Raw genomic sequence first — 288,358 nt, 5'->3', positions numbered from 1 at the left:
ATTTCTGTTTGCCCTCAGCTCCTACAGCAATTCCGCATGTAGCACAGTTTGCAGGCTTCCCTCCAGTAAAGTTCTGTCATGTCAGTCTCTGATCAGCAGACTGGCTGCTCTGCTGAATGGTGCAAGGTCTGTGTGCATCATGTTTTCTTAGGGCCACGCTTCCTTCTGCATCGTTGCAGTGTAACATCCCTCACCAGGACAGTCTAAACTCTTGCCAGAGGCACAAGAGCTTCTTACCCACAATGATATGTTTAACAGATGACAGGGAAGGAAGGAGAACACGTGTGCGCCGTGTCATCATCAGTCCTCTGAACTGAGGAAAACTATCAACCAACTAGTGCAAGGCTGTGGCATTCATTGCCCTATTCTGTTCCTTCCTCTCCTCTTATCCTTCAGAGAAAGCTCATCTGAGGTGGAGCCCCTTTCCTGATCACATGAGGATTCCAAGCTAGCTTTGTTGCTTAGGCTTGTCGATTTAGTTCCGAGGAAACAGAGAGAGGGGTTCTGCAATGCAGATTATTTATTTAAAATATATTTGTATGTTTTGACTAGCAAGATGGTTTGTATTTTATTTGTTGCTTGTCTTCCTCAGCTTGTATGCTAAAATGGCACTTCATTTTCACTTCATTCCCTGCCTAATATTAATGTAGGCAATAATGTAAGAATGTGAATAAAAATTCAATTCTTACGCTCAGTGAACCCACTGGTGATGGATTAAATACAACATATTTTGCCTTATATATTATGGAAATATGCCTTGCATGTCTGAGGATACATTGTATTATCTAAAGCACCCTATTCAGACATGCAAGCTAGGTTGCCTCTGCTGTACTCTGAATAAACAGGATCAGGCTAATGGCGTTTTGTGTAAATGAGGCACATGTAAGCTTGAGTACATTCAGGTCTGTTTATCTAGTTACTATTTTTCTTTGTCAAGAGCCTTCCAATTTTTAGTTTCCTTATACAAGTGTCCCTTGCACTGGGCTTCTGGGGGATGGGTGAAAGTCTTAAGGAGTTCAAGCTTTTGCAGCTAGTATTGAATACTGAGGAAAATTGATACCAAGGTCAGGTTAAGAATAAAGAAAATTGATTCCATGAGCAGTGTTCCAATGTGAAAGGTCCCATGCTCGAGCAAAATATTTTTTTAGCATTGTTATAAAAAAATTTCAGTTGTAATATAAGGTGATGACAGAGGGAGAACATGATGAAAACTGAACATAGCAAAGTTTTCCCAATGATTTACTGTATTGGTGTTTTGATTGCTGCTTTTCCTGTGTTCAGCTTCTCTGCACAAGCATCCAGAGTGACAGACACTGATAATGGATTCTTTCCAACAGAACCCTGCCAGTTCTGGTCATTGATCCAGACATATATGCTGGCTCAGGAGCGAAAGGCTGGATGCTGCCATGAATATTTTTAGGAGTAAGCTATTTCACGCTTTACTGTTAATACGGTTTTGAATGTGTATAATACAGTACTGTATATCAAACAAAACCCTACATAATACTGCAGATGTGACCCATTCTGGTTCTACCTGTGCTACAAGCAAATAGGAAGATAATATAGTGCAGAATTAATAGGTTTTCCATTGTTCTCTATACTAATTATTACAATATTTTTAAGTAAAATACTGACACAAAGTGCCACACTGAATGTATTTATATTCAGATATATTTCATATTGTGTTAAAAATAGGCAGCTTCACTTAAAACACTAGGGGATCTACTGTATGCACAAAAAAATAAATAAAAAACCTCCTTATGCAGCAGTGCAGAAGATTTTTTTGCATAGCAGGAAGGCTGTGGAGTTTATTTCTAATTCATAATGAAAAATTGGAATTGGTGAACAGTGGTTTGGGACATCAGTGGGCCTCAAAGCTGTATCTAAATTTACACAAGATATAGATGGTCATTTGCAGACCAGCTCATTTTACATAAACAAACACACAAACAGATACCATTCACTAGAGAGACATCATTAAGCAGGGGTGCTTATTTCCGGAAAAAAAATAGAACTGCAGAGACTCTGGAAGATCAAAGGTGAGTCAAAAGGCAATGCCACTGAGCAGGGCAAGGCGACGCCCGGCTGCCCCTGGGGTATTACTTTGCCAGAAACCCTTTCCACTGAGCCTCTGGTTATATAAAATCATGGAGGTTTCAATTAGTTTTTATTATTTTTAAGCCTTGAAAAACAATTTGTTTAAAACATTCTTACTGTTGTAGGAAACACTTACAGAATTTATGAACAGGTTGAGATTCTGTCCTGCACCTTTAGGGCGGTGCTTCTTAGAATTCACAATGCCAGGTGAGTGGAGGGAAAGGTAGATTTGCATCCTACAGGACCTGGAGCTCCACCAATGTAATTTAGACAGCCCTCAGGACCTTTCTAAATTACAGCAGCCCAGAAATTGTGCAGTACACTCAGTATTCCCCTTCCACTCCCAGCCCTGCCCTGTCATTTCCCCTATTCTAGGGTTTGCAAAAGGATCCTTATGAGTCAAACTTATGACTCTCTCTTCAGTGCCTATGAGGGCAGAATCCTCCTCTCTCAGGAATGTGGGCTTTTAAGGCTGTTTTATGCTGCTCTAGCCGTTTATGCAGTGTAGAAGGGCCAGAGCAGGGATCAGGATCTCAATCATAGAATGTATATACAGAATAATATCATCACTCTAGAATTTTAAAACCAACCTATACAGTGAGGTTAGCACTCTTGATTCTTAAACTTATGAAAAATACCTCTAGGATTTAATAGAGAATAATAAACTCCATTATATAATTTTTAAACCAGCTTATAGAACTACATATACAGGATATCATTCTCTTAGTAGAATTCTATAAGTTGATTTAAAATTATATAGTGAGGTTATCATTGTCTATTAAATTTTATAGGTATTTTCCACAAGACTAAGAATGACCGAAATAACAAATTGTTTTTAAAGACTTAAAATAATTTTTAAAAAATCCCTAACCATTTGTAAAGACTTTAAAAACAATTTATTTTAAACCATGCTTTAGGAATAAAGAATGTAGGCCATACTTACAGGATGGAGGAACTCTCTTCTGGGAAGCAGTGACTGAAAAAGTACTGGGGGGCTGTGGTGAATAATCAGCTGAACATGAGCTCTGCATGTGATGCTGTGGCTAAAAAAGTGAATGCAATCCTGGGATGCATAAAGAGGGAAATTGCAAGTAGGAGTAGAGAGGTTATTTTTCTTCTGTATTTAGTACTGATGTGACTGCTGCTGAAATACTGTGACCAGTTCTGGTGCCCAGAATTCAACAAGGACATGGATAAATTGGAGAGGGTTCAGAGAAGAGCCATGAGAATGATTAAAGGGTTAGAAAATTTCCTTTATCGTGATAGACTCAAAGAGCTCAATCTATTCAGCTTAAAGAAAGTTAAGGGGTGACATGTTTACAGTCTACAAGTATAAACATAGGGAACAAATATTTAGTAATACGCTCTTCAATCTATCACAGAAATGTACAACACGATCCAATGGCTGGAAGTTTAAGCTAGACTAATTCAGGCTGGAAATTTTTGACAGTGAGGGTAATTAACCATTAAAACACTTTACCAAGGGTTGTGGTGGATTTCTCATCATGACTGCATATTTTTCTAAATGATATGCGCTAGGAATTATTTTGAGAAGTTCAGTGGCTTGTATTTTGTAAGAAATCAGACTAGATGATCACAATGGTCCATTCTGGCTTTGGAATCTATGAAAATATTCATCCTAACTCCCAGTAGTTAGAAGCTAGTTTTTACCCTAATGACTGAGAATTTATATCATTCCAGAGCCTTTGATTTTATTTTAATGTTTGCTATTATAGCTTTGAATAGTCTTCTTAGCCATTTACATTTCTAATTCCTTTTTCAGTGCTGATAAACCTGACTCCTTGATATCGTGTGGTCTATTTATATGTTGTGTAAAATGTATTTCCTTCAGGTTTGAATTTGACACCTTCAATTTAATTAAATGTCCCTTTATTTCTCTATGACGACACAGGATGCATAGACGTCCCTGCTATACCTTCTCTACACCATTATTATTTTGCATACTTTTATCATGCCCACTTTTATTCATCACCTCTCTAAGGTAAATACGCCCCGTGTTTCCGATCTCTGTGTATATTAGAGCTTTTTCATGCCACTGATCCTTCTTGTCACCAGTCTCTCAGTTCCCTCTATTTCTGCTATACCCTTTATGAGACGTGGTTATCAGAACTGAAAACTGTTCCAACTGAGGGCTTGCCATTGAATTATATAATGGCTCTGGCATATTGTCCATATGATTTTCCACTCCATTCCTTATGGAGCCTAACAGTTTGTTTGCTTTTTTAACCGCTGCTGCACACTGAGCTGAGGTCTTCATTGATCTGTCCACAATAACGCCCAAAGGTAAAATTTTCAAAAGCGCTGAAGCATACGTCTACACTGCAGCTGGGAGCATACCTCCCAGCCTGGGTAGATAGACTCGCACTAGCTCCACTTGAGCTAGTGTGCTCAAAATAGCAGTATGGATGTTGTGACACTGGCAGCGGCTCGGGCTAGCCACCTGACCTCAGACTCAGGAGGCTGGCAGGCTTGGACTCTGGCAGCTTTTTTAGCACATGGCTCAAGTTGAGCTAGCATAGGTCTGTCCCCCCAGGCTGTGAGGCATGCTTCCAGCTGCAGTGTAGACACAACTGAGGTGACTTAGGCACTTTTAAAAATGGGACTTGGGTTCCCAAGTTGCTTAAGCACTTTTGAAAATTTTACCACAGGTCTTTTTCCTGAGATTATGTAGTTAATTTAGAATCCACTGATCTGTCTGAGTAGTTCAGGCTGTTCCCTCCAACATGCATTATTTTTCATTTGTCAATGTTGAATTTCATCTGCCACAATATTGTCCTTTCATCTTCCCTCATTAGGCTCCTCTGAAGTTCCTCAGAGTCTTCCCTTGTTTTAACTAATATAAATAATTTTGGATCATCTGCAAAAGTTGTCATGCCACTGCTCATGCCCCTTTATGGATTAGTTAACAAATGGCTTAAACAGCGCTGCTCCTAATAATGGAACTTTGTGACATTCCATTGCTAACAGAGCTGGTCAGAAAATGGAATTTCTGTTCTGTGAGAAATTCCAATATTCTGGACAAAAGTTTGTTCTGAATCAGAATGAAAAGGCAACATTTTGAAGGTTCCTGTGGAATGAAGAATCTGAAAAAATTTGATTTGGCACCATCAAAACATTTTGCTAAAGTAAAAACATCTCTTTTTGACCTTATCATTTCTATTCATTTTATTTTGACTTTTATATTATATTAAAACCTTATATTATTATATTAAATACATATAAACATAATATTACACTATTTAATAGGATATAAATGTCAAAACACAATGAGTTTAGGGGCCTATTACAAGGGAGGGTAGGTGAGGTTCTGTGGCCTGTAAGGTGCAGGTCAGACTAAAGTGTATGAATCTATGATTGGAAGTGATAAACTAAACATTTTTACCTTATCAAAATGAAATGATAAAGCCAATATGATTTATTTCAAATTTTTCCCATCAACAATTTCATTGAAATCAGTAAGTTCCCAGAAAACATTTAGAGGTTGATGAAACTGCATTTTCGAACATGAAACTAGTCCGTCAAATTTTTTTAACCAGCTTAATGGTTATCTTTTTGTCATAATGAAAATTGATCATTTCCTATTCTTTGTTTTCTGTCTCATAGCCAGTTTCTGATCCATGACAGTTCTTTGCCTCTGACTTTATGACTACTTGGTTTCTTTAGGAGCCTGTTATGAGGGATTTTGTTAAAAGGTCTACTGAGAATCCAAATAAATTATGTCGCTGGTCCTCATTTATCTGCTATTTTACTGATACATTCAAAGAGAAATTAGGGAGGCCCACATTTTTTTCCCCTTTGCAGAAACCATGCTAGTTAGATCATGATCTTTCACAAGATTCATCATTCTATTTTTAATTATTATCTCAATCCGTTTGAAAAGATTCAGAAGGAAGGCTTACTGGCCTGCGCAGACCACTCTCAGCACCTGTTTGAATGGTGAAAACGTTTGCTACTCTCCAGTCCTCTTGTATAATAGCTGATTTTAGTGAAATTGAAGTTACTGAGTTGCTAGCAAAAATATGCAATCTTAAATTCCTTCTGAACTCTCAGGTCCATGCCACTTAGACCAGGAGACTTGTTGCTTTCTAATTTATCATCTTGTTCCAGCAACTCTTTTTCAAAACTTCAATCTCTGACAGTGCCATATTGTTATAACTAGAAAAGAGTAGGTCTGGGTAGCAATCTCCCTATCATCTATGGTGAAGTTTGATCCAGATAAATCATTTAGCTTCTCAGCAACATCCTTAATTCCCTTAATTACTCTGCTTTCTTCTTTGTGGCAAATGGAGCCACAATTTCCTGTCAGACTTCTAGCCTCTGATTTACTTAAAGAATTTCTTGTTATTGGTTTTTATACCTTTAGTTTTTTGCTCTTCATATTCCTTCTTAGCCTGCTAATATCCCTTCTTACTGCATATTACCTGCTTTAGTTTATATGCTCCCTATGCTATTTCGAGTCAGACAGAGCATCGTCTTTATATTCTGCTGTAAACTGGCTCTGAGCAAAACTCGGTGTGTCAATTTTGCTTAGCCATTTTCAGATGTCACCAGCCTCCTCTGAGCCAGTGTACGAAAATTGAGCTATGCTGTCATCTCTAGAAGTGGTCCCTCTGGTTCAGTGGTGAGGCACATTGGCAGGGTAACGTGGAGGAAATCTGCACTGTCATTAGCTATGCTACACCTCTTCTGTAGATGGAAGTCTTGTTTTTCAGGACTGTTAGTCTGCCACCCTATGAGTATGGTAGTCATAAACAAGCCCTGAACATAATAAATACTATGAATAAAAATATCCTAGAATGGTCACCAGCATAGAATCATAGTAGGTAGAGAGGGGAAAAGTCATTTTAGGTCATCTAGTACAAAGACTTCAATCTGGTGCCATGCAGGTGCAGTAGTGTGTTAGAATATTTTACACTGGGCCCTAAATAGGCAAAAAATACACAAGGGACAGTATATTGGGATACAACAGCAAGCAACTAAATAGTGAAGTTAGCACATATTTTGTTAGTTTAAAAAAATATGCAAAAAGTGAGAAATTATGCGTGTACTGTTGTCTGTCTACTAACACTTCTTTGAGCAGGGGACTAAATTTTATAGGCAGAAGTGTCTTATGAGAAGGAGGTGTGGGCATGACAGATTAGAGCAGTAAGGGGGATGCCAATACAGAGGGACATGTGTAAGAAGAGCTGTGGATAGCACAGGAGACCTAAGTACATAGCAGTATGCCTTGCTGGTAATTATTATTAATTTATTGTCTGGTTACTGAACCTTTGCATTTCTAGGAGTCTACTGTATTCAGAGGCAGGTGCCATTTTGTGAGGCAGACTTCATGCAGTATGATACAGAGGAGATACATATTGTTCTCTCTCTCAGGGACTTCAGCCTTTGTTCTTCCTTGTTTTGTTGTTTCCCTTTATCTAAAATGAATCAGTCAGACTGAAAGTATATGGTTGCTCTCTGTGTATGGAAAAGCATAAGGGAAACTTTACTGTGCAAACTGAAGTAAAAACATAGCAAAGAGACTAGTGCTTGCTCTAGTAGAAATTATACTAAGTATATGCAAAAAGAAAAGGAGGACTTGTGGCACGTTAGAGACTAATAAATTTGTTAGTCTCTAAGGTGCCACAAGTCCTCCTTTTCTTTTCGCAGATACACACTAACATGGCTGCTACTCTGAAACCTGTCATTAAGTATATGTTTCAGTACACACTTGAGATGCAAATGGCAAGGTGGCCATGAGCTTGGAGATGGCCAACTCACTGCAACTTTATCAAAATCTTGCTACTTGTCCAGGCTTTCCTGTGAATACAACCCCATTCTGAACTACCGATGAGTCAATGCTTGATTTACATAACCCTAACCTCCCCAATTCTGCGGGATTGGGAGAACCAGCCAGCATGTCCTCAATAACTATCCTGCTAAAGGGAACTTAAACTGCTTTTGCCAAGCCCTCCCACCCAAAGCTATGGTCCTGTGAGAGAACATCATTTAAATAAAATTTGAGACCCATGCTAATTTAGGAAATGGTACCTATGCAGTCTAAACCATACAATTGCTCTAAAATCACTAAGTAACCACACCACTCACACTATCACATCAGAATCAGATAATCAATTTGAACCACTGGCAGCATTCACAACATCCTGAGAAAACCAAAGTATAATGCACAAAAAAAATACTAACAGCACAACAAAGATATTGTCACTCACCACCAATAATCAAACTACAGGGGAAGGTGGGGGATATTTTATAATGGCCTCAATACAGCAGGCCTGTTTTAATTCAGCAGTACCTTACATTGGTGGTACCATACTGCTCATCAGCCAATCCAGGTGCTCATTTGGAGCACTGGGCTTGACCAGCGGTGGTTCTCTTTCAAGACAGGGCTGCCGTTGACTGAGTGCCAGAGTCCTATCTAGAGTGCATGGCCTGCCTTCTGCCCCCCACCCTGTGAGGCTGGTATGGAATTGCATCCTTTATTACTCTGTGTTAAACCCAGTGGCTGCCTCTGTGTCTCTTTCCAAAGAGATTTTCTACCTTGCTGCCCTGCCCTGTCCAAATAGTTTTATTAGGGTGACAAAGATTTAAATTATTGTGCTAGAGAAAAAAGTGTGACTGGAAGTCAATTCATTGTTGTGGTTGGGCCTTTAATAATTCCAAAAGAGAGCCTTCCTGGACAGTAGAATCTGTGGGACAAAAGCTAGACACATTGCAGTGTAATTGCCTGGATGGATGGATGGATGGATGGATGGATGGATGGATGGATGGAAAATGAAAAAAGCTGGCTGAGTTTATGATCTGTGCATTTTGAAGAATCTATATCCAGTGATTTCCAGTGATGCTGCTAAACAGTAAGAAGAAAAAGAGTGATTCAAGATTTCCATGATTTTTATAATTTCAGGGAGTTAGTTAAATAACTCAACCTAAAAACATGTCTGGCAGGGAAGACAATACATATTATCTCTTGGTAATATTAAACGAGTAGATACAAACTACATACATCTGAGATCATACATATATCCCTAACAGGACAACTCCTGCATCTTTTACCCAGCCATAGGTGACACTGTCACCCATTTCCATGGGACTGCATACATGCTTGAAGTCAAGCATGTGATTTAGGTATTTGATTGGATTAGGTCCCACGTGCTCAGCGCTCTGAAGGATTGAGCTCCTACAGGAAAAAGAGGAGGGGAAAATAAGAGGCAGTTTCATATTTGTCATAATTTTATATATTGAGTTTAAATTCTATTTCTATTCTGGTCACTTGGAAAGTTGAGAGTTTATTTTAGAGTTGTGAGAGTTATTCATTGTTTCCTTACACTCTGTAGCTCAGGAATGTATGTAATTTTCACATCCGAGTTAAAAGGAGAGAAACTAGCCAGACCCTAGAACTATTACATATGTTGTGATCTCTCTGTTTTAAAAAGTAATAATTAAAAAATGGAAAAAGATAGTTGCATATATTAAAGCCAACTCTTGCTTTATAGATCAGCTTTAACTTTTAAGCTTTCACTTATGTGGGATGTTACCAGAGGAATTTCTGGTCTCTTTTCCCTGTTAACGCTGAGCAATCCCTTCAGACTTCACTCAGCAATCACACACAATCATATATAGTTGTGGCACGTTCAGACACATTTAACGTCATACAGTTCTACCTTTTGACTGGTGCACAAATCCATGAATATGATATTCCATCAGGCCAGTTTTACATTAAAGCTATCCTCTCTTCTTAATTTATTTTCTACGTGTTCTTACATGGTATTCCCCATCCTGAATAGTTAATAATATTTCAAATGCAATATAAAGCACAAGAAAATATCTTGAGTCCAGAAGTTGAAGAGGAGGAAAGGAAAAGGACTAGTTATGCAAAGTTCAGCCATGCTCACTAGATTTGCCCAGAATGCCCCAAGACAATTAGGCTCTGATCCTTGTAGGGCACAATGCAAAGCCTATTGAAGTCAATGGAAAGACTTCATTCCCCATCCCCTCCCACCCACTCCCTACCAACACAAACAGAGGGGTGGAAGGTTGACACAGCAACTCCATTGAGGCTGCTGTCTCATCTATGCTGCTACCCCTGATGTGCATAGTCAGCACATGGGAGTAAGGGGACCCTAACCTTCCCTTGTTCCCCTGTGTGGGTTCATGGGACAGCTATAATCTGTCTCGTGGTGGTAAGGATAGCTATGGGCTATATGTGCCTTTTCATTTGACCTTATAAATTCTATACATTTTCCTTTCAGAAATAGAAAAGTATTTTACAGTAAGATGAAGATTCTCTCTCATTCTCCTTCCTTTCTCTCCCACCACTCCCTCCTCCCAAAACAAGGAAATACAGAAGAAAGTCTTCCACTTTACCTCTTCCTTTACTGGTTTGTTACTATGGCTGTCTATCAGCATGGAAATTGATTAGTATGATGACCTTTGTAAGATTAGTGAAATACACACATATAAAAGCGTGGGGAGAAAAATATTAATGGCCTTGCTTTATAGATCATGCAAGTAGGTGATTGTGATCGCCCTTCCCACACAGCACTACAGCAGGACTGGCAAGGGTCAGTGTGGCATGGAGAGAGGTGAATGATCTGGAAGCTACAAGGTTTGGTTACAGCCAGGATTATAGCTCCTAACTACTGCATGAGAGCTTCACAAAATCATATCCCAAGGTAATCCAATGTCCTGCTCCTTTGTCAGGGTAGGAAATTAATAGATCTCCTTATATCATCTCACAGAGAAAATCTTTCATGTTGAGTTAAGCTGGCTGGACTGCTTATCCTATCAATACAAACTATAAAAAGCAAGGAAATAAACTGCTAAGGCATTCAAAATTCCACCTCCATTCACTCAACAGTTTCCCTTCTCATTCTCAACTACTTCCCCTCTACCACCCACAGCCTAAATAGAGCCACTACCAATGGGCATCCCCTCTGACCCACAGAGCCCATGCCTCCATCCCCACTTCTGCTCAGCCTGCCCCTCTGATTCCCCAGAGCATATACAGCATATGCCAGGGACAGAGTTAGTTAAAAATGGTCAGTGAACACAATATTTTGATGGAAGAGGGAAACAAAGATTTTCAGCTTTGTTTTTGTGTTGAAAACAGAAGTAGTTGACAAATCCCCATATAAACCTTTGTGAAACTCAGTGAAGTTATCCCGAATAAGGGCAATCACTCTATAAGTCTTTCACTTTAAAAGTTAAACACTGGACTATCTCTGAGATGTTTGGAGAATGTCTGAAGTTCAGAGTTTGTGTGGCTATGTTTTTTTTAGCTAGAGGAACCAAAAGAGATGAGGAAAATAGGACTAAATTTCAAAAGGCTGCACCTTCTATTCCGCACAAAACCTGGCAGCTTGGTTATAGTCATTTCTGTCAGAAGGGACCTTTTCAGTTACCCCATGTGTAAAATAGGGGGATGATACTTACCTGCCTCCAATGGCAGGTATATGAGGCCTTGCTTAATAACAAAGGCTAGGAAGTGCAGAGAATTCTTAACACCAGTTAGTGAAAAGGTTGACACTAGAACTAATGATCTCTCAGCACCCAGCACATCTTCCCCTAGGCTAAAGGAGCTGGAATACAACACCAGCTGTGATTACACCATACCCATATCCAGAGCTCTAGCTCTGTCCCTAGGCAATGCTTAGTGTCATTGACATTTAGGGCACTCTGTGGGACTGGAAACTTCTCAGTGCAGATGGAATGTTCAGAGATTTGAGCAGCATGCTTCTATCAAGCATGTGCAAATTGTGATTTTGTAGCGACTTACGAATGAGTGGATCTGGCTCGCTTTTCATGGGTAGAGGAAAGGTATCTGTCTGACCAAATGTCAAGTTCCGGCTCCTGGAGTTGCTAGAGCTCCTTACAAAAGTGAATATTGGCAAAACTATCTGTTTTTCCTTAACCTCATTCTCAGAATTGGCTGAACTGTTTTTGATTAAATTTAAGATTTTTTTAAGGCACTAGAGAAAGCATGGAAATTTTCAGCCTAAGCCATAAAAGTTTGGCAAAGTAATAAGCAACTGAAAATGGGCTTATAATGGAAAGTATTAGGTAACCTTATGTATAGGCCTGGCTACTAGTTTTGCCTATATGTCGGCTCACGGGGTGGTGTTGACCAAAGGGTCCAACTCTGCTGCACTAATTTATTTGGCCTTTGCTTGGAAAAGTCTGCAAACTGGCTGCTGTCAGCATGATCCTGAGATGAAAAGCATATTATAATATTATATTAATGGATTTGTGCAATATAGATATAAAGATGAACTTCAATTACTTTTAGATAAAGTAGTTTAACTGACAAGGATCAAGCAAATCTTAAGAAGCTCAGACAGTGCTTAATTGGTGCCAGGGCTTGCCAGGGCTAAGCCCCGGTGCATCTAGGCTTGGCAGTTCATAGCCCTGGCACCTCTGAGATTGCCGCGTCACTTATGAAAGTAAAAAAATTGTTTGGGCCCTGGCACCATGTTCATTACAAATTGAGCTCTGAGTGCAGAAGAAAAATAACACCTACAGTAGGTGTAATTCCCCCTCCCGCCCCACCCAATGGGTTCTCCATTGATTTTATTACACCGTCCCAAGACTCTCGGTTGTGGACATCTTGGAAGGGTGTACATGTGTGCGTTTAAAGAAGCTTCTTCATCATACTATTTTTTTTCCTATGCTGCCTCATATTTCAGGGGCTTGTTTTTTTTGTTTGGCATTAGCAGGACCCATGTCATCAAATAAGACTAACCATAGGATAGATCCTCCACATAAACGGACTAGTTCTAGTGAAACCCATTTAATTATTAAACTGGACAACAGCTCATACTAGGATATAGTTCTCTTTCTAATGCAAACAAAAAGGGAACTTGCATTTTAAAATTAGCTGCATACTTATATTGAAAATAAATGTGCTCTGTCAAATGAGATTGCCACAGATTTTGCAAATGACTAGAAACCCTGACAAACTCAGTATCTTACATCTAATACCTTTTAAATTAAAAAAATGTGAAAATGTGTGCTAAAATTAATGACCATTGTATGCCATGCAGTTTATCTTACCGTTTGTAATGCAGTAAAAGAGGATCAGATAAACACAGGCATAACCTCTGCCACCATTGATAATGTAAAACATCCCTTGTATCATTTGTCTTTCCTTCAGGCAGTATACAAAAGACATTAAAATGAACAATTCATGCCTAAACAAAGAGGAGCTTGAAAGCAGCATATGTCAGATGTTTACTCTAGGTCATTATTAAGGGGTTGAGTAGATTTGCTTATAAACACAGGTTACTTTGTGGGTAGGGAAATGTGAGAGATAAAGTGTTTTCAGAAACAAGACATCTCTTTTAAAGATACAAGGTTGCTTTTTTTCTGGCATGCACAGTAAGTTACAGATAATGGTTTTTATGGGATATGAAACGTCGTCTCATGAGCAGTGTAAAATATAATGTGTGGTAGAAACAATGCTTTTTCTTTCCACTTTGTGCAAATGCCATTTTTCATTACCCAGTGAATGTGAGCTTGTTTGGGATTGAAATGAGATCAGAAGTGCACCCTATGACAGATGGAAATGCAAACCTCTGATGTATTGAAGAAAGATCTACTTGAGACCATTGGGAGGTGTTCCTTTAGTAGCTTTCACTTGAATCTAAGTTTGAAACATGGGATCCTTCAAGAATGTCACATCTTTTTATGTTATCCATTTTAACCATTCTTATTCATTGCTGAGTTTACACCCAGTCCAACCAGAGGCATCAGAAGAAAAAGAGCCTAAACAAACAGAAAGAGCCTGGGGATTCAGTAATGGGTACAGAGCGTGCGTGCCGTAATCATTCTTTTGATTTGTGCTCAGATATGTTTTCTACTTGCCTTGCGAAGAATGCATGCTTTCCCCCTGGATTACAAATAATCTGACTCTGGATAAAACCATTACAAAGTGCCCTTCAAAACACTATGTCTGCATTTGAAATGAATGTGTTATTGAAAATCTAAACATGAGGGTTTAAAACTTTGCTGAATGAGAAGAACTCCATAGATACTGGAAGAGCCAGGGTACAATAAACTAGCGGCTGCTTGTTTTCTTTATTCCCTGCTTTTCAGACCTTTATTTCTAAAATAGTTCAGTACAATTTGTGAACATAAAAATAGTGTCTTTCTAATTAACAAAACTAAGCAAACAAATGACAAACAAAACACCCAAGAGGTTGGGAATCTACTTCCTGGAACCCGTAGCCACCTACCTCCTTGGATTTGTAGCCGACTGTCCTTAACATGCTGCCGTACTTCATGGTCTTGCTTCAGGGATATCGAGCCTGAAGGCAGTGCTGTTATTATTTATGATTACTATTTCTATTGTAGTAGTGACTAAGGAGCATGAGCAGGGACTAGGGCCCCATTGTAGAAGTCACTCTACAAAGAGCACAATGACAGTCCCGGGCCCAGACTGCTCATGGTTGTACTGTCCCCTTTTATGGTATGGCCTGCTTCTCTGGTCCACACAGCAAGTTCCACAGGCTAGTGAGATTGGGCCCAGCCATGACACCGTCATTTTTAAGGCTCTACTCAACTACTTTGGTAGTGATTTGCACCTGCAGGGAGAAGTTCCTGTGCTCCCCTGTTGTGCATGAGGACTATTAGATGGGGTGGTGGTAAAAGCAGGACAACTCCTTGAATTCTTCCACTGCAGACCCACTTGAGACCCAGATACAGTCTGGATCAGTGGGAGCAGGAGCAGGCCCACTGTCATCAGTCAGCTGTCTTACCTTCTCTAGTCTTCTGTGCCCGGTGATCTTAGCATCTGGAAACAACAAACCTATTTCCCATTTCAGCCAAATATCATCTGGCACACCTGGGGGAAGAGCAGGGTTAATACGACCAGGCAGCTAGGAAATAAAGATTAATGTACTCTACAGTGCACCAGGCACTTGTCTTGTAAAGGACCTTACCAGCAGTCATACGAAAGGGTGTAACTCCCAGTTTTATGCCAAGTACTAATGTTTTAGTCACTGCAGCTACCAAAGGGAACTATTCTGTAAACAAAATAACTTCAAGGAGTGGGGCTAGGGGAAGGGAGGGCATGTATCATACTGGAACAAAATTTAAGAGAGATCACATGTATATAATTGCAATTTACTTGCAGAGTCTTTTTATTAATTATTATTATTATTATTGTTATCCCTTTTGTAATTGTTTCAATGTTTGGTCTTCAATAAATACTTTCTCCCTGATTTCATCCTCCAACAAAGTCATAATTCTGCAGTTGTGACATCTAGCCTATTGCTAAGAAACTGAGGGAGATGTGACAAATCCAGCATTATCATTTCACTGCAGGATGAAGTGAGAGGGGAAGATTGGGATGAAGCCAGTGAAAGATGGTGACATATAAAACCTCCCAGTCTTTCTTCCCAAGCCCTCTCCATTATTCTGTTTTTCATTGCTGTTGACAACACTCCATCTTCCCTCAAACTGGGGTCATCTTTGACTCCTGTCTATTTTTCTCCCACCATATTCAGGCTGTGACCAAGTTCTGTCACTTTTTCCTTCACAGTGTCTCTACAACATGACAATTCCTATCCATCCCTACACCTAAAATCACTGAGCCTCACTCTGCACCGCTTGCCCACTGCAGTCTCCTTTGCTCCATCTTTATATTACCTACCTCTCCCTGCTCTGCTCCATGCTAGATGATACTAGAAAAAATTATCTTTTCTGCCTATAAGTTTCAGTCATGTCACCTACACTCTTTTAGAATTACTGCCCTGACTCCATCCAGACTTGTTCTCCATTCAAACTTGCCAAGGTCCTATGTCACACAGTCCCTGCTTAAGCCTTGTCTACATGGGAAAGATTTTCTGGTATAACATAAGGTGTGAATTTAAAGTAATATAGTTAGACAGCCCATAGTCTGGAATAAGAGGGCCTTTTTAATTTTACCATTTAGCTTATGTCACTTGGAAAGGGGCTGAAGTAAACATGAAAAAAAGCCATTCTCATACCAGAATAAGAGCGTTTACATGTATGTAACTGGTAAAACTTTTCCATGTAGACAAGGCCTAAGTCTTTGTCCTGGAATCCTTCAGTTTTCCCCTTCATTCTCTCTATTCTACCTATCATGTCACCCTCAATGGCTCTTTTGTCTCCTTCTCATACAAATCTCGCAGTGTTTTTTTCCCATGCTACCCCTTATGCTTGGAATGATCTTCCAAAAATCTATTCATGTAACTTTCACTCTCATCTCAAATGTATTTCTGCAGTATCACCTATGAAACACACACAAAAGTTGATCAGGGCGGAAGTAACCACTGATAAATGCATCTGCCTAAACTAAGTGCATACACCCTTTTCTGTGAACCTTGTCCTCCCATGACCTCCTCCACCTTCCTTGTGTACATTACATGATACATGTACTGCCCATCACATCCATAAGGAAGAAAACAATCTTCTCTGAAGTGACAGCAAACTTATGGGGGCTATAAAACAATAAATATTAATAATAATAAATATGGAAGTGGGTTTGCAAATCTGAGACAGACAGTCAGGTTCAAAGCTGGTGCCAATTAGGTCTAATTTCATTGAATTCAAAGGAGTTGCATCCATGTACTCAGAGTCTGGATATGTCCCATGATAATTTTGGGGGTCAGGTCCCTTTTCTTTTGTTACTCACCCTTTTTCTCACTGTGAGGTTGGTACAATGCCTACTTTGCCTGCTTACATCCTAGCACCTCTGGGTAAAAAGGAGCAAGCACCTATTTAAATTCTTTTTTTTTTTTTAAATTAGCAATGGATAGGAAAAGTAACGGTCAGGTAACAGGGTGTATGTAATTGCCAGTAAAAGATTGCCCGAGTATAAAATGGCTCTTAAACATTCTGGGTTAGTCATGCAGTCCTTAGTCTTTACTCAATCAAAACCCGCACTTGGCTGGATTCTCAGGCCCTGCAACTTCCATTGACTTCCAACCCAAATATCAAACAAGCAACTATTTTGAGTCAAACCCCAATATCTGAAACAACCACAGTTAAGTTAATGGGGGTAGCAGGTGCTGTCAGAGTTTTGCCAGAGTAAGGTCTGAGAAAATTCTGAGCAAAGACTTCAGGATTTGGTGCCAGATCCAACTCGCATTGAACTCAGTGGGAGTCTTTCCACTGACTGTATTAGGAGTTGAGTCCGGCCCTCGGCCTTTTAATATAATTTACACAGCAGTAATAGAAGTCTTATCTGAATACCTATTACTTTGAGATGTTTTTAATTGTTAGGATTTTAAGTTGTCTGCTTTAGACATTATGCAATAGGTTTCCATCATAAATTCTATTCCATACCAAATGAAATTGTGCCATTCTATAAAAATATATATATATTCTATTGCAACCTTTGTCGTATTCCCTTTAAAGGAATCAAGCACAAACTTCAACAAGACTGTAAAATTCTATCTGCTAATAAATGAGCAAGTAATATGAAATTCCTCCCACATACACCCACTTTAATGTTTCTCTAAAATCTATTTATCTTAGTCACGACCTTATGAGCATGAAGAGAATGTGGCAAACATTTTTCAGTTTAAAAATATGTCTAAACTTTTGAAAAAGTTGGCATAGCTGAACATGTATAATTTCTACAGAGTTTAGGTTATATATATATAGAGAGAGAGAGAGAGAGTATATGTATGTATATATGTGTGTGAATGGTGTGGGGAGGTAAATATACAGCTACCAAAAGAGGTATTCATTTGTGTTTTATACTTTATCCCCAGTTATTTCATTTTCCTTTTGAATCCAGTATTGCAAGCTACTGAATGCCCTCAACTCCCACTGAAATCAATGGAAAGTGATGTGCTCAGCACCATGTTAGAAGACACTAAGTAGCCCACAGAATCAGGCCCTTGAAGTAAATAATATCTCAATGATAGAATCATTCCTTTAGGGCCTCTTTCTTCTGCTACTATTCAAATTTATGAGAGTTTTGTCGTTAACTTCAAGGATAAAAGGGTAGTGCCATAGAACATGATAATAAATTAAGACTTGTCATAGAAAAGGAGTATACTTAAAAGTGCTTTGGGAATTAATGAAAAGTAAACTGAATAATGAAGAAGAGAGAGTCCATATGCTTAAATGTTGGCTGAATCCATTAGAATTGACAGATTTTGTCATACAATATATTGTACTTCTCTTCTCTAAGAGTGGGAGCTGAATAGGAAACATATTTGGGTAGGATATTGTAAAGGAGCATATTGCATCCAAAACAAAAGTTGAAAAACCCAAGGAAAAGATGGTCACAGGAAAATGGGAAAGCCCCTCTGCATGTTTTGGGACAGATCCAAGAACAATATATATGGGAAAGAGATGATACGCCAAAAAAGTTCATCCCTCATCAAGCATTCCCTACATTCTAGAAATGTGTAATATGAGATACCAAAAATGTGACAGGCATGATTCATTCTTTATTGATGCCATTTAGCAAATATGAGGTAACAGGTAAGTGAAGGTGCTATATATTGTTATTTTATATTAATGAATGTCATCAAATTAATGGATTTGTTTCACTAAACAGCAATATGTATTATAATGTGTACAGGTACTTAACAAGAAAGCTGTGCCCATTTTGTTCAGCCGGCTCGTTTGGAGTGTAAGAATGTTACTATGCAAAGTATTTGAAAATTAACTTCTTAATTACAATTGTCATTTCTAAGCCTGCGATAGTTACCTTTTTAAAAGTGACATTGCTCATGATATTAGCAATATGAAGGCACAATATACTGCAAACAAGTTTCAATCCTGCTTCCATATTGGTTTATGAATCAAAAAAATAAATGCAGTTATTCTCCTTTCCCTTACCCCAGTTATACTCCATGGTTACTCCATTGACTCACTTACCCCAATTGTATGCCACTGTAACTCTATTGACTTCAGTGAGAGGAGAAGTGCTCCAAGAGGAGTATAGGTGTAGAGATGTTAGAAAGGATGCCTGAACCTTTTGGTGGAAAAATTCTTCCTTCTCCATCAATGAGCCTCCCAAGTGACCAGTTTACATTCTGAGGCCTGTCTGTGCCGGGGAAAGGTAAACAGATTTATTTTTTTTTTATTTTTTTTTTAAAGAAAGCTTAGGTTTCCTGCAGTCATTCAACATCCTGTAATAAGCCTGCTGTAGTCAATGTCCTATTCAGCTAACAACTTTTGAAAATGAACTTTAATCAACCAAAGTTTGGTCCTGGACACTAGATCTCAGCTGGAAAACTCCAGTGAATGAGCCTTTATATTTCTTCTTTTTGCTTTTTTGAACACCTCTATTTTTCAGTTTCATTTCAGGAAACCATATCCAATTTTTCTGGCCTAGTCCCTTAACATTCTTCTCAAATTTTCTAGATAGGTTCTATGTAAACTATCAATGTTGAAATCAATATAACTACTTTTGTGGAGTGTGAGAGGTAAAATGGAGCTTATAATGAGAAAACAGTTCTACCCTGGGCTATGGAGCAGCTGCTGTCATTACATAATGCCCTTCTTGTTAATGTAGGCACAGAAATGCACCCACGTGGTGGGTACATAGAGACAATTCCCAGATTTAGTGCATATGCTGGAGGCGGAACAAGGACATCTGCAGCCCCTGTGGCCCTAGCTGGTAATAAAGCCTTCTGGAGCTTTGCAGGCTAGGGGCTTAGAGACAGATTGATATCCCCAATCTTCCCAGCCCACATCACAGGATTTTTCCTCCTGCTCCTTACCCCAGTGGAGATGTTCTTTACCTCTTTACTCTCTCCATTAACAGACCAACTGGATAGGAGACAAGTGACCTTGGTTTCCTGTGCTGACTATTAAGCATACTGTTTCTATTATTTGGAAGGCTGGCATGCTAGGCACCAGTAGGGGACATACCAGGGCTATTTTCCTTAAATGTCATGCCCCTTTTCGGTCCTCCACCACCTGATTCATAGAAAAAGATGGATATGAGCCTCCATGTAGAATATGAGTACCTCTCCTAAGGGCAATGGTTCCGATGGGGCAGTCTTTTTAGTCAGGGCTTTCTTAATATCTCCTCCCCTTCTGTGTGGATGCAGGAAAGATCAGAATTTGGCCCATCATAGGCTTTCCTTTCTTGTTCCATTTCTTGTTTGCTATTGTTAAAGAAATTTTCTCTTTTTTCATGCTTAAGATATTCTAGATATTGCCCCTTTTATTTGCCACAAAAGAGTTGTCTTACTTGTTACATGGAGCTATGCTGGTAGCCAATGTGTGAAAAGATTGATAATTATTGTAAGCATTTAATTAAAAAAAATCTGTGCCATTATCCAGTATTTCAATTCAATGAGTGGGAGTTCTATCACATTAAAAACTGAGTAGTGACTTCACCTTTTCACCTAATTAGTAATAAATAATAATAATGTAATAAAAATAATTCTCACTTGGAGAAAAACATTAATGATGCTTCCCCTCCGTGGGCATCCATTTATCCATCCGTAAAACACATAGAATGATATCCATCTCTCTGTGAAGGTTTAGCTAATGGTACTGTGACAAAGTTCCTCCTCTGCCTTGGTGGGTCCTGCGCTTATTGCTGGCCTCAGAGGTTCACAGCAGCCCTCAGTTTGGCCACTTTCGTGGCTCAAATCTGCCATTCACTCAGTCAGCCTCATCACTGGCCAGCATGGGGAAAAGGAAGAAGAACAATCCCCGCAGTCTCTGCTGATCCACCTAGTGGATCGGGGAACAGGCCAGAGACCTTCACCTCTGGTGAAACCCACAATCCAGGTCAACTCCTCCGGTTTCAAGTAGGGCGTTGGGGGGATGGAGGGAAGCCGGGCCCACCCTCTACTCCGGGTTCCAGCTCAGGGCCCTGTGGATTGCAGCTGTCTACAGTGGCTCCTGTAACAGCTGCGTGACAGCTACAACTCCCTGGGCTACTTCCCCACGGCCTCCTCTCAACACCTTCTTTATTCTCACCACAGGACCTTCCTCCTGATGTCTGATAATGCTTGTACTTCTCAGTCTTCCAGTAGTACGCCTTCTCACTCTCAGCTTCTTGCACCTCTTGCTCCCAGCTCCTCGCACACACACCACAAACTGAAGTGAGATCCTTTTTAAACCCAGGTGCCCTGATTAGGCTGCCTGTCTTAATTGATTCTGGCAGCTTCTTGATTGGCTGCAGGTGTTCTAATCAGTCTGTCTGCCTTAATTGTTTCCAGAAAGTTCCTGATTGTTCTGGAACCTTCCCTGTTACCTTACCCAGGGAAAAGGGACCTACTTAACCTGGGGCTAATGTATCTGCCTTCTATCACTCTCCTGTAGCCATCTGGCCTGACCTTGTCACAGTATGTAAAGTTCTTTGAGATCCTTGGATAGAAGTCCTTATATGTAAAAGAAAAGTATTTAATATTACACACACATGCTCATGCAAAATAATATGCAAACAAGTCTTTTCCTCAATCCTGAAGTAAACATATAAATTCAGTATTCATTTTCACTTGTACAAGGCTTTCTAAGATTGAAATATTGACTTTCAAGGCACAATAGGTACGAAACGCACTCAGATCACCATTTTCTCAGTAATCAGCAGTAACTTTTGGCCATGACATCTTTTCCCAGAAATGCTGCCTTATCAACATTCTTAAGACAGTGGAGCCTTATGGAATTATGCTGGACTAGGAAAATAGCTTCCTGTGTCAGACAAAAATTGATTTGTTCCCGTGATTGACATATTGTCCTACATTACAGCCAACTCTCTCTAATACTAGCACCATCTGTGGTTTGATTACGATCAATAGATATTGTGATATACCTCTGAAAAGTGCTGTTTGATTACTTTTGCAAGAAGGCAATACAAAAATGTCTCTTAATTCAGAACATTATAATATGGACTGAGAAGCTGGTAGATAAATTATTAGAATACAGCCTTTGCACTGATAAACTTTTGAACTTTCCTTGAACTTGCATATTAAGAATAGGCAGTTTTTCCAAGAGGAAAATTCACTAGACAACCTACAATTTTTCTTTCACATATTTAAGGGAGGTGTTCGATCTGGTAAGGAAATAATAGTAATTTATGTCTTTGATAATTGAGAAGGATTATAGTTCTATACACAGAAAAGAGCAGCCCTCACCTGGCCTCTGTGAGTCACAGCCTCATTAAAGAAGTAGATTCCACCTTAACCAGATGAAAAAATACTTTGGGGGAAGAAAAGGCAATGGGGAATCTCCATCTCTCTGTAAAATGAACACATCACTATTACCCTCTTGCTCTCCTGTATATTAAAACTTGGACCAAAATTATCAAATCCTTCTTCGTTCTTCATCCCCTATCCTTTAAAAAAATCGGAGGATCATCCCCTCTCATGCATGCATGTAGGTAACAGATTCTGGAGACAACCATCCTAATAGTAATAAACCTGTCTTGGTCAATCCACAGAGGCTTGCAGTTTTCTGTCCAGATGCTGTCCAGCAATTAACACTAAGCTGAGTGGTATAGATTAGAGAATCATAGAATCATAGAATATCAGGGTTGGAAGGGACCTCAGGAGGTCATCTAGTCCAACCCCCTGCTCAAAGCAGGACCAATCCCTAACTAAATCATCCCAGCCAGGGCTTTGGCAAGCCTGACCTTAAAAATATCTAAGGAAGGGGATTCCACCACCTCCCTAGGTAACGCATTCCAGTGTTTCACCACCCTCCTAGTGAAAAAGTTTTTCCTAATATCCAACCTAAACCTCCCCCACTGCAACTTGAGACCATTGGTCCTTGTTCTGTCATCAGCTACCACTGAGAACAGTCAAGATCCATCCTCTTTGGAACCCCCTTTCAGGTAGTTGAAAGCAGCTATCAAATCCCCCCTCATTCTTCTCTTCCGCAGACTAAACAATCCCGGTTCCCTCAGCCTCTCCTCATAAGTCATGTGTTCCAGTCCCCTAATCATTTCTGTTGCCCTCCGCTGGACGCTTTCCAATTTTTCCACATCTTTCTTGTAGTGTGGGGCCCAAAACTGGACACAGCAATCCAGATGAGGCCTCACCAATGTCGAATAGAGGGGAACAATCACGTCCCTCAATCTGCTGGCAATGCCCCTATGTGTACATCCCAAAATGCCATTGGTCTTCTTGGCAACAAGGGCACACTGTTGACTCATATCCAGCTTCTCGTCCACTGTAACCACTAGGTCCTTTTCTGCAGAACTGCTACCTAGCCATTCGGACCCTAGTCTGTAGCGGTGCATGGGATTCTTCCGTCCTAAGTGCAGGACTCCGCACTTGTCCTTATTGAACCTCATGAGATTTCTTTCGGCCCAATCCTCTAATCTGTCTAGGTCCTTCTGTATCCTATCCCTACCCTCCAGCGTATCTACCTCTCCTCCCAGTTTAGTGGCTACTATATAGCTCACTGATCAGTTATAAATGTGTACTTTTTAACATTTAACCTACTGCCAGGAATGGTTTAACTCAATAAATAGTATTAGTTTACAGAATACGAGGCCCACATCCTGAGGTCCTCACTCAAGGCTGGATTGTCCCTCCTGAGGTAAAAAACCCATAGTAGTGGGTAAGTGGGAAGACAAAGCAGCAAGGTTTGGCTTGCCGTAACTTCCCCCACATCAGCCTAGTGGGTTGGGGAGAAGCTCGTGCCCTCTTGCCCCCCACCCAGAATGAGCTGAATGCCTCCTCCCCCAGTGGAATGAGCCCCACAAACCTGGGATCTGAAAGAAAACATTATTCATGTGGAGACCCTCTGCCTCTGGAGCTATGGAGTGCCCCATCCCTTTGTTACTAAGCAGTACAGATCCAATGAAATCATGCTGCTAAGGATTCCACTGTCTGCCACCATCCCAGGACCCACTTTAAACAGGGACCCCACTGCAGAGGGAGCTCTGTGAGAATGGCAATGCAGCCCAAGTTACCTCCCGGAGGCTGGTGGAGATGATGTGGGCCTCATTGGCTTTGCCCCTCTCGACAAGGGGTTGCCTACTGTCTGCCCACCCTCACCTAGTCACCATTCCTTCACTTCTGATGGATCCCAACCTTGCAACACGCTTTGTCAGGCCCTGAGGTAGGGAAAGGTGTTGTTATAAAGATGACAAACATACACATTTGGGAAGGTGGAGCTCTACAATCAGAGCCACCTCCATGTGCACATGGCACAATCTAGTCAATTTTCCTCAAGCCTCACTTAGGTAAACTCCCTGAATGAAAACAGTGGGAATCTACCTGACTGAAAAAAACTGAAGGAGGACTGCAGGGTTTGGCCCCAGATAAATAAGCATTACTGATCTTGCTGCCAGGGCACACAACAACTTGGCACTATAGTACTGATCCCTTGTGCAAAACGCACTCACCAGCGTTTGGTTGTATGTTGCACAGTACACAAAAGGCCTCATTTGATTCCCAGTATTGTGTTCATATTGAGGAGAAGCATACTGATCCAAAACTCTTCGCAACCCTCCCACACAGACCCGTCTCTCTATTCCCTCTGCTCTGTCCCACCCCACAATCTTGTTTCTCATGGTGCAAGCGCCTTCTCCTCTGTAGCTCTTGCAATCTGGAATAATCTTTCTAGAACATTCAGCCTTGTTGACTTTCTCTCTTTTATCAAATCTCATCTGAAACATATCTTTTCTCCCTGTGCATCTTTGCTATTCTTTCATTTCATGTTTGTGTCCTCTTTAACAGCCTTCTTTGATTTATGTCCTTGCAGTGAGGGAGGATAATACCAAGCAGATAAAGTAAGGTGCATCTGATATTCATAAAAAATAACACAGGTAACGTCCCAGTTCACCACAGCTGTCCAGACCAAAGAATTGGAGATGTTTTGACTACACAGTAGAGTGGGTCAGAAATTTTCCAGCTTAACAGTTCTCTGTTAGAAAATGCTGATTTAATGGAATTTAAATGTTACATGGGAACATCATATATGTATAATATATAAAATAAGATATCAAAAGTTGAGTCAATAAAATGAACACAAAACATTTCAAATAAGTTTGAAATGGAATTTTTGATAAAGCCAAAATGTCATTATGATTTTTCCCCAAAGAAATTTCAGAATATCATTCTACAGGAAATTTTGACTTTTTTCATTGCAATTCAGAATTTTAAAAAATGTGAAATTTTGGAATTTTCTGTAGAATGGCAATGCCAGGTTCTAACCAGCTCCACTGCACAGCACGTAGTTTGAGGCAAAAACAGGAAGGAGGAGTATTCTTTGTGTGGCAGCTGAGATGCAAAGGCTCACAGCAACACTGTAGTCGGATGAGAGAGAGAGAGAGAGAGAGACACACACACACACACCTGTAAAAGGACCGGAGTGAACCAAGTCTATTAGGTTTTACTTTCCAATATATAAAATATTGCAGTAAGAGGTTGTTCACATATGGGGTCTGCCCCACAAAACACCCCTCACAGATCACATAGTATTGACATCCATCTCCCCTACTCTCTTTTCTGTCTTCTATGAGAATGTCTCTCTCCCTTCCCCCATTCTTTGCCCTGAGGAAATCAGGATTAAGACATTACTTTCTGCCACCTTTGAATTGTCCCAACCCCAAAAGTCTTTTCCCTTTAGCAATATCAGACTGACTCACTAATTGCAATATGCACTTTACATGTAAATTTTAATGATTAGGTTAAAATTAGTTTCTCCTGGAAGGTGAACAGCAACGTCCCCTGAAACAAAAATAATTTATTTGGAGCTGATCGATAGCTCGTGGGAAAGCTATGGTAAATTGGGTATCTACCTTATCGTACACACTTGCCAACTTGTTATATACAGACTTTTCAAGATAAAGATATGCTGGGGGAGCAATAAAACTATGGTAAGTCTGGTATGTGATAGTGATAGAACTTATCAGACTGCATGGAAAATAAATCTAATTACTAGAAAATTTATAGCTCAAGCCAATTGGCTTTTACTAAAGCTATGTGAGGCTCATGAGTTTCAGTTCCTATCAGCACATGCAACTTTGGGTTTCATTAGAAAAGCTTTGCTTATCTCTAGTTCTTACACCCACTGCAGAAGATGATTGGTGGGTGACAACTCAGAAGAGGCTGATCACTGATGGAACTGCTGAACAATTGCTTTCATAGGAGTAAATTACTGACCAGTTCTGTGCACTCAAAAATTGAGTGCAAACATACAAGATTTTGGGTGCTTTTTGATATTGAGATTTACAAATACATGCTAGCAATCCGGTGTACTAAATAAGGCATTGGGAAATAATTTAGCTTCATCATATACTATAAAACATGAGTCAGTGACTAGGATACCAGACTGGAAAGCTGTCAGCTTTGCCATTAGCTTGCTCTATAACCGTGGCCAAGAACTTCCACCAGAAGTTTTAGCTGAAACCCAGAGAGATTAAGGCCACCATGTGGATGACAGACGTTAGGCACTTAACTCCATATTTAGGCAATATTAAATGAATGGGAGGTAAGAGGTGCACAGTACCTCTGAAAAGCAGGCCACCTGTTCATAAGCTTAAAATATGCATTGAGGTGCCAAGCTTTAAGCTCCCAAGTTTGAAAGGCTGTGATGCAGTTTTCCAGTCTGAAAAATGGGTATAATATATACAATAATCATATCGTAAAGCATATTGAAATCAATGGATGAAAAGTGCTTCTATGACATACCTTACTCTATGTTTTATAAAGTGCTGCATACATTTGAAACACTATATAAATGGATCATAATAAATCAAATAATAATAAGAAGAAGAAAACTCTGTGGGTTGCTGTCTTTCAATCATGATCATCACTATACTGTAGAAACGGCCCTCTGCACCATGAGACAGCAATAATGAATAAGTTCCATGATACCACACAATGCAAGATAACTTCTTAACTATATGATCAGTCCAATACTTTTTTTAAAAGCCAATGGAATTCCTGCATCCTCTGAGTGACAGTTCCTACTATTGCACAATGAGTTAGTTGGGCACTCTAAATCCAATTTCATGTGCTCCATTACAATGTATTGAAGATCTGGTACTGAAACCCACAAAGATATGGTGGAAACCTTTTAAAAGTAGAAATGGAATAGATACCCTTGTGACTGATGTTTCCTGCAGTTGATTAATCTGTTATAACAAGGTGTTCTCTAGAGGATTTCTTTAATTATGATAGTGTCATTACAACCATTCACTTAGCTTATGGTTTTCACTTTAGAATGAACTTCCTTGATGACTTTTATGGCTCTCTTTTAATGTAGCTTGTTCAGAGGGCAGGCCAATTTAAGTTATTTATCCCCTTTTTTACAGTATAGTGGAGACAACATAACATAAAACATAGATTTCAGAGTAGCAGCCATGTTAGTCTGTGTTCGCAAAAAGAAAAGGAGTACTTGTGGCACCTTAGAGACTAACAAATTTATTTGAGCATAAGCTTTCATGAGCTACAGGTCACATAGATACATTCCTCTATCTCCAAAAGCCATGATATAGAGAGAGACCGTAGCAAGAAGTTTTGATGACCAGCTGGTCAAGTCATAGCCCTATGGTTTCTGCCAATCTAGTCATCCCACAAGGCCCACGGCTGTGGAATCAATCACCCGCATGTGCTTTGATTGCTCCCCGCACAGGTTCAGTCACTACAGAGGAGCAAACATGGGGCAAGGTAGGGGGACCCGGGCCCACCCCTCCATCAAAGCATCTGATCCAGTTATTAAACTACCCCAAATTATGTTTTCCCCTGGGTCACTTCCTACCAGTCTGGATCTTCTCAATTTGTGGTGTGGTCACTGTCTTCATAGGCTTTCCTCGGTTTCAGATTGAAAAGAACACTAGCTCTTTTAGGGCGTTCAGCTCCCAAAGGGGAGTGGAGGGATCCAAATACCTGCTGCTAGCAGCCTTCATAAAGCTGTAGCCACTCCTCACACAGCTCTCAGCATCATCCTTTGCTTTATGGTTCCACATGCAGCTCATTCCTCCCTTTTTCTGGGCTTCCAGTGACCTTTTAAAAACTGTTCATCCACGGGGAACATGCCCTGTATGTATTGAGGGGCAGGACTTCCCTAGCCCAATATAGCTCTACTCCCAGCCCGGCTTAGTGTGGGGCCTATAGACCGTATCACCGGGACCAATATATAAAAACCCAGGAGCACTATACTGTGTGTAATCAAAACAGGAACAACATAAACCCAATATAAAGACAAATCAAATCAAAAAGATTTACCCCCCCATAAAGATCTTTCAAAGCTAATCCAAGCACGTAGGACCACTTAGGCAAAACAGTGGAACTACTTAAAGTTAAACACATGCTTAAGTGCTTTGTTGGATTGGGAATGGAGTTCTCAGTAGCTTGCAAGGTCAAGCCCTAAGTAGAGAAGGAAAGCTCTCCGCAAGCACTATGAAAATCCTGCCATTAATATTTGTTCATTTGCTTCAGTTCTGTTTGTGCTCTTTGTGTGTCCAATTCCTGGGAATATTCTAGTAAATGACTTTACTATCAGGAATATTTGTTGAAAAATTAATATTACAGAATGTTTGCACGAAGCAAGTTTTGAATTTGGAGTTGTGAATATTTGTACGAGACTCCTGATTCCAACAGTTAAGCTCATACTGGCAGGTAACAAAAACACACCACATGACCTATATATCCAATTAAGACAGCTCATGCTTTGAATATTGAAAGAAAATGACTCATGAACAATTTTCACTCCATGAATTATTCACAAAGTATTTGGTGAATTGTTTTGAAAAGCTAATACGTTTGAGAAAATGATGATTTGTTCATGCACAATTTGGAAACAGAAAAAGAGGTGAAATTTGTCAATAAATTATGCATTACAAATTATTCATTCAGATGATCTGATTCTTTCAACTGTTAACTAATTCTCAGACCTTTCCTCTAAGTCTTCTCTAAGGTGAATGTCACTTCAGACAGCTCTGCATGACTGATATGGGCTCCAGGATCTCCACTCCCTCTTCAAACCTCCCCACTGAGCTGAAGCCCCAATCATTGCAGCTCCACACTTCCCCACTGTAATGGAATGCACCCCTTTATTCCCACCCTACACACTATTGTGATAATCTTTTACAAAATACGTCTTGCAAGGTATCATTTGAAAACTCATAATTTGCTGGTCAGTATTGCCCTGATAAAATATGTGTGGCAACGTAGTATGTGCAGTTATAAGAATGCCATCTATGATGTTCAAAACTTACATAGCACCAAACTGGTCAAACGGCTCTGTCTTGAACAAAGGCATGTATATTTGCCTTAATTTGCATTTAAGCAGTAAACAGAGTCATTAAGTAGGAAGGGAAAACAAAGGAAGGTCAAACAGGTGAAAAACAAACAGCAGGGAATATCGTTCCAGACAAAGTTTTTGTCTCCTAGTTCCCATCTGGAAATGTTTTTCAAAAGGGGAACTGAAACTATAAAAAGAAGGGGCAAACACTCCAAGACACCCCTATCTCTTTCCCTGCCCATCGCATTCTCTGCAGATGACATTCCCTGCCCATTCGCATTCCCTGCCCATTCGCATTCCCTGAGAAGACAAAAGGAAACAGCCATTGGACTTTGAGGGAGAGATCTTGACCTGAAGAGTTTGGTCAGTGACCTTGGTGGAAGCATGTGATGACAAATTTTGCTTGAATCTAATATAGTTTGTTAAGTTAGGCACTAGTAAGTTTTATCTTTATTTTTCTTGTACCCATTTCTGACTTTTATGCCTCATTACTTGTATTCACTTAAAATCTCTCTCTTTGTAGTTAATAAACATGTTTTATTATTTTAGCTAATCCGGTGTGCTTAAGTGTCTGGGTAACTCCATTTAAGGTAATAAACTGTCATATCATTCCCTTAAAGGAACAACAGAAGTAATGTATTTGTATTTGTCCAGGAGATGGCTGGGCAGTACAGGACATACCTTTCTGGAGGAAAATCTGGGACTGGAGGGTGCATTGGGATCATCCTGCAGTATAACCAAGGCTGGTGAGAACCAGGGTTTAACTGGTAGGTTGCAGTTACACAGAGACACTCAGGTTGTGGCTTGCATTGCTGGAAGGCTGTTTGTGAGTGGCCCAGATGGGAGCTACTTCAGCAAGGCATTGTAAGGTACCCAAGGTTGCAGGGTAAAGGTGACACGGTGCCCCACTGGTCTGGGTTGTGCACTGGTATCTCACACCCACCATTCACCATTGTGCTCAGCTCCACCAAAGGCTCGGCTTAAAGAAGGTGTGGAGTCAGCATCCAGGACTGCGAGAAAGGGGGTCACAGGGTGTGGGCAATTGCCCTGGAGCAGACTCTGCATCTCATATAAGCAGCATTTCCTTGGAGCTGACTACAGATTTGGGAGTGGAGGAAGCAAGGAGCTGCAGTGGAGTGGAACAACAGGAGGAAGGAGCAATATTCTCCTCTTCATTATCTTCCCCTTTTGTACCCCTGGGTTGTAGAAGCTGCCTTCTATCAAGCAGTCTTGATTGATATTTTTATGGGGAGATTTTGTCCATCTCTGCAGAACCCACCTTGTGTTTGAGACCCCAAGGCTGAGAATCACTGGTCTAGTCCATTCACCTCACAGGAATGCATCCTATTACCACAACATCCCTTAGAGGTCATCTTTATAACATCTGAGGTAGAGATCCTTGCTGTGTCACGAACACTGCAAAGATTTTTGCAGGCTGGTATATACCAGATATATGCTTTCCAATATATTGGTATTTTGATAACATTCTTCTTGCCAATAGCAATCTGCAGAGGCTGTGCTATGTTCCTAAGCTCACTGAAGCATACCGCCTTAAAAGACACCTGTTTTGTGCCCAACACCACCACTCTAATTATAGAGGGTTGTTTTTTTTTTTTTAACAGCCTTGTCTTTTTTCAACAGCTCTAAACTAGTTTCATGAATATAACCACATAAAATGGGACAGTTTGTTGGTGAGTAGGGGTCCTGAGAGCAGAACAACAATTGCGTTTTAGAAAAACATATACGCTTCACCGGCCAAGTAAACACACTTAGTAAAAAATATCTATAAAACCCAACAAGCCGTGTTGCACAAGGTGAAATATAGCTCCTTTCAACATATAATTATATGCTGGGCAACTCTGCCCTTCACAGATAAAACATGAAGGACATTGACTAAGGCAACCACCAAGGTATTGATACAGTATATTAGGCCTAGGCAAATAATCTATGAGGGTTTCTCTTCCCCATCAGTTAGGTAGTAACTTCCCCATCTATCCTGCCAGTCAGTGCACACAGTGAGTTTAAAAAATGAATGACTCAATAGCTTCGGGGAGTTCAAAGGGTCAAATTCCCTAGCAGGTTGGCATTCGACTGATGATGCTCCTGGCTTAACAAGTGGGATTCTAGTCCGTCTCAGAATGACTAAGCAGGATAAATGGGACGGGGGGAGGGAAGGTAGTACCAACTGCTTGCTTGACTGACAGAATAGGAAGGCTACAAATGTTTGCAAGACAGGTGCATAGGGCAAATAAAATCAAGTCAGTTATTTGTCTTCTTAGGGGACCTTTGGCCTCAATGTCAGTTAATGCAATTGTACCTGCAACATTTAACCTGACCACATGTGAGTTTCTCTTCCTGCGTGTTAGCATCTTGCAGCTATCCATAGCCCTTTTTAAGCTGGATAAACTTAAACTTCCTGCCATGACTGCCATTCAATAGCAGCAGGGCACATTTGCTGGAGTTGTTTTCTTCCTTCTTAGCTCCTGCTGCTGCTGTTTTCCTGCTTTCCTCCTCTGTTCTCAGTGTGCTGATGCTTCTCAGCGGAGACAGGCAGGGACGCAGGCTGGAATCTGGACAAGCACTCCTGCTGCATGCAAACAATTTATTTGGCTTTCCATTATCTCCTCCCTCCTGAATGGGAAGGAATCCAAACAAAAATTATTTAATTCCGGGGACAACAAAGTAAAATAATAAATAGTGAAATATAATAATAACTGTTGCTAAGACTGAGTTAAATGCTGACCACACTCTGCCGGTGCAGAGCCCACGGAGGATTAAAGCAACTCCTGAGGGCGGAAGGGTGCCTTCCCCCGTGGCTGTGGAACTACTATGCGGCCACAGAGCTCCACCTCCTCATACTGGGGCAGTCACAGATTCCACCACCATCCAATATACTAATGGGAGAGGTGTCGCTGGGGCACAGCACTGAAGAAGGCAGTGTCTCTCCCCTCAGTCATTGCTGGGAGACAGAGTTCTCCCAGCTAACTGACAGGCAAGGACCAGGGCCAGCTCTAGGTTTTTTGCCGCCCCAAGAGCAAAAAAACCAAACCAAACCAAAAAAGACGGAGTGCCGCCGAAGCAAAAAAAAAAAAAAAAAAATGTGGGGGGGGCCAGAGTGCTGCCCCTTGAAAAGTGCTGCCCTAAGCGCGTGCTTGGTTTGCTGGTGCCTAGAGCCAGCCCTGCCAGGACACAGCAAGAGGGCTGTGCACCCCACCTCCCAAACGACTGAGATAGCTGATGGCTCTGAGATGTCAGCCAGAAATCACATCACTAAGCCCCTGACCTACTACCACAGGCAATAAGGAGGAGGAAGAGCAGCACAGGTCCCTCAACCCAGCCAGATTTCGCTCCCACTCCAGTTTCCTGAAGACCATGGTCCTTGTGAGTGAATCACAGAGAAGCAGGATCTGCAGCAGGCCAGAGGAAGGGCTGAGAAGTAAATCTGTGCAAGCTGCCTGATCTTTGCAGGGCCTCTGCAGGTTCTGCCTGTGCACCAACTGAGCAGCAGCTCTTCCCTCTTACTGCACCGGCCAGGTTGTCCTGTGGTCAGGCAGGTGCAGAGTTCTCCTACCTCAGAGTAAAGGACTTCTCTGTGCCTCAGGGTTTTCCCTGATAATAATGAAATAAAGAAACTTCTCCTATGGTTGTTTTCTCCCTGACTGTTTAGTACAGGGTTTATTGTACCTTCCTCTGATGAATCTGGTACTGGCCATTGTTACAGACAGGATCCTGGACTTGATGGACCACTGGTCCAATCTGGTAGGATCCTGAACTTGGTGGACCCAGTATGGAAATTTCTACATCCCTAAGAAAATCATCCTAGCAAGTGAGATAATATTTAGACATCTGTGTGTGTGTGCATTGGAGAATATGATGTATTTTGCAAGTTGCAGAAGACTCTAGGGGAACTGAAAAGTTGCTGGCTATGCTGCACACACTGAGCCCAGTGCAAATCTGCAGCTAACTGGCTGCCAATAAAAAGTAGAGCAGATAGCCAAAGATTTATAGTAAATTCAGTATAGCTCACTCTACTCATAGCGTATGCAGGTTGTCTAGACAAGTGGATAACCCAGTGAAAGCTTTTTTCAAAACAAAAAGACCCAGTCCAGATTGGTGCCAACCACTCACAGCTTCCTTTTAAGACAATGGGACATGCAGGCACTCAGTTCCTCTCCGGATTTGCCTCAGCACTTTGTATGATTTGTGCTGTCACTTAAGCCACTCTGAAAGTTGGGAAATGTAGATGTTTTCCAAACCTGGTTGTACTTCTCTCCATTATCTACTCGCTTCTCCCCCTGGCCCCTCTGCAGTTTCCTCATTGACTTAAATCCCTCTCTGCAGCTTCTCCAGTATATCACTGTGGTCAGGGCCAGATTTAGGGGCAGGAAACCACCTGGGGCGCCAGGCTTGGGGGGGCTCCGGGCTCAGGTTGCTGTTTTTGTTAGTGACAAAAGGGAAAATAGAATGTTTGAAGTAAAATGTTTCAGATATTCCATATGTGGATTCATTTTTCACTAACCTCTTAGAATGTTCCAGACCTTGGTAGAATCTCATGGAACCTTCCAGACTTTCTGAGATCTACATTTTCCTTGAATCTCCTAGAATGTCAGCCATGCCCTCACGGGTATATAAGAGAGTGGGGGTGGGGCACCACCAGTCAGTCAGTGAGATATAAGAATGAAGTGAGAGCCCAGCTGCAATATTGTGAACCTTGTTTTATTGTGTATTTGTAAAAGCATATTTGTGTTTTAAGACTTGAAGAGTGTAAGTAGCAACTAACAATGGGCATATTTAATGAGATGCCAGAGATATCTATCAAACCCCTATCTATGCAACAATATAAAAGAAATACTGTTCTGTCTTTTGCCATGTTTAACATAATGTTGGATAACTTTCTAAGACTGAGGAACGTAGACTTTTGCTCTCCCTAATATTATCTGTTTTCCCCCATAGAAAATAAAAGATACCACAAAGGAGCCCTCAGGAGCTCAATGTAGGAAGTGAAAAGCTCAGCTGCTATCTAGATTGCAGCAAGGGACAAATTTGATGGGAAAATATCTGAACAGAACAACATAGACCAGGCAGTAGCAATCGTCCCAGTGCAGAAGAAATTGAGTGAAGCGTAAATCATGGAAGTCCTATTTTTAAGGAATTAGCAGATTCACCTGAAGATAAGGAATGAAAGTGTGAACAAAGGGATGGAGAATCATCCAGTTTTCCCGGTGGTGTAAAGTAGAGTGATGATAAAGAAGAATGTAGCTCACATGAAAAGGAGAATAACGACAAAGAAAAATCTGGTTTACATGAAAAGGAGAGAAACAATAAAGAAGAATCAGCCTCACATGATGACAGAAACAGCAATGAGAAAAATTGCACACCACAAATCGATACATCAGATCCTGCTTTATGGCTGGTGATCCTAAATTCTGCCAATATTGATTGTACAATTTTGAATGGGATGGACAAAAATTGAGGATATGCGGTTTCCAGAAAATGACACTTCTCAAAGTTACACTGCCAAGAAGTGCCTGAGAATGGTGAGAAACTAAATCGGCATTGGCTAGTTTATTTTAAATCAACTGACATCATGTTCTGTTTTTGTTTCAAAATATTTGATAAGAAAGCCAAATCCTTGCTTGCGCTTTCCGGGTACAATTAATGACATAACTTAGCTGATGCTCTAAAGCAACATGAAAAGTCAACTGGCTATTTTAAGGCCTACTCCAAATGGATGGAGGTCAAGTCCAGGCTCAGCTGAATAAATACAGAGAGATGGAAAACCAGCACCTTATTAATGTAGAAACCCAGCATTGGAGGAACATGCTAAAGCATCTAATTTCAATTACCCTCTTCCTTGCAAAGAATAATTTGGCTTTCCAGGACTCATCAGATAATTCGTTCACTGTACATAATGGTAATTTCCTCTGTACGGTAGAGGTCCTTGGGAAATATGAAAATGTTATGATTGCGCACCTATGTCGAGTAGTACGTAAAGAAACTATGGACCATTACTGCAGGAAAACAATTCAAAATGCATTGGTTGACCTTATGGAAAGGAAGGTGCTTGATAACATATTGATGCAGCTTAGCAAAGCTAAGTACAAGGCCTGCACTCCCAACATTAGTAACAATGAAAAGGTGTCGTTTACAGTAAGATTTGTTGATGACAAGGATGGTTATACCCAAGTTAAGGGACACTTTCTCTGTTTCTGGCCTGTGGACGACTCTACTGGGAAAGGCCTAACAGAACTATTTGTGAATGTTTTGAATGAGAATAAAATAAACCTTCAGGACGGCTGTGGCCAAGGCTATGACAATGGTGTGAACATGAAGGGAAGAAAGTGGCGTCCAGGCAAGAATCCTTGCACTGAATCCAAGAGCTTCTTTTGTGCCTTGTGGCTGCCATTCCCTCAACCTGGTTGTGTCAGATGCAGCAACATCTTCTTTAGATTCAGTATCTCTCTTTGGAGTACTGCAAAGGATATACATCAACTATCAGGTGGAAGATCCTCAAGGACAATGTTACAAAACTAACTGTGAAGCCACTAAATGACACTCGCTAGGAGAGCCACATTGATAGCATAAAGCCAGCGAGGTACCAAGTGACTCAGGTTTACAACGCCCCAGTGGAACGGATGTAGTCGAGTAAAGCTGAGGCCAGAATCTGACCTGAGGCACAAAGCCTGGAAATTCAGATCACTGATTTCAAATTTCTGATCTCAATTGCGGTTAGGCACAATATCCTGTTCCAAGTAAACATTGTAAATATGGCATTACAAACTCAATCGATGGACATCGCAACTGCTACTACTTTGATGAAAAGCTGCCTTAATTTCATTGTGGCCTCCAGAGACAATGGATTTGAAGATGCCATCACGGCTGGCAAAGAAATGGCAGAAAACTTAGGAGTTGAGCCTCTCTTCAAGGCAACTCATATTCATCAGAGAAAGAGACAGTTTTTCATGCTAATATTCTATAGTGAACATATTAAAAGAGTCATCCTCATCACGAACTTTCCCAATGCAGAAGGAAGGCAGAGACTGCCTTCTTTATTGTGTACTGCATAGTGCCCAGCATATTGTTAGCATTTAACAAACAATATGAAATAATGATAAATAATAAAGGGAAAGGACCCAATCCTACCCTCATTAAAGTCAAGAGGAATTTTACCTTTATTTTAATGGGAGCAGAACTGAGATTAAACCGTTTACATAAAAAAGCAAAATATCAATGATCTTTGAACTTTATTTAACAAATCTGTAAAAGTTACCAATGCTTTCAAATCCTTGAGCTTCCAATGTGAGCCCTTGTCTCTAGCAACAATGGGTGTTGCACTGCAGATGAATTTCCAAGATGCTTTCACTGGGGTGTAATGAACATCCCTTCTGTCAGTATTACGTGCTTTCTGAAAAGTCAGAGATTTGTAAAAGGTAATATGGCTATTGGTGCAATATCATTTAGTAATATTATCAACTGGTGGCCATTTCTGCAGCCATATTCTAGAATACAGAATGTTACAACACAACTTAGATTCTATATAATCTCTCACCACCACTGAAATGCAGCCTCATCTAGGATGGACTGGAGCAGGCAGTTTACACAAACATTTCAGACAGGAATATTCTAACCCACCTAGTGTTAAATATTCATAACCACATCTAATGTGTCTTTTTGTATTAGTGGTGTCGTTCTGTGAGCAATTTAAACAAGACTAAAATTCTAACATTAAACTGAGCAGTTCGTAACCGAACTGAATATATAATGACATGTCATGAGGTAACATCCATAGCAACTAGTATATTAGCAGTTAATTAATTTATACAACAGCTCCCTAAAAGGCCCATTTGATAGTTAGCTGCATGGATCATCTTAGTTCTACTAAAAGGACCTAGCAACAGGTTACATTTCTTAAAGCCCATTGAGAGTTAGGATTAGGATGGTTGAGAGAATTGGTAATGAATCTTCCACAGTTCAAATCCAGCCCATGCTCTTGATCATCTCAATTAATTTTTTAGCTAATAACTATGATAGTCACACCTGGTACCTTTGTTGTTTAGCAAAGGTCAAGAGTTCAATGGGCACAGAGACTCTGCTATCTTCTGTCCAACAACCAGTGGTCCCTCCAGGTCAGTGCTGAGGTACAGTATTGTGTGGCTTGGATTTTCACTGGTATTCTGTGCCTGTTCTGTGCATAAATAGAGGATGTCAGGCTCCAGGGCTGCCAATCCAGCACACTTCACCAGAAATTCACTTAAATAATTAAATATTGTTCTACTGCATACAGTATGCAATCAGAAGAACCCCCCTCCATACACACACCCACAAAACTTTGATCTCTCTCCTGATATGGAAATCTTTTGTCATCTTGCTTTATATAGTCAAATTGGCAGATCATGTTAAATCTTACCTAGCAGCTGACATTAAATTAAAATATACTAAAGAGATAATGGCTAGCAATACAGTTGTTTCCTCAATCCACACAACAACTTGTTTAAAAACAAAATAAATATTAAGTGATTTTCCAACCCTGCAATCTTCAATTGCTGGAGCATCTTTGTACTTTACTTCTTCAAAGCCAAAACTGTCACTTGCATAATATTTCTGACTGAAAAAATGCAGTTTCAATTTTCATGTTCTAGCAATGTACAAAAGGATCTCGTTTCTTGTCATGTTGTATGCTGTCCCAGAACTAATAAATATTTTATGCATTTAATGAATTTATCAACCATGCTGTATAAAAAGTATAGAAGATCCTGTGCTGTGGTGTCAAAGGGATCTCATGTATTAAGGGAATCTGAGCAACCTCTTGGGTGCTTGTCCACCATGCAATTTAACTTTACATCTTATCCATCAAGCGAGTGAGAAGTGACAACATTTCTCTGATGTCTAAGGTAACTGCACACTGGTTTTGGTGGTAGAAATGCAATTCTGTTAAAGGTTCTATAGCGTATATTTTGTCACACCCTACTGTGAATTTTCAAGGAAATGTCTCTTATCTCAAGAAAACATGAGGATGTAATTAAGGACGTAGTTTAAGTTTATATTGACTTTCAAGGGCATTCTGCAAGGCCTATCTCCCAGACTGTGTTCCCAAGTGTTGGAGAATGGAAGGGATTAAGGAGGGCATAAGGTGATGAAAAGGGGATGATTTTATGTTTCATTCAAATGATTAAGGCATTATTATTTAGCAGAAAGGACCGCAATTCAGAACACAAGGTTCCTGATATGGCCTTTGTGAGCATGAGAGGCTATATACCACAAAGGGGCTCAGCATACTATGGCAGTCTGATGCCCTAATGAGTCTGATTGGAACTTCAGAGCTTTCACCACCAATTCATTAGGAATACCATTGCTCCTTATGAACTTCTTTTTTTCCCCATGTTCTGTGCCACTTCAATATTGTTTGCAGCCATGATGCTCAATTATGTATGAGACAAATAGAGTACCTCGCTTTGTCCACTAGAGGGCCCTGGAGAGCAAGATGGGGTACACCCTCCCTCATAGATTGAGCGGATCGGCCATGTGCAGATCTCAGTCTTCTTCCAACAGAATGTCAAGAATTCCCTGAGACTGCACCTGTTCTCATCTGGGTCACATATTAGCAATATCATGACACCGCCATCCAAGCCATCAAAATATTGTTTAAGTTGTTTCATGCAAAGTCAACACAGTCCCCGGGTAAATGCTGATTTCCTCTGAATCAAGTTTAGCTGGAAAACAAAACAATTAATTAAAATAGCAACACACAAGACCTAAACATTATTTATGCCTCTAATTAGCTCATTCTAGTGGGTATTTTAGTCCCTGTCTGGTCAGGACATTAATTATCTTCATAAATACAGCAAAAGTTAAATAATAAGCACCCAGGGCTACAGAACTACTGTAATGTTCAAGCTTAAATGAACATATAAATTTTATTTATGGAGGCTTTATACAACTCCATATATTATAAATCAAACAAGAAACCTATTTCCATCTTTTAAGGTTGCAACGAAAAAGCTTTACCATTATTGAGAATAATTTTTATTAAGTTTAAAACTCCTTTTTTGCAGTAATGAGACTGTTATGGGGATAATTTAATCTGGTTTGTCATGAGGCACCTCAGCTTGTTAAATAAGTTAATAAATGACTATGCATTAATCAAAGTGACAAAGCTATGAAAAGCAGAGGATGGGAGACAATTCTGGTGATAGTATTAATTAGTATTTAATTAGAAACTTAGGGGCCATAAATAAAAAAATCATGGTACAGACATTTATGCAAATTGCTCTGAAGCTGTGGTGGAGTTAGATTTGCTTTAAAGAACCATCTCTTTTTTAATATACGTACCGTAGACAATGGAGTTGTGCTACCATCACATGGATTGAAATGAGCTATTATATTGTTTTCAATTTGTTCCAATTACAGGCCTCTAAATTTAAATCACTCTTTTGACTCTCCTGATTGAAATGGAAGGTTTCTGAGATTTCTGATGGGAGTTCTTAAAAAAAAAAAAAAAAGAGGGAGGGAGGAATTTGGAGTTTCTATTCTGCTGTTTTAATTAAGAAGTAGTGCTGCACAATTTTCTAAGAAAGAATTGATGACATAATGGTGCAGTTGCAGTTCTATGCACAACAATGTCTTCTATTCATAAGGATGAACAGGGCTGGAGGTTTGTTAGTTTTTTGATATTATAGGTTTCATGTGTTGAGAGAGATTTTTTTTTCTAATTATAGTCCTTTTACTTTCTCTCTCGATAAATTGCCCATTTCAAAATGGACAATTTCTGATAACCAAAGAGATAATATATCATTCTGTTATGTGCTTTCCTAAGGAACATGGCCTTTTTCAGACTTTATTATTTGTTGCATTTATACAAGAAAGGTTATCCACGGTAAAACTGCTTTTTCTATTCAACAGTCTATCTCTGTCATGGCTCATTTATGTGTGAACATGACTGACTGAAACCAGCATTATTCACAACTGACAAGTGTCAGACCTACAGTTCAATCAGCCTCTTCCTTAAGATAATGCGGAGGGCTTGGTGTTTGAAGTAGTAGGACAATAAAGTGAAGAGAGACAATCAGGGTCAAATTGATCCGATTCCCTGTATATAAAAGAGATTCTGCCTAATAACACAGAGGGTTTTTTGCTCTCCAAACACATTAGTTCTTAAACAGGGACTTGGCCTTCAAGGAAATCTGTGACTGACACAAAAATGCTAAAATTTGAAGGTGGTTTATCAGTTTCTTCTCAAGGCCTTGTATTAAACGTATATATGTCAACCTAAAATACAGGTGTTTCAGTGTCTAATGTTTTTCAGTGATTTTCATGGCTCAGATGAGCCTAGTGCTGCCACAGAGATCACTTCCCTTTTTGTGTTTTACATTTGTTTAACAGATCATTTACACACGTTAATACAATTAAGAGAGAAATAAACCAGAGGCAGCTCGTTTCAGTGACAAATTCCCATGGCCAGTATAGCAAATGGAGTTCTTGAATGCATTTCTTTATATTAAGTCTCCACAGTACACAGCAGTTAACACAAAAGTTCCTTCAAAATTATCAGCTGCTTCTGCACTGCAATACATGTCAAGCCTGGAATTTAATAAGATATTTTACTGAACTTCCAGAAGATAAAAAAGCTGAGCAGCAGTCACTAACAGCTCTGGAGAAAACCTGGTACCTTCAAGAACTAAGATACCAAATTTCTACATTTCCCTTGCTCCATCCCCTAATTAATAAGCCTCACTAGCTGTCCATGAATATCCGTCTTTTTCTTTTGCAAAGCTAGTGACAGCTCGACAATTTTTGCAAGTCAGAAAGGTCTTTTTCTTTTATCAACTAGTCAGCATATTGAATCACCCACAAAACCAGGTTTATTTTGGCCCAGATCCTCAAAGTATTTAGGTATCTACGATGGGAGTTAGGCACGTAAATATCTTTGAGGGTTTGACCTTTCCCCCAATCTAAAGAATGAAGTGGCGAGCAGACCCAATTTGTGTACCACAATCAATGAACTATGTCTTGGCAGATACTATGATCGCTTTGGCACTTGGTCTCTGTTGACCTCAGTAAACACATGGGATTGCATATTTGCTATCAATGGTGTGTGGGGGTAGTTGGAGATGGGGGGGTGGGGGAGTAGTCTGCAGAGACTGATTGTGGATGGGGTGTGTAGTTGTGATAACACCCTGGCAAACAACACTCTTTGGCTTAACTGAGTGCACGGAAGAGATCACAGGGCACCCACAGCCCATGCCAAACCAGGAGGCATGTTCTCAGAGCTCACACCCAATGCAGATATTGTATCAACGATCAGTGGAACTGGAGTCAGAGGCCCGTGTTCCCTGGAGAGACTGTTATTGAAGGAACACCTGGAAAACAGGGATGCGAGGAGTCAGGCTGAAAGCAACTCAGCCACAAGGACAGAGCAGCGTACTGTGTTTAATAAAGTTCCATGTGTTCGTCTTCACCGGCATCCAGCTCCTCTCTTTGCTACTGAAACAGGGTGGTTGCCACTAATGAGGAGTTCTCTGCAGTGCAACGTAGCCATGGGAGTCAGTCTGAAGACCCCACAGCCCTGGATTTTACAAACACAAACCTAGCCCAGTGATGGACGTGGTGGATGGAGGAGTTTGAGCTGTTCACAGATCTGGCCATGCAGGAGGACAACAGCAGGAGAAAAGTAAAACTGTTATTTTACCTTATTGGGGAACAAGGCAGAGAGGTCTGCACCATGCTGAAGTTCAGCACTGCCTCAAGTCTCACAGCAGTCCTAGGAGCCCTGGAGACCTATTGCTGCCCAAAGCAGAATGAAACTGTAGAGTGACACAGGTTTTTTCCACTGGAGACCAGTCCAAATGGGAGAGGGATGGACCCTATGTTACTGCTTTATGTGCACTAGCTGCTACATGCAGTGACTTGACAAACCCCCTGATTTGGAACAGGGTAGTTTGCAACACTAGGGATCACCAGCTGCAGGAACAGCTACTCTAGGAAGGTGCTCTCATGTTAGATAGATGCTTAGATTTGTGGCATGCAGCAGAAGCCTCAAGAGAAAGGGTGGAAGCCTTAGGAGGCCAACACCCCAGAAGTGCATGCAGTGAGACAATAGTAAAGGAGAGCAGGTGACGAGGGTTCCATACCCAGAGTGAGGTGCATTTACTGTGAGAGTCAGCATGAGCGGGTAAAGGACAAGTGCCCTGCACTAGGACAGCATTGCAAGGAATGTAGCATGTTGAACCATTTTAGTCTCGAAGGTGCCACAAGTACTCCTCATTTTATCGGTGTGTGCAAAAGCAAAAATAGCTCTCGAAAAGATTCAGTCAGGCTTGTATAAGATAGGGATGACGCATGAGACTGTGGTCATATGTCATCACGACTCTCTCCTTGAGTTCGAGAGCATATCAGGTTCAGGCTGTCAGACAGGAAAGCAACAAGGGACAATACCAACATCTGTGCATTCAATAATGGTAATAGTGAAACGCCATGACCAATTTCAGCTGGATAGTGAGATCTCCTGCAATGTGATTCCTTGGGGTGAATTGGACTCAAGCATATCCATTACAAAGAGCAGTAATGATCTAATAACGTACAATGAGAGGATAATGCAGCCCATAGGAAAATGAGACCTTATAGTAACTATCCTGAAAAATAACAGTCACTACCCAGTGAAGTTTGTGACGGAGGATGGTAAGCACCACAGACCCCTCTGGAGGATTACAGCCATACAGTACAAGCCATGGGTCTGATCAGGGTGCAGCATCAGAATTCTATAGCTACAGTGCAGGAAGCAAGAGGATTCCCATGAGCAGTGGGTATAATTTTAAGTGCATTTGAGGAAGTTTTCAAAGGTAACGTGCCTCAAAGGACAGCTGCAACTGGAAGTAGACTCACTGTGCTTACCATGATAGAAAATTCCAATGGCACTGCTAGGGTGACCAGATGTCCCAATTTTATAGGGACAGTCCCGATATTTGGGGCTTTGCTTTATATAGGCACCTATTCCCACCCACCCCGTCCCGATTTTTCACATTTGCTGTCTGGTCACCCTAGGCACTACATAATCCTGCATGCGAGGAGCTCAAAAGTCTGCAGAGCAGGGGTATCATATCATCTGTAGAGGCCTGTACAGCCTGGATAAGCAGCATGTTGGTGGTAGTAAAGAAGCCATCAGGCAAATTACGTATCTGCCTAGACCTAAAGTCACTGAATCAATCACTGAAAAGATGCCAGTATCCACTGCCCACAGTTTATGATATCTTGCCACAACTTTCCAAAGCCTGAAGCTTTATGGCCATTGATGTGAAAAACAGGTTCTGGCACATAAGCCTGAAGAGTCCAGCATGCTAACAACCTTTGCAACATCATTTGGTTGCTACAGGTGGCTGCACATGCCAATGGGCATAAGCCCAGCACCAGAGAAGACTCACCCAAGTGCTGAAAAGGCTGCAAGGGGTGCAAAACAATTGCAGATGATACCTTCAGCGTAGGGGAAGGGAGCAATGATTCAGAAGCTGAACAAGACCATGACAGAAAATGACAAGCTTTTCTACACCAGTGCAGGAACAAGAACAACCCAGAAAAATGAGAATCAAACAGCATAAGGTGACCATATGTTGAACACGTACTTACAGCAGAGGAACTGAAATCAGATCCCAACAAAATCAAAGCAGTCAGCGACATGCCAGCTCTGGATGTGAAAGGGGTACATAGCATCATATGAATGAAAAATGTTCTTTCCAAGTTCTGTCCACTCCTGGCTGCTGTAGCAGAACCCATGTGTCAGCTCACAAGGCAGGATGTTGAGTGGGACTGGGCAAGTTCCCAACAGCAAACATTTGACACACTGAAACAAATGATAATGGATGCCCCTGTCCTGCAGTACTACCAGCCGAGAGAGCCACTGACACTCCAGTAAGATGCATCGGAGAAAGGATTGGGTGTAGCTCTTTTGCAAGAGCAGCTGGTTGTTATGCCAGCAGAGTCCTGTCAGAGACTGACCAGAAGTACACCCAAAGAGAAAAAGAGCTTCTGGCTGGTATGTGGAGTGGGGGCATTCCAATGGTTGTATGGCCTCCCAGTAATACTGCAATCAGACCACAAGCCTACAGAGATACAGCGATCATCAGAATGGAAACCCAGAGAGCCATCCAGAGGCCAACCCCACAGGGAAGGAGGACACTCCACACAGAGATAGTTTGCTAGACTCAGAGACTGGTGACAGAGAGAAGCCACTCCTGGTGTGGTTACCTGTTGAAGAGACCAAACAATCTCAAAGCCTATGTAACCAGCTTAATCTATGGTAAAGACAATCCTTCCATTCAGATATTTGTTAGCCATCCCTGGCTGAAGGTACACGGTGGCGGCCTGGGCTTCAGCTATTTGTTTTTAACGTTTACATTAAAATGTTCATAAAGTAGGAAAGATATATCATGATCAGGGAACATGGGCTTTCTGACTGCAGTTCCACTGGACTATTATTGAGGGGATACCAGGAGAACAGAAATGTGAGAAGTTGGGCTGGAAGCAATGCATCCATACGGACAGAGCAGTGCACAGGTTTTAATTAAGTTCCACTTAAACTGCATTCAGCTTCACTCTTTGCTAATGAAACAGATAGGTTTACTCTCCAAAGGGACTTACCTGGGAGGCCCTTTCACATATTTGCTGTGACTTGCCCTTCACATCTCTGTACTGCCAACAACCCCCCTTTTCCATGCTCCCTCTCTGTCTGCACTCAAGATCCCTTACCAGCGATTAGTTCCTGCTGGGTCCCCATCTTGACAGGAAGGTAGATAGTTTTCTGCTCATTTAGTCTCTGCTCTCCAATGCACATTGAATAAGCACCCCGTGTACTGAAATCTGCTTCCAGGGATGAGGCATAGTCCTGCTGCTGGGACACAGGTCTGCAGCTCGTACATGCAGTGGAGCATGAGAATGACATCAGTTCCTCTATGAATTGAAGAAACGAGGTTGTCTGCCCTGGCACCACAGTAGATAAGACACCGGGGAGCAATGAGGGGAAAGGAAAGCAGGAGAGTGAGGAGAAAGTGGGAGCATGTGCTCTTCCTGAACAGATTGCTTGCTTGCTCCTGCTGTTGGGTGAGCTGCTCGGCTCTCCTTTCAGCTCAACCCTGGCACATTAACTCCCCATAGAGTCAGCAGTGACTCACCTTCTTTACAGTAGCACGCTCAGACTCTTCTGTAGCTAAGCACAGGTCAACAGAGCACCATCATCATCATCAAGTGGCACCAAAAACTGGGGGCACGGCCCCAGGCCCCACACATCCCTGTTGAGCTCAAACCAAAAGGAGTGGGAGCTTCTTCTCTATATCCTTTGCATGCAAGGAATGTGGGGAGCGTCTACTTTTATTTTCCATGTTTTTTAGTGTAATTTACACATTGGCCTGAGGTGGCCCCTGTGAAAGAAGTTTGGTGGTCTCAGTCCACTTCCTACTGGACAAGGACATACACCACAGAGACTACCATCACCTCACAATTTGCAGTCTCAGAAAAAAGAGATCAAAAATGGAATGGACGCTGAGACTGAACCATCCTTTCTCCTTTGGAGGTGCTCCCTCCAAATAATGGCTGAGCCTGGTTGGCAGGGCTATGCAAGGCAAGGCTGCTATTTAAGTAGCAACTGTTACTCAATGGTCTACAAATTACAGAGAAAGAGATGCAATAACTAAAGGTCCCTGTCCTGCATTGTGATCTGTGCAGCTAGAATTCTGTTCCCACATGGATTGCAATACAGGCTTGAAGCCCGGACAGTCACATGGACAGACCCAGAGGAAGATTCTATTATTATTCTATATTATTACTACCCACTTGTTGCCTCTCATCTTAAATTGGATTGTAAGGTTCTTGGGACAAAGACTGACTTTTTGGTAAGTGTTTGTGCAGTACCTACCACAAAGGGGCCCTGACTGGGGTCTCTAGACACTGCTGCAATACAAATAACAAACAGTTGTGATAATAAAGCACCAGATCTTACAAGCTATAGAGAGCAATGGAACCCTGAACATAGCAGAAGTCGTGAGGGAGGAAGGAATAGCTGAGTTATTTTGTTGAGTGTTAATGTCTGTTTTGAATCACTTCTTGTGGCCATTGTGGAGGAAAGGAGTATTAATGAGGGATTAGAATGTTGCAATGGTAGTATCTTAGTGAATGAGGAGGGGGAGGGATAGGTTAGTGGTTTGAGCATTGGCCTGCTAAACCCAGGGTTGTGAGCTCAATCTTTGAGGGGGCCATTTAGGGATCTGAGGCAAAAATTGGTGATTGGTCCTGCTTTGAGCAGGGGGTTGGACTAGATGACCTCCTGAGGTCCCTTCCAACCCTGATATTGTATGATTCTATGATCAGGCTTAGCAGAGAGTTCCATGCATATAGGAGTGCCATGGAAAGAAACAGAGGGGAGTGGGGGAAAATGGACGGATATAGAGATTGGTGTACCTGGCTGAGTGTGTGTGCGTGGGGGCAATGCAGTTAGAAATAGATTCAGAGATGTTTTTAAACTTAGAATGGGTGGATATTTTTGTTGACACGTGTTAATGGCTACAGGCTTCCACTCTACAGTTCTGTAGATAATCAGAGGATTTCAATGTTCAGAGTCCAGTCTGGTCCCGTTTATCGGCACTAAATTCACACATGATATCTCTTTGAAAAACTGAATTATGCTGATATCTAATGGGAGGGGGCCTACTGTGAATGTACATTGTAATGACAGTCCCAGTTGTATTCTAGAAGTTTAAAACAATGAGCCAAATTATTCCCTGATGCAACTCCACTGAAGTCAGTGAATAGTGTTTGGCTCAATGACTTAAACACTAATTGTGGCACATATTGTGTTTAATACGGTTGGTAAGTAGCAACTATCACCTACACAATAAATAGAATGTGTATGCCATTAACAATGTAGAGTCCTTAATAGAATACCATATATTGGAAAACTACATTTGTACCATTTGTCACTATAATAAGCTGCTAACACCATATTTATAAAACTGCACAAAATTTCCAGATTACAACAGGGTAAAATAAATAAAAAGCACCAACAATCACTTCTTATACATTGTTTTTATGGATTTCCTGATTAGGCAATAAGACAGGGAGGCTTCATATTTCTGATTAGTGCAGGCCCTGGGTGGTGTTATAAAAACATGAAGCCAAAAGGAAAGCGGTTATACTCACTTAGGAAGTGCAACACTTGCCCAGAAATGAACTGCAAAGGGAGTGTTTTATTTCTGTTATTAATAGAACTGATCAAATTAGCTGTGTGAATAAATTACCTGATAAATGTAGTCCTGTTTTCTGTTTGTGAAACATTCATGAACAGATTTTGGCCAGTCCACTGGGGCCTTTGATTTTAAATAATGTTTGTACTTATAACTGTTTAACAAACTGATTTAACAAAGAAATATCAGTTTGTGGGTTGTTCAGAAACTTCACTTTGTCTATTCACTGTTCATGGTATCTGACTGGTCACCTACATAATATCACATGGGATATTTTCTGCTTCCTGACCTGGTGACTGAAACTTTTTAAACAAGAGAATAATGATTGTCTTGTTTGCATGCCAATACCTGCTTCACATGTGAGTACAGATGTTCAGAGTAGCAATTTCCCCAAACACTACTGGGAATGAAAACCCCTCTGCATGAACATTAGCAAATAGAGACTAGAAAGGGTCAGGAACACAGGTGAACCAAGCAGCTGTTTGGCTCTTGAGGGAATCTCATGAACACTGTTTTGCAATGACCAGTTTTAATTACAATAGGAGAAAAAAAAAGTATCCATACAAATAATGAATACTTTTTTCTGGTCAGGAGGTAACTTTTTATTGATAGTTTATCCAAAAGCTCTATTCGCATCCACAATACCAGAAGCCATTTCAGAATATGCTGGAAATCTATTAGCTTTCTTTTTTAAAATAAGTTGTATTGAGAACAGAAAGCCTGGTGTGGGGCATGTAATTGCTTCGTGGAGTGTATGCCATTCCTTTCCATTTGTTAGCTTGGGCTTTGATGGCCTCCATACTTGGTTTGATTTTTATTGTGGTGTTTAAAACGCCCAACTGGAGTAACCACATAATTATTTAAAAAAAAGAAAACCAAGAGCCAGGAAGGTCTTTATGCACGTGTGCTTCTACTCACTCAAATGATGGAAAGCCAGCTGGATTTTTTGCGTTTTTTTTTAAACTATTTTTCCATTGTCATCCAGAAGTTTGCGTTAACCAGGCCTCGTTAACTTCCCTGGACAAGAAATCAGATGGTTTGAGACAAAGAGAGAAGAAAAATGAAAGCCATTCTAATATCAGAATCAGTGAATACACCTAGGCTGATTATCATGACAAAGGGTGGCTAAGCCCCATCTCAGCGCCGCCTGCCAGGAAGAGGCTGGCGCCACCTGTGGGCCTTGGGCAGGCACGATGCTACAGGGAATCTGGGACAAATGCTGTCCCAGAGTCATTCAGCCTGGTAGTGGGACTTGAACTCTGCATTTCAGGATTGTCCTATCCAATTCAGGACGGGTGGTCACCCTACCCATTGTACTGGATGCTGTACAAATAAGAAAGACAGTGCCTGACCCAAAGAGTTTAAAACTAAATAACAGGATGCAACGGGGGTTTAGAAATAATAGGGGCTGGGCCTGGCAGGCGGGAGAAGAAAGACCTGGAGAAAAGCAATACAACCCCAAGCCCTCTGTTACTTTGATAGTTTGCCTGTATTAAACACCATCTTATTTCAGGTTAGAATGTACAGCACATTTCTGATATATAAGGGACTTTGCATTTTTTCATTTTCCAGGATACTTTTCCATTGACCTAATGGGGTTTTCCATGCATTCCTCCTCCACCCACTACTCAGGATGGCACAGTTCATGGGTGTATTGCATTAACCTGCCAGGAGGAATTTCACGCCCCTTGTTCTTTCCACCTCATTGCACTCCATTACATACAACTTGATGTAATGCCAGATAAGGGGAAGCATAGATCAAAGCATATGAAAACACTATAAACTAGCAATGACATCCTGGGCAAAAATATTTTCATTGAAATCATTGGAATAGATGGACATTGGTAAAGATAAAATGGAAAAATGAAAACAATTTACCCAAATGAGGAACTATCTTTCCTGGAGAAGAGAGAGCTGTATACCATTGGTAGAATAGGCAAAACAGCCATATGTTTTGAGGACTAGGAAGAATGAAAAGTGCCAAACAAACAATCTTCCCCTGGATTGATCTCACCAGCCCCTCAGAATCCTTGGAGTCCTTGCTTGGAATTTGGACCTTGACACTGGTACCATGCTAGGAGCCTTTGGCTCAGTTCTGCTCAGTTCTGGAAGTTTTGCTAAACCCCTAAGGTTAAGTCTAAAGTGGTCTAAGGGCCAACTTCAACTTCCCATTACACCAGTGTAAATCCAGTGCAACTCCTCTGGTATTAAAATGTGGCAATCATCCTTTTCTCAAGGGCCTTATTCAGCACTCATTCCCCAGGAAAAACATCCTCTGAGCTAAATTCTGCCCCTTTACACCAGTGCAACCCTTCAGGCTCTCCTGGGCTACAGAAAGGGCTAGTAATGCAATTATCCTTTATAATCCTTATTTACTATTTGTTTGCCTTGATGTAGTAGTCTGTGCCCCAGAAACCTTAAAAGGTGGCATCCCTTTATCCCATTCCCCCATAGTGAAACATGGAGATAGGGAGCCAAGTGCAGGGCTAAGCGTAGCAAGCAATGGAGAGGTTGAAAAGGCAAGAGAAAGGAGCCTCACTCGTGTGCTCCCCCTGCTGGAAAGGAGGATGTGACTGGGAAGTGGAAAGGGGCCAAAGACCTGAGCCTCAGGCCAAAGGTTAGGAAGGTAGACTCCGAGTCATACAGTAGGAATGTATTTGTGTTTTCATAATGTGCCTTTAAGAGAGCTTCCATTAGGGACATATGTCTGCAGGTAGTGAGCTCCATTTCTCTCTCCTTTGGCTCAGGCAGCTAGCCTGGGAGGAAGAGGGCTTTCCTGCTGAACATAATCTGGGGTGAATCACCTTTAAGTCTTTGATGCCATCTAGCCATTGTTTTGGCGGGACTTGCACAGGAGAAGTGATATGGATTATGTTATTCTGAAAAGAAATATTGCATTTTCCAAACTACAGCTGTGAGAGACTGCTTGAGTCTGCACCCATAACTGGATCTAGACCTCAGGGATATTCTGATCTGGGCCTCTCTCTCCTTATAACGGAGTCTGGTGGGAAGAGGAGTTTAGACAATCCCACTTCATTTTGAAGAAGGATCTATTAAAAAAGAACTATGATCATCTTCCATCCTGACACATTGCTGTAAAATCCATTCTCTGTGTCTTCAGTTTCTCCATCTGTAAAATGGTGATATTAATGCTTTCTTAACAACCTCACGGGGGGTTGTGAGGACTAATTAATTAATGTCTATACAGTGCTTTGAAGATGTAAAGTGCCATGTAAGTGCTAAGTATTATTACAGTAAAAGCATTCCATTAAACATACTGCTGATTTTAAACCACTCCGTGTTGCATTTTGGACCTGAAATGCTAGTTTTATTCATAAGAGTTACCCCAAGGTAAGTCAATACAGCTCATCCCAAGATAAGCCAAAACCAAAATAAATACCATTAAAAAAAAAAAAAAAAAAAACTTGTTGCTGAAGATCTTGGCCCAAATTCAGCCTGGAAGTAAGTTTTGCAAAAGGGTGAGAAGCCTCAAAAGAGAAATGAGGTTTCACTTCTCATACCAGGCTCCTCTGACTCCATTCCTAGGTCAGTAGGTGCTCCACAGGAGAGGAGAGATACTGTCTGGCATTGCAATACAGGAAAGGAGGGAGATTGGGTTCCTTTCATTGGCATGAAGAGATCAGTAAGATGAAGCTAAAGGTAGGGAACAGTGAGGCTTGGGGGATATATAAAACTGCTTGCAGGGTGGGTCTTAGATATGTTGCAGGCCAGCTTGGTCAGGAGATTTTTTTGGCCTGTTCTGGAAGCACTTGTTTGGGCACCCCACTGTAGCAGTCACATCCTAAGTCTGCTACAGGGTGGCTGAAAGTGTGGAACAAACACTGCAGTCAGCTGAAGATATGATAGGACACAGTATAGGGTACTAGTGTCCAGGAGGAGACAAGGCCAAGGCCAAGAATGCATCATTTAATATCAGTGCCACTAACCATGCCTGGGATTTTACTGGCTTGTGACCAGGGCCTTTGGTCAACACTATTAAATGCATGATTGTGATGGGGTGCCTGACCCACGCTGGGCTCTAAGGGGTTAACAGAGCCCTAGGGAGGCTGCGCAGGAAGCACCCAATCAGAGAAGGACTGAGAGGAGCAGCCAATCAGGGCCTGGCAGGCCCATATAAGAAGAGCTGCAGGGCAGTGCAGGTTCAACAGCTGTCTGGAGCTTGAAGAGAGAAGACCGGGCTCCAAGGAGGCAGCAAGCACTCTGGACAGTGCAGTGCTGCAGGCAGAGACCCGGAAAGCTAAAGACAGCTCCTGGTGGGCTTCAGGGATCTGCAGGCTGAGACCCTGAGGCAAGGGCAAAGAGGGTGCTGGGGCTGTGGGGAAGTGGCCCAGGGAAAGCTACAGAAGAGTCGGAGGGCAGCAAGTGGCAGCCATCTACAGGGTGCCTGGGCTGGGACCCAGAGTAGTGGGTGGGCCCCTGTCTCCCTCCATCCATCCCCGCCACTAAGGAAGTGGCCAGACATTGGGATGCAGTTGCCACTGAGGGAAGTGGCTGGAGCGTCAGACTACAGTACACTCCCCCGGAAGGGGGGAGCACAGAGCGCAGCACAGACAGAGAGCTGTGTCATGAAGAGAAGCCACAGTCCTGAGAGTGACATGGGTCCCTGGAGCAGAAGTGATGGTGGCAAGATGCCACTAGAAGAGGGTGCACCGGCTAGCAGAGTTGATCCCCAGGACATCCATCAAGGGGTGCCGCAGTGGCGAGTCGCACCTTGTCACAATGATCAGTAAAGTAGCTGTTATCTTGGATGGAATTAATACTATCCACCACCACCTCTGGGACCTCCCCAGGATCTCCATTATCCTCAAGCACATCGGGTGCCCAGGCAAGTGGCAAGCACATGTCCATGCCGGGTGATCCAGAACGGGGAAGAGAGAGTTGCAACTATATTCTCAGAGCATGCAGAGACTTTTGTCTAGGGAGATACGAGGGGTCTACAAGCAGTTAAATGTGTGCAGGCCACACATCTAAACTTGCAGGAGCCTGAAATCCCCCTGTAGTTAAATTCTATGTAGGAGCAGGAGTTACATTTGTGCTCCTGGGCCTGGTAGGGCCTTGCATTCTTGGGCTGACTTTCAATAAGAGCACTCCTATCATCCTAGGTGCACAGAAAATCTTGGATATGTCCACACAGGACATATTGACATCACAGATTGGGTAGTGACTCTGCATATGCAAGTCAAAGCTTTCTTAAAGCCCATCTGCAACAGTCTGACACTCCTTTCTCCTCATCAGCCTCATTTCAAATAGGTACAACAACTCAGCTTGTACTTCTGCCTGCTAACTTGCTCAGCCTTCTCTTCCTCTTCTTAAACTCTCTCCCTCCACCTCCCTCTCTCTAAAGTTGTGCTGTGTAGTGTAGGTCTTGCCTCAGCAGCTGCTTCTTCTGGAGGACAATAGTTGAGGAAGCAGTAACTTGAATCAATGGCAAATCAATTCCACCTGGGACTCCCATCCGTACAGGCACTAAAAGTCATTTTATGTTGTGCCCATCTTAGTCAGGGGTTCAGTGTCCTACATGCAGCTACATTACTGTAACTCAATGGCAGTTTTCCATTTCATTCTCCTTTAAGTGTAAAGTGGACCACTAGCCTATTTAAAAAGGGAGCTCTCTGTGAGTTAATTCAAGATGGCCGCTGTTATACAGTGAATCAAACACACTTTGCTCGCTCAAGGAGATTTTATATGTGTTCTGTCTTTCGTTGCTGAGTCTTTTAGCCTAAAATAAAGGACATCTCATAATGAAAGTGTATTGTTGCTCTTTGGACAGGGAAAAATACAAAACAGATGAAACTCTGTACATACGTACTATCTGCTAGATGCACCTTCTTCTGCACTTACAAACACCTGCCTGCATTGGCATGCGTTCAGCTTCAAGTGGGCACATACTCTTCTGCTAGCCAACAAGGTTCCCCTGAAGAGAAAGCACTCCCCTATCATCTGTGGGAGCATCTGCTTGCTGGCATGTATATCTGGATTCTCCTGCATGCAAGTCTTTCAAAATGTGGCTCACTGTAATGCTGTCATTTATATTCTTGAGTTCCTTTAGTTTTCATTTCACAGGCCATATTTTCCATATCTATATGTGAGATAGCTGGCTGTGCTGGACCCGCGGAACTCCTATGCACTGAAAAGAAAACAAACTATAATGGATCCAACACAAAAGGAATCTGGTAACGAGATTGGTATATTCAAGGTTTAATTGTTAATAATTCTTTGTTCAGAGCTCAGATTATTTTCCATTCTGCTGTTTCACAATTTAGACCAGATTAGATTTCTATCAGAATAAAGTGGCATGGTCAATAATTAACCACTGAAATGTATATATGAACTCTGAATCCATACCTACTCACACAGACATGGTAAGTGGCATGACAAAAGGGCGTGAAGTGTACTGTGTATTCCATTACATGTTCCACTGAAAATACCATAGGAAAGTATATTCCCATGGTAATTTGAGGAAGATGAAAAATAATGGCACAGAAAACGAAAGGGAGCTGCCTGAGCTATAGTGGAAACTAAAATGTCGGGGGCCAGTAAAGGTCAAAAAGAAATTATAAAAGTAAAAACTTTATGGAAAAAAAGAAACAGAAACATCATCTGATTGGTACATTTTAAACATAAAAGCCCCATATACATGCCTCAGAAGAAGTTGTTCTTGTGAAGCAAGGCCTGAAGGGAGACCCTGCTTCTGTAATAACCACTGAGCTTTAAGCAAGAAAATAGAGTGGCCACTGCAATGTCCCAAATGCTCCATTATCCAAACTACCTGCCTGCCTGCTGTCATTACAGTGCTTTGGAGAAAGAGAGACTGAAAAAAAAAACCCTGTGTATGTATATTTTTCTTCTATTGTACCCAGCTCATTTGAATTATAATGTATTACAGTTCATGGTATAGGATTTTGTGCCTGCAATAATGAACTGCCTCATAGCACAGAGTACCTGTACTCACCCTTGGTATCCACTGAGAAAAGAAATGTTAAACATTGTGGTGATGTACTGCCGCAGCGGAGGATTTCAAAGTAATCAAAGCATGTGATGCTGAATACCCTGATGGGATCGTTTCTGAAGCTACCATACTGCTACCAAGTGCTTCTTTTTCAATTTTTGATTACAAGGTTTTACTGAGTTCACATGTAAATATGGTAAATGAAGTAATAAAGTATGCTGAGAAATCCTGCCTCCTCCAGAAAGGGACATTTTGTATCTAAATTTCATGCAAACAGTTTTCCTGCTGAAATCTTAGATAGCCCAACATGTACTATATATGCATATAGATTCAAAAAGGGATAGAAGTGAAAAAGACTGTTCGCAGCATCCAGTTCATACCCTGCCATTGCAGGACTGTTCCCTATGATATATCGTTCTAGTGTTTTGTCTGCTCTAGGTTTAAATTTCCCAAGCAGTGGGGCTTTTACCACTTTCTTTGGAAGACTATTCTACAGCTGAACAGAGCTCACTGTCAGGATTTTTTCCCCCTAATCTTCATCTAAATTTGCCCAAAACTGCTGATAACAGATTGTCAGAGACCAGTGCTCCATGATCCTGGGCAGCCTCCCCAACAGCTCCTTACTACTGTCCAGGGTGCCTGCGTACGGCTTCATGAGTCATGGCATTAAGGGGTAGGCTGGGTCCCCAAGGCTAATTATAGGCATTTCAACATCCCCAACAGTTATCTTCTGGTCTGGGAAGTAAATCCCTTCCTGCAGCTGTTTAAACAGACCAGAGTTCCTGAAGACGCGAGCGTCATGAACCTTTCCCGGCTATCCCACGTTGATGCCGGTGAAACGTCCCTTGTGATCCACAAGTGCTTGCAGCACCATTGTAAAGTACCCCTTGTGGTTTATGAACTGGTTGCCCTGGTGATCCGGTGCCAAGATAGGGATATGGGTTCCGTCTATGGCCCCACCACAGTTAGGGAATCACATTGCAGCAAAGCCATCCACTATGACCTGCACATTTCCCAGGGTCACTACGCTTGATATCAGCAGATCTTTGATTGCCTTGGCTACTTGCATCACAGCAGCCCTCACAGTAGATTTGCCCACTCCAAATTGATTCCCGACTGACGGGTAGCTGTCTGGCGTTGCAAGCTTCCACAGGGCTATTGCCACTTGCTTGTGAACTGTGAGGACTGCTCTCATCTTGGTATTCTTGCGCTTCAGGGCAGGGGAAAGCAAGTCACAAAGTTCTATGAAAATGCCCTTACGCATGCGAAAGTTTTGGAGCCACTGGGAATCATCCCAAACCTGCAACACTATGTGGTTCCACCACTCTGTGCTTGGTTCCCGAGCCCAGAATCGGCGTTCCACAGCATGAGCCTGCCCCAGTAACACCATGATCTCCAAATTGCTGGGGATCACAGTTTTAGAGAAATCTGTGTTCATGTCCTCATCACCGCGCTGCTGTCACCTCCTCACCTGGTTTTTCAGGTGCTGGTTCTGCATAAACTGCATGATAATGTGCGAGGTGTTTACAATGGTCATAACTGCTGTGATGAGCTGAACGGGCTCCATGCTTGCTGCACTATGGCATCTGCTCGGGCAATCCAGGGAAAAGGGCACGAAATGATTGTCTGCTGTTGCTTTCATGGAGGGAGGGAGGTTTGACTGACAACATTTACGCATAACCACCCGCAACAAATTTTTGGCCCCATGAGGCATTGGGAGCTCAGCCCAGAATTCCAATGGGTAGCGGGGACTGCGGGAACTGTGGGATAGCTACCCACAGTGCACCGCTCGGAATGTCGACACTTGCCACGGTACTGTGGACGCACTCCACCGAATTAATGTGCTTAGTGTGGACGCAAGCACTCTGCTTTATACAATCTGTTCCCAAAAATAGACTTCTGTAAAATCAGAGTACTTTCGTAGGGTAGACATGGCCTCAGAGCCCTAAAATCAGAAACAACCTAATGTGTTCTTCCAAAATGCCTCTCTGATACCACTTTTCTCTCCCTGCAGTGATCATGCCCAGCTGTTGCTCCTTAAACAGGGTAGTGCTGGCTCAGAAGAGTTCCCATCCAAAACCTCAAAGGTTCAGTACATGCCTCTACATCACCAAATCAGAATAAATTTTATGGAGGAAAAGTTTCTTCACTAAGCCAGTTGGCTGCAGGATCTCAGATCTGAAGCTGTTTCCCTAGAGCGTAGTTTGAAAGGATTACTTAATAAATATACTGTCCGGCACATGTTGTGACAACACAGCTTCAGAAAAAACTCCATACTTTCTAGAGACGGTCAAAAACCCGACATTTTTGTCCAACTCGTTGTCCTCCCCAAACTTTGGTGGTTCTGGTACAATACTATCTGGTCCAAACTACTCCAGGATAGTGCAGAAACAATTATAAAACCACTCTGCTTTGTCTCACTCTATTGAGAGAACAACAACAAAACTTATTTATCAGAACCTTCCAACTTTGGTGGTTTAGATAAAATAGAACTCAGATATTCAAAACCAGGAGAGGGTTGAAATATCAAAACTTGACCAAAACAAAACCTCAACAGCCTGTCTCTTGTCTTTTTGCCTGGGGGGTGGAGGGAATCATTGAGTTAATGCTGAGGAGCAGTGCACTGCATATGTGAACTGCATGAAATGAAAACCTTTTAGTACGGATCTTGACTTCAGCGCTTTGTGGAAGCAGCAACTAAACATGCTAGTCAATTAGACTTGTAAATCCATCTACAGCATCTTTTAGATCAATTTCTCTTCTGATTTCTTGTACGACATTTAAAACCTGCCAAAGCCCCAAGACATTCTTATCCTGTGGTGCCTTTAAAATAAACCACTCAATCATCAACAAACACTACATACTTCCCTCCACAACCACAAATTGTGACTGGTATTTCAAGTGCTATTAAAGCTTAGGAGTTGAATGTTGGGAAAATTACAGGAAGTAGATATTAAGTTCCCTCCTCCTCCACCTAGTGTTGCTTTTGGATTAATCTTAAACAAATGACTGATGCAATTTTTAGTTACTGTCATTTCTCCCAAGGGAAGGTCTTAATTGTGTACCAGCAACATATTGGCTGTGACGATGAAATTCAGAAAATAATAGAAAGCCACTGCAAGTGTATGTAACTTTTTTACCAGAGATTTCAGAGGGGTAGCCGTGTTAGTCAGTATCAGTAAAAACAACAAGGAGTCCTTGTGGCACCTTAGAGACCAACAAATTTATTTAGGCATAAGCTTTAGTGAGCTATAAACCACGATGGATGCATCTGATGAAGTGGGTTATAGCCCACGAAAGCTTATGCTCAAATAAATTTGTTAGCCTCTAAGGTGCCACAAGGACTCCTCGTTTTTTTACCATAGTTTACCACGAATCACCACTCTAGTTTTTCAGCCTTTATAGTAAGCACTGGACCAAATGTTGTACTCTAATCTTGCTTTCTTACTTAGCTCGAATTCCTTTGTTATTTCCTGCTGCGAGATTAGACCCAACTCACTTCCAAAAATGACAGACTTACATGCATTAGAAATGGCTTGATGGTAATTACAGCATCAGCTAGCCTCTCTCTGATGGCTGGTCCACATACAAGGTACAAGCCTCCTATTGACACAAGCTAAGGGAGTTGTTGATGCTTCATTTGAAGTGGCAAACGCCTGTACTAGACGTCCCAGGGTCTATCTATGACCTACAGTGATGGGGTTTTACATGTGCTCTCATATTGATTTGATTCTCCTCTTACATCAAGCCAGGAGTCAATGGAATTATACCAAGATAAAACTGGAATCAGACCTAATGAGTATACCAAAGCCTTTCACTGCTGTTCCTGTGTTGGCAAAGTCAAACTGCTCTTCAGCAGCTCTACAAAGGCCTTGCATCATGTCAGCAGAATCACTGTGAAAACAAAGGGCAACTTCACTAGATTAGCTAAGAGCTTTAACATCTCTTCTCTGAATCCTCATTTTGTAGAAAAAGTTCTAAGCATTTGTCACTCATAACCCATTTTTAGCCTTTGGTTGGGTTTTTTTGTTTTTGTTTTTTTAGTTCTAAAATAGCTTTGGTGGCATATTTATGCACGGAGAGAGGAAAAGAATTATTGCTGTGTTATTTAACCATATGTATTAAAGTTTAGAATAAAGCAGGTGTATGTCAGGCTTTAATACCACCTAGGGCAAGTCTGGTGATATAAACTAAGGGCTTGTTTTAACTGCAAAGTTAACTTAAGTGTTGCCTCTAGCCCCAAGTCCCATCTACTCACACAACCCCTTTACTCAAGCTGCCTGACCCACCAGGGAGTATAAACCACTGTTTGAACTATCACAACTCATCAGCTGCTAATATAATCACGGTGCAGCTGGAGTGTTATTTCACACAGTGGTCTCTTGCTTGAGCTAAGTTAACTCAAATGTAGATAACTCGCGTTAACTCTGTAGTGAAGACATAGCCTCACAGGGAAGCTCAAGTAGTTTATCAACTTCTTCATAATTTGGGATAGGAATTACTAGCTGACAGATTGTAACAGTAACCTATGCATGGCTAACACATGTTAAACACTGGTTATATGTTTTAAAAGTCTTTTGAAACAGCTGCTGCTGTTGTTTGCTAGAGTTGGGTGAATGTTTCACAGTAGACAATTTATTTAATTTAGCCCTTCATACTAGATCCACAAACAGACTTAAGTGTTTTCATTATTCAGAATTATTCACTGAATAATGCACTGGAACATATTGCAGCCTATGTATTATTTGTGAATTATGGGCCAAGGCTATTGCTTACTCTTTATTTGTAATTCACTAGTCACACTGATTGGTCATGCAAGTCACAGATTTTTTTCTGCACTCTGACAAGAACATTCCTAACCCCAAGAGTTTTCAAGTTGGCTGCACAAAAGTGTGACTGTTAGGTGAAAACACATTTGCACCAATATTTGCAACATACAATTTTATGCACATTCTTATTATTTCTTTTGCATGTATTAATTGTAGAGGATGGTGAAGAAAAGGGTTGCAAATAATGCAAATTCAAATGAATTTACTTTTATTAGGAAAAATTTGTCAGTTTTTAGCACCATTTTGTCTAGTTCTGCCCTGCACCACTTGGGTCTAAAAATAAAATTACTGTCTAGGAACAACCTTCAAAAGTTCTCATTACACTTGACCATGCTGACTTAACTTTCTTCTCAGTAAACTTAGCTAGAAGCGTAACTTCATGCTATCTGGTTAGCTTTTACAAGAGATGGTACAGACACAAATTAGAGAGATTAAGGGTTTGAGTATCAAGTGCACCTCAGGGAGTTGGGTACCATTTCCTGTCAAAAGCCAATGGGAATTTGGCTCCTAACCTCCCTTAGGCTGACTTGAAGCTGGGTAGAAGCTGGTATTTATAAAATGGTTGTTTTTATAGAGGTGTAATAATTGTTTTATTATTGGGCAATAACAAATCATTGTGTCATAAATTAGTGTTCTTTATAATTAGATCACACTTTTTATTATAAGAAATAATTACAATTCATCAAAATGGTATCTGTCATAAAAAATTTAAAACATCAACATTTTTCATTTAAAATTTCACAAATTTGGGGGGTATTTTGTAAAAAATTGTTAACTGAAAAATAAATTTTCAGGATTTTTTTTTTTTCCCTCTCCTCTTTCTTTCCCTGCTTTTATTCCCCAGTTTTGTTTTGGGTTTTTTTTTTTTTTTTTTTTGGTTTTTCACTGCACAGAGGAGGGTGGGAGAGGAAAAAATGGAAGAAAAGAGCATTTTCATTTTGGTCTCAAAAACCATTTGTTTGGGATGAAAAATTGGAAAATTTCAGTAAATCAAAAGTTTTCTGACAAAACTTTTGTTTTTGAAAAATTCATTTTTCAGCCCCAAAATGTTTCAAATAAAAGCTGTTGACCTGTTTTACAAATAACACGTGCCTGCAACGATCAAGTGAGCATCTAGCAACCTGGTTGGCAATATGCTCTAAACACGCCTATGCTATGTACAGTGCTAAGTAGTATGCTGAAAATGAATACTGCAAAGTTTCAGTGAGTCTACCCCATGTTGCATGAACTACAGGGTGCATTACACAGTTCTGGGATGGACTATTCAAACAATCTATACATTAATCACTCTGCTGAACTATGGTCAAGTATTGTTTAGCCATCAAAGTGGCCCTTACCTGCACCTTTGCAAAGACATATCATACATGCTGCTGTTTGGTGTGTGTCTTAAAAATTTCAAAAAAGATTCAAATAAACAATTTTTAGCTTAAAAACAACATAGGGAATGAAAAATACATTTTACAATTATTTTCATTTTGTAATGACATACATGTACCTCTCTCAGTAATGTGGTTGTCCATTTAATTTCTGGTTTTGCCCATTTCTCTTTCAATAACTTAGAAATTGTTTCCATGTTTCACCCAGTTGACTTCAGAGACTGATATTAGAACCTTGCAAGGGGAGAACAGATCCCCAGGATGAGTTAATATAAACTTTACTATCCACTAACTCTTAATTTGTTATTGTTCCAAATGGATAGAAAATTCCAGAGAAGGGAATTCCAAATCTAAGAAACTAGGAAACATGTAGCAATTCTAGAACCAATAAAGAATACAAAAGGGACTAGGAAAGAATGTGCATGCCCAGAGGCGGTGGAGAGACGAAGAGGAACAAAGAATATTGAGGTCAGACACTCAGAGAGAAAATGAACATGCACAACTTTGCAGAAAGAGTTAAAAAAAATTACATGGCAAGAGGGTAAAAATGCTTCCAGGCCTACAATCATCAGAGAGAGAAGAGAAGGAGCCTGGCAGTGTAAGCTGTAACATGCAGATGGGATGGGGGAGCCATGAACTTGGCCAGAAACCTAGGGTGACCAGATGACAAGAACAAAATATCGGGACACATGGAGGGGACAGCCACACACACACACACACACACACCCCAACAGGGCCGGCTCTAGGTTTTTGCCGTCCCAAGCAAAAAAAAAAAAAACGGAGTCCTGCCGAAGCAAAATATCAGGACAAATGACGTCCCGACCATAGATTGAACAGGAAGCGGGACAAACAACTAAATAACAGGACGTCTGGTCACCCTACAGAAACCAAACAGGAGAGTGAGGCTGGGTCAGGATAATCACTAGCGGTAAAAATACAGTAAGCTGGAGGAAAGATGAAGGCAATTAAGTCTAAGTAGAAGGAGCAGAAGTAGAAATAAGCTGTGAATGCTGGCTCAGAGCTACTGCATGAAAGCACTGAAAGGTCTGATTGGAGTCCTTATAAATAGGATTTTTTTTTATTGGTCTACTGCAAATGTACTTTGAGAGACAGAAATCCTCAGAGGAATATGTGAGATAAAGCAGCGACTCCCCAAAGCAGGGAGAGAAATACTGAAATCTCTTTAACAAAACCTTGTTCCTTTTAACTCCTTAATGGCGGGAGTGTCAACTATGGAAAGAGCAGTGACAGTCCACTGGTATCAATGAGGCCTGTATCATTTCTTGAATAAAAGCAGAGTGTATACCTAAGAAACCAGGATTTGACTATATCTTCTAAATTATTCCTGTACAAAGGTATGATGCAAGGGGGAAAGAGGGCGAGATACTGTCACCTTTCACAGACTTCTGTGGAACAACAAAGCCTGCTGAGAATTTCTACGGCAAAATGCCCAAATGAGGTTTAACCTTCCTTTAGGTGACACTCATGCCTCTGCTTCTGCTGTGAACACAAGCATGGCGCAGAGAACTGCAAGTGAAAGGTAAGACTAGTATTTAAAAATATTACACAAGGGAAAAAATGGAGTTGCTGGGGTGACACTAGTTTACACAGATGGCATTTGTTCACTTCAAAGGGCTAAATGTTTTGGGGCTGGGAAAAGGAAGCCAGACAACAAGGGCTGGGTATTTCCCTCCACTTTCATTGAGAGAATTGAGCAGAGCCTCAGACATCTGGCAAGGATGGACACAGAGACGGGGAAGCAGTAAGCCCCTGGCCTCCTCTGCTTAAACACAAACTGTTTTCAGGAGAGACAGGTGGTGGGGTTCTGTCACTGCCTTTGCTGGACTGGTCCCACAGCATGATCCCCTCCAACCAGAAAATATTGACAGGAAAATTCAGGGGAGTCATTGCTGCCAGAAGCAACATTAAGTCCTACCCTGTGCTGTTCTCTTCCCAGGAAGCAGGGAGACGCTTGGGGGAAAGGGGTGTTTAACCACTGTTCAGGGAGCTATGCTCCCTAGGGTTTGGAGGCTGCAGTGCCTGCCTTTTCCTGGGCCCTCAGACTCTACTCTATTGAGAGGAACTTTCTTCAGAAGCTCGCTAGGCATCGCCTCAAAAAGAGATTTCTGAGCCTGCTTGTCCCCCTCTTGCTGGACTCACTACCAAAGGCACGGTGTGGCTCCTAGGACTAGCATTTAAAAAAAAAAAAAAACTTGGGAAAAAATGGAGCTTCCAGAACTGTGGTGGAAACTCAAATGTCAGGGGTTAGTAAAGGCCAAGGAGAAGCTATAAAAGTAAAAACTTCATTGGGGGCAGAGGTGTAAACAATATTTGGAGGGTACATTTTTAATATAAAAGCAACAAACTGGTGAAATGGGTCAAGAAGCAAGCTCAGAACTAGACCCTGTGTTTCTAATAAACATGCTATTGATTTTGTAGGTGCTGGAGTTTTAGCCTAGAAAAATTACAGTGAGTGTCCCCAATATCCCCAGTGCTTTGTTATCCAAAACATCTGCCTGCTTGTAATTACAGTTCTTTAGAAAAAAGCAGAGAGAGAGAGAGAGAGACTGAAAAATCTGCTTGCATTCTTTCATCCATTGTGTTCAGCTCATTTGAAATATAAAGTACAACAGTTGATAGCGTAAGATTTTGTGCTTCGAATACTAAATTCACTCACGTGTCTATTACCTGTACTCACCTGCAGTATCTATTGAGGAAAAAATGTTAAATATGAAATAATATCATACCTCAAAAGATGATCTCAAGGTAGTGGAATAATGTTGTGAAACACCCTGATAGTAACAATAGCTGGAACTGCAGTTATTGTGCAGCTAAAGAGACACGGTCAACTTAAAAATAAATAAATAAAAATCACATTTCTGTAAGGAATTATTTTTATCCACTATTATTACGGGTAACACCTAAGATTACTGTAACTGAAATTAGAGACTAAAGTTGTCACTCTTTTTTTCAGTGGCCTAGTGATTGAGTATAAGAATGGGAACAAATCTTTCTATCTAATGCCTTAGTATATTTTTCTTCTATTTTTTCAGAGTCCATTTTCACCCAGATAGATAATTTGTACCTTTCCTCCACTGACAACAGCCTTCTTTCCTCATTCCTCCTCTTTTCCTGTTTGACTCCATCCTCTCTCCCCTCCCTTCCCCCTTTATGCCCATCCCCCTTTCTTCCTTTTTCACCCTTCCCCCTCGGTTTCGTCCTTCCACCTCCACTTCTACAACTCTCCTTTTCCTCACATCATTCAGTCCCCCCAGTCAAAGTTCCCACGGAGCATGAGACTACCATGGGAGTTTCATGCAGGGAAGAGCTAAGTATAAAGTTGCAAGTTCTTCTCTGCCCTTCTCTGAAAGCCAAGGGAAGAGTCACCAGTCACTAGACCTCTTCACTCCATCTTGACCATCCTTCCCTCCAGAGTAGAAAGTGAAGGGAAGAGTTCTTCCCTAACTCTCACAGAGGCAGTGGGACCTAAATCCTAATAAATTTCTGAGAATAAACTTGGTCTAATGGATTAACCATGGTGCTGGAGTTCAAGAATTTTGAGTTCTATTCCCTTCTCTGTTAATGAGCTGCTGTAAAACCAGGGCAATTCACATCACTTTTTTGGGTTTCACTTACCTCATCCGTGTAATGAGGATAATACTTATTAACATCACTGGAGTGTTGTAAGGGTAAAATAGTGTTTGTGTAGTTTGGAACTAAGTGTGCTTGGGGTGTTACCACGCCCCCTGGCTTGAAGTAATAATCACAACCCTAATACATGGTTTCCGCCTTCAGCACCCCCACGATAAAAATTCTTCCCGCACGGCTGCGTACAGTCCTTTAAACATGTGAAAAAACAGAGTAACAATGTTGATCATTTTCTCCATGCTAGGTTTCTGCTGGTGCTGCCAGCGGAGTGGATATCTGGCTGCGTGGCCCAGCCAGAGAGTGGCTGGATGGGCGAGTATGCAGCTCAGAGTAAAAACAGGTAAGTGAATGGCAAAAATGTTTGTTTCAGAGCTCTCATCATCCTGTCACTGGGATAAAAGAAAGAAATCCCTTTGTCACATAGTGAACAACAGTTACACTATCCACTATATACATTACACGGACTGTTACAAACTGCCGCAAGCTCTGTTAACTGGAAGAAAACTATATGGCGAATACACAAACTGTGTCTCCTTCAGCTGCAGAAATCCAATCCAGCCACGTCTTGGCCTTTTTGGCTGTTTGAATGAGCTAACTTGAGAGCGTCATGCTTTGTTGGCATTGAAACGTCTTGTGCGTCAGCATGAGGATGCAAGAGCTCATCAAGGCAATTCGATGGCCTAGATGCTCTTGTTCTCAGTAGGGGAACTTCAGCACAGACGAGCTATTTAAGCAGCAGTACGGTTTTATGCCATCTCTACTTTGTCTCACATCACTTATGAAAGTCCTTGAATAGAACTCACATAAACAGAAATGCAGATGCTCTTAAATTAGTGTGTGCACTTGGTGGCATACTGCAAACATACACTAATGTTCTCAAGATTTGGCCCCTGAAGGTTTGTATTTGAAGACAACTCCTTGTACGTGCCTATTTTCCATCTGTAGCCGAGAAAACACGAGCTATAGAGAAGCACAGCCGACAGCAATATACACTGAAATTAATAAAACTTGGAAAGTAAAGCAGCATGCTCCAGCCTAATAACCTAGTGCAACGTGCTGTCAAATGGGAGACTTGTTTCAGATTAGCTACCTTGGGTCATTTGTTCTGAGAATTAGCTAGGACTGGGAGCATCATGGAGGTAATGATCTTAGCCCTCAAGGGAAGAGTGCAGCACTCATGGCTCTTCAGCACCCCAGCCCAGGCAATGGGCTGAGAATTCTTCAGCAGCTGCTTGCTTGCTTTCCCTGATACTGGGTTGGTAAACAATGATGCCCCAAACTTGGGGCAGAGGAGAAGGGCAGGAAAGGTGAAGAGTGATGGGATTAAATGGAAATTACCTTCAGTTGAACTGGGGATGAACTCTTTATTGAAGGCCTGAACCTTCAAGGCAAATCATCGAAAACTGACAGCACTCAGCACCTCACAGCACTGGGCCATAGTGACTGCTCTGGGGATGCAGTCTAGAAGACTTTACAAAGACACTGCCAATACAGGAATCACCGGTGGGGAAGGGGGGGGAATGAGCTTTTTTCTTCTCCAGCCTAACGCAAAGACTGTGACCAGACTAAAGGCCTGTGGGCTTACAAACCTCTCTCAGAAGTCGTCCCACTGAAGTGAATTGCATAAGGGTTGGCGCATCAAGCTTTAGTTATTAATAAAGATATAGGCACAAAAAGGTGCTGCAACACCAGAGCTCTCCCTAGGCTTTCATCCAGTGCTGCCATGCCTCAGTTTCCTCCACAGTGATCCACCGTATCTGGCAGGGTGATTCAGGATGAGACAACCCTCCAGCTAAACAGAAGTCCTCCTCATCCAGGGATCAACAAAACAAGAGTCCAAACACAGAAGTCAACATGCAACCAATGGTCCGTTTGACCATGCCAGGCTCAAGTAGTTGTCTTCCCCTCAGTATTGGGGCTTCCTGTTCCCCTTCTACCAGGAGTCTTTGTTCCCATTATCTCAAAGTGGGCACAAATAGGGGTAGGAAAGCACAGTTCTCCCTTTATCCCATATGTCAGTCCCCACACCCTACACAGAAGAGCAACAATCAAGAGGAGCTAGGGAATGTTCCAGGCAGGAGAGGCATAGCAAAGCAAGGGGAATAGCTTTAGCGATAATATGGTTTTTCCTGTTCTCATACAGTTCCTCATTCAGCATGAGAAGAAAGTGACTTTTTCTGATTCATTGTCACATGGCACTGATAAGGTTTAAAAAGTTACCCAGTTTTAGCAGGAGTCCTAAATTGCTAGTTAACTTTACACTTTCAGACAAAGTGCCTGTGAATCAAATTCAGATTCTACCTAGAGATTTCTAACCACTTACAAGTGGGGAAATCCATTAATATACATGGTCATCTAGAATGAGCACTCACAAGTACAGCATCCAATGCAAGGAAAAATGTTATATTGTTTACAGGTCAGTGGTGGGGAGTTCGAACCTTGGGGGAAGAGACAGGAAAAGAGAATGAGGACGCTTGAAGAGCACAGGCATTGCAAGAACTGCAGTGCAGGAAATGTAAGGCATCAGTGCAGTGAGTCAGTGCGGTTGTCAGGAAACTGAATGGGGTGTTGTTCCAGTGAAATCAGAGAAGGCTCCCTGTTGCAAAATCCACATCCAGATTTCAAACCCCACTGTTGCAAAATCCACATCCAGATTTCAAACCCCACTAAGTTTGGGACTGTTCAGGGCCAGGATTTTGAGTTGTGTCATCCATCTGGGTTGTGTCATCCAACGGTCGGAAGACAGGATGCTGGGCTAGATGGACCTTTGGTCTGATCCAGTTTGGCTGTTCTTATGTGCTTATGTTCTTATATATCTGAGTAACATTGCTGTTTTGAGAACCCAAGTGCCTCCTCTTTCTGCATTTCTTGTCCTGCCACTTCTGAGCATCCTCATTTTTCCTCTTTTTGGGGCTGATGCTCAGCTGTATTCAAGTTTCTGAAGTGACTATTAAAAATGTGATTAGTAAAAAACCAAGAAAATAATGTTATAACAGATGCTAAAAAAGTGCTATATGCCAGCAGCGAACACAAGTACAAGATGTACCCCAGCACTCCTCATGCTTGGATGTGACCATAGGAATACAGCAAATCTTTTAAGGCTTAAAATTAACTGGTTCACAGATTCAGCCAAAAAATAAAGAAGCTAGAGATAGGTATGAAGCTGGCTATTTGCTAGTGAAGATGCATTATAGCTGTCAAGGCTATATAATTTTATTGTGAACTCAAGAAATCCCATCACTGGGCAATGACAGATCCAGCACTTCTTGGAAAACACTTACGAAATGACTACATCTAAGGGGAGAGATTCTTTTCCGCAGCCCAGTCCCGTATGCTGCTGCAGAAGCATAAAGAGACCAGAAAAGCCCCTTAGCAGGCCAGGAGAGAATTGCCCTATAAAGATAGTGTAAAGCTGGCAAGGTGGCCATCTGCAGGACCCTTCATAGAATTTGTAGGACTGGAAGGGACCTCGAGTGGTCTTCTAGTCCAGTTTCCTGCACGCAAAGCAGGACTAAGTATTATCTAGACCATCCTTAACAGACCTTTGTCTAACCTGCTCTTAAAAATCTCCAATGACAGAGATTCCACAACCTCACTAGGCAATTTTTTCCAGTGCTTGACTACTCTAACAGATAGGAAGTTTTTCCTAAATCCAACCCAAACTGCCCTTGTTGCAATTTAAGCCCATTGCTTCTTGTCCTATCTTCAGAGGTTAAAGAGTACATTTTTTTCTCCCTTCTCCTTGTAACAATCTTTTATGTACTTGAAAGGTTATGTCCCCGCTCAGTCTTCTCCACACTAAAAAAAACCTGATTTTTTCAATCTTCCCTCATAGGTCATGTTTTCTAGACCAAGGGTTCTCTCAACCTTTTTCTTTCTGACCCCTTTCCCCCAACATGCCGTAAAAACTCCACAGCCCACCCATGCCACAACAACTGTTTTTCTGCATATAAAAGCCAGAGCCGGCATTAGGGGGTAGGAAGCAGGGGCATTTGCCTGGGGCCTCATGCCACAGGGGCCCCACAAAGCTAAGTTGCTCAGGGTTCATCTTCAGCCCCAGGTGGCGGGGCTTGGAGCCCTAGGCTTCAGCCCAATGCGGTGGGGCTTTGACTTTCTGCCCTAGGCCTCAGCAAGTCTAATGCTGGCCCTGCATCGCGGACCCCCTGAAACCGGCTCACGGCCTCCCCAGTGGGCCCTGGACCCCTGATTGAAAACCACTGTTCTAGACCTTTAATCATTTTGGTGGCTCTTCTCTGGACTTTCTCCAATTTGTCCACATCTTTCCTGAAATGTGGCACCCAGAATTGGACACAATACTCTATTTGAGGCCTAATCAGAGTGGAGTGGAGCAGAATTACTTCTCGTGTCTTGCTTACAACACTTCTGCTAATACATCCCAGAATGATGCTTGCTTTTTTTTTTTTTTTTTTTTTTTTGCAACAGCCATTGCAACCATTGACTCATATTTAGCTTGTGGTCCACTATGAGTCCCAGATCCTCAGTACTCCTTCCTAGGCAGTCATTTCCCATTTTGTATGCGTGCAACTGATTACTCAACTTAGGAAGGAACACTTTGCATTTGGTCCTTATTGAATTTCATCCTCTTTACTTCAGACCATTTCTCCAGTTCGTCCAGATCAGTTTGAATTTTTATCCTATCCTCCAAAGCACTTGCAACTCCTCCCATCTTGGCATCATCTGCAAACTTCATAAGTGTACTTTCTATGCTATTAGCTAAATCACTGATGAAGATATTGAACAGAAACAGAACTGATCCCTGTAGGACCCCACTCGATATGTCCTTGACTGTGAATCACTGATAACTACTCTCTGGGAATGGATTTCCAACCAGTTATGCACGGTGTAGTGGCATGCTGGGAGCAGGAGAGACATGTTGCGGGTGGGGCCCTAGTATGTAGCACTGTGAAGATTCTGGGCAGCAAAGGATGGGTTGCCCTAACTCAGGCTGCCCAGTTGACATAAGCTACTCTGGAGGCCTCACCAGCCCCTAGGACAGCCTAGAATCAGGAGGGCAAAAGAGTGGCCCAGTCAGTTCCTTATAGTCCCACTTGCCCATGCTTGCACTTGCATGTACCTCCACTCACACACATCATGTTTTAAATTGTGCAGAAGGTTCTACCTTTGCAACCAAAATCAGAGCAGGTTTCCAAAAGTTCTGTTTGTATCAAGCCAGTTAAGAGATTCAGGACACATCATCATGTTCAGAACATAATCTGAATCTTTGGCCCTAAAGTGCAGGCTAAAGCAGCAACAGAATTTCTGATGTTGTACATCAAGTATAAAGTCTCGGCAACAGAATTTTTTTTATCCTAGTTCTTGCCAACATGTTAGTAGTGCAAATAAGAAAATAGCCTGCAAACTGAATACAAAAACAAAAATGAACCAAATCCAGGTTCTCTAGACATTTGCTATGTTAGTAAATCATCTTTAGTTTAAATGCAGCAAGGGAAAATATTACATCATCTTCCTGCCGTTCCGTACAAAGAGTCCCTGTTTGGGATCAGTGAATAGGTATGTGCAGCCAGCCTTCTTGTGATTGACTGCAGGTTATGAATTTGAAAATTGGTGGAAAATTTCAGATTCAGCTTGAACATTTGCTCTCATCTGGACTTTAATGTAACAGCCTAAAGAGAGTGTTGCTCTAAATTTTAAATCATACTGAACCTGACGAAGGGCAAGACATGATCCACAGGAAAAGGTCAGAAAAGCTGTAAATGTTTATTTCGATGAGATCAGGGAGTGCTTTGATGCCGGTTTTACATTCCATCTATGTATCTAGTTACATAGTACACAGAGCACTCCTAGTGCACTTCTATTCCAGAAATCTATAGTATACATACATGGAAAGAAAATGTACATGGCAGACAGCACTCTAAGAGCCTAGGATGAGTGGAATTTGTATGCAACTGCATAGAAATTTCTTACTCTTTCAAATCATCTGTAGAAAAAACAGTTGGTCAAGAAAAAGGAAGCTGTAGGGTATCCAGGAACATTAATTCATTTAGCATGAAGATAAAGACTTGCCTAGCTGACAGCAGTACATAATGAAGATATCTTGACTAACCAGATATCATAATGGGGAATATACATTTATATATATATATCATGAAAGAGATCATCTAAATGCAACGTGCAAAGGAATGCAGATGAATGTCATCTCAGTCCTCTCAGAGTAGACATATGTATTTCAAAAATCACCAGTGAAAATGAGACTAGAAGAAATCAGCCAAACCATTAGGGTATACCCTCAGGAGGAGGAATTTCACTGGTGGAGGTACATGTGCAGGGTCCCAGGGATTTAAATGGCCACAGATGAAAGGGAACTGTTCCATCAAATATCTGGATCAGTCAGCTGAACAGATCCTGAAAAACAGATGTTTCTGCCGCCAGCACGATTAGGGAAAGCTCACTAGGCATTTGTGAATCTTCAGCTGTGTCTGCTCTAAGCTTTGAGCGCTGTTTCCAAGCTGAGTTTGAACTCTCTAAATGGCCAGTGATTTCAATGTTCTCTGCCTTCCAAGCCACTAGAGCATGAATTCAGTGCCATATCCACCTCAGAACTTGGACCCCTTGTGTTCAAATGGCATATAGCATACATTTCTATCTCCAGTGGTTCTTGAGATTGGCCACAAAAATCATGTCAGAACAGACAGAAAAAGGAAGCTAGAAAGTGATACAAACTATATGATTTTTAAGATCCAATATCATTAATGGCCCAGCTGATCCCCTCCCAGCACACAAAATAAGTGAACACTTCTAAAAGTCTGCCTGCATGTGAACTACAGTGGGACTGTGCTCCACTTCAAATCATAATGGCTGAGTTTTACACAGCTCTGTTTAACAGAGTCTTTTTAAACTGCATTGGGCTAGGTAACACTAACATGTGGTTCTTGTTCCCTTGTCTTCAAATACTGCTTACAGTGATATTTCCATGTGATTTGCAATGTGAACTTTGATGACACATGAATCATTAAACGAACTAATATTCATACTGGTAGCTCACCAACTTCCCCTGCTAAATCTGCGTGAAGTCTGGACTGCTGCGTTCATGTACTGCTGATTATTTCCTTGGCAGAGGCACTTTGTGATGATTTAGTGAAACACATTGGCTAAAAGACAAAATATGAAGATGATCCTTGGATAACTTACATAAAGAACAACCATAAGCCAACCCTCCAGCCTCATGTAAGTGACTGTGTCCACCAAACATATACATCAGTAACAGGCTCTATCTTGTGGTGGGAGTCCATGACAAGCAAATCTCTTCACTTGTTTGGTCTTCAGCTTCAGCCTTTTCTGCTTCCATCCATCCTGCAATGACATACAAGGGCTGACTATAAAGCAAGCTAGCTCACCTGCAGTGCAGTGTCAGGAATAAACGTATAAGTATACATGCCTGGTTGTGTAAGAACAAGTATGGGCAAAAACGGATGTAGGGATGTCATTCATTAAAACAAGAATCTTTCAGTATGTGTTGTAAATGGCTTGTCCAGCCACGAGGAAGTCTGTGTGGAGGATTGGTTTTTTATGAGAGTATCTAGTTTTGAGAGCTCATTCTTAATCTTTCCCTGTTTGCTACAAGCCGTCAGGAACAGTATCCCCGATAATGTCACAGCAAACCTGGTGGCTGAACTTTGTGACTTTGTCCTCACTCATAACTATTTCACATTTGGGGACAATGTATACCTTCAAATCAGCGGCACTGCTATGGGTACCTGCATGACCCCACAGTATGCCAACATTTTTATGGCTGACTTAGAACGACGCTTCCTCAGCTCTCGTCCCCTAATGCCCCTACTCTACTTGCGCTATATTGATGACATCTTCATCATCTGGACCCATGGAAAAGAAGCCCTTGAGGAATTCCACCATGATTTCACCATTTCCATCCCACCATCAACCTCAGCCTGGACCAGTCCACACAAGAGATCCACTTCCTGGACACTACAGTGCTAATAAGCAGTGGTCACATAAACACCACCCTATACCGGAAACCTACTGACTGCTGTACTTACCTACATGCCTCCAGCTTTTATCCTGACCACACCACACGATCCATTGTCTACAGCCAAGCTCTAAGATACAACCGCATTTGCTCCAACCCCTCAGACAGAGACAAACACCTACAAGATCTCTATCAAGCATTCTTACAACTACAGTACCCACCTGCTGAAGTGAAGAAACAGATGGACAGAGCCAGAAGAGTACCCAGAAGTCACCTACTACAGGACAGGCCCAACAAAGATAATAACAGAACGCCACTAGCCATCACCTTCAGCCCCCCAACTAAAACCTCTCCAGTGCATCATCAAGGATCTACAACCTATCCTGAAGAGGACCCATCACTCTCTCAGATCTTGGGAGACAGGCCAGTCCTTGCTTACAGACAGCCCCCCAACCTGAAGCAAATACTCACCAGCAGCCGCACAACAAAAACACTAACCAAGGAACCTATCCTTACAACAAAGCCCATTGCCAACTGTGTCCACATATCTATTCAGGGGACACCATCATAGGGCCTAATCACATCAGCCACACTATCAGAGGCTCTTTCACCTGCACATCTACCAATGTGATATATGCCATCGTGTCCCAGCTGGGCCTTAAAAACCTCTAAGGATGGTGATTCCACCACCTCCCTAGGTAACGCATTCCAGTGCTTCACCACCCTCCTAGTGAAATAGTGTTTCCTAATAGCCAACCTAGACCTCCCCAACTGCAACTTGAGACCATTGCTTCTTGTTCTGTCATCTGTCACCACCGAGAACAGCCGAGCTCCATCCTCTTTGGAATCCCCCTTTAGGTAGTTGAAGGTTATTATCAAATCCCCCCTCACTCTTCTCTTCTGCAGACTAAACAAGCCCAGTTCCCTCAGCCTCTCCTCATAAGTCATGTGCCCCAGCCCTATGATAATTTTTGTTGCCCTACACTGGACTCTCTCCAATTTGTCCACATCCTTTCTGTAGTGGGGGCCCAAAAATTGGACGCAATACTCCAGATGTAGCCTCACCAGTGCTGAATAGAGGGGAATAGTCACTTCCCTCGATTATAGTTGCATTCTATCAAGTTAGCTAGCTGGTCTTATACAATACCCATTGAGAACACTGGGAAATCACTGTTGTTTAACCAGGTTTCTCATACCATGACAATGAGTACAAAGACAAGTCACAAGTGATTGTAGCCCACAGAATATCTAACAACATTCATTGCCCTGAAACCCATACAGCAAAACGAGGCTTGAGAGGCAGTTTCACCTCTGTATCGTGGTCTTGTGAGCTTGAGTTATTTTAAATAAACATTGTGGGGGTTTTTGTACTTAGAGGCTGGACAAAACTGAACTCTCCTGATATCAAAGAATGAATACATTCATATCTCAAGCATTCCGTATTGAATGTTTGCCAGGGTTTTTATCTGAGTCCAACTATTTACAGTGGCTCTAATACTATGTAAAAGACTGAAGCAAGCCTTTCCTGGGGGACTATATTACTATTTGGCTTTATATTTCTTTCGATGCTTCCAATAAATCATGAACTTCTTCAGAGGTGTCAGAGGGCATCCTGTTTCCTACACTGCAAATGACAAACTATGAATAATACACACTGCTGGCTTTTAAAAAAAGAAAACAAAAACCCCAAAATGTGTATATCTCCAGTGACTCCAGTTGTTGCATTTGGACTGTCTGTTCTTGCAGGCCCTAGTCTACAGCTGGTATAACTAAACTGTGTTCTATACAATTACAGTGAATTTTCCAAATTTAGTTTGCTGGCTGGTCTCCCTTGGTAGAGGGAGAATAGCTGACGTGCATATATCCTCAGACCCTAATTCAAATCCAGCACAAAGGTATTCAAGTCACTGCCTTTGAAATGGCTGAAACTTTTAGATGGTTGCATACCCAGCTTTCATTATAGCATTACTGCAGCCTTCCAATTTTTTCACAAACATCTACTAGCATGCAAGCTACTTCACACCCACCTTTTCCATGATGGTGATGGGAACGAAGAAACTAACGACCTTTTGCTCACCTGTCAAAAAGTATTTCTTGCTCAAGGTCAGCATCTGACTGGAATTTTGCAAGGCAGATCAATGAAAAACATCCAGCAGCGTCCAGCAGAAAAGTGTTACCTGGCATCCAATATACCAGCAATGTTTTGACATTCTCCATGCCACAAGGAGTTTATAATCTGAACAGACAAAAATTATACACAAAATATCATAGGAAGATTCTGCCTTATATCAGTGCAAGGCTGGTTTTGTAACATTATTATTTATGATGGGTAAATTTCTGACTTAGGTCAGTTAAAACTGGTAGGTTTCTTGGAAGAAGGGAGTTGAACAAGGACTCTGAATAGACAGAATGATACCCCTTTGCTCACAAGGGGCTGGAGGGAGTACAATCATGGAAGAAAACATGAAAATGAGAGGGACAGACCATGTGCTTTCTGTTAGTCCCACCTAAACTGCACACTTCAGTCAGGAGTCGCTATAGAGGGTGCTTTATGTGTATCCATGTGTTAAATGGAACGCAAATTGTGGTGTTAAATATATATTTTGGTAAGAGTAACTGGAATAACAGAAGTTAAGTACATCAATAAAACGAAACAGAGGGGCTCTCCTGCACAGAAATCTGCTCAGAACTGGATGGTGGGGTACTTCTACATGGAGCCAATTAAGCATCAAACTGCTTCAACCTTGACATGAGTTACAACAGCCTATGGGCTGGCTAAAGTCTAGCTATTGTCCATAGAAGAATATACATCATCCACAGATTAGCAGTACAAAGCATTCGAAAATGTTCCCTCCCCATACACGCCCAGCACTGCTTTTGTGGGGGCAGTTGGCATAGGAGTGGGCTCTGGTGGCTTTATGCCATTGGAGAAGTCCCCTTAGCAGACAAATTCTCATACTGGCAGCTGTGGCCAGATCCTGTCACAGTATGCCACTCAGGTAAAGGGGCGGGACCCAGGACAAAGAATCTGCGCCAAAAGTTTATGGGCCCAGTCCTGGAAACACTTACTTATGCAAGTAGTCCACTGAGTTCTATCTATCAATCAATCAATTTGACTGTAGCTATTTCTAAGGCACCTCTCACGTGTTTTCCTCTCATTTGTCACCCCATGGCTTCAGTCTGTTCGCTCTTCCCGGAGGAAGATTGCTGTGACAGTGGGTGAGGTTATTTGGCAGGTGGGTGGGCACTTCAGTTTGAATATTGTGAGATTTGGGCTGTGGCTGATCAACTATGGTGGAAGTTCCATAACCTGAGCCTGTAACTGAGGTCACTTTGTCCCTGTGCTGCTTTGTCCTGGCCCTTTCCAGATGTGTTATCTCCGTCGGGTGCAGCTATCTCAGTGAGGTGTGGCTGATGATTAGGCAATCTCTGAGGTAACTAGGTCCTAACCTGTTAAGTGCCTTTTTGTATTAGGATCAAGAATTCAGTCCAGGAGTGAATGGGGAGACAGTGGAGTTTCTGGGAGTGCTGGTGAAATATGTTGACATCAGTCCGTTTTGCTCAAGCCATGCCTTAGGCTGCTGCATATAGCATTAGTTGCCTCTCCCATGTGCAACTGTGCTCATGCCCAGGTGGAGTGAGTTGCAGTATTCTAACCCGGAAGTGACAGAAACATGAGATCACAGTGGCTAAGTCATTACCTGAGAGGAAAGGGCACAGTCTTAATGGAAGGACTTGCTTGCCTGAGAACAGATTTGCAGGATCAGGCCACGTGTCAGCAAATATTGAAGTTGTAATTTTGGATCAGAAGGTGGGGCACAGAAAGACTGGAACCATTGTTCACTGTAAAGCTCTTTTTAAATGTATGAAAAAGAGAACTTCAGTGATGGTGATGAGTATGCGGAAAAACAAAAATCTCTACCTGAAAGGCTGTGGGGCTTTGCAGTGGATTCACTACAGGAGCTGCTCGTGTACGTCTCCCTCCAATTCTCTTTACTGACGCACAATGGAAAAGACAGTCATTTCAAAACCGTAGAAGACACATTCTGGTGGGAATACAATAAACAAAACCTCATGAGACTCAAAGTCACAAATCTGTAGAGAATGTTTTGTATTTCCAGCCTCTACTCTTTTTTTCAAAACAGGGTTTAGTTTTAAATTCATCAAGTCCCCAAAATTTCAGATTCCCCTACAGTGCTTTTCTTGCCAAACTTCTGTCCCCCACATCCCAGAGGCACCTACTTCACTTGATCCTTTTCTTGACCATGATGGAAGGGTGTCTTCTTGGCATTTTCTTGTTTCCCATGTACCTCCCACTTTGCACAGCAATGAGGCTGACAGACTTTGGGTGAAAATTGCCGTGGGACCTTGGAACACACTCTTTTACATTCCCAAATTCAGATCCCTGGCCTTCTACCTCTCACTGTCCTAAGGGCCCTACCTCAACGTCAGTCAAGCAGCAAAGTTTGAATCTGGACCTGATCTTTTCTGACAGTTGAGAATTTTCAGTTTGGCCTTTTATAAAGAAAGGCCAACCAAAAAAGTCTGGATGCAGAGGCAAATTCCCTCAGAGTTTTAGGCTGTTCAGATCTAGGGTGTTACAAAAGCTGAGCCTCCAGTGGACATGGATGTGTTCTTAGCACCATGGCCTTTTGGGGAACAGCAAAAGGAGCCTGGAGGATAACTTATGTGAGCAGTCTCTTATGTGCACATGTTCCATTTGTATGCAAATAACATGGAGTTTTTGGGGTGCCTGTGAACATGGGGATCAAATTGTGCCTGTCAGGTGACAACCAGACACTAATGCATACCTAGCTCACAGAGTTCCCCATCTCTGGCTAGGTTTGCAATTTGTACATCCTGCATGTTTCTACAGCATACAATCAAACCAAGTTCCCCATGGTTAACAAGCAGCAACTCTGCCAGGTGAGCCTAAGCTAAAGGGGGAGATTCCCCCTGCAAAGTCTTAGGTACCATGATGAGTTTATCTTAGCTGGAAGTCACACTTTGTATATATAGGCAAAATTTAAAAATCTACCCAAAATTTAAACCAGAATGTTTCCTACATTTTAACTCGGAAGCAGTGCACTTACATACCTTTCTAAGAATGCTTAGCATTAGCTGCAGCTCTCATTCCTTAGGCCTGGAAATGAGAGCCACTTCTGTGGAGCAGGGGTGTTGGAACAGTTTGTTTAGAGGGGGTGCTGACAACCATTGAACCAAACGGTAAACCCTGTATATGATAGAAACCACTTCAAGCCAGTGGGTGCGGCCGCATCACCAGCACCCGTAGTTCTAGCACCTATGCCCCTGGAGGCTACATTCTTGAGGCTCTGGAAGAAACAACTGATTGCTCCTTGCTAATTGAGCACTTCCTGCCAACTAAGTCTTGGAACTTGATTGACTTCAGTTTCAGAAGATGCTGCTGCCTCACTCCTCAGCTGGAAGAAGAGCTCCACAACCAATTGCTGCAAAACTCAGGAGGCAATTTGTAGCTTTCCATGCTGAAGGAGAAGAGATCCAGTCTACAGAACTGTGCTGGGAAGGCCCTGAGGAGAGAAGAGAACGCAGACTTGACCAGTTGAAAAGAGAGCATCCCCAATGACCTAAAATTAAATACATCAGAGACCGAAAAATCCAAATGCATGAGGATTTCAACAACTACTACCTTGAGAGACCCAGCTGCAACTTTGTAGTGCCCCAATGGAATTAAAGGGCAATTCAGTTTTGCTGAGTAAATGCAACTGAACTGCATTTTAACCATGATCCCAATCTTAACCAATCTTGGGCTTCAGAAGGACTGTAGTATGGTTTGGGAACATGGTTATAGCACTTGTTTTGGGAACATGCTCCCATCAATATTGCATGTTCAAGCCATTTTTAAAATGTGTTGGGGGAGTACAGCTTTATAACCAGATCAGCCATCATGGAAGTTGTTACAGTGTAGATGGGATGAAAATAAGAACCATTGACCCCATGGCGTTTAAGCAATCCATTCTCATTATTACGAAAATCCCTGTATGCAGTTAACTCCCCATCTCGCATATCTGAGTTCATGCTCTCTGATACTCTTAATTCTCCCAAGACTTGAATGCACTCTCTCTCGCTCACTCTCCTTATTAATTTTACATGGTACTTTATGAGACAAGTTAATAATAAGTTCCAAGTCATCCATTGTCCCACTGTTGGGAAACCACAACGCACTGATGAGAAACCTAGTGCTAATATCAGAACAGTTCAGAAAAAGCAGAGTTTACCCATCTGTGTCAAAAAGCTAACCAGCCTGTCTCCCCTCCTCTTGGAAATTCTGTTCTGCTGTGTGGAAGCAAGCAAACAATTCAGAGAGTATTTGTAACAATTAGAAGGAAAATTAAATGATATCAAATTACTTTATTGCAATTTGTACTTGAGGGTCATAAGCTAGAACACTCATTATCTAACTATTGCAGACAGAGATTGATTAGTCTGAATATATTGCACAGCGACAGGAGCAGCTCTCCTACATCGGAAAATAGTCAGGCGAAGAGAGGAGATGGCTGGATGGAGAACATCTTATAGCTCTGAACATGAGGGCCCTTTTCATTTACACAGCCTACGCGATGTCTCATTTCCTTGTTTGAGCAGCCTCCAGCCCCCACCCAATCCCTAATTGGGCTTTTGGATACGATCATACTATTTTTATTTACTACTACTACGATTGCTGTGTGAATTTAGGAATAGTGGAGGGTGTTGTTATGATCTTGGAGAGCCCAGCGAGCAGTTCCAATGAATAATTCATTCTGCAAATGCAGCCTCTTCTCTATTTGTGAATAATTTTATCAAGACTCATTTTTATAAGTTTGCTATTTGCAATTCTTCTGTGAATCATTTCTGTGAGCATGTTAGCCTTTGGTCACAAACTAGCTGCCATTCATAATTGGCTGTTTGTGGTTATCTAAGTCACATGACATGGGGTGGTTTCTGCTTCTGATTGGATGGCCTTATATTTAAAAGTAGGTGCTCCACTAGAGGAAATCATTGGCTTTTGATTCCTTCAGGGAGGGGGAATACAGGGAACAGGAGTATGTTAGCAGGAAAGCTTTATAAACAAGTCTACGGAATTTTAGGACATATAATTTAATTCTTTCAGGTACTCTTTTGCAAAAGAAACAGTATTATATTTGTCTATCTATCCATCTGAGTGTCTGTATATATTTGTGGAACTTAGATTTACAAATAGCTGGGTGCCTTCCTGACAGCTTTGGCAGACTTTACATTCGGTTCTCTCATGTCACATTCATGCCAGGTAATTCTGGATAGTTTTTAGCTGCACAGGTTGCAGCTAGATCTTTGTCTGGGTGGCTGAATTGATAGAAGAAAAGGAGTACTAGTGGCACCTTAGAGACTAACCAATTTATTTGAGCATAAGCTTTCGTGACCTGTAGCTCACTTCATTGGATGCATTCAGTGGAAAATACAGTGAGGAGATTTATATACACACAGAACATGAAAAAATGGGTGTTATCATACACATTGTAAGGAGAGTGATCACTTAAGATGAGCTATTACCAGCAGGACAGCGGGGGGTGGGGGGGGAAGAAAACCTTTTGTAGTGTTAATCAAGGTGGGCCATTTCCAGCAGTTAACAGGAACGTCTGAGGAACAGTGGGGGGTGGGGGGGAATAAACATGGGGAAATAGTTTTACTTTGTGTAATGAACCATCCACTCCCAGTCTCTATTCAAGCCTAAGTTAATTGTATCCAGTTTGCAAATTAATTCCAATTCAGCAGTCTCTTGTTGGAGTCTGTTTTTGAAGTCTTTTTGTTGTTATATTGCGATCTTTAGGTCTGTAATCGAGTGACCAGAGAGATTGAAGTGTTCTCCAACTGGTTTATGAATGTTATAACTCTTGACATCTGATTTGTGTCCATTTATTCTTTTACGTAGAGACTGTCCAGTTTGACCAATGTGCATGGCAAAGGGGCATTGCTGGCACATGATGGCATATATCACGTTGGTAGATGTGCAGGTAAATGAGCCTCTGATAGTGTGGCTGATGTGATTAGGCCCTATGATGGTGTCCCCTGAATAGATATGTGGACACAGTTGGCAACGGGCTTTGTTGCAAGGATAGGTTCCTGGGTTAGTGGTTCTGTTGTGTGGTTGCTGGTAAGAATTTGCTTCAGGTTGGGGGGCTGTCTGTAGGCAAGGACTGGCCTGTCTCCCAAGATTTGTGAGAGTGATAGGTCGTCCTTCAGGATAGGTTGTAGATCCTTGATGATGCGTTGGAGAGGTTTTAGTTGTGGGCTGAAGGTGATGGCTAGTGGCGTTCTGTTATTATCTTTGTTGGGCCTGTCCTGTAGTAGGTGACTTCTGGGTACTCTTCTGGCTCTGTCAATTTGTTTCTTCACTTCAGCAGGTGGGTATTGTAGTTGTAAGAGTGCTTGATAGAGATCTTGTAGGTGTGTGTCTCTGTCTGAGGGGTTGATAGAGTTTCCAAGATTGTGGGTTCCTTTTTATATCCTACTCGCACCAACCACTCAGTCACAGCCATTCATCCCATGCATGTGAAGAGAAGGGGGCATTCTTAGAACCTTGTAAATTTCCTTTTTACCTGCTTTAGGGCCACGTCTCTGGCCTGGAGTTTTGAGGACACTGTTTCACACAATATTTCACATGTCCATCACATGCTATAATTCAATTTATTGATATTCTATCTTCTGACACTAGTCACCATAACAGCTGCCAGTCACCATGATTGGGTGGCTGAGTGGGTGTTCTTGGTCACAGTCACAAAGAGCGCAGTTACCTCTTCCTTGTGCCTGGTTTGGTTAAATGCCTCAGTGCAAAGCCTTTGGTAGGACGGTTTGTCAAAGTGCTCTCTTCATGCGTCCCACTCTCATGCCATAATATTTTATTCTTACATATGCCAAGTTACTTTCACATTCCAGTCCTTGTTCCTTTCTCTATCTCCATTCACCACAATCACAGCCAGCCACCAAAATGATACATCCTCACTGCACATATGCATAGCCAGAGCTGCCAAGGGTGGAGACAGATCTCTGTGTTTGTTTTTGTGCCAAAGGGATTTCGTAACAACTATGTCCGCCTACTTTGTTTATAGTAACTTCTTCTACTGGTTATTACCAGCACATAGTAGTCATAGTAGAAGTGAAAGTAAAAAGGGGCACACCCAGGGGTGAAAGTAACTTAAAGGACTTACCAGTACACCAGCGTCCTGAGCTGGGAGCCCTGGGCCCTTTAAATCACTCCCGGAGCTACCAGCTGCAGAGGTGGCTGGGAGCCCAGGGGCTCAGGAGCGATTTAAAAGGGCCCGGGGCTCCAGCCACCGCTACCACAGTGGAGCTCCGGGCCCTTTAAATCGCCGGAGTCCCAGGGGCTCCCAGCCACTACCCTGGGGCTCGGGTGGAGATTTAAAGGGCCCGGGGCTCTGCTGTGGTAGCAGTGGCTGGGAGCCCTGGGCCATTTAAATCACCGCCGGAGCCTTGCCGCCGCTACCCCGGGGCTCCAGCGGTTGTTTAAAGGGCCCGGGGCTCCGGCCACTGCGGGGAGCCCCGGGTCCTTTAAATCACCAGCCCGGACCTGCATGGAGTACCAGCTCTTGCCAGTACGCATTACCAGACCAGAACGGCTTACTTTCATCTCTGGGCACACCACATGGACATAACCCCTTCCTGATGATCGGGCACATCCTGCATTGTAACCTGACCATTAAGACATGTTTCAGTGAATACACCATCCAGCATTTCACCCAAGAGGGGACTGTCTCCGTTCACACTGTGGTATGAAAACGCTCCATTTATATAATATATGCAATCTGACACACAAACATTTTTGCGCCTGGTTTCAATACGGTGTTTAAGACTCTTCAGGCCTACTGTGTCATTTTTCACCCTACAGGCAAAATAGTTGCTACCCACATAGTTCAACCAAGGAGCTTGGCCTTCCCCATTGACGTAAGCATACTTGTTGTCATGACAAAAGCCAGCCAGAGTAAATTTGCTGTCACAAAGCTTTATGCGAGAGAAAGGGCAGATAATGTTATTGATCCTGGTGCTCTTCATATCACAACTCAGGAAAATCTAGGATGGGTTTCTGCTCCTACTGAAAGCAGTAGTAGGAATTCCATAATTTCACTGCCCCTGATGTGTGCTTTCAGGACTATATCATTCTTATTGCAAAAAGTACCAGTCTATTTAAAAAAATCCCTATTTTTATTTTTGAAATTGATCTGGTTGGTGATATATATAATAGTTTTATTATTCTAAACCAATCATAATGCTGATCAATGGTATAGTTCCCTATCTGCCTCCTTTCTTCTCTGAACCATATTCCTCTTTTGGTCTCCCACCCCCTCCAACAGGACAGACAGGGAAAGAGGAAGAACTAGCTGCCTTCAGCTCTGCCTCCCCTCCAGAGTATAAGAACATAAAAATGGTTATGCTGGGTCAGACCAATGGTCCATCTAGCCCAGGATCCTGTCTTCTGACAGTGGCCAGCACCAAATGCTTCAGAGAGAATGAAAAGAACAGGGTAATCATTAAGTGATCCATATTCTGTTGTCCAATCCCAGCTCTTGACAGCCAGAGGTTTAGGGACACCCATAACATGGAGTTGCATCCCTGATCATCATGGCTAATAACCATTGATGCACCTTAGAGAGACAAGGTGGGTGAGGTATAATCTTTTATTGGACCAACTTATGTTGGTGAAAGAGACAAGCTTTCAAGCTGCACAGAGCTCTTCTGCAGGTCTTTGATCTCTCCTCTCTGAACTTATCTAATTCTTTTTTGAACCCATTTATACTTTTTGGCCTTCTCAACATCTCCTGGCAAGGAGTTCCACAGGTTGACTGTGCATTGGGTGAAGAAGTACTTCCTTTTGATTGTTTTAAAACTGCTGATGTTGATTTCATTGGGCAAACCTGGGTTTTTATGTAATATAAAGGGGTAAATACTCTCCTATTCACTTTCTGCACAACATTCATGATTTTATAGACATATCCCTTCTTAGTCATCTCTTTTCTAAGCTGAACAGTCCATCTTTTTAATGTCTCCTCATCTGGAAGCTGTTCCATACCCCTAATCATTTTTGTTGTCCTTCTCTTCACCTTTTCCAATTCTAATGTATCTTTTTTGGGTTGGGGCAAACAGAACTGCACACAGTCAATATGGGGATAGTTGAAATCCCCCATTATTATTAGGTTTTCTGTTTTTGTATCCTCTCTAATCTCCATGAACATTTCACAGTCACCATCACTATACTGGTAAGGTGCTCAATAATATATTTTTACCCCTGTACTCTTATTTTTCCAATCACGGAATTTCTATTTGATTAAGACTCTGACTGTATTTGATTCTATGCTTCTCCCCCCACCCCCCACATATAGTGTCACTGTCTCTTTAGTGTGACCTACTCTGTCATTCCTATATGTTTTGTACCCTAGAATCACCATATCTGACTGATGATCAGCATTCCACCAACCTTTTGGTGATGCCTATTATATCAATAGCCTCATTTAATACCAGGCACTCAAGTTCACCTATCTTAATATTTAGGATTCTAGCATTTGTATACAAGCACTTATAAAATTTATCAATATTTAGTTGTCTGCCTACATGTGATGTAACTGAATAGGAGACTTTCATTTGACTGTTTCTCTTCAGTTCCTGCCTGCACTTTATTAACTTCTATCCTATGAACTTTTAGTAGGATTTAGAGTATCCCCTTTAATATATCCTTCCTAAGGGATGTCCGAACCACGTGATCCTCCACACCTGTTGACTTTCCCTCAGCCCTTAGTTTCAAAACTCTTCTACTACCTTTTTAATTTTACATGCAAGCAGTCTGGTTCCATTTTCATTTAGGTGAAGCCCATCCTTCCTTCTCAAAAGGCTCCCCAGTTCCTAATAAACCTAAATCCCTCCTCCCCATAGCATCTTCTCATTCATGCATGGAGACCCTGCAAATCTGCTTGTATAACTGGCCCTGCACATGGAACTGGAAGTGTTTCAGAGAACTCTACCTGAAAGTCCTGGACTTGAATCTCTTACCTAGCAACCTAAATTTGGCCTCCAGGACCTCTCTCTTACCTTGCCCTATGTCACTGGTATGTACATGTACCACAGCCACTGGCTTCTTCTCAGCACTGCGCATAAGTTTATCTAGATATCGAGAGGTCTGCAGCCTTCTCACCCAGCAGACAATTCACCATGTGGTTCTCCCAGTCATCACATACGAAGCCATCTATATTTCTGATAATCAAATCCCCCATTACTATTACCTGTCTCTTCCTAATAACGGGGGTCCCCTCCCCTGGATAAGTATCCTTAGTGCGAGAGAATACCACATCATCTGGAAGGAGAGTCCCAACTATGGGATCATTTCCCTCCACTCCAGCTTGATGTTCTCCTTCCCCAACACTTTCATCCTCCTCAGCAGCACAGAGGCTGTTAGGCCGGGGGTGGGATCTGCTCCCTCCCAGAAAGTCTCGTCTGTGTCCCCTCTGTCTCCCTTATCTCCTCCAGTTTAGCTACTCTTGTCTCCAGAGCCTGTACTCGGTCTCTGAGGGCCATGAGCTCCTTGTACCAAATGCACACATACGCCACTTGCCCACAAGGCAGGTAATTGTACATGCTGCATTCAGTGCAATAAACTGGATAACCGCCCCCCACACTCTGCTGCTGGATTTCTGCCTGCATGATTTTTACTCTTGAAGGGTTGTTTGTTTGATTGCTTTTTTGAAGGGGTACTACTGGCCTAAATTTAGAGTATGTTTGGTAGGTGTATCTGCTTCTCACACTCCATCTCTGAACTCCACTGTTCGCTTCTCCTGGTTGCTAGCTTCTCTGGTCGCTTAGGAACTAGCTTTGTAAACCCCCTGTTCATCCTGAATTAGCCCCGCCCTCTTGCCATGGGCTTGTAAAGAGGTTGGAGATCAAAGGATGGCAGGCTAAAGCCTCGTTTGTAAGCTCTCAGCCTAGGCTAGCAGGTCACTTAGCTCAGCACACAGCCCCCATGACAGACCACACTACAGTCTTCAAGCAAGCGCATGGCAAACAAACTAAGAGACAGACTCACCCCAAAGATCACAATCTCTCCTCCTCCACCTGGAGAGCCCTTTACAAAACTCCTGTTTGCTGCTTCTGTTCACTGGCTCCTGCTGCCTCACATAGCCAGAACACAGAATGGCCCTGTTGGTTCCATCTCCCCTCTTGGCACGCTATAATGATGTGGGTTGCTGGGAGCACAAGACTGCATACCTACACTTACATTTTAGCTGACTATGGCCCTGTTTGGAAACAAACTCCTGTCCCATCTGTCTATTCGCTTGCCCCCATTCTCCACTCTGCTCCGTACCATGCTAACCCTCTGACGACATACAACCACCATACACTGGTGAGCTCTGCATTCAAGAGTATCATCTCAGCAAGCTAGAAGTTCTAAGCCAGTGACCTCATAGCAGCCTATCCTTTGACATCAACTTCTCAGGCTGGGGGTCCTGAGTCAATAACCCTAGAGAGTCCCCTGTCTTGGCATGAGACCAACCAGTCAGAGTAACTGAACCAGTAACCTCACACAGGCCTCTCCTTTGCCGCTAGCCCAGCATGCTCAAGTTGCTGAGCTAGTGACCTCACAGAAGCCCATGACTGGACATCACCCCAACAAGTTAGAACTGGGAACCAGAGACCTGAGAGAAATCGGTGCCTTGAAATAAGCCCAGCGAGACAGATACCGAATCAGTGACATCACAGAGGTATAACCCTTGACATTAGCTCAGCAAGCAGTAGCTTCTGAACTAGTAACCTCAGGGGCCCATTCACGGACAGCCAACCAGAATGCTAGAGATTCCACTCAGTAACCTCAGAGAGCCCTCTGCTGTAGCAAAGGCAGCAGAGCCAAGCCCAAGCATTCAAAAATCATGTCAGGCTGAAAAAAAGGCATGAGGTTTTAGAAGACCATACACTTCGTGTCTTAACTTACCTTCTGGTTTTTAACCTTTAGGGGGCACATTTTTGAGCTTCTCTCTGCAGCCACAAGGGCTAGACTTTTTTAAGTAAAAATGAGATTCTCACATTATTACACGACCCCAAGAGCTGGGGATTTGAGAAAAAACACCCAATATCATGAGACTCAGGATAAAATTGTGAGTTGGCACCACTGTCTCTGCCTTCACATCAGACCAGCCAGCTAGTGGAACCGAGCCAGTAATCTCACCCCTTGGCATCAGCTCAGCAAGCTTGAAGGGGTTGAGCCAGTAAATGTACAAGATGCCTGGGCCAGCCACATCACCCCAGCAAGCTATAGGTACTAATCCAGTGACTTCACAGAGGCCTGTACCTTGGTGCAGACCCATAACACAGGTAGTGCCCAGCTAGTAACTTCTCCATGGATTGTGCCTCACCCTCCAGTCCAGCAAGAGAAAGATTCAGGCTTCTGTGAAGCTACATGATTTCTCATCAGCCCAGCAGCCGAACATGCTGATCAGGGATTAAAAGTAGATTCTGTTAGAGACTGAAATATGGAAGTGACACTTTTGACTACACGTGTTTACACCTGTGCTGAGATACAAGGGTGCTGACAGCCATACAAGTATCAAGAGGGACTGAAATTCCCCCACCCCTGAACTCCAAAATATGGCTATACTTTCTAAGCACCTGTGAGCTTTTAGAGAAAACAATGGAGTACTTGGGAGGGAGCAAGGACTGTCTACATGTCTACAGGCATGTCTACATTATAAACATTACACAGGTTGACTTACAGCCACTGCAGTGATTATTGCTGTGGTTCATGTCCACACTGCCCTTCTTCTGCCGGTGCTGTGTGTCCTCACCAGGAGTGCTTCCACCAACTTCAGAGAGGACGTGGGGGGGCTGAAAGCCATGGAGCTCAGCTCCCTGTGCAGCTCCCCACTGGGAGCCTGACTGCCCCATCACCTCAGCTCCCTGGTCCCCACTGGGAATGGGGCAGCGGACCAAACACCAGGTGCAGATCTCCTCACCAGGCTATCAGCTCCCTGCTCCCCGCCAGGAACACTGCAGTGTGTGGTTCCACAAGAGGGAAATCTGTTAGCTACTCAGAAGAGACTGGCTTCATCAAAGCAGGAAATACTTTGGAGAAAGATTTGTAACAAGATAATAGCATTCCTATTCATTATTTAATCTACTCTCTTCCTGGGTGTACAGCTTTTAAAAATAGGAAAATTTACACTGGTGTCTTGGCTAAATTCCAAATCAGGTAATGACATTTAGCCTGCCTAACTCCCCTTGCTGTTTTCAACACGGTAGATTTCATTACCTGCCATAGGAGCTGTTTGTAATATTACAGACTGTCCTCTGTTAAACAGCTGCTATGTTCTGCCCCAGAGGTGGCTGCATTTCAGTGGTGACAATGAAGAGATCCTATACTTACTTCACAGGGATGATGCAAGGCTTAATTAATGCTTGTAAAGTGCTTTGAGGAGCTCAGATGAAAGGCATTATAGTATGCAAAGCATTTTAATACTACATTGTGCTATCAGCTAATGCTGTGTTGTTTTTCTCTCTGCATAGGAAAGTCAGAACCATTAAAATTATCAAGTAAATAACTAAGAGGAAAGTTAATAGCAAGATAGCTTTTCTCCAGATAAGTTTGTAACAAATGCAAATGCCAGTCAGAATACAAAGGACTAAAATGGTTACTCCATAATGTAATTATCCTCACAAAGGAGAAACAGGGAAGAAGCTAGAATGATAAATCATGCAAAGTCAGACATACTCTACTTGATCAGTGGGCGAAATTGACAAAGTTCCGCTAGCACACATTCAAAAAGTACTGAAGTTTCACTGCTGTAAATGGAAACACTATTTGGTAACCAAAACATCACACTGCTATGTACTGGCAGCATCTGCAGTGTCAGATATAATCCAGGGCTACTTACATGCCAGGGAAGATTCAAATGATTTGAAGAGTAGAAATGACAAGCCTTGCTTAAGGCAGAAGCCAATATAGCCTCTTCCAGAGCAACACGTCTATCTTTTTAAAACTCTGGAATTATTACAGTGGTGCCCATTAGCATCAACATATTTAAGGCTGTGTCAGTTTTTCCATTATACACCCCTGTTTTTCAGTGTCTTATAACTCAGCTGTAAACATGTGATACTTGGCGTAGAAAGACACAGTTCATCTGCTTTTATACAAGTGGTTTTAAAAGTGCACGTGCGCACACGCACCCATACAGAAGGAAATGTGCTTTCTTCTTCCTTAATACACCTCGGTAGCCCTAATTGCTCTAAATCAAAAGAATAATCTGCCTTTAGCCTGTGACGTAGCCACTTACCTTTGCAGGCTTGAGATCCCAGCCCTGTTCCATTCTGTTCTTCAGACGTTGAAAAGCAGTTTTTCCTATGCAGTGCTTGCCCTTGCTTTCCGTAGGAATTATAGCACTACTGCTGAACAAAAATTTTACCCATGTAAGGAGAGTGGAATCAAGCCCCCATACCACAAGTATATTTATATAACAGGCCTAGAATAGGCTAAAAGGTAAACAAGAAGTAATCGAAAACCCCCTTTAATGTATATTTACAAAGGTTACCTTTAAAACAAATTAAAAAAAGAAATCTTTGAGCTGCAAAGAGCTTTGGTGCATTTATATGCATTTCCAAAATGCCAAGAGAAATAGAGCTGCCAAGAAGCAATCTGTTTACATTTTATCTTTCACTCCTGTTGTATATTTTAAGCTACTAAAGAGAAAGCAAAGGAACTTTAATGAAAACCCCACTCCATGTAAGATAGCATTGCTGTTTCTCTCCCTATCCTCCCCTGTGCATCCTTCTTGTATGTTTCTGAACCTCTGAGGATCCCGGTTTCTCTCTTAGTTTAACAAACCCACCACTGAGGCTGCATGTCTCATTCACCATACAGGCAAGGAAGACTAGATTTTAATTGACTAGAAGAAGAGGGGAGCCAATATTAAGGAACCAGGATCCCCACACTGTGCAGACCACACTGTTTACATAGAATGCCCAACCGTCACTCACCAACAGAAGAAATGAGGAGACATCAAATTCTTCTTTGTTAGATCCATGTAAAATATATGCAGCAAAGTTCCTAAAACACGGGAGTAGCACCACCAGCCTGCAACGGAGTGTACTAGTGCAGAACAGGTGCTTATGTACCTCTCTGATCCAGGACCTAAACCAGAGGTAAGTCCATTGTCTACAATGGGCTTTATAAAGTTATTCCAGATTTATAGCTGATTACAAACCCTAAGCATCCCAGATGTCAGCTGTGAATATTTGTACCAGGCCAGTTCATGGCACTAAAGTTACTAGAGAAACTAAAGAGTCAAGGAAGCTAAATTTGGTATTTAACCTTTGGAAACTGTAGCTCACAGAAATTATACACAAGTATCATTGATTTGCTTTCCAGAATGCTGCAACGGCTGTCCAGCTCCATTGTGCCATTTGTTAGCTACTGCAGCAAAGATATTATGCAAAGAACACCCACTGGTCTGAAAATCCAAATATATCAAGAAACTACAGGCTGAGTCAAGGAACACATTTCCTACTGAATCCCAAATCCTTTTTTTCCTGTTGAATTTAGTCAATGCTTCAGTGTATACTTAGTGAAAATGTAAAGCACTACATAAATGCTAATATTAAATGAAGTCATAATAATTCCTAGCACTTTTAGAACATTGTCATCTGTAGCTAACAAACACTTCACAAAATTTTATATAGTGGGGAAACTGAGGCACAGAGGCTTTTCTAAGGTCACACAGTGAGGCAGTGGCAGAGCTAGGATAGAATATAGGTCTGCTGACTTCATCTCAGGCCCTATTCATTGACCCAAGCGGTCTCCTTAATCCTCAACGTCCTTTTCAGGACTAGAACTCTGCAGCTCCTAATCCCCAGTCCTGTGCTTTGTGCTCTAAACTGTGCTGCCTCTCTACCATATGCTAAAATGTAGGTGTTTTCATTTTTTCACATCCTATTCCACCCAGGAATGGGGTCCCAGCATTGCTGTTGACAAAGGATAACCTTGATATATTGTAAGTATCCTGGAGTGAGCAACCCAAATAGTGCTGTGAAATTGCCCATGTGGCAAGCATGCCAGAGATACAAGTTACTATTCTCCAATTCAGTAGGACAAACTATGTAAATCGGTGCATAACAGGGGAGGGATAGCTCAGTGGTTTGAGCATTGACCTGCTAAACCCAGGGTTGTGAGTTCAATCCTTGAGGGGGCCATTTAGGGATCTGGGGCAAAAATTGGGGATTGGTCCTGCTTCAAGCAAGGGGTTGGACTAGATGACCTCCTGAGGTCCCTTCCAACCCTGATATTCTATGATTCTATGATAAACCAGCAGTTTCACAGTGCGATAAGTAGCGGCAGTGCCATTTGAATGCATCCAATTAGATCATCTGCCCCACACCTCAGGTAAACAGACCAGCTGGGCAGAGGCACTGACTTCGTGGGTGTTCCGGGGGTGGAACAGCCATGGGAAAAAAACAGTGGGTCTGAGCACCCACCAGCAGCCCTGCCCATCAGCTCCTTCTACTCCCTCCCAGCGCCGCCTGCCTGGTGGTGATCAGCTGTGTTCAGAAGGCACTGGGGGAGCACAGGGGTAGGAGAGGGGGCCGGAAGAGGCGGAGCAAGGGTCGAGCACAACCCGAGAACTGGGGAAGTTGCCGCTTCTGCATCTGGGTACAAAACAAAATGCAGATTAAAGATCAATTTGTCCATTGTCTGATGTTTAGAGTTTTCCATAACTAGAGAGCTAATTTATTTGCAGCATATACACTTATTGACAATGGCTGTGCTTCCTACTTATTTCTGATGAAAGCTCTGACATTGGAAAGTCCTCTTTTCTTTCATGTTGAGAATTGCTACTTGTTAGCCGTCATCTTTTACAGCCTGCCTTTCCTATTTAAGGAAGCTGATACACACAAAATGGATGACTATAAAACTTAGAACAACATCATATCGCTTCTTTGCGAAGCGCCATCACTTCTTTCTCTATTGAGAACAATGTGTATGGACCTTAATCATCTATAAGAGACAGGAACTGACCAGTTTAAGGTTCAAGGCTTTGACAGAGGATAAAAACAACACACTTTAGTTACCATGTTAAATAATAAACCACAGCACATTATTATAAACGAATCACTTGGTCTGTCAGTGGCTTAAACAAAAGCAAATGGTCAGGTATTTCACATTCTATGATATGGTAAGTTGGCAAACGTTGGCTTTTAAATTCACATATACCTCCTACCATGATCACCACTCCTTGGTCTCTCGTAGTCAGTCATTCATGAACGTTTCTCCTTTGGGTTTTTAGTTAAAATGTAGCCCACCTCATGTTCACCTCCAAAATTGCCCACTGGACTGTCCAACTGTCCATCACATGTTTACACATATAACACAGGAACTGCTCCTGAAATGAACACATGGTGGAGAAGCAGTGTTGCAAACTCGCTCACTTTTTATCATGAGTCTTTTGATATTTTACTTTTTTTTTTAAGCCCCAGCTCCTGGAATCATGGGATCATACGGGAATCTCAGCTTTCATTAAAAAAAAAAAAAGGCTCTAGCCTTCATGGATGTAAAGAAATGTTTGAAAGTATGAATCCTAAAGGCACAAAGACTAGAAGGCAAATAAAATGAACCCTAAGCTGATTATTTTTAAAAATCTCCTGAGTTTTGAATGTTTGGGGATGACTAAACTGGGTAAGGTAGAGTCATAATACCATCTTCACAGTCACATCACCCTGTCCCCAGACACAGAGGTACCGTACCCCTTGTTTGTTAGCGATACTATGGTGACCCATGGCAGTGTCCTACATTGAAAACTAACCTTGCATCTGGGCTTAAGTATCACCCCCAATCTTGGGAAACTCTCTCAGCAAGGATATTAGATACATTTGAGAACATCCTGGAGAGTGGATCAATATTTCTGTATTATTAAAATCAGCAGCAGATGGGAAAGGCTGAGCTGGAATGGAGGTCTCAGCATGCTTCAGGAATGCAGAAATTGAGATATGCAGTGGTCCCCTGGCACATTATTATTTGTTTGTATTGACGTAGCACCCATAAGGTCCATGAAAGGTCTACAATATATTGAATATTTGGCAGGGGTTTTTGGCTTGTTCCCCCACAGCTGCCCCTCCACCCCATAGACATTTTTAGCTGGTTGAGTTCTTATAGCAGAGTAGGTGAAAGTGGGTCAGACCAGTTTGAGAGGTTTAAAGCACAAAAAGTCAAAAGAAGCCAGGTACAGAGGCTGGTGGCTGGTACAGCCTTTGCAACAGCATCTGCTTTTCACAGCTTCCTCTTGTGTCTGAGTCTGGCAGGCTGAGGATGATTGTGAAGAGATTCTTCACATAAATGTGTTTCCTTCAATGACATGAACAGGACAGACACTATGTCTTCGGCTTTTGACGTGATTAGTGTATACTTTTAGTTACCATAGTAATATAAAAAGAAAAGGAGTGCTTGTGGCACCGTAGAGACTAACCAATTTATTTAAGCATAAGCTTTCGTTAGTCTCTAAGGTGCCACAAGTACTCCTTTTCTTTTTGCGAATACAGACTAACACAGCTGCTACTCTGAAACCTGTCATAGTAATATTGTAACATGCTTAAAAGGTCAATTAGATGCACAAAAGAAATTATCGTGTTTTCCTCCTGACCACATATTTCCACCCATTAAAAATACAGCATCTCTTATAGCTTTACACTAAGAGAACAAAACAGATCTATTATGCTACTTTCCCTCTGCAGCCTTGGCAGAGAGAAAAAGATTAAATTTTACTCTTATTTTAACAGGTATCTTAAAATATAGGAACAGTATGGAATGGAGTTTAAGCAGAAAGTTTTAATTAACTCCTGATCTGCTATTTGCTAATTCATGGTCTGGAATTTGAGGCCACAAGTCCAAAACTATCGTTCTTGTTCATCAAGGGCAGAGGTATTAACAAGAGTTTGGCAACACTTCTTCCATCATTGCTGTTCTTATGGTCTTCCTCCCTCCACAGCTTCCATAGCATAAGCCAGATTCATCCTCCATGCAGGCCCCACAGACACCATGGAGTTACAGCAAGGGGAACTTTGGTCCTATATCTATCAATAAACATTTGACATATCCCTAATCACACACACCTTATTTTCTTGCCTCACCCTTCCAACTGGCTGTGGAAATAGGGACACTTACCTCCAGAATGTGAATTATCAGAAAAAAGTTTATTTTCTGGGATTTGGGCAAGAATTCAGATGCAACAGAGATGAGGGTCATATAAAGACCTAGGCAGATGGAGCCAATCCCAGACAGGTCTTGATCTCATCTCTTCTGATCTCCAAGAAAGGAATCACAGGAGGTTCCACTCTTTTCTGCTTTATCCAATGATCTGTGGACATTTCCTACCCACCTCCAAATAGAACAACTCAGCTAGGGTGGTGATGCACACACTTTATTTGTATACCCCTCAATTCACATGGTCATGCAACGCACGGGGAACAATAGGTGTGTGCTGAAGCTTCTTAAAATTGCAGCGATCTCAGGTAAAAACGAAAGAGGGGAACACCACCGAAAACCGCAGTAAACACAAAGTTGCATACAGGGCTCTGATCAATCATTTGCACCTGGACTGATAGGGCAGCATAAATCCCAGAAATCACGACACTTGTAATTTACTGAAAGCTTTGACACGGACATTTCTGCATCTCCGTTTGGCTTAACTGACGTTGTTGAAGGATCCCATCATGGGACACCAGGAACATGGGATCTACGATCAGTAAATGACTATAGTCTACCCTCTTAATAGTGAGCACTCCAGATACTAGGTTTCAAGTCCATCATAAAAGGACCATTAGCACATAAGCATTAAATGTTTGAATTAGTTATTCAAGAAAGGAAACTTAAGTTGAAAAAGTTCCTTCCATTGAGCCCCCATGGTATCACAGGTGATATGTAGCAAGATGATTACTTTTATTATATTACTGTAGTGTCTAGGAGCCCTAGTCATGGACCAGGGCCCCATCATGCTAGGTGCTGTACAAACTTGATAATTACTATCAGTTTTTAGGTTAAATTCCAGTGTTTTTAGCTGATACAGGTCAATAGGTATTTTGACCGTGTGACCTCATTGGCTGCAAAGAGCAACAGCTCGTATAATCTTAAGGGCAATTTTTCTTTCCCAGAGTACAAGTATCTGACACCACCTTTAGGTAGGGTGACCAGACAGCAAGTGTGAAAAATCGGGACAGGGGTTGGGGGTAATAGGAGCCTATATAAGAAAAAGCCCCAAATAGCGGGACTGTCCCTATAAAATCGGGACATCTGGTCATCCTACCTTTAGGGAATGATCAGGAATGTTCCAGCTGAAAGCCTTGTTACTACTTCTGGTTAGGAGTCCCAGTAAAATACCTTATAAGCTACACTTACCGTAATAGCACGATGAAGTATCCTCTAACATTTATCGACTGCCCTTTGTCATAGCACAAGCTCCAAGCATGAACCAGACCAGCTTGTGCTTTAAAAAGCATAAACACTGTTTATATGGACATGGTTAATTAAATAGATTTGTTTGCACATGCCAATGTGTTATTACTGAGAGTACTAGCCATAGCTGCAGGCCGAGAAAGCAGCAGAATTCAGCACCTGTTACCACAATGGTGGTTTCACAGCTTCCCACCCAATACTTGGTACACTTGAACTTTAAAATGGAGGTGTGTTTTGTAGCAGGCATAGTTACTTTTTGAGTTACATCCTGCACTAGGAGAGAGCAGAGCAATTGACTCGGGTTGGAGGTGCTGACTGTACGACAGAGAGAGATTTGTAAAGCAGTCTCTGTACCAAACTTGGAGGTAATTTCAAGCGACAAGGAATTTAACCAAATTTATGCCTAGTGCAATTCCACGGGCTTTGATGGAATTTCAGGAGGGATGAATCTGACCCAGTCAATCTAAACTGGCATGACCAATGCCTTCAAACCCCTCTATATATAAAGCACCAATTGTGACTCACTGAGGCGTAACTTACTCTATAATTTGACAAAACTCTTCAGAAACAAAGCAAAAAAAAAGTTTTACACCTTTCGTTCACAGAGAATTTAGAAAGCTTGCAGCATTAGACCCACTTTTTCTTTAGTGACAGGAGTAAGTTTCTATGAATACAATGAGAGGTTTCAGAGTAACAGCCGTGTTAGTCTGTATTCGCAAAAAGAAAAGGAGTACTTGTGGCACCTTAGAGACTAACCAATTTATTTGAGCATGAGCTTTCGTGAGCTACAGCTCACTTCATCAGATGCATCTGATGAAGTGAGCTGTAGCTCACGAAAGCTCATGCTCAAATAAATTGGTTAGTCTCTAAGGTGCCACAGGTACTCCTTTTCTTTTTATGAATACAATGAAATCAGATGAGTGATGGAACATTATGGGTTTTCCATGGAATAAAAACTAGTTCTGAATGTATACAATAAAGTTCATATTTAAAGTACTTAAGACCCAGTTCTATTCTTGCCTTTATACTCACATGGTAAGCTCTTTGGACCAGGGCCATCTTTTTGCTCTTTGTACAGCGCCTAGCACGATGGGGTTCTGGTCCATGACTAGGGCTCCTAGATGTTACAGTGATACAAATTAATTAAATGAATAACCCTATAGTATCAAAGATGCAGGCCTCCTGAATATGTGCACTGCTTTTTTCTAGTACAGGAACAGTTAATCAACCATCTAAAGCTCAGATTCTACATATCAGCAGGTTTACTCTCCTGAATTAATTTAATCTGGTACTGTAAGGTATATCCACAGAGATTTACAGTTTCAGACTACGTTCTGACACCTGAACTACCAATAGAAAGCGTACATGCATCTTACTTTTCCATTTCTCTCTCATGTGTTCTTATGAATTCTCTTCTCTGTTAATTCCATATGCTCCAGGTCTGGAGTAAAACTGTAGCACTAAAGGAAACAGATTTTGAGATAAAGAAATGAAGAGCAGACAGTTAAATTACAATGATCCCTTTGTCCGTGAGACTAATGTATATCTACTACTTCAGGAAGTTTATGTCACAGGCCCAACAGTTTCTCCTGAAAAAACCACCACCACCACCACCTGAGGTGGAAATAAAATAAGGGTTCAGAACCTCTACAAAGGAAAATGAAGACAGACCCAATTCCATTGAGAAATAGTCTCTCCCTAGCTCTGATTTAGACCGAGAACATATATAGGCAGAGGGCCAAAACAGAAAGTACAGCTACAAGTAAAAGCTTCAAGGGGTTTGCAGGTTGCCAGACAAGCTTCTCAGAAGTGGTCATTGAGACAGAAACACCAGCTCTTTGAAACTTCACCTAAAGTTACCAGAGGAAGGATGATCCAGTGGTTAGGGCACTGGCCTATAACACATGACCCAGGTTAATTCCTTGCTCTGCCACCAACTTTCTTTGTGATCTTAGGGCAAGTCACTTAGCCTCAGTTCCTCATCTGTAGTACAGAGGATTACTTTCCTATCTCATAAGGGTGATGTGAGGTTCTCATGGTGACCATGGGCAGTAAGGAGCTATATGCTGCAGGAGAGAGAAATATGTTTTTATCCACATATTTGAGCACATGACTCCCTTACTCAACTGATATCGTCTTTCAAAATCAGTATTCCTTTTTTCATTGGCTCTATGGTAAGCCTTCTATTGATAAGCAGTTCATATCCCCTTGGTTCACGTTAACATGGACCTCACCTTATAGAAATTTAAAATGCCTGCTTTATTAGACAACCCTATGGACCAAATTCAGCACTGGAGTAAGATGATAAAACTCCTATTGAAGTTAATGGTTGTTGCATGCATTTATGTCAAGGCTAATTTTAGCTCAAAAGGTTTTTAGGTTTCTCTTTAAATGGGCTTCAATTTTGCCACTGTCCACAATAATGAATCTTCTGTAGGAAGGATGCCCACCTGAAGAGGTAGGTAATCACTGAGCTACATCCTAAGGCCAGATTGAGTTCTTTCTCTCTCATTCTTCACTATCCATTGGGGGGCAGGTACCTGCATCATTCTGTCTACACCGCTTCTAGAATAAAGGTCTTTTGTTTTAAAATTAGGACATCAACATAAGTCCTATCTGTGGTCCTGAGTGCTGGGTTTATATTTTTTTTAAAAAAATAATATTCTTCATCCTCACTAGAGGAGTTGGGATCTTTAAAGTCCTCTAATTGGACTCTGCTTATTGCCAAAAAGCCACTCTTATTTTCAAGAATCGCATATAATCTTCATGAGGCCTATAGAACAGTCGTAACATAGCACAGGAAGTAGCCAGATGAAGAAAAGAAGGATACAGAAGGGACCAAAGCCTATGGAAAGCTGATATTGTTGAATTATGACAGCTTGGCTGTTAACTGCCTTGGGCTGGTAGTCAGACATGCATTTTACATCAGATATGGCACCAAATTTCAGATCCTCCCACCCTCCCATTGTCATCTAACTGGCACAAGCCTCACAACACAGCAGATTTGTGGGCACAGTGGCAATGCTTTGACATTTTTATTCATTAGTTGCTAATTCTCCCTTCATCTTAAGATATCTTAAAGGTACCCAAACAAGAGGATGGAACAATCACAGGAAGGGGTCAAGTGGGGGAATTCAGAGTATACAGGCTAAATTTATTGCAGGGCAAAAGCAATGCCTGGTGGGTCTGAGGTTGAACAAAGGAACAGAACTCTGCAAATGAAGTGAAGAATAAGTAACTAGAAAATAAAGTAAGTGTCTAAGTCAAATAAATCCTAAAATGAGAGCACAAGGGTGCTCAGTTCCGTGCAAAGAGCAGTCACAGTAACTGGGGTGTTCCCATTCATTTGGTTTTAATTTGCAAGATGTATTATATACATACAGATCCATTATTAATGGTGTCAAAATATTCAATGATAGAGTTTGGAAGAGGGCAGAGAAAATCCAGGATGTGCATCTGCACAGATGACTATTGTTGAAGGTATTAAGATTTCAGCCCAGCAGTGTACAAAATATCTGTTTTACGTGATATTGTTGATATTCTGGTATCACACATGTACAGAGAAAAAATGTTTAGGCCCAAGTTAAGTGTTTCTGACTATAAAGCAGCAGGCTCTATTACCGCAAGTATCATTCACATACAAGAGGAGAGTCTTCACGTATCTAATATTTGCTATGAACAGAGCTATTTTGCAAATTAATGTGGGTCACTGGCACCTTCTATTATACAAGTGTTGTCTCAGGATTGGTATAGATGAGAACCTTACAGTGGAGCCAACCAGAGTCTCGCTCTCGCTCTACAAATGAGGGGACATTTTAGTGTCATCTGGTTTCTGTGCAACTCAAACTCATCCCCATTTTCTATTTTGCAGCTGATAGAATATTAAGAATAGGGCACTCCAGTTACAATGGAACATTTCCCTCCCCAGCTCCCAGAAAGCTAACTAGCCACACAGATCAGGATTCATTAAGATCATGAGAACTGCATTAGACCACTTCACAATGAGTGCTTCAGAAAACGGGAGGGATCCTGGATGTTGACTGGTGAGTTACTCGAAATACGGTGTGGAACGAACTGTTCTACATACTGTGGAGTACAGAAAATATACAAGTAAACTGAAAATAAATAGGAAAAAAGTACTGGGCTACCACATATACAAGGATTTTTCAAGTTTCTCATGTCAACCTAACTAATGCCATTCTATGAAAACGATTCATCTCCTCTACTTTCCATGCTGGGAGAGATGTCTGAACTGGCTTTATGATACTACAGGCTCGGCATCTTTCTTAGCAAGCAGCATTAATTCTTTCCCCATATGCCTTATCACTATATCTTTTGTCTTTATGCAAGAATGGGTAGAACTGAAATTTTTGAAAAATCACCAGTTACAAATCTGATTTTTTGGGAAACCAAGGTTTTGTTTCCCAGTATACAGACTGCTAAAGAAATGGCCATGGATTATCTTAATACAGTATTACACCAAGCACAAAAGCTGTGGCATGTAAGACATATAAGCTACACTTGCAGAATTCAGCTGCAGTGACAGACACCATAAAGGAGGCAGAATCAACTTTCAAAAAACTAATTTTAATCAAAACAAAAAATTGTTGATCATTAACAAGTTTATAAAACAGTGATTTAGTTACATAAATAAATTGATATCAGTGTATCAAATCTGAATTACTTTCAACTTCATGAGCATGTTTACATGGGTGATGAAGTACAACCTCTTTACCTATTATAATAAATAAAATGGAGAGCATGAAATTGTTTCTCTAAACAAAAATACCTACAAACATACCTCTAGCATGTTCTCTAATGAAGGGAACAAGAGACACTGGACAACTTTTGCACCAAAACATAAAAACTGCTTTAAAAAGCACAAGGATACAGAACCATCAGCTAAAGTAAAGACACTATACTGTAACCAAAGTTGGTATTTAATAATATAATGAACAGTTTGGTAGTTAGATCTCCAGTTTGGTTATTTTAAAGCATTAAGACAAGGCAAGATAGAAGGCTGCTTTTGTTTGAGTAATTCTAGAGAAAATAAAATATATTAAAAAATAAACTGAAAAGTAGAACAGTCATACCTACACAACTTTCTGTCCTGCACAAAGTCAAAATACCTATGCAGCATATATATATATATATATAAAATATTATATATATATGTTATTTGTGCACAAAGGTTAGCTTATTATTAGCTCACTGCAAAGGCGTAATGTATCATGTCAATTATTTTGGAAAACATTTTGTGTTTTGTGTCAAAAAGGATATTTCTTTAAGTCTTTTAGGCTAGGAGGCACAAACCCCACTTCTGGCATACTGTATTCTTAATGCTAAGGCTTGCTGCTCTGGCTGTGTATTTCGTTGTCCCTCTTTACTATAGTGCCTGTTACAAGCATGTGTGTATGTGTGTATACATATACATATATATGTATACACAGGTTGTATAAATATATATATATATAAAATTTCCCCCAATAGGTATCAGTCCAACCATGCAATCCAAAAGGTGGCTCTGCATAGATGCCCAGCATATAGTTCACCACCTGAGCCAACCCCGAAGCAAGGCGCACTTTAGTCCTTCTGATAGGTTTTCTTTTTTTTTGTTTAAAACCAAGCTACTGCAGCTTCAAGTATTTTGCATTACATAGAATTTTTTTTTTATAAATTAGTTAATGTTATATTTTTCAATATTCAGACATATACTATAATATATATACAGTACAATAAATGCTCTCATTCTTTTTTTTAATTTTTTTTGATAAATCCCTGAGAATGTATGTTGACAGTCGCTAAGTTTCCACATGCACAAGCATTGTGTGCCATGCTTCTGGATGAACAGCACTGCAAAGCCACGTGGTCAGCCTTTTAACTATTAGTATTTCATTTGTTGGTTTGTTTAACTATGCTGAAATGTAAGGATGAGTTACAAAGGAGTAAAGCTGGATCCATTCGAGGTACTTATCACAGGATGGAGGTGTTTGGTTTGGTTTTTAAAGCCATTGCAATATATAGTTTTGTTTTTGAGGCTGTGAACGTATACAGAAAGAACAGGAGAGCAATGTGGGCTTTTGCCACTTGACAACATATACTCAGTGTAAACCAAACCTTTTTTTAACCTCTCTCTCATACAAAATAGAAAAGAAAAAAAAAAGGAAAAAAAAAGGAAAAAAAATAAACACACAAACTTTCACAACATGACAATTTAGTTTGCAAACTCAATATAACTATACACATATAATACCGGTGTGGCTCTGTTTCTTTAAGTTAAAAAGGATACAAAGGCAGGCTCAAGTAAAAACAAACCACCCTCCCCCCCACCCCCCGCCCTCACACATTTTCGTCAACCAAACCGTTCACGAACCAACATCATCAGTTTCTTTTTGCCTTTGTAGATTTGTTTTAGGTTGTCAATAAACTGTGTAAACTGAATGTGTCCATCATGAGCCATTAAGAAAGTCTCTCGGGCCTTACTAAGGAACTCTATAAACTCACTATAGTGTCGAGGGCTGATGTGTGTGAGTCGTGAATGTGTTGTATTAATGTAGGCTCCAATCGTGGCATCCAGGAGTTGCCTTAAAGGGGCTTTGTCCAGTGACATGAGCTTCCCAGAGTTCCTCCTTCCATGAAGTCCCACCATCCCAGGTGTGGTCAAAGTACACCTACGCAAAATGTCTGACAGTACTGTTGCACATTTGACACTTTTGACCACCAGAGGTATTATAGCTGCAAGCTCATTTTTCCCAAGGGAGTGGCTGAGCGCACATGCCCACAAAACGTCATTAATGGCAGGGTGTGTGTCCTGATTGTAACTCAGGTTGAGATGGTTCATGGCCAAAGTGGCCAGCTTGTAGGCCCGCATAGGGTAACCACGATGTTCCATATAGCGTGCTATAGTAAAAAGCTGCGTATAGCTCATGCCTTTTGTAGCAGCATCTAGAACAATTTGGTAAGCGGTCTCAAAAGCTATGTGATCCTTTTCACATAAGGTCAGTGCAGAGAGGGCACAGTTTTGAGGATCCTTCATGGCACACTGTAGGGCAAGCGTCCTAGCACTGCTGGCCAGTTTCTCCTGCTGATGGCAGTCCAGATGCAGACGGACAATGGTGCTGTTGGACATCACGGTTGTCGCAACAATACTAGTGGCCTCGGTTGGAGTGAAAAGCGTAAACCAGTTCTGCATGATGCTATCCAGTGCATAAACACCTGTGAGAGATCAGAGACAGGATCATCAACAATTGACAATCAATAGGATTCAACCAGAAACAGGCTTTCACCGTGACTCGGTTTTTTTCAAACTAAGCCTAGTAGGTTATCAATACATCCAACCACCTGCTATTTATGCAAACAGACTCAATGGAGATAACATGATGGAAAATGCACATTAAAATAAGACTATTCTGCGTTTGCTCTTGTAGAGTCCCTGAAACTGTTAGAGAACTTGAAAAAGTCACATGATAAAGTTTTAATTTCCTGGCAAGACATCTTGTTTTTCTTGTTATTTAAGATAATGAATTTTGGATAACAAGTCCTGGCTCATAACATGTGGGGCCAGTTACAGAACTCAAAAGTCTCAACGTCTGACCAAACGGCTCAAATCAACCCTCAAAATCTAATATTTTTAGAACCATTTAACCTCCTTTTACCTCTATGTCAATAGTCCCCTGATGGCAGGGAAAAATGCCTTCAGCTATCTCAAAACTGCTCATGTATTTGTATTTGGCACTAAAACTATGGGGCGGGCCTCGCAAGGGAGACATGGGAATGTGTCAAGGGAGGCGTGAGCTGTGTGGTTTTGTTTTCTGTGAAGAGCTGTGGCGGTCAGCCCCAGGTGGCTGGGGCTCCTGCCGAAAGGCCGTGCACACTCAAGAGGAAGGGAAAAGGGACAGCTGCAGCTCCGCCACCAAGGCTTGGGCTCTCTCTGACCCCCAATTCCCCACTAGGAGGCAGCAGGGCGTTGGCTGTCAGCCCCAGGGTCCCAGCAGCAGTGCAGAAGTACGGGTGGCAACAGGGCGCTAAGTTTGCTGTGAAAAGTGATATCGGCAAATAGCACTTTTCACATTCCCACCCTTATTTCTGCGCTGCTGCTGCTGGCAGCGCCGCCTTCGGAGCTGGGCACCTAGTCAGGTTATAGGTTATGTCATAGGTTCTTGGACATATGTGAACTAATTTTATATGGCATGAATAAAGGCATTTTATCTGTACACAGGCAACTGAACAAAATAAAAGATATGCTCTAGTATCTACAGATACTTAGTCAAGCTATAAAAGCAATAAAACACTGCACCATTGCATGAAAACTTGCAGACATACACCACTTTTTGTCCGAGGGCATAGAAAGGCAAACTATACTTTCCAGGCTACCGACAGTATTAATTTCTCAGCTAAGTAAAAGCAAAGGACAAAGTAATCCTGAACAGGAAAAGTGGGTTCATGAAGTTCTGAAACACAAAGGGGTCTCAGCTGTCTACTAGACAGAATCTGACTCAGATCCATGAAAAGCAGGAACACGCTCAAAGATCGTAAGAGTGCTTTAATGGAACAATACTAACGGCAATTAAAATTGCTCTATCTGTGGTAGTTATATTGCCTTCATTACTGCAGAATCTGTGCAATTCAATTTTTTTTTTTTATCCCCAACACTCCTATAAGGTTGGGAAGTATTATCATGCTCATTCTACAAGTGGGGAACTGAGGCATACAGAGTCTGTGTGACTCATCAAACCACACGCAAGAAGTCTGTGGCAAAGCAGAGAATAGAACCTGGGTCTCCTAAGTTCCAAACTAGCACCCTAACCACCAGAGCACCTCTCTCTTCGACTCTAATTACAAGGTTAGATTCTGTCATCCATACTCACGTTGAGTGGTATCTTACTCTTTGATGATATCAATGAAGCTACTTGCGGAGTACACTACTTCTTAACATGTGTACAGACAGTGACCACAAGTCCACAAACAGTGATGCATGTGGGAATTGCTTCATTCTATATCTTGAAAGATAAAGTATACCAAACTATTCAGTCCTAATTTTACTTGGGCCGTGTCTGTTATCTTATGTGCTCAAAAAAAAATTGCTTGTTAATGCTATAATTAAAGGCGTCTAATCAGAAAGTAAATTCTACAAACCAACCGAAAGTGATTGACATTTTTAGTGCCTATACATAGCCAAACAAAATGAAACCATCAAACCATTTAAGACAGGCTAATGAAGGCAGGACTCCTTGGACAATATCTGCAGAACATACCTACTTCTGTTGCACATGTTACCAACCACCTCACCATCTCCCGCCGCCGCCAATTCAATGTTGACAATGTCATCCGCATCACCTATTTAAAAACAAACAAACATCTGATGGACACTTACGACAAAAGAATTCTGCTACAAAGCTGAGACAGCACACAAACAATTACGAATCTGAGTTAGTTAGATATAGAGCTGACTGAAAAATTGCAAAAAAATCCTACCAAAAATGGTCATTTTTTGGTTCAAATTTCAAAGATTTGAAAAATGCTGACCAGTTCTATTGGAAGGACAGATTATTTTTAGAACGATATTCTCCGTCACACAATAAAACTGCAGCTCTTTTAAGGTAAGATTTTCCCTCAAAAGTAACCAAATGCTTCATTACAAAAATAAGACTTAGGGTCCTCAAGTAGAAAAAATGGTGTTTAAAATGGATGATATATATGCCTATTTTGGGTAGGCTAGCCATGAACTTTTTTCCTTAGACCCTTAGTATTGCCTTTCACTTGACCGCAGTGATACATACTAGTAGTATTTATTGCGATCTGCTCTGCTGCTTAATTCTGCCAAGTCTCCAGTGATTGTTTCTGTTTTCAGAATCAATAATGATTTGACTCATCTATCAGAAAGAAACCTCAATTTAAAGAAGCTCAACACTAACGATCAAAATTCCAGTAAAGGTGCCTTATCTGGTTTTTAAAGGTAGTACCTCCATATTTCAAATGCACTTGCAAATAGGCTGTTTCTTTCTCTCTCATTTTTATATTTAAATGTGATTGTTCCAGTAAGAACTGTAACTAATTTTGTGAAGGCCTGTTCTAGTACAAGCAAGTAACTATGGCTGAGTAAACTGGGGAGTTGAATCCAGCTCTTATGACTACACCATATAAGATAGGAACACATCCCTGGGTAGTGTCAATTTCACAAAGCATTCTATCAGTATTTGTTATACAGCATTCAACTAACTAGTATCGTAGAGGTCTCTTTTTTAGATGTGCATATAGAATTACACACATTTCTGAAGCCATAACACCCATCAGTTCCAGGGAGGTCATTACTGTATGATGTGTATTCCAGTGTAGTATTTCTATTGCCACAAGGATTTTTAAATAGCTTTCTTCTAGACGGAAAGCTCTGAGTATCTAGAAATGCTCCAAGGTCACCTTCCCCTCTTGCTCAGTCAAAACTGTGTGTGATTTCTACCAGTTTTTCCTGAACCCAGTGTCTGGAATAAGGTACATGTTTATGAGAGCGCGTTCGCTCATTCCTGCTATGAAGATGCCTTGGTAAGCCAATCATCCAAATAAGGATACATATGGATACCCTGACATCTCAAGCATGCTGTCACTCTGAAAGGCACTTTCTGCATCATCCTGAGTATTCACACAGACCAAATGGAAGAACTTTGCATTGATAATGATCTCTTCCCACAACCAACCCCAGGTATTTTCAGTGTACATATCTGCTTGAGATGTGAAAATAAACATCCTGTAAATCAAGAGCCACAAACCAATCTTGGACAGAGAGGGAGAGGACGACAGAGGCTAGGATACGGATATGGAATTTGAACTTCCTGATGAAAAAGCTTTGAGCTTCCGAAGGTCTAGAATGGGTTGAAGACCACCATCGTTGTTTAGGATGAGAAGTACCTGAAATAAAATGCCATCCCTGGAAACTCTTTAGAAACTTTCTCTATTGCGCCCACCAACTCTAGCAGTGAATGAACTTCTGATCTTAGCAAGTTCTTCTGATAAGAATCCCTGAAGAGGGATGGGGAAGAAGAGCTGGGGTGGGAGGGATTTGTTTAGAATTGAATGGAGTAATCCTGCTGGGCAGTCTCCAGGATTCATCAGTCCATGGTGAAAGTACTCCAGGTATCAAAGAAACAGGACAGATTGTTTCCAAATGAAGAGGAGGCAGCTCAGTAGGTGGCTTAAATCTGGTCTGAGGTTGAGCATCCCAATCAAACCTGAGGATGAGAGGCTGGTGGAGAGGAAGATGATGCAGCAGATGTCCTTCCAGTTTATGACATGTATGCTATGCTTCTCTGCTGATGCAAAATAGGGGGCTGTTGTTGGAAGTGCTTTCTTTGAAATGAATAGGAAGCAGAGGTTGGGTATGGCTGTCTCTGCTATTGGAATGTTGATAATACAAATCTCTTCTTAGGGGATTGAGAAATCCCTAGAGACTTTGCAGCCAACTTGGTGTATTTCAATTTATCTACAACTGTGTCTGTTCTAGAGCTAAACAAATCAAGTCTTCTACCTTGGTTCTTGTTCCAAAAATAGTCCAAATGTAATCATGTATGGTGCCTCAATGTAACCATGGATACTACAGCTTTAGATGCAAAGTATGCTTAGCAATTGACCAACCTTTGGTAATAAGGGGTTTGGGCCACTTTTCCTTAGATCTGGTACAGATTGTGCAAAGTGCACTGTTTCCCCCTCTCCCCCAGATAACACTGGTATCTGGACACTACCACCTGGCAGTTATAGACTCATAGACATTAAGGTCAGAAGGGACCATTATGATAATCTAATCTGACTTCCTGCACAATGCAGGCCACAGAATCTCACCCACCCACTCCTGCAATAAACCTTTCACCTATGTTTGAGCTATTGAAGTCCTCAAATCTTGGTTTAAAGACTTCAAGGTGCAGAGAATCCTCTAGCAGGTGACCCGTGCCCCATGCTACAGAGGAAGGCGAAAACCCCCCAGGGCCTCTTCCAATCTGCCCTGGAGGAAAATTCCTTCCCAACCCCAAATATGGCGATCAGCTGAACCCTGAGCATGTGGGCAAGATTCACCAGTCAGATACCCAGGAAAGAATTCTCTGTAGTAACTCAGATCCCACCCCATCTAACATCCCATCACAGGCCACTGGGCCTATTTACCATGAATAGTTAAAGATCAACTAATTGCCAAAATCATATTCTCCCATCATACCATCTCCTCCATAAATTTATCAAGTTTAATCTTGAAGCCAGATAGGTCTTTTGCCCCCACTGCTTCCCTTGGAAGGCTATTCCAGAACTTCACTCCTCTGATGGTTAGAAACCTTCATCTAATTTCAAGTCTAAACTTCCCGATGGCCAGTTTATATCCATTTGTTCTTGTGTCCACACTGGTACTGAGCTTAAATAATTCCTCTCCCTCTTCGGTATTTATCCCTCTGATATATTTATAGAGAGCAGTCATATCTCCCTATAATCTTCTTTTGGTTAAGCTAAACAAGCCAAGCTCCTTGAGTCTCCTTTCATAAGACAGGTTTTCCATTCCTTGGATCATCCTAGTAGCCCTTCTCTGTACCTGTTCCAGTTTGAATTCATCCTTCTTAAACATGGGAGACCAGAACTGCACACAGTATTCCAGATGAGGTCTCACCAGTGCCTTGTATAACAATACTAACACCTCCTTATCTCTACTGGAAATACCTCGCCTGATGCATCCCAGACCACATTAGCTTTTTTCATGGCCATATCATATTGGCGGCTCATAGTCATCCTAGGGTCAACCAATACTCCAAGGTCCTTTTCCTCCTCCGTTACCACTGTAATTCTTAATGTGGCAGAGGAGACAGTCTTTCTACCGAGGGTTTCCCTTCTTACCCTTTCAATCCAAAGGGGGTAGAGCAGACTTGATCTTTTAGCTCTTTGATAGTGGGAGCTGCCACTCAACGAATAATAGCTGTATGGGTCTGGAAGAACTCAAAGCCCTCAGGAATCAGAGAGGTAACTTGTCTGCTTTCTTAGAAATTGCTGGTCCAGATGTTGGGTTTAACCAGGTATTTTTTGCAAGCCTATAATAAAACCATCTAGAATTGGCAGGGTAATCTTGCTCCTAGAGGGTAAACAACTGTGTCATCAACTATGTGTTGTAGTTTTGTTTAAAGTTACCAAAGGGAAGTTTAAGGTAGTCACTATTCCCTCTATGAGTTAATGGCAATGGAGCAAATCCTCAGGTGCCTTATCAGGTGCCTTATCAGGCTTCAAGCACAGAACCAATGACAATGGATCTCGGGCAGGGTGGTCCAATATATAGAGTTGGCTTTCCATACCACCCTTTGCTGTGACTCGGACTTCGGGGCCACAGCACTATGGACATGCTCTTGCACCTCAGTCCGACGAACTGGAAGTCCTGGATTCTCAGAGGCAGGCCCTTGAGGACTGGCTTTTTCAGCAGAGGCTGACACCTGTAAAGCCAACTGTTTATTGCTTTGCTGGAACTGTTTATTGCTTTGCTGGATGTGATCTTTTGCAGCATTTCCATAGACTGGCCCCTTTGGTTTGGCACCAGTCAGGGAGGCAGACGCCAGTGCTGGGACTTTGTCAAGCTCTTTAAACCACGTTGGGGACTGGAGAAGAAGCTAGTTTCCCAGCACTTGCATCATTTTGTGCTTTGGAGTTCAAGGGTTTAGTCACTAATGCTTACTGCAACAGCATAGCTTGCAGGAAATTCTGATGCTCCTGAGGATGGAGATGTTGCATATACAGCAACAAGACGAACAACTTTCCCACTCCTCTAGAGGGCCAGACAAAGCACATCTGTGTCCAAAAGCAGAAAGCTGACAGGTAAGAGGTGCATCATCTGAACCTGGGTTTGTTTTTGTTTTGTTTTTTCTCCTTTCAGTTCTGACATATTGGAACCAAAAACCTGTGCCAGGCCACAAAGTCCTTAATAAAAATATCCAAGAGAAGAACAAAAGAAATGAATTAAAAGGAAGAACTCAATGCTAACTAAACAAAGGCTGTGAGAACTGTCTGTCCCAATGAATTTGTGTCCAAGGATCCCAGTCTCTCCACTACTGTGGTTCAAAGGAACTAAGGTTCTCGGAGCATTCCCCCTCTCCTCCTTTTATAGCCCTGCACTCCAACAATTGCTCCAATGGACACTGCTACTAGAAGGTTCCATCGGCCCAAACTGCACCATCTGTGCATCCCCAAGGCCAGGAATGCAAAGAGGCCACCTGAAGAAAATATTTTTTCCCCACTAGTAATGAAATGTATGCACATAGCTTCCAAACAGGACTTCTTAAAAGAAGCAGTCCCTTGCAAACTGAAGATTCAATTGCCTCGAAGAAAATTTTTTTTTGACTGCAGCAAAATGCAAAGAAGAACCATTCACTTAGACTACAAGAGTGTACAACTGCCTCTCTGTGCTTTATGCCACTTTTTCATCTTCTTAATGTTGGTCTGGTCTAGGTGCCACAGCAGCCCCAACATGTATGTTGAGCAGCCACAAGGGCTGGCTGCTCTAATTTAGACAGACATGCAAGTCTGCCCACTGGTTTCTCTGCAGCCCAGAATAACCAGAGCACTTAGCTCTCTGGCCATTCCTCCTCTCACCCTGAATACACTCCTATACTGTGGCTGCTTACACTAGTCTTGTACCACCACCTGTATGGTGTAAAAGGGCAGAAGCCGGTGCCACATGCTGGCCCTATATTTATCAAAGTACTATACAAATCAGTGAAGAGAAGGGGTCATGTTTGGACTTTGCCTTGCATAAGTGGGTACAATTCTCAATGGCTTCCATGGGAGCTGCACCCACCATTGCGGAACTGAATTTGGTTCAAGGACTTACAGTTTCTTACTGCAGCAATAGCTAATTTGGGGAATACCTGAAGGCCTAACTCCAAAGAAACTTTCAAAAGAGTGATGTCTGGCAAAGTGTCCATGAGTGTTGCTATTTTAAATGCATCCTGGGCAAGCTTGAAGATGTGTGATGAGGAGTGAATATTTTTCTGGATGGATTCTAACACTGTTTCCAGCCTCCGAACATCACCTGCAATGTAAAAACAAAACCACAAAACAAAGAAACAATTAGTTTACCGAAAAACATTCACTAATGGTACAGATGTTACCACTACATGTGCCAGAACTACAGCAATATAAGCAAGTTTCAGCTATACAAGTTCTCTTAGAAAGAACTAACTAAATGCACACGTGAACAGAAAACATGAAATCAAATATCCCTTCAGTGCCTGCTGATGTTAGCTCAATAAATGCTCAAAGTTCTCTTAATTTAAGAATGTTAGAACTGATTTATCCACTGCTGGGTCTTGCCATCCACATTATGCCACTGCAAAACAAATAACTTGTCTCAGACCTGAACCAGGTCTGTTTGGCTACTATCCAGCTGGTCTAGCAGCAGTGCTAGAAAACCAAGTAACAGACTTAAATTTGTTCAGCTAGTTGTTTCTTCCTCAAGTGCTTCTCAGATCAAAATTCAGACTCCTAAGCAGCAGTTTTAAATTAACTTCACTCTGTGTATGAAATACAATATTGGAAATATAGCATGTCTACTAAAAATACATATCAGCTTTATTGATAACGCTACCTTTGGCTGCTGTTAGCATAGTTGATGCCAACTCACACTGCTGGGACTCAATGTGACTTAGCGTGAACCAACGGGGATAGCGGTTTGGAACAACTGATGCAATGTGATGTGGGCGGGACATATCTCCTGATGGAGCTGTAGATTCCAATACTAGCAACCTGAAAATAGGAAAGAACATACACTCTTTTCACTCAATCATCATTATAACTAGGGTTACCTATGGGCAACCACAAAGCCACAAGAGCACTTTGGCTGCTTGTACAAAGTGTGCCCATTCAGGTGTAAAAGCTGTAGCAAACCACGTCCTTTCAACTAGACGCTAAAAGTCGGATTGCCAAAACCCTAATTTACCATTAATCACCCATATTTGACACATGATCCTTCTTAAGTATCAGTAGGAAAATTAGAATTTAGAATTACAAGCAGAATTAAGCTGTTCATTACTGAGGACTGTTGCTATTCCCTCAGTGATCCAAGGGGCTGAAATCTTTCATTTCTGAGAGCTGCGGTCCAAAGACTGAAGTAGAAGTGAAAGTGGAGAAATTCACAGTGACACAAATATTTTCCAATATACTGTACATGACTTGTACATGAGCGTCCTACCACGAAACAAAGTGTGCAATGGATGACAGGGATTCTCAAACAGACTTCAGTATCTGAGTCAAAATCCAAAAGAAAATTGGACATTTTACTCCTCAACTACAATGCAACATTTTTTTTCATTTTGCTTCTTGGCACATGAGGGCTAGAAACTCTTAACATTTTATACAATAGCATATCTAGAGGAAAGACCCTAGTGTGCAGTGATTGGTAGTCATTTCTCTCTTTTGAAATTACTTCTCTGGCACCAATGCCTGATCCTGAGGCTAGAATTTCCATAGGTTTACCCTAATCTAGAACCATTTCACTAATGAAGGAAAATTTACATGCAGAAAAGTGACTACCATGGATACTGTCTGGAAGGGTTAGGAGAGTAGCTATAGCAGAAATGATCACTCGCCATGCCTCCCTCACTAAAATCCAATATGTTAGATAATCACCATTAGAAAAGATTAGATTGTAGTCATCCTGAAGGAAAACACTTATCCTCTTTTCTGTGTTCCAGATCATGAAAATTCAGGGTAAGATGTGAAAGGCTAATGAAATATTGAACGATAACCACAGAAAGAATGTAAAACCTCTCATAAAAAGATCAGTCTCTTGACAAGGGTTAAGAGACATTCTGCTTTAATTAGGCAGTCATGGTGCCTTGTTGACCCATGATAGTAACAATGGATTTTGTCCCAGTTCCAATGCTACTGTCTTGATGATTGGTCAACTCTTTCCTTATGTTCCCCCTCTTCTAACTCCCCTCTATTCCCTTTCCTCCCATGACACTTCCTCTCTCCTCTCTACTTGAACAATAGAGGCCCAAATGTGGCTGTGCTGAGCCTTGATGCATTGTCTCCCTTTTGGCCAGCTTCTCTACCTTTTCCAAACTACTGCTCCAAACACTACAAAAGTGTATGAGACACCTCAGTGATTTGGAATGCCCTGTCCCTATTCCGGGAGTGCTCTTTGTAGACACAGCTAGACTCCAGTCACCATTCAGGGAGGCAGGACAAATCACATGCCTCCCTCCCACCAACGAAACAACTCCAACTAAGTCATCCTTTTTCATCTCCCTCCCACTAGACATCAGACATGCTTGGATCCCCAGCCCCTGGCCCAACATGGACCTCAGCCCAATCTCCCCTTCAGCTGGGACAGACTCCCTCCAATAATCCTAAAAAACGTACTGGTTCATGGCTCCAAAAACCTGGTTATCCTACTTTGGGCTCAAGGTTGTTACTATTTTTTGTACTCAGTTGAATATTTATTTATTTTTGAAGGGAATGAAATGGGAAGAGGAAGGAAACTGGCATCTCTCCAGTCAGGAAAGGATCTTCGAAATCCACTGCATTGAGACATTAGGTGACGAATTAATTGGTTCAAGAAGAAATGTATTACAATACCAGTCACAAGCTTTTGGGCTTAAAAAAAAAATGTACCTCTGTTCTTTAGGTAATTGCAGGAGGGTATTTTGCTTCCTCACTAAGACTATAGAATCTATTTGTAAAACCATTGAGGTTTTACAGACATGTCATTCCGTTCTCTGCAGGTTCCTGAAACATACAAGAGCAACTTCAAGAGTCTTAGAGAATGGAAAATGTCATCCTGAGCCTACTGAAGGGTATTTACAGTGTGTGTACACACACACACACACACACACAAAGCTACGTGGTGGTAGTGAAGTATAAAGTGATCACGACAAGATTTCACAAAAGCTGTCTGTTTCATGCTCTTTGTCTGGTTGCTGTCATTCATAACCTATTATTCAGTTCTACATTTTCTGCATGTAATAGTTGGGAGTACTCTTGTGTACCCAAGTCATTTTTTCCCCCTTTCTTTCTTCTCCTTTACCTGACAAAATTTACTAATTGAAGAGTTTGCTTATTTATTTATATTTATATATAGCTAAATATAAATAAATATAATAATTTATAAATATTTGTATATATAATTTATATTTATATAATATATAAATATAAATAAATAAATAAACTCTTCAGTTAGTAAATTTTGTCAGGTAAAGGGGAAGAAAGAAAGGGGGAAAAAATGACTTGGGTACACAAGAGTACTCCCAACTATTACATGCAGAAAATGTAGAACTGAATAATAGGTTATGAATGACAGCAACCAGACAAAGAGCATGAAACAGACAGCTTTTGTGAAATCTTGTCGTGATCACTTTATACTTCACTACCGCCACGTAGCTTCCCCCTCTGCAAGCCCAATGTAAAAAGGTGAACTGTATGCTCACACATGTTATTTTTGATGGATTATAAAACAGCAGAGAGTCAAAACTGCAGCAGATCTGAAGGCCTCAATTAGATCCAGTCACGCATATTTATTAATTATTCTTTACTTTTTCAAATCTCATTTTTAAAAAGCAATGAATTATTTAACAAGATTTTAGCTGAAGCTGCCTTCTGATTAAACATGACCTAAAACAGACTCCTCCCAAAATCCAGACAAAAAAAATCCATTCCTAATTTGGGCCCAAATTCTGCTCTCACTATGCACAGAAAACTCAATGAAGTCCAAAAAAAGTTCATAATGCCCTTTGATAAAGAAAGTGTGCTAAAAGAAGGTTAACTCACCTGCAGTTTGAGTTCTCCAAGTAGATTGCCTCTGCAGATCCTCATTCTCACGCTATGAAGCTTGGTGCTGCAAACTGAGAAACCATCTAGAGAGCAGTGGCTGTTGAGGGTAGCACAAAGTCCCGTGCAGACCCAAGTATACAGAAGGGACACTGGCTCTAACTCCCCTCCATTCCTTTCTGCCCATTCAGTATATTAAAGGACAACTCCAGAAAATGGAGAAGGAGAGCGGGTGATTGTGAATATGCAGAGGCAGGATACCGAGAACTCCAGTTACAGGTAAGTAACCCTTTCTATCTAGAATTGACTGTGAAAACTTTTGTGCATGGGAGACTGACTCGTAGTCACACCATCTAGAGACAGGGCTAAGTACTTAAGACTCCATTGAAAATACCAGCGTTAGTGAATAATGAAGCACAGCTCTCCTGAATAACGCTGCACTCCTAAATTGAGAGCAGCGTTGCACGAAGGTGTGACTTGGATTCTATGCAGCAGCTTTAAAGATTTCAAGGTTAAGAAATATTTTCATCATTTCAGGAATATCGTCTGAAATCTAGTGGAATAAGCCATATGCTATCTGCTAGCCAACTAGTCATTCTGCTTCCCGGAAGGAATCATAGCCATGGCATCATCATATAAAATTTAAATCTTCAGCTAAGTATATTTGTTTTTCTCAAGTTAATATAAAATAAGCTTCTCTTTGGGTTTGTATCAGGAGTTAGAAATATTTTCCCTCATATCACTGAGGTACTTCCTTAGCTTCTAGGTTGATCAGAGAGAAAAATATCAGGTCTTGGAATGTTCTCATTAAAGGAATTCCTGAAAAGTGATGAGGAATGCAGTCAAAGACCAAACAGGGTGTGGCTGAATCACATAGCCTCTATTGTATGCAACACACATCTCTAATCCACACAGTAACAATACTTCTACAATAGAACCTCAGAGTTACAAACACTTCGGGAATGGAGGTTGTTCATAATTCTGTACAAAACATTATGGTTGTTCTTCTGAAAGTTTACAACTGAACGTTGAGTTAATACAGCTTTGAAATTTTACTACGAAAACAAGCGGCTTTCCCTTTTTTTTTAGTACTTTACATTTAACACAGTACTGTCCTGTATTTTTTTTTTTTGGTCTCTACTCCTGCCCGATTGTGTACTTCCGGTTCCAAATGAGGTGTGTGGTTGACTGGTCAATTCATAACTCTAATGTTCTACTTTACTATTAATAAAGACAGACATCAAAAGGGGAAGAGGATAATTAAGGGTGGAGGGCAAAACTCTTCCATCAGCCTCTGCAGATGGAGCCAGATGAGTTAATGAGAACAGGCTCTGCCATGCTGACAGCCCCTGCAATGCTTATCTGCATGGAACTCAAGGAGAGGACCTTTTTAGTACTGTTTGTACTGAGGTGGTGATTGAGCAGGTAGGAATTGCCTCTCAGACTTAAAGGATGTCTCATGCTGAAAGGTGGTTGGATCCCCAACGATTTGGCTGTCAACTTGGTCTTCTTGAATCTCTCCAGTATTTTATCTGTTTTTCCATCCCCAAAGGTCAATATCTTAAAAAAATCAAGCCTTCAACCATGACTTGTGCTCCTGGGGGAAGTCCAAGATCCTTACTCAAAAAGATGTTTTACAGCTGTTGACATTGATCTTGCTGAAGTGCCGAATACATTGTACATCACTTGTGTTGAGATATATTTTGGCCCTCCATGATGGGCTTTAGTTCTTTGCTTTTCTCATCAGGCAGAGAGCACATGAAGGGAACAACTTAACCTCAGGTGTAAAAGTGATCCCTAGCAATAACTGCTTGATAGCTCACTGTACAAAGTGAGAGAGCAGCAACAGAAGCGGACGTGCAACCCAACTGGTCTAGTCTCCTAAACTTTCTCTTGGGGCATCAGAAAGTCTCCTGTACCTTAAGTACTAGGCTATTAGGGGTTCACTTATGCCCAGATAAACAGATGAATTAAACCGTAAAAAGTCAACAAGACCAGATGTTCTGAAGGAAACTGCAAAACTACTAACTATGGTATGTAACCTATTGCTTAAATCAGACTTTGTACCAGATGACTGGAGAGTAGCTAATGTAACACTCCCCCTCCCTTTTTTTTTTTTTTTTTTAAAAAAAAGGCTCCAAAGGTGATCCTGGCAATTACAGGCTGGTAAGCTTAACTTTGATACCAGAAAAATTGGTTGAAACCATAGTAAAGAAAATGATCAGACACAGATAAACACAATATGTTGGGGAAGAGTCAACATGGCTTTTGTAAAGGGAAATCATGCCTCACCAATCTATCAGAAATCTTTGAGAGCGTCAACAAGGACATGGACCACAGTGATCCAGTTGATATAGTGTATTTAGACTTTTCTGACAGCTTTTGACAGGGTCCCACACTAAAAGCTCTTAAGCAAAGTAAGCAGTCATGGAATAACAAGGAAGGTCCACTCATGAATCAGCAACTGTTTAAAAAGATAGGAAACAAAGGGTAGGGGTAAATGGTCAGTTTTCAAAGTGGAGAAAGGTAAATAGCAGTGTCCCCCAGGATCTGTACTGGACCTGTGATGTTCAACATATTCATAAACGGTCTGGAAAAGAGGGTGAACAATGAGGTGGCAAAATTTGCAGATGATAAAAAATTACTCAAGATAGTTAAGACCAATGCTGACTGCAAAAAGTTACAAAGGGTTCTGACAGAACTGGATGACTGGACAACAAAATGGCAGATGAAATTCAACGTTGATAAGTAATGCACACTGGAAAACATAACCCCAACTATACATACATAATGATAGGCTCTAAATTAGCTTTTACCACTCAAGAAAGATCTTGGAGTCATCATGGATAGTTCTCTGAAAAATATCTGCTTTATGTGCAGCATCAGTCAAAAAAGCTAACAATGTTAGGAACTCTCAGGAAAAGGACAGACAATAAGACAGTCAACATAGCAATGCCACTATATAAATCCATAGTATGCGCACACCTTGAATATTGTGTGCAGTTTTGGTCACCTCATCTCAAAAAAAGATATTTTTGAATTGGAAAAGGTACAGAAAAGGGCAACAAAAATGATTAGGTGTATGGAACAGCTTCCATATGAGGAGAGATTAAAAAGACAAACTGCTCATCTTAAAAAAGAGATGACTAAGAGGGGATATGACAGGTGTATAAAATCACAAATGATGTGGAGAAAGTTAATAGGGAAGCATTATTTACCCATTCACATAAACACAAGAACTAAGGGCCACCCAATGAAATTAATATGCAGCAGGTTTAAAAGAGAGGGAAGTACTACTTCACACAATGCATAGTCAATCTGTGGAACTTGTTGCCAGGAGGTGTTGAAGGCCAAAAGCATAATTGGGTTAAAAAAAGAATTAGATGGAGGACAGGTTCATGAATGGTTGTTAACCTCATGCTCAGGGTGTCCCTAAACCTTCAACTATCAGAAGCTGACACTAGACATCAGTGGACAGATCACTTGAAACTGCCCTGTTCTGTTCTTTCCCTCTGAAGCATCAGCACTGGCCACTGTCAGAAAAAGATACTAAGCTAGATGGACCATTGTTCTGACTCAGTATGGCCATTCCTGATGTTCAGAAACTTGAGGGCTTATATCCCTTATTTTATTAATCCCATGAAAATTACCTATGAATAATATTTATATAAATGTCTAGGGTTTTCTGGAATTTTGCAAAGCACTTAATTTCAATATATCTTGTGGCCGTGAGCTCAACTAGATTAATTGTGCATTGTATAAAAAAAGGTATCCTGTTTTACCTATTTTAAATTTGATACTTTTGAATTTCCTTGTGTGCCCTTTGTTCTATTTAACAATAAATAAATAAAAATAAATAAAAGTAGGAGCTCTCTGTTTACTACAGAGTAAACCATTTCCTATTTTATATACCTCTAACAGGTTACTTCCTCCACACCCCATCTCATCTCCAAACTATATAGCTACTACATCCAAAAATATTTAAGAGTTGTAGAGTCAAGCACTCAGTTCACTCTCAAATGCACACACACACACACACACACACACACACACACAGAGCTCACAAGTATTTTTAAATGCTGTGACCAGAACTGAACACAATATGCAAAAGAAGGACTCACTGCTGATTCACATAATAGCGACATAATATTTTCAATATTAAACTTTATCTCTTTCTTACTACAGCCTAGCAGCTTGTTTAGTTTTCTAACTACTATTGCACATTGTTAGATTTCACTGACTGGCGCACAATGGCATCCATATTCCCCTCTCCAGCAAATAGTTCGGGCATGTCTACCCTACAAACAGTAATTACTACGGTGGCTGACGTTCACGTTACCCTCCCTCTGTTGGAGGTACATGTCCTCACCAGGAGCGCTTCCACCGACTGAAGAGGGGCAGTGTGGGGGGGGGAACTGAAAGCCAGGGCTCTTAGCTCAGTGCATCTCCCCACCAGGAGTGGGAGACAGCTGCCCGGGCTTCTCGCCTCCCTGAGTGGAGAGCCAGATGTGGGAAGCCCAGGCAGCAGCCAGGCTGGAAATGGAGAGTCTGGGGGCAGCAGGGTTCCCAGTGGGGAGCATGGGCAGCAGCCCAGCTGAGAGAGGGGAGTCAGGATGGGGGGCAGCCGGGCTCTAGCTAGAGCCAACCACCAGCACTGGGCTTTCTTGTCACAGAGCCGTGAAATTGACAACAGCAGCAGCCAACAGATGATGTAAGTAATGCACAGACACTGTGTCACCGTAACTATACCTACATAAGCCCCATGCCTCTCATGGAGGTGGAGTTATGATGTCAGTGTAGCAAGGTACTTACATGAGTGGGAGCAAGGCTGTAGTGTGTACACTGATACAATTACATCAATGTAAGGCAGCTTACGTCGACCTAATTCTGTAATGTAGACCAGGCCCTAGTTTAGAACTGGGTATAAATAATTCAAATTGTTACTCTAATACACTGAGTTTCATCTGTCAGAGTTAAGCAGTCATTGAATTTAGCTCCAGCCTCCTGTCATTCCTGGCTTCTCTAACCGAAATTTGTGTCATCTGCAGTTCTTGCCATTTCACAGTTTGACGCTTTCTCCAGATCATTGTTAAACATGGTAAGCACCAATCCTAGTATGAATCCTTGGGCATCCCACATTATCTTCATTTCATGTTAAAAACTGACCAATTAATCATATTCAGTTTTCTCTCTCTCTTAGCCAGTTCCTAATCTATGGCAGAAGTTTCACATTTCATCTTTTGACCACTTAGCTTCATTAACATCTTGTGAGGGACTTTGTCAAACACTTTTTGATAGTCCAAATACATTAATATGAATAGGTTCTTTTTTCTATTTATCGGGCAGCTGCAAGGAAATCCAATGCAAGAAGTGATTTTCTTTTGCAAAGTTTTGCTGGTTGTCCCTTCCTAACTGAGCTCATCTAGTTTTATAGGTCTGTCTTTAATTGCACTAACCAGTGAACATGGTACACAGCCTGGTAAGGGTTTCTGGGAATTAAAGACCATTACTGCCTGTGACAGAGTACTGGGAATCAGAGACTGAACTGGGAATCAGAGATTGGTCATCGTTTAACCAATCAGGCCCCAGGGAGGGCCTGATTAAGGAGAGGAGTTCCTGATGACCAGACTAGACTGGGGCTGGATAACGAATGACCTAATTAGCCCATGGATAAATGAGTGTAGGAAGAAAGTTCAAGAGGGGAGAAGCAGGAGACAGAGAGGGAAAAGAGAAAAGAAAAGAAAAGGCTCACAGGGCCTGATGAAAGGGAGTTCTCTGGGAGGAGACACCTTCCTCCACCTGTTGGAGGAGGGGTAGTAAAGTGGGGGGATGTAAATACTGTAACTGCACTAGTATGTTTAAAGGACGATGGAGTGAAACACTGTAAAGAAGCTAGACTGTGGTATCTACTGAAGGGAAAGTCACTGAGCGATCTGTGGGAAGCAAAAAAAAAGGATGGGCACATTGGGATCCCATCATCTCGCCCCCCAGAATCTTTTTTATTTATTTTTAAAAGGTAGGTAAGCACCAGAGTACTTTACATAGACAAAAGACTTAGGATAGATGACATTCCTAGTGGTTCTTTTGCAGTCTTCATACTTCTGATTACTATTAAAGTGTTTGTGTTGCAGTAACGTCCAGAGGCCCCCAGTTAGAATCATGGCTCTGTTGTACTAGGCATTGTACAAACAAGAAGAGACAGTCCCTGCCCTGAAGAGCTTACAAACTAAGAATGAAATTTAGTGACAATTAAGAATGAATCTGTTTGTGTCTGGCAATTTGTTCAGCAATTTCTGAGAAATTCCAATCCCCAACCTAGACTTACCTGTCCTAGTTCGTTTTCCTTTCTACTCTACATTTTGAAGAGCATCCTTTCGGCTAAAGTAAATTCTTGCAGCTTGTCACCAATACACTTTTTTGCTTGCCTTCCAGCTTTGTTTTACTTCTGGAACCAACTCATATGTACTGCTTGGGACTAAATCAAGAGCATCCTCTCTTCTTTTGTGCTCTGGAACTGGGTTCAGCAAGCAATTATTTATTGTGTCAAACCTCTCTAAACCATGACCCAAAATGATATTTGACCAGTTGTGCAGGTTGCTGAAATGACTCATTATTACTCCTTTAGATTTTGTGGCCTTCAACATCATGCAACCAATTCTCACTATCTTGGATCCAGAGACCAGGAGCATAACCTCTATAGTTGTATTTTTATGACCTGACAATTGTACCCTCATAGATTCTACTTGTAAGAACCAGTGCTTTAATTTCTCTACAGGTTTCATTTCTGGTAGCCAGTTCCTTCAACTTCAGGTAGTATTGGATCCATGGCAATCCAGATGGGGCCAGTTCTTTCACTGTACTCAGAATGAAAAATATGAATTTAGCCATTCATACTCACAGCTGCCCTGAGAGGTAAAGCCAAAACAAACCGAGCTCTTCCTTAGGCATGCCCTTTCTCCCAAATACTGAAAGCAACTGGGATACCAGTCCTTCAGATATTTTTAGCGGCTTGACATCCAATTTAGTTCCCATCTCATTCCTATCTTCTATCTGGATCTGTACAAGATTGCTTGGTAATGAAGCAGACAAAAAAGAAAACTCGTCTGGATTACACACCAGTAGAGACCATTATTTTTTTAAAAAAATGTATTTTAAAATCAACTCCATAAAGTGAATTTGTAAAACAATAAAGGGTTTGGGGAAATAAACCACAGAACAGACTAGACAGAAGAAGGTCCTGAGACCTGCTACCTTCAAGGATGAAGTAAATTTGAGCTGTCGGAGTCATGACCCCCGCAACTACCTTTCACATAGCATCCAGATCAACAAGAGGGAGAGCATGATTGCATCAGTCATTGTGGTCATTTTTTTAAAAAGATGATTCGGTGTCTGCAACACTGCAGCAAGAGTGGGAATTTCAATGCAGTTTACAAATAACTGATTTTACCCAACACCTCTGAGGTAGGCAGTAATTATTGCACATATTAATTGCTTTTACAGATGAAGAAACTGAGGCACAGAGATTAAAGTAATTTATCCTAAGTGTAACAGAAATGGTATTAGAACACAGGTCTGACTCCCTGCCTTCAATCATCAGGCCTTCCTTCTTTGGGGTTAATCAGTTTACAGCAATTTTTTCTGACTTGGATTTTTGTTTTTTTAGAGGTCTGAATACATACCGCATGGCTCTCAGTGCAGTTTTGTATGCCAATTCAGCATCATGAGGTAGGAGAGAGGTGAAGAGATACTTGGCAAATGTGTGCATTGGAACACTCTCTCGATGGATGATTTCGCCTAAACCACTATATGGTCCAGCTGTGTGAGAGAGAGAGAGAGGGGACAGATTTTACACATTGTCGAACACACACCACCATTTTTTGGACCTTTTAAAAAAAACGGGTTTACATTATAAATCATTAATATGCCCAGAAAGAAAAAATGTCCAACTCAAAGGGAAAATATTCCAATAGTCATGGTAGCGTGGGGGCCTTACAAATGATCAGATCTAAGCTCTTGCTTTGTCAGTGCTAAATAAAAACATAAAAGAAGAGGTATCCTGTTGGGCTTATTGTAGGATTCAGACAGTCCATGGGTCACAGAACACTTCTAAATTTATAGATGTATTTAAAATTCTTTTCCCAAAGTTTTTAATTAAAATCTGCAGTTTAAGCGAGACTACTTTAGGCAGTAACCATTTTACAGAAAAGTATATTTTTCACACCAAGAATGGAGACTCCCCAATATCAGAATGGCAGTCAGCAACAGGAAGAAGTTACTGTTCAAATTTTGTTTAAAACAGTTAATATTTCTCAAGCACCATCAAGAGGAGACTGGAACACATTTTACAGTGAGCCCCCAAAAGATCAGTTTCCAGTTGACATCCACCAAATATCATAAGATTCTTGATAAAAATCAGAAGCCTCAGCAACACTGAAGACTTGCAGTTAAATTAAGCAAAAAATTAAAACAGAATATACCTTGCAACAAATTTTAGTCTCCTGTTTTTCCATGCACTTAAACGGTAGCTACATACAGTGTGAATTAATCTACGTTAAACATCCAAAAGGTCATCTTCCTATTGCTTTACTAACTCTTTTTTGTTAAAGCTAATTATGAAGAAAGACTCACTAAACACAACTGATGTGATTAAAATCTTAAATCACTTCAGTTTTTCTTTATGTGTTGACATTAGTTGTGCCTAAATTGTTTGAATGTACTGAACTCTTTGCAGTCAGGATTTTCCAGCACACAACAATGCAAGAGCTCCTTACCCGCTCCTCGTAACTGTGTACTAGAGAAGCATATTGCTATTCATTTAACCTCTACAGATTTCCTGCTATGACCACTTGCTTATTGCTCTCAGAAATCATGACGAGAAACAATGATCTGAAAGCCTATCCTTTCATTCACAGAAGTGTGTAACAGACACCAGGGAAAGCTTGAGAAGCCATTCTGTCACAAGAGGTCCCAGTACTAAGTAAATGGTGTAGTTCCACTGTTCATAGAGGTCAAGCTATGGAAAGGTGGTACAGGAAGTACAGAAACCATGTCTGCCACAGATCCTGGCAGATCTCCTGTTACTATATCCAAAGGCCAGCAGTAGCCTTGCAGTTCCACAGCAATATGAGATGAGGAGGGGAGAGAGGATTCCAGAACCAGCCAGCAACAATTCTGGCTCTTCTGACTTGTCAGAGACTGGGATTTAGTGCAGCCTCAGGAGGAATAGTGTATTGCTCTGGATTCTCATGTGTAATCTTTCATTCAAAGTATTTTTCAGGAGACATACTTGCTTACTATCTGCATGAAAAGCTTTTCTCATTGTTCTGAGGCAATGAATTTAGCACCCAGATTTAAATATTCAGCCCTCAGGCTTTCCCCAACAGCCATCACCAGTAGAGTTGTGAGAACAACAGATTTTTTGCTTCACTAAACAAACCAAGAAATCAAAAAAACTGGGTTTCAGTTTGAACAAAAAAGTTTGGGCTGACCAAAATGACCAAAAATTTGGGCTGACCAACTTCATTACAAAAGAGTTCTTTTTACCTTTTTAAAAATTAAATTCAAATGAGAAACTGAAATCTTTTGGTTAAAAAAAAATGAACAAAGGGAATGCTTAAATTTTTCAAAATGTATAGGGTATTTTCCAACAAAAAACAATGCAACCAATTAGATATGAATTCACAAAATGTTTTGTTCTACTCAAACCTACATTTTGCTGTAAAAAAGTTTCACCCAAAAAATTCTGTTCAACTTTAATCACCGGGCCCTCATGCAAACACTGAATATTCACATTATCCCTACAACTCCTCAATTATTCAACAATCAATATGTAAGCACCTAGGATAATAGGGTAATAAGGAATAGCCAGAATGGATTTGTCTAAAACCAGTCATACCAAACCAACCTAATTTCCTTCTTTGACAGGATTACTGGTTTAGTGGATGGGGCAAAGCAGTACATGTGATATATCTAGATTTTAGTAAGGTTTTTGATACAGTCCCATGACATTCTCATATGCAAACTAAAGGAAATGCAGTCTAGATGAAATTACTATAAGGTGGGTGTACAACTGGTTCAAAGACCATACTTAGAATACTTATCAATGATTTGCTGCCAAACTGGGACGATTTGTCTAGTGAGGTTCTGCAGGAGTCAGTCTTGGGTCTGATACTACTCAATATTTTAATTAATTACTTGGATAATAGAGTAGAGACTATGCTTACAAAATCTGCAGATGACACCAAGCTGGAAGGGGTTGCTAGCACTTTGGAGGACAGGATTAGAATTCAAAGTGACCTTGACAAATTGGATAACTGATCTGAATTCAACAAGATGAAATTCAAATATAGATAAGTGTAGTACTTTACACTTAGGAAAAATCAAATGCACAACTACAAAATGGAGAATAAGTGGGTAGTGGTAGTCCTGCTGAGAAGGATCTGGGGATTATAGTGGATTGAATGAGTCAATACTGTGATCCAGTTGCAAAAAGGCCCATCAGTCTGGGGCGTATTAACAGGAGTGTTGTCTGTAAGACATGGGAGGTAACTGTCCCACTGTGTTCAACACTGGTGAAACCTCAGCTGGACTACTGTGTCCAGTTCTGGGCACCACACTTTAGGAAACATGGAGACAAGCTGGAGAGAGCCCAGAGGAGAGCAACAAAAATGATAACAGGTTTAGAAAACCTGACCTATCAGGAAAGGTTAAAAAACCTGGCACATTTAGTCTTGAGAGAAGAAGACTGAGGGGAGACCTGATAACAGTCTTCAAATATGTTAAGACCTGTTATAAAAAGGGCTGATCAGTTTTTCTCCATGTCCACGGAAGGCAGAACAAGAAGTAATGGATTTGATCTGCAGCAAGGGAGATTTGGGTTAGATACTAGGAAAAACTAACTAAAAAGAGTAGTTGAGTGCTAGAATAGGCTTCCAAGGTAGGTTGTGGAATACCCATCAGGTTTTTAATAACAGGTTGGATAAACATCTGTCAGAGATGGTTTAGGATTACTTGGTCCTGCCTCAGCACAGTTAGCTGGACTTGATACTTCTTAAGGTCCCTTCCAGCCCTACATTTCTATGTTTCAAGGATTTCCTTTGATGCCCTTTCCAACAAGTACAAAAACCATGACCTGCTCACTAAAAAGGAGCTTAAAGTAATATATTTTAGGCCTTTCTAAAAATCAAAGTCTTAGTCTCAAAAGCATACAAGTAAATGTGTATGCAATTTTGCACACTTTCAGCACTTAATTGGGTTGCAAATAACATAGATATGATACTTAAGTGATGCAATTATTTTTCTCCACAAAATTTCAGTCACAACAAATCAGAGGTTATTTTTCAAAATCAAGCCCTAAATACTAAAACTTTTTATGTTTGACTAGACAGGATATGAACTTATGAATACATCACTTTTATCATAACTATATCCAAAATGCATAATATTCAGTTTCTGCACCAATCGTCTCAAATGAATCATTTGAGCCATTTAGTCTTGGACAGCAATAAAACCCTTCTTCATTTAGAAGGCTATCAGTACTTTGTCAGACTGCAAGTGACATATTTAGAATCTTGCTACCAGAGAACAATTGATAATCGTCAATACCTTTATCATTTGTAAGCCTGAACTGCATCATTAGGACATCAAAACAGACACCAAAACTATGAATAACTTAAAATTTAATTTGAAGCACAAATGCAATAAAAATGAAATGCAAGGAACAACAGGTCAGCAAGATGCTTTATCTTTTCAATGATGCAATATTTTGAAGTACTTTAGATTTTATGATTAGAGGCTTCAAGGAAGATCTTTAACTGGAGTGATTATACTTCTAAAAAAATCTTAAAATAAGTACATAAGTCAACTCCCACAGGAATATTTTTTTAAAATGACAAAAGTTTAAAGAAACAGTTACAATCTATTTCAAGCTACCTTCTAATAGGAAGACTGCTTGCTTTCGAAAGATCTTCACCAGTGTATCATCCAATTCAATTTCCTGTAGCTTAGAAATGAGCTGCTCCTCATTTCGACAAACCTTCTCTTGTGCATACAAGCCATCTGGCATTATTCGCTGCTGCCCCAGACCTATCAATGCTACTTCCACAGCCAGCGTTAAGTAAGATTCCCCTTCTTCTAAGAATTTGTGTGAAGGCAGGTGCTGGTACTCTAGAGATTTGCACTGCCCCATGTTCTCTGTAAAGGATTACAAAACAAATAATACATCACAAACAATTTTCATCAATAATTGGCCTGCAGTCTCACATTCAAACATTTCTTTTACCAGTTATTTTAATTAAAAATTTTTAAAAAGTGAATTACTGTATAAACTTTGAAAGGTGCCACTAAAAATCACTCTTCTGTTTTGGTAACCATCTATTTTCAAATATCTTTTAAAAGGTTAAGATAAAAGAACACTGCCCTATTGTAAATCAATAGGGAGCTTCCATTCAATTGTTTAGGACAGAAATGCATGCAACTGTCATTTAAAAATGAAGCCATGCGTCTATACTGAAAACACATTAAAGTTGCAATAACTTCCAAAAGCCACGAAACTCAGGTGAGAATGAGAGATTCCATACTAAAGTGATGCGGTTATGAAAAATAGCAACTGTCCCAACTTTCTGTTCATAAGGCTGAAATAGCAGCTTGCACTTTGAATTTCCTAGTTTTCACCCCGTTCAGTAACTACCCAAGCCCTGATCCTGCAAAGGGCTGGTAAGGAGAGGACCCTTACATCTTCATAGATTTTCACTGAAGTTAGTAAGAATCCATGTAGGATCTGCTCCTGCAAATCCATTAGCAAAATCACAGTCAATGATTTTTTGACCATCCATCTGCTTGCTAGTCATAGAATCATAGGACTGGCAGGGATCTCGAAAGGTCATCTAATCCTGCCCCGTGCACTCAGAGGACTAAATATTATCTAGACCATCCCTGGCAGGGTGGTTGTCTATCCTGCTCTCAAAAATCCCCAGTGATGGAGATTCCACAATCTCCCTAGGCAATTCAGTCCAGTGCTTAACCCCCCTACAGTTAGGAATTTTTTCCTAATGTCCCACCTAAACCTCTCTTGCTGCAATTTAAGCCCATTGCTTCTTGTCCTATCCTCAGAGGTGAAGAACAATTCTTCTCCCTCCTCTTTGTAACAACCTTTTATGTACTTGAAAACTGTTATGTCTCCTATCAGTCTTCTCTTCTCCAGACTAAACAAAGCCCATTTTTTCAATCTTCCCTCATAGGTCATGTTTTCGAGACCTTTAATCATTTTTGTTGCTCTTCTCTGGACTTTCTCCAATTTGGCCACATCTTTCCTGAAATGTGGCGCCCAGAACCGGACAGAATACTCCAGCTGAGGCCTAATCAGTGTGGAGTAGAACAGAAGAAATACTTCTTGTGTCTTGCTTACGACACTCCTGCTAATACATCCCAGAATGATGTTCTCTTTTTATGCAACAGTGTTACACTGTTGACTTATATTTAGCTTGTGGTCCACTATGACCCCCAGATTCCTTTCCTCAGTATTCCTTTCTAGGCAGTCATTTCCCATTTTGTATGTGTGCAACTGATTGTTCCTTCTTAAGTGGAGTGCTTTGCATTTGTCCTTATTGAATTTCATCCTATTTACTTCAGACCATTTCTCCAGTTTGTCCAGATCTTCCAAAGCATTTGCAACCCCTCCCAGCTCGGTATCGTCCACAAACTTTGTGAATATACTCTCTATGACATTAGATAAATCACTGATGAAGATATTTATACATTTTTTAAAATTAAGACAATTATTTATTATATGGTAAATTATATTTCAGAATGTCTCTAAACTCAACTTGTTCCTTAGCAAGGGTAACATATAAAATTTCAATTTCAAACAAGTTACAAATAAATGCATTATTATGTTTGTATAAAATTGTTTAACATTTCATTCTCATATTATAGTGTGCTTGTTATTTTCTTCTATAGCACCAAAGATTTGCATGGAGCTTCACAGATACACCATATTACAAAATATGGTCCCTGCCCCAAGCAGCTTACAAGCTACATCAGACACAAAATATATCTGGACAAATAGCTATAGGAAAGTGGAAGAAAACTGTAGCAATGAAAAGGGATATTGCTCTTGGGAGACCATATGCTAGAAAGCATATCATGAAAGTGATTTGTTGTTAAACATATTTGCTGTATTTTTACCTTTCTAAATTTAATTTTTTTTTTCTAGAAGTAGATGGTGCAGGATTAGAAGTTTACTGAAGAAAAACCTAGTTCAATCAAAAAATCCACACACAAAAATTAGTTTAGTTTTTAAACCTAAACTGAATTTTTTAGATTTTTCTCACCCAAATGAAAAACCAAAATTGTTTCAGAACTGTTGATTAAAAATGAAATGTTGAAACTCTTGCTTTTGAAAGTGTCAAAATGAAACATATCAACCTTTTTGAAAAAAATTTTTGCAGATTTTTTTTGGCCAAAACTATTTGTGATATTCAACCCAAATCCATATGCACAGAAAAATGTATTTTTTCAGCAAATTTAGTATTCACCAAAACAAAAATTGCCCATTTCTACCGCTGACATAACTCATTATATGTTAGTTCTAGAAGATCACCCTGTAAAACAGCATACATTACACTAGGTATACCATCATTTTTAGATTCTTCCAGTAATTTCTTAGAACGAGGATCTAGTATTTTCTCATCCAAAGCAACAAACCAAGTTTTATTAAAAAGAGATATTTCAAGCATAAAAGACACGCATTCTTCAAGCTTGAAATAATCATTAGCAATGTTTAAGGTTGTTTTCAGTTAAAGTTCATTAAAAAATATTTACTTCTTCAAGCACTGTCTCCCATGTTTTGATAGGGAATACTCTGCTCTGAAGCAAATGTTTCCTTAAAGTTAAAGTTAATTTGAAGAGGAAAGGAAATAAAATGCTCAAAATTTCTCAAGAAACAAACAACATAGGCCTAAAAACAGTTTTACCTGTGAAGTCTGAGAAGCCATGGAAGCTTTCATCATCCACCCTGCAGGCTTCCATAAGGCTACTGAAGAGGGTGCCAACTGGATCCAATGGGTGCCCCACCCAGCCTTCAAGATTAGTTATTGAGGTTATTCCTTTGTGGAGAAGTTCTACATCAGGAAAATTTGATAAATATAAAATGATAGGTGAGTTTTAGCAATTAACACTAAAACAAGACATTATCCTGGGCACTCTGTCCAGCATCCATAGAATTCACAGTAGTTTGTGTTAAGAAATAAACAGAGTAGTACTTTTCTGACTACTTATTTGCTGTCCCTCTTAAACATGTAAAGGAAAATGAATGAAGCTCTCACACAGCTCTACTTTCCACATGCTCCAGAGGGTTGCACCATGGGTCAGAAATTCCAACCCTAGTGTCTTTTTGAAAACTCTTATTTGCTAGTCATGTAGTCCCCTGGGTGGGGGGAGTAGCGAGAGAAAGCATCTTTGCTGAAAAGTTACAGTAAAGAGGAAACACTTCTGTGAGATAAATGGCAATTTCAGTTTCCTCATCCAGAAACACTGCAGCACCACTTTTTATATTCTAAGTGAATCTGATAGAGCTCAAAGAAATAATAAAAATACTTTAAAGTCTTCCATTTTCATAAATAAAATATGAGCTTATCTTACATCTAAATATTTATTAAAGTAATAAACTCAGGATGACAGCTTCTTTGAAAAAACAGAGTCAAGGGTTTAAATGAGGTATTGTATACAAGAAAAAAACTGCCCTTTAAATTGACAAAGTGTGGTTTCTTGTCATTCTTAAATTCAAGGCAACAAATTCCTCCATGGATACTTTGTTTCATAGCTGTCAACTATCAATCAATCAGAGCATGAAAAAAATTACTGTTTAGCACAGTGAATTGAAGGAAGTACAGCTGTGGTAATAGAGGTTATAGGGTCCCCAAATTCCTTTTCTAGGAGCAGACATTCCCATGACAGTAGCTTCCTTTTGATTGCAATTCTAAACTTATGGTTCCCCTGGACATGTATGTACTGTGTAAATACGTGAGATTAAAGGCCATATTGGTAAAAATATGTAACTGCATAAAAAACCCACTGAGTGTAATAATTGTGCTCCATTTCTCCACTCCAAATACCTTTGCAGCTGCAACTCCTCCTGTCCCATTTCACAGGAAAAGTGTCATCTCTAAGATTGATCATGCTTAATACACACCGTCAAGCTTTTGAATGCTGGAAAGATTGCTTTTTACTTATCTGATCTGTGAAGCTATTCAAGCAGCACAGCTACAGCTCAGAAATTAAAATTTTCAAGCTGAAAGACATGACCAGGCGGACTTTTTTTGGGACTCAACTGACACGTTTATTGTAATCAATAACATACTAAGAAAATAAAACAATTGTTCCACCAACAAGCAGTGTGTGTGAAAGTAAAGATTAAACCAAAAAAGATTATTGTAACCATTTAGACTTCCACATGCCAACATGAGTAACCTCTCTGCCTTCTGAATGACACCCTTGTACTTGATTATACCTATTCCTGTCTGTTTATGATCTTCACTTGCAGTGTCACAACCAACAAAGGCTTCAATCCTCCAATCACATATCCACATGTTTAACTCTACTCATGTGGGATGTATTAGCAGGAGTGTTGTAAGCAAGACATGAGAAGTAATTCTTCCGCTCCACTCTGCGCTGATTAGGCTTCAGCTGGAGTACTGTCCAGTTCTCCTTAACCTCTGAAGCAATGGGCTTAAATTGCAGCAAAGGAGGTTTAGGTTGGACATCAGGAAAAACTTCCTAACTGTCAGTGGTTAAGCACTGAAAAAAATTGCCTAGGGAGGTTGTGGAATCTCCATCATTGGAGATTTTTAAGAGCAGGTTAGACAAACACCTGTCAGGTATGGTGGATAATACTGAGTCCTGTCATCAGTGCATGGACCTGGACTACATGACCTCGAGTCCCTTCCAGTCCTATGATTCTATTGGAGTAATCCGATTGACGTCAGTGGGACTACAATGGCGAGAATAAACCTACACGCATACATATAGTGTCTGTGGAACTGGGGCCTAAAACAAAAAACTCTATGGGCAGGAGTCGAGTCTTTACTTGCATATATGGGAGATGTCTAGCACATTTCTGAGTGCTCTAAAGTATTTTTTTTAAAAAAAGCCCAAGGGGGAAAAAAGCAAGAGTTGCAACATTTAAAAAAAAAAAAAGAAAAAGAAAAAGAAAAAGACATCTCAAACGAAAACAGTGTTCTCAGCTGTTCTTACACAGTGTGCACCACATGTTGCAGCAACTGTCTCATGGACAATAACATCCCTATGGCAACTGCAGCAATTGCTTACATGGAAAACTAATGTTAGAAAATAATTTAGTGTATTTTAGCTGTCTAGTTGGGCAATTTAGCAGCTGGAAACGAGAAACACCAGTACTATGTGACTAGTCAGCTGCTTGCAGACCACCAGCAGATTCTCTATACAGCACCAGTGGTTCTCTCTCTCTCTCTCTCTCTCACACACACACACACACACACAGCTCAGTTTGGAAAATGGCAAAGCCATAGGATGTTGAGTGAAGATGTGTTACATAATGAGATTTCACTGAAAATTCTGCCAAGTAATAGTAACAGTTCTTTGCACTCATATAGAGCTTTTTAATCTAAGAATCTCAAAATACTGTATAAACATTAAATGAATGTAGTTTCACAGAACCCATCGAAGGTCAGCAAGTGCTGCTAGGCTGGTTTTACAGTTAGGAAAACTGAGGCAGAGAGAGATTGAAGGTTAAATTTTCGAGCCAGATGTCCTCTGCTTATGTTCTCACACACTTATTTCTGTACAAACACCTTCACAGGTCTTAAAAAAGTTTAAACACATCACCCACAGGTATCTGCATCCACAATGCACAGGTGTATATGCCAGGGGAAGGCAACCTATGGCACGTGTGCCAAAAGCGGCACACAAGCTGATTTTCAGTGGCATTCACACTGCCGGGGGGGGGGGGGGGGGGAGAAGCTCTGCATTTTAATTTAATTTTAAATGAAGCTTCTTAAACGTTTTAAAAACCTAATTTACTTTACAAACAACAACAATTTAGTTATATATTATAGACTTATAAAAGAGACCTTCTAAAAACATTAAAATGTATTACTGGCACGCGAAACCTTAAATTAGAGTGACTAAATGAAGACTCAGCACACCACTTCTGAAAGGTTGCTGACCCCGGGTATATGCAAACAAAAATGGAGACTAGAGTCTAAAAAACAAGCTTTAATGCAGGATTCCTTGGAAGAACTAGGAATAGAACTAAGATCCCTAGCTTCCATTCCTGTTCCTTAACAAAGCCCTTCCTTCTTCCTTGTATATGAGGAAGCCTGTTCAGGTCCAAGCCACCCTTTTACTTCTAATCTTAATGTTAGATTAATTTGAGTGGCCAAGGACTGAACAGGCCTTTTGGAGACTAAACCCTTATGAGATAATTCCTTCAAAAATAAGGATGAAGTACATTGCTAGGACAGTGCTGACAAAGTTACACCACAGACAGCAATGATTAGAGAACTTCTTTCCAGTTATATTAATCCAGCATCCTTCACAAGCACTAAAACTTATTAAGAGTCTCATTCTACACTAGGCATTTCTTCAATTATTTTGTTATCCTTTCTGTCGCAGAAATACATTGCTCAAATTAAATTCTCCTTAGGGAGAGAGGAACAAAAAACCCCCAAACCATGCAACCACACACAAAATGCTCCATTTTTAAAAGATTACACAAAAGCAATATTTGTATTGCGATAATGTCTGAATCTCCTCACCAGGATCAGGACCTCAATTATGCTAAGTATATTACAAAAAGAGATAGGGAGATATGGTCCTTGCCCTAAAGAGCTTACACTCTAATAAAAATCTTAGACATCCAAAACATTACATTTCTCACTGGCCGAATAAACTGGTAATGAAGAGTTACTAAAGGTCATAGCCACTTTTGTAGCATCTAATACAGTTTCCTCATGCAAAGTTCCATACTAGTTTTCTGGTCACCTTGTAGGGAAGAGAGAAGGGCAAAGGCCATTACATTTACCTTTCTTCTGAGCCCGGAACATGTCCAACTGTTTCTGCTGCTGTCTTCTCAGTGTGTTAACAATAGCTATTGCTAGCCTCAGTGCTTCTCTTGGGTATCCATGAGATCGTAATGCATCAACCCTTGCACAGGCTGTAGGAACATGTTCTAAAACAGAGAACATAATTGGAAGAAAAAAGTACATTCATGTCTGTAACGCGCCCCCCCAATTTTACAATGCTGCTCAAAAGGTTATTTATTTATTTATAAGCTACGTGAAGGGACTTAAAAGGTTATTTCTGAACCAGTATTTGAAGGGAGGCTCTGTTCCTATTTCCAGGCCTTCCATTCATCTTCCCACCATCCCCCAAAAATAATGCCACAGAAACTGAACAAAGCAGCAAGTCATGGAAACGTCTTTCCGGTTTAGCCACTTACCATGCCAGAGGGGCCACCCGTGAGAGTCAAAGAGCGAGTTTTCAGTGTCGTCATGGTAACAGTAGTTGGTGTATAAGTCACTGCTGATAATGTGCTGTAAGTGGCTGTCCTGCCAGTGGAGATCGCATGCCTCGATAGCTCGAGTGAACACCGTCCGATGCGGTCTGTTTGATGAATCTGTCATTTTCACAAATACAGAAAGCGGTCATCAGCTTTATTTATTCACATTTGAATAAATCATTCACAATATTTTTCAGTCTTGCTGTCTAATTCCTCCCCTCACACTCATGGTACCCTGTCTCCTTAAGTAGCAGACTGCAGATGACATTTTTCACATCCTAAATACTAGATAAATCAGATGATTTTTATTCCACTTATTCACTTTTCCTTCATAAAAAAAGAAAAAGATCTACATCCATTAAAACTAATGCTAGACAGTGCTCTGTAAAGAGAACTGTCAAATTGCCTTCTATTTTAGCAATGTATATTGAACACTCCCACTAAACACACGAAGAGGGAATTCAGCACACTCCCAAATTCTTCTTGGATCCTGGGAGGTCCAGTCCTGCTAGTATCATTGGCTTCTACTATCTGTCACTTCAGCCATGTAGCTCTGCTGGAATCTACAGTCAGTGTATTGGGGCAGGACTCTGATAAAGTGTTGCTTTTTATTTTGTTTTTAAAGTTGACATGGTATGATTCTACACACTTTAAAATAGTTGTTACCTCTGTCATATTAAATAATTTTTAAAAAGGTATAAAATACTTGGAATAAAGTAGACATAGTATACTACAAATCATAGCACTGATATGAATTTCTATGTGAGAACTCCATGTGGCAGCAGAATTCTGTTGCTGCCAAGATGTCAGTCAGAGCTGAAATCAGCGTACGTTGGGCTGGACATTAGGAAACCCAACAAGAAAAATCTTTGTAGGGAGTTATGTGCTGAATGTCCCCCGTTTTCCCTGGCTACAGGTGGAGATTAAAAGTTAATCTGGAAGTGAATGAAATTTTACAATTCCCTTCACAGGTATCTTTCAAGAGACTGCAAATGACCCACGGGAGACACCTCACCAGTCCAAGCTTTTATCTTTTTCTTCCGCAGGCATTAAATTTTCCTTCATTTTATATAAATTTGAAATCAATATGTGTTCCAAATATTGTAGACATGGGGCTTCCCAGATGCATGTCTCTGTATTGCAATATTATATTCTTATATAAATAGAGCTCTTACTTGTATAAATGGAGGACATTTCCCCCACCCTGGTCCTTAGCAAAGCAGCATCCTTTGCCCAAGAAGGGCCGGATGGGACTTTCTTCAAAGTTGAACATCTCTCCTAGATTAGCCATAGAGACTACTGCAGAGCAACAAGACACCTCCCCTCTCCAAGAAGACAGTGTCCTGCCTGCAGCAGTCCCAGCCCCATGAATAGAACCTGGGATCTTGTGTCAGTGCAGAGTGTTAACCACAGGGCTGATCCCACAAATAGATGCTTCATTTTAACACATCTAATTTCATTTAGTTGCAGTAGCATCTCTTTAAATAGCTATGAAAGCTTCACAACTGAAGAAAACCACATATAGAAAAGCTCAGAAAAGCACGTCTGCAGTGATACCAGCTTAAAGAGCAAGCCAAACCAAACCCAAACAAAAATGTTTATATGATATACTTTATATTTCAGTTAATTTCATGACTTGTACTTAGATACATGCAGCATAGATAAAACTAACATTTTTATAAAACAAACAAAGGGGTTGGGAACATTTAGGGATGACTCGGTCTTGAAATATTTTATTTCGTAAATACATTTAAACACACACCAACACACACACACACACACACACCCCTTGCTAAACTACCGTTATAAAACTGTATTCGTCCTCCCTTTACTTGTCCATACCAACTCCCACTCCCAAGAGCGAGAAAGTTACTTGTCCCAGGAAAGAAAGTAGAATTTTGTAGGGATACATTAATATACAGGTTATAGTATAGGTTACAATTAGTGCATCTGTTCAGACTCACCTTGGTTAGCATTTGCACCCTGAGGCAAAGCATTGGTTAAATTGGGCAGCTCGTTTCCATGGTTTCCATCTTCCCAGGGACAAACATCCACACTGTTCCATTTTTTCAGCTGTTTTAGCCAACTGGCCTTCTGCTCCAACTTGCAGTGGGGATTTAAGACTATACACATCCACAGAGCACCTGATTTAAAAAAATTGCTCAATTAATTTTTCTATTAAAAGAGCAACAGCCAATGACTAATTTTAAAAAACTATGGAGTTTTACCAGATGGTATTTTTATACTATAATGTTATTTCTCCTGCAAAGCCACATTGTTAGCCTCCAAGTGTGGTTGAATACTAGCAGACCATGAGTTCCTGACTCAGCATCGTGGGGTTAATGTGGTCTTTTTCAACCATCCCAAATAACTTAATTAGAACACACAATCTTTCTATTGAAATTGAAGATATAAAAAGATAAAGTGAGACTTCATATGAAGCACTACAAAATCCAAAGCCTCCACTCTATAGTTTGTCAGAAAGAAATATCAGTTTAAAGTGAAAAGAGAGAATCCACACTCATGTTACAAAACTCAACCACTCATCCTTTTGTTTTAATTCTGACAGAGGAAGCAAGTGCATCAGTTTAAACAACGCAAAAAAATGTAGAAGAATTACATAGCAAATACAGTTCTATTTATTTCCCAGTTTTACATTACAGTAAAATATTTTGAAATCAAATTAAATATATTAAACACAAGTATACATACACTGTACATATATACCTCCGCATCCTCAGAACTTATCAAAACCTATCCAAAGAACTGTAATTCACACTCAAAATCATTTTCAAATCACATTTGGATTTGAGAGATTTAATATTCAATCAAAATTGCAGCACTTTATAATACACTTATTTTTACTGCCATTATTTCAGTAATTATCCTATTTCCATCATAATCCATCACGACCATAAGACAGTTCGTTTATAAGCCAACTCCCCCAAGATGGATAAGTAAAAATGGTAAAAACTGTATGACTCTTTCATAAGCCGACCCTATATTTCAGGGGTTGGCAAACTTCGGCTCCCGGCCAGTCAGGGTAAGCTGCAGGCGGGTCGGGACGTTTTGTTTACCTGAAGCATCTGCAGACACAGAGTCCCTCAGCTCCCAGTGGCCGCGGTTTGCCGTTTCCAGCCAATGGGAGCTGTGGGAAGTGGCGCCACTTCCCGCAGCTCCCATTGGCTGGGAACAGCAAAACGCGGCTACAGGGAACTGAGGGGCTCCATGCCTGCAGATGCTCCAGGTACACAAAACAACAATGTATTAGATATTCAATTCAAATCATCAAATTTTGGTGTAGACCCGTTTATAAGCCGACCCCTGCTCTTTGATGCGTCACTTTTTTACCAAAAATATTCGGCTTATGAACGAGTATATATGGTAGGTTAAACTGTAAAATCTGTTTTACATTTCCTCTTTACACAACTCAGAGAAAGCTAATTTGGGCTGACATTTCACACATACAGTTAGTTCAGAATCTGACTCCCTGACACTGTGCAACAGAGCATCCACAAATACTTTAGGGTCTGTGGCAACAATTTTCAAATGAAAACATTTTTCTCTGAATCAGCTGTCTCTTTACCAATGTGAACTTTGACAGCAGCATGAAGACGTGCTATTTAGTAAAACTTAATTTGTTCATTAAGGATGTACTTTACACACTATAGAAGATTTGCAGAAGTGCCTAAAAACTGCATTACAGGAGGTCCAAAAAAAGAATAAAGATGCAGCTGGCTCACCTAAGATAGCTAAACTCTAGTAGCCAAATAATAGCTTGCTAAGAAAGTAAAAGGTATACCTGGAACACAGGCCATCATAAAACATTGATTCCTAGAAGTAACTTAGCATGCTAGTATGCCACACACCATGGTATGGGAGCATATTCTTAAGTACCACTTCATGATGAGCCAGTGGAAACTGAGGGCTTGATCCTGTAAGGTTAAAAGTCCTCAGATGCTGGTGTGGAAATGGGGGCAGGGAAGTGAACCAAAAAAAAAAAATCTGTGAGACACCACAAAATAAGACAGGGTGCACCAAAGGATAGAAGATGTCACTAGAATAGTGTAGGCGATTATTTGGAACGGTTAAACACACTAAAGGAATATGTTTTAGAAGATGAAACTTGCAGAAATGTATAAAAGAAAAACATACTGAATCTGGAAGTCAAGAACTCTTTCCCCTATGGCCCTTTTTAATCAACTCTTACACTTCCTTTAGACACTCTGTGCAGTGGTTTAAACATATTGCAACCCTCGTAAATCAAGTAAAATTGAAGAATTTCACTGATTATTTCTACCATTAAGCACCAGTCTGCTCAGCACTGGCCCAAAACATACAATGAAGATGGTCCTTGCAATCTCCAAAATAAAAGAGGAAACAGTGAGGAATGGCTAACTTTGATTTATTAATTATTTCCTTCAGTAGCACTGAAGAGTATGACAATGTAACCCTCTGTATTAAAAAGAGACTAATACAACTTAACACATTGTAACTGGATTTCCAATGATTCTAGAAGAGCAGCTAAATAAACCAAGGTCAAGCACAAAATTTTAACTGAAATTTGATGACTATTTTAAATTATTCAGCAAGGCACCATATACAGCACTGATATTTACAGAATGTCCCACTACAAAACTGATTTATGGTATGCAGGAATGCATAAAGCAATCAAAACCAGTCAATGTAAAGCAGAGAAATGTCAAAAAAGTTAGTGAAGGCCTACTGTGGATATACTACACTTAACTGGGGGGGGGAGGGGCAGAATAGCAAAATATTTAATTTTAAGCATCTACTTTAATTTCAAGAGGGCAACTGTGTTGTGAGTTTAATTATATCAGTAGCTGTATTCTCAGAAAGCCAAGCTATTTGGTGTAAGTTAAACACAAGGATTAATTCTTATATTAAGCCCTTTATACAGTAATCCATGTGTCAATCAAATTATGTAATATAACCTCTATTTGGTGTAAGTCCCATGTACGGAACTCCCCCATGTGCCACTTAAAATGTTAACTCCCACTGACATCAAAGAGATGTGTGTGTTCGTAAAGTCTGCAGGATTGGGCCTTCACACTACTTTCAAGGTCAACTGATGCCCTTCTGGAGGAGTGGGAGAAGGAATTCCCCATTTGGCAGAGTTGAGCATACAGAGCCTGAGGTTCCACGCCCACAGTACTACAAAGGGTAGCATTTTGGGGGAGGAAGTATAATACCAGGGACCCCATTCCTCACCCCAGCAATTTTTTTTTTTTTTTTTTTTTGAAGTGCATGCATGGTGTGTGTGGGGGGATGGAGGGAAATGTGCATGGGTTGGGCAGAGTTTCTACCTCCCTGTTTCTTGGGGGCAGCTGCTCCATGCTGGGTATTTGAAATTCACTGCTTCCTGTCCTTTAACACTCTACTGCAGCAAGCTTCTAAGAAGGGAGATGTTTGGTCGTGCCCACTATACACCCACCAGCCCAATGGAAGAAGCCGTGAAGCCATTCTTCCTATTTCACAGCAGCAGCTGGTCTACCTCTTGCTGCTGCAGCAGACAAGCTCTAGGGGGCATCCTCTTAGATATCAAAGCAAAGCAAAGGGCTTATTCTGGTTTTGAATAAGGGGGTTCTTGGAAGCTCCCAGCTACCTTCTGCCTAATGGCTCCCATATGGGGCAATTACTGGCCATAACCACTGCTTATTACAGGTAAGGATCAAGTAAAAATTAAAGGACAACTACCTTTTGTGTGGAAACTTATCTTATCCCATCCCAGACTCAGGAAAACCCTAACTTTTAATTAAGAGAATTTCAGCGGACTTCTCAAACTTGAAGATTGCTGTACACTAAAGAATCTGTACTAAAAAGAGCACTCCTGTACTCCAAAAAGGATATTCCCAATATGAAGAGAAGTTCACTAGCTTGACATAATGAAATCCAGCGACCAACATGACGCTCAACATAAACAATTGCCCCAATAAAGACCAAAAAAACCTCTGGTCAGAATATATAGTATTAGAAATGGGCACAACTGAACACTCAATACAGCTGCCATATTTTTCACCCAAAACTTTGGAGGCATTTTGATCCAGGCTAGAGTCCCCCTTGCACAGGTCCAAGCAGACACCCCAAATCCATACACTATTGAACAAAAAGTAAAGTTTGGATTCGGATTTGGACTACATCCCACCTCTTTCCAATATGAAAATCCTCAAAGTGCAAAGGCAAAATATCAGAAACCAATATGCAGATTTCATCTTTCCCCTGAAGATAATTGGATGATAAGTCATGCTGTGACTGCAATTTGATATTAATTTCACAAGGGAACAAATACTAAAACTGTCACATCTCAGTGAGGAATTGTCTATTCTGGTTCCACAATAATCCTCTTGACCTGAATAAAGCTAGCTTTGCCTCAGTAGACCTTTGGTTCAAACAGCATATATCTTCAGAGATGTACCGCTGCCATTTGTCTCCAGTACATCTCATCCCACAGAAAAATATATTTTATCACTGTTCTCCATAGTGTGTGGTTTCCCCATACATACAACCAAAGATTAGCATAGTTATATTCTCTCAATAGACACCCTGCCCCAGAACCAAGGCTGTAGAAAGGGACAGTGTGTGCTGACAGTATGCTGTCAGTATGCTGACTCAGGATTTAAACAAAGTAGAATATAGCATTATTAAAGTGCTCAGTTACTGTAACAGTAGGTGCTGTAATAATTACACACTTACAGTATGCATGTATTCATAAACCATAAAAAAAAGAACAAGGCATGTATATAGACTCTCCTGAGAGATTAAGTATTACACAGTTCCCATAAATCCCATTACATTTCACCCCTTCCCCAACAACTGGAAAAACCCCACTTAATTTTATTATGTGGAAACAAGATGAGAAATTGAAGATTCAGCCTCCAATTCAAGACTGATAATAGTCAAAAGAAATCTGATTTCTCTAAAAAAATATGATGCTGCCCTGTCAATGATGGTATATAGCTAAGCTTGTGTCAGCATTTTCACAATAACCATTTTCAGTGGTTTATAACACTGCCGTAATAGGTTGCTACAGGCTGAAACTTGGTATAAGGCCTTAGCCTGGTGGAATTTTATATTAAAATGTTTATTTAAACCAATTCTCTCATTTGCAAAATTAAAATATACATTGTATCTGCATACAAGTTGCTGTTTAAAAGTTAAAAGTTTTTATGCTAGCATAAACTTTCATTTAAGAACCAAATTCAAAAGCAGTCAACTCAGTTAGATTAGATGAGAGCAGCCATATTTCGTGTTTTCACTGTTCATCACCTGGATCAGTTTTCTTTGGTTAAGAGTTGCTATTACACAGAGGGATGTCAGCCACATTGCATCACCATTTGTTGCATACACGTCATCATACCTCATTTGGTCCTATGTGATTCTATTGTGGAAGTATTGTTTTAGAACATTTAGGTGTTTTTTTATATATATGTCACGTGGATGTTTAGAAAACTGAACTCATTAGCCTTTTTATATGTTAAAAGCTTTAGTGTCAAAAGTGGCTGTTAAGATTGTGAAACATCTAAACATTTTTCCTATCTAAATGACTATACAGCATTATATAAAATTTATAATCCAAGCTTCTATATAAACACATAATACCTGCATTGGAACAGCAACCAGGCAGTTAGCAAAATAATAGAAATCAGTCTAGTGTATACTACTCCCCCATCCTCAAGGGCAAATCCCGCACAGTAACTGGTAAAACCACCTCCTTCCTACATGCAATAAGAGGTCTCCATTAGAACAAAAAGTATTCAGAAGCCCCACTGGAGAATGATCCAATTAAACAGTTGTTTTTATAGAATAGCGAAGACAGAATAAGCACTTCAATACAATACTCTCCATCATAAGAACCCTAAGGAGAAGTACTCGCAGTATACAGTCAGAGCTGAGTAGCAATTTTATTCATAAAAACAATTCCTTAATGCACTCCGGTTTTTCTACAGAGCCTTCAGAAAGAACCTGCAATGGGTGTTGTGTTTCTTGGAGAACAGAATGTTTCATTTTGCTCTAATTCATTCTATTACTGAATTAAACTTTGATGTATTGGTCTTGACAAGTGCTTCATGCTGATTGTATTGTGTATGATAGTATAATCACTCCCCATGCATTTCACACTAGCTGGCTGATTAATGCAATAGATTACCTGCAGTATTGATATCTTCTGCACACTAAAATGTGTGTGTGTGTGTGTGCGTGTGCATAGCTGTACCATAAGGGGGCAAAATGCACATATTTCTAGTTCCTTAAACTTACTTCCTTCTCTCCCAAGACTGTTATATTAAAAAAACAACATTTCCAATGTCATGGGAGCAAGTGTGCTCTAGTCAGAGAAATTGGAATCAGAGTTCTATACTCAGCTCTGTTACTCACTCACTGACCCTTGCACAAGTCACTGAACTGTTCTGTGCATATATAAAGTAGGTTTAATACTGACTTTCACTCCAGCCTCAATTTCAGGGTCCTCAAATTTTAATACATTAAGATGAAAACAAAATGCATCTCGTGATTTAACATGATTGTATCCCTTGTCTTTTTTTTTTTTTTTTAAAAAACATCCTTTGTTCTATCATCCCTTACCAAATTACATCTAGTTTAGTCTTTAAGCGTGCAAACTACTGTGACTGCATGGTGCCCCACTGACTAAGCCAATGGGGCTCTGCACAGGTGCTGGGGTCCACTCAAGCAAAGGAGTTTTCAAGATCAGGACTACAGATTTTCATCTCCTCAGGACATAAACTAGTTACATCCATCAGATCTCAGTTAAGGGCCATACTTATGATTCCTTACAAAAAAATTATTCATTTTTATCATTAATACAACAAGAGGAATACTTTTATCTACAGAGCTGGAAGAAAACACCAGGTGTTTTCAAAGAAACCCACTGATTTACTTTCCTAGTATTCATGACCCCTTTTATTTCCAAACATTCAAGATAAACTTACAGCATGGCTAATACTAGAGCAAACAAATGGATATTAAAACTTTCACTAAACTGCTCATGGCTGTTTTTAAAACATATACTTCAATTATTCCCATAATAAATTCAAATAATTACTTATGGTCACAGGTAAGTTGTGAACAGAAAATGGGACTCTTGTTCTGACAAAGCATAGACTAAATATTTCTTCCGAAGAGTTTAACAGTTACAAATAAAATTTTAAGAACCACAACATACTTGCAGATCATTTTCAAAATGAAAAAGGGTGAAATTAGTCAGATGAATTGTTCACTATGAATACATCGTCCAGCTCTAACATCCCTGTGAGGTAGTGCAGTAAACAACTCAATTTTTTCTACAGCATTTCAACTTTCTTGAGATGAGAGGGACAAGGGGTTTGATCACAAGAACTGAAAGGGAGAGGTTGCTGAAATAAAGGACCGTTTTTGAAAATATATTCACATTAAAGAAGGATAAGTACACCCAAATAAAACCATGAAGATGGATGGAAGGAGACAACAGGAAAAACAGCATGATAACCAGCATTATGCTTACATAACTGAAACATGCCACCACAGATTCACATAGGCCTCATCCATGGCAACATGTAGAGCACAGGCATTACAGCTATAGCTATACACTGAAGTGAGAGGCAGGCTATGTCCACACTTGTCACTGTGGTGTGCAGCTACAGGCAGCAGTGAAAGGCTCTGGTAGATGGGAGACAGCAGGACACTACACTGCTCAAAATAGCAGTGTAGACATGGGAGGCACTGCTTGGGCATGTACAGAGAGCCAGGCAGGGTATGTACCCTAGGGTTCAGGTGGGAAGGGCACTCTACTCACTTAAGCAGCGCCTCAAAGTCCACCCTGCTATTTATACCCATGCTAGCTGGATGTTCTGTGTCTGTACTCTACACTCTGCCATAAGTGTAGATATACAGTAACTCCCCACTTAATGTCCTCTCACTTAACGTTGTTTCGACCTTACGTCCCTGCTCCATTACCCAACATGCTCCATTTAAAGTTGTACAATACTCCGCTATAACATCATCTGGCTACTTGCTGTGTCCACAGCTGGCAGCCCCCCATCAGCTCCCCTACGTGCCTCCGCCAGCGCCTTCCACCTGCTGGCGGACCCTGCGGATCAGCACCTTCCCCCTACTTCTCCCCGCCTCCTGCCTGCAGCAATCAGCTGGTTTGTGGCGTTCAGGAGGCAGGGGTGAGGAGCGAGGACTTGGCGCGCAGGTTCCCCCTCCCTCTCCTGCCTCCTGAACACTGCAAACCAGCTGACTGCTGAGAGCAGGAGGCAGGGGAGGGAGGGGGGAGGAGCGAGGATGTGGCGTGCAGAGTAAACGGGTGGGGGGGGGGAAGAGGAGGTGGGTTAAGAGGGGGCTTGGGGGAAGGGGTGGAGTGGGTGTGCCAAGGGTCGAGCCCCCCGCCCCTGGTGCTTGCACAGTAGGGGAAGCTGCCGCTGTGCAACATGCTTCTCCTAGCCTACGGCACCTTCAGCCTCCTTGCCTGCCTCATTGTCTGCAGTGCCAGTGGGTTGTGTCTGTGTGAGGTAAGACGGGAGCACCTCCCATTGCTTCATACTCAACAATGACTGGAGTATAAAATCGTTTCTTTAAAATATATATTAAGCCTTTTGTCTGGCAAAAAAAGAAAATGTCCATGGAACCTAACCCCCCCCATTTACATTAATTCTTATGGGAAAATTGGATTCGCTTAACATTGTTTAGCTTAAAGTGACATTTTTCAGGAACATAACTACGTTAAGTGAGGCGTTACTGCACCTACAGATTATAAAGCCACAAGTGACCACTGTGATCATCTTGTCTGTTATGCATAAAACACAGGACCTTAAAACTTCCCTGAATTAACTTCCATTTGAACTACAGTAGAGCTTTCAGAAAAGCATCCAATACATTTAAAAATTGCCGGTGATGGAGAATCCACCACAACCATTGGTCATTGTTCCAATGATTAATTACCCTCACTTTTAAAAATGCATACCTTATTTCCAGTCAGAATTTGTGTAGGTTAAACTTCCAGCCATTTGATCCTGTTTTACCTTTATCTGCTAAATTATCAAATTTCTGTTCCCTGTGAAGGTATTATAGACTGTATGATCAAGTCACTCCTTCACCTTCTCTTTGAGCTCCTGGAATATCGCTTTAAGGCATGTTTTCTAATCCTTTAATCATTCTCGTGGCCCTTCTCTGAGCCCTCTTGAATTTATCTACATCCTTCTTGAATTGTGTATGTGAGAACAGGGCATGGTATTCCAGTAGCTGTCATGGGATGGGATTCCAGGACCCTTCGACAAGAAGGGACCTGAATAAAATCACTGGGGCCCAATGACTTGGATCCCAGAATATTAGGAGAACTCACTGAAGATGCAACCACTCCACAGTAGGGCGACTAGATGTCCCGATGTTAGGGGCTTTGTCTTACATAGGCAATTATCCGCCCTCTCTCCCCCAAAAAAGGTCCTGATTTTTCATACTTGCTATTTGATCACCCTACTCCATAGGCATGTATAATCTACTTTCTCTGGTACTTACTGGGGGTAATATCAGAAGATTAGATGTTAGCTCATGTTATTCTTATGTTTTAGAAAAAGGGAGAAGTATGCTCCATGAAATATAGGTCAGCAACTAATTTCAGTCACAAGTCAAATTCTGCACTTAATTATGGAAGCATTGGTCATGGTCTCAGAGAAGGATGAAATTAGTTTTTCACTTGAAGCAGGGATTCAACCACTTAGTTATAAAAGGAGTATTACAGCATATCCTCAAAATTACAGCACTTACTCTGAGTACACAATGAATTTTCAGGAAAATTTACAAGTTAATCAGTTAATTCGTTTAGGAATTAAAAGTATTTTAAAATGGGTTTCTGAAGAAATTTAGCACCCATCATCTAGCTTTTTCGTTAGGTCCTAAATAACCTTAATGGAACACAAACTCTGAACTTCCCAAATTGCAAATTAATAAATAAACCATTCACAGAAATCCTGCACATTGACTACATTTCAATAATTGTTAATGGTAACAAGTGGTAGTTTTTGCCTTTTTTTTTCATAACTGAAAGCTGCTTCTTCAGCAGGGTCTGATAAATGCTGTTCTATTACAGAAAAGTGAAAGAAACATCTCCATTTCAAAATGGCTACCATCTCCTATTGTCTTAACAGAACTGTGGCCATAAATGCCCTCACTTAAGATGCCCTCTTTCAAGATAGTCACTGCCTTCCGTTGTTCCCAATGAAAGTGAGAGGAAACTGGTCTCTGGAAATATGGGTGACCTCCATCTTTCTCAAGGCTATCCAGGCTTCACTCCCAGTGGGAGAAATGGGAGACAGCAGTCATTTTGAAAGAAGGCAGTTATTCACGGAATTCTCTGTATTAGCACATTATTTATCACCCTCTGCTGAAGAAATTTTGAGTTATGATGAACTCGAGCAAAATATTATCATTAATCTTAGAATTTTTGAGAACCATGTGCTGCACCAGACATAAGCAACAGAAGGAGGAAAAGTAGGAAGTGATGTTCCGTGAACTGTAGCAGTCAGAAGTGGAGAGAAACTTGCCAGTCCATTATGGCTACTTTGGGCTGCTCCAGAGCAGGGTAAAGCATCCACAACGTACTAGTAAATGTGTTGCTAAAAAGTTTTTAAAAAATTAGAAGTTAATATTGATATTATATTTTACTCACTTAAGATAAAACCCACACAGCAACATTTTGCATTTTTTGTTTAGTGTTTATATATGAAATTTTTAAATTAAAGAGTCTCCTATCTGGCAATTGCCTATGTTAAACTGTTAAAAGTTAATACATATAATTAATTAAGGGCAAAAATATCACAGGGATGTTATAATTACATCCACCACCCCCTAAAATAAAAGCATTCCAAACCCAGGAAACTCAAGGTATGATTAAACTTAGAGAAATCTAAACATGCTAAGGCAAGGAAAAGTATAGCTAGGGAACCCGAACAGTCATAACTCCATCCTGTAATTACAGAAGACAAAGTGTAATGTGTCTGAAAATCAGTTTAAGCTGAAGCTTCAAAAACACTTGCTAGTGCCACAAACCCTTGATTTAACAGCAGTCAGTTTGAACATAAAATATATATATGAATTGGGTAACAAACAGCAGAAGCAAAAGGTAATGACAAAGTCACAATGAAGAGAAGTTTCACACACAACTGAGATTCTGTGTAGAGCCCCTGCTGTTTAATTTCTCAAAAAAGCAGTCAGAAATAGTTTAGTACCTTAAACAGCATAAACCAATCTAAGACACATTTATATATGTTAGCATAATATTCTGTGAAATGGCTGATATAATTTAATGGACATGCATATAACATGCAGACTTATTTTTAATCCAAAAATTGCAAAACAACCAGTTTAATGGATTGAGTATAGTATAAGGCACCTGACCACCTTAGGAACGTCTGAATTTCACAGTCTACTTTCAAGTGCTTAAATTTAGTTGCCTAAATCCATACTTAGGCACCTAATTAAAAGTAGCCTTATTTTCCAAAGGCGCTGGGCACTTACAACGCTTATGGACTTCAAAGGATGTGAATGTCAATGGGAGCTTCAGATGCCTTGCACCTTTGGAAAAATAAAGTCACTTTTAATTCAGTGCCTAAATAAGGACGTAGGCAACTAAATTTAGGCACTCAGGTTTGAAAATTATGGCCTACATCTGTCCATTTAAACAATACTATGAAATACATGAGGAAAACTGAATCTTTCTGCAGTGTACATGTACCTTTAAAAAAAAAGATGATAATAGTGACTATTTTAATATGCAGCTGCAGAAAAACAAAAACTGGAATGACTATTTAGCCATGGTAAATCTTGTTCATGGTAGCATTTAAGTAGTTGCTAAATTTGGGGTCAGAAAGGAATTTCTCTTGGGGCATATTGGCAGGAACCTTAGCTGTTTTTGTCTTATTCTGAAGTACTGAGCGGAGGTCATCTGTTTGAAATAGCTGGCATGCCCTGCACAATTTATTTTCTGTAATTGCCAAGTGAAGAGCCACTAAAGGCCTTCCTATCTTCTACTTCAAGATTTTTATTTAGTTTAGGTTAAAAAAAATCCAACTTGATATATCCTAAATTAGAATACAAAGAATTTCTTAGAATACATGAAAGTAGTTTCAAAGACAGGAAAACGTTATTTAACACCTTGAAGCAATGGTTTCCCAGAGTAAAACAGTAATTAAATCCTAACTAATTACAACCTCTAACGATCATGTGTTTAAATTAAATTTCAGATTGGGAGGATAAATTTACTCAAAAAAATAAGAATTTGAAAATGATCATTAAAAAGCACAAATATGTTGTAACAATTCTCCACGTGATCTGAATTTGTACAAGATTTTTAACTTCAAGTTAGCAAGTTTTCCTCATAGTTTACAATATAAAAAATTATATATTATGCACCTCTATGGTTGCAAAAATGGACATATTTATATTAACATTCTGCTAATATTCTTACAATTTAGCTTAAGTATAGCATATTAATGTTTTAAAAAAACTCAACCCATCTTGAGCATACAATAGTAGTTTCCATGAGTAAAAATTCATTTAAGGGCTAATCCATTAGGCAAGGAGACAACAAAACTCACGCCACAAAAGTGATACATGTGCAGGAGCAGCCCTTCCACTAGGTACGATCAAAGAGATTTCAGAGGTGTCTCCCAGGAAGGCTTTATACTGTTGTAGGACTCAGTGACATCACAAGAGTGCTCCATATTTAACAATATTAGTCAATGGAGAGTAGTTGAACTGGGTAGGTGAGGGTGGGGCTGATTAAACACCACCTTGAGAGCACCCCCTATTCCTGCTCAATTCCTCAATGAGAACTGAGGGCATTCAAAGAGTGCCTCAAAGATCAGAGCTAAAGTAAAAATCTCAGCATCTTAAATAAAATGAATAGCCATTGTCCTGTCTAATAAGAGTGAGAACCTCCTTGGCAGACCCTCCTCCCTGGGGTAGGGCACATGTGGAGAGCCATCTTGCCTTTGGTTCCATCAGAAACCATTCTTTTTTAGTTTAAAAAAAATGAATTAAATATTGTTTAAAAAAAATCAAAGTGGGGGGGAAAAAATCTACTAGAAATGTTTGTTTTGAAACATGCGAATTGTGTGAAGTTTCTTTACTGCAAAGGGAGGCAAGTGGGTGGGAAAAGATACTGAAAATGGTAGATCAGAAAAAAAAATCTGATCCTGTAATCTACGTGTTGACAAGCTGTTGGGCTCCATCACTCCACCAAGTAGTAGATACTTGTCTTGGATTCTTCTACTTGACTGCTTTCATCAGATTAAGCATCTGGGATTTAATTTAACAGTTTCAGCTTTATTAAGCTGTCACAAGAGCGGCCCCACTTTGATAACAGTAGCTGCTCCAATTATGGCTTGGTTTAGGGTTGACAAGTATAATGATTCATTCGTGGCACATGAGAAGCAATAAAAGGTTGTTTTGCATTACAGCTTTAAAAATGTGGGCACTTTTTTCATTTAATTTGTCACTTAGCTTTTGCTAAGAGGACATTTAAATTGCAGTAAAAGGCAAATGGGGCTTTTAGTTTAAATGTAATCCCCATATTTAAATGATCTGTAATGGCGTAGTGTTCGAGTGGGAACACTATTGTCTCACAGTGGGCCCTGATGGTGACATGTGACATTTGTATTCAGGTCCTGTATTATCCATGTGGCTAAAGGGCTTCCAATTTCATTTCACAGCCAGAAGCCTGCAGAAAACACCAATTAACTTGCAGATCCCATTTGCCGACAAAACTCAGCTTCTTCTCGATGCCTGGCATCTGGCAGTGCTCAGCATTTAATTCCAAAGCAAAGCCTTGCAGCAATGTGATCCCTGGGCTGGGGCACAAAGTCAAATTTCCCCCTTTTATTAAGAAAGAAAATCTTTTCACTTTCGTAGCTCAGAAGCAACTTTTATTTAATTTTTGATAGATGAATATTAGAGAATTATTACTGAAGTCAAACTGGAGGGACTTTTTAACCTACAGATAGAGATATTTTTTTCAGAGCAGAAAGAGGGTTGACTGACCTTTTATTGAAATCAGAGAACTCAGTGCAACATGCACCAGCAGACATTTACTTCAGGGGATTATAACCATCTCCATATTCCTCTATTTTATCAATGCAATTTAACAGCAGACCAAAGGGGTTCCTGTTATAATTAATAATGCAGCAATTTCTCAGTTTTGATCAATGGTAATCGAGGGTTAAGCTTCCTAAAATCAGCATGTGATATTTTACTGAGGTACCATTTAAACAGCATTATTCCAGCTCAGAAGTTTGAAAAAGTTATCTGCTATTGTAGCAGGTGAGGTGTATTGAACATATGAGCGTAATGATTCACACAAATCACTATAGGCACTACCAATGTCTCTAGCATCAACAGAAGTAAATAACTCTAATCTTAACATGCTACATCTGTAATCTTGACAACTCTAACAGAACATATTTTAGTTACGCTGGAGACCCCCCCTTCAGGAGTTTTTTGTTTTCATCATATTCCTTTTCACTGTTTTTAAACACAGCTTGCTACTTAATTCTAGACCTTCAAACTAGAAATGACTTGTGTGACCCTTCCAGTGCATTGTATCATCTCCTTTGGATGATGCTAGCCTCATAATGGATGCCAGAATAATTAATAAAAATTGTCTTGCCTAACACCTCCAAATTTAAGACTCAATCCCGCTTCTGCTGAAGTCTAGGGGAGTTTTACTAAAGACTTGAATGGGAACAGGCCCTCTGTTCCCGATCTAACTTATTATTCCAACTACCATGCAAGTGCCCACTGCATTGCAGGAAGCATTGGTTAAGTTTTTATGAAAGGATCATTACTCAAGTGACCCAGTCACAGAATGAATCTTATTACAAGAAGCTTAAAAACATATGCCCAAAACAAAACTGAAAAATTGTCCATATGCCTAATGGTTGGTAGGCTACAAAATTAAGTAGCCCTTTATTAAACAGAACTTACACTTTACATCTGCTAAAGTCTTTCATAACTACAATACAAAAGCATTATTTACCCCATGAAATAATCAAGAGCTTAATTAACATACAATATTAAAAAACCTACTTCACTGTGATTAACACCACTGCAAGCATTTTCTTCATAGATTTAAGGGGAAAATTCTCATGTGTATATACCATTCTCAAAGCAGATCACTCTGAGCAGACAAAAGGTAAATATGCTATTTTACCCTTACATATAGCATGTCTAGAGGAAAAGCATCTGATTTTGATTCTGATTTTAGAAGGTACAATCAAATTTGTTACCCCTCAACATCTGTTTGAGATCTCCCTTGCCACTGTTGCCCAAACAAATAGCTGGTCCTCAATATACCCTGCTCTTCATTCTGTGATCACTGTTTTTCCTTTGGGCTTCCTAATACCCTTGTCTTCTTCAGTGCTCATATTTCTTTCTCAGGTCTGTGTCTTTACTATGAAAGAGGTGTATTCTTAACTTGAGGCAAAACCCTTAGAGAAAACAAGGCAGTTTGTAAATTCCACGTCAGCAGGTTAAGACTATGGGGAAGCACAGTCTGATCAATTCCAAAATTTCAGTGAACATTCTAGGCATCAGTAGGAACAGCCCTATTGACTTTGGTGACAATCAGAAAACTGGAAAAGCCTGATTTCCACACTTTACCCATTTGGTGCAACAGACAGAGGAGTACTGTGACAGCAGAAATAACTCAGCCACTCATCACTCTCTCACTCCAGGTCATCTGCGTACTTCAATACCATTGGTTGAGTCAGCAAATAAAACTGCAGGTCAGGACTGAGGTGCCTTGAAGATGAGGAAGTGCACGGGTTCAGGACCGAAGTAGAGGCGATTGCATCAGATCGGGAGCTACCATGCCTAATTAGAAGTGAGGATGGAGATTTCCACTGTGACTGCCTCTACACTGTGACTGCCTCAGACAAGATCATTTTACCTTTGACAAACTGTTATAATTCACTGACACAATGCCCCCACTTGGTGCTCTAGGCAGAGATTCTTCTACTTGCAGCACCAGATGGGCACCGTCAAGGGGTGACATGGCCAACACAGGCAGCAGAGGAAGGATTAGGGTTACTATAAGAAGAAAGTAATGACTGACTCAAGGTAGGATTACACTACAGTCACAGACTAGACACTTCCTACATTAATGGAAGCAGTTTTTCTATCTATGTAGTTAATCCATCTCTCTGAGAGGCAGTAGCTAGGTTGGCAGAATACTTAGACGCATCTACACCTTGCATTATGTTGACCTAACTATGGCACTCAAGGCACAACATTTTTCACAGCCCTGAGCAACATAGCTAGGGCAATCTAATTTTTAAGTGCAGACTAGGCCTGAGTTACATCTGGTGTTACAATGCAACTGCTCAGGCTCTTCTGCCTGTAGCATCAAATGAGCACAGACAAGAGGAAACTGCTGATATGAAACTGAAAATGAAGAGAAGAGGAGTGATGGCTTAGACAATTTATTAAAATTTAGGTTTATCTGCAGTATCCTGTAAAAGTGCTACAGGTTCCAGGATAGCCCCTCCCAGCACCTACCAGCTCAACCTACATAAGCAACAAAGTACGCATTCCTATAGTTTTAAATATAGCCAAATTGTTACTTTCAATTAAGCATATGTCCTTTTCTCTAGCAAAAGGTGCTTTGTTTCACCATCAAATCAAGATGTCCAGGCTGCCATTTCCACCCCCCGCTGTATGCCAGAAATTCACAACAACTCCAGCCCCTTTTAAATTGAACAATTAAGCCTGCAGAGAACTCCAGTTTCAGTTTTACTCAGTATCCCTGATAAACCTGCCTTTTTCAAATGTCCAATTCTTCCTTCATTCCTTACTTAAACTTCTGTAAGACATTTAACTTAGTACCACAAGACATTTTGATTAAAAAACTAGAACAATATAAAATTAGCATGGCACATATTAAATGGATTAAAAACCGGCTGATAGGTCTGAAAATGTAATGGTAAATGGGGTACAGTCATCAAGTGGGAGTGTTTCCAGTGGGGTGCTGCAGGGATCAGTTCTTGGCCCTAATCTATTTAACATTTTTATCAGTGACCTGGAAGAAAACAGAACGATCTGTGATAAAGTTTGCAAATGACACAAAAATTGGGGATGAGTGGTAAATAATGGAGAAGACAGATTATTGATTCAGAGTGATCTTGATTGTTTGGTAAACTGGGTGCAACCAAACAATATATAGTTTGATACAGCTAAATGTAAATATATACATCTAGGAACAAAGAATGTAGGATATTCTTACAAAATGGGGGTCAAAACCCTATCCTGGGAAGCACCGACTGTGAAAAAGATTTGGGGGTCATGGTGGATAAACAGCTGAACATGAGCTCCCAGTGTGATGCTGTGGCCAAAAAAGCTAATGTGATCTTGGGATGCATAAACAGGGGAATCTTGAGTAGAAGTAGGGAGGTTATTTTACCTCTGTATTTAGCACTCGTGTGACTGCTGCTGGAATATTGTGTCCAGTTCTGATGCTCACAGTTCAAGAAGGATGTTGATAAATTGGAGAAGGTTCAGAGAAGAGCAATAGGAATGATTAAAGTATTAGAAAACATGCTTTATAGTGATAGGCGCAAGGAGCTCAATCTATTTAGATTAGCAAAGAGAAGTAACAATGGGCTCTCCAATCTAGCAGAGAAAGGTATAACAACATTATCATCTGATAGATGGAAACTGAAGCTAGACAAATGCAGACTGAAAATAAGGCGTACATTTTTGACAGTGAGGGCAATTAACCATTGGAGTAATTTATCAAGGAACATTCTGGATTCTCCATCATTGCTGATTTTTAAGTTAAGATTAGAGGTTCTCTCTAAAAGCTATGCTCTAGGAATGATTTTGGAGGAGTGCTACATTCTGTGTATACAGGAGGTCAGACTAGATGATCACAATGGTCTCTTCTGGCCTTGGAATCTATGAAACATATACATACACAGCATATAATTTTAATTATTCGCATTTACCCAGTTCATCCCAGAGCTGCCTATACTTGTCAGTCATTGCAGTGCCTTGTTGCCTCCAAAGCGACAGACGAGGGTCAGCCATGAACTGTTCTGTTATCAATGTCAACATGCGAGCTCCATTAGAGTCTCTCATCTTTAACATCTCTCGCACCTAGGAAACAAAAAAGATCTCTTAATACAAGATTGAAAAAAGAAGCTACATAATACTAATGAAATACTGAAGCTTATGTTTTATTTAATTCCTCCTCCCTCTTTGAGGCACATACACTATTTAAAAAAAAAACTCTCACTGTCAAAAAATTTTAAATGAGAACTTGACTACATGGAGTTTGTTCTCCAACAGTAAAAATGATTTTAGATCACTGTTAATGTCCCACTGCAATTTCTGTTCTGAACAGGTTTTCCACAAGAAATTTAGACTTACATTAAAATGTATGCCCCAAGAATATCACATACGGTTTTCCAAAACTTTGGGGAAAAAAAACTAGTGATGATAAACAAGTAGATTTTAAGGCACATCAAGTTATGCTCCACTGATGGAGAATTCTTGGTAACATAATGCTGTACTAATAAGGCATAACTTGGTTTTAAAATGACTGCATTTTCAGTAATTAATTAATCAAATATGGGCTGGATAGAGGAAAACAAAAAAAGAAGGAGACCCAAACGTAACCCCTACCTTTGCAAAAAGCAAATTGAGCTGCTTCCCTGATCCATGGTATCCACCCTGGGAGAGAAAGAGTTTAACTTGCTCCTGGACTTGTTCTTCATCCAAGTGCCAACAGTTTTCATCATCTATGCTAGCACCTGCTGTTGGGTCAGGAGCACCTACAAACAGCAGCGAAAAAATCATTATGGTCTAAATAAAGATTATAGGTCCATAGTGGGAGGGGAGGGGGAAGGAGGTCAGAAGTACAGAGGAATTTTTTGGACTTGGGATCTCTCTTGTTTTGGGTATTGTGGCTTTACCTTATTAAAATATTTTGAAGTTTTTTCTCAGTACCCCGACCACTCTGAGGGAAGACGAGAAAGGGGCTCCAAGTAATCATATTTAATAATTAACTACAAACTAAGCAAAAACCTGTTTAATTACAAGAGGTTTCACAAGACAAAGTTTCTGTAATACGATGTTTTATGTCAGTTTCACATAAAAATATAGAACATGATACCTGAAACAAAGGTATTCTGGAAAGTTTAAAGTGTGGCTCTCTACTCCAAAGGTTCCATGTTCATGATCTAAGTGAAATTTATATCCAACATTTTCAATTACAAGACTTTTTTTTTTGCCAGTATTGCCAAACCAGCTTGAGGTTCCCCTTTTTGTGCACCAGTACATATAAGAAAAGGTTCTGCAAGCCAAATTTTGTTTCCTTTAGTACCTCTTCAATCACAGTGTCTTCAGATAGTGTTTTCCATGACACCTGTACAACACCCAGTGCCTTCAATAATCTTGCACAGATGTAAGTGATTGATACTTAGGGTATGTCTTCACTACCTGCCGAATCAGCGGGCAGCGATTGATCCAGCGGGGATCGATTTATCGTGTCTAGTCTAGACACAATAAAATCGACCCTCGAGCACTCTCCCGTCGACTCCTGCACTCCAGCGCCGCGACAGGCGCAGGCAGAGTCGACTGGGGAGCGGCAGCAGTCGACTTACTGTGGTGAAGACACCATGGTAAATCGATCTAATACGTTATTCACGTAGCTGAAGTTGCGTAACTTAGATCAATCCCCCACCCCAGTGTAGACCAGGGCTTAGTGTAAAATTCTGTTGATGGCCCAGTAATACATCAACTCAGTTCCTCTTAGCTGTAATGGCTCTGCAAGGCCAATAGGAGTAAAAAAAAAAAAAACAACCAAACAAAAAAAAAACAAACCCCAAAGCACAAAAACGCGAACGCAGTAGAAAAACTCATGAGTAAGCAAGCATGTAGAGGGAATGGATCTGTTGATTAATAAGCATTTTTACACAGGCTAGGTCTTCACTGCACAGTTAATTCGAGTGTACATAACTGAGTTAAATCCTTTTAAGTTAGCCTACCTTGAGTAGCCACACTATGAAACAGCACTCAGACTACACAGTGCAATTAGATTATCCCACAGAGTATCTTTATTAGCAGCTGACAAATTGTGCTAATGTAAGTTTTAGCTTATATCCTTGACAGGCCAGACAACTTGAGTTGAAAGCACCACCACCCTCAAGCTTTTGTGCGTGTGGATGTAACTTGAGTTAGGGGCAACAGTCAAGTTATCTACAATGCAGACAAGCCCAGAGCCAAACTGCACTTTTATGCCCTGTCTAGATTAAGATTTAAAGGTGGTATGATAGACCAAGTTAACCCCACTGAATAGCTAACACAAGGGTGAGCACACTTTTTGGCCCCGGGGCCACATCGGGGTTGTGAAACTTTATGGAGGGCCAGATAGGGAAGGTTGTGCCTCCCTAAACAGCCTGGACCCCACCCCCTATCTGCCCGCTCCCACTTCCCACCCCCCTCAGAACCCCCAACCCATCTAACACCCCCCCTTGTCCCCTGACCCGCCCGTCCCAGGACCCCTGCCCTGGACCCAACCCCCCCTACCACCAGTCCCCTTACTGCCCCAACCCCTATCCACACCCCCACCCCCTGACTGCCCCCCCAGGACCCTGACTGCCCCCTGATTGCCCTGACCCCTATCCACACCAGCGCCCCATCCAACCCCCCTGCTACCCGTCCCCTGACCGCCCCCCCCCCAACCTCCGCCCCATCCAACTGCCCCCCCCACGACCCCTGCCCCTTATCCAACCCCTCCCCACCCCCTTATCACGCTGCTCAGAGTGGCAGGCACTCGCAGCAATGCTGCTGCCCTACCTGGCAGGAGCAGTGGGCCAGAGCACCGGCGGCACAGCGCACTGAGGCTGCGCTGGGGGTGGGGGGGTGGAGGAGAGACAGCAGGCTGGGAGCTCAGGGGCTGGGCAGGACGGTCCCGCGGGCTGGATGTGGCCTGCAGGCCGCAGTTTGCCCACCTCTGAGCTAACACCTTCTATAACTCTAATCAAGACAAAGCAACTGTACTTTAGAACATGTTCAAGTGGTTGAATTAAAGGCTTTACCTTGACCAGTCAGCACATTCTAAAGTACAATTGCTTTGACACTCTCAGAATTCTAGAAGCTGTTAGTAATTCAGCTATGCAACATCTCACCACTTAAATCTTACTCTAGACAGGGCCTATGGGTATGTCTAAACTGCAGTTAAAAACCTGCGAATGGCGTGGGTCAGCTGACTCAGGCTCCGGGGGCCTGGGCTAAAGGGCTGTTTAATTGTGGTATAGATGTTTCAGCTCAGGCAGGAGCCCAGGCACTGGGACCCAGTGAAGGGGAGGGTCCTAGAGCCACAATTAAACACAGACTTACTCCAAGCCACGTGAGCCTGAGTCAGCTGAAACAGGCCGGTTATGGGTTTTTAACTGCAATGTAGACATACCCTAAGTATCCTTCTGTAACCAACACGATAAAAATAGTACGCTAACTGGAAACAAAGGTATCAATTCAAATACTTTTTTCAATAAGTGCTGAAAAGTTTAAGAAGAGGACAAAGTTCTCCAGAGTTTTTGAAATTAAAAATCACTACTTCAATTCTATGGATTTAATAATTTTTTCACCATTCTAGCTATGCCATGCAGAGAAGCTCATAGATGGCTGAAAATCTGAAGCAAGCTCCTTCTGACTAGTGAAGACACAACTGGAAGATTTTGAAGAGCAGAGAGGTGTCTTGTACTCAACTGCTCGTACCTCTGAAAGCCAAAAATCTTATAGCTTGGGGTTCCTAATGCTTGAGACCATAAGAATGGGAATCTTGTATGGATTGTATCCTTAAATAGTTTTTTAAATTGAGAGACAAAAACTGTGTCCTTGAATATGTCCATGTAACTCCCACTGACTTCCAAGGTTGCTCTTTAGAGTGTGTGAAGACAAAAATTGAGCCCAAGACATTATGAAACTAAGGAATGAAAAACTTCACTCTAAAAGTGCTTCTCTCTTTACTTAGTTCATTTTAAGCGGCTTTCAATGCAGTGCACTACATGAAACAAATGTTGATAAGTCTTCAGTTGCAGAGAATGAGATAAAAAGGGAAATCAAACCACAGGAGAACAGGCAGTGCAGCTGTTGCAGTAACTTGAGTTTTTTGTATCACCTTGCAAAATAGCTTAAATATTTCATTGCTCCAAAACACACAAAGACAACTACTTATTGCACTTGTCATTAATAAAATATATAAAACACAAAACTTGCTTTAAAATAAACTGGTTGATATAAATTATAATTTAAATTAATTTTTGCGGGGTTAGTTTTAATTGTATTAAAACAATTTAGTAAGAAGTCATAGCTAAACTTCACTATTTGTGAAAAACCAAATTCTTTCTGGAACTATTTACATTTTATCAAAAGCTCATAAGTCAGTTTGTGCTATAATGCTGAATTTCCACAAGACTATTATTGATTCTCTAGTAATGACATACTGTCCCTGGAACACTGGTATCAGATCAGCCCAGAACTGTAACAATAACATTGCCAGAGAGTTCTCCAATACAGGAGTAATGAACAGGGCAGTTTTGAGGGAGTTCTCCAGGTGAGGGAGGAGTGACCAGGTGACCCTTGGGGTGAGTTTGTCATCTGTTTGTTTGTTTGTTGTGTGCTTTCTTGATTAAAGCGTATAGTGTGGTTTATTTAGTGGGCTGCATGCTCACCCTAGGCCAGGGGTGGGCAAACTTTTTGGCCCAAGGGCTACATCTGGGAATATTGTATGGCGGGCCATAAATGCTCACAAAATTAGGGTTGGGGTGCAGTAGGGGGTGAGGGCTCCGGTTGGGGGTGCGATCTCTGGGGTGGGGCCAGAAATGAGGAGTTTAGGGTGCGGGAATGGGCTCCGGGCTGGGACTGAGGGGTTTGGAGAGCAGGAGGGGGATCAGGGCTGGGGCAGGGGGTTGGTGTGTGGGGAGAGGCTCAGGGGTGCAGGTTTGCAGCATCGCTTACCTCAAGAGGCTCCGGAAGCAGCAGCATGTCCCTTCTCTGGCTCCTACGCTGAGGCGTGGCCAGGCAGCTCTGCACGCTGTCCCGTCCGCAGGCACCACCCCTGCAGCTCCCATTGGAGCGCCAGAGGGGGCCATTGGAGGGGGCCATTGGCGCGCATAGGAGCTGGAGCAGGGCCATGCCACAGCTTCTGGGAACCGCATGGTGCGGTCCCCAACCCTGCGACCTGGCTGGAGCGGGACCATACTGTGGCTTCCGGGAGCCTGACCTGGATCTGGCCTGCGGGCCATAGTTTGCCCAGCCCTGGCCCAGACTGATAGCTTCCTAATGAGGGGCTTGACTACCATCCATTGAGCCCTGATCCCTTTAGGACCTCTTGACAAGGGGGTATGGCTAACTCAGGGAGAACAGCCAGCCCACAAGCGACCAGAGCAAACAGGAACAGCAAACAGGAGTTTTCAGAGGGAGATTAGAGTGGGAGCACAAGATACAGATACACCTAACAAACATTCTCTAAACTTAGGCCAATAATTGACCCCTCCAACCACCCCCTCCCCCACAGAAAACAAACCACCTCCTTTCCCCCCAAAAAAAACCCCCAAACCCTGCAAGAGTAAAAATAACAAAGCACAAGTCCAGCAGCAGAGTGGGGGCTACCCAGTTTATTTCAGAGACTGCTGCATGTACGATTACCTGCCTTGTGGGCAGGTGGCGTATGTATGTATTCAGTGCAAGGAGCTCATGGCCCTCAGAGACCATATATGGGCTCATGAAACCAGAGTGGCTGAACTGCAGGAGCTAAGTAAGACAGAGGTACATAGATGAGACTTTCTGGGACATAGTAGAACGGTCCCACCCCCAATCTGGCAGCTTCTGTGCTGCAGAGGAGGATGAAAGCCTTGGAGAAGGACTATATCAAAAAGGAGCAGAGGGAAACAAGCCCATAGTTGGGGAACTCCTTTCAGATGTCATGATATTGCCTCGTACTGACGATCCTCCTCTGAGGGAGGTGACCCCAACTTATTTGGAAGAGACAGGCAATAGTAATGGAGGATTTATTACAAATATAGAGCATTACGTTTGTGATGACTGGGAGAACCACCTGGTGAACTGCCTGTCAAGTGGGAAGGTTGTGGATCTCTCAAGACATCTAGATAGACTTATGTGCAGTGCTGGGGAGGAGCCAGTGGTTGTGGTACATGTAGGTACCAATTACATCAGGAAAGGCAGGGGAGAAGTCGTGGAGCTAAATTTAGGCTGCTAGGCAAGATACTCAAATCCAGGACCTCCATGGTACTATTCTCTAAATTGCTTCCAGTTCAATGTACAGGTCCAGTTAGACAAGCAGAACTGCACAGTCTCTATGCGTAGATCAGACGGTGGTGGTAGGAGGGATTTAGATTTATTAGGACCTGGGAACATTTTAGGAATGAAGGAGACTATACAGGAAGGATAGGCTCCACCTAAACCAAAATGGAACCAGACTGCTGGCATGTAAAACTAAAAAGCTCATAGAGGAGGTTTTAAACTAAGGCTTAGGGTAGTGTTGAGATTTGTGGAGGAACGCACAGGCCAGGCAGACCCATCCCTTAGGGGAGGATTTATTAAAGGGGATATTCTATATCCTCATAAAGAGGAGAGGACAGAAGTTGATAAATTACAGGTAGGAACTGAAGAGAAACAGTCAAGCAAAAGAGAGTTCCATTCAGTTACATTACATGAAGGCATACAACTAAATATTGACAGATCTTTTAAGTGACTGTATATAAATGCTGGAAGTCCAAATACTAAGAGGGTAAACTTGAGTGCCTGGTATTAAAGGAGGCTACTGAAATAACAGGCATCACAGAAATTGGTGGAATGATGATAATCAATGGGACACAATAATACCAGGGTACAAAATATATAGGAATGACAGTAGGTCATGCTGGTGGAGGAGTGGCACTATATTTAAAAGAAAGCATAGAATCAAATATAGTAAAAATCTTAAATGACAAACTTGACCACACCATCTTTATGGATAGAAATTCCATGCTTGAATAATAAGAGTATAGCAGTAGAAATATACTAACAATCACCTGCCCAGGATGGTGACAGTGATTGTGAAATACAGTCAGGGACATTGGAAAGGCTAATAAAACAAAGCCAAGTAATAATGGAGTATATCAACTATCCCCATGTATACTGGGAACATGTCACCTCAGGATGGGATACAGAGATAAAATTAATGACTGCGTCTTGGAGCAGCTAGTCCTGGAACCTAGAAGGGGAGAGGCAATTCTCAATTTAGTCCTAAGTGAAACAAAAGATCTCATCCAAGAGGTGAATATAGCTTAACTGCTCAGTAACAGCAACCATAATGTAATTAAACTTAACATCTCTGTAGGGAGAAAATACCAACACAACACACCACAGTACCATTTAACTTCAAAAAGGTGATCTATACAGAAATGAGGAGGCTAGTTAAACAGAAATTAAAAGGAGCTGTCTTAAGACTGAAATGCCTGCAAGCTGCATGGAAACTTTAAAAATTGGAAAGTCAAACCCTACTGAGGAAAATAGAAAGGAACAAACTTTGTTAAGTCAAGGTATAATTAGGAAGCCCAAAAAAGAATTTGAAGGGCAACTAGCAAAAGACAAAAACTAAACAGCAATTTTTTTAAAAAAAATATACCCGAAACAGGTGACTGAGGTGCTAAATGAACAGTCAAGGAAGACAAGGCTGTTGCAGAGAAGCCAAATGAATTTTTTGCATCAGTCTTCACTGCAGAGGATGTAACAGAAAGTCCCATACTTGAGATATTCTTCTTAGGTAACAAATCTAAGGAACTGTCCAAGATTGAGGTGTCAATAGAATATGTTGTAGAACAAACTGATAAATTAAAACAGATAAGTAAAGAAAAGCCAACAATGTTAGTTAGGAACCATTAGGAAAGGTATAGATAATCAGATAGTAAATATAATACCTCTATATAAACCAAAGGTATGTCCACATCTTGAATACTAATGTTCAGTTCTGGTCACCACATTTCAAAAAGAATATATTAGAATTGGAAAAAGTCCAGAGAAGGGAAACAAAAATTAATAGACGTACATAACAGCTTCCATATGAGTAAAAAGAAAGTCAAGCGTAAAAAGACTGGGACTGTTCATCTTAGAAATGAGATAATTAAGAGAGGATATGACAAAGGTCTATAAAATCATAAACCGTGTGGAGAAAGTGAAAGTGTTATTTACTCCTTCACATAAGACGTGAACCAGGGGTTGGCCCAATGAAATTAACAGGCAACAGGCTTAAAAACAAACAAAAGGAAGTACTTCTTCACATAATGAACATTCATCCTGTGGAACTCATTGTCAGGGGATGTGCGATGGCCAAGAAAGAAATAAGGTTCAGGAGTCCTTCAAGGGCTGTTAGTCAAGATGGTCAGGGACACAACCTCATGTTCTGGGTATTCCTAAACCTCTGACTGCCAGAAGCTGGGACTGGAGGAGAGGGGATGAATCCCTCACTAAATTACCCTGTTCTGTTCACGCCCTCTGAAGCATCTGGCACTGGTCACTGTCAGAAGATGGGATACTGGGTTACATGAACCACTGGTCTGAGCAGGGCGATCCCTACCCATACGCAAAGTATGCAGCTGCGGGCTGCACCAGCCCCTGCTCCACCTCTTCCCTATCCCACCCCTGCTCCACCCCGCCTCATCCCACCCCAGCCTTTCCCCTGAGGACTGCAGCAAGGGTCGGGTGCCCTGCACTCACAGGCAGCAGTCAGTGGAGCGACCTGGCTCCAGCCCACTCCATGCCACCAGCTCCCAGCCGTGCCACTGGTGAGTGCTGGGGGGCAGTTTCCCCTCTGCCCCCCAAGTCTCCCCCAGCAGAGGCCTGGGACCCCACACAGTTCCCCCGCAGGGGGGCTGCGTAGGGCACCAAAATGGCTAGGGATGGCCCTGGATCTGAGTCAGTATGTATGGCGTTTATGTTCTGGTTTCAGCCGGGTTCTGAAACCGTTTTCCACAGTAGCACTGTGCCCCTAATCATTGTTGCCAGAAGTCTTGGTGACAAAGGTCAAAGATACCATGCTGAGGGTCTGCTCACAAATGTGGCTCAGCCTAGTATTACAGAGACTTCATGCAGTGTCTGGAGCCTCCTCTCTCACAAAGCTGCACGTGTTATGCTCAGTATGGTTTGACTTTTTCCTTTTTTTAGTTAGAAAAAAAGTTAAAGGAATTTCCTTATGTGTATTTATTGTCTGTTTGGCAACAGGGTGTAACAGTTTACTGTTAAAACTCACTAATTTTTCAACAACCCCGTTGGCAGTCTTAGTCAATGGTCATGGACTAAAAAGGCATGGAGGCAATGTCTGAAAGGGCATGGCCATTCTAAGCTACCTTCTCACCTAAGAATTAGTAGTATGGAGGCCTGAATTGCCACTACCCATGCCACCCCTGTTCTGTGGATAAACAGCAGATTTTTCTCCAGGGCACTCAATTGTACTTTTCAAGTGTACTACATTCACTCATACTAGAGTAAACATTTCATAGGTCCAGTGTCTCTCTCCCGCACCCCCCAATCAGAGCAGTAGATAGGATTTTTTTTTTATTAGCTAGGGTAGTAGTTTAAAGCAGTAGCGGAAACTGAGTTTAAAACAAAAAACATGGTTCCTATTGCTTATTGTAGGCACCCTTTACTAACGGGGCCTCTGAACTCAATTGAGAGTGTTCCAATTGAGAAGATCCTGAGCGCTGTAATCCAACCTTGGAGTCCACAACTCCCATGATGCCTTGGGAGGAGAGAGAGACTTCTTCTAAGGAGAGCAAATGATAGACTATTTTGGAGAGGCGATGAGATTGCTTTTGTGGAGCTTTGTCCATACCAGGAGCTGCTGCTCAACTGCTGCTAGGAAGCTAGAAGCAACTACTGAGAATTTGCTGGGGGTTTGAGCAAGCAGGGAGCCTCAGAGACTTGTTGGCTTCATTGGAAGCAGGGCAGAAACTGTTGTTGTGCCCAGAGCTGACTGAGGTGGATCTGCAGTGAAGGCAGTGTGAGTAACCACCACCCTTTTTTGGGAAAGTACTTGCAAGGAAAGGGGCATAGCAAAGCCTTTAAGGAGTTGTCTGAGTCTGAGAAGAGCAGAATGGTCTTCTCATCAAACCAGAGCCCAAGTTTGTTGACATTTGATTAAAACAACTCCAATCTTCAGAAGGGGTGTGCAGCTTGAAAGGATCCTAAATTAGAAATGTTCTGCCCCTTGTTGTCTTGGCTGGACTGATTCACTGGACCAACAAAGTGTTGTCTTCAGCTTCAAGATCTCCAAGCACGCCCACACAAACAAGTGTTTAGAACTCTGAAATCCAGAGGAGTGTCTACTCAGGGGTGGGTTAAATGGTGGCAGTTTTAATGCACGTTAGATAAGTTTTATTTACTACTGCAAACTATTTTTTTAAATCGATTGATGAAACTGCCACACCCACTAACTTCAATTAGTAGTGACATTTAATCTCAGTCTGTTATACCGTGTTTCCTTACGTTGTTAAGTAAAGGTATGTTAACTTTAATCTAAATGTATACTGGGTGTATATTATTTATAATTGGTATCTTTCAGTTAGACCCATTGCATGGATTAGAATACGCTTATTCATGGAGGCTCCAATTTAGTGTGTACAGGGCCCAGCCAGGTGGATACACTGCCAATTTTAATTTCCTTTACAAGTAAAAGGACTGCAGCAGAGTAAGGGATAGAGGATTCCCACCTATACATCACCACCACTGGTATATTCAGGATCTCTTTCTGTCAACAATATCAGGAGCCCAGGCACACAGGTGAGTGTTGCTTGTCCCCAGGGAGGAAACGGGGGTTACATTATAAAGACAGCTGTACACCTGCCTAAAATAGCTGAAGGCCCAAACAAGCTCTAAATCTGTAATGAAGTGTTGTTTGTTGTTGGAAGGAGCACAGAACTGAGAGCCAGAAATTCTTGAGTTTAATCCTAGCACCAACACCAACTCCCTTTCCCTATCTGTAAATTGGGGATAAATATTACTTATGTGCTTCAGAGGTTTCATGAGGATTAATTAGCATATGTTTGAGCTTTGAAAGTGAAATGCACTAATTATATGAAATATTTAAAAACCTGTAATTAAATGGTGTCAGTTCAGACACTCATATATATTTGTTCCCTCCTCACCTCAGGCTTAGTTAACTTATCTGTCATGACTGGTCTTTAAAATAGATTTTAGTTAATGCATTTATGGCCTTTTTTAATTTACATATACACAAACAGGTGCAGTATATGAATAAGGATATACATTTTTAATATGTGCTTCTATGTCTTAAAAACAAAATGTTTAATATAAATTAAAAATATCGTGCATGGGCAGTAGGTCTTTTTCAAACATCTTTTATGACATTCCTGAACCAAATTATTTCAGAAAGCTGCTGGTCTCCACAGACTATTATGACAATTAAAAGCTACCTTTTTAAAAACTAACCCATTTTCAAGTTCTGAGCTGAAGAATCATTTTTATTTTTAATTTAAATTTCTGAAGACTATTAAGAGACATTTTTCTTGTTGACATTGCTTAAAACATCTCAAACAACTTGGTTTGAGCTTTTGAATTAAGTTTAACCTTTGAACAGAATGCTGCAAGTGTAGAAATTTCACTCTAAAAGAACAATATTTGAAAGTGAGAGTGAAACAAGGAGCTTACACTTCTCTTTCAAACCTGCATTTACCAGGGTTCTGACTTTTTAGACTCTGGCACAGGAAAAATTTGGAAAGAGTCCAGTGGAGGGCAACAAAAATAATTAGGGGACTGGAACACATGACTTATGAGGAGAGGCTGAGGGAACTGGGATTGTTTAGTTTGCAGAAGAATGAGGGGGGATTTGATAGCTGCTTTCAACTACCTGAAAGGGGGTTCCAAAGAGGATGGCTCTAGACTGCTCTCAGTGGTAGCTGATGACAGAACAAGGAGTAGTGGTCTCAAGTTGCAGTGGGAGAGGTTTAGGTTGGATATTAGGAAAAACTTTTTCACTAGGAGGGTGGTGAAACACTGGAATGCGTTATCTAGGAAGGTGATGGAATCTCCTTCCTTTGAGGTTTTTAAGGTCAGGCTTGCCAAAGCCCTGGCTGGGATGATTTAGTTGGGGATTGGTCCTGCTTTGAGCAGGGGGTTGGACTAGATGACCTCCTGAGGTCCCTTCCAACCTTGATATTCTGTGATTCTATGTATCAGTGAAGAGTACTAAAGCATGGCTTGAATAAGTGGTTTGGATAGGTTTGACTGAAGATAGAAACATTGCTATCAGACTGCAGTGATTCTGTACCCTTACCAACACAACAGCATGGTAATTAACTTTTATTAAAGTGTAGGTCAGAATTAAACTGAATTACTTTAGAGGCACCATTTGAATTATATAAAATCAACATACGATCAAATTAACAGTCACAATTACATTATACCTTTGATTCCTAAATGCTTCAAACTTATACCTGAATCACTTAATTTGCCAATAAATTTCAAACACTTTTTGGGGAGGAACACTTGTGCCTATTTAATCAGTACACAGTAGCACAGGAAGGTGATCCATCTAACTCAATATCTGGAGAGAGGCCAGCATCAGATGCTTTAGAAGAAGTTGCAAGAAACGCCATAGTAGGCAGATGTGGGTTAATCAGTCCTCCATAAAAAAGTGTTACCCTAACCCTCAATATAGTCTTAAAAAAACCTCCCAAAACACTTTCCTCACATTAACTACTATAACTGGATATTCATGTTATCTATACACGTCCAATCACTCAAAATCTTGCTAAATTCTTGGATTCAGTAACACCCTGTGGCAATGAGGTCCACAGTCTAGTTGTGTGAAGTAGCATGTGTTTTTATCAGTTTTGAACTGGACACCTTTCAATAATCATTAAAAGCGGCAAAGAGTCTTGTGGCACCTTATAGGCCAACAGACGTATTGGAGCATAAGTTTTCATGGGTGAATACCCACTTTGTCGGATGCATCCATCGAAGTGGGTATTCTCCCATGAAAGCTTATGGTCCAATACGTCTGTTAGTCTATAAGGTGCCACAGGACTCTTTGCTGCTTTTACAGATCCAGACTAACACGGCTACCCCTCTGATACCTAACAATCATTAAGTGTCCCCTTGTTCTGGTGCTCCCTGTCTCATAGAACAGAAACTCCTGAACTACCTTCTCTAGACCATGCATTATTTTCTATACATTTATCTGGTGTCCTTTTATTAGTTTCATTTCCAAAATACACAGGCCAAATATTTTCAGTCTCTTCATATGAGATTTTTTCCACGCTTCTATTCATTCTTCATACCCTTCTCTGAATCACCTTTAATTCTGCAATATCCTTTTTGAGATGCAGTAATCAATACTGCAAACGGTATGCCAGATGAAGGGAAACCACTAATTTGTACAAAGGGATAATGTTTTCTGTATCATTCTCCACCCCATTCCTTATGAATCCTAGCATTTTACTTGTTTAAGGTATAACTGCACACTGAACTGAGATCTTCACTGAGCTGTCCACAATGATGCCTAGCTTCTTTTTCTGAGTCACTGCTGTTAATTTTGAACCATGTAATCTGTCTGAATAGTTTGAGTTTCCCTTTAACACATATTACTTTGGGTTTATCAACACTCTGAGTTTCATCAGCCGTTGTGTCTCCCATTCACCTGGCTTGGTTAGGGCTTTCTGGAGTTCCTCAGAATCTTCTCTGGTTTTAACTAACTTAAATAATTTTTTGTCTCCTGCAGTTTTTGCCACCACACTCCTTACCCCATTTCTTCCAGATCATTAACCAACCACCAGTTCTGGTATGAAACCTCAAGTCACCCTGCAGTTTGTATTCTGCTTCCCGATGATGAAAAATGATCACTTTGTTTTCTGTCTTTTAGCCAGTTTCTTATCCAGGAAAATATTTTATCCTTCACAAGGGACTATTTAGTGTCTACAGAGGTTACCACACCACTACTAATTAGTCCCTTGGTTAACAGGTTCTCTTTTATGCACCACTTCATACATTCAAAGAATTCTATCAGATTGGTTTCTACAAAAGCAAATTGAGTCTGGCGAAACTGCTTAGACCCTACCTATATAGTGTGGGTTTTTAAGTCAATTTACGAGGTATAGAAGGCTTACTGGTCTGTAATTCTCTGGATCGTTAAGAGAGTCTTTTATAAAACACAGGTGCAACATATGTTACCCTCCAATCCTTTGGTGCAGTTAAGTTTCTTAATGACATTGCATGATTTTTCTTAGCCATGTAATTGATAAGACCCTTCAGAACTCTTGGGTATATATCATCTAGACTTAGGCTATGTCTATGCTATGAAATTAGGTTCAATTTATAGAAGTCGGTTTTGTAGAAAATGTTTTTATACAGTCAATTGTGTGTGTCCCCATACAAATGCTCCAAGTGCATTTAGTCGGTGGAGTGCGTCCACAGTACTGAGGCAACCATCGACTTCTGGAGCATTGCACTATGGGTAGTTAACCCACAGTTCCCGCGGTCTCTGCCGCTCATTTGAATTCTGGGTAGAAATCCCAATGCCTGATGGAGCAAAAACATTGTCGTGGGTGGTTCTGGGTACTTATCAGGCCCATCCTTCCCTCCCTCCCTCCGTGAAAGCAACGGCAGACAATCGTTTTGCACCTGTTTTCCTGGGTTACCCATGCAGATGCCATATCATGGCAAGCATGGAGCCTGCTCAGCTCACCGTATGTCTCCTGGGTGCTGGCAGATGCAGTACTACATTGCAACACAGCAGCAGCTCATTGCCTTTTGGCAGCAGACAGTGCAGTATGACTGGTAGCCATCATCACTGTACTCCAGAGTGCTCTTTTAGCCGACCTCAGTGAGGTCGGTCAGAGGCGCCTGGGCAAACATGGGAGTGACTCAGCCAGGTCATTTCCCTTTTAAGTTTTGTCTCATGGCGATTCAGTCCTGCCGGCAGTCGTACTGCACTGTCTTCTAATGAGCACCCAGGAGATGATGATGGCTAGCAGTCGTACTGCACCGTCTGCTGCCAACAAGATGTATAAAGATGGATGAAGTGGATCGCAACAAGAAATAGAACAGATCTGTTTTGTATTCATTTTCTCCCCCCTTCCTCCCTCCCTCCGTGAAATCAACGGCCTGCTAAACCCAGGGTTTTGAGTTCTATCCTTGAGGGGGCCATTCTGTTTCTCCTTGATGCAAAGCCACCCCCTCTGTTGATTTTAATTCCCTGTAAACCAACCATGTAAGCCATGTTGTCAGTTGCCCCTCTCTCCGTCAGAGCAATGGCAGACAATCATTTTTTGCCTTTTTTCAGTGCAGACGCCATAGCCCACTCAGCTCACCGCGGCAATTATGAGCACTATAAACACTGTGCGCATTATCCAGCAGGATAAGCGAAACCAGGCGAGGAGAAGGCGACTGCAGCTCGGTGATGAGAGTGATGAGGACATGGACATAGACTTCTCACAAAGTACAGCCCCCTACAATGGTGTCAATTGGGCAGGTTCATGGCGTGGAATGCTGATTCTGGGCTCGGGAAACAAGCAGAGTGGTGGGACCGCATAGTGTTGCGGGTCTGGGACGATTCCCAGTGGCTCCAAAACTTTCACATGTGTAAGGGCACTTTCATGGAACTTTGTGACTTGCTTTCCCCTGCCCTGAAGCGCAAGAATACCAAGATGAGAGCAGCCCTCACAGTTCACAAGCGAGTGGCGATAGCCCTGTGGAAGCTTGCAACGCCAGACAGCTACCAGTCAGAAATCAATTTGGAGTGGGCAAATCTACTGTGGGGGCTGCTGTGATGCAAGTACCCAACGCAATCAAAGATCTGCTGATATCAAGGGTAGTGACCCTGGGAAATGTACAGGTTGTAGTGGATGGCTTTGCTGCAATGGGATTCCCTAACTGTGGTGAGGCCATAGACGGAACACATATCCCTATCTTGGCACCGGAGCACCAAGGCAGTGAATACCTAAACCGCAAGGGGTACTTTTCAATAGTGCTGCAAGCACTGGTGAATCACAAGGGACGTTTCACCAACATCAACGTGGGATGGCTGGGAAAGGTACATGATGCTTGCATCTTCATGAACTCTGGTCTGTTTCAACAGCTGCAGCAAGGGACTTACTTTCCAGACCAGAAAATAACTGTTGGGGATGTTGAAATGCCTATAGTTATCCTTGGGGACCCAGCCTACCCCTTAATGCCATGGCTCATGAAGCCATACACAGAGACCCTGGACAGAAGTCAGGAGCTGTTCAACTATAGGCTGAGCAAGTGCAGAATGGTGGTAGAATGTGCATCTGGACGTTTAAAAGCGCGCTGGCGCAGTTTACTGACTCAGTTAGACCTCAGCAAAACCAATATTCCCATTGTTATTGCTGCTTGCTGTGCACTCCACAATCTCTGTGTGAGTAAGGGAGAAGACGTTTATGGCAGGGTGGGAGTTTGAGGCAAATCACCTGCCCGCTGATTACGCGCAGCCAGACACCAGGGTGGTTAGAAGAGCACAGGAGGAGGCGGTGCGCATCAGAGAAGCTTTGAAAACCAGTTTCAGGAATGGCCAGGCTACGGTGTGAAAGTTCTGTTTGTTTCTCCTTGATGGAACCCCCCCCGGGTTCACTCTACTTTCCTGTAAGCTAAGCACCCTTCCCTCCCCCCTTCAATCCCCGCTTGCAGAGGCAATAAAGTCATTGTTGCTTCACATTCATGCGTTCTTTATTAATTCATCACATAAATAGGAGGATAACTGCCAAGGTAGCCCGGGAGGGGTGGTGGAGGAGGTAAGGACAAGGCCACACAGCACTTTAAAACTTATTGAATGCCAGCCTTCTGTTGCTTGGGTAATCCTCTGGGGTGGGTGTCTGGGTGAGGAGGCTATGGAACTTGGGGAGGAGGGCGGTTGGTTACATAGGGGCTGTAGTGGCGGTATGTGCTCCTGCTGCCTTTCCTGCAGCTCAACCATGCGCTGGAGCGTATTAGTTTGATCTTTCAGCAGCCTGAGCATTGACTCCTGCCTTCTTTCAGCAAGCTGATGTCACCTACCATCTTCAGCCCGCCACCTCTCCTCGTGGTCATATGGTGTTTTCCTGCACTCTGAGATTGTCTGCCTCCATGTATTTTGCTGTGCTCTGTCAGTGTGGGAGGACAGCATGAGGTCAGAACATTTCATCACGAGTGCGTTTTTTTCGCCTTCTAATCTTTGCTAGCCTCTGGGAAGGAGAAACATATGCAGCTGGTGGAGGAAAAAAGGGAGAGTGGTAGTTAAAAAGACACATTTTATAGAACAATGGGTACACTCTTTTATGGTAAACCTTGCTGTTAACATTACATAGCACATGTTCTTTCATTACAAGGTTGCATTTTGCCTCTTATTGAGGGTATGCCGGTTTGGTGCGAGAGATCACTCATGCAGGGCCGGGCAACAGAATTTGACTTGCAGGCAGCTTTCGGCTTCTTTAACCTTCATAACATGTAGGAATGGTTTCAAACAGCAGCACCCTCATTTCCCATAAGAAGTAGCCGTTGGGTTGGCCATTAAAAATGGGTTGGCAATTTAAAAGGAGGGTCTGCGGTTTCTGGGTTCAAATGCAGCAGAAACCCAACTACTCCCCCCCCCACACCCAATTCTCTGGGATGATGGCTTCACCCCTCCCCCCACCATGTGGCTAACAGCGGGGAAGATTTCTGATCAGCCACAGGCAAACAGCCCAGCAGGAACGGGCACCTCTGAATGTCCGCTTACTAAAGCTACCCTATTTCAACCAGGTGACCGTGAATGATATCACTCTCCTGAGGGTAACACAGAGAGATGAAGAAGGGATGTTGTTTGAATGCCAGCAAACACCAGGACCATATGCTGCAATGCTTTGTTCTGCAATGATTCCCGACTATGTGCTACTGGCCTGGAGTGGTAAAGTGTCCTACCATGGAGGACGGAATAAGGCTGCCCTCCCCAGAAACCTTTTGCAAAGGCTTGGGAGTATATCCAGGAGAGCTTTATGGCGATGTCCCTGGAGGATTTCCGCTCCAGCCCCAGACATGTTAATAGACTTTTCCAGTAGCTGTTCTGGCCAGAAATGCCAGGGCAAATTAATCATTAAACACACTTGCTTTTAAACCATGTATAATATTTACAAAGGTACACTCACCAGAGGTCCCTTCTCTGCCTTCAGGGTCCGGGAGCCTGCCTTGGGTGGCTTCAGGGTGTACTGGGTCCAGGTCCAGGGTGATAAACAGTTCCTGGCTGTTGGGGAAACCGGTTTCTCCGCTTCTTTGTTGTGAGCTATCCACAACCTCCTCCTCTTTGCCCCAAAAACCTGCTTCCGTGTTGCCTCCCACTCCTTGGACAGAGTCAAAGCACAGGGTGGGGGTAGTGGTGGCTGCACCCCCTAGAATGGCATGCAGCTCATCACAGAAGTGGCATGTCTGGGGCTCTGAACCGGAGTGGCTGTTTGCCTCTCTGGTTTTTTGGTGGGCTTGCCTGAGCTCCTTAATTTTCACATGGCACTGCTGCGGTTCCCTGTTATAGCCTCTGCCCTTCATGCCATTGGAGATTTTTTCAAATATTCTGGCATTTCGTCTTTTCAAACGGAGTTCTGGCAGCACAGATTCATCTCCCCATACAGTGATCAGATCCCATACCTCCCGTTCGGTCCATGCTGGAGCTCGTCGGCAATTCTGGGACTGCATGGTCTCCTGTGATGATGAGCTCTGCATGACCACCTGTGCAGGTGAGCTCGCCACGCTGGCCAAACAGAAAACGAGATTCAAAAGTTCGCGGGCTTTTCCTGTCTACCTGGCCAGTGCATCTGAGTTGAGCGCGCCATGCAGAGCGGTCACAACTGAGCACTCTGGGATAGCTCCCGGAGGCCAATACCGTTGAATTGCATCCTCAGTACCCCAAATTCGACCCGGCAAGGCCGATTTCAGCACTAATCCCCTCGTCAGGGGTGGAGTAAAGAAATCGATTTTAAGAGCCCTTTAAATCGAAAAAAAGGGCTTCGTTGTGTGGATGGGTGCAGGGTTAAAATCGAGGTAACGCTGCTAAATTCAACCTCAACTCTTAGTGTAGACCAGGCTTTAGAAAAACTTGTCCTACATGATTTAGGACAAGAAGTCCATTTGGAAGTTACAGATAAGCCCTGTATAATTCTGCAAATGGAACCAACTAGGACAGCTGTATTAACATGTTAATTGTACTTATCCAAGAGAGGGGAAGTTCCTGTTTGTTAGCAAAATATTTGTTTTCTCACTCAGTCCTTCAAAAAAAGCAAGTGTTGGCAGGCATACAAGATCTTGGACCTCAGTTCTACATTGCAGGCCATGTCTATACTACAATTTTTTGCCAGCATTACTATGTTGGTAAGGGGTGTAATTTGCAACCCATACACCTAGCTGTGGCAGCAAAAGCCCATATAGTGTAGACAGTGTCATACTGGAAAATTGGACTTTTGCTGATTTAGCTTATTTCCCTTGGGGGAGAAAGGGTAGGCATGCTAGAACTGGTAGTGTTGCTCGTATGAGATGCATCCACACCAGGAGCACTTAGCCGATATACCTACACTAGCAAAGTATGCCTAGCATTGACTTGGCCACATTTTAAAAGGACAGTATCTCAAAGAGCACAATGACTTCACAAACCAGTTTTATAGGATTAGAGCAATACCAACCAAGAAGAAGCCACTCACTGAACCATCAGCACTACCCTCAGTGTTCCTTGAAGGCCTTACAACCTGGTACTGACCCCAGTCAATGCTCAGGTAACCCACTGGTTAGCGTGTTATGTGCTCTCCCTTGTGCCCAAACCACAACAGACAAGTCTGTTACAGCCCTCCGTTACAGTGCCTGTCTCTTTGGCTCAAGCTGTAGGGACTTGTGCCTTCAGAAGTCCCCAATTCAATCCCCAGCGTCAGCCACTAAGCGAATGGGAACTTGTCAGATAGGTAACACTTCTATTAGGACAATTGACAAGGGAAAAGCCAATAACCATACCCTTGTCATTAACTCTGCTCTCTATAGATTCACATACCCAGGCCATGTCCAAGTTTTGCTCCTCCTTCCCGCTTTAGACTTGCAAAATTCAGTATCTTCTCCAGGCAACTCCTCCCTCATCTTCACCACTGAAGCCTCTTCTTTATCTTTGATAGCTATGCTGTCCCCTTCAGATCCACTCAAAATGCGGCTGCCAAAATTATCTTCCTGGCTCAATTGTTCTGACCATGTCACCCCAAGATCACTCTCCATTTACTAAGAGGTGCAGCATGGCACTTTAAAGACATGCCATAATCAGATTTGGAGGCGACTTCTGCAACTTGTGCTCTAAATAGTGTTCAGCAGCATTCATCTGTGAACAGTTATCTTAATACAAAGGTGACCAGTAAAGTCCATGTATATAGAGATTTTAGTAATCTGTCCATGGCAATACAAATGCAGAAAACATGGTTTGCATTCGAAACAGAGTATATATCACACTTGCTATTAAAAAAAAAAAAGTTTGTTCTGGGAACTAGCTAAGTTCCTTTAACGGCAACGGGGATGTGGCAGATTGGATAGTCATTTTACCCTTTTGTTCGTCAATACGGTTAGAACTCAAAACTAATTGTTTAATAGGTTTTGTGGAACAGGTTTTTATATTTTTCAAATAAAAAAATTGAGGAAACAACAATTAAAACTCTGGATTTGAGAGCACGTGCAGCTGGAATACTCTATTTGCTGTGTATTAGAAAGTTCTACTTTTTCTTAACAGAAACTTATACCCATTTTAACTTGGTAAATATCTTTTTTTTAAAAATCAAGGATATAGTTTTTGTTTTTCTGTTGGGTTTTTTTTTAAACCTTTTTCTGAGGTAGAGGTCACTTTTCTTGTAAACCATTCTTAACAGGTTGTAGTGGATCATTGGTTTGGTTTGGTTGGATTTGAAGTTGGATTTCCTACTTGTATATTCCTGCCACTGTTTGATTACTAGATAATTATATTGACAATTAAAATAGGCTTATTGCTACAGTTTTCAGGCAAATGTAATTGCAACGCACACAAGCTGACAAACATTTTAGTTTTATAGATGCTCTTAACCCATCCTACCCATACACTTAAATGAACACTTTCAAAAGCTTGTTTAGTGCTTTACAACCTTTGTTTTCTTTTATTTTTATTGTTTTGGTTTCAATATCAGTTTTAAAATAAACATTTAAAAAGGCATGTTAGAAGTTAAGTACTACCAATTGGAAGGGAGCCCCACTTCAAACTGAATAAAGTGGCTGGTTTTTCTAGGCCAATGTATCTAGGATTAGTATAATTACAGTTTTAATTTTGTACAGCATCCCAGCTCTCTCTACTCTAGCCTCATCCTCTGACCCCTGTACTGCTTTTGTTGTTACTGTGGAGCTTCTCCTCTTTGACATCTTAGCCTCATGGGACTTTAAGATGCTTGCTGCTCCTCTCCCAGCTGTCCTCTTACCTCTCTGACCTTTTTCCTCCTTTCAGCATCTCTCTCTTCCCCTCTTTTCTATCACTGTAGGCTATCCCACCAACCTCCATGTCACTCTGACCCACAACTTGGGCATTATTTTTCACTCTTCCAACCCCTTGCCCCACCCATTAATGCTATTTCCAAATCCTTCTGCTTCTTCCTCCTCATCTAATCAGTCCTTTATTTTCTCCACCTTCACAGCCAACTCTCTCATTTCAGGTTCTTATTATATTCCATCTTGATTAATCCTCTCCTCCGGCCTCCCACACACACACACACACACACTGCCCTCCCGCAGCCCAGACAAAATGTTGCCACTAAACTCATCTTCCTCGATCATTTAACTTCTTTCTCCGAGTCCTTCCACTGGCTTCCCATCCAGTAGCCTATCAAATATAAGCTTCTGGTCAACACCATCAAAGCGCCACATATCACTCCCCCCACCCTAGTTATCCTGCATTGTCAAGTGTCATGTTGTCCCCGAATCTTTGCCACTCCACCATTGCTCCCAACTTCACCTTTCCATCTGATTCTCAAACAATCCTCTGTGCCTTCTATGTGGCTCCCATCTGGAAGGCCCTCCCATGTCCAGATTTTGGTCCACTTGAAAGATCCACTTGTGCTGTACTGCCTACAGTGAATCAAATTGACTTGTACATACAAATTGCATATTCTTATTCCTTACTCTGACATTTGTGTACTTGTTTGTCCTTGTATTGAAAGCTCCTATGAGCAGGGGCCAATCTTCGTAAATGTTTAGAAAGTCCCTACATACTGGGCACTATAGCAGAACAAAACCAAGTGGCACTTTAATGAACAAAGTAAGTCAAATATGCTTCCTCACCAAACAACTGAACCTAATGTTACTGCAATGGCTAGGCTAGAACAGTTTTTTGCCAATTGGCCTGATATTTTTAATACACTATCCTCTCTCATTTCCTCTCCTGACTCCAGTGCAGAACAAAACCCAAACAAAAAGGTCCGCAGAAAACTTAATGTAATGAAAGAAAATTAAAAACAGATTTTATCTGTTTTTCTGCTTCTTTTAAAAGCGCCTTAGAAATGAAGCTATGGATAAGCAGAATTTCAAAGATGAACAGTAGAGAGAAACTATCAAAAACATAGTCAGTACATTTACTGCAAAATAGGTATTGTTAATAAGATGGCTGTAGAAAGAAGAGCAGAAACAAATATATGATTGTAATATGGCAGACTACATTGCTACATTAGTTATAAGATATTGCAATATAGATCATTCTTATTGCTTATACATGGTTTCTCTTGCAAACTAGCAGGTTTTTTTCAAGCCATCTTAAAGTAATGGTAGAATAATGATCCACATTTACATACTTTTTTTTTTTGTATGGAGTTGAGAAAATAGGTAAAGAAAACAAACAACGGGTGAACAAAGGAAAGACAAGGAAAAGCAGTTGCTAAACTTACCATGGACTTGATTGATTTCTGAATTCTGAGAAAGAATTTCATCTGCTAATTTCTGAGCTGTTGGCAAAACTTCTGTGTGGTGCATTGTGATCAAATACTGTACAAACTTTTGTAGTTGGTCTCTGTTCATTTGAAAGAGTGTCTCTGAAATGGGAAGATGCAGTTTGACCTGATCTGGCTTGCGGATCCGGTATAAAGAGAGCGCCACAACGTGTGCACAGTAAAATATGTCCTTGTTTCCACAGCTACACGTCACTGAGGTAATCTTGCAACGATCAAAGCTGATAGCTACCTTGCAAACAGTTTCTGGCTCCGATTGCATTGCAGGATCTGTCACCGTGCCGCTCAAGTGGAAACCTGTGCAAGAAAACAAGAGACCTTACATTATTCAGTAAAATGTTATAATCTCACTGTCAAGCATTTTTTCTTTTTAAATAAAGAAAAGCAATTATCTACTTTTGAGAAATGCAATGCATCTTTTTTTTTCCTAAAAAAAAAGATCTAGCTTTCATGGCTACATATACAAAATACGTTCTTTATTGTGTTCTAAATGCCTTTTTCATATCCAAGAAAGCCTACTGATGCAGTCAAAAAGCTTTTCAAGAAGCATTTCCCCCCCTTTGTATAAATGTTCATAAAAGCTTGGTAATCAACAAAATGTTCACTCTGGCAAAAGAAATATAGAAAGAAAGAGTTGAGCCTGATCACACCAGTGGCAAGCCTCCCCAGTAACCTTGAAAATTCTTACAACAGTAATTTTTTTAAACTCCACAGGTACAGACTGCATCTACTAGCACATTTTAACATTCTATTGGTAAGTGAGAGAAGTGCTCTCTGATTATAGGGCGCACACGCTTTGTCATCAGAAACTCTTGAGTCCTAATTTCCGTTCTACCACCGACTTGCTATGCAAGTCACTTAACCTTTCTATCTTCATTTCATCATCAGTAAGCTGGAGTTAATGCTTACCCTCCCAGGGATGATGTGGTAAAATTAGTTAATGTTTGTACTGCACTTTGGAGATGGAAAGTTCTACAGTTACTAAAAATATATGAAAAGATATCCTTCTAATTCTGTACTAGAAATAACATTCTAATGCTTAGTAGTTTGCATTATGAACTCGCTTTCCTCTGTACTGTGGTGGAGGAAAGGGGCAAAGGAACGGGTCAGTCTTATATGGGGAAAAAAATTATCTGCTTCAATAGATATTTATAGCAAGTCCCCTCCACCCTCAAGTTGCCTGTTGCATCAGTATTTCATTATTACAAAGTACTTCTGTGAGTCGGTGCTCAACCCACCTTTGTTTTTCCCTCATGAAAACATGATTTTTAAATTTGTTACTATTTTATCTTCATGATTCCTTTATGCTGTACTTTAGTTTTTTTGTTTTGTTTATGACCATGGAAATGGATCTTACGTGCAACGAGCCAAATTCATCAACAGCATAAGCAAAAAGGTGTGACTCCATTATAGTGGAATGCACTCATTTATGTAAACAGTAAATTTGGCTCAGTAAATTTTCTCCAAGACTCTGGGATATATTGAATATCAAATGTCATATCAGCATGAGCACCAGAAAAAGTTGCTACCATACACATTTATTATAGCTGAGGAAGAATATCAAATACTCTTTAAAAACTGATTTCAAAACACTCTTCCTGAAATAAATATGGTTAGCAAAACTGCAGCACCAAAAGGGACACCAAGTCAGCTGGAAAAATCATGATGCTGGCCAACAACCTTGTGCCTACAGTTGTTATAAGAAACCCTTCAAATTACAAGAACTGAAAGATTAGAAGAAACACTCCCTATTTTTTCCATTTGTTTACACTGTACATTTGACATCACTTTGCATAGTCAGCATCACTGTTTGGGTTGCATTCAGTTCCATTATTCTGATACCTTCCTCAGCGTCACATTCACACTCTAACCTAGGCTTTCGAGAACGATGTTTGCCAGTTACAGCAATAGCAGAGCTGACACTGAAACTGAAGAGACAGTAAGCTAGAACACGCATGGAAAAGAAAGGGATGGGAGCAAGAGCAAGTCTCAAATATGTTGTGTTGTTGCTCTCAGATCCACCCAAAGCACTAAAATACAGAAGGAGCAGAAAACCCCTTAAAAAAAAAAAAAGTTAAGGATTTTAAAAAAAAAAAATATTCAGGACATACTACTTTAATGTAATGGTTAAACATTGGCCAGTTTCAAATACAGTATTTAAACAATGTGTTCCTTTACCACAAATGAATACAAATTAGATCAGTTGGCTCAGCTGCTTTTATAGAAAGATTCTTTTTTTTTTATCAAGTTCCCTATCTACTTTGGAGTGATTTCCAGTCTTCATCTATGTACTTAGAAAATACCTAGAACTTGAATACTAATGGTGATGCAGATGAGGCTTAAGGGATACCAACCTACTCCTGCTGACATCAACTGCAAAACTCCCATCAATGTCAATAGGAATAAGATAAAAGGTCAAATGGTCTGCAGGGCTGTTTGGAAAAACTTGTGCTACAAATGACCTTGCCTAATGTTATCAGTTTGACTTAACATATAATTAAATCTCAAATTTAAATAGTTACTGTTTTTTTGGGAAGATGAAGGTCTCTTGAGAAATATTTGGATTAAAAATAAAAAACAGTATTTTAATTCCTACTCATGTTGGACAGACATAGAAAAGGCATTTTTTTAGGACATCATAAATTTTTTTCCAGTAAAAGTCTGTAAATGCTAACATTAGTAATAAGATCCTGATCTGAGCAATACATTACACTTGTAGGACGACAGCGGGTTTAAACAAAAAAGACTATCACATTTTATTGCAGCCTAAAATACAGACGTTCCTAATCAGCCATGTCTTAACATACTAGTATTTAAGTTATGAGGCAATATTTTGCCCTCTTTTCTCTTTGTACATTAAACAACAAACGGAAGAAATTGAATATACATTGTCTAAAAAAGTTAACACACAGCAAGATCTATCTCAGAAGTACAGTTAGGCTGTAACAAATGTATCAACTGTTGCTCTGTATTACCTTTTGAACGTGTCTCCCACAACAATGCAGATTAACAGTAAAATGGTTTTTCTGCTCCATTTTCCTCTCCTATGCAGGTTCACCCTTTTAAAACTAGCCTTTCAATATCCTACTAAAATCTAATTGACAGTTTGTAGCAGAAGTAAACAGACTTCCTTTCTCTACAAGCATAGCAAGAGCTACTACAGCTTTTCATTTGCAGTAATTTATCACCGGACAGGCAGAGAGATGTCCATACTCCTTGGAGAAGACCAAGGAACAGTTACTCCCAGTGGAACTCAAAGATATTGACATTTCACCTCCTGCTGAGCCCCAGATGAAAGGAAAGCCTCCACTGCTACAAACCTGTCATACTTCTTCACAGCACTTCCTTCTGAAGTTGCAATTTGAATCTTCTCTTTAAAAAACAAAAAATCATATCTTCCCTGATGTTAAATGTTTATTTACATCTATTTAGAAAATAGAATACAGAAACTATAATAGTATCATTGATATTTGTTACCTCATTTGTCAACCTGTTGACAAAAGGGTTTGAAGCAAAGAAGTCTATATTCATTGCACATAAACTATTTATTAGAGAAAGTATGTTTCACCTTTTCCTTTCAGCAGCTGCAATTAATTGTTTTAATATCTTTAACAATAGCATAGGACCAATAGTTAAAGCGATCCTGACGTTCTGCAATCTGCAAGAGTCTTGTGTTTTTGAAAAGTGTGCCTAGGAAGTCAGTTAAAACATCTGATACATGTGAAATGTGGCTCATTTGCTATGTAATTTCACTTCTGTTTAAACATTCATTCAAAGACAAACAAGGAGCTATTTGACCGCAGAAAAACAGTGATATTAAATAACTGAAGTTTTCAGGTGCTATATTTCTAAAAGAGAAATGTGCCCTGAAGGGCCATTAGTATGAAAATTTGAAGCAATCACTGCAAAATGATTTTGTATCTTTCAGCAGCCAAATTATAACTGTTAGTATCAGATACTCTTACCTAACACATCCTTATAAAAACAGAGTAGGGTAGTAAACACTGAGTTTCAAATGATGCTTCACTCCAAACTAAAAATTTGGAAATAATTTCCACTGCCATATTATACTGAAGTATCCTCTGATGTTCTCAAATTTGATATTCTGTGTTTATGAAAATAAATCTGAAGAAAAAATAAAAGTATGTTCAAGTTTATGATGGGTTTTACCTTTCTGTTGCTCAAGGATACAGTGGGATTGTAAATAAAGGCAGGGAGAAGGGGAAGGAATTTGGTGCAGTTGTATTTATTTATTTTAAAATCTAATTAATTTAGAATTTAAAACTTTGAAAATTCTACGTGCACAATGCACTATAGCTCAGCACTGCAATGATCATAAAATGGTACCAGTCCAGACAAAAAAAGAAGAAAATCTAAAATTAGAAGCCTGTTCCAAGTGGACAAAGATACTCTAACTGATGACATATCACTGGTTATTTAACTTTTGAGCCCCATAGTCACATTTATTTATAAATGACATATGCTAAAATATCACAATTTTAAGTATACTTTCCCTTTAAAAACAAGTCTAGTTTAAACCCCGTTTTCGGAGAGGAGAGCTACTCTTTAAATCCCAATTATAAGAAAAAAAACTACACCTGAATTATACAAATTAAAAATACATCTTTACAATCCAGAATTTTGAGGGCATAAACCATTCTAAACTACACTTGCCTGGTTTATACAGTTACCAGAAAGCTTTGATTAAAACACAACCACTGGGTGTAGTTTGTTCTTTCCAGAAAATATAAGAATGTCAGAACTGAATTACAGAAATATCCTAAAGATTAAAAAGTGATTTTGAATAGCTTGCTGTAATGTGTCTCTAGAGCAGGGGTCGGCAACATACGGCACACGTGCCAAAGACAGCACGCGAGCCGATTTTTAATGGCACGCTGCTGCCTGCCGGGTCCCAGCTACCGGCCCCGCTCAGCCTGCTGCTGAACCCAGGCCGGGACCCCGGCAGACAGCAGCGTACCATTAAAAATCCTGCCCACGCCGGCCCGCTCTTCTCCACCCCCATCCCATGGGGGCAGGGTGAAGAAGCTGGGTCCTGCCAGCTGCTGCTGCAGAGCAGGCAAGCTCCCCCCGTCCCCCACCTCTTCCCCCAGCGTGCTGCGTTCCTGCCCCCCCTCCTCTTCCTCCCTACTGCCGATCAGCTGATGGCCCTTGTGAGGGAGGGGGAAAGTGGAGCCGCAGCGCGCGCTGCTCCAGGAAGGAGGCAGAGAAGAGGTGGGGACGGGGGTAGAATCAGGGCATATCCCCTCCAGCTCCCTGCCATGAGCAGCTCAAGGCAGGGGACTGGGAGCACCCCCACGACCCCAGCCCACACCCCCAGCCCTGACCCCTGCACTCCCCACACACCCAGCCCTCTGCCTCCCCCCATGACCGCCCTGACTCCAGCACCCCCCCACACATACCCAGCCCCCCCACACCCCACGCCCTGACTCCTGCACCCCCCACACATTCCCACCTGCACCCCTTGCACCAAATGGGAGCTGCCCAGGTAAGCACGCCATACCCAAACCTCCTGCCCCAACTCTGAGCCTCCTCCCTCATTCTAGCTCCTGGCCAGACCCTATACCCCAACCTGCTCCTTCACCCCCAGCCCTGTGCTCAGTGCACTCCCACCCTCATCTCAGTGCAGAGAGAGGAAGAGAATGGGCTAGAACCAGGGAGAAGGTAGGTACCCACTCTGTGTGGGCACGGCCAGGATCCCAGACCGGCAGCGGGCTGAGCAGCGCCGGCAGCCGGGACCCTGGCTGGCAGGAGCCAGCGGACAGAACCTCAGACGGGCAGCGGGCTGAGCCACTCAGCCCACTGCTGTTCTAGGGTCCAAGCCGCTGGCCCCCCTCAGCCCACTGCCGGTCCGTGGTTCTGGCTGCTGGCCCCTTGCCAGCCGGGGTCCCGGCCACAGGCCCTGCTCAGCCTGCTGCCAGCCTGGGTGAACGGAACCCCAGGCCGGCAGCGGGCTGGCGGCGTAAGATCAGCATTTTAATTTAATTTTAAATGAAGCTTCTTAAACATTTTGAAAACCTTGTTTACTCTACATACGACAATAGCTTAGTTATATAATATATAGACATAGAGAGAGACCTTCTAAAAAACATTAAAATGTATTACTGGCACGCGAAACCTTAAATTAAAGTGAATAAATGAAGACTCAGAACACCACTTCTGAAAGGTTGCCGACTCCTGCTCTAGAGAACAGTATCACACTGCACCCAATATGCATTCATGATCTTAAAACTGAAATGAAGTGTACCATTTGGACAACACAGCTTTTTCTTAAAATTGATCGGTTAACCCCCTAAATGTTTCCAAGTGGCAAACAAGGATTACCTATATGGCTCCCATAAAGGTAAACAGAAGATGTATGGCTAAATCCCTGCACACAGTTCTGAAGACGAATGAGATGGTAAGGGAGAGGGACAGTAGATGTGCACTGCAGTTACTTATTATAGGCCCTTCTTCTTGGGAGAAAAAGTAACAGCAAAGGCAAGGAAGAATTTAAATGAGCCTGAGCTGAGAAATAGGGATTTTCTCTGGAGAGCCCACTGTGGAGAATCCTCTCTTACACAATTTTACAGTGGGCTTATCAGAATCATACCATCCATCTCGAATGATCATTTAAAATGGAATTAGCAGACTGGTCTGCCAGATAAGACATGAACACTGTATCTCTTGGCACATTCATTACTATTGTGTGGACTAAAAGCACGTGACAAGCAAGCTTTTGCTTCACCACCCCTCTCAAGTCACTACAAATCCTTATGGAAAATAGTTCTTGAGTGTTTCATTTATCCATTTTTCAAAGCTCAGTAGCTGACTGGTTGTTATTTTTTCCAGGGCAAGCAAGAGTTTAGACCATATTCACCATCTGTCCAATTTACTCTTTTAAGGTGGAAATGGCTTTAAAATTAAAGAGTACAAAGACATTTCCTAAACTAAATTTTGTGTTAACTTTAATATATCCTTGTCATAAATATAAAGGGAAGGGTAAACCCCTTTAAAATCCCTCTTGTACAGAGGAAAAACCCTTTCACCTATAAAGGGTTAAGAAGCTAGGATAAGCTCGCTGGCACCTGACCAAAATGACCAATGAGGAGACAAGATACTTTCAAAGCTGGAGGGGAGGGAGAAACAGAGGTTCTCTGTCTGTGTGAGGCTTTTGCTGGGAACACAAAAGGAATGGAGTCTTAGAACTTAGTAAGTAATCTAGTTAGATACGCATTAGGTTCTGTTTTGTTTAAATGGCTGACAAAATAAGCTGTGCTGAATGGAATGTATATTCCTCTTTTTGTGTCTTTTTGTAACTTAAGGTTTTGCCTAGAGGGATTCTCTATGTTTTGAATCTGATTAACCTGTAAGGTATTTATCATCCTGATTTTACAGAGGTGATTCTTTTACTTTTTCTTCAATTAAAATTCTTCTTTTAAGAACCTGATTGCTTCTTCATTGTTCTTAAGATCCAAGGGTTTGGGTCTGTGTTCACCTATGCAAATTGGTGAGGATTTTTATCAAGCCTTACCCAGGAAAGGGGGGTGTAGGGTTTGGGAGGATTTTTTTTTTTGGGGGGGGGGGGGGAGATGTTTCCAAGCAGGCTCTTTCCCGGTTATATATTTGTTAGACGCTTGGTGGTGGCAGCAATAAAGTCCAAGGGCAAAAGGTAAAATAGTTTGTACCTTGGGGAAGTTTTAACCTAAGCTGTTAAAAATAAGCTTAGGGGGTTTTCATCAGGTCCCCACATCTGTACCCTAGAGTTCAGAGTGGGGAAGGAACCTTGACAACCCTAAAAGAAACAAAGTTAATTTTCAAGTTAAAGACTTGTATGCCAACACTCCACCTGGAGCTAATTTAAATTGACAATTTATAAACCAAAGAAAGTTGTGGTTTAAAATGGAAACTACTTACAGTCATTGTATCTTGAAAATGCCTGTAGAAAGGTAACTTGGAGAGAAAGAAAGGTTAAGCAGCAGTACACAAGGTGTTTGTTATATGTTACAAATATTCAGTCTGGGGTAGTTTATGTCTTGAACGTACGTATCGTCTAGAGTAAGTTTTGCACCATTACTGAACTGCACCCAACACACACTAAAGATGGAGTTTTGCCACAGAAAATAGTTATGATTTAACACGTTGGGAATTTTTACATACCAGGAAGAGGGTGGATTAGAACAATAGATAGCACCACACACACACTTCACTGACAGCTTGAAAGTTCATCACTTTTTTGGAAGTGAGCATGGCAGCTCAGCAACAACATTAAACACAACGACTACATCAGTGGACCTTAAGCAAACATCATACCCCAGCATCATGAGGTTTTCCCACCTCATATAGAAGGCCAGGTGTATGCAAAATTTGGCTGGTGACTAAATTTTTACCAAGACTTTCCTCAAAGTCTGTCCTCTCAGACCTCCAGGCCTGAGAATTGTACAGCTGCCTACATGCATTACAGGGGCTCTCTCTAAAACACAGTGATGTGTTAACTCTGATTATAGCATTTCCTTTGTTTAAAAAAAGTGACCTTGGTTTACAGAGCAAGTGTCTGATTTTTGTTACTTGCAATGAAACTCAGAATAAAACCTTTTTTATTTTTAAATAACAGCACACTAAAGGCTTGCCTTTAATAAAAGGCAGTTTGCCATGACTTTTCAAATGACTTTACTAAAAGCTATTGATAAAATTTTAGCCCAACATCCAAAAACAATTATTTCTAGACTAAGTTAAAATGCTGTTTTCTACAGATGTGCACACACAAGATTTGTCAGTGCTCTAAATCCTCACATCCAATAGGGCTGTTGCATTCTTCTTAGAACTACACCTTGTGTGTATGATCTTGTATGTATCAGCTTCCAAGTTCCACTCCTTATCTTCTGGGCAAAAAGTATGACTTTTGTATCACTCCCACATCAGCCATGGTGGTCACCACTGATCAAGGAGAACAGATTACTCAATACTGTTCTCAGCCTAGAGAACAAGAGACTTAGGCCTAATCTACACTACCAAGTTAGGTCAATGTAAGTTGCCTTCCATTGATCTATTTGTACATGTGTCTACACTCAAATTTGTCTCCAGCTGAGCACCCCATTACAGTGACGCAGCAAAGCCACTTCTCCAAAAGGTATTGAGCCACAGTCGACTTACTGACGTCAATGCAGTGTGAATATAGACCTATATCATCCCTAACAGTCCTCCAACAGCTGTCCCACCATGTCCCATTCCCTATAACAGGGACTGCTCTGGTCACAACTGTGAACTCCACTGCCCAGGGGTTACAGCAAGGGAAGCCACCTTCGCCTTTAAAAAAATCTCCACATATTTTTGTAATGTCTCTTCCTGATTGCCCACTGTGACAAGCACACCAAGGAGCTCTCTCTGGTCGTGTGCAACTGCCCAACTGGCAATGTTGGCACCAAGCACTAAACATGCTCCTGTCTTGAGCAGACAGGACATATTGGACCACCTGAGCCTGCAGGAAGAAGAGATTGTGCAGGCACAATTACAGACCAGCCATTGAAATGTGACCATCTACAAAAAGACTACATGGAGGATGCATGTAAAGGGGTATGACAGGGATCAGCAGCAGTGCCATGTGAAAACGAAGGAACTGCAGTAGGCATACCATAATGGCCAACAAATTGATCTGGTGCTGAGCCACAGGCTTTTACAAGCTTCATGCCATACTTGGTAGAGACCCCATTAGCACCCCACAGACCATTGTGGATACCTCAGAAGAGGTAAGATAGAGAGCCCTACCATGGACAGCAGGGTAGAGGGGGAAGGATGTGGTGGGGGATCCAGCTATACCATGAGCCAGGACCTGTTCGAGCCTCTGTCACAGAATATCCAGTTCTGCCAGTCAAACACGGATGAGCCCAGTGAAAAGGAAGAAGCCCTGGGTAAGTGCATGCAAGCATTTTTCCCTAGTGTTCAAATTTAAAGACGGTGCCTGGCCCATCCCCAAGTTAACAAGACACAGGTATTGACTTTGTTGTTTTACTCCTACAAGGAGAGGTAGAAGTATAATAAAGAGAGATGAAGTTGGTATCTCCTGGAGGGGGGGGGGGGGGGGGAAGCAGGGGAAAGGGGAGGGCACACAGTATACATTGTTTTTCTACATAGGGACGTCCCTTGTATCCTCTTAGATCTCAATGAAACTTTCATGGAGATACTCTGCAATTCTCTCCCCAAGTTTTCTAGGAATGGCTGCCTGATTTCTTCATCCGTGGTAGGACACTTCCCCATGCCACTCCGCAATGGGTTCGGCTGGCACCACTGCAGTAAACAAGATAGCACCAAATTGGGCCCAGATGGCTTTGGGACACCAGTAGCAGACATGCTCTCTGTGCCTTTGTGGCCCTCAGGAGTGAGATATCAGCTAAATCCACCACTACCCATGATACATAGTACAATATTCAGTGCCACTGCTCTATATCTTTGCCCACGGAACAGGGACTGAAATTTTATTGTTTTATGCAACTGAAATTTCTTCCATCTCTTGCCCCTGGTAGGCCATACTCACCATGGCTGGAGCTGGGAAGTGGTGCTGTGGAGAGGTGCTCCAAAGCTGAAGAGCAAATAAGTTTGTCTCATTAAAAGTTTTTATGGGAATAAGAGAAGAGTGTTTTGCAACTTGTCTTTCCCTTCCCATTGTGACTGTAAATCCAATGATAGTTGCCTGTGTTTTTAATCAGAGATGCCCCGTCCACACCTGCAGAACAGCTGACCCTGATGAGGAGAAAGAAAAGGACTATGGAGGGGATGCTCAACATACTGATACTCAAAGGAAACTGTACTTGTAAATGTCCGGCAAGTACCACATAATACACAGCTTCAGGAAAACATCTGGTCATACTTATAAATTCACATCAAGCACTATCCAATTCCTAGCAGCACCTAAAGCTCCAGGCCCAGATAATAGTCCAGCACAGAACATAACCGTGACAAACCACTACAGTACTCTTCAAAGCCTCCCGCAAGTGAGAAACTTCACATTGGGCTCTTATTTTGCCCCTTGTGTCTGGCAGTCCAAAACTCAGACGACAGTTGCTCCACCTCCACCCTAGTGGCAGCTTTTTCCCGTTTGCCTCACAGATATTATGCAGGACACAATGAGTAGCTAAAAGCATTGAGATACTTTTCTCACGGAGATCCAATCTTGTTAGTAAACACCACCAGCATCCCTTCAATCTACTGAAAGTACATTCAACTTCATTCTGCTTCTGCTGAGATGGTAGCTGAATCTTTCGTTGGTGCTGTTGAGGTGGCCAGCACAGGGCTTCATGAGCTATGGGAACAAGGAACAGGTTGGGTCCCACAGAATCACTATTAGCATTTCAATGTCACGAGTGATAATCTTCCAGTCAAGAAAGAATGTCCCTGCTTGCAGATTTCTGAACAGTCTTGTGTTCTTAAAAATGGAAGCGTCAGGCACCTTCCCTGAACAGCCCACACTTATCATTGAAGCATCCCTGGTGATTCATCAACACTTGCATAACAATAGAAAAGTAGCGCTTTCAGGTGATATATTCTGTTATAAGGTGGGCTGGTGTTGAAATAGGGATATGCATGCTGTCTATCAACCCACTATTGTTCAGGAACTGCATTGCTGCAAAATTCCATTCACTGTGTCCTGAACATTGCAGGAGACCATGAATGACCCTATACATTTACATGACAATGGCCCCCCAACATGGATTTTCCAACTCCAAAATGATTTCCCACTGACTGGAAGCAATCCAGCACCGCAAGCTTTCAGAGATGATAGCCACTCACTTCTCCACTCTCAGTGCAACTCTCATTCTGATGTCCCTGCCCTGAGGGCTGGGGTGAGGTTGACAGAGATCTAGGAATGTGGCCTTTTACATCCAGAAGTTCTGCAGCCACTTCTCGGCACTTCACTGTCTGTAGGTGCTCCATAAATGTCACCAACAACCTTGAATTGTTTTTCCTCTATCTCCCTTAGCAATCTGTCCTCAAACAAAGAGTCACATCCCCTGTTATTACAGTTCTTCCTGTGTGTCTGCAAATACAGGAGAAGCATGTGTTTTATACTTGCAATGGTCATGAAAATCGTGCAAAGCTTTGTAGGCTCCAGGCTTCTGTTAGAGGTGGCAGACCAAAAAAAGTGCCATGCAAGTTTGTGAGTCATTTCTACCTCACAACACACAGCTAAAATTTCCCAAAAGGAATTGTGCTGGACAGCCACACGGGGCATACTGGGATACCTACCCATGGTGCACTGCACTTTACACTGACACAAGCACTCCTGGAAAGTATGCACAGGGCTGGGACAAACAGCGAAGTACGCATGCACTCAAGCGATATGCTAACCACAGTGGCCGTATGCCCACATAACTTTGTCAACTGAAGTTTGTAGCGTAGACGTGGCCTTAAGTTTTACTGGCATAGCGATGTCAATGTGAGCTGTGACGGTTTTTTTTAACGGATATTGTCATGCCAGTAAAAGCCTTAGGGCATGGCTACACTGGAAACTTCAAAACGCTCCTGCGGGAGCGCTCCTGCGGCAGCGTTTTGAAGTGTGAGTGTGGTCGCGCGTGAGTGCTGGAACAGAGCTCTCCCAGCGCCCCTGGTCATCCACCTCCACGAGGGGATCGGCTCCGAGCACTGGGAGAGCGGCTCCCGGTGCTCGGAGCCTGCTTACACTAATGCTTTAAAGCGCTCTGACTTGCTGCGCTCAGGGAGGTGGTGATTTTTCACCCCCCTGAACCAGCAAGTTAGAGCGCTCTAAAATGTAAGTGTAGCCAAGCCCATAGAGTAGATGCAGTTATATCAGTATAGCTTATATCTCTTCGGCAAACAGGAATAAACTATAAGCAGTAGAAGCAGTTTTATACTGTGTCTACATGAGGTGGGGTTTGCTAGCAAAGTTAAAGCAGCAAAACTTTCAAGTACAGACAAGGCCTAAGTATGGAAGTCAAACCTTAGTCTTCTGGATGGCAGTACAAATCATCATCTCTAGCTCTCCAGACTGGTTCCTTGGTAAAGGTTTTTTGTTGTTGTTTTTTACATGGGATCAGGTAAAACTAATGTTGCATACTTAAAAACCACACTGGATTGCACATCTTATAATAAACTATAAAAACCAAACAAAGGAGAAAACTTTGTTTGGAGATGTACCTGCCAATGAACAATATTTTGGTTTTTTTTTTGCTTCCCTCATCATAACCTAAGAATAAAGTGGTTTGGTCATCTCTTGCCTCTTAGTTTTCACATCACACATAACATATTTGTAAAATGCCAATAACTGCCACAGCAACCCTTTGCAATGTCACAAATAGGGGACTATGACTACAAGTGCAGAAAAGGCAGCATGATCAAGTGAACGCAAACTAAAAATCTTGCTTTCATTAAAATATTCTTAAAGTAACATGACAAGGGAAAAAACAAAGATAGTGTTGTTAAATAAAGGATAAATTTTCACCACTGTCAGCAGCCCTAAATATCTTAGAAAATGGCTTGCCTGACAAACAGACAACATGGGCACTATTTTTAGGAAAGTTGCTGTTTACTTTCTTAATAACTGAAAACGTTCTCCCTATTTCAGATCTATGAGTTACAGTTATATTTAACAGGTAATCTTACTTTTTTGAAGTGAAGAGCCAGTGGGTCTGCAGCCCAATTTCAGACACAAGTAAATACCCCCTAACCAAGCAACTAAGCACCTCTCCCTCTATGAAAAACCAAATTTTAAGCTGAAATGTGAACAGGAACAACAAAAGTAATAACTGGTTTTTAGAGAGAGAAAAGGTCTGAAGATTGATTTCAGCTACTAAATGGATCTGACAGTTTTAAGAAAAAAAAATAATCAGTAGGGTGGATTTCTCTCAACTACTTTTAAAAGGCGCCGTACCACTGAAGACCAGTATTTGACAGTAATCTTGGGTGTGTCTTGTTTCTGAGGCAAAAGGAGCTTATGAATATTATGAAAGAAACACACTAATCTTGAAGAGGCAAAGGAAGTGATGTAAAGGAGGGAAACCCTCAAATAATTTTCTGATTGACTCTCAGAATGGTCTCAGCTTTGAATGTCTCCCATTCTCTTGATGAAGGGCCTGATTCATTTCTCACTGAGGTGGGGGGGGGGGGGGGAAGAGGGAGAGTAATAGTAAAATACCGGCATTAATATTTTGCTGAGCAATAAAGGTATTTAGGCTAATCCAACCACAAGTAACCCTTTGCTATTACAGGAAGTCAAGATGGTGTTCTTAAGAAAATAATTATTTAGCACAAAAAATTTTCCCTACTAGTGTAAGTATGCACAACACTAATATTGTTAAAAACACTGACCTTCCATCAGGAAATCTGCTATAGCCTGTTTAAAAGCAAACAGCCATTCCAATTCCTAATAATGACATTTTCCCCTAGCTAAAATCAATGGTGTGCTTATGACTGATGAAAAATGGTATTCAGCAGCTCCTGGAAAAAAGGATGCACCCCAGAGATCTTCCAAATGTTGCTGTATTTCCACCCTTCTCTTCTGCATACCTATCTTTATAGAACAACCCAGGCCATTTGTTATAAGTCTTTTCAGGTTTGTCAAATAATTGAAAATTAATGTTTTTCTTTTTGTTTAGAGCAAGTTATTCATTTACAGCATGTTGTTCACGCAATAGCTAGAATATACACTGAATTCCTGTTTAAGTTATATAACAGACTCAAGATGAATGCAGGAGGAGGAAAGAGATATTTTTAAAATGTTACTATAGTAAGCTCATTGTGATAGACTTGGAGTTTATGGATGGGTTCAATATGGGATGCAAGTTTCTACAGCAGAGATGCTTACTGTAATTTCCTCAGGTCATTATGCATTACAACAGATTCCAGAAAAAAATAAGAACTATGTAAGCTTTCCTGACAAAGCAGTTCAGAAAAGATCACTAAACACCAAAGCATTGAAAGAGCAGCCAGATAAAAATCTGTCAAAACTCAACATCACAGCTGAGTCAGTACAGGATAGCTGTTGCAAACACTTTGCAGAAGGGCATTGTCTTTCTAGCTGTAGAATGCCTACCACAATGGGGCCCCAATCCTGACTGAAATATCTAGGCCCCACCGTAATGTAAACAAATAAATTGTAAGGACGCATGCAAAGGTCATTTATACCACAAACCAGAGTGACAGCACTAGCATACAACATTAACCCACACAACAGCAGCTAGTTTTCACAAAATGTGCCCACAATCTCTTGCTGCTCAACAGAAGTGTTTCCATATTGTATAAAACAAACAGTCTCTTCCTGGTATTTAATATCAAGAAGATCACTAAAACTCTGGATTTTAAAACCCACACCAAAAATGGTAATGGAAACCCAAGTCTGATTCTAGCTCCTGCAGTATATCTTATTGTAAAATATATACTTTAAGATGTAGACCTTTAGGGATCTATGAGAAGTCAAAACCAAACTAATACCAGCTGCTACTGCTGAACTGCACTTAAAATATAAATGCTGAAGTGTAGCAAAGTTTTAAGAGCAATTTCTTGTGTTTACCACACCCATAATTTCCTGACAGCCTGGGGACCTCGGAGCCCAATCCACAAAGAGTACAACAGTATTTCCCTCTGAACAAAGTACTCTGACATTTGTGCCACTACTCCCTAAATATAGGCCTCTCAAAACATTCCTGCCATTCTACCATGCTGGCACACTACCAGTCACAACTCAAGACTGCTCCTTAGACACTTCAGAAGGGATTTAAGAAGTTTAATTCAAAAAAGGTAAACAGGAGCCAGCCACCTAGCACTCAGGTTACTGTCAATGGCTTTGTTCCACAACTAGCTACTCTTCTAAAAAAATCAGGCATTTACATGCCTTGAATGAGTTGACATACCAGAGCTGTCTGCCCAGTGCCAAGAAACCTGGAAGAATGTACACCCTCTACTTTAGGGTATCCCAAACCTTAACTGCTAATGGGGAGAGGGGAGGGGGAGAGCCATATTCATAATCAAGGGCAAGTGATTTGCCCATGTTGACCCAGAATTAGTGGCCCATTTGACATTTTTTAAAACCTATTAAGCAAATTTAAATGTCCTGGGAGATGCAGTGTCTGCTATACATCTCCACAACCACAGCGGACAACAGTAGCTACATACCAGCCTGCTTTCCTTGTAAGAAATGACCCAAAATCCAAACCTGAAGTGCAGACTGTTTAAGTGGGAACAGTTAAGAAATCCCAGTTCCACAAAGAGAAGAAAGCCAAAACACAGACACTTTGCAAAAGTTTCCTGTTCAGAACAAGAAAGTTTCAGGTCTATTCTATTCAGGTTCTTATACACAATCCACAGTCACAGTACCTGAATGTCTAACATGCTATGCTGGCTAAACACCCCTTTGCTCACAGGCTGGTTGAGGGTTCCTGCAATAAAATGCAAGGTATTGTTCACTCATTGGTGCACCACACGAGGAAATCTAAACTCTCTGTAGACTGTGGCACAGCAAGAGCAGGACCCTGTAAAAGAAGAGTTTAAACACTGGGGGGGGGGGGGGAGAGAAGAGAGGGATATTAACAAGGGAGGGGTAAAAAATTACTGGGAAATTAAACCAAAAAAGCAGCTTAAAAGTAGAACAAATTATGCATCTAAAAGGAAACTAGAAGTGAACCAAGGAACATTCCAAGTTTTCAGAGGAAAAAAAAAGTCTACAATCAACTGGTTTGCTTTAAAAAAGTATTTATATAGACTTAAAAATTGAATGTGAAGGTGTGGGAATTTTCCTCTCACAGGAAAATTAGATCAAAGATCTTTTCTCCACTGCCATGATGCTGAGTAGCACATCCTCGGAGTTTTAAGAATAAACAGTATGCCGCAGCTTCAGTATAGTTATTGTGGATCTGACTGAAAAACAGTTTAAAACAGGATACAATCAGAATAGGGACAGTGGAATTTTTCATTAAATTGATGTCAGCTGTATCATGCTGTGTTCTCATAATGAACTTCAACAGCCAGGTTTAGACAAGTTTAAAATTAAATACTGTTTAGTCTTGTGTAACAACATCTCAGAGGTTCAATGGAGGTTCGAATTCTATTCGAGCCAAGATTACAGCAAAATAACCTCAGAACAGTGTAGAAAACTATCTTTCATTGGTAGGCAAATGGAGTAGGGGTGACCTAATACAGTAGGGTCATTCTCCGTAATTTCATCATAGACTACTAGTTAGAGAATTGAAAATCAGGCCCTTAAAAATTTAGAGATGTCAACACCACAACTCCACCATTGATTTCAGTAGGTAGTTGTAATGCTCAGTACTTCTGAAAAATCAGGCCCCTAATCAGAGAGGTCTTCCTCCCCTTGAGCCACTTCTCTTGATTTCACTGTATTTTTTTTATTCTGAAAGGGTACTTTTGTCTTCAAGGTATCACCTAAAAGAACAAAAAAAGGCTCCAGTCCCCTTTTGGAAATCTTCCCATTTAATTTCACTCTATCAGCATAAGTCAGAGGAAAGATCTGGGCCCCATGCCAAAGAGTGTTCAGTTTTTCATGCAAAAATCATCCAACAAAAATCACTTTCTTCCAATAGGAGGCAAAAGATTGTGTATCTTAGATTGGACTAATACAGAGAGCCAAGAAGTTCTGTGACTGCAATATGATCAGGTTATTTTTACCTGCTGAAAAAGAGTTTAAATTGATTGTATACCATAACAAGGTAGTTCAGGCTACATGTATCAAGACTTGTAGAGTACAGTACTTTATCGTCCTGCCTTTCCCATACATGCAGCCAAACAGGAGACTTCCACAGATAATGTATGTGGGAGTTACCAGGAGCTACAAACACTACCAACTACTTCATTTATTCACTTTTCCTCCTTGCAACCACAATGTTTTGATACAGAACTGACAGATGTCCTATAGCGTCTGCTGTACATCTTCTTTCTCCAGCCAAGTCTCAGCAGTCCAGATTTGTGGAAGTGGTGTTCCAGAAGGACCTGTTCCTCACATGGACTGCAACAGTTTCAACTGGGTAACTTACCTATACACATATTTGAACTCTCCATCTACCCATCTAAAAATATTTCTAAACAAAAAGAAATACACAGACAGGAAATATGGGAACATCAGAAGCCTCTCAGCACCTTACTTATTCACAAGGAAAACCCTGTTTTTTCCTCATCTTAGTGATAGGGAAGTCCATGAAAAATATGCATGTAAATGTCAGATTTACCTACTAGCCAAGTCTCCCCATACGTATGACAGAGCAGCCTGTAATGGAGGATCGGACACTGAATAAGGGATAAGAAAAGCTTACCCATTTTTCAGTACACTTTCTCTTTACAGAGCAAGACATCCATCTACCACCTTCTCCCTCCTGCAGCATACAAGCCAAACGCTGCCTTGTCCCTTTATAAGAAAAATTTCTCAATACGAATACAAAGTAACAGATGAGCAAACCTCTCATGAGGTTACCCCAAGAGTTCTGAAATGTTCCTCCATTAAAAGCACATCTCCACATATCCTGCTGGTTTCGGTTGCTCATATGCTCTCCCTCTCCTCATTCCCCGTCAGTCTCTCATGGACTATAAAACTGAAATTAGCTATTCATTACATGTGAAGGAGCTTCACATAGAGCAGCACCCTGCTGAGAGAGACTGCTACTTTACATGTCAATTTCAGAATGAAAGCATCTGCTACCTTACTAATATGTATATTTAATGCTGCTGCATAATGTGCAGAATTATATGCTGTTCATTGCCTGTTTGTTCTGATATTATGTACTCTTAAGTAGCATTATTCTAAATTATTCCCTTTGAAAAACATTGTACATTTTATTAGGACTCCTCCCAAGTGTTCTTTGTAATAGATTCCCCAAATGAGTGGCTTGCAGACTATTTCAGTCCAAAAAACATGACTCAGGGTGAGGTAACCGAATGTGACAAGTTTCTGGCCTGCAACTGCTAATGTAATTTATTTTGTATTTTAAGTCTCACTTTCTTACGTATAGTTTTTTTACTTTTTTAAACGAAGGGACACAAGGAATTATGTCTCAACAGTTATTGGTAAACCTACCCTAAAGTTGTTCTTGTCCCTGGAAATATGAATATAGCATACTCCCTATTATCTGGATAGCACGGGCACATGGATTTTATTCAGATAATTGGGAGGTCACATAATCAAGAGGGCAAAAGCCATTCAGCAGCAAGGCAGCCTCCCTCGCAATGGGGGAGTCGTCGTCCTCTTCACAGTCTGCGCTGGGAGCATCTGCTCTGCCCCGCTCACTCACTCCACTGACATCAGGGCTACAGAAGGTCCCCTGTGCTGCACACCTGATGCAGGTGCAGGGTGCTGTGGTCCTGGTGGGGCAGAGAAGAGACCACCAGCCAGGACTCTGCTCTGCCAGGACCATCTGCCATCCCTGCACTTTGTGCCTATAGGGATCGGGTGCCATCAGCCCTGCAGCAGTGCAGTGAGCTCACTGCAGTTCTGCTACCATGGCCCCTGCTCACTCCCTCCCATGACTATGAGGCTGCAAAGAGCTCCCTGTGCTGGCGCAGGAGTCCTTCAGCAGCAGGGTGGCCTCCCCTGTGGTTGGGGTCTCATCGTCCACCTCACAGACCTGGTGGGGGACTTTGCTTTATTATCTGAACCTCTGCATTATCCAAATTTCTTCTTTGTCCCTCAGCATGACACACATGCTAAAGAGGGCATTTATCTCATATCTCATGCTGAGGGAAAAGGAAGGGATTCATTTAACGTGGCCATTCAAATAATAGGGTTTTGGATATACAGAAGTATGCAGTTTTTCTGATGTGAAAATAGGAATCTTCATTGCGTTTTCCCCTGGATTCACAACGGTTAAAAGTTATCAGCTTTCTACATTACGATACCCACAGCAACATATTATAGTGTATTACACACAATGACCAACCATTTTATTTACTATATCAAAGGATATTTGGAAGAAAAAAGCAAAGACATTTTAGCTAGGGAAGAACAGAGATTGGCAGTTAATATGACACCAGGGGCATGCAAGTTTGCATATATCCTCACTGACATCTTTTAACCCACATCTCTAATCCATTAACTTCCTACTTAACCAATAAATGTCGACACCTCTCACACAAAACTCCAACTTTTTTTGTGTGGGTATTATAAACAAAGCAATTTCTGGAGATTATAAGATTACACAAAAGTGACAATGGAGCCAGCCCTGTAGTCTAAAATGCAGTAGTGCTACTATGTGGGGATCCCAAGTAAAAATAGTGAGATGAATCACTTGTTTCAAAGCCAACTGAGGCTGGGAGTGATGGGAAGCCAGCACAGCAAAGGGAACGAGAACACTATTACCAGCTCGTGATAACCTCTGGGAAAGAGTGACTGACTTGCTTTGAAGAAAGCAACAATCTACCTTCTATTGAGGGGTCACTGCATTATAGAGAGAAGATATTTAACTACACCCCTTTTTCATATTCCTAGGTTAAGTGAACTAAGTCATAATTCACTTTATCTAAACTTAACATTTGCGATTAGGATTACATTCTAGAGATCACTTCAGTGTTAAGAAGAAATTGGGAATAGGCGTACATGAACACATGTCCACAAGCTGCCTGGGGATGCCAATGTCAAGAGCAGAATACTGGTACCTTCCTGTTGTTCTAAACTGCAAATAAAAGTCTAGATAAGAGAAAACCACTTGTTGAATAATCAAAGTAGTCCCAGTTTAGCGTCTATTTCTCTGCTACCAGCACATAGGAACACAGGACGTAGGACTGGAAGGGACCTTCTAGGTCATCGTATCCAATCCCTGGCTACTACAGGCAACCCCATCACATAATCCTATTCAAAAATTTATCATGCTCCATTTTAAGTAGTTGTTTGCCCCCACTACTACTAGTGAAAAGCTATTCCAGAGCCTCACTCCTCTGATGGTTAGAAACAAACGAACAGTCTTCTAATTTACAGCCTAAATTTATTAATGGCCAGTTTATACCCATCTGTTGTTGTGCCAACGTTGTCCTTTAGCTTAAATAGCTCTTCTCCCTCCTGGGTGTTTACCCCGATGTATTTATAGAGAGCAATCATATCACCTCTCAGCTTTTGTTTGCTTGCTAAACACGCCAAGCTCTTATAGTCTCCTCTCGTAAAATAGCTTCTCCATTCCCCTAATAATTCTGGTAGCCCTTCTCTGCACCTGTTCCAGTTTGAATTAAATCTTTCTTTAACACGGGCGACCAGAACTATACATAGTATTCTAAAGGAGTCTTACCAATACCTTGTACAGTGGCATAATACTTACTTCTCTTCACTGGAAACACCTCACTTGATGTGATCCTAGAATCACATCTGCCATTTTCACGGCCACACCACATTGGTGGCTCATCCTGCAACCGACATGCTCAGATCTCTCCCCTCATTTGTCATTTCCAACTGCTGACCCCCTAGTTTAAAGCAGAAATTCTTATTATTCCCAATTATGTGACCTGTACTGTTAAATTTCCTCTGATTTGTATTAGTCCAGTCCTCAAGGTCATTCAATTCTTCCTCTGTAAGTCCTCCAATCCTTCTTTGTATTGATCATGCCTTTAGTATCACTGGCAAATTTAATTAGCACACACCTACTTTTTGTGCCCAAGTCATTAATGAAAATATTAAATAAGACTGACCCCATGACCAATCCCTGAGGAACTCTACTAGTAACCTCCCTCCAGCCCAACAGTGTTTCTCTTTCTGCACAATCTGTTATTTCCCCTGTAGCTAAGATTTTTATCCACATTGGACCTGCACTATTGAACATTTTTAAAACTGACTAGGAAGAAAACAAAATCACTGTACAGTTGCAGGAAAACACAAATATTGGGTGAGGGGTAAATAAGGGAGAGGACTCATCACCGACACTGAGCAATCTGCATCAGTTGGTAACCTGGATGTAAGCAAACATAGGTATTTGAATACAGCCAAACGTAAAGACCTACACAGAGGAACAAACAACGTAGGCCATATTTACAGGATGGGCGACTATCCTGGGAAGCAGTGCCTCTGAAAAAGACCTGGGGGTCCTGGAGGATAATCAGCTGAACATGAGTTCCCAGTATGACACTGTGCCTAAAAGGACAACTAATCTTTGGAGGTACAATCAGAGGAATATCAAGTAGGCGTAAAGAGGTTATATTACTTCTGTATTAGACAGAGGTATGGCTGCTACTGGAATACTGTGTCCAGTTGTGGTGTCCACAATGCAGGAAGGATGCTGACAAATTAGAGAAGGTTCGGAGACGAGTCACAAGAATGATTAAAGGATTAGAAAATATGCCTATAGTGATGGACTCAAGGAGATCAAAATATTCAGGTTAACAAAGAAAAGGTTATGGTGTGACTTGATCACAGTCTAAATGTACCTACATGAGGAGCAAAAGGGTTGTGGAGAGCTCTTCAATCTAGGAGACAATGGTATAAGAAGTTCCAACGTCTGGAAGTTGAACCTAGACAACTTCTGCCTGGAAATAAGACACACTATTTAACAGTGAAGGTAATTAACCACTGGAACTAGTTAACTCTTACCAAGAATCATGGGGGATTCTCCATCACTGGCAATTTTTAAATCAAGAATGGATGCATTTCTAAAACATATGGTCTAGTTCAAACAGGAATAGACTTAGGGAACTTCTCTGGCTTGTGTTATATAGGAGGTCAGCCTAGATGACCATAGTGGTCCTTTCTGATTTTATAATCTATGAATTTACAGATTTGTGTTGCTCTGTCCTGCAAAAAATACTTCCAGACTACAGAAATTAAGATGGCTGAAAAACTGCCTGACAGAACAAGAACTCAGCTGTATTTTTGGTACAAGAGAATTTTTTAATCTTGATAAAAGAACCAGAGTGAAAAAAACAGATTGTTCAGTTTTGATGAATCCTTGAGAATTCTCTGACAGATTCTCCAAGTAACCTGATACGACTGAAAAAGCATGAATATTAATGCCACGATAAAGGTGTGTGCCATGGATCTTTCATTTCTGCTCAACCAAATTCTCATGCTTTGGACCAACGTATGGAATTGCGGCTGAAATTATGCAAGATGTTACCATCTGTACCCCCACTTGGCCATGAAAGTTTTTTGTTTTTTTTTTAAAAGGGAATTACAATTGGTGTACACACACACCACACATTCCCCCAAAGACACTGGCAGCACCTCCACTATATAACAGCAGTGGTTTAGTCTAAGGAGAAATTATTACTTTTGAGAATAAAAGAAAGTTTCCACAATCTGTACTAGTTTAATACAAACACCATTACTTGTTTGTTTTTATTTGTATTTCTTCTTTTGAAAGATGATTTCTTTTGAAAATTACAATAAGATATGGCAGCAAGAAATACAGCTAACAGATTTATTTCCTTTTTGATCAGCAATGCTGTTGAATTTAGAATAAACTTGGATTCAGAGCTCTTGGCTTGGATGTTTACACTGCAAGAACTCCTTCTTTAGAAGCCAAGAGAAATCTGAGATAAACACTGTTTGTCTTACCCCAAAGGTGGAAGAGGATACAAGAGAAAGATGGCAATCCTCCAGGTTCCTGTTTACCTCCAATGAGGTACCAGGACTCAAAAGGCCTTGGGGCCAGAGAGCAAATAACTCCAATACTTGTACAGCTATTCACAGCTGACCTGGTGTCAATGACCACCTTGGAGAAAAAAGGAACAATCTCCACTAAAGCAGAGTATGAAACTGTGGGTGATTGAAAAAGAGATGGGCAGGATCATTAGCATATATGTGATGCTTCCCTTGTTCTTGCATGTTCTGTATGCTGACAGACCCCAGTGACTTATGGTCATTTGGATTGTCCACCAGCATTGGTAAGCTTATAGAAAGAGCAGATTGCTAGATCACTTTGCTTCAATACTTTACGGAAAACTGGCAGGGGAGCTCAAGGTGGCAGCCAAGGGCTTGTCTACATGACCCTGCAGTTGGGACTACAGGGATGTGAATCGCAGGGCACAGTAGCGAACAGAGTTGTAACAGTCCTTTGAGGGAGCTGTTGGCACCAACTAAAAGGTACCTAGTTTGTACTGATGTAGTACTATTGAAAGAGGACTAAAATTAACATGAACTAGGTACATTTTAGTTTGTACCAGCACCGTCCAACGAGGCAGTTACAGTGCTACAATTTGGTGTGCTCTGCAATTCGCACCTTCATGATCTAGACTGGGCAGCTCTGGTATGCCCATGGAGAAACAGAACTTGGACTTACCTTACCCTGCAAGTTCTGGCTATTTAGATGGTTTGTGGGCACAGGGCATCTGTTGATACTATCCAAGTCTGTCTGTGGTGCTGCTGAGAGAAGCCAGTGGAAGGTGTGGGTAGAATGGCAGCTGAGCTAAGCTACAGAAAATCCGTGAGGTTGCCAGAAGGATTGCGGATTTAACACACAGGATGCTCACAGTCCCCAAAAGAGGGGCTGACAGGTTTCAATTACTGAAATTGAATTTGCAGCAGTTTGAAAAGGAAGTTCATACACTACTGCTCTTAGCAGGAAGCAGAGCAAACTGGGGTCAGAGTACAGCGCTGCAGAAGTCCAGCAGACAGAGTCTGAACTCAAAAGGATGAAATGAAAAGAGCCTAAGCTTCTTCTCTTACGGTGGAATGAGCAGTCCAACCCATGAGTAAGGTCCAGACCAAAAGATACTTATCTGTAGGCTCATCAGAATTAGATATTTTTTCTTTTATAATTTCAACGGATAATAATTATGCTTATTTTTAGCTTTTTTTTTTCCAATTTTTATTGATCTATATTTTCACAGCTGTGGGAAATTATAGGGAGTTCAGACACTCATTTAATGACAGATGCAGATTCAACAAGCTACAGCTTTATAACCATTAAAACACAAATTGTGAAAATCACATGTCAAAAACATACAAAGTATCCTTAAAATCAAACTAATGTGTTCTCAAGCAGCATTTTACTTACTTTGCCTATCTGTACGTTTCCATCATCATCAATGGGAATATTTTTTTCATACATTAGTACGTGTAGAGTGAAATCAACATTTACCAATTAAAATCTAATCCTTTCAAGCCTACTTATTGTGAGAAACGACAACAAGCAATTTAAGTGGGCTTTTTTGCTTGTTTGTTTTAAATTATCCCAGTAGGGGAAAAAAAAATCTTCCCACATCAGATACAGAAATAAAATGTGAGTTTCCTCCAGAAATAGATTATAAAGATAAGGAAAAAAAATCACCCACTATGCACTGTGTACATGCCCTAAACATGAAAAGAAAAAATTTTACCTCTGCATTTTGTATCTATTGGGCCATATTTACTAGTGTTCTCCTGCTGCTTTGCACCACCTATAGTTGAATATGGCGTATTATCTTCTAAAACATTTCATTGTAACTATGAAGGCTTTACAGTCCCTCTTCAACCTAGTTTATGTACTGCTTTTAGAATTAGAAAGAAATTACATAAAGCTATAATGGTGTAATGATCAGGAATAAAAATATACAGAAGAACACAAATGAAATGCCTTAGATATTCACTGCACTTACTCATTCTTCCAACCTTAAATCAGCTGGGCAATAAACAAAGATTTCCTCTTTAAAGAGGGGAAAATAGAACCCTCTGCAAATGACTCTACAAGTTTGTTCGTTAAGCCAGAAAATATTTTAAAATATAATCTTTAACCATTGCTTAAAATATGCATAACTAGGTTTGGAATATAGTTATCCTGATTTAGAGCACAAGCACATCTGTTTGTGTGTAAGTAAATATACTCTGACAGCAATTTGGATCATCTATCAGAAAGAATCAACTGCAAGCTTAATAAGCATTATTTGTATTCCACATAATAGTCTGTTTATTCTTTCAAGCTACTGCAGTGATAAAAAACACAAACTCATCTAAATCTAAGGTACCTAGGTAAAGCACGGCATATTCCAGTTGGATGCTTCCCAACTCTCATTGCTCAACTTTTCAAATATTACTACCATCTGGTTACGAGGCTTTGTTTACTAAAACAGTAGCTGTGCACACACTTCTGCAGCAGCTCTAGTCAAAAATTTCAAATGGCTCCATTTAAGTTACAACTTTCAAGGAAAAACAAATTAAACACATTTAACATAGTATATATTTACAGGATCAGTAACTAAAACGAATACTTGACCCTAGGAAAAAAATAGCATTGAGTGCACGTTGCATACATTTTTGGTTTCTTTCACACATAATAGGATATATTTTACCTCTACTGAAGCAGGAAAGGAGCGGGAAAGAAAAAAGAGCAGTGATTCAAGAATTTGCCAACAGCTAAATGATAGGTAGACCTCAGTTATGTAAAATGTAATTCCCTTATAGATGATCAGATACTGTAAAACTAGTAGCACACAGAACCCATGAAATGCAGCTTCAAGCCACACCGTGAAGTACTATCTGAGGTAGGCAACCATTTACAAAAGCCCCCGCTGCTCCCTCTGAACCTTGTGAGCTGGAGATTCTGAGAGATGCTGGATGCTGACAACTTCCATTAGGACTATTTCCAAAGGGGTAGAAGATCACGCCCCAATATAATTACATATATTTTACTTATGATTAATATGAAAGAGAATGAACAATGGAAATTCAGAAGAGTGGAGAGGAAGGAGAAAATATCATGAGCAGTCGGAATTTAAGTTTGGAAAAAGCTCTTATCTATATTTTTTCCATTCCAAGGCACAGTGCTTTGGAATAACCAGGCCTGAAGGTTACAAATGTAAAGAATCATTGTGACCAAACTGGCATGACAGCACAAGGCACAATCTCCAAGCCAGCCATAAGTGGATTAAAGCATTTTCAGCAGTTGTCACTATTTGGATATCCAGTAGGAATGAAGCATCCAAGACGACTCTGAGCCTGCGGGTCATCTTTATGATCGGAGGGAAGACACCCTTGATAGGAAACAGGCTAATGTTAAGGTAGCAATTAGTATTTTAAGTTTGTCTTATTTCCAATTTGCCCATGTTCAAAGTTGAGACAACTACTCTTAATCTAGATTCTCATTTAGCTTACATGGTAGGATAACCTTGAGATGATGCAGTTTATATTTTATGTGAAGATGTTATCTGTATGCTGCTGGCATTTGAGCCCTTGAAGTCCCACATTCTTCTTCCAAAATACAATTCCTTGCAGAAGTCTCTGCTGCTTTTTGAAGGTGAATGGAGACATTCCAGATTGATAAAGCACTTTATAGTTCTGAACAGCTCTGCAGGCTGTAACTTTGGAGTCACTAGGGCAGAGAAGGACCTCTTTGATCTCTTTCACAGCCAGGGCAAAGGGTTTGTTGAATTCCTTGTGCCAGTCTACCCATATGTGCTGGTGTTTTACAAATATTTTTGCCAGCACTGCTCAAGTACTTTTCATTCTTGTTTTTATCTTTGATTAGTGTCAGATATCCATGCCAACCTGGAAGGGTTCACATGCTTTGAGCCTGTGTCAATAACAGTGGACAGTATCTGGTCATATTGTAGTATTTCACTAATTTTACCATTCTTTGGCCTCTTGACTGAGTAGCAGGTTTTTTGTAAATTACCAGGGTCCATGAGATTTCAGAGGTGGATCATCATGGAAAGACCTTCCTTTTGTCTGGAGGTTAAGAGAATTCTCATTCTCACCTAGAAAAAGTAGTGGTCCAAGTGAAATAGGGCTGTAATTCTTGGGCCCTTTGGGTTCACAGCCAGGCCAAAAGTCAGGCAATTAACCAAGACAAGCTTGCGATAAACAGGTTTGGGGTCAAAATAAAGAGGCTTCATCTGAGGGGATGTTGAAGTCTTTCAGGATAATAAACATAAGGGACTTTACCACCATGCTAAGTAATCTCAGGTCTCAGAAGATGAACAAAGAGGGTAATTGTATTTATCTTTTCTTCCCAATCCTTTGAAGATTTGGGTTTGTTTTTGTCTTTTTTTTTTTTAAATAAAAAACATCTCAAAGCAAAAAAGTAGATTACATTACAGTCTGCCCACAATTCCTTTCACGTCACAGCCAATGTTCCATCCCTAAAAGAAAAGCTTCAAGCAGCCTGGTATGGCAAAGTTAGCATACCAGACCTTCACACGGTAGGAGAGATTGGAAGGGTGATGATGCTCAAAGACTTAATAGCAAAGAGACACCATCTATCTTCTTCCTCCTCACACCCTCCCTCCACTGGGGAGCTCCATGGTAGGCTTATGCTTTTATTAAATGGAAAAAACAAATGGTTTCTACAAAAGAATATGCTAAGCAAAACTTTGAAAGGGCTGACAATTGACATCAGTATGGATACTTAACTGATTTTTGCCTCATGTCCATGTAACTGAAACAGCAGGTCCTGAATAAGTTATGTCTTGCATGTATACAACTAGAGACACAAAAATTATGTTCAACATATACAAAATACAAAAGCAGTTTATTGCTACTAGCCCAACACCTTAGCATAACTAAATGCAAGAGCTTACTGCTCTGCACTTCAGACTTGTATCACTCTACAAAGGTTTCATTGACTAAAACACAATACTCTCTCAAAACAGGATGGCAAAACACTCTTTTTAAAAAAAGAAACTTCTATAAGCCTAAAAGGCTGGGGAAGGACAGGGGAATGGGTGGACTTGAGGTAACAACCTTAGGGTTTTTGGTTTTTTTTTAATTACTATTATTTTGGCTAGGCAGCTAGCGAACAGAATGCAAATTAATGTACTAAACATGCTTATTTTACTGTTACCTTAGCCTTATGCTACTGTTACGTAAGTTAATTTTAATCATGAAATGTATACCCCAATGAAAAAAAACAAAAAGAAATCAGTTTTAAGAAACCAATAATAAATCCCCCTTCAACTCTTCTCTCCCACCCAAACCAACTATACCATACAAAGTAATACTAGTTTGGGTAGCTATGGATGAATGCACTATTCACGCCCCTTGGACTTTGCAAGCTTATGTCTATGGGTCAACCTGCATAGGTTGTCTAGAGTTCATCACCTTCTATCCAATGATGCACACTGAGTCAGTTAGTTCTCTTTTGCTAAAATCAAACATAGCACAGGCCAAAGTTTAATTTAATGTTGTTGAGAAGGGGGAAGCAAAATTGTTTTGAAATTCTCTCTGAAAAGCAGGCTGTTGTATTAGAACAAACAGCAGCTTGTTTCTATCGTTCTTTTGTTTGACAAGTTTGGGCTGGTTAGAAAGGTCATTTATGCCTCAAAGCATCAAATTAACATTTGAGGACATGAATTTTAAAAATGGGTATTTGCTTCTGCTCTCTGAATCACTAATGCATTAATAAATAAATAAGACCTAGCCAGGCCCCCAAAAGGAAAAAACCCTTTTCCTCAGGCAAACAAAGCATTGATTTTATGTCCATGTCAACACAAGCTCACTATATCTTAATTAAGCCTTGTTCTTAACACAAGAATTACGCAACTAGCTGAAATGGTGTCAAACTCAAACAGTGTGGAAGGAAAATTACTGTTTAGTTACCATGAAAGGACTTTTTGGCATGTCATAAAAAGCATTAAATAAGGTTCACCCTCTACCCCCCAACACTAGCAATAGAATCACAATTGGAAATCTCCACTGACCGCATAGTCTCAAATCCCAAGTACATTTTTCCCCACAGACTTGTAACCCTTTAAACATAGTATCATCATCTGTGGGCTATATCCTACAAAAAAGAAACCCTGATTTGGTTAAGTTCAGTTCCCACTGAAATCATGAGTAATTTTCTGTATTTTATTTTAAAGAAATGAAAGCCAGTAAGGTACAGACGTGTAAATAATTGCTTTTCCCCAGACGTAAACAGCCATAAGTATTTGGAGTGATGATTTGTAGGCATTAATTCTTCCTACCTGAAAACTCCAAAAACTACCACCTGTCTTTGATCAAGCCTCTCGGGCTATCATGTTTCCTATAAAGTCCAGTACAATGAGGTTAAACACTAAATATACTTACAGCCATAAACATTCATAAAACTGAAAGTATTTCCACAACTGAAATCCACACAAATGTTCAAAATTCTTCTAAGCACAATTTCTTATTTGATAATTTGTTTCCCTCAAATAAATCCACATATCTGGACTACGTACATTTCTTTCTACCAGCAGGTGGAGATTGGAACACAAACTTTTGGTGATGTCACTCCTTGCCATACAGGGGTCTTGCTACCTCAAAACGACTCAAACTTTAAGCAGTAAACCTTGAAGGCAGAGTTCCAGATCCAGTTATAATCAAGAGCCACCCATCACCACCAAAAAATTCAGATAAGAGTTGTGGTATACGATACTGAGAAAGAAACTTATTAAGACCATCTTCTCAAACACCATCCTTACTAGTGGGACTTCAACTACAAGAAACAATAACCAAGAGCCACCACTACTATTACAGTTGTAACACCCGCCTAACTACAGCAATGCTACAGGAAAAACGTGGTCACACAAGGTTGCTCACAACTTTGAATTAAGTTGAAAAGCAGAGGTTACGGGAAACTAAGCTAACTGGATAACATTTATATTGGAAAAGGTTTCATTCTAGATAGCAATCTCCCTGGGAAAACTTCGAGACTGCCAACAAGAGTCATCCAGGATTCACTTGGGAATACCTCCTTGAGTGAAAACACTATAAGTTTATTTATTCATGAGGATAATCAACCCTACTTACAAATTTTCAATGAACTGTACAAGTCTTATAGCCAAGGAGAACCTCCAAAATAAGTTCTCCACATCCCTGTTGCATCTAAAGTCTCAGAAGAAGAACATAAGGAGTGTCAGAGTACCAACTTCTTGCTTAAGCAAGAACTAAAGACTACACGAGGAAAGAGACAAAATATGTACACAACTCCACATCTTCGAGAACTACTTAATCACCTAAGTTATCTGAACTTGTCAGTACAAAGCCTCTGAGAATAGCTTGCAGAAGCAAAAAAATAAAAAAAGACTGCCTACATTCCACTAGGCATCAGTTCATAGTAAATTTATCTCTAATTTGCCAGTAAAGACAGCGGTTCTCATTTTTTGTAGACAGGAAAAACAGTGGTTTCAGACAACTGACCCCTATGGAAACGGGAGAAGTGTCAAAACTTGTGTCTGTCTCCATCTGCTGATAGGATAAGTTAACCTGATGATTTGTGCTGGTACAGAATGATGAACAGGGAGCAGGAAGAAGAATATTAAACTTAAATGCCTGTGAAAACTGTTGCTTAGTTTCTCTTTCTTCTCCACAGTAGCGCTGAAACGGTTTTTGGAGTGGGTGTGCTGAGCTGCACCCATTACCTCTGTCCATGCCCCTCACTGCCCCCTAGAGCTGGGGCCGGGAGCAGAGCCATGGCTCCAGGAGCGGGGGACAGGGACGGGGTAAGGCGGCAGGGGCTGGGGCCACAGCTAGGGGCGGATGCGGAGCCCCGGGAGTGGGACCAGTGGCTGAGACCCCGCCTGGAAGGCCGGCAGCAGAGCCTCCAGGCGCAGGGCCGGCGGGATCCTGGGGCCATCAGCGGAGCCCCCGGGGCCAGCGACCGAGCAGGACCCCGGGCCGGCAGCGGAGCTCCTGCGTGCGGGGCAGGTGCCCGAGTGGGATTCGGGACCGGCAGCCGGGACCCCGGGTAGCAGGGGTGCAGGCTGGCGGCCAGGACCCCAGGCACAAAACCTAGGGGTGCTGCAGCACCCCCTGCACCCCTACTTCCAGTGCCTATGCTTCTCCATGCACTGAAGTTACAAAACAAAAAAAGTTTCACTAGTGGAGATTATAGGGAAAATATTAGGGCATTACTATTATTAGTTTAGATTATTAGACAGGATTTTTTAGAGAGGATAAAAGGTAGGGAGGAGGAAGAGAAATTGTAGGACTTAACTGCATGCTCTTCATGTAAGTCCATATTGATAGAAACTGTTGTGATATTAACAATGTAAATTTGGTAAATACAAGCGTTCTTTGCTGCCATGAACAGGTCACACCTCATGGTAAATTAAAGTTGATTTATTTATTGTTTTAAGATTACATTTAGTGCTATACAAGCGGAACTGTAAAATACAGGGAATAGTGCATATTTCAAAAACAGCCTTAAGCACCCAATAGAACAATTTCCTACCCTTGTAGATGTTACAAGTCCCAAAGCTTTGGGGGGGGCTGCAAATTCATTATGACCTCATGACACTGCAGCTCAGTGTGCCAACACAATATCATGGTGGGTTAAATATCTCATTATGATATGCAAATTCATCAACCAATACTGAGTTCTGTATTATACTTCAAGGGCGGAGCTACAAAGTAACAATACACCATGTTTTGCAGGAAATGGCATTTCTTGTCATCAATTTTGTCTTAATTGCTCATGACCAAGAGGAATTCTTAACAGCAGGGATTAAACAAACCTCTCTTTACCAAGTTTTGACAACATAACTGTGTCCTGATGTAGTACAGTCCTAGTACTGGACCGCCTACCAGTACACGCAGACAATTGTGAAGTATCCCAAATGTCATGATGGTTATTATGATGCAGATGAGAGATCTGCTTAACTGAGCTGGATGGCTAATGATTTAATCCATTGTGCCATTCAGATTTTATTGTTTAAGAAACAGTTAAAAATCTGAAGACTAAAGTAAAAATCAGAATGGAGTTGGTTTGAGTTTAAAATTAATACCAAAACCAGAAATATTCCAGAGATCAAAATAAACAGAATTGTTCACTGCCTTCAGAAGCTAAAAGGATTTTAAAAATATTAACAAAGGCTTGACTCACTCATTGAGCTGCAGAACTGCTGGGAAATTCAGAGTATGTCTACACTGGCAAGTTTCTGCGCAACAAGTTATACCACTATTATTAAAATGCTGGAATTAAACCGCTGTTGCATGTCCACACTGTGCTCCTTGTGATTGCATCCATATTAGCAGCTCTTGCAATGGCAAAGACAGCAGTGCATTGTGGTAGCTATCCCACTGTGTAACTGGCTGCAGAGTACTTTGGGAAGGGTTTGCAATGCCTCATGGGGCAGGCACAGCGTCGCAAGATGCAGGTTTCCCAATCCCATTGCTCCATGGGCATCCTACTACTTTGCCAGCTGCTTTTCAACTGAAGGGGTGGGGGGAGGAGTATGTTTTGGGGGATAGAGAGTGTGTCAGCATACTGTCTTGTAAGTTCAGACAGCAGCAGGAAGAAACCAATCCTGAGGCAGGGGGAAAACCCCGACATCAGCCCCTGCCTCCCAATCTGGGCGCTCTCTCACACCTCTGCCTTTGTGTTCAACAGCACGAGCATTCCACATTAATGGTTTGCTTTGTGTCCCGGAGCACAGCACTCAACGGCTGTCAGAAACGGTGCTTTGAAAGGGGAAAGGCGCATGTCTCCAGGGCAGCCGAGTTCAAAACAATGAGCAGAGTGGTCACTTGAGGCATTATGGGACAGCTCTGGAGGCCAATTACAGCACAGAAAGCAATCAAGTGTCTACACTGGCAATAGAGCGCTGGAGCCTCTGCGCAAATAGCCTTACGACTCTCGTTGAGGTGGGTTTTTTGCAGCGCTGCAACTGAGGAGTTTCTGTGCACAAAAGTGGTTTGGCAATGTGTACATGTCTGCAGTTTGAGCGCAAAAAGCTGCTTTACTGTGTGCAAACTTGCCAGTGCAGACAAGCCCTCAGACACATATACTTACTGCACTGGTATTAGAAGCGATAAGAGTTAACTTAAATAACTGTCCCTTTAAAAGCAGCAATGGTTAACAAGTCACTCACAGGCAAGTTTGTGTTGTCCATAATAATTCTTTTGGCCGCCCACCCAATTCTGATTTGGCAGCATACTAACATTTACTCCCCCACTAACACTGGTGCTCAAACCTGAGCACCCATTCTCCCACTTCCAGGAGAGGGAAATCAACTCTACCTTTTCAAGAATCAAGGAGAGCTCTCTGAAACCTCTCTCATCCTTAATAAAATAGTTTACATTTTGCCTCACTTGTCAACGTACAATTAACTTGTCAAGTCCCAAAATTTATCTTCCTCAAAAGTAAATTTTATTGAGCATCACTGGAGTATAGCTTAGTTATATTAAATGGAGAATGTTCCTTAACCACATAAACAACATTCAGGGAATGAGTTATTTTGAGTGCAGCTACTTTCTTACCTAACCAAATAGCTGTTCTTGGCATGGATCAGCATTCACATTGCACTCCCCATCAATACCCGGCCCAAGCCGGGGAAGCTAATAATTCAACCAGCGGACTAAATTCAGTGATGAATCCACCTAAGGCACATCGTGCATACACTAAGATGACTGGATCTCTGCTAGCTACATGAGACAGCACTGCTACCAACTCTCTTGCTGTGAGAATTCATATGGACAGCCATATGAAGATTGGAATACCCACTGACCTGAACTGGCAGCTGTTTCCTGTAAGTGAGCTATTAAGAAAAGGGCTCACAGTCTTCAATCTTACCCCCAAAGAGAAAGTTACAATTTTAAGGAAGTGCTGGCAGTTTCCCTGTGATGAAAGCTGATGGCAGAAGTTTGTTAGGGTGAAGCATTAAGTGACGCGGAAAGGGAAACAATGGAATTCTGACCTGAGCTGCAGTTTTGCACAACCCTTTTACCATTAAAAATCACCTGGACTTGGGGGACCCAAAGTGTTTGCTGATGAAAAAGAGAGGAGAATGGAAGAGATCAACTCTTTCCAGTGTAATTAAGCCTTAATATGTAGAATTAATGCCTTTACTACATATTAACATACAGTCACATAGTAAGTGGTAAAGCAAGAGACTAATTCAACTCTATGAGTGTTCTTTCAGGACGGGGAAGGAGTGCATGGTATGTGAACCAGGAAATAAGCAGCAGACTAACATTTGAGTTTCAAATGTCTACAGTATTAACAAAACTAAAATAAACATGATTTTAGCATCAATGCCTCTTTAAATATCAATCGATACAAAAAACTCCAATACTGAGACACTGGCCATCCCTGTCACAAAGAATTTACTATGTGTGTATGCACTTACTCTTTGAGGGATTCTGTGGATCCTCCCATCACACCTTTTCTCCAGAGACAAAAAGACAATAACTCACAATGCCAAAAGTTACCAGGTTGGACACTGTGTCCTGCTACAGATAAGTTTCTAAAAGCATAGCTGTGCTCCCCTCCTGTTTACTTACAGACACCTTAACACACCTTGAGTTCCTTCAGTCACATAGAAAGGTCTAAACCCCTCCTTCCTCTTTAATAAACTGAACAGAAATGCTACTCTATTGCACAGGATTCCCGGATAAGTTTTACTGCGGCAAGATGTTTCCTAGGCTTACAAGGGAAGACACCTGTTTCCCAACAAACAGTCTGTGAGGTCATTCAAAATGACTCACTGTGACAAAGGATTTCATGATGTAGGTACAAGATGCATTGCACCATGAATACTTAGACTTCCCTCTTCAAAGAGGAAGTGAAACAAATGTGTGAGAGCGGGGGAGGAGGCAGAAATCAGTCTCCAATAATTATTGATGAAGGCCTAAAACCAATAAGGGGATATTCCTCTATTTGGGAAGCAGGACCCAAGACCATGTTATAACCAGATTAATAATTTTGTTTTTAAATGCACACAGTTCCAGTCCACCTTCACTCATGTTAAACAACCTCTTTCAACATAGTGAATTTCACATGCTTAATACTTCACATGCCCCTCTTTCTGCAGGTTTCCTCTATAATGGTTCATACTTGGACACTGTCCAGCCCTGTACATAATGTATCAGTATTGTAGGCAGTCTAAATGTGTCAAAGTTGGTTTCATACATCCTACTTCACAATATTGCACTGTGTTAATTATACTTTGAGTCATTTTATAGCCCAAAAGGAAATACATTATAATGAGTACAATACAGGGAGAGGTGTAAAACAGATGCGTCACCCACACAGGGAACATATATGCTTCACTAGCAAACTACTGTATAGTGGATGTGACCTCTAGCACACAGCAGCAGGCCGGGCTGTCTCACTGAGAGCCAATGAACATGGACCTGGAGCCATAATAATAATTTGTATCACTGTGGAGAATGTACACTGTTTGAGACAGGAGCAATCTAAACAGACCAGACAAAAGGTGGAAGGGGAATAGAGACACAGAAGTGTAACGACTTGACCAAGATTACGATAGCACATCAGTGAAACGGAAGAGCCTCACATCTCTTGACTTCCAGTCCAATACCCTATCTAGTAGCTATGCGACCTCATGCTACATTGTAACTCTGGGAGAAGTTATTTTACAAACGTGGTTTTTTGTTTGTTTGTTTTTTTTCGGTTTTTTGCTCCAGCTAAACTGTTGGCCTCATTTATAGCTTGTGATGGTGCTCTGTGTGAAAAAGTATTTCCTTTTATTAGTTTTAAATTTCCTGTCTTTCGGTTTCACTATCTGTCCTCTTGTTCTTTTATTCTGAGAAAGGGTGAATTTACTGATGCCATCTACCTTCTCTATAGCATTCATTATGTCCCCTATCCGGCCTTATCACACCTCTAAAGTAAACAAACAGTCTTTTCAGTCTTCACATAGAGCTTTCCATGCCTATAAATTTTCATCAACAGTTTCTGAACCCCTCTAATTCTATTTTTTTTTTTAAGTTAGGGTGATCAGAACAGAATACAGTATTCCAAGTGAGGATGTACCATTAATTTAACTAATAGCATTAGACTATTTTAGTATTCTTAACAGTTCAATTCCTTACAAGCATAATTTTTGTTTAACCTCATCTGTACACTGAGCAGAGTCCTGCATTAAGCAACACTGTCCCTCCAGTTTTGCAGAGGTCAGCCTAAAACAGGGGATCTGAGACTGGATACAGAATGCAAGGTAGTCCAGGGACAAGGGTAAAGAAAGAAGGCTCATGGAAACCATTTAAAAATTGGCTAAGCCAATATCAGAATATCATAGAACCCTCTGCAGTCAACAGGATTCTTCAAAACCAGGTGAAACCTTAAAGTAATATTGAATTTATTGAGATGGCCTTCACAATTGAAGCTAAAATGTGCTCTCTTTTACTCTCTTCTACAAGCTACATCTTTTCCATAAGTATGAAAATTATTACTTGTTCTTACTCATGATCTAATATTGCACATACCTCTTCAAGGAAGAGGTGAAGAAAAAAAAACAAAAAACTAACAACTCACACTGATGTTTCAGAACTGGGTCACAGAACTGAAAAGAACAAGATTGATAAACTATTCAGGTCTGAATTGGCAAGTAAAGCATGAAGTTTGTTTTAAATAGTAAAATTAATCCTGACAAGGCAGCAGACTTAAAAAAATTAATCTTACAAATAAATTAGATTCTACAGAAGATTTTTCTCCTAATTAAATGAGATGGAAGCAGTGATAATCCGAGCACGCTGACATAACTAAAAAAACCTGTTCCAATTCTTCTGACTGCAACTTGTGTCTCACAAGTCATCTCTTCACACAAGATAGGGCACATCAAAACACCCACCACCACTAGCACCATCACCCACAAAAGACCATTTGAAACCAGAGAGCTCAATGCATTTTTCTCCTCCCTTTTTCAAGTTATTAAAAAAAAATGGATGTATGAAAATGTAGAGATTTAGTCTATCATAGTATTAGGAGGAGGTTGGGGAAAGGATATGCAAGCTTCAAAAAAAATGTCCTAATTAAAAAAAACAAAACAGATTGAAAAACAGCCATTTCATTTCAGCAACAGCAAAGGAAACCCAGACTGTCTCACCCCTCCCCCAGCCATGCCGAGAACACACGCACAGCCACCCACACAACGCCCCTCCCATCCGTACTGTCAGTCTGGCCTGGCCCTCAGCTGAACTGCCTACACTGACGTCAGCTGGCGACTGAGGCAGCATTCCTAAACAGTTCAGACAAACCCACTGGTGGGAAGCTTAGAAAGCCCTCAGCTGTAGTGAAGAAGGCAAAGGCTTGGCTGGAAGCCAGACTACTGAGCTCAGCATTTTGTAATGCACTTCCTTTTTACTTAACAGCTTGCATAATGCCTTAGCCAATTCCACCTTTAACCCTTTCTTTACCTAATTTCACTTTATTTTTAAAGTTTTAAACGGATTCTTTCAGGTCACTAGCCCATGCTATGTAGTCCAGCAATTACTAGCAATACAAAGCAGCAACTTAGGGTACAAACAGGAAGATGCCTCACAAAACTAAAACATGTAGAACACCAAGAAAAAATAATTTGATGCCTTTGCTTGCAAGAAATTATACTCAAGAATGTGAAAAATTAAACAAAGACAACTCTGAAGATAAAGGCAGCCCTAATCCCGTTTTGTTTTTTCAAGTCTATACCTCACCTTACCCCATCCTGAATTGAATCTATGTAGACAGCTGAATTTTTCATCAAGTCACATTAAAAACATCGCTTTCAACAATGTTGTTGCACCAGTGTAACAGAGAAATAGTTGGCCTTATTTGTATCTGACAGCACCCATAGGTCCCAATCAGGATTGGGGTCCCACGGAAAGGAAGATGTGGTCCTTGCCCTGATGGAAGTTACTATCCAACTTAAGAGAAGATTCAAAACAAATGGGTCGAACAAATGAGTTGAGGGGTAGACAAGGATAGTAATGATAATAGGCAGGTACATATATAGGCTCTATAAACCGATTTCTAATTTTCACTAAAAATTAGAATTAATGCAGGAAATTTTCTATATGAAAATGCAGACTGAATTTCAATTTTTCATTCATACAGTCTTTAAAAAAATATGTTGAGACCAGATGTTTCTTACTTTCCCCCATGATATCTTGACTTTTAACTTTTAAGTTCCCTTAACCCACTCCACCTGCACTGTTTCCATATAACCCTTTTCAAAAGGGCATCCATTTTTAGATTTCAGAACCTAGTTTAGAGTCTTCCATTACAAAACCGTTAAAATTTTGACTTTTTCCTTCACAGGGAAAGATTCAAACATTTGTTTTGCAATTAATACCAAGAAACGCAAGACAACAAAATGTTAAGTCAAATTTTGATACTCCTAATGAGCTTATACCACTTTAAACTATTCATCCTTAAATAGGTAGTTTGGAAATAGAACAAAGCATGAACAAGAATGGAAATCAATTTAAGGTTGTTGGGGTGAGAGGCGGCAGAAGCAGCAAGCCTGTGTCAGGAATCTGTGTGTAAAACATATATTTGCAACCTTCCATTTTGCAACATGTACTTAAACCCAGAGCTATTCCACGCCCCCACAAGTTTCATTTCAATATTATATCTGACTACATGCCACACCAAAACACTTTTATAGGGCATGAGGGGCTTTATTTGCTTAAAAACATACAACACAATCATCCATGTGTAATAGTTGGACTTTAAATTTAGCCAGTTTTAAAATTTATGGTTATCGCTGTGAGGAAAGTATTACTTGTCACCCTAAAAATCTTTTATATAAAATCTATGTTTACAGATCTTAGAAATACACTCAGCACCATCAGACTTCACCTAACTATGAATGTTTACAAATCTAAAGTTTCAAGTCAGATCACATCTAAGCAATTTTGTGACAGAAGAGCTCCTCCAAGAGTTTGCTATATTTAAAAAAACAAAAACAGAGCAGTTGGCCATTTAAACGTTTAATCAAAAATGGCTCAAAGTCACTGGCAAAATGAGCGATTATACGTGATTATAAAATATCTTTTGCAATAAACATATGTGAAAAATGGGCTATTACTTGATATTGTGACCAGCATAATGTTTAGATCCCCAACACCACTCAATAATGTAAACAGATTCCTGTGAATGACTTAGCTTACCAGTCCCATTCACAAGGGGATAAAAAGGCCACACTACTTCCTGCAGAAGGCAGCGTTACCTGTGACTCGCCAATGACGTAAGGTAAGGCCAAGACTTTCCAAAAAATGAGTGCCTAGAGCGAGGCATCCAAATAAAGATAAACATACCTGTTTTTGAAAAATCTTGGCCTAAAATGTGCAAAGCTTATAGGACAGCATACATGTAATGATCCAGACTGTTGCAATTCTATATATATGCTTTTGTTTTGTTAATGCTCTAAGACATACATTTCAACTTAATTAACCTAAATATCAGAAAATATAAACACTAAATACTCAATTATTAAAACTAATTTTTTTTTGTTTTTCTTTTCTATTAGGCGGAATTGTTGGATTAATTACAGTATCGAAAAAAGAAGATTATAAAAATAAAGGTCCAGTAATTATATACAATAGTATATTTTCATACTGATTTTAGCAGCCAATAAGGTTTCTTATTTCCCTCTTTATTATTATTAAATAAAATCCCACTGTACTCCATACAATCAAGAACACTTCATGCACTAAAACTTTTCATAGCTAGCTAGGTAACACTCCTCAGAAACAGAGTGACTTACTATTTTAGCAAGCTAAATCTTTTTATCCTACTTTGACTATCACTTTTCACACTACATAACTGGAAATCTCACTTCAATTCCCTAATATGGACTCCTACAAGTTAAGAAAACATAATTTATAACAATATTACACTTGCAACCCTATAAATAGAGCTTGAAAAATCCATTTGCCCACTCTTCAACACCAAGTGGGAACCTTTCCCTTTCAAGTACGGAACATCAGGTTTCTCCAAAAATTAAGCTTTACAACATTTGAAGACCACAAACCTCACATGTACAACATATTACTGTACTAATTATGTAATTAATCAATATGTGGGCATTCAAATATAAATCACTAATATCTTACACTTCTACAGCTCCTTCCACCTGAGGACCCCAAATAGTTTGCATACATGTTATGTCTGGATATCCATTCAATTTATTTGAAATTAATACAAATTAATATTTTATCTGAATGTGCAACTGATTCTAGTAAGCATAAATATAGTGAGTCCTGTGCTCTTCAAAGGCACTATGGCATTTACTTGTATACGAGTTCCCCATAGCTACTATAACTGCCACAACATATACATATTAAAGTACAATTTTATCAGCATATACAGCAACATAAAACACACACACAAAAGGTGCAGAGTTACACTTGCTGAGCAGATGAGAAATCTTGGATTTCTTGACTTGAAAGAATTTGGTCTCTGCTTTAAAATGCAATAAAGCTATATAAGTGGTATTTAACAGATATTTGAGTTGGAGATTATCTATTCTCTGCAGCACTGCAGGATAGGATTCATAATTTATACATGATCATTAATTTGCTGTCGCATTTTTCCTGAAATATTTCTAATAATGGTCATTCTACAAGCTTATTAGAGGTTGTCCCACAAGGTAACTAACATCACTATTATAAAGTGCTATTTTCCTCCCCTAGTTTTAGGCTTTTTTTGGTACTTTTATATGCTACTGAAAATAGTTCCCACATCCCCCACTTCCTTTATTCCCTGTATTTATTTACAGTTATATTGCCCCTCAGATGTCATCTTTGTTGGTAAATAATTAGAAGATGAATAATTTCTAGACAGCACACTATAAATTCGGTTTTTAACATCTCTTCATAACTTTCCTAAGCCACACATCATTTGTTGACACTATATTTCTCTAAATTAGCAATTATTTTAAAAAGTAGAGTGGAAATCTACAATTTTTAATTTTATTTCTTTCCATTTATAACAAATAATCCCTTTATAAACCTGGGCACATTTCACAAGTAAAACAATGCCTGTCTTGGGCTTCTAAGCTGTCGTCCATCACTGTTATAGCTGAGCACCCTCCATATAAAAGCAAATCAGCTATAGAGAGGACCATAGTGGATTTCATATAATCTGACTTTGCATCTCCCTCAAAAAGCAGGGGGAGAGTTTAGGCAAATTTGAAATTCTGATCCATGAAATTTTACTCATGTTGTATGCTCCTCTTAGCATGACAAATGTGCTTAATGCTCCCATATTACTGCAGCTGGAGAAATTTGGTAAAGAAAGTTTATCTCATGGAACCCAAACCTGGATATACTCAACTATGAAGTTCTTGGTGCCAATACTGTATGGAAAATAATAATTATCCCCCAGGAGTCCTAGACAGAGAAGGATAATATTTCATATAGATATATAGGAATTTCCATATAAACTTAAGATTTTACTTATTTACAGAATTCCCTATAAACACCCATCAGGTATATGAAAAGCTAAGTAAGTTACATTAAAATGGATGGCTTGAACATACCAGCCAGTTGCCTAATTAAACATTCAAATGATGGCTGGTTCTACGACTTCACCGTAGTGTTTACCGTTACCTATTGTATGTTTACTACCAGCTTACCATTAAAAAGAAGAAAGTGTCTCAATACCAGTGTTAGCAACTCTCATGATTTTATCATAAGTCTTGCAATATTTGGCATTTCTGTAAAGCCCCTTCATCTCCAGGAGGCATGTTTGAAAGAAGCTCCACTTTTTAAAAAAAAAAAAAAAAATATATTAAAAAGTTTGGCGTTCTTTTAATTTGCTTCTTGTTTGAGCCTTCAGAGTTTACATTTTCAAGCTTCTTTCCATACTGTTGCAGAGAAAAGTATGAAAATGTGAACCCAAATAAAAAACAGAGGCAAAAAAATATTTTTAAAAATCCCATACCTTTAAAGCCAATCATGATCTTTTGGGAGACCTGATTCAATGTTTTGAATACTTGCTTTAATTATACTAATACCATCTAAATAGCCACATATTTAGTGTGCAACCCCCTATTCATATCATTTGTTACCCTTGTCCTCCACTATTCCTCTCCCATTATTTGTTACACCCACTTGTGTTATATCTTCAACTATAAGCATTTTGGGGCTAGGACTGTCTCATGCTATCAATTTGTACAAGGTCTAGTACAATGGGGTCCCTCATGCTTATTGGGACCTCGTACATGACCTTAACACAAAACACAAAATAATGGTTGGGACAACTGAAGTCAGTCTTGGTCTTATTCCCTAGGTCTGTAGGGGTATGAAACACTGAAGAAGCAGTGCATTCAGCCCCGAAGAAGGAAAGCCTCACTTGGCCCAAGGGCACCTCCTACACAGCTAATTAAGCAACCGTGTTGATGAACTCCAAAAAGAGCTATTCAGTCTTTTTCCACTGCAAGGATAGCGGCTATCACAAAGGTCTTTGAACATAAGTAGTGTGAAAAGGGAAATCCAGGGAGAGAGAGGAGTCTGAAAGAGACACTGACAACCTGGGGGAGGGGAAGGGGGGGGGGCGGGCCAACAATTCAGCTAATGTATCAGACAATTCAGGTTTCCATTACAAAGACAAAGCTACCTTATAAGGGTCCTGCCTTGGGATGGACGTTCAGCTACATCTAAAAATCTAAGCAACACTAGCCTTAAGTTATTTTTAAAGATACTGCTTTCATTTTAACTAACTTTTATAGCTAGCAACTCCTTTACAAAGTTCTACTTAAGAACAGATTTCAATTTGATGCTTCTCTATTTATGCAGCCTAAGGCTTGATTTTATGTTTTGTGCTAGTTCTAAACATGGCTATAGTCTTGACATCCTGTTATTTCTTCGTTTGTGTTCAATGTACATATGCTTCTCTGGAAGCCTATTTTGCGTACATTTGGGGCCTAGGGAGAGCAAGTTTCACTTTACCTCACTGTTGTGTCCCTTAACTACTTCCTCTCTACCAAGACTCCCCATACAAGTAATGGTGTGAGTTTACACCCATACTACAAACAGAAGTTGAACTACCAATTGTCTTGATTCTGTGCATTTGCAAGATAGGTAGTATAAAATTGTACTGGGATATACTGTACATTTAAGAACAAAGTCTCAAGCCAAGTTACCCTGTTCCAGGAGTTCTGCAAGCACGGATTTAGGAAATGACAGAGGCAGATGCTGAGAAAGGGGAAAAGGTCTCAAGGTAACATTTGGTGTTGAGGAGGAGAGAAAGACAGGCTACTGTTCTCTTTAGGGTCTTGGAATCACAAACCTTATAATGCATGGTGGACCAGTGCTCCTCTCAGCCAGCCAAGACAGAAACAAGGGCAGCATATAATCTGCCTCTTCATACCCAGGAGAACGACTAGTAGAAAGGAGGACTGCCTATGACCTTGACCAATCAGAATGAGGCTGAGATGTGCTATGCAGTATAGTTGTAACCATGTCAGTCCCAGGATATTAGAGAGACAAGGTGGGTGAGGTAGTATCTTTTATTGGACCAACTTGGTCAGAGACACATGCTTTTGAGCCACACAGACCTGAAGAAGAGCTGTGCGTAAGCTCAAAAGCTTGTCTCTCTCACCACCAGAAGTTGGTCCAATAAACTTGGTCTCACCCACCTTGTCTCACTGAATTGTGCTGACAGTTTCCAAACTATGAAAAAGCACTGGAAAACCAAACACCCACAGAACAGGTAGCTGGGGAGAAAGAGAGCATTCCACTGTGAAGGTTTTTGTTTCAAAGGCTTCACGGCCGGGGGGGGGGGGGAGGGGGGGCAGCTCAAAATAAAAAAAACTGGCTCAACCAGAGCACACACATGTTGGCCTTTGACCTCCCTATCCCTTGTGCTTCCATAGAATATCAGGGTTGGGAAGGGACCTCAGGAGGTCACCTAGTCCAACTCCCTGCTCAAAGCAGCACCAATCCCCAATTTTTGCCCTGGATCCCTAAATGGCCCCCTCAAGGATTGAACTCAGAACCCTGGGTTTAGCAGGCCAAAGCTCAAACCACTGAACTATCCCTCCTCCCCCATAATAGACCAGAGGTTTTTCAAGTTAAAGAAAAATCCCACAGTTCAGTTAATCTGCTTGTGTGGCACAAGGACAAGTCCTTAGCACTCCCATTGTGAACTATTTTGGCGAAGACTCACAACAGTGCAGAGTATGCCTGCGAGCTTTCACAATAGCTTGAACAAAAGTAAGTATATATTATTAGTTTGGGGTAAGTCTTGTTCTAACCCTTATGTTTCATTATGAATTGTTTCAGGGAAAACAGCTGGTTTTTCGCTTTTTGAAAGAATAGTTTCACAAGCCTCCACTAAGTACAAAAAACTTATTCTGAAATGTCAAGCTCACATAGAAAAAAGAAAAGAAAAGAAAAAGAAAAGAAAAGAAAAAAGACAAAACCAAATTGTTTTGTACACCTTGAAGTTTACTGTGCAGGATGTTTTCCAATCTTTATATAAACTACATTAGTTTATCAGACTAACCAAAACCTTTGTTTCTGCCATTGTCTGCCACCACCCATTCTATTGTGCATGCTCTAACCTGCCAGGAAATGCTGACTGTTCAGAATTGCAAGACTAAGGTTTGAAGCAGCATAACCTAATGCACTAATGAATGGAAGGAATGCAGCAGCAGCAGCATGCTAGGTCCCAGCATAGAAGCTCCATCAATAAAGCAGGAGTGGAAATTTGTACTGACATATGTACCAGTGGTTAGAAACAGTTACACCATATACAAAAACCATCAGGTAAAGAAAGGACTTGAGGGGAAATGGACTGTTTTCTTACAAGCTTTAGAGTAGTTATCATTCATAAGTGGTTATCTAACTACATACATAAAACAGATGTTCATCTGTAACTGACTTTCTGTGGAACAGTAATGTACATTTCAAAATTTCTGATTTGCACCAAGAGAAAAGAAGCTGGTTATTTAACCAGTGGTACAACTAAAACAAAAAATCCTCAACCATTACAAATATCAAGTACATTGAAACACTGCAATGGGACTGTAAAGGGCAAACTTAAGATGTCTTAATGATTCAACGCTACCCAAGCAAATGACAAAGATGGGTAATATCACATTCAGCATCCAAGAGAAGCGAACATTACAGAAAATAAGTTAACTACTAATTATTAAGTTCTAAATGCACTACTTTGCAAGAGGTTTAAAGAATATAGCAACAAGGCTGTCTACAAGGTCATTACCATCTGGTTGCCATCTGGTTGCCTCCATCACTTGTCAGAAGTTTTATCTGTCCACTTAGAAGCTGACTAGCGTGGAAGGAACCTTCAATAGAGGTGTACATTTATGCCACTTCGCCCCGGGTACTTATAGTCTCTGTCCTTGGGAATCTCCTTTGTTATTGTTAATTTTACAAGATATATTAGAAAATGGAAGAAAAAGCTTTCAGAAGCTCCACTGAAGAGCCAAAAATAGCAGAGGTTGCATTGGCCAAACTCTGTTCTTCAGCAAATAAAACACTGAACATGACCAGCATAGCTAGTGGAAGCCAAAGCTGGAGACTGTCAGTTTCTGACCTGCCCGTCAAGAAACAGGGGGAGCCACCTATGTGTTTTGCACTGGTATCAACCAGCACACAAATTCCTCATGCCCAATTTTTTTCTGGTCAATCCTACCAATTTAATTTTTCACTCTCCAGATAGAATATAACTGTCTGTACTTATTTACACTGTTCAATTACTTTGCCCAGAAATTTATATAAGTTTACTTATTGGTTGAAAAATTTAGAATTCTTCATTGAGTTTCATGAGGATTAAGTCACAGAAACCATAGCTACGGCTATGCGCCAATTTTTAATAAGTTTCACAGCAAAGGTGCAGGAAAACAATGATGTGTTACAGAAAGGGCTGGGGGGGCGGGAGGGTGGGTAGTGGTTGGAGAGTGAGCTCATCCTGCAGTGGTGGCTCCTGTCCTGCAGGACTAGGTCCAGCTCCCTGCTCCAGGTGCTACAACCTGGCCCATGTGGATGCAAAGCTATTCAGGTTTGGCACATCCGCCCCTCTGTAAACGGACATAGGGGAATACATGCACCGAACCCGAGTGGCAGTGCGGCCCCATGTGCTAGACTGCACCACCACTCAGTTTGGGCACATTTCATGAAATTCACAGCTTCCATGACCACCATGACATACACGAAATATGGTAGACCTTCACAGTACAGATACATATCTCCGTTTCAAACCCCACCCCCGAAAACAAAACAACAACATGCAGTCTAGTTTTATACAAGAGGCAACAAAGCAATAGAAGGCATGGGAGAGAAGGGAAGAACAGTAGTTGTACATCAGTAAGATTACACACACAGATAGGTTTACAGCATGAAAGAACATTTCCTTGAGGAAAAAAAAATAATGAGCAAATATCACTTCTTAATGCCAGGTGTTTAAAAGTGGGTCTTCAGGATGCATTTAAAAAGATTTCCTAGTAGTGTAGGTTGGCCCTTAGTTTTTGAACTCTTCACCAGGATGAGCACAGTATTTTAACAAACTATCAGTCTCTTTCATGATTATGTACACCAATATTAAGTTAACATGAAATCTTCTTTAATGCAGTCAAGATAAGAACATTTCTGTGTCTTTCTTCATAATGAAAGACAAAAATACTCTGCCTGTCACACGTTATGCCGCACCCTTCTGAAGGCAAAACAGGATTCCAATAACCCTGTAACCAAGACTATACACAGTATTCCAGACAGACTAAGTAACTCAAACATAGGATTCATCTTTTTGTATACCTCGATTCATTTGCCTGCCACCGAAAGTCCTGGTGGGCACCTATGTAGGTTTACAGTAAAGAGCATTGAATCAACTTGAGTCCACTTTCATTAATAACCCTAAGAAAGTGATTTCATAGTATAAATAGATTGAGGCTATGTCTTCACCTCTGTCATTTAACTCTATTTCTAGGTGTTATACGTGAAATGCATGGGAATTTTAATCAAGTCTTCAATGATGTAAACAGATCTTCACAAGACTTCAAAACTCAGTTCAAAACTATTGATTAGTATTCTAGTGAAAAAGGGCCAGTGCATGAATTAGCACTCTAAGTCAGAGTACATCATCCATTTGTTACGTTTTCAAATTAACACCTTTGTGCTTTCTCCCCCGCTGCCCCTCATGCTTGAGAGGAGCATCCCATAAACATCCATAACCCTAAACCTCACCCTCATTATCCTCCTTCAAATTCCTCAAAACACTCCTTTGCCACAATGCCTATAATAACTTTGACAATGGTTAGGCTCCTGCTGTGCAGAGACTACTCCTTATCCTACTGACCAAACACTGTGTCATATACGGAGTACGAGGGACCAATCTGTAGCCACCTGTTATTTCTTTTCTTATAACTTTGACTGTAAGCTCTTTATGGTAGGGACCATCTTTTTACTCTGTTTGTACAGTGCCTAGCACAACAGGGCCTGGTGCATCACTAGGGCTTCTAGAAACTATGGAAATACAAACAACAATACTCACAGCCTTATAATGAAACTTGCATCATTTGCCATCCCCAATATATCTTAGTACTCCCAATGCTGTCAGCACTTTCAGGAGCTGCTTTTCAGGAGCTGTTTAAATACAGAAGTTGTGCTGTGACATTAGCCATTTAATTCATGGTAGTTGCAAATGTTTGCTTTGTTACTTCAGTCAGTCATATACAACGTAAACTGGCTTCTAGTCTTGCACAGATTACTGCAATTCAGTTGACATTTCTAACAAGAATGCATCTGAACACTTATTTTGAAAATAAATCAATCTGAACAGATTATAGGAATTAAAAAAACTATATAATCAAATCTGATCTATAGTTTAAATTACAGTACACAGACAGAATGCTTGAAAAGGCTAGACCTAAATACCTACATCAACTAGGACATGCCAAAAAAAAAAAAAAAAGCGCGTATGCAGGGAAGTTATTATTCAAAGCTTCATAGATATAACAAGATAGCCCCTAATTACCACAAGGTAGTTAAAGCTCAAACCTTTTACAACTGGCCATATACACACCTCAACCCCTAATCTATCTAGATTACAGTACTCCACTCACAAGACCAACCATTCTTTTGCCCTAAACTAACAGGATTTTAAAACCCACATGCTTCTAAACTGTTATTCCAAAATAAGCATAACACAAACTACTTCAAGTTGCTGGCCGCGCAATGAAGACAGACAAGAATAATGGACCCTGCAATTATGCTTTAGAAGATGAAGATCCATTTTAAAATGAGGCAATCTCTTCATATACAATTGCTGTTTGAGATTAAACAAGATTTCTATTTAAATAATTAACGCAAAAACCTCAAAACCATGTTCTCTGCAGATACTGCAGTACCAAACAATTCAGTCTATAACGTAGTTTTAAAAGTAGCGTACAATACAGCAGTCACTAATTCCATTTTAAAAGAGGCTCATGTACTATACCAAATCCTTGCAGTTCCATTGAAGTCAATGTGACTTTTCCCATAAGCAAGTCACGTAGCTGCTGAAGCACTTGCAGCAGCAGCAGCAACTACCTGCTTTTCTCCATCAGGAAGCCGCATCTATGAAGATATTGAGGCAACTAAAGTTACAAATAGACTCTTAGTTAGGTGCCTGACTTGCATAAAAGCTTTTGTAAATCCCATTCCATGTCTGTCTATAACTTTAGGTGCTTTAATACCTCAGTAAAATCTGACCCTATAACACTTCTGTACAATTCAACTGTAATACCCTACCAGTAGGGTTTTTTTAGGTGTATAAAGTTAGAATTAATTGTAATCTAAAATTGCAGCAGCACACATTTTCAAATTCGTTTCATAAAGCCTCAAGCTGATTTAAATAAAAAGACAAACATCATGGTCACCTATTCACTAAGATCAATTATTTTAATCATCCCGATTTACACTGCTCCATGGATAGAGTGATTTCTAAAAGTGTTCTTTACTGTAGTCTCCATATCAAGAGAATCAATTGCCCTATTTGGGGTCATATGAAATGTTAGAACATCAAAATATGGAGAGTCAGCACCTCCACCCCCGCATTTTTTAAAATAGTGACTAATATGAAAACATCACCAGGCCCTCTGTTGACAAATAGAAGAGTTAATTCAGCCATCTATTTTACAATGCATAGCCATGCCATATGTACTGTGTCAACTGGATAGAACACTATCAAAACTATTAACATTTGGAATTCCTTGCCACTTATGCCTCTGTTCTATTTTAGTTTTTAGATTGCAGTCATAACCATGGTATCTTAGTGCCTTGCAGAGATGCATTGTGTGTGATTCTTACCCCCAACTCCTTTCCCTTTCTCCCTAGGGAAAGGGGAAGTTGCATGTGTAGGTTTGTTTTGTGAACACATTTGTTTATTACAAGTCTGCTGTGCAAGACAAAGAAAGTAATGCACCTTGTATTTGAAATTGAAGCTAGTAAAGTTCTTAGAATCTTGTTGGGGGAATGGTCCCTTGCAGACAACTGCTCTATTTTGCCCAAGGAGCAGAGATCTCAACCACACTACTCTGCCCAGATGTTTAGGTGATCTTTTAGGAACTCTGGGACTATGCTATTAAGCACCTTGAGGAGAAGGATGAAGACCTTGAATTTGACTCTGCATTCTGTGGGAAGCCACTGTAGGGAGTGGAGGATAGGTTGGATGTGTGCATGGTGGCCATCTGAGGAGATGTGCTGCTGCTTCCTCTACCAATGGAATGTGCTAAGGGGTTGACTGCTTCATGCCCAGGTATAAATCAATTCAGGGTCTGATGTAGTACCTACTACATATGCTTCTGTTCACTTCAGCTTTTCAGTGCTGATAGCCAAATGTCACCTGAGGAAATATACACAGGAACCTCATTTCAACTAGTAGCACATACTATTTTGGTTACTGCCCATAAAACACTGTCTTATTAACTATTGTGATGCACTAACCCTTTTCACTTCCTAGTACTCTGCAATTTTTTTTAAACGATCCCAGCTCCCAATCAAAAAAATTAAGGTGTCAAGAGCTTTGTCTCATGCCTCCATGATTTATAGCTACCTCCTTCCAGCAGTAGGATTCTACAACCCTACATATTGCTGACTGGTCTTACCATATGTGGCATAAACCTCCCACAAGCATGAGTGCTTACAGATAATGACCTGCCCAATTTCCAGTAAGACCTGGGTCATCCCTTGCACTGGGGAATGGAGAAGGGAAGAATGTTTAATGGCCAAACCCATGCTTTTATGAAGGCCCTCCCCTTTCCACATGCAAAGATGCACCTTTGTTACCATCAATTTCCAGCTCATAGGTTTTAACTGACAGAAATTTCAGGAATAAAAGGTTAGCTCCTAAGACTTTTACAGGTATTGGCATGTCAGTTTGACAAATATTGGCAGGGAAACCTATCATCTTGACTGGTGGCTAAGAATCCTAAAAAAAATTATTATTAAAGGGAAGACAATAGGCCTGAACTGCATTGATAATGGTTGTAAAAAACCTTAAACTTAATGAAGATGCCAGCAAGGACTGAGTATCAAGGTGGAAATGCCTGGCCAAATATAGGTACAGGTTCAAGAGGAAGGGTGCAAGAAGGGGTTGTTCTGCTTTCTCCCCTGCAATTTCTATCACTGATGCTCACTGCTCAAGAAGCAGCTACCTCTAGAAAGACAGCCACTTCAGGCCAGATTTTTAGAAGTAGTTAAGCACTCAAAGATGCAGAGAAGTGCCTAGTGGGATTCTTCCACTGATTTCAATGGGAGTTAGGCACTCTTGAAAATCCCACTAGCAGCCAAGCTGCATCTGGTGCTAAGTGCCTAAGTCACTTCTGAAAATGAGTTCAGCTCATGAGTTCAGCTCAATTTTCAAAAAACCCAAACACCTAAGGGCCTGATTCTCACTTATACCACTCTGACAATGCAAAGGGGCCTTCAAGCAGACTTTAAAGCTCCTTTACATTGCCAAGTGGTGTAAAGCAGCCTTAACGTAACTCAGAATCAGGCCCCAAGTCTGCAGAGATAAAGAAGCCTCTCAGCTCTATACTTTGTCCTACTATACGCTACTCTGTTTGGCAGTGACTATTCAAGGACTGAATATGCTGCTTTTAGAGCTTTCATGTCACGTTCCAAGACTCAGTCCACCTAGAGCAGTTCCTTTTCTCATTTCCAAAATGATGCGGTCTCGGTTTTTAATTCAGCTAGCAATGTTGGAGAACGTTTGTGATATTTCTCCCACCCCTTCTGTCCAGCATGGTGTGCAAGGCCTTATGTGCACGTCAGACAGACAGGAAGATCCTATAACGGGGAATGCAGAGTGGACAGTGAACTTGTTGTTTCCTTATTCTTTTGTGCTGGTGCAGAATATGGGACTGCCAGGATACAGCTGGCTCTCAGCGTGGTCACTAGGCAACCTAGAAAGTTCAACTGGGCCCAATGAGCCCTTTCCAAACAGTTGCACTTCCTGATTGGTCAAGGAAGCCAGCCTCTACTACTTGAGCATAGCAGCAGCACAGTGTCTGCTCAATGTGTACCATGCCTGCAGCTGTGCTAACCTGGCTCTCACTGCCACTTCCTGCTCCAGTCCTCACTCCAAGCCCTGCTCCAGGCAGTAGCTGCCCTGTTCTGTTTTTTGACCCCTAACTACCTCTCTGGCTTACGCTTTGGCTTCTGACTGCGGTTCTGATCTTTGGCTTGGCCCCTTGACCCTGACTCCTACTTCACCCTTGGATAGGTGTCTGATCCCTGGATCTTCACTTGCCATTATCTGAACTGCCATCCCAACCACACAGCAAGGTCCTGCTCTGCCCTGTCGGTAAGCTGCCTATGCCCCAGCGGCTTATAGGGACACAGCAAAAACTTGAAGGAGCCTGAGGACCAGAGTTGAGGGGACATGTTTGTATGAAAAGAGTATTTGCCTAGATTGGTAGCAGATGGAATCCCAGAACTCTCTTCTGAACTCAGGTAATACTGCTCTGGATCACTTAACAGGTTGTGCCCATCAAATGCCAAAAGGCTCACTCATCCATAATGTACAATGTTGCCTCTGCAGCATGCAAAGCTCTCCTCTTATTGAAGAAAAAGAGGGAGGAAAAAACAGTTTAGTATTCTTGTCTCTAGGTTACAGAGTCAGCTCAACTTTGTCCTCCTGTGTAAGGCAGCATTTTGAATTTTCTAGTTATCTTTATTGCAAAGGTTTAATGCTGAGCATACTGTGTTTTGAAAAGCTTATGTACATCAGCCAGTAACCTATTCTAAATCAACAGCTTTGCAAGTATGCACTACGCCCTTTAAGAAAAGAATCCTAAAATATGACAATCTTGAAGTTTATGGACGGCATAGTTGAATAACTGCAAAGTAGAATAATTTAAAAGCAATGTAAAGAGCTTAGAAAAATGGCTGTAACCAATTTTAGTTCACTTTCTATTCAGTGAACACATTAAATCTTTTCCTCTGAAAAAGCAATTCTGAGGGCTAAAGACTGCTGCAACTAAGCTTAGTGCCTATTTCATGCAACACACTGATGTAGCACTGTACATTATTTTGAGAGATTTTCCACAGCTGTTCAGGACTGAACCAAATACAAAACATTTAAAAATACTTCAGCATAATACATTCTAAGATGATTTATTTGGGTATGTTAATTGATTTAGAATGTGATATTTCTATATGTTGTAGCACTTAACAGCAAGTTCAGAAATATTAAATTAACCACTGAAGTCTTAATTTGTCTGAAATCAAACTAGTCAGCCAGTTAAATAGCCCTTTCCCATAAATATTCCAGGTATTCAACAGTACATGTTAAAAGGACACTGTCTAGATTAAGTCAGTTGCACAGGTAACTTCTCGTATATAACTATTGTATATTACAAAAAAAAAAAAAGTCTAGTTGCTCACCTTTTACTATGATGTTTATAATTAAAGAAATAAATGGTCTTTGTCAGACAAAAATAGTTACTCTCTGGGGAAGTGAATAAGTAGAGTTTTTTAAAATGGTGCCTTGCAATATTTGTGCAAAGTTTTTACTTTCTACACATCTTTTAGATAGGACAGGGAAAATAATACTGCTTACTGGTTCTCATGTAATAGCATAATGCTGTTGTATTAAGGTTTCCTACACTTCAGAGAACTGCTACTAAATTCCCTTGCCCTGGTAAGCATTCTTCCCCCTCCAAACGGAATTCTTCCCCCCTAAAAATAAATTATTAAGTTCTGTAATTTTGAGCAAAACATACATTTCTCAGAGTTTTGCCGTTTTTCAGTACTATGATTATCTGCCAAGGTGTGGGTCAGGAAAACAACAAAAGAGTGCTATACCTTTTAAAGCTGTCAAGATGAAACAACGATTCAGATACACAGAGCAACAACTGATTTAAGCAAAGAAGAAAAAAAAACATGATCGTAGAAAATGGAGAGTAGTAGTAGCTCTTTAAGGTTGTCTAAGCAGAAGAAAAGTGCTAGTAAAGCTGTAAAGTATTATGTACCATGGCAGTGAAGAGAAAAAAGGGGTATTAAAAAGAAGCAAGCAAATAAATATATGGGCTCACAAGCATGAGGCATTGATTATCCTGAAAGCTTGTTTCCAAAGGATTCCAAAATAAAGTTCAGATTTTGAGGGAAATGTGACAGGCACTATATAAGGATGGTTGGAACATCTTTCTTTAATCCAGTTTATAAACAACAAACACTAAAGATGGTTGCATCACTGACTGAACTGAAGAGTTCTAGGTGCATTATGGAGTTCTGAAACACTAAAAAGCCATCATGTACAGGTTATTTTTAAAGAGGGAAAAATAATTCCCTGCACTTAAAAGCCACAACATACTTTGGAAACTGACGTTTCCAGATATATTTCTGATTTGCAACACTCATGCTGCCAGCTGCCTTGACATTTGTGTGCCTTAAAAAAGCAGTTTTTCAGCACCAAAGGCCTTCGTTCCACCCAAAGAGCCAGCTCACCTTACCTCTGAAAGCCTCATGAACTTTTGTCAGCTGTTCATATAGTAAACAGCTGAGATGTATGGAAAATTCATTACTGCCGACTGAAAATTAGAACAGGCAGCATGTTCTTGCATTTACTGTGAAAGATATTCCAGTTTGTGTTTTGGAGAAATAAGTACAATTTGAAAGGTTTTCATCTTCCACACCTATACATGGACTCAGTTTGAAGGCTCTCAATCAGGCATGATAGCCAAATTAATTAACCCCTTGGTGCCAAAAAACAGGAACCCTGCTGATAAGTGCTAATGTGAAATGCAAGAATATTGGCAGGGAGAGCACTGAAGGACTCATTGGCACATGGGGTTAATGAAGGTCGTCTTAGCAGTCTTGTTCCCGCTCTGAGTCCCAGCCTACTTACACAAATCTACTGCCCTGAGTAGATGTGCACCAATTTTGAATGATTAAGCATAAAATAAAGGGCTTTTATAATTTTAAATGTATTAGGGGTACGGTCAAGTAATGGAATGTGTTAGGAATGGAATGTTTTGAGTGGAATGGTTAAATGCCAAGTCAGAATAAGCAGATTCCTTTTAATCATTTGCATGTTTCTCAATTTTTAAGACAGTCTGTCAATATAGGTACAGTTCCACATTTATGGGATTTTTAGTTCACGCTGCTTGCAGTTCAGTTAAAGTTGCCTATGACAGTATGACTATCACATTTTCTATGGTGATTTTTGCAGTTCAGTCTTTCTAGTTGTTTACAAAGAAATTATACTCATCATACCATCAAGATTTAGGTTTGTCACTTTAATTATTTCTGTTAGCACTGTGTACATCTTCAAAATCCCACTGGTAATTCAATGAAGGTTGTTGTGTGGGCAATTAGTCTGAATGTAATTTTGGGAAATGGGGGGGGAGGGGGGGCAGGGGGAGAAGGTACTTCCTAACATCTTGAAAAGGATTCCTGCTAAGCTGTCAGGAACGCTTTTCAAACCTGTATTGGTTGAAGGATTTAATACACAATTTGTGACATGGTTACCTTTAATGCAGATAGTGTATTCCCTTCTGCTTTCAAGAGGCAACACTTTCAAATTCAACAAAATATTTCACACCCTCTTCCAAGTCTGGTCCTCTGGCTTCCTCTAGTACACTTTCAGTTACCTTTTCATGATTAAGCAGCCCCAGGGCCAGGGTTTTTTTTTTTTTTTGTCTTTTCCTCTTATTGTTACTGCATGGAAAGAAAAGGGGAGGAAGCAGACTGTGTGCAATTAATACTTTCCTTCATAGGCTCTTTTTGCTCAGACAAAGGGACTTCACTCCCAAATGATAGCTGAGAAGGCATTCTTTGAAGCAGAGGCTGCGGTGTAGCATAAGTCACCCAAATAAGACACATACCATTGCACCCAAATCACAAAACCTCTGTAAGAGGAAAGTGAGGCAGTGGGGGAAGTCAGAGAATACTTTTCCTCCTAAAGAGGAAAGGCTCCTCTCCAATGAGGGGCTATGTTGTGGTCTTAGATATATACTGCAGTTAATTCCTCAGTGTAGTGATTCCTTTTCTTTAAATCAGGGTACCCTCAAAACTCATTAACCTAACAAATTTTGCTCATATTTAGTAAGCACTATGGTCTGTGAAAGTTGGGAATAACCACCACATATTTAAAACAGCGTTTTTTAACCACTTCTGTTACGTGCAAGGGGCTGACCACCTGCTTGCATCATCTTTTTGTCTTCTGTCATCCTCAGGACCAAGTCCAGATTTATTTGGCTATCTAATGCCAGGTGGCGTCCAAATTACACAAAAGCAAGTTTTTCTAAGTTGCTGAATTTGTGACTGTTACACCAGTATGGACAATGCTCAGGAGGTGCATCTTCCCAGAGACACCCCAAAGAGATTACTTTGCTGAGCTCTAGCAAGGATGGTGGAGCAGACTAACCTTAAGTCTCTACAGAAGTTCTTAACTAAGCATCTGCTGTAAAGACTTAATTCAGAAGGCATGAAAAGTCCCATATGACTGGTTGTCACCTAGTAGAAAGAATTTACCACAGTTCTCTGCTCTAATCTCAAAATTTGCACAATTTTTTTTTAAAAAAATGCCTCTATATAGAGAGAGCTGGATGAACCAGATCTGCCATCCCAACAACATAGTATCTGACAGGAACTCTGAGCCCAGAAATCAACCAGCAGCACAGGGGTTAAATCTATTAGGATAATTTCAGTAATTGTTAAGCTGTTAGGAGGCCAGAAACTAAACAAATGGTAAATAGTCATTTAATAGTTACATGAGGCAAAAAATCTGTCTGCTCAATTCATTTATCATCAGTCATTGTGGATTACTTGATCTGGGAGCTTTTCACCCTTCCTGTCACACGACTGGGATACTAAGTCTGAAGCTTGATTGAGGAATAGAGATACTGTCAACTTTAAAAAAGCCTATCTGAAGTTGTTTTTACCTGTTCATGCAAACATCCAAGATTACTGCAGTCTGTTTCTCCATTTTTCCCATTTGTTTATGTATGTCACAGTACTTTGCATATAATTTTAATTGTTCTCCTGTACAGTGAGTCAGTTTCCCCTGAATATTTGTGTTCAACATAGCAAAGAAAGAGAAAAAAAAATAAGGTGATTGTAAAACCACACAAATTGGCAGGAGAACCAGAGGGCAGATGATGTATCTGAAGCCACTTTCAATTCTCTTTAAATGGAAGATTTCAAGTTGGTGTTCCTTTAAACAGACAGCCTTAAATAAGTCCTAGTAGGTGCCATACACATATTTGATAATGTCAAACAGATGTAATAATCCTAAAATATGCTTTTACAGGAAGAGCCAGACAACTTAGACCAGCCAGCCAACTCTGTTCAATGATTAAGCAAGATAGATAACGGGCTAAAGAGCTTTACTCCCACCAAACAAGAAACACTTGGTTTAGAAACCAAGAACACAGTAGCATATATGGTTGGAGACAGCTACACCCATCACAGAAAAAGAAACTAAACCGTTCCATTGGGGCTGATGATGATTCAAGGTCCCCACAAGCAGAAGACGGAAAGAAAACGTTCACTGGCAAACTCAAACCACAGTTGCATGTTAGGGGCTATATCAAAGTTTCTCACACAAGCCTGTGGAAGAGTTGATGTCGAGTGACAATACTTTATGGGGTGCTCAAGGAGGGCTCCAGCAAGTGTGAGCAACCCAAACCAAGCTTACCTAGTGCCAGATTGCAACACACACATGGGAAGGGAGCCAATCAGGAGATCTCACCTCCCACACTACAAGTGCCCAGGTGCACAATGCTGTGCAGGCTAGTGCAATGCCACAGCCATGCCTCCTCCTCACCCCGCCCTTGGTGCCTCGAAGAGCAGATGCTGTGCTCCTTATGTGCAGGAACTGCAACTGTGACAGGGTCTTGCACAAGATGCAAGTGGGAAGCCAGACTCCTAACGCACTCCACCATCACCCAGCCTTCGGTAAAGCTTGGTTCTGTATTGCTTATATTTATCTGAATTGGATCACACCCCTTTAACTTCTATCCAATATTTTACATGTATCTGCTTTATTCTATTCTTTCTACCAAGCATGTATTAAAGAAATCAGTCACAGCATGCTATGCCCAATATACAACATTTTGTTCAAGCACTGTTCTATTTTGAAAAGTAGTGATAAAAGTAGAGCCCCACAATGCCATTTTTGGAGTCTCAATGAGGCTCACATCATGTGCTCAGTTTAGAAGAATCTTATTGCTTTTTAACTACCAACTTTGCAAACTCAACCTGAGATCTACAAGTGATGCTGAGTTGTTTACTTCTCATGCATTACTTGCAGTAATAGAGATCCTGAAAGCCAAGTAATGCCTCTGTTAGACCTGTGTAACCCTATTGCCTTGAGTGATATTGCAGAGGAACAACTGATCAAAACTTAACAGTTCTGTTAACACAGAAGGATGAAGAGAATCCAACTAACTCTGAACTATGTTTCTGCAGGGTTAACAGGAAAAACAAAAGTTGTGAACATTCATTTTATGAAGGAGATGTGAATGAATATATACATGGAACAAATCTGAGTAAGTGACACCCATTTTTACCAGGTCATATTTCAAAGCAGAAGTGGAACCTAAAGAACAAAATTATCTTGGGGGAAAAAAAACCTACTTGGTGTGGGTATGCTTAGGTTTTAGTAATACCCTATAGGAAGAGGCTATATTTGTACTTACAAGTATAAAACCATCTTACACATTGGGATGAGAGAATATTTCATTCTAGATTTGTTTAATATTAATTACCCACATGCTCAGTGTAAAACAGCTACATATTCTCCCTCTATTTGCTGTACTCATAAGTACCTAGATACCCAAAACATAGGCTTCCACTTAGCCATTTCAAACTTCTTTTTTTTTTAAGTAATCGTAGGTACATTTTTCCCTTGACCATTGCAAGTTCTATACAGTAAGAAAATGCACCTGTGCATGGAATGCAACACTAGTGTTTCTTTCACCCATTCTGTTGTATGGTAATATCTCATGATATAGATTTAAATTTAGCTAACAATGCCATATTCCAAATGGAGGGAAGAACAGTTCCCAAAAGTAAAAAGGGAAGCTTGCCACTAGCTAGAAGAGTAGAGGGTTTCTGCAAAGGTTTCAGTTAAAGTTTCTGTGGAGGGAAGACAAGCATTGAGGAATCATTAGAACGTCTGAAAACATTGTATTCTCCCCTCCACCACCAAAAATGGGAAATGTTTGTAAATTAAACAAGGCAAATAACTGGTATTTGTATTTTCAGACTAAATAAAAGCTTATAGCTTTTGAAGAAACCCAGAGGACTCCAGGTGAACACACATGGTATACTGAAAAAATGAGTGTGCGTGCCATACACCACCACCCAACTCAAATGCCAGGCATTCTGCAGTGGTTGATATGGTCTGATTCCCCAGTTTCTTCTCCAGAGCTATCCAGGTAATTTGAAAGAACAAGGAGAACAATTCCTATAGTTTCATGTGAGAAGTTCACACATGAGTCAGAAGGGAATATGCCCCCCCCCCTTTCAAATATTACAAAAAATAATTACTACCTACGAGTAAACCACAGGTAGTGATCATTATGGTGGCACAAAGCCTCCTGTGCTTGGCATTAAGGGAGTGATTAGTAACTAGACTTACTGGTTATTTGCTTTGAGGCAAAGCAGTGTACTAGGCATATGCTATGCATGCCAAAGAATTATACACACCCCTTCCCTGCTCCTCTAACGTTCAGTTCCCTTATGAGCCATGCACTAAAACAGAGGACTCCTATGAGCTGGCTTATTCTTAAAAATCTTACCAGTATAAATACTAGTTATGTGATTTTTTTGCAGATATAGCGGTACTGGTAAAAGCCTTGGTGTAGAGGTAGTTACGGATCTAGATCAGCGATTCCTGTTTGCTGATACTATGTGGAGATAAACATTTTCCTTGTTCATGTCTATGTCTACCCCAAAAGGAAGGCATCTTAAGGGGAAGGGAGGAAGGAGAGCTAGTCAACCAGCTTTTGTTCCAAGTCACCACTATTATCAGGTCTTTTAATATCCACAAGGACATTGACTGCACTGGCTGCTTCCTGAAAAGAGTGCATATTGGGATGGCCAAGAGTCTGTCACCCTGAAGGCTACTGCTAGCATGGCCATAATCACTGTGAGAGTTCAAGGGCAATGCAAATGTTAGAGAACTCTACCGGAAGTTGCAATTGTCAGTTGTGAACTTAAGGCACTGCTGATGAGCAGAGGAACTTGCTGTGCACAGGTGTGTCTTGAGATTAATGGACACTCTCTGCTATACAAAACAAAGAAACTCCAACTTCTGATACTCCACAAATTGATTCATTCACTTCAGTTTCAAAATGGGCAATATTGTATTGTATCTTTTGGGGACTTAAAAGAACGCTGAATGGCCTTGAGGAACTGCAAAGTAGCATGATTACCAGTAATAGAGAGCACACACTCTGAGGACAGAGGTGGCAGAAGACACTAGGAAGTATTAGGAATTTTGGACTTTGCTCTCCATTCCATCCAAGCTCTGCTCAGAGAGTAAAAGAGAGGGCCCACAGGGAGCCTGTTATGGCTTCTCTATTCAGAGCCAGCTGGCCCTACCACAAAAGTTAGGGCTCATATGGGCAGTGTTAACTTACATCAGTGGAGGAACAGGAGTAGCAGACATCCACTGCCATGCTCTCCACCCTATCCCATCCAGGGCCCATCCACAGAAGGCAGATACAGCCATTCCTTACACTGACACCAGGGATGAGGAGGTGGTCAATGCAGGAAGCAACAGAGCTGCCTCTGCTAGCAAATTCTTAAGTACAAAGGGACTTCCTCACTGGCCTTCTCAAGGCACTTTAAGCCCTGGTCTACACTAGGACTTGAGGTCGAATTTAACAGCATTAAATCGATGTAAACCTGCACCCGTCCACACGATGAAGCCCTTTATTTCTACTTAAAGGGCTCTTAAAATCGATTTCCGTACTCCACCCCTGACAAGTGGATTAGCGCTTAAATCGGCCTTTCCGGCTCGAATTTGGGGTACTGTGGACACAATTCGATGGTATTGGCTTCCGGGAGCTATCCCAGAGTGCTCCATTGTGACCGCTCTGGACAGCACTCTCAACTCAGATGCACTGGCCAGGTAGACAGGAAAAGAACTGCGAACTTTCGAATCTCATTTCCTGTTTGGCCAGCGTGGCAAGCTGCAGGTGACCATGCAGAGCTCATCAGCAGAGGTGACCATGATGGAGTCCCAGAATGGCAAAAGTGCTCCAGCATGGACTGAACGGGAGGTACGGGATCTGATCGCTGTATGGGGAGAGGAATCCGTGCTATCAGAACTCCGTTCCAGTTTTCGAAATGCCAAAACTTTTGTCAAAATCTCCCAGGGCATGAAGGACAGAGGCCATAACAGGGACCCGAAGCAGTGCCGCGTGAAACTGAAGGAACTGAGGCAAGCCTACCAGAAAACCAGAGAGGCGAACGGCCGCTCCGGGTCAGAGCCCCAAACATGCCGCTTCTATGATGAGCTGCATGCCATTTTAGGGGGTTCAGCCACCACTACCCCAGCCATGTTGTTTGACTCCTTCAATGGAGATGGAGGCAATACGGAAGCAAGTTTTGGGGACGAAGAAGAAGATGATGAGGTTGTAGATAGCTCACAGCAAGCAAGCGGAGAAACCGGTTTTCCTGACAGCCAGGAACTGTTTCTCACCCTGGACCTGGAGCCAGTACCCCCCGAACCCACCCAAGGCTACCTCCTGGACCCGGCAGGCGGAGAAGGGACCTCCGGTGAGTGTACCTTTTAAAATACTATACATGGTTTAAAAGCAAGCATGTGAAAGGATTACTTTGCCTGGCATTCACGGCTCTCCTGGATGTACTCCCAAAGCCTTTACAAAAGGTTTCTGGGGAGGGCAGCCTTATTGCGTCCTTCATGGTAGGCACTTTACCACTCCAGGCCAGTAACACGTACTCGGGAATCATTGTACAACAAGCATTGCAGTGTATGTTTGCTGGTGTTCAAACAACATCAGTTCTTTATCTCTCTGTGTTATCCTCAGGAGAGTGAGATATAATTCATGAAAAGAAAAGGAGTACTTGTGGCACCTTAGAGACTAACCAATTTATTTATTATTATTATTAGTCTCTAAGGTGCCACAAGTACTCCTTGTCTTTTTGCGAATACAGACTAACACGGCTCTTACTCTGAAACATATAATTCATGGTCACCTGGTTGAAATAGAGTGCTTTTCTTCAGGGGACACTCAGAGGAGCCCATTCCTGCTGGGCTTTTTGCCTGTGGCTGAACAGAAACGTTCCCTGCTGTTAGCCATGGGGAGGGGGGAGGGTTGAGGGGGTAACCACGCGGTGGGGGGAGGCAAAATGCGACCTTGTAACGAAAGCACATGTGCTATGTATGGAATGTTAACAGCAAGGTTTACCCTGAAAGAGTGTAGCCACTGTTTTATAAAATGTGTCTTTTTAAATACCGCTGTCCCTTTTTTTTTCCTCCACCAGCTGCATGTGTTTCAATGATCACAGGATCTTCTCCTTCCCAGAGGCTAGTGAAGCTTAGAAAGAAAAAAAAAAACCGCACTCGAGATGAAATGTTCTCCGAGCTCATGCTGTCCTCCCACAATGACAGAGCACAGACGAATGCGTGGAGGCAAATAATGTCAGAGTGCAGGAAAGCACAAAGTGACCGGGAGGAGAGGTGGCGGGCTGAAGAGAGGGCTGAAGCTGAAATGTGGCGGCAGTGTGATGAGAAGAGGCAGGATTCAATGCTGATGCTGCTGGAGGACCAAACCAGTATGCTCCAGTGTACGGCTGAGCTGCAGCCAAGGCAGCTGGAGCACAGACTGCCACTACAGCCCCTGTGTAACCAACCGCTCTCCTCCCCAAGTTCCATAGCCTCCACACCCAGACGCCCAAGAACGCGATGGGGGGGGCCACCGGCCAACCAGCCACTCCGCCACAGAGGATTGCCCCCCCCCCAAAAAAAGAAGGCTGGCATTCAATAAATTTTAAAGTTGTAAACTGTTAAAGTGCTGTGTGGCATTTTCCTTCCTCCTCCACCACCCCTCCTGGGCTACCTTGGTAGTCATCCCCCTATTTGTGTGATGAATGAATAAAGAATGCATGAATGTGAAGCAACAATGACTTTATTGCCTCTGCAAGCGGTGACCGAAGGGAGGAGAGGAGGGTGGTTAGCTTACAGGGAAGTAGAGTGAACCAAGGGGCGGGGGGTTTCATCAAGGAGAAACAAACAGAACTTTCACACCGTAGCCTGGTCAGTCATGAAACTGGTTTTCAAAGCTTCTCTGATGTGTACCGCGCCCTCCTGTACTCTAACCGCCCTGGTGTCTGGCTGCGCGTAACCAGCAGCCAGGCAATTTGCCTCAACCTCCCACCCCACCATAAACGTCTCCTCCTTACTCTCACAGATATTGTGGAGCACACAGCAAGCAGTAATAACAGTGGGAATATTGGTTTCGCTGAGGTGTAAGCGAGTCAGTAAACTGCGCCAGCGCACCTTTAAACGTCCAAATGCACATTCTACCACCATTCTGCACTTGCTCAGCCTGTAGTTGAACAGCTCCTGACTTCTGTCCAGGCTGCCTGTGTACGGCTTCATGAGCCATGGCATTAAGGGGTAGGCTGGGTCCCCAAGGATACACATAGGCATTTCAACAGCCCCAACAGTTATTTTCTGGTCTGGGAATAAAGTCCCTTCCTGCAGCTTTTGAAACAGACCAGAGTTCCTGAAGATGCGAGCGTCATGTACCTTTCCCGGCCATCCCACGTTGATGTTGGTGAAACGTCCCTTGTGATCCACCAGACCTTGCAGCACTATTGAAAAGTACCCCTTGTGGTTTATGTACTCGGCAGCTTGGTGCTCTGGTGCCAAGATAGGGATATGGGTTCCATCTATGGCCCCACCACAGTTAGGGAATCATATTGCAGCAAAGCCATCCACTATGACCTGCACATTTCCCAGGGTCACTACCCTTGATATCAGCAGATCTTTGATTGCGTGGGCTACTTGCATCACAGCAGCCCCAACAGTAGATTTGCCCACTCCAAATTGATTCCCAACTGACCGGTAGCTGTCTGGCGTTGCAAGCTTCCACAGGGCTATCGCCACTCGCTTCTCAACTGTGAGGGCTGCTCTCATCTTGGTATTCATGCGCTTCAGGGCAGGGGAAAGCAAGTCACAAAGTTCCATGAAAGCGCCCTTACGCATGCGAAATTTTTGCAGCCACTGGGAATCATCCCAGACCTGCAACACGATGCGGTCCCACCAGTCTGTGCTTGTTTCCCGAGCCCAGAATCGGCGTTCCACAGCATAAACCTGCCCCATTAGCACCATGATGCATGCATTGGCAGGGCCCATGCTTTCACAGAAATCTGTGTCCATGTCCTGATCACTCACGTGACCGCACTGACGTCGCCTCCTCGCCTGGTATCGCTTTGCCAGGTTCCGGTGCTGCATATACTGCTGGATAATGCGTGTGGTGTTTAACGTGCTCCTAATTGCCAAAATGAGCTGAGCAGCCTCCATGCTTGCCTTGGTATGGAGTCCGCACAGAAAAAAGGCGCGGAACAATTGTCTGCCGTTGCTCTGACGGAGGGAGGGGCGACTGACGACACGGCTTACAGGGTTGGCTTCAGGGAGCTAAAATCAACAAAGGGGGTGGCTTTACATCAAGGAGTATTTCAGGCAGGACTTCACGGAGGGTTCCAATAAGAAATGGTGCACCTAAGTTATTGTTCTTATTGGAACAAGGAGGTTAGTCTGGCCTCTGATTGATACATGGCTAGATTTACCTCGCTGCACCGTCTCTGTGAGTGACTGCAGTGTGATCTAGAGGAATGAGTCCCCTAGACGGGGAGGGGGGGAAGCAAATGAGTACAAAACAAATCTGGTCTATTGCTTGTTTTGATCCACTCCATCTATCTTTTACATCTTTGGCTGGCAGCAGACGGTGCAGAAGGACTGCATGCCATCCACATCTCATGGCTGCTCGGCAGAAGATGGTACAATACGACTGCTAGCCATCCTCATCTCTTGCCTGCCTGGCAGAAGATGGTACAATAGGACTGCTAGCAATCCATATCGCCTGCCTGCTCACCATAAGACAGTTCAATAGGACTGACTGCAGGACTAAAGAAAATGACCTGGTCAAGTCACTCCAAATTTAGTCCCTGCGCCCATGTCTGCCCAGACGGTCCCAGCCGACGTGGCCAGGAGCACCTCGGACACGACGAGAACGGCTACCAGTCGTACTGCACCGTCTGCTGCCAGAAGGCAATGGGCTGCTGCTACTGTGTAGCAATGCCGTACCGCGTCTGCCAGTACCCAGGAGACATACGGTGACGGTTACCTGAGCGGGCTCCATGCTTGCCGTGGTATGGCGTCTGCACAGGTAACTCAGGAAAAAAGGCGCAAAACGATTGTCTGCCCTTGCTTTCACGGAGGGAGGGAGGAAAGGGGGGGCCTGATGATATGTACCCAGAACCACCCGCGACAATGTTTTAGCCCCATCAGGCATTGGGATCTCAACCCAGAATTCCAATGGGCAGCGGAGACTGCGGGAACTGTGGGATAGCTATCCACAGTGCAATGCTCCGGAAGTCGACTCTAGCCTCGGTACTGTGGAAGCACTCCGCCGAGTTAATGCACTTAGAGCATTTTCTGTGGGGACACACACACTCGAATATATAAAACCGATTTCTAAAAAACCAACTTCTATACATTCAACCTTATTCCGTAGCGTAGACATACCCTAAGTCAATCACTCTAACGCTATGTCTACACTACCACGGTTAGTCCACCTATGCTATGGAACTCCAGCTACGTTATTCACATAGCTGGAGTCAACATACCTTAGGTCGAGTTACCTTGGGGTCTACACCATGAGGAGTTGATGGGAGAAACTCTCCCATCAACTTACTTTACTCTTCTCGTTGGGGGACTGACTGGAAAGCCATCTGCTGTCGATTTGGCGGATCTTCACTAGACCTGCTAAATAGACCGCCAGTGGATCGATCTCAGAGCGTCAATCCTGGCTGTAGTGTAGATATAGCCTCACAATCTGACCCTCTGGGTCTGCATCACCTTTTCACCCTCTTCTGAAGTACTCTAGTTCTGAAGAGGGAGCTGCAGAGAATAACAAGTCCTATTTGTCCCAGGAGCTGGGAATGGACTTCTGGAAAGGACAGAGGAAGAACCCTGAAGTGATTAGTGCCCATTTGGGCTTCAGTTTGGGCCCCCTAAATCCATATTTAGGGACACAAGTTTGAAAAGGAGGCTCACAAAATAAATTCTTGAAAAATACAGGTTTAACAACACCGCAATAAATATCTTCTGTCAAAAGTTACAGTCAGGCACAACACAGGTCATAGATGGAATCAGTTACTTCATTTAAACATATTCATGGCTAAAATATTTCTAAGTGGAATAAATTTATTTTGCGATGCCTGTTTCATTGTCATTATGGTGAAATGTTCACCTAATGATAGATGACAGGGAGCAAGTTTGCTAGAATGGACTTCTGAGGCCTAACAGATCTGAGTTCAAAAGAGAAAGTGTTCTGACCGTGTTTTGTTGCCATATCAGCATATTTCTTTAAACTACTGAGCTTGTTCTGTGAAGAATGTGTTCCCTCCCCAGAAAAATGGGGAGGCGGAGAGAAATTAGAGGGCATATGAATAACTGGAGCAGTTTCAACTTCTCTCAAAACAAAGACAAACACTGAGGCTGCCTAATAGGTTATAAACGGATATTACAAGTCTCAACAGGAAAAGGTATCAGGCTGATATTTTAGCTTATATATCATATCATATTTATGGGACACAAAGACCTTAGGTCAGAGGTGGGCAAACTATGGCCTGTGGGACCATCCTGCCCAGCCCCTGATCTCCCCACCAGGGAGGCTTGCCCCCTTCCCCACCGCAGCCACGCGGGCAGCTCTCTGGGTGGCGGGGCTGTGCGCTCATGCAGGGCAGCACATCTGGCTCCGGGCAGCACAGTGGCCAGACATGCTGCTCTGAGCGGCCTGGAAAGGGGCCAGTCCCGGGGGGCAGTCAGGGCACAGGTTCGGGGGGGGGGGTGTGAGGGTGAGGAGACAGGGAGGTTTAGATGGGGGTGGAGTCCTGGGAGGCGGTATGGGGCATGGGTCCCAGGAGGGGGTGGTCAGGGTACAAGGAGCAGGGGTGGTTGGCTGGGTCGAGGGTTCTGAGGGGGGCAGTCAGGGGAGGCACAGCCTTCCTTACCCAGCCTTCCATACAGTTTCACACCCCGATGTGGCCCTTGGGCCAAAAAGTTTGCCCACCCCTGCCTTAGGTATTGGTCCCAGTCCTTGATCAGTACACCACCTTTGTGCCACTACAACAGGCTCAGAACTGCTGACATGTATAGTTGGAGGTAGTGGAAGCCCACAACCATACGCATGAGAGCACTTGCTCTCAGTACCTGGGACTCAAGTGCGTCAACAACCTTGAGCATTAGTATCACAATTATCAAAAGCACATAACAGAGCTCTACAACTGCCTCTCTGCTGCCCTGTATTAGGTCTACTGGAACTACAAGCTGTCCAACAGCTCGCATGGTGCTATCTGCTCATGGAAGAGGGAAAACCCAGACCAAACTAGTTCTTTGCAGAAGAACTGTGTCTCTGTTATAACAGCTCTAAGTGCACAAGCACTGGGGAAGTGGGGGAAAAGGGGAAGGGACATGCACAAGACGTGAACCCAAAGACACCTCTCAATGCATGTATGAGTAACAACAACAACATCATGCTCAAATTGACTCCATGCATAGGGGGAGAAGCAGACACCCTGAAATTGGCTCCACATGAAACAGTCACGGTGAAGGGAGAGAACACTCCCACACATCCACTAGCTTTATGCAGGGAAGGGAGAGGAGACCTATCCCAGAACATTACCATGCAAAGGCCTCAGGGAGAAGGAAACAGAGGAAGAATGTTATCTGTGAGGGTACTACAATCCACTCTTATTTACTGTTGGTGAGCTGATTTCATACTTGGTGAAAGCTGCCAGGGGCAAGAGGAAGCAGTTTCCTGGACTCTTTACTCTCCTGCAGACGTTTGATTCTGCTCCTTTTCACTCCCTAACTCCGGGAATATGTATCCATATATTATCAAATGAAAGGGTGTAGGAGTTAGAAAGGAACTCAGAAGGAGTTCATTTTAATGATTCAAACTGTCTACTAAAGTTGAAGGTAATAGCAACCATGTGTCCAAGGTTTATTTTAAGTTCTGCCAAGAGTGAGGTCTTTACTGTCAAAGACTGTGTGTATGGATGTTTTATCCCATCTGCTATCAAACACTCTTTACAAGATCCTCAATGCGAAGTCCTGTAAAGTGGATGGTATGTTATGGTTTGTTTTGTAATCACCTATTAAGCTGAATTCCTGTATCACATTGAAAGAAAAAAAACACCTACAGGAACTAAAATGTCTGGGTTTGTGCTAGAACAGAATATCTGCACACAAATTGTTTCTAATCCCACTAAAGTTATGCCTTGTATCTGTCCATTACTGCACATTACACAGGCTAAGAGACAAACTGTTGAAGTTAATTTTTTTTCCCTTTCCCTGCCTTTCTCCTGTTTTACTGCTTCCACAGCTCTACCTTCTCCTATTGCCCTTCCCCTTCTTTTCTCCAACTCCTCTTGTCTGCCCAAATCCAAAACCACCTTCATTTCCCCTTTTGCCTCCTTCTCTCTATTTCGGATAAGATGTGTCTAAGGCCTTGTCTACACTAAAGGGAAAAGTCGATCTAAGCTAGGCAATTTGAGTTACGTGAATAGCATAACTCAAATAGACGTCGCTTAGATCTGCTTACCGTAGGGTCTATACTTATGCTATGTCAACGGGAGACTCTCTCCAGTCAACTCCCCTTACTCTTCTCGATCAGGTGGTGTACAGGCGTTCACTAGACCCACTAAATCGACCACCGATGCATCGATCGCCACAGCGTCAATCCTCTGGTAAGTGTAGACAAGCCCTCAATATTGGTCATGCCTCAATCCCTACTGGTCCCTCTCCATCCTCAGACCTGATCCCAGCCTCCAGTCTTTTCTCCTCCTTTGACCCTTCTGGAATGCCAGTTCATTCCCTATTAAAACAAAAAATAACCAACTGGTCATTCATGATTTCTTCCATCCCTCTCTACCTGGCTCTCACAGGGTGCTGGATTTCCCTCCTCTGTCTCTGCAGCCACCCTCTTGTTCAGCAGTCTCCTCCATTCCCCTATCCCTACCCCGAAATCATCCTCCTAACATTATCTTGGAGATACCAGGCTTCTCTAATGATCCTGCCGCTGTCAATCCTCCTTCCTCATTTATTTTTTTGCTTTGGGGGAAAAAAAACCAAAAAACAAAAAACAAAAACCCCACATTATTCCATCCACCACTTCTCTTCATGTCCCTGATCACATCACATACACAGAGTATCCAGGGTCCAGTGTGGTTAAAAATCAATGATTTAAAAAAGATTTTTTTTCTTCAAAGCATTTTATTAAAAAAATCCAATTTAAATTAAAAATAAAACCCGACTTATTTAAAGATAAAGATATATTATAGCTCAAAGATATCTCATCATGGAATAGGGATTATAAATTCTAATTCTATAAAATGAGACATGTAATGTTTAAGAAAAGTTTTGTAAATGAGTTCCAATGGTTGATGGATTAGGGACCCAATCTTATGGGGTTCCTCAGGCTTCTGTATAGATTATTTTGGTTAATCTTTCCATCTACCCAATGGACTCAGTGCTCAGTCTAGAAGATACCAGAGATGCTTAGTTTTGCTGTTCTCAAACTGTGGATTTGTGTCTCCAGAGGTAACATGCTTGTTAACAGCAAAAATGTTTTTAAATAAATAAATAAAAAAATAGAGAGAGATGAGAAACAGACCTCAACTCCATTTTCCCTCTGCAAATTTGTGTACGCGGAGTCAATCCCTTCGTACCTCTCTCTAAATGTCAAAGTTTCAAAAAGTTCAATGAATAGAAGATTGTTGGGGACAGAATAGATCTGGAAAAGAAGAAGTCTGGAGACAAATGTAAGAAGCGAGGGACATATGCTTTTTGTTAAAATATTACGTTTGTTGTTGAAGAAAAAAATCCAAAATACTTAATGTTGTTGTTTTAGTTAAATAAAATAATTTAAATGTTTGTCTGGTGATCTTCTCCTCCTAATACATCATGGCAAGAAAATCCTCCAAATATTAATGATTAACCTGTTCAATTGGAGATAATTCACCTCCCAATGACTTCATAAATATCTGCTTCAGTTACCTTTGGTAACTGAAATAACCAAACAATCATTCATTTTCTGACATAGCTGTAAAACTAACCTGAAAACTTTTCAAAATAAATCATTATTTAACAACGTATAGTGTGTACCTTCTAAAAATGAAACCTACATCTCTGAGTTGTGAAAATGAGGTATTAAGGTTATAACAACCAACAAGAATGCACTTTTATGTAGAAAACCATGATTAAATCGATTCTTCCCTACTAATGATTTAAATCAAATCCACAGTCCTCTCCCACTTCAATGCCTAGCTCTCTGTTCCATCATAAAACCCACCATCGTCCTCAGTTTCTTCAATTTCAATACCAGAGTCCCATCCGATCCCTTGGTGTCCTGCTTCTTTGCCTGACACTGCTGGTGTTTGCCCACTGGGGGCCCTACGCAGGAATATTTTTGCCCCACTCCACACCACATACTCATAATTAATAGGGGGCCCCTAGAGCTGCTTGAAGCCCTAAGCAATTGCTTAGTCTACTTATGCCTAGCTCATACTTCCCCCTTCTGACCACCTCATCGCCAACATTACTCACATTCCTGCCACCTATTTGTTTCATAGCTTTCAGTCCTTTAGTATTCACAGATTCTCTTCCTGTGCGCCTCTCCCCCATCTCCACCCATCCTTAATCCCGGCACGGGTGCACACATACTTATCTGTTTTCTATGCTCTTATTCTCATGCTGCTGAGCAACTCTGGCCAAAGTCCTGAAATCCTACTGACTTTCCCACCGCTCCCCCAAACTTCATCTCCAAACTCATCAAACATGCTGTCTACCATCACTGTCTGGAATGCCTTTCTTCCAGTTCTGTTTTTGACCCTCGATCTGGCATCCACTCTATACACCACTGAAACTACTCTCACTAAAGTCTCCAACAACTTCTTCCTGGCCAACTTGACCTCTCAATGGCTGTTGTCAGTTGTTGATCACTCTACTTCTTGAAATTCTGATCTTCATTGGCTTTTGTGATTCTCCTCCCACTGCCCTAATCACTCTGTCAGCATCTCATTTTGGTGGGCATCCTCATCCCTGACCCCATTTCTTTGGGTTTTCCTTAAGGCTCTATTCTTACACTAATCTTCTCCTTGTCTAAGCGCTCTTCACTACAAGCTTGGCTTTAAACTACAATTTTTATGCTGATGTTCATGGCTATTGATGAGTAGTCTCCTTTTATCCAACCTAGGATCTCATTTATGACCTCTCTTCATGGATATCAATCTTAAACAGACTAAGGCCAAAACTAAACTCTTGGTCTCTTCTCTCACTTTACCACTGGATACTCCTTGCCATTCTCTGAATCACTGGGCCCCATCAGCTGACTCTGCCCTTTTACTGGATCCACATTCAGGCCATTTTTAAGTCTATGCTTTTTCTTACACAACAACTCTAAAATACAGCCTCCTTTCTGTCCATGCAACCTGAATTCTTGTCCAAGCTCTAATTTCACATCCTGAATACATCAGCCTCCAGTTTTCTGTTCTTCAGTACTGCCACCTTGCTCCCTCCAAGTCTATTCTGAATGCTGCTGGCCAGATAGTCTTTGTTTGTCACTCTGATCACATCAACCTCCTCTGCGGGTCCCTCGCCCTTCACCTCTGCATCCAGTACAAGCTTTCAGTCTTCACCTTTAAGGCCCATCATAACTTAGCATCATCCTATCTCCCTGATATAATAAGCTATTAAGAGATCAATCCCTGCCTTCGGTCCAGCTTTCACTGTTCAGTTAGCTTCTCCCTTAAACAGCTCCATGCTTTCTCCCGTGCCGCCTCTTATGCATGCAGAAAACACTCTGAAAAAATCCAAACAGCCACTTTTGTCCCTCTTAAGAGTCCTCTGTCATAATGCCCAAGAAGAGCTGCCCTGCTGATTGTGGCTGAACAGGTAATAAGCTGTGACTTTTCCTACTCCTCACCTCTACCTACAACCAAAAATAGTAAACAGTACTTGAAACCAGTAAAGCTGTGCCAATCCTTCCCGTATTCCTTTACATATGTTAGATCCCCCATCCCCTATCAATTTGTGTCTATAAAGTTCTTCAAGGAAGGGATTTCTCAAAATTTGTGCTGGGCACTGTACAACAGCTCCCTCCACCATAATATTTACTACTAAAACCAAACAAGAATAAGGGGAACAAAGAGGGTGGGAAACAGCATTTTCATCTGTTTTCTCTTTACAGGTTAAGTTCAAAATATTTTAACCCATTCATCCCAACCTGCTGAGAAGGAAGATGAACAAAAAGCTTGATGTTTTAGAGACCCATATAGTATAAAATGTCCATTTCACTACAAAAAGCTCTGTGTCAGACAGGAGGACAAAAATGGAGTTGATGGTTTTGTTTTACAACTTTAACTGAGGAGTCCCTACTGTAACTCAGTACCAGTCTTGGTTTTTCTTCTGATAAGCTGGAGGTATATTTGGCCATAAAAATCACAGTGAAGTGAAACTAAAATTAGTATGTTTTGAAGGCCAGGAAAATAGGCTTATTCAATCCAATTGTGGTTTTACAAATAGAAAGGAAAGAGTACAGACATGTTACTTTATGTTTATATTTTAAAATGGCTTTTATAGAGTTAACCATTGTGCAGTTTGCAGCCTTCTTGGTGTTAAGAAGCCTGTTTTGTAACAATGAATCTAACCCACTAGCTTCTTTGTGGTCCCTTTTTCATTTGGCCATCAACTGTAGATCAACTCTTTCACTCACTCAATCTTCTCCTCACTAAATACAATTCCTTCTGTGATCTTTCAAATTACTAAGTTCCTCCTCTCTGACCACTCCCTTACCACAGACATCACCACTCACCCCACACTTTATAAACAAGTAGTTATGAAAGGTTCAAACACTTCATTACCTTTCTCTCCAACTCCCATCCTAATAATGAACCAACCTTGGTTCACTCCTAAATCCTTCCATTCCTACTCCTACGCCCATAAAACAATACTACTGCCAAGACAGGTAGTGAATACTGCAAAGTAACAGTTCTACCTGACCAGTTTCAGTGATCAAAATAGTTTTCGGTTTACAGAATTTTTAAATAGCACTAACCAAATTACCCTCCGCTTGCCTTACATGATCAGGCTAACCAAGCCATCTTAAGTCTTGCTTTTCACTTCCAGTCACTGACCTCCATTTCTGTCTAAGTGGCACATTCAGCTAAAGTAGCCTCAACTGAACACACAGAGTTTAATACTGATCAGTACAGCATCACTGGACATATGATGCCCTGCCATACACAAAAGCTAAACTGTACATTTTGTATTTCCCATATCCCTCCGTATCAACAAGCACAGGAGCGAAAGTGATGCTTAAAGCTTCTAAATAGCATAGCTACACCAAGTCCAGACACTGATCCAAAACATAATGGACTTGATACTCTATCCCCAAGACACTAATTATAGTCTGTCTGTGAGGTTTCAGTTTACAAGCCAAATCAATGGAAGAAATGAAACTAATTTTTGCAACTACAGCATAGCCAACTGGCTCACTAGTTATTGGTCAAAACACTATCAGCTCTTATTCTAAAATATTAAGATTCAAATTTTACTTCATTAAGTAGTGCATTACACAAAATATTGTGCATCTCCAAGTTTCCTTAATTTTGAACTTGTCTGAACAGTGGATTCAGTAGAATGTGTCTTAAGTATGGAGATCAGCTATGTTTAATTTAGCTTTTCTTTCTAGTAATCTATGCCAATTTTGTTAAAAACATTAATTTATGTTTTAACTAACCCACTCTCTCATCCTCCCAGATTGATGTATTATGCCCCTTAAATATGCAAAAGGAGATAAGTAATCAATAGCTTACTGTAATACTTGTAATAAATGTTCAATGATCACCATCTTTTCTAAAAAAATTTCCAGGAAGAATATTTGTAGACACATGTCGAATAAAGATTGGTTCTCTAATGAATTGTTAGCATGTCATTTCTTCCACCATCATTTCTGTCCAAACTGCAGGTTAATGACAAAGGTGTCTGAAGTCATAAAATTGCAAAATAAGCTAAAAAACTCACCATTTACATTAGTATGAGGTATAAATGCAATATAAGCCAAGTTACTTATTGCTGAATATGGATTGATGCTATATGAATTGTAGACTGGTCAAACTATCAGGCCTAAATCTAGAGATTAACTAAATACTAATAAAACTCACAGCTGCTACTGACAAGGATAAGCTATGAGCTGCTTCTATTTGCTGAACATAGCAGTAGCATGAACTATGCCCAGAGTACATGACCAATCATTTATATGTAAGTGAAAACATACAACAGTTACTTCAAGAGAAATAGGAAACATGTAATTTAACAGTTTCAACCACCACCAGGAACCAAATACCCAAGTTCTAACCTTGACACCCAGAGTTAATATTTAAAAATATGAAAGACACAACCAACACCAATTGCTCTGAATACAAGTTTTAAATAGAAATATCAAAATAGTTAAAACATATGTAAACCAATTCATTCTGATCCATAGTGGATTATAATCCCATTATTTTTCAGGTTTTATAAAACAGTTTTGCCAGCTATTTAAATGCTTATATGTTCTCTATTTCATGAGTCAATATAAATTAGACATAGTAGTCAGCTGTATATGCAGTATTCAATTTGTGCACTGTATTTGCATAATTACTGGTGCTGTCAGTAACCACCTAGCAGTTCAATTTGGCATACGTATGAATTTCTTGTTTCTTAGCATTCACAAAGCTATGCAAGATTTTATTTTTCCAGTCACCAAAGTGATCATTTGAATGTAATTAACTATTGGCCGCCACCACTACCAACAAAAAGGAAGCAGACACAATAAAGATATATTAATACCTATTTCTGTGATATTTCATTCTATATGCCATTTTCCCCCCCGCCAACATATTTTCATACAATTCCTGAACATATTAGAGGTCTGACACCAATTAACAATGAAAGATGACTTATGTAAATAGGCAATTTATTGTTAAATAAAGCAGGACAAGAGGTAAATCACCTGAATTTTTAGCACATTAATTCAGTAAATGAGCTTCTGATTTATCTGATCAGCTAGCTCTACTAGTACAAATTTAAACTTACTGACAGGTTCTACTGTATCCTTCCAATTAATGTCAGACCTTCTCAGCCATTGCCCATGCATTTCCAATACAAAAATGTCCAGCTATTTCAAAGACTGTCAAGTGCACTGACTTGCAACAAGAAGTAGAGGGCCTTAGTAAAATATAAAAAATTAAGCTCTTCTTTTAGAAGTGTGTGATGGTGCAGATCACTTCACAATTATTTCCTGAAAATCTATTTTAAATGCAGTTAAATGTGATTCTCCTCTGCCACAGTATGTGCTTCAGACTTTATGGTCTCAAATTTTCAAAAAAGAGGTATGTTTTTAAGTTAGTGTATAGAAAGCCTACATTAAGGGAGACTAAACTTAATTGAATTGGAAAGTTAAAAGGCATGCAAAAGGCTTTTCTATCAGTTCGAACAATCACAAAGGAATTCTCTACACTTTAGTTACTATTAGCAGCTACATTCATCTGGTGTGTTCATACAATTTGTGAAATTAAATAAGGGTAACATTATTTAAAGTTGGTGACTACTATTACAAATCTTCCAGACACTGGGACTTTAACAATTCAACCAATAAAACCAAAGCCTATATGAGTATGGCTACATAATCTCAAAAAAGATGTGATGATGCATCATGAGGACATCACATAAATCATGATAATTGGCATATTGCTAGAAGGAGAATGCAAGCCTGAGTTATACAGCACCAGCAGACATCTCCAGTGATCCAGGTCAATGACTGTTATGAAGCCATGTCAAGCGCTAGATACATATCCAATGAAGAGAAAAACATTTAAATGCATGGATAATATTAGACAGCAAACCAAGAGGAAAAACTGAAGGTTCACAGAGAGACTTCCCTGAACAATGAGAGCAGTTATTGCACAGTACTCAAGGATTTGCATGCTGTCAGGCTGACTGCATTCCAGGCAATCAGAATTCAAATTTAATCTGTACTCTTTGTTATGCATGGAAGATTTTTTGAATTTACTAGTTCTTTACAGAGACAGCATATTCATAATCTGAAGACTTGAATTAATCATCATCTACTGCCAGTTCTTCAGGTAGTCAAACTTTTCTCCCAAGCATATCTTCTAAAATAAAAAGTTTGAATACCAGCTACTTCTCCAATTTATCTTAAATTTTCACCAGTATTTTGAGACACAGTTTTAACAATTAAGAATTGTTGTTGCATAACAACTGGATCAGTTAGGTAGATTACATTTCAACACTAACCCACTATGTAAAACCATTTAGTAAAATGGATTATCCTTCACACCTGTAGCCAGTTTCACTGCTATATTTGATTATCTGTTTAGGATGGGGTTTTTTGGCACTGTACAATTAAAAACCTCTATACATATTTCACTTTATCAGGTTATATACATGGAAAAACAGGCAACAACAAATAAAAAGTTCAGTTTGTCTAGTCCTCGGACTTTTCAATAGCTTCTTAATTTTCGTCCACCCCAGAAAAAAAGCCACATGTTTAGCTTTTAATTGCTCATTTCTGAAAGTCAGACTGCAGAGAAAAAAAATGCATCAGCTGCTGACACGACAGCTGGCTATAGTTCAAGAATTGCTACATACCAAAACATCTGATCATATGCAGAGCTGGTATCATTTTCTTAAACAGAATTTCAAAGAGATGGCAAGTTTTTAAAGTGAAAATTGTTTTCTTAGAAAAAACTCAAGCTTGGGAAACATTTTACTATCAATGCAAGTGTCAGCTTCTGCTTATCAAATCTCAGAGTACGAAGTCTGTTTTCAGGGCAATGATTCTTCAATATTAGGAGTGCCAGGGAAGAAGTAGAAAAGAATAATTATAAGTAAACCTTTGAATGCTAAACTATAATAAATGTTAAATATTTTCATCAGGTCAATCCAAATAAAATATATTTCTATAAAACTGATCTATGCATTTTTAAATTATGTTCTATGGAAATATGTTACACACAAATTGTAATTGAGTAAGGTGTTTTTGTTTAAAAGAAAGTATTAGAACTTTGTCTTTAATAGGACAGTGTCACTACTTTTTGACCGACACACTACCATTAATATTTACATTATAAATAAAAGCATAAGCTTTATTTCAGGGCAAAGTTTCTGCACTTTAAAAAATGACTTGAAAAATAATTGGTTTTAGACAGTCTTTCAAATAATTGACCTATCAAAAAAAGAAAGATCTAGGTTTTCCACATTTAATATTCCACTGTTGCAAAGTGTTACACACCAATGCTTTCACAAGAAATAATTCAAGGTTAACAGTACATGTTAAAAACTGTGTACACAGAGAGAGAGAAAACAGCTTCTTTGTTCCCTAATCAAGGACTTACATTCCAAATCTAACAAGGAAACTGGAATACATTCAGATTTTTCTCCCCTTGAGGCAAGAGATATCTTTAAAAATTAGTTAATTGGTTTGTGGTTTTGTACACAAAAATATTGGCCACTACTACTTAACTTGGGTTAATACCCTCGGTGACTTGGGTTCTTTCAATTTAAATTTTCACATTTTCAGGAAATTAGGGCAGTGAGAGTTAATTAAGGATTGTAGATGTTGAGATTAAATAAGTTAAAGCTCTATAAAAACTGTTAAAACAAACTGACATCACATGTCAAAATATACAAGGTAAATATCTTGAAATCAACAAATTATACCTGTTTTTACTATTTGTTTGCTAGCCCATTTGTAACGAGCCTAATTCAAAAACCTAAATCACTCAATTTTTACTCCTATAGGTTCTCAAGGAGCATTTTTCCTTATTTGCCTATCTGTACGTTTCGATCTATGGAAATATTTTTTCACTCATTTGAATGTGTACAGTGAAATTTATGTTTACTGACATTTACGGATAAAAATCTAATCTTCCAAACTTAATTGTAGTCTTAGCTCTAAAACAAAAACAACAACAACAACAACAACAAAAAACAAATAAAACCCCACAGTACTGCATTAAACAAGTTATAGATTACCTCCTTTAATTCATACATTCCTAACCAAAATTCCATCATCAGGCTGATTGCTAGAGAAACCTTGCTTGTATCTGCTGGCATGTCAGCAGAGAAACACTTCCCATTTAAAGACAGTAGCAGATAGTTTAACATGTTCATCCCTTCCCCTTTGTCCCCGGCCACAAAAAAATCACTACATATACCAGAACAATGCTAGAACTTTATCAAAAAGAGTTAGTGAAACATAAGCATTTTGTTCCATACTAAGGACAGTCTTACTTGAGTTAAACTTAAGTAACTCTAAATGAATTAAGAGACTTTTAGATAACCTAAAGAAACTACAGATTTAAAAAAAAAAATAGCAAAATATTACTGCTTCAGCCAACTTTGTTTAAATGAAGAGCATCATGTTTGCAGAGGGATGCATTTCAATTCATAGCACAAAGTTTGGCAACTTTATTAAAAATATATTCAATTTGGCCTCTCTCATCAATTAAAAAGACGTTCAACACAATATAGTTGAAATTCAAACAATTAAAAGTTTCAAACAAGAGCAAAGACATTTGCCTAACTGGTTCTATAATTTAATTGGCTCTATATACATGGGGAACAAAAAAATAATAATGGTATTTTCAATCTAGCAGACAAAGGTATAACAAGATGCAATAGGTGGAAACTGAAGCTAAACAATTTTAGACTGGAAATAAAATACACAACCTTTTAAACAATGAGGGTAACTAGTCCTTGGAACAACTTACCACAGTGTGTTGTGGATTCTCCATCACTGGCAATTTTTAAATCAAGACTAGATTTTTTTTTTTTATTTTAAGATATGCTCTAGTTCAAATAGGAATAAATACAGAGAAGTCCTATAGCTGGTGTTATTCAGGAGGTTGAACTAGATAGCCACAGTAGTCCCTTCTGGCCTTAGAATCTATCAATTTTAGATTGTGTTTTTGAAAAGTTGTCCAAAAGTAGAAAATTAACTAAGATTCTGATCCATTAGATCCATAAAAGCATCTGAAAGTTGTTGGCTACAATTATATTTAACCAGAATTTTACAGAAAAAAGTGACTCGTCTTATGAAGCATTCCATTCCAGGTGAAAAAATTGTAACTCGTGTTTTTGAGAGCAGTGACTAAACTTGGGCTCAGGTTTGTAGTTTTCTTTATTAAGCGTTAGCAATAAAATAAATTACCACAGAAACATCTGAGTCAGAAGAAAAACATTTCATTTCTGTAAGAGAAAAACAAAAAAAAAAAAAAAAAAAAAAAGCGGACCTTTTAAAGTTAATTTAAGAATCCAACTAAATAAATATACACAGAGCCCCAAAGGTTATTTCACATTGAAGAAAACCAAAGTAAAGTTTCTCTGGAGATAATAAGTTACATTTCTCCAACTGCATCTCACTATGTTTCACGGTCTAAAACCCAAGGTTATGCAGTGAAGAGACACACTGCTTGAAGTAACCCTCTTCAAAAGAAAAATAAGCTGGTTTTCTGGCTTACAATATCAACATTAAACAAATCTTAGAAATGTGATAAGCATTAATCACTTAATGCTTCACATTATTTTTTCATCTCCAGGAAGTTCTTCCCTTCGCCTCATCCCCCTGCCATTCATATCTAAAGGTATTACTTCTGTGATTATGATGTCCCCAAGTGTTGCTGTGGAAATTACTGTAATACCTTAAACAGAGACTAGTGTGAGCAAGCAGAAATACAATTGACTTTAGATTAAAACAAATTTAGAAATCAAATTTACATTTCACCATTTATATTTTCCCCTCACTTTTGGCATGTCTTTCAGGTTGGCCAAGTAAAAACTTATTTTCTAGGCAGTCAGTCAATCTGCCTTCCAAATTTTAATATACTTTGAAAATGTGTAATGTTTGGATTGCAAACACTGCTGGACAATATTTAACGATTTAAAATGGTTTAAAGTTAAAATGTTTCATTTCTCTTAGGTTTTGTTTTTAAGCCACCTCTTCTCCCCCAAGCTCTTATCGATGTTCTCTGAGACCCTTTCCCACAGTCTTGAATTATGATTTTTAAACTGACAGCTTCTCCCCACCCCAAGAAAATCCCTTTGAAACAAATTATGCTTATAAATGAAATTAATTACATTGGAATAAATTAAGTTAGCTTTTAAATACACTAATAGACACTCAAGACTTCTGCTTGAAAAAATTCTTATAGCGTTTACAAAATATGTAATTTTGTGCAAAGTAGTCCTTTACAATACAGATGTGAGACAAGGAGCTGCAAAAGTAGGGATTTTTCATAAAAAGGCACCTAATGAGAAATAGTTTTAATAGACTGAAAGCTTCTAATTAATATATAGCTTGAAAACAAGTTGCCATAGTAATAAGTTTCCTTCAGCTTAATGTTCCTACAGTGTATTGACTAAAAATGTAAAATTCAGAAGCAAATATTTTCATTTAATTAGCACTGAAGTAAAATTTATGTGGCTTGCTTAGCAAATCTTCAACCTGTTTGTATTAATACTTGTGTTGCAAGAACGACAATTAGATCTGATATGCAATAAAATGTGGTTTGTCCAATAATTGTGCTTTCAGAAAGCACAACTGTAAAAATGTACAAAGTTTCTATTACTCATACTGCACAGAACGTACGTTCACAGTTATACCGTCACTAAATCCACATTTATATAAGCTCAGTATTAGGATACATATTCTGCTACATTACATGAAGCCAACTCCATTCTCCAGCCGATATAAATCATTGCAGTGGAGTTGCTTGTGCTCTTACACCTTTTTGCTCTGGCAGGAACATTTCAAATACAAAACCCTTACCAGCTCTGACACAATGTTCCCAAATTACACAAGTATTTGGAGGATACTCTGCCATCTAAAAGTTATAGTATATGCCCTCCAAAACAAAAACTCTACCGCAGTCAGAACAATTGACATTGTGTTTCGAAGTACTGGTTTTGATACACTGCTACTTCTAAATGGCTTCCCCAAAAGAGTTATATTTTCAACAGTTTGTATAGCATTTGTTTGAAGTGTGGTTAAGTGTTCTAGGAGCAGCAGTCAAACCTTAAGTTGTATTTATGTATATTTTCTTTCTTCACATTGACCCTTGCCAACATTGCTCAATGCCCCTCCCCTTTTGAGACTATACAAAAAGTTACTCCCCCCCCCCCCCCCCCCTTTCACAACTACTCACTGAAGCCTCTTCTACTGCTGAAAGCAAGTAAAGCAAAGCCCATGCTGGGTGTCTGTCTCCTAGAGAAGATTGCATCTTTTATTTATCGCCCCTTGGCTTTATTTTCACAGTGAATTCCTGGCTTAAATGTAATCAGCCAAGAAACCCTCCCTATGTGCACTCCTGTCATTCCTCATCGCCTGCAAGCAGAATCAAGCACAGGCAAGAGAAAAAAAATTCTCAGCACTGCCATCCAAACCAAAATGAAACTGAATTCTGGTTTTGCCACAAGTGCGGAACCATAGATGTCCTTCAGTCCTCTGGAAAGAAACAGAAAGCCAAAAGGAAGATGAAACTTAATTAAATTTTTTTTAAAAATGTCTCAACGCTGAACCACTCTCTAGGAAGAGGGGAAGGGCACCGAGCATAGAGAAAAAGCAACAGAGTCTGCCTTTGGAAAATACATGACCAGGCAGAAATCACATTTGTAGACTGTATTTGAATTCAAATGAACCACAGACAGGATTAAAACAACTGAATTCTCTCCAAGGATGGCAGTGAGGCAAAATTACATGAGAACCAAAATTACGCAAAAGATCTTAAAAATCTATCGGGCCTTTGGGCCCAGAAACTTCACACCCTCAAATCTGTAAAAACAAGGCATAAATAAAAGGAAAAACTGATCCATTTTTGTTTTAAGTGCTTTGGAAGGAGGGGGAGAGAAGAGAGAGTTGTGAACTATCCTGCTGTTGGTTTCAGTCCATTTAAAAATGTCATCATGTCCATGCTCAAAAACTGATAGCTTGACAGGGAAGAGAAAAGCTCAGACTTAAACTGCATATTGGGGAAGATTATGCAAGTCTGTTTGAGGGAAAATGGAATCGTGCAGCTTTAAGTCATCAGTCCTTCTTTCCCTTTGTCAAATCTTCACTATTTTTCAGGCAGTGAAAAGAAATAAAGAGCCTCTTTTGTTTGGCTTCCCCTTTTCGGAGGCTGGCAGAAAACTGAAAAGGATACAAATAAACATGAAAATGAGAACAAAGTGCCAGGTCTTCCTCCTCCTTCTCCACCACAGGGAATTGCCTCACGGCGATTCGAGATGTGCAACTGGCAAATACACTCAGCTAAACACAACAAAACGAGAGCTCCAGCTCCAGCACAAGAGAACCTCACCCTGCACTGAAGTTTTATTCAGGAAATTATAACCCATCTTCCCCTTCTGTCACACAGCAGCGGAGCCTGGATTGCTAGGTCTGTAAAGCCTCCCCCACCACCATCACAAACCAGGGGGTGGTTCATCCTCTCCCCATCAGAGCAAGCCAGGCAGCGCAGGAGAGATGGGAAATCTACAGCCTTCCCTTGTCGTGTCCAAGACCCACAGGAAAATGTGAGCCTGCCATGTAGCTGCTCCAGCACTCTTATTGATGGGACTAACCCCTCCCTCCCAGCACAGAGCTCCTCTTCCTCCTCCCTTCAGGGGGAGGAGGGGACCCCCCCCCGCAGCCTTTTAAACTAACTAGGAAGGGAGGAGTTAAATAGAAAAAGATCTATCTCTTGGAGAGGGTGAAGAGCAGCAGCAGGCGGCAGCAGCGGGGGTGGGGGTTGTGTGTGTGTGGGGGTGAGTATTGTTCCCGGAGAAGCAAGAACAGCACTTCCCTCTTTTGCTGTTGTCATGAAACGAGGAACAGCTACATCCCAAAGCAACTGGCAGCACCCCATGTACCGCCGCCTCCATACACAGCAGCTCCCCCTCCTCCCAGCCATCGCTCAGTTCCGCCCCCCCCCCCAGTCCTGGCAGCCCGAGTTGGATCCGCTATCTGGCAGCTTTGCTCTCCAGCCACCCCGCATCCCGCAAAGCCAACCGTGGGGTGATTCAAAGGCAGCCCCAGGCTTAGGCTGCAGTGTCTGCCGCAGCTGCCGACCCGCCCGAGCGTCGCTGCCGCTGATCCCCTACAAGTGCCTTTGTTCAGCGACCCGAATCGCTCCGCGCAAATTCGCTCCTGGCGTTTGTAGGTAACAGATCCCTGCCCCTCCCTCCCCCCACGGGGGCTTCTTCTGCTGATTCATTTCCTCGCCCTCCCCGGTCTGCGGGGCAGAGGCGGCGGCGGCGGCGGGTTTGGCATCTCCTCTATTGTGGCCCAGGGTATGACGATGACCCGGATTAGCGGGGGTGGGAGGGGACACAGCGAGGTGGGACTGCACGGCCGGGATTACGGGGGGAGAGGGGACTGGCGGGGGGAGGAGTGTGAAGCGAGTTAAAGGGACGGGACGGGAAGCGTTTGATTAGCCGGGGGTGGAGAGCAAACAGGCGTGATGTGGGGTGTGTGAGGGGGGGAGAGGGCAGATTGAAGGGCAGTTGGTAGGCGGACAGAAGCAGCGTGTAACCTGGCCTTGGATGCCGAGGAGAGGCGTGAAAGAGCCATATAATCTGGCTGCGAGGGGGAGGGGACGAAGAGAGGAAATTACGAGGCCTGGATGGCTGGCTGGAAGCGAAGGGGGGGGTCGGGAGGGGGTCGCTGGGGCACTGAGGGAGCGGAGAGCTGCAGGGCCCGGGCTACGGGGTAGGGTAGCGCTGGGGGGTGGAGGCGGCAGCTGCCGAGGTGAGGTGAGAGGAGGAGAGCAGAGGTGAGGGGCTGGCCGCGGGGTCAGGGAGCTGGGCGAGGGTCGGAGCGGCGCTGTGGCCTGGGCAGGGATCACAGGTGGGTGACAGGCTGGTGAGCGAGCCGGAGAGCCCCCCGGGCAGGATTACAGCGGTGCGGGAGAGGGGCCGCAGCCCGGGGGGCGGGGGCGAGGCTCCGGATGGCCGGCCCGGCTCCCGGGGAGTGACTCACCGACTTGCAGGACGTTATCGACGCAGCCGCCGTCGAGCAAAGCGATGCCCCTACGGAAGGGCAGGCGGTTCTCGTCGGCGGCGGCGTCCGCGGCCCCGCCGGGCGCGGTGCTGGCAGCGGCCCCCCCGGGGGCGGCGGGGTCCTCGGCGCCGGTGTTGAAGGAGGAGTACATGCAGATCTCCCTCTCGCTGCGGGGGAAAGACCAGTACACGATCCTGCGCTGCACCGGCTCCGGGATCCGCTCGAACCGCTCCTCCACCCGCTGGAAGGGCCACTTCTCCGCCACCTTGCGAGCCGCGATGTCCAGCAGGGATTCGGGGCTCTGAGTCTTGCCGAGCGGCAGCAGCCCCAGGGCGGCAGCGGCGGCGGCCGCGGAGGAGGGTCCGGCACAGAGCGCCCCGCTGCCGGGGCCGCCGCCGCCCGCCCGCTGGCCCGGCCTGCACCCCGAGCCGTAGCCAGGTCTGCAGCAGAGGCGCTTAGCGGGGGGAGGGAGCTGACCGCGCTCCGCCATGATCGCGCCGCTTCTAAGCAGACAGCGGAAGTGGCTGTACCCTATAAACGGCACCAGGAAGAGAGCGACCGACAGCCGGAATAGCGGCCCCGCCCATCGCCGCCATGTATGGGCAAGGGGGCGGTGCCTGCTGCCTCGCCCACGGCATGGGGCGGGGCTATGCAAATCAGCGCCTACAAACATAAATAGAACGGGCCCGGCGCTGCAGCCGTGTGCTAGTCTAACTAGCAGTGGGGGTGGGGACCGCAGCCGGGGCGGGGCTTGTTATTCTGAAAGAGGGCGGAGCCTCCTCTGGAGATGTCATATACTCGCAAGCCTGGGCACGCCCTTCGGGGCTGCGCGTGGTGGGAAAAGGGGGTGGGGCAGGCGCCACCGCCTTGGTGACACCATCTAGGGAATGGAATGTGGGGGCGGGGCCGTGGCGGCCTCAACCCGGTCACCACCGCTGGGAAAGCCGAAGGGAGCGGGAAGGAGGGAGGAGTGGCACTAAGCGCAGCAGAGAAATACGGTAATGAAAACGAAGCTGTCGCTGGGCTTCTCTGCGCGTACCCCAGCTCGGTTCCCAGCGGTGGTAGCAGCCCGCCGGCATAGCTCCTACTCGCCTGCCCGGTGCGTGGCAGCTAGCTCCGCCCGCCCGCAGCAGAGCAAGGGCAGCCTCAGTGCTGGTAAGTGCAGGGGTCCCGGGTCCCGCAGCGCGTGCGGACCCGCCAGCCGGAGGCCCCGGGGCTGGACGCCACGTGCCGTGTGGGCGGCGGAGGCGCTAGGGCAGCGGGTGCGTCCCGCGCTGGGTCCGCCTGCCCAGTCTGGCTCGGGTTTGTCCCGCACGGAGCAGCGCGTCCCTGTCCGGCAGCCGAGCTCGGGTCGGTGCTGGAGCAGCGAGCCCGGCGCTAGCGCTGCCCTGCAGACACCACGTCCGAGTTGCGGCTGGGCAGAGCCAGGGCGGGCTGAGGGGCGCTGTCCCCGGCGGGCGGACGCGCCGCTCCCCTGGTGGGAAGAGGTCCGCCGAGTGACTCTTCCTGTCCGCCGGTTACTCTGCGCACCGGATGGGACTCGATGTGGAGTCACGGGGGCGGGAATACAACTGGAACCAAAGCCAGGTCGCGCTAGGCACAGGCTGCTCCGTCAGCACGGAGGCTGAACAATCCCGATTGTACGCGGCTGAGGGTGGCTGCTGGCTGCGCTCCCCGAGCGCCGGAGCATGAAGCCAGAGCACGAGTGCTAATTACGCGATGCGCAGCAAATCCCAGCCTGAGGCAGAGTCCTGGACTTAATTACCTTGCTTGAGACGGCGCTGTGCTTTGCCCCAGCTTCCTCGCTGCAGCTCGCGTTCTTACTCCTGTAGAAAGCACTAGACTGAACCGTGTGTTGTGACACTTAGTACTCCCTGTGAGCGCCTTGTCTCCCCTCCCCACTTCTAGCCTGCGCTGGGACTGCAGGCCCGCTCTTAATACGGTCTCTGCGTGGTGGCCAGGTTATGAGACTTCCGAGGCTACCTTATGTTATGGTTTAAAAGCTACACGCATAAGCAGACAAACGGGACCAGAACGTGCTGGCCTGGTTGTAAAACCAAGTTTTAGCCCTGTTCCAAGGTTTCCCATTTATTAGGAAAATTGTGGTAACAGGCTGCTTGTGGGGCAGTTCCTTCGGTGTTCCTCAGTCTTGAGGGCCAAAGCACAGAGGCAGCACACGTACAAGAAGGGGAGGGGAAACGCTCTAAATCAGAGAAAATAACTTTTGAAAACAAGCCTAATTTTTAAAAGGCCTGTATTGTGCCTTGTAAAATCTTACCTGACCTTCCTCCCTTCTCTTTGGGGGAGAGAGGGCATAAGGCTACTCCTAGCTGCCTAATATTTGTCCCTTCTGTCACTTACTAGTGTTACTGTTGTGTGGGTATAAATGCACAAACTAAACATAGAAGAGACTTGAATGAAAAAGCCTCTCTTTTTTCCCAAAGCAAAATTTGTTACCTACAGAATGTTCTCCTTAAAACCACTAATAAGGACAGGAAATGAATATTGCAAATACAAACATAAGTGACCTACCTCCTATCAGTCACTCCTAAAATAGCTGTTCCCCATGCTGTTGCATATTAAAGCAATTCTCACTTGTAGGTTGGCTTTTGTGGGGGGGCAGGCAGTTACATGTAGCCAAGTAGTATATGAGAAATTCTTTAAAGCATTCTAGGCAGGATGAGTGGTTTTGGGAGTGAGGAGGGGATAGATGTGTCTGATTACGGCTTTCTTCTCTTTCATAGAGAAAAGAACACCTGCAACCTCACTTAAGATTTTAATTTCAAGACCGCTAAAGAGAGAGCAAAAATGGTTTCCTGGGAAAAAAGGCAGATCGTATTTTGAAGAACGGGTGTATATTTTAGAATCAGAGACTTGACAGCAGCCTTAAATCTCATTTTGGAAGAGCACTCTGGTTTCTTCCCCTGATGACTCTTATGGAAATCTATATTGTTCCATGACCCTTTTAGCCTAAGAGGTCAAGATAGCAACCATTTTTCTGTCAAAATCCTGGATGCACGCTGGTGCTGATTAAGGTTAGGTTAAGGCTGTAAACCTTCACATACAGCCCACACTGGAATCAAGCTCTGGCACCCCCAGTGTGATAGGCTTGATGCCACAACCCACAGTGAGTAAATTGAATGCGGTTAAAATATTCTGTTTGCCCTTGTGTTGAAAAGGAACTATAAAAATACTGGTATTAACCATCTGCTGTGGTTAATTTTTAGCAAATGGTTTAATGTGTAATGTTAATGTTGCAATTCCCATAGCGCACAAAGTGAAATATCTTCCACTGTTAGTTAAAATAAACTGTTCAAAACTGTATCTTCTAATCAAATCTAACAACCTTTGTTATAACATTTGTTCCAGAATGTGCAAAAGCAGGCTCAAAAACCAGAATTTGCTATTCACAAATAGTAGCAGAAAGATATCAGCTATCTAATTAGTAGACCAAAGTCTGTTCTTGCCTCAGATAACTTCATTGGGGATGCACAGGTATAAATAAGGGCAGAACTATATCTGAAGTTTACTGTACAATATTTTCATAATGTTGATGTGTAAACACTAGGGCTAATCAAAAATGAGAATTTCTCATGGAAAATTCTGATATTTCAACTTTTTGATCCAAATCAGGATAAAGGGTCAAAATATTGAAACTTTTCTTTCACAGAACAAAATGCTGTAAAAGTTTAATTTTGAAATTCATTGTTTAGAAATCTTCAATCAAAGGAAAACATTTGGACACTTCTGACTTGGAACATTTCATTTTGGCTCAGTTAATCATTGAACAGCATTTGTCTGAACTGCTGTGGGTTGCCTCAGTGGAGTTGTAGGTCAGGTGCTTCATGTCTCTATTCTCCGGTAGGGGGCAAGGCTGTCCAGTCAGAATACCACTCCCATGAGTCACTGCAGCAGTTAAATCAAAGAGCCGTGATAGAATCCTGCACATAGAGGAGAATGGCGGGGGGGCATAAGATACCAGGGCAGATCAGGAAAACAAAATTAAACATTCGTTTGGTTCCACAAACCAAAATATTTTATTTGGGGTTGATAATTTTTGATTTACCTGAAGGACATTTGAAGACTGCATTTTTACATTGATTGAAAATTCCCAATCAGCTCTAGTAAATATTTTTTTTTCTTCCTGATTGTGTTTGACATTTAAAAAAAAAAAATCAGTGGAAAACCTGAAGACATCAGGTTATGCAAGTATCATCTTAATGTTTGTGTACATTATCAATTTCTCAATTTCTTTTGAAATAGCCTTGCTTTAATTTAAAAAACTATTTAGATACTGTGTAGAGCCATAGAAAAATTAACATGGCAAGAACAAATTATAGTGGCAGTAATATTAAGACTTCAAGAAAATAATTTTAGACTAAACTTAAACAGAGCCCATGAATTGAATCAGGCCTGCATAATATATTTATATGTTCTGCATGGCATGTTTCAATTCTTAGCTTTTTTTTAAAGTTTCTAGCCCTCAGGGGCATGAAGAATATACGTTCTGAATGTGACCTGAGTGTAAAGTGATCTTCTTGAGTGTGCAGACAGCATGAATCAACTACTCTAAAAGGTGTGAACCCCTCGCCTCCCACTAATCTCTTTTGGATATTAACGCTAAAGCCTAACACCACTTTAGCAAAGGAACCTAAGGGATTTAGATGCCCAATCCCCCTAGAATTTTAATGGGATTTGGGAACCTGAACACTGTAGGCTGAGATTTTAAGGAATCTAAATGTATCAGCACTAACTATTTCATTGCTTATTTTAGCAGTGAAATTGGGTGAACTGCGAGTTACTATAGAGAGGGACATGCATAGAAAAAACAAAGGCAGGGAAGAGGTAGAGAAACAGAGGGATAGGGAAGGAAGAGAAAAATAGCAGTGGGCCTAAAAGGAAGCCGTTTTCACTGAGTGATGCTGAATGTGACAAGGAATTGAACAAAGAACTAAAATCTTAGCTATTCCATAAAGATCATAATACTCTACCCTCAATCTCTGTGCAAACTTTCCTTTGACATCAGTGGGCATTCAGCTAAGGTTTGAGGAAAGCATGTCATCCTAAATGTTTACTTTGTGCCCAACAAAAATGAAACTTGATCCTGTCCAAAGAGTAAGTTTGATACCTCCTGTTTTAGACCAGTAATTTTGGCCCACTTTGGGGAAGGATCTGCTTTCACCTGTCATGCTATGATGATCTTGTGCTAAGTGCTGTACTTTCTGCTGGGCAAAAGCTGCTCCTAATAGGGTACCCATTTCCCAGGCAGGAAGAGTTAACTGTTACCTGGAAGCAGCTGATCCCACAGCTGCAGAGTCCTGCATGTAGATTTTATAAACTCCACATTTGCAGAACTGGTTGCTACCTGATGGTTGCTCTTTTGTCCAGTCTGTTCCCTTCCCATCTCTCTGCCTTTATACATTAACGGTATACTTGGCTTACGAATAGGTCAATGACTAAGAATTTTTATCTTCTAAATCAGAGGAGTCATTTTATAAGATTACATAAAGTATGCAAAATTCAATAAAAGCTAACACATGCAATCACAGACAAAGAAAAAAATCTTCATTCAAATAAAACTTAAAAGTTGCATAAATCTACAGTTTAATCTGAGCAAGCAGAACTCCCTAAACCAATGGGGAATTTGCCTAATAATCAGCAGCATGATATGTCTCTATTTTGTTAGCCACAATACTGTCTCCAGCAAATCTTCAAATCAAGAGAAACAAACTTAAATTATTTGAGAGCATCAAGAAATACATCTGGGAGACATGGATTGCTTTTTAATGTACCTGTAGAGGAAAATCTTTAGGAAACTCTTATGGGAGACAGCACAAGCATTTTGCCAAATAATTTTTAAAAAGCTTTGACACTTTTAGTAGAGATAAAAGCTGAAAAATAACCAGCTTGTGTGTCTTGGGATACAATATAAAATTCAGAAGAGAATTTGTACCTGCTTGCGAGACTAGTTTAATGAAACAGAAAAAACACTAAAATAAGAAATTACAGTGCTAAAGTGAGAAATATAATTAGGTACTTGGCACATTAATATGCTGCAAATTTTTGAAACAAACTTTAAGTGATCTGGTCATAGAGTCAAATACATCATTCTCCTTAGCTCCCACTCATGTAAATAAGATACCCTGACTTTGATAGTGATTCCCACTTTGCTTTATAATAGCTACCTGTTGCAACATAACCCTCTTCATGGCAGTGGGGTGGGGGTGGGAATTGTCCAATAAACAAGTTCTACTATGAAGATTCAAAATCCGGAAGAGTGACAAAGGTGCCAGCAAGAAATGCGCTTATTTCAAACAAAAACAATGAAATATGAAGGTTATTTCAAACTAAACCTGGAAAAATTCCTAAGCCCATTTAAGAAATCCTACAAATATAAGAATAAATGGAGAAAGTCTGAGTCTATCCATCTGCCACTTAGCAGGAATAGCCACTTTTCATTATGTCCAGAAATAGCTACATATGTTGCTGCCTTAGACTTGCATTTCTTTTCTTTACTGGGAGGGGAGGGAAGGCGCACAGAGCACATGCCACACCTCTTAAAAGGATGTAGCAGCAGCTGTTCTCCTGACATTGTGCCTGAGGCAGCAGGTACAATTCCTTTCTCTGGGGTGGTGAATCTGTGTACCATTCCCATTGCAGCTGGTGGCTTTACAGCTACAGTCTGCCCCCTAAGCATGCAATTCTTCGGCCTTGGTAGTATTGTTCCATGAAATCATTTAACCCTCACTAGAAGTAACTACTGTCTTTGGGTCAAGAGATTACAGTTGTATTGTTTGTAGAACCTTAACTGTGCATTTGTAAGTTTGAGGTTTGTTTTTTCTTCTAACAAACATTTTTGAGGATATGTGGGGAGACCTTAACTGAGCATTTCCTGGGGCATTTTTGTTTGAGTTCAAGTTTTAGAAGGCCCATATTCCAAAAAGATATGGGGAGAAAAACATGATACAGGGCAGCAGCAAGTTTAAGTCCAGCTTAACTAACTTTTGGTAAGATTATTCAGCCAAAGGCTACATCTTCATAGCAACTCAAGGTACCATTAAAACTGTGTTCTGTCAGTGCTGAAGCATCTTTATAGTCTTCAAATAGTGTCACTTCCTACTAGCTGTAGCGCAATCCATGACTAAATTCCCAAGGCTTTTTTTTAAATTAAGCTAGCACATTAAAACTGCTTTCTGTGGGCTTGTCCACACTAACCGGGGGATCGATGAGCGACTATCGATGCAGCAGTGGTCGAGTTAGTGGGTCTAGTGAAGACATGCTAAATTGACCACAGATCGCTTTCCCTTCAACTCCTGTACTCCACCAGATCAAAAAGAGTAGGGGGAGTTGATGGGAGACCATCTCCCGACAACATTGCATAGTGTGGACCCCCACAGTAAGTAGATCTAAGCTACATCAATTTGAGTTACGCTATTCACGTAACTCCAATTGTGTAGCTTAGATCGAATTTCCCCTGTAGTGTAGACAAGGTCTTTGGTATATTTTTAACCAAAAATTGTTGAGAATACCAAAACTGGAGGATGTAAAAAACACTCAGGAGGCCAGAACCAAACTGCAAGTGACCTGGAAAGATTAGAACAATAAGGACCTAAACCAACAAAGGGGAGACTTGGGACTGATATGCAAATCCTACATTCAGACCAAAAATATAACTAAGCAGCTGCATCTAACATTAAAACAAGTTTATTTTTATCTTCTCCCTTTAATTTTTCATGTACCGAATCACCATGCTGGATACAAGGAAGGTGTGGAATTGGGAGGGGCGGTATCCAGGGAAAGATCTGTCTTCAGAAGTGATCCATAACATGAAAGTTTGAGAACCTCTGCTCTAAAAAACAGTGCTGGAATTGCTGTTCTTATCTCAAGTGGCAAAACTAAGACCATGTCTACATGTACAGCACGGCAGCAGTACTGATGCACCATACAGCACATCTGGTGAAGACACTCTGTCCCTTCAGCATAAAAAAAAAAAATCAAACTACTTCCATGAACGGCAGAAGCTGTGTTGGCGGAAGCAGCTTTCCTGCCGACATTAGAGCACATGAGCGCTTATGTCAGCATAACTTATGTCGCTCAGGGGGGTGGCTTATTCATACCCCATAGCAACATAAGTTAGGCCATCATAGGCTGTAGTGTAGATATAACCTAAGTCCACAATTACTGAGTTCTCTGCAACTTCTTAGAGGTGGCCATTCTCATACAGGGAAAACCAATAGACCTGAAGAGAGCTCTATGTAGCTTGAAAGTTTCTTTCAAGAACAGTGATTGGTCCAATAAACGATATCATCCACCTTGTCTAATGAGTATTTTTCTTAAGATCCCTTGTTGGTGGTCTCTTAACTGTATCTGTATGGCAATAGAAAATGTTTCTCTAAGAAATTAGAAACTAAGGGGGTTCAGGTCTGATACTGAACTGAATATGTTTTCTTGGGTTTTAAAATGAGCATGTGCATATTTGTCAAGTTTTATACTGCATGTGATCTTCTAAAGTAGATGGTTGTAACTCATTTGAAGAGTTGAAAATAGAGAAGCTTTGCCTCCTACTAGTCTTAAGTTAAACCAAATATTCTTTTGGATAAGTGTTACCAATAGTTTCTAAAGTTCAAAGTTTCTCTTTAAAAGTGAAAAAACAGGCAACACTGAATAGGATGAGGCCAACAAGAAATGAACCTGAGTCAGAAGTTACTCTGTACAACTACTGGGAATAGAAACTTAGAATACTAAACATACTTTTTTGATCTTTCAGAGCTTTCCAGAAACATTCAGAATATTTTGAGATTTTTCTCTAATTTGAGTCATGTTTTCCTGATGACATTGCCACATCTTTGCCTTTTAACTACTTTAAATAACTCCATAGGGGTAATTTTGAGTAAGACTGGCTCTTGGATGGTAGTGAAGATACCAGTGATTCATAGTCATCTGAATCCATGATACTGTGTATTCTCCCCCACAGTAAACTAGTGCACTGAGTTTACAACTACTGAGAATGGACCATGAGCAGGTATAACTGCTTCCTTATAAGCAGCCTAGTCATGTTAGGTTGCCCTGGTGGGGTAACCTAGTTCACTACTGCTGCTTTTACTGTAAGAAAGAAAAAAAGTATTTGTTAAATACAGGTAAAATGAACATGTGCAATGAAATCAGGAAGCTGTACATATTGGAAGTATCACCTGAATCTGTTAGATCTGTTTGAGAAACTAAAATTCTTGGTTTAGTCACATTTCTGTATTCTAACTTCTATTAGAGTTTTTTAATTTGTTCTCTGAACATTTGCAGAAGTTCTATACTTGGCAGGAAACTGGATGTAACTTAAACTGTAAACTTGTTTTGACTTTTCCAATAGATGTGTGCTTGAAAATATTACACACCCTACTTAAAGCCAAAACAATCTTATTTTTGTTTAAAAATAAGAATTGATGAAACGTTTTGCTTTCCTAGTAGCAATATGGAAAAGTTTGATATTTGTTACAAGAATTTCTATATCTTTTAAGTGTATTATCTTTCCTCCCAGGTATTTTTTCTCTTTAAATATATTAATAGCTTCAAGCAGTTTCAGTTGTGATAGTATACTTGTGAAATACTAAAAAGCTTCCTCAAAGCTTAATCTTATTCCTGTCAGCTATTCTCCATGAAACATGTGACAGTGTAATCAGTGCAAGTTTGCATCTTATTAGTCCAGTTCATGAGCTGTCTCCCTCCTCCAGTCTCTAGGGAATACCAGTATAGAAACTTACTCTTCAGAATATACTGTGTACAGAAAGCTGTAAAATCTAATGTCTTTTTTCTAAAGACATTTTGTTACATGAAGCTCAAATATTGTCTATTCAAATAAACTGTTTATCTTAATGGCAGTCTATGGCAATACTTGACTAAAAACTGACTAGCTTCTTGTGATATTCTGTCTATATTAACTCTTTTCCCCCAAAAGGAAACTACTTTTATAATCCCCAGCTTCCTCCCCCGAAATAGCTACATCATCCCTTTAGGCTTCCTTGCATTATACCCCACCCTATAGCTGTTGTGCTGTGGTAAGCAGCATATTTATTCTTGGCAGGAAACTTGGTGCATCTGAAGGGCATGCAAGCTTTAAACAAGTAACATCAGCCACAAAAGTCATCTGCCTGCCCAACTATTCCACTGTGGCAGAGGAGGAGGAGAAGAAAGCAACTGACATGGACAAAATGTTAGTTAAATGAAGCATTGGGGGTGGGGAGAAACATCAACTGTATAAATAACATTAGTAAAGTATTAAGGCTATTGGAACCTTTTTAAATATACAATATTTATAGATAGATTTTTCCTGACAGTGAAAATGTGTGTGCTGGTGGAATGGGTCCACCATAACAAGCCCCGCTCTTGCTCCCCAGCAAGCTTCTGCCTCAAGACTTATTGAGGTTTAGCAGGCAGTATTTACAAGAAAGTAGCTTAATTAACCAGAAAACAATGGGGAAACTTCCCACTTCACCCTTATCCTAAAATGTTCAGGTTCTATGCTCTTTCCAACACCGCTGCAAACTCAGTCAAAACATCTGTACACTGGGAGGGGAAAGCTGAACTTGAATTAAGCAGCTGGTGTTCCTGCCGTTTGTCACAGGGTATGTTTTTGGACACTGGTCCATCTTTACAGGCTGTGACCTAGGAGACAGAGGGTGGGGGGAAGGCGAAGGGGGGAGAGAAATGAAGGGTCAGTTTTTCTGGGTCTTGCACAAAGATGTCCTTATGTTGCAAACAGAGGAAGTCAGTGAATATGAGTCTGAACATGTGCTGGAGGTAGGTTTCTAAAAGTCCATTTCAACTTTAACCCCTTCCTTTCATTAAGATCTAATTCACAAATGTTCAAAGAGCCTTACAAACATTTCCTGCAGAACTAAGTTCTGGTTGGACTGCAAGTCTTCAGTGTGTGTTTCCTGCTCTTCTCGCCCACCCGACCTTATTGTACAATGTTTTCTACCATAAACTGTCATCTTCTCTGCACAGTTCTCAACATTGTACTTTTCTAGCTTATCCTATCAGTGGCTCAGGTCCACCATTTCCTCCCCACAAATAGGACCTTGGAAACTTTGCCAGATACTTCAGAGCTAGAAGACTAAACCTACTAGCCATATACAGAAGTTGGGGAACAGGAAGATAGTTAGCAGCAGTGCCAGTGTGAGAAACTGGCCTTCTCTGAGCTACTGGGAAAGTAGTGGGGATTCCTATGATAGCACTCTCCCTGGAGCTTCCTTCAGGGCTCTTATCTTTCATACCAGCCTGTGACTAGTCAGCATCTGAAGTCTGACCTTGTGGAAAGGAGTATTCTTGTTCTGTTGCTCACCACAAACCTGGCTGCCAGAGTTTTGTAAAGGCAATCTAGGGCTCTAGCCACACCATGATGTGGCCCTGCTCTATTACCCCCTGGAAGCAATAGTGGCAAGAGATTCCCTTCTCATCCCAGAAAGGCAACAGCAGGGGCCCTCCTCCCCTGGGAATCAGGGGCAGTAAGAGGGTGTTCCCTTTACCTACTGGAGAGGTAGGGGTTGCAGCAGGGGTTTTCCCAGTACTTAACCCAACAGCCAGTCCAGCTGCTTGAACCCCAGCAGAGGGCTCTGTATGGCAGGAAGACAGAAGTGCAGTGAAGCCAGTCTATCCTATCCCAAGCAAATGGAACTGTCCGCTGGGTTAACAGACTCTTGCTGGCTGCTAAAGAGTGGAGGGTCTTTGCTATTTTGTGGTTCCTCACAGTCTGCTGAGAGAGAGCAGAGTGTCACTCCACTACACTAAGTTGAACTCCTTCCTGGTTAATAGCCCCAGTATCTACTTCTCCTCAGTGCTTTGCCACAAACAGTAGCATGAAGGTGACTTGATTCTTTATGGCTTCAGTGTTGCCCAGGTGGTTCTGAATAGCAGCAGAGAGACCTGGGAAGACACTGGCCAGTTTTCACTCTGCTGTACTTCACCAGAGCTCTGAGCATCAGTACAGGAACTAGAGCTCCCTGTGTTCAAATTGAAGGACAACACTGCACGGGCTTGTACCCTGCCCCTAGCTGGACAGTTCTTTGCAAACAAGTGCTAGACACTTTATTTTTTTTTAAATCCTTATTCTCCAGCACTTATTGGCTCTCTCCTTCCTACTGACTATAGGTGAGTAAATTTTTGTCCCTTTGATTTTTAAGCAGGGAATGGCAAAGGAGGAGTGGAAGAACAGAGGAAGAGGATGACAAGAGGCCAGCAAGGGTGGAAGTACAGTTTGGTACATAAAGCCAATCCTTTTCCACTGCACATAGCACTTACTACAAGAGAATGAGGGTCCACCCTAAATTAGTTCTAATATCTGGAAAATCCTCCTCCTAGAACTGGTCTTATGCTCAAAGAAGTCATTTCCTTACACTCCAGCCCACCCCACCCCAGACAAATGATGCTGTAGCGATAGCTGTGTGTCAGCCACCTCAGCTGCTGAAAGGGAAGATGGGGATCCTCCCCACTGGTTTGCAGTCTCTCGTGTTATCTTTGATGAACTCTGTAGGAAACAGAAAACTAGTGCCTGCTCAGGTGGAGCATTTTCTAAAAGGAATGGAGTTCTCATTTACAAACTACCAATATTGAAACTGCAACCTGTGGTGACTTATTACCAACACTTAAAAGAAATGGAGAATCATTTTAAAAGAACTGTGGGATATGTCTAAACTGCGTTACTGCCATCCAATGTGGTTTTATTTGATACTATTTAGAAAAGAGGGATTATAACCATGGCAACACTTATATCATGACGTGCCACTAGCAGTTCCATATATAGTGTAAGAGTGAAACTCAAGTGTACAGGACAGCAAGTAGCGAGAGAATATGGAGTTCTTTTTTTAAGGAGAGATCAGGATGACCATAAAGCTTACCATTTTGCTTTCTCTGAAGGGACTAAAACTGCCTTTCTTCAACCTAGTCTTCCAATAGTAACACCACAAGTCTTTTGTTTACACAGTTCACATCTTGCTGAGCAGAGTTGTAAGAAGGTAAATATTTATATAGAATTTGTGTCCTGATTTTGTGAGGTAGTCAGATACCACTGGTGGGCAGCATGACAAATACAGTGTTTGGGTGTAACAAAATACTACTAATCTTCATCCACAGCTATAATGCAAACATTCAGAATAAAAATTGATTTTCTCAACAAAAATATTGATGTATAATTAGTGATTTAAAAAGCTGAAGGGTTTAGTTCTTTTCTGCAGACATGAGCTAAGCACAAGGGTAACTCCCTGACATGAGAAGTTACGGTCTAACAGAATTACTGGAAAGCTATGGGTAATAGACATAAATGAATATGCTATCTACAAATCCCCTTTTTTTAAAGGAAAACAGTCAACTTAAACACATGCTTTTGTGTGACAATCTTACAGGCTGTAGCAAGTAACACTGAATAGAAATATTTCCTAATTAGTATTTGTTAATTATACAGCACTTTGTTAATGTCTAATTTCACTGTTTCCCCTGAAGTTAGTTTTCCCCTTCTATGTGGGTCCTGCATGCAACAAAGAGAGGAACATGTTAGTATAAAATAAACTACACAAGTTGTTAGGGAAACCTGGGCAAGCTTAGAACTACTTAAAACTTTTAGAAGTTGACTAGATTTCAAGTTGTGCCTCATGAACAGATGCTGAATACGGTGACTGTTTCATGTTGCTTTCAATCAACATTTCAGGGCAGCACACCAGCCTGTTGGTAGAATTACTTCTTCCTATGAGTCAGGACTAGAGATGACAATCACTACTACACTGCATTGCTTATCTCCTATCTGTGGATGCTAAACCATTGTGCTATTGCACCTCAAGTGTAGTTAAAGTAATTAGTTTACACAGATAGTGCCCTATCCTTCTCTCCCAGGAAAGCAAAATGGCAGAAAACCCTTCTGTGAAGGTGCACAAAGAAAGGCAGTTACGTAAGATGTTACCACCATCTCTGCATAGGTCCTGATTGTTTCTCACCAGGAATCCCTCTGGGTTAATGATAAATGCCAGTGTACTGGGGCCCATGCTGGATATAGGCTTGCTGGCCTCATCCAGAAGAGGGAATAGCGTATCAGATGAGCAGTTCTCTAATTTGCATATTGCTTAAGGAAAGAGTTGCCTTTCTGCACCTTTTCATGTGGGAGGGAAACATGGTTTTAGGCCCTGATCCTTTGAGGTGCCCAGTGTTCTCCCCTTGATAGGTCAGTAGGAGCAGAGGGCACTCAGCACTTCATAGAATTGGGATTTGTTTGTAAAGTGTTTTGCAATCCTTCAGTATCAAAGGCACTAAGATAACTAATAGTAATATTTTACTACTGTGTGCAGCATCCCAATTCCCTCCATCTGTGTATTGAAAACTAGGGAAAAAAGCCTTTTGTAGTTACCTGAAAATTTCCTTCCTGTGCCTAGATCCACAGATTCATTACAGTGGGTTTTACAGCCTCTTTGCTGCTTGGGGCCAGAATCACACTGGCAACAGGGCAGTACCTTCTCCCTGATGGCTCTGGAGTCTGTCTGAACCAGTCCTGAATGATCTGTGCAAAATGAATTGTTTAACATTGTAGTGTTGGGAACTTATGGGAAGGAATGTGAAACTATGTATCAAATGTAAGAAGTTGGGAAGCATCTGAGTGAGATCAGCATTGCCAATAAGATTTTTTTTTTTTGTGATATCTATGTTTATCTTTAAGCCCAGATGAACATTCTTTACTTGTAAGGTGGAAAGTCAGGTGTTAAAGGCAGATTGGTGGTTGATGTCCATACAATTCAGGTAATCTGTGGCAATATTTTAGAAAATGTTTTATAGTAAATTATTTGCTGTCACACTCACTGCAGTAGATCAAGTGCCAGAATGCTGTGTAATGCCAAGGTGCCAGTCGTCATGCGCTGTGGGAAATGAATCTTCAGATACAGTCCTTGGTGCAACTCTACAAAGCTGGAACTAATTTAAGAATGGTAATTTGGTTGAATAGTGTTATGCAATTTGCCTGTAGGACCTACATGTACTAGAAGAGGATTAAATGGTTTCCCAACTTATTTTAAATTTCATACATAATTGTTCACTCCTTTAAACTAGTTCCCAACAATAAGTGTTCTACAACTCCTTTTGTAAAAATAAATTAATTAATTCAAGGCTGGTTCAGACAAACTCCAGAAGCACTACTCAGAAGCCTCCACATAGAGGCATACGTTTCTGACCATACTCACTACTCTTCTCATCCCGCACCAACTAATAAGTCAGAGTAGAAAACAGAACCAAGTCTCATGGGCCCAGGCCTGCCTGCCCACCCCTCTGCAATGTCAAGACTTTTGCTATACCTGGAGCTAAGTGTATCTCTCCCCCTTTTCCCAGTGAGATGTGAGAAGAAGCACTAGTATGCGGGAATATTTCATTTGGCTGGTTATGAAGGAGTCAGTCCTTTTCTGCTTAGCTGCTGCCCACACTGAGCCTTCCTCTATGCCAGGCAGCTTCATGTTATCTTTGACCAGGGATTCCTCTGCTGCCACCCCCTTTCCTTAACATTAGGTGGCCATTATTTTTAAGAATATTTTAAGAATACTGCTCCTTTCTCCTCAAATTAAACTAAAAGTAAGAGGATAAAAAAAAGCGATCATGAGTAAGAGGCAGAGGCAAAAGGCATTCTTTAAAACTTTGAAGTCAAATTCTACTGAGGAAATCAGAAAGGAGCATAAACTCTGGCACATCAAGGGTAAAAGTATAATTAGGCAGGCTCCAAACGAGTGAAGACCAACCAGCAAAAGGTTTTAGAACAAACTGATAAAATAAATAGAAATAAGTCACCAGGACTATATAGTATTCACTCAAGTGTTCTACAATTTCATATTTGAGTTCCTTCAGAACTACTAAATCTGGTATGTAACCTATTGCTTAAAATCAGCCTCTGTACTAGGTGACTGGCGGATAGCCAATGTAATGCCAATTTTTTTAAAAAACTTCAGAGGTGATTCTGGCAATTAGAGGCTGGTAAGGCTAACTTCAGTATCAGGCAAATTGGTAGAAACTGTACTAAAGAACAGACACACAGATGAACATGATTTGTTGGGGAAGAGTCAACATGGCTTTCGTAAAGGAAAATCCTGCCTTGCCAGTCTATTAGAATTCTTTGAGGTTGTCACCAAGTATGTGGACAACAGTGATCCAGTGGATAGAGTGTGCTTGGACTTTCTGAAACCCTGTGACAAAGTCCCTCATCAATGGCTCTTAAGCAAAATAAGCTGTCATGGGACAGAGGAAAGGTCCTCATGGATCAGAAACTGGTTAAAAGATAGGAAACAAAGGGTAGGAATAAGTGGTCAGTTTTTAAAATGGAGAGAGGTAAGGGGAAAGTGGTAAATAGCAGGGTTGGGCCCCCCGGCCCCCAAGGATCTGTCCTGCAACCAATTATGAATCTGTTGAAGAGCAATGATCTGGGAAAAGGGGGCAAACAGTGAGGTAGCAAAGTTTGCAAATGATACAAAATTACTGAAGTTAGTTAGTCCAAAGCTGACTGAAGAGTTATAAAGGGCTCTCATCAAATTGGGTGACCAGGCAACAAAATGGCAGATGAAATTCAACATTGATAAATGCAAAGTAATGCACTTTGGCAGACATTATCCCAACTATACGTACAAAATGATGGCGGTCTACATTAGCTGTTGCCACTCAAGAAAGGGATCTTGGAGTCATTGTGGATAGTTCTCTGAAAAATCCACTTAATGTGCAGTGTCAGTCGAAAAAGCAAACAGAATTAGGAAAGGGATAGATAAGACAGAACATATAATGCCAGTATATAAATACACTTGAATACTGCATGCTGCTCTGGTTGCTCCATCCCAAAACAATCTTAAATTGGAAAAGGTAAAGAGAAGGGGAACAAAAATTATTAGAGGTATAGAACAGCTTTCATATGAGGAGAGATTAAAAAGACTGGGACTATCAGCTTGGAAGAGAGATGGCTAAGGTGGGGGATAAGATAAAGGTCTATAAAATAAATGGTGTGGAGAAAGTGAATAGGGAGGAGTTACTTACCCCTTCACATAACACAAGAACGGTCCTCACCTATTGAGGTTAATAGACAGCAGGTTTAAAATAAACTGAAGGAAGTACTTCACGCAATGCACAGTCAACTTGTGGAACTCATTGCCAGGTGATGTTGTGAAAGCCAAAAGTATAACTGGGTTCAAAAAGAATTAGATAAGTTCACGAAGGATAGGTCTATTGAGGTCTATTAGCCAAGGTGGTCAGGGATGCAACCCCATGCTTTGTGTGTCCCTCTCACTTCCTGATCCTGGGACTGGACAACGGGGGACTTGATAATTGCCCTGTTGTGTTCAGTTCTTTTCAAGCATGTGGTATTGGAAGACAGGATACTGGACTAAATGGACCATTGATCTGACCAAGTATAGCTATTTTTATGATAAACCCTGTGTCCCAGTGGTATGGTACTCAGGAATGGAGGAGACAGTGTGGGGAATCTACTCATGTGTCTTTTTCTTTAAAAGAATTTTCTCAATCATAAATATAGAGGGAAGCACCACCTCCTGGCAAGCTGAAGAAAACTGACTTTTGCTAAGAGTGCTTATAATTTAATTAGCAAGGGTATTTTGATAACATAGCAGTGTTAAACTGGTGTAAAGTCTTTAGAAAATACCAGTCCCATTGCACAATCTGGTCCATTCCAAAGATAAAATATTTGTGCTTCAGATGTATTTTTGGTGCCTTGGTGTAAGATGACATCTCTGGCAAGGATGATTTTGCTGAAGTGAGAGCGGGGGGGGGGCAGGGGGACTCCATCAGAGACAGGGAAATTATCCCAAATTTAACTCCAATGTGGTGGCAGGACTTTAAACTCCCAAAAGCTCTTCCTCCACCCTGTTTTCCCACCCCAGTTAGTATTTTACTGCTGCCCCTGACTAGAGGCTTCTTTCAGCTACCCTCTCTTGAGAGAACTTCCTTCTTTCCCTTTTTGAGGCTGCAGCTGCAGCTTCCCTCTCCTGGCCTTGCACTCCTTCCTCTCTCCCCATGGCCATAGAATAATAGAATCATAGAATATCAGGGTTGGAAGGGACCTCAGGAGGTCATCTAGTCCAACCCCCTGCTCAAAGCCACCCTTATCCTGTCCTAGTTTAGAGAAATATTTTATTTTACCAAAAAAAAAAAGCCTCCCAACCCTCACCAAGAGGGAAGCATGAATGATTGTAAGGGGACCCCAACTGACTGTGTTTGCATTGGGTCCCAGATGTGTTTGAATCAGTCCTGACAACATCCTTCCCCTCGAGGCCATTTTATTTCGGCCCAGAAATAGAGTAATCGGAACTAAGTGCAGTTATTTGTACGTTTGTGTATACAGCATATTCATTGTTTGTATATGCAGCATGTTTGTTTGTGTACAGTTTCATTTACATATAAGAAATGAGGTATTTCTACTGCATGCTTTGTATTATGCTGCTTACTATATTTGCTGCTACTGTAGGTAGATAAATAGTGTCTGTGTTGGGTACAAGTATGGGAACACTTGTATTATTTAGCATGCCAATAATGTAATTTTAATTGAAGGTCAGCCAACCCAACTTCCAGATTTAAAAACAGATATTGATTTATGGAGAATAATTTTTAAGGGTTAAATTCGTTGCTGATGTTAGTAGGAACAGCTCTCACTGACTTACCAGAATTGCACCCTCTTACAGCAGTGAATTTGGCCAAGGTCTGAAGTGAGATTCGACTTCCCATCACATAGCAAAAGGATATTTAAACTATTTAGATCTGAGTTGGATCCAGATTCCATACTGAAAGTACAAAGCCGAAAATGAGTAATTGTGTAGGTCTGCTCAGCCACTTCTCCATTTTGAGAATTAAAATGATTAAAATTCACACAGTTGAACCCAAATGAGAGCAACAGCATTTTTAATTTTATCTATAGCAAAATAAATCAGGAAGAAGTGGAAAAAATGTTAGTGTATCCCACTCCCATAAGGATACGAAATGACATTGGTCTTAACTTGAGGACAATGCCTTTTTCCTGTAAACTGGAATTGTACCTGGCAGCCATTCAAGAGCCAGTCCTGCTGAAATACAGGTACTGTTTCCTGTGTGTATTAGCTATCTGAAAGGGGTGGGATGAGGATGGGACCATGAGCAGTTGTGGAGGAAAGCACAAGTTGTGTCCATTTGAAATAAGGGCAGAGCTGATGCTGCAGCCTGAGCTGCCTGGGAGAGCCTCGGAAAAAGGTTGGCTGAGGTAGGCAGAGTTACTCACGGGGAACACCACTTGAAGCATCGCCCATGGTTTAAAACCCACAATCTGGGATATAATCAATAGCTGCTGGGAATAACAAAACAAGAAATAATTGTAACTACTGTGCCAAAACCTTCACGAGGCACATTTTTTTACATTTTCTACTTATATGGCCTAAAGTATCAGAATGGGATAAACCCTTGATAAACAAGACTTCCTACTTTAAATCCTGCAGGAATTATTGTTAAGACTGACCACAACCTATGGCCAGGTAAGCCTGCTGTTTACAAAATTTGGGGGACGAAGCCAGAGGTGCATCTACTTCTACCAGCCCCAACTGATGTGAGTAGTCTTGACTCACATGGGTACAGTATTTCCACTGAAGTAAATGGGATTGTTGTGTGAGTAGGCGCTACATGTCTGAGTAAGGGCTTGCAAGACTGGGACTTAAATAAAGTGCTCTCGAAAACAAAATAGATATCAGATTTTGTTTTTTGTTTTTCCCCTCTCAAACGTGTTTGGTTTTTTTTAGTCACTCCGTAGAAGTGAGTGGCGTGTTACTCAATAAATCTACTGATGGGACAGTCATGGAGGATGCAAACTAAGTTGTACAGCAGTGCCCTGTGGAATTCAGTAGCAGCTCCAGACAGCTACAAGAGGACCTGTCACCCTTTGCACCTGACCAGATCCAGCAGCTTCCACTCCACTCAGGAGCTTGCACCACCTGTGAAAGAGCTTCTGAATCGTCTTGAAGAGCCTACATCCTGTACTCATCAATAGCAGACCCAAGAGCATAAGTCCATGAGAGGATAAGTGTCAGGCCTGTCATTTCACCTTTCCCCCCCCCTCATTTCACCTTTTCCCCTTTCCCTCAGGTCACCTTCACAGTACAGTCTCTGCATAGCATCTGATTTACTAAAATTTTAAGTGATCTCTGGACTTTTTTGCTGTTGGTTGTCAGTTCTTCCTTTTTCCCATCCAACCTCTTTACTACCCAGCCTCCCTTTTCCTGTCCAGCCTGTCTCCTTTCTCCCTCTGGTTTTCTTCCTTCTGACTTAGTCCTAAAACTAATTTCTTCCCCACCAGTCTCATTTCACCCACTCCTATTTCAATGCAAGATAACCAATAAGAAAAGATAACCCATACCTACCCCATTAAGAGATATGCATAACAATTTAAACAACAGCATGTTGTAATCTTGTCCTCACCTTCCCTCCCTCTACTTGTTTTGGCTCGTATCTGTTTAGACTGGAAGTTCTTCAGTCAGGGACCATGATAATTAATCTATAAAGCACCAAGCCCACCTTGCATTTGATATAAATACCTAAACACATCCCCTTCTCTTTCTAGGGTATACTGGTATTAGAGAAGAAATACTGCTATAGAGAAAAAATTACTTTCCTTTTTTCTTTTCATTTTAAGTTTAATATTAAATACAGGCTTTCTGTATGCCCAAGATTTCAGACTTAAGCTAGACTGATTCTATTGGTAAACGAAGGACCATATATGTCCCTCTACGTGCACATGAAAGTTGTTAATGTGGATATGGAGCAGTATGCGTCCCCAAGGACGCTACAAAATTGCCACAATATAAGAAACTGAGCTTTACTGAAAAAAGTGGCACTACAGGAAGATAACTGTCCTGGGAACATAGGAACTGTCATGCTAGAGTCAACTGGTTGTCCATTTATCCCAGTATTTGGTCTGTGATAGTGACTAGTACCAGTTACATTATAGGAAAGTGCAAAGAGCCTGCCCATAAGGGAAGTTCTCCCATCAGTTAGTGGATGGCTTTGGCCCTGTAACATAGAGGTTTTATATCTTCTATATCCTGCTAATATAACTGCATGTTCTCCTCTGAGTCCAGTCTTTATTAAAATCCTACTCAGCTTTTTGCTTTTGTGACCTTTGTAGGCGTGAGTTCCACAGCCTTTTTTTTTTTTAAATGCAGCATGTATTTCCTTTCATGGGTTTTAAGTGTTGCCTCTCAGTTTAATTGAATATCCCCTTATTTTTTTATTATGAAACATTAAATAGAAGAGTTTATCTCATTCTCTGTGTACCGCTATCATGTCTTCTTAGTCTCAGTATTTTTAATTTCTCTTCATACAAGAGTCTCTTCAAACTCCTAATTTCTATTTCTACTAAGCTATGCTTTTAAAAAAGATAGGATAAGTATTGCTGAGCACAGAATACTAGGTGAGTGCATTTTTAGGCAAAGTTTAAAAACTTTCTATACTCTGATCAGACCCCACTGCTACCTTTTTACAGAAAAGCAAGAATCTAGTTCAGACTCATCTGTCCCCAACCTGTGACAATTCAAGATAGTACCAGAAATCAAGTTGAAGTGATGAATACACTGAAAACTGCTATAGGCTTTAGAATCTTTCAGAATCTTAAAATGTGTAGTGTATTTATATTATTGATACTTTAAAAATGAAATTTAAAAATGCTATGGGCAAGATATGAAACAGTAAATAAAATGAACATTTTATTGCTTATTAAAATAACTTAAATTCCGCTACAATTCGTTAAAAACTACCATAAAAGAAATCATTCCAGGGTGCAAGATTGTAAGGATTAACTTTTCCATTATTGATAGCACTGTCTTTCTGCCTCAGAACACGACAAATGCGTGTGCATGCATATAATTCTGTATGACAGTAATCATTGCTACTAACATTTAACAACACAAACATATACCTCTGAATCAATTGAATAACTGAACAAATTCAAATAGCTTAGTTTGAAAATGTAACTTTCTTCTTTTGAATAAGCAGTTTTGTTATGGAGCTAAATCAGTCAGTTTAACAAAGGGCAGTATGTTGATGAATTATGTATGTTTTCTGCATTTTCTGCCTGCTGATAATTGACAGGTATCATGGCACCTTCTACTAGCTTCCTGTAATTATGAGCCACATATCAAATACAGACTTGTATACTGTTTCCCCTCCTCAAAGTGGTCTTGTGTTTTATTTAGAGCTTACAGCATTTGAAAATTTTCTATTTCTCTCACTCTTGATTCCAGGCTATTTCACCACATAATCTATCCAACAATGAATTAATAATATTTCTTCAATGTTAGTTTCACAGAGTCATTCAGGCTTTGTGTTAGATTGTGTGCTTAAAGCAAATTTTAATAAGGATACTCTGATACCACTGGAAACGTATCTTTTAATTGTTTAAGAGATAAGCTACTGTGTGGAAACATAGTAAGATAGATATTTAATGACATCTACTTTAATCATTACAGAGTTATTCAGGTATTGACAGGTTAAAAACCTAATGTCTCATGGAGAAAATTGAACAGCTATTTCCTTGGTGGTGGTACATATTTAATTGAGGCTAACTGCAACATATCAAGGAAACATTAATTGGGTTGTTCCACAACTGTACTCATTACTGATTCAAGTTAAGCACTACTGGATATTTTAGCACGATTCAGATTGGGTTTGCCTAGTATTTAGTATTACACACTCGAAGTAAATTCAGTTTGCAGAGAATAATTCTAACATATCGCTGATAATAAAGGTATAATTGAGTACTTTGAGTATTGAAGGTGCTGTAGAGTGTGTGTTGCCTTTAACTACCTGAATGTGCATATTTTAATCTAAGAACTTGAATCTAGTAGAGAATGTAGCTGATTTGTGTAAGGTTGTGGCATGGACACTGGACAAGGATTTGCTATTGTGGATCAGACCAGTATCTCATCTCTGACAGGACCAGAGGAAGATACAGAAAAATAAACCCAAAACCAGGAGAAAACACTTGTCGATAGAGAAAATACCTTCTTAGCCTCCATCACTTTAATCTTCATTTGGCAACATCTATAGTGAGAAATCAGAGCTTGGATCTGACATCTATTTAGCCCTAGATTCATCACCATTAAACAGCATGGTATTAGGTAAAGTGAACACTAATACTGCCCCAATAAAGCATCAGTTATTACTTTTCATCATCGTTAACTAAGTCAATTTCCAAGGTGATGTCTCAGCAATTGTATTGCTGTACTGGTTCCCATCTAATTGGAATGTACCGTTAAAATATTTTATAGTTATACAGCACCTTTCACCCAAAAGCACTTCATGTATTATAGAAAGATATCACCATGGAACTGTGCTCATCTGAGTGGATGGCAGCAGCCAATCAGCATTCAAGATGTGGTACTGTAGAGGTAAGGGAAATTTGATATTCAGTCACCAGAGTAGACCCCTACTCTTACTAATAAGATCATGGGCTCTTCAGTGGACTGAAACAACATAACATCAATACAGGGAAAGCAACATGATCTCTTTTATCATGATCCCTCTTTGACAGGGATCTTTGGAAGTAGGGTCTGGCCAGTTTGGAGTAATTCAGAGCACTATGGAGATGAGTGTAATTAAGTGAGGCATGCACAGTGCCAATTTACAAACAGAGCAAAGATAAAGGTGCTTAAGAGAACTGGTATAATTGGTAATACATGAAGTCTGATTTTTTTTCCAAAGCCTTTAATTCAATCAAAGCATAACCAGTATTCATAGGGACGCTCAAAGGTACGTCTGAGGGATATTTGCCTGCTCATTTTCATCTCTCCCTCCCAGCCTTTAGGCCCTAGACCAGTTTTATTTTTGCTTGGGGTGTTGAAAATAACTTCCCTAGTAATTTTACTAACTTTTTCCATGATTCAGTTTCCACAATAGCATTCTTCTAGTCCAAAGGCCACCACAAAAGCATAGTCCAAAGGCCACTTGGTGTTGATTATACCCAAAAATACAAATATAAGCATATCCAGGTTTAATCTATATCCAATCAATGCAGTTACAAGTATAGGCCAAAATACAACTGGATCAGCCTAGGAGATACCTTCCCATCATGGCACAACTCCAGAGGGGTAAAGGAAAGCTCTGACAAAAACCCAGTCTTAGACAAATGATGCTTTAGCTAAGGTCCAATAGCCAGAAATGGCAAGATGAGGCAGTTTAGAACCCTGCTATCTCGTGAAGGTTTTTCTTATTTCACTTTGCTATATTTTTCCCTAACTACTGAAGTTAGCATTTCTTTTTAACAAGTTGAACCCAATTTACTGTACCTGTACCCAATCAACTGTTTTCTTTATAGATGTGAGCTCAGCCCAAACCTTAAATAAGATCATACTAATATATCAAGGGCACTGCAAGTTTAACACAAACAATCCTTTCTCATGAATTCATTCTTTTTAGTCACATGCTTTGGACTGGTCACATATTCTAATCCAAACTCAATTAAAAAACATAGTTCACCAAGGCTGAATGTGGGCCTGTGTTCCTACTCGGGGAGTGGGGGGAAATATAGAAAGTTGAACTGTTCTTGCTCAAACTTGAAAAAATACCCTTTGACCAGAAAGGCATGAGGCAGTGCAAACAAGAATTCAATGGACCTTGTTATGCTCCCCCTCTTATTTTCATTGACAGCTATGGTACATCACTATGTCCCCTGTGCTTCTGAACCCATTTATTTTCTATCTGCTGCCTATCTAGTTGAGCCTGAAGCAGCACTGTTGTGTCAAGGCTGCAAGTTTCAGTGGGAGAAGCACTCAAAACCTTCTAAGGTGTAGCAGGGCCTCTGTAAGAAGACAAAGAAAATAAACAGGCTCAGGTGCTTTGGGAACACAAGAGATTCAGATTTGGAAGATCCTGGGGATATGAAGTAGAGAAAGGAGGAACTGTTGTTTAAGAGGAAGTGGCAATTTGTTGGAGGCACTGCCTTATTCTGATTCATGAGTTGTGCAATTTTCTCCTTTGGATTCTGATCCACTTGAGCATGTTACTAAAGCAGAATTCTTACAGCTATTGGAGACTAATTCTGGGTGCTGTGGCTACCCTTCATAAACTGTTTTCATCTGCCTGAGATTACTGTCCTGATAAAATCGTCCCTTTAGATTTCACTTCAGAAATACACGTTGCACAGATTTCCCCTCCCCCCAGCAGATATTCTGCCTAGGCCGTTATAAATCTGATTTGTTTTATTATGGAGCATCCTCACAGGTAAGTGCAACAGGATAGCCAAGTGTAATAGTTTTAAAATACAAATCAGTCCCACAAAAACTAATCATGATTCTATAGTTATATAGAAGCTTAAAAGAACCCAGGGTTCGTTCTCTCTGTCTCTCATATATATATATATACACACACACACACACACACACACACACACCAATCCATGAAATACAGTTGCCAGACTACAACACTGGAACTGTTTAATAAGATACAATAACGCTACTCAACAGTATAGGAAGTGAAAAGACACCATATCTAACTGGAGGTAGGTAGAATGTAGTTACCCAGAGTGTACTTCACCAGCACTTGTAGATAGGCTTGTGGGATCTTTGGTTAATCCTGACAGGGTCACTAAAGGGAAGCACCTCCAGCAAAGCATGCCCTAGCATTGTGCTGGAACATTAATTCAGTATCAACTCTGACTGTAGTATGCCATCTATTGAATTATCAATTCAATTTTCTGCGGTAGCGAAGGGATTTTTGTTTTTTTAGGGCTGTTACTCAGTTAACTCATGCAATTAACTCAAAATTGTGATTAACTGCACTATTAAACAAAATAGAATACCAGTTGAAATGTATTAAATATTTTTGGATCTTTTTCTAAGTTTTCGATACATTGATTTCAATTACAATGGAATAAAGTGTACAGTACTCATATTTATTACAAATATTTGCATTGAAAATGATACAGTATTTTTAAATTCACCTAATACAAGTACTGTAGTGCAATCTCTATCATGAAAGTGCAACTTACAAATGTAGGGTTTTTGTTACATTTTTGTTTTTGAGGGCAGTTATGTAAAACTTTAGAGCCTACAAGTCCACTCAGTCCTACTTCTTGTACAGCCAATCGCTCAGACAAACAAGTTTGTTTACATTTGCGGGAGATAATGCTGGATGCTTCTTGTTTACAATGTCACCTGAAAGTGAGAACAGGAGGTTTCATTCCACTTTTCTAGCCGGCCTTACAAGGTATTTATGTGCCAGATATGCTACACATTCATATGCCCCTTCATGATTTGGCCACCATTCCAGAGGACATGCTTCCATGTTGATGTTGCTTGTTTAAAAAAAAGTGTTCATTAAATTCATGACTGAATTCCTTGGGAGAGAATTGTATGTTTCCTGCTCTGTGTTTAACCCACATTCTGTAATATATTTCATGTTATAGCAGTCTCGGATGATGACCTAGCATACGATGTTTGTTTTAAGAACGCTTTTACTGCAGATTTAACAAAACGCAAAGAGGGTACCAATGTGAGATTTCTAAAGATAGCTACTGCACTTGACCCAAGGTTTAAGAATCTGCAGTGCCTTCCAAAACCTGAGAGGGATGAGGTATGGAGCTTGCTTTCAGAATTATTAGAGCAACACTCTGATGCAGAAACTACAGAACCTGAACCACCAAAAAAGAAAATCGACCTTCTGCTGGTGACATTTGACTCAGATGATGGAAAATGAACATGCCTCAGTCAGCACTACTTCGGATCATTATGAAGCAGAACCCATCATCAGCATGGATGCATGGCCGCTGGAATGCAGGTCGAAGCGTGAAGGGACATATGAATCTTTAGCACATCTGGCACATAAATATATTGCAACGCTGGTTTCATATGTGCCATTCGAACTCTTGTTCTCACTTTCACATCCAGAACAAAAGCATTACAGAGTAAACCTATCCTGAAAGCAATAAACAGCTTACATGCAGGTTGTCGCTTATCAGGCAGTCACATCTTACACAGAGACACACTGGCAGATTTCAAAGTCTTTCAGGCCCTCTTCACGGAGTCCGTCCCTTCTAGTCACAGTCTCATGTCAGTTCTTGGCCAGGGTGAGAATGGTTTCCCTTCCTGTATCAGGGAGGTCACCTTATACAGTGTTCCATTCAAGGGTCTCCTGAACAGGGTTAAAATAGTATATTCAATTTCCTTCAAAGGAAGTCCTCCAGACTTACAGATTCCTTGCCAGGTAGCATCAGTTGTTCCCCTTCCCCCCATGCTCTTAGCTCCTGCAGGAGACTGCCATAACTCCCCCCTGTAGATAAATATAAACCCTAGACCATACAGATATACACACACTTATAAAGTTGAAACAGTAGTCTCAAAGGTATCTATAATATATGTCACTTCTTCACCTTCTCTGAGAGCTAGCCCCTCTTTGTTTCCATGTTGTGGAATTGTACCAGCTTTGCTACGTGTGGAGGCTTGGGTCAGCCTTAGCAATCTGCAAAATTTCTCCCTAATTTCATTATTTGGGCTATCAAGTATTTCAATTCTACAGGTAACATGCTCTTGTCCAATATGAAACAAAAGTATCGATTTTTAAGATGATTTTGCTGGTGCTTTTAAAAATTTGCTTTTGGTATTTTAAAAGTGGATGTCAGTGAGACTGCTCAGATGAGCAGGCCCCGATGAGGGCTCTGGGTAAAAGAGCATTTGACCTAGTCTCTTTAATAGTGTCCAGGGTTTGAGCCTTATTCCACTTACTGATTTTCTGTGTTGCCAACTCCTGCAATTTTCTTGTAAGATGTGAAATATTTGGTGGTTCCCCCCGAAAAAAAGCCCCAACTTCTGGAGTCATGTGATTAAAGGAGAATTTCAGACTTTTTTTGTAAAATATGTTTCTAGGACCCAAGGTTGTGAAGAAAATCTTGAACGTGACTCAACTGTAAACTAGAGACTCAAGA

General features: G+C 41.1%; 1 protein-coding gene across 1 annotated transcript; it reads right to left on the bottom strand.

Annotated features, from left to right (window-relative positions):
• Positions 1-101,087: 101,087 nt before the first annotated feature.
• Positions 101,088-260,911, bottom strand: ZSWIM6 (zinc finger SWIM-type containing 6). The gene is made up of 14 exons (XM_077816905.1): positions 260,401-260,911; positions 176,023-176,379; positions 153,746-153,894; positions 153,067-153,217; positions 135,022-135,201; positions 132,998-133,174; positions 132,581-132,727; positions 128,496-128,642; positions 125,455-125,715; positions 121,203-121,338; positions 110,342-110,499; positions 109,623-109,786; positions 104,004-104,085; positions 101,088-101,964 (listed from the first exon to the last, which is right to left on the bottom strand). Exons 1-14 carry the CDS (start codon positions 260,909-260,911, stop codon positions 101,102-101,104), a joined length of 3,483 nt encoding a protein of 1,160 aa, XP_077673031.1. The 3' UTR covers positions 101,088-101,101.
• Between the last annotated feature and the right edge of the window lie 27,447 nt (positions 260,912-288,358).

This window comes from Eretmochelys imbricata, chromosome 5 (genome assembly GCF_965152235.1).
Source record: "Eretmochelys imbricata isolate rEreImb1 chromosome 5, rEreImb1.hap1, whole genome shotgun sequence".
Lineage (NCBI taxonomy): Eukaryota > Metazoa > Chordata > Testudines > Cheloniidae > Eretmochelys > Eretmochelys imbricata.
Note: the sequence above shows the minus strand (reverse complement) of the source record. Positions and strands in the feature narration are given on the sequence as shown.

Bases quoted from the DNA above. Each gene is read 5' to 3' on its own strand.
- ZSWIM6 (XM_077816905.1), bottom strand. From the start codon at position 260,911: ATGGCGGAGCGCGGTCAGCTCCCTCCCCCCGCTAAGCGCCTCTGCTGC. The intron at 109,787-110,341 runs GTAGCGTTATCA...TTTACATTGCAG, and splicing joins TATGCTAACAGCAGCCAAAG to GTGATGTTCGGAGGCTGGAA. The intron at 101,965-104,003 runs GTATGTTCTGCA...GATCTCTCACAG, and splicing joins AACATGTGCAACAGAAGTAG to GTGTTTATGCACTGGATAGC.